Below are 288,358 nucleotides of genomic sequence, written 5' to 3' on the forward strand. Positions count from 1 at the left end.
AACAACTGGTCGCCGCCATAAACCCACTCAGCAGTACACATGCTCGACCCAATCTTTTCCAGCTACAACATCACCTTCAGCTACACCACCGAGCTCCAGTGGACCGACCACCGCTGCGTCCATTTCTCCTTCACCAAACCCACTGTACATTACCACACCCACTGCTACCCTCACATAAGTTGGAACAAGGTCACGGAAGAACAGCTCACCGCCTACCAAAGAGGGGTTATCTTGTCTGCAAAATACTTAAGAAAACTGACAAAAACTTGTCTCTGAAGTGCTCAAACGAGTCACAAATATGCGCCCAGCAAGAGTTCCGCTCAAAAAGATTACTATTAATAAGGATACACAGAATTAGGTCAAATGGTGTACATTGAATTAGATCCCAAAACATAGACAAACTTGTGTTTCTTGTTTCTTATTTTATTTATGTCAAAACGATCAAATGAGACATATTGAGATCAAATAAGGGTGATAAAAACCATACAATAAATAACTGTTTAAGACAACAGTGCCAGAAACACCAAGAGAATCTCACATCTGATCTACCAGGCATTCCACATTCATACCACAAACAATCAAAACATCCTACAAACAACACAAACAAATAAACATCTTAAGAGAGATCATCCTAGAATAAATATGAAAGATCCTCTTGTGTATAGTTGTATTTCAAGTTGGAATAGTGTCAGTATCTTGCATTAATATCGGAAATGGACAACATTTGCTGACAGTGAAACTATTGAATCACAGTAGGCGTAATAGAAGAGGTAAAGTTTTGAGTGACAGTGTGCATCATAGCTGCATAGAGTGGCTTATACAAAATGTCTGTTTCAGGTGGTCTCCTCAGAGTGTGCAGACGTGCGTTTCAGTATTTGACCTAACAAAAAGATCACACCTTCTTCAAGGTGTTAAAAGCGTAGCGGAATCAGAGTGTATTGGTGTCAGACAGAGGTCAAAGTCTAGCCACGAATCTACGTCCGGGAATGTACGTCCTATGAAAGTGACCAAACTAAATAAACAGGCAGCCCAGCAGACAGGGGTCCTAGGGGAAATCCTTTGTGCAACGGTCCAGTCAAATAGCCAATAAGGACCGGAGTTCAAACAAAGCATGCAGATGAATACCAGGGTTTCAATGAGGGAAATGAATGGATTAAAAGATGTCCACCATCCCTTACATTCAATGGACTTCGGTGGATATGTCCTGATAACATGCAATCGTCCATGCCTGAGGTAATGGCACAGATTCTATCCCAATACAATTAGGGACCAGTGGTAGCTCGCAGTCGTGCCCCAACCCACTCAGAAAGAAACATGCTCGACCCCATCTTCACCAGCTACAACATCACCTTCAGCCACACCACCGAGCTCCAGTGGACCGGCTACCGGTGTGTCTACTTCTCCTTCACCAAACCCACTGTACACTACTACACCCACTGCTACCCTCACAGAAGTTGGAGGCCACCAAGATCATCTGCGGCGTACCCCAAGGCTCCTCGCTCAAACCTCTTCAATATTTACATGAGCCCCCTCGCCGCCATCGCACGCCAACACAACATCAACATCATCTCCTACGCCGACGACACACAGCTGATACTCTCTCTCACCAAAGATTCAGCCACCGCCAAAACCAACCTACAGGAAGGAATGAAAGACGTCGCAGAATGGATGAGGCTCAGCCACCTGAAGTTGAACTCAGACAAAACAGAGGTCTTCATCCTCCGACAATCCCCATGCGCCTGGGATGACTCCTGGTGGCCCTCAGCTCTGGGCTCTGCGCCAACACCCTCGGACCACGCACGCAACCTAGGATTCATCCTGGACTCCTCCCTCACGATGACCAAGCAAGTCAACGCCATCTCGTCATCATGTTTCAACACCCTGCGCATGCTCCGAAAGATGTTCCGGTGGATCCCCACCGAAACCAGAAAGACGGTCACCCAGGCCCTCGTCACCAGCCGTCTGGACTTCGGAAACGCCCTATACGCAGGAACCACCGTCAAACTTCAGAAACGACTACAACGCATACAGAACGCCTCCGCACGACTCATCCTCGACATCCCTCACTACAGCCACATATCTGCCCACCTGAAAAACCTGCACTGTCTCCCCATCAACAATAGGATCATGTTCAGGCTCCTCACAAACGCACACAAAGCGCTCCACGACATGGGCCCCGAATACCTCAACAACCGCCTCTCATTCTACACTCCCACCCGCAAGCTCCGCTCAGCCAACCTCGCCCTCGCCACCGTCCAACGGATTCGAAGAACCACCGCCGGAGGAAGATCGTTCTCCTACCTGGCAGCCAAAACATGGAACTCCCTCCCCGCACACCTACGTATGACCCAGGACCATCTCTCCTTCAGGAAACACCTCAAGACCTGGCTCTTCGAGCAGTAGCAGCACCCCCCACCCCCTTCTCAGCGCCTTGAGACCCTCACGGGTGAGTAGCGCGCTATATAAATGTGTTGATTGATTGATTGATTGAACCAGGTTACCGAAACACAGTTCACCACCTCCCTCTGCAAAACCCCTCCACCGACATCCACAGACTCCAACACCTCAGCAGGCAATCTCCACCGATGGATCTACAACTGCGCCGACTCTCTGGCCCCCTGAAGAAAGCCCCAAGCAAGCAACACTCCAAGAAAGCCGGCTGGTTCTCTACTGCCATTTATGAGTTCAGACTCACCTGTAGACGGCTCGAGAAGAGATGGAGAAGCAGCCCTGGAAGCCCACTCAGCTTTCAAAACCACTGTCATCACACACCACTATCTTAACAGAACAATGGAAGAAGCAGCCCTGCAAGAAAGGATCAATGCCAACTCACTCAAGTATAAATAACGTTTTGTGTTGTCAAAGAATTCACCAGACCCAGCACAGAGACACCAAGATATACCCCCCTCGCAAGACCACTGCATCAACCTTGGCACCTACTTCCACCGCAAGATCAAGGAGATAAACAAGAGCTTCAACAGAATTGTTACCCAAGACCCTCCCACCCCACCTGCAACAACCTCACCCTACGACCCAAGACCGTTACATATCTTGCTCAACTTTACTCCCCTCACTGCGGACAACACCCTCAAGATCATGAAGAGCATCCACTCCGGAGCACCCTCTTCACATCACATCTTCAACTGAGAAGCCACCACCATCTCCCCGAACTCTGCTGCACCATCAAATGCTCCATTTACTCTGCCACCTTCCCGGAAGACTGGAAACATACAGAGATCAATCCATTGCTGAAGAAACCCACTGCCGACCTGATGGACCATCTCTCTTCTCCCCTTCCCAGCCAAATTCATCGAAATGGCCATGAACGCTCAGCTTTCCGAGATCATCAAAGCCAACCATGTCGTGGACATCTCCCAATCCAACTTCTGAATTAACCACAGCAACAAGACAGCCCTCCTCGCTGCCACCAATGACATCCGCACCCTCCTCGACTGGGGAGAGACCGCAGCCCTCATCCTCCTGGACCTCTCAGCAGCCTTTGATACCTTCTCTCACATCACCCTATGCCCAAGAGTCCACAACGCCAGCATCCACGACAAAGCCCGGGAATGGCCGGACACAGAGAGTCAGACTACCTCAGTTCCACTCAGAACCCACAGAAATCAGCTGCAGAGTGCCTCAGGGCTCCTCCCTGAGCCCTACTCCTCAACATCTACATGGCTCCGCTCACAGCCATGGTCAGGAATCACTGACTCAGATACTTTTCCTACACTGACGATACACTGCTGATTCTCTCCCTCAATAACGACCCCTCAGTCTCCAAAAACAGCTTTCCCAATGGGATGAAGACTGTCGCCACCTGGATGAAGAACAGCTGCCTCAAGCTTAATTCAGAGAAGACTGAAGTCCTCATCATTGGTGTAGGAAAGTGTCCCTTTTTGAATGGTTACCCACCACTTTTTGCCTGACATCTGATACAACTTGAGTTGTTGTACCCTGGGTCCCTGCCAATCAGGTTTCAAGAGCCTGTGTTCTTTTCCAGAAACTGTACCTTTGTAGCCATACTTGGCATAGCTCTGGCCACAGGCAAGCCCCTTGTAAAAAGTACCATGTGTACCAAGGGCACTGTGACCAGGGAAAACCTCTAAGGGCTGTAGCACCTATTGTACCACCCTTAGAGATCCCGTACCCTAACGCTCACACATTGCTATTGCAGGCTGCATGTTTAGGTGCAGAGAAAAGTGAGGAGTCAACATGGTACACATCCCTGTGTGCCATGCCTGCAATACACTGCCTGGGGCCTAGGTAAGTCGCCCCTCTAGCAGGGTGCACTAGCCCTCAAGTGAGGGTACAGAGGCATGAACCATATACCCCTACAGTGTCTAAGTCCATTTTTAGATATTGTACATTTATTAAAGCCATAAAGAGTATATGGTCTGAGAGTTGATCATTACGAACGCCACAGCTCCATAATGGCTTCACTAATACCTGGGAAGTTTGGTAGCAAACTTCTAAGCACATTAAACCCACACTGATGCCAGTGTGGGATTTGATGTAAAATGGACACAGATGGCATCTTAGGGATGCCCCCTGAAAAGCGACCAGCCCTGGTGTGGTTTCTGAATGGTTGCCCACCATTTGCCACCACCAGACAGGTTTCTGTTTCCCTGGGTAGAGAGCCTTCGCTCTCTGGGTCCTGAAACAAAGCCCATCCTGGCCAGGAGTGTCATGCTTCCTCCCACAGGAGGGTCTGTGTCCACGAAGGGGAAGCTTCAAAGGCCTGCCACGTTTGTAAGCTGTCCCTGCCTTTTGCTGCCCTCAGCAACTGGTTCCCACAGGTTCTACCCCCCACTTTCAGTGGGAGAATTGGCGGGAAAACCAAGGTAGGAGGAGAGGCGTGTCCACCTTTGCCAACCCCACCCCTCAGGTGGGGAAGGTGAGGTGAAGCACACATCTCAGTCCCCTTCATCTTGAATATGAGGGGACCCAGTCAATTAGGAAGAGGCTCAGCCCCCCGTCACTAGAGGGTGGCATAATAGGAGGCTTACCCACCCCAAGGAAGGGACCCATTGGTCTTCCCCTGCACATCCCTTTAAATGCCCCTAAATTTAGTATTTAGGGGCAACCCTGAACCTTGCCTCCTCTGATTTGAGGAAGAAAGAAGAAGGACCTGCCCTGCAACCATCACTATATCTCACGTGATTTGCTAAACAAAGACTCACTCACAGAGTCCAGATCCCAGCGGCTCTGGGATTTCGGATTTCGCACCACTCTGCACCCGACGCCCACGGGCCGACTTCAAATGGCCCAACTCCACCAGGAGGTCTCCCTGGCGATCCTGACCTGCGATCTGGTGACCCTGGACCTCCTTCATGCTTCAAGCTGACGGCTAGAGCCTCAACCTGAAGAGTCCCCCTGTCCGCGACCAGAGCTTGTAAGAAGAACCCAATGCCAAAAGACTAACCTTAGGCGGAGATTTGCCTACTCCGCGCTCCATGGCAAACGCGGAGTAGGCAAAAAACTCTGCCTCCGTGGCAGGGTGGAGTTAGCCACTCCCTCCACCCTCTCAACGTCTTTAAAAATGTAAAAGAAGCCACTTACCTGTTGTCCTCCACCTCCCCTGCCTGGCCAATCTCCCTTTTGCTCCTCGCGTCCGTCTGTAATTAAAAAAACAGTACATTGTATGTCTGACGCCCGTGCACATGTGCAAGCACATCAGACATAAAACATAGTGTTTTCTTAATTACAGAAGGGGACGCAAGGACCGAGGAGCAGGACGGAGAGCGGTCAGGCAGGGGAGGCAGGAAGACAACAGGTAAGTGGCTTTTTAAACATTTTTAAAGACTTTGGGAGGGGGAAGGGAGCGTATTTCCACTGAGTTTTTCTTAAACTCTGTGGAAATATGCGTAGAGGCACTACGCCCGCTAGGCCCAGGGTTACAAAAGACACCCCGGCACCCGACACCGCACAGCCTTGGGTGGCATAACCAACATTGTCCAGTCATCCTCCAAGATCCCAAGTTACCTCTTCAGATGGATGTCACTTCCAGGTAGCCTCCCTGCCCAAGCCTGCAGCATCTTTCCTGAACCGGAGATCCTCATTGAAATCCACAGGGCCCCCAAATTTGCTGTGGGTCACTGCACCCAGTCGCCCCTACGCGGCTGGTGGTGCAGGTCCTGTGCTGATTGTTGGTTCTTGCAGTGCTGATTTCTGCTTCAGGAGCTTTGCTCTCACAGCGAAGTGGCTTGCTCTCAAGGAATCCCTTATCGAAGCCCCTTTAAGCCCCATTGGCTAACATTGGACCCCTGCACTCTGCACTCGGCTGCCCTAGTGCCGCTGGTGATGCAACTTAAGTGCCTACCTAGACCTTAGGGAACCTTTGCCCTAACCCCCAAAACTCCCATTAGTAAAGTGCGTACTTACCTGAGAAACCGCTAATCTTTTTACTCCCACGGGAGCCCATGTTTAGAATTTCTTCCTAAAAATGTTCTGTCGAGTTGAAAGTTGTATGGAAGAAAAAGTAACTAAACAAAAAAAAACTTTAAAAGTCTAACTTACCTTGTATTGTGGTATCTAGGCATACCACCCTGTGTAGTCGATGTAATTCCAAAAGAAATTCTTGTGCAATTTGAACTGTTTTAAAATCCAATACAAGCCTGTAACAATTGCAAATTCAACCACAACTGCATTTCTTTGTAAAGTCTTGCATTTGAGAGTATATTTCACTTACCTGTGACAATTCCGGTTTGGTTCATGAAATAAAACTTAAGTTTACCTTTTTTATGCTTACCTAATTGGTCTGGATTCAGTCTCTGAGTGTTTGCCATCATTCTTGAGTGAGTGAATACAATAAATGCCTAACACACCCTCTGGATAAGCCTAACTACTCGCCCACATTACCACAAAGAGAGCTGTTAGTACTTGTCTAATTTAGCCTCTGCTAAACCTTTGGGAATTCCCTGGACTCTGTGCACACTATACCATACTTTGGTATAGTATATACAAAGCCAACTTCCTACAACAGGCTCCACCTAATCCGCCTGGGATGACTCCTGGTGGCCTACAGCACTCAGAACCCCCCCACACCTCCATACCACACATGGAACCTCAGCAACATCCTGGACTCCTTGCTCGCCATGAGCCGCCAGATCAAAGCCATCTCATCATCCTGCTTCCAGACACTGCTTTTGCTGAGGAAGATTTCAAGCGGATCCCCACAGAGTCCAGAAAGACGGTCCACCATGCACTCATTAGAAGCAAAATAGACTATGGCAACGCACTCTATGCTGGCATTACCCAGAAATTCCTCAAGAAACTGCAGAACATTCAGAACGCCGCCATCAGACTCATTCTCAACATTCCCCGCCACAGCCACATCACCGGCCACCTGAGAGACCTCCACAGGATCCCAGTCAACAATAGAATCACCTTCAAGCTCCTCACACACGCCTATGAAGCCATTTACGACTAGGGACCTGCGTACCTCAATCAACGTCTCATATTCCACGTAACCACCAGAGACCTCCGCTCCGCCCAACAGGCCCTGCCTATCATCCAACGTATCCGCAAGACCACAGCAGGAGGAAGATCCTTCACTTACCTCATATTGAAGACCTGGAACACACTACCTCTCCACCTCAGTCAATCACTGTCACTGCCTCACTTCAGGCAGGACCTCAAGACCTGGCTCTTCGACTGAACCTGTTGGACTAGCAGGTTTCCTTCCAACCCGCCCCTCCTTCCAGCGCATTGAGACCCTTTTGGGTGAGTAGTTGCGCTTTACAAGACATCTGATTGATTGATGGTTGGGGGTAGCGATATGTGGTTGGTGGGGTCTACGGACTGTTGGAGCATCCTCAGAGATGGCTGGTTTATAGAGACCAGGCTAGTCTAATGTGTTGTGAGGTTTGAATGGTGGGTTGAAAATTCTTCGTGATGGTAGACAAGGTCTGGCTTATGAGGAGTGAGATCTGTCTGGTTGATGGGTTGGGAGATATGGCTGGCAACTAGTGAGTTATGGTGGTTGTGTCTGATTGTGTGGCTTTTGGGTTTGGAATGTCTAGCTGGTAAGTATTAGGTCTGATTGGTGAGTTGTGATGTTTGGTTGGTGTGTGTCCCGAGGTAAGGTTTGGTGTGTTGCAAGGTGTTGCTGGTATGTCATAAAACAGGATCTGCCTGGTGTGTCAAAATAAGGTCTAGCTGCTTGCTGTATTCTAATACAAGATCTGGATGGCGGTGTGTCCTAAAAATGGGTGGCTGGTGTGTCACAAAACAGGGTCTGGCTGGTGCATTTTGGTGTCCGGTTGGTGTTATGCGGGGTCTGGTTGTTGAGCATTGATATGTGCTGGATGAGTGGTGGCACGTGCTTGCTGAGTGGTGAGATATGGTGGGTGAGTAATGAGGTCTGGCTGTTGTGTCTCAAAGGCTGGCTTGTGTATCTCAAGGTCCAACTGGTATATGACAAGGTCTGGCTTGGATAATTCAAGGTCGGTAACTCTGTTTTGGATGATAAGATGTTTAGCAGGAAGGTTGTGATTTGTATTGTCAAGGTTGAGATGTCTGGCTTGGAGGTGGCAAGTTCTGGCTTGGAGTTTGCATGTCTTGTTGGAGGTTGTGAGGTCTAGCTGTTGGGTCACAAGATCTGCCTGTTGGTAGCAGAGTTCCAGCAGATAGGAGAAATGTTCTGGTTTGTTGGAGATGAGCTTTTGCAGGTGGGCCATGATTTTCAGTTGGTCAGAGCTCATGGCTGGCTAGTGAGACTGGATGCTCGATTGAAGATCGTGAAGTTGGTCTGGAGTGTTCGAAATCCAGATAATGAGTACACGGTGTAGTTGGTTCTGACATATGCCCTTGTGTACAGAGAACTAACTGGTGTGTTAAATGCCTGGTTTGGATATCCTGAGTTCTAGCATGGATGTCAGAGGTCTGGCTGATGTATCCAGAAGTCTAGCTATTTATTTATAAAGTTTTGTATAGCACGAATATGACCCTAGTGGGTATCAAAGTGCTTTGAAGGGAAGGAAGGTATATTTGTGCTAACAAAAACATTGAGGATAAACAGAATAATAAGCTTGACCTCTAAAGGTAGTCAGCAATGTAGTAATCAGACATCATAAATGAGGTAGGGTTTAATTGTGATAACAAAAACTAGTCAACTATAAGAACGAAGGACAAAACCTTGCGGATAAACAGAGTACTAAGCTTGACCACGAAAGGTGGTCAGCAATGTATTAGTCAAACATCATTAATGAATAGTAGGCACAAATACAGTCAATAAACACAAGGTGTTATCTTAGGGCAGGAACTTGTTCATCAGAAATGTTTTACTTCTTTTTTGAAGGAGGCCGTAGACGAGATTAGGCAAACATCTGGAGGCAGAGAGTTCCAGATCTTCGGGGCGACACCCAAGAAGGCTCTGTAGCATGTTTTCTTTTTATGGAAACACTGTGGTTTTAGAAGATGGGAGATAGCGCTTCGCAAAGATCTGCAACCCCCCACCACCCCCAATTTTTCTAGCTTTTGAGCCAAGTATCTAGGGGTATTGAAATGCAGTATAAGCCCTGCATTTCAATACCCCTAGATATCTGAGTCATACATGCAACCTTTAGTTGTATTCTTGCCTCATAAAGGAACCTGATCAGGGATTTGAGATTATTTCTTTTTAATCAGAGACAAGTCTGGCAGCAGCGTTAAGGTAGGCCCTTAAAGGGGCCAGCTTGTATCTAGGTAGGAGGCATAGAGTGCCAATTCTGTAGTCCAACCTAGAAAAATACAAGAGCTTCAACTGCTTGCTTGAGGTAATCCTGTGGGAGAGACAGTTTACGTTTATGTAAAATACTCATCTGGTAATTCGCTCCATTAGTGACCATACTGATGTGATCCTGCATGTTTAGGTGTTTGTCTAATGTAATTCCTAAGGATCTAGCTAAATCTATAATGTGAGGAGAGCAGTTGAGGGCTGTTAGATGCTTCATCCAACGTTCGATCTTGGGAGTGTTATTCGGAGGAGTAATGAGTAGTAATTTCGTTTTGGCAGCGTTGAGCTTGAGATGGTTGTCAGTGAGCCAAAGTTGAGTGTTTTGTAACGTAGAGTTGAGGGATATGAAAGTCTTCTGGGGAGGAGATTTTGAGATTCAATTGGGTGTCATTTGCAAACATGTGATAGTGAATTTGAGCAGATTTCAAGGTGTCTGCTAGAGGTTCCAAGAATGGATTGAAGAGAATGAGTGAGAGGAGGATCCATGTGGAACACCAAGAGTGACAGTGGGGGATTAGAAAGGGATTGATTCATTTTGACTCTTTGGGATCAGTTGTGGAGGAATGAAGTAAACCATTGCAGTACAGACCCTGATAAGCCCATCTTACGTTCATGTAGGTTCAGTAGGCAGTCATGTTTAACAGTGTTGAATGCCGAAGATAAGTCAAGTAGTATCAGAAGGCATGATTCATTTAAGTCCAGCATTTTGAATATGTCATCCACAATGTCTGAGTGCTGATTCAGTGCTGTGACCTTGATGGAAGCTGGATTGGTGTTGGTCAAGGTGTTGAAAATTATCTATGTGGTTGCAGAGTTGGATCTGGACACATTTCTCCAGATGCTTTGCAAGAGTCAGGATGTTGGAGATAGGCCAGAAGTTGTTGAGATCTGAGCAATCTGCACCAGGTTTTTTTAAAATGAGGGTTACCTGTCCTATTTTTAGGCAGTCAGGTACAGTGCCTTGACGTAGGGAGGCATTTACAATCTTTGAGGGAAGAATAAGCTAAAAATAGCGACTTTGATCTCTTCGGAGTATGGAGTTTGGATTTGTGGTGGGTCATGAGGCATGGCTGTGGTGAGGTTTGAATAGTCACCGGTTAGGTCTGGCCGGTGTTTCCTGATGAATGCTTGCGTGTATTCCGGTCTGGATGGTGGTTCACAAGGGCTGGCTGGTGGGTTCTGAGGTCTGGCTGGTGGGTTGCTCTTGGGGCGGCACTAGGGGCTCTTGAGACCTTTAAAAAAAGTGGTCATTTTGTAGAAACTAACATCTTCATAAGACTAGACAGGCACTTCCATTTTTATATCATCGCTCGGCCACCATGTAATGTGGCGGCTGGATGTGAACCCTCTTTTATGTGGTAGGCATCTCATATTGATCGCTCTAGACTCGGCTGCTCCTAGTTTAGTATGTTTACACACAGTACTGGCTGGCAGACGCTTCCAACTCCTCCTCCAACATACTATGCCTCCCACTTACTCTACCTCCCACATACTGCACCTCCCACATACTCCTGCAGGTTCGGCAGAAGTTGCTGATGGGGTGCAGAAATCAGAATTCATTTGTGCAGAAATCAGAATTCATTTTTGCTGTGGAAGCGCCTGATATTCCTGCTTGTTTTGACAAGAGATATGTAGTGTTTCCACGAATCTCATACCTGCAATGGGGCTGTTAACATCTGTTACTGACCTCATCAAAAGGAAGTGATCACTTGTAATGAGGGCATTTGAGGCGATTATTCAAGGAGTAGTGACCGCTTATAACTTGCTTTGAAGCCTTTCAAAGAGTCAACGAATAGGGCACTTTCCCCAGCTTTGGAGCTCAACTGAGGGCTGTTTCTGGATACCGTCCCACTACCTGCCCTCCCAGTAGGGAATAGGGCAGCTAGTCCAACAGGCATCCTGTGAACCCTGTCATTGGCTATAATCTCAGCCCCCGCCCACCCTGAGGTTAAGTCTGATCATTTTTCAAGAAAATAAAAGCTGACTTCCAGTGGTGTCTGGCACACAATTAAAGTGTAGGGGGGGGGGGGTAGAATGGGATAGGCAATTGAGGGTAAAAATAATATTTAAAAAAACGTACCTCTTGCTGCCCAGACTCCGATGGCTGCCTCAGTGCTTCACTTCAGGCAGTCACTGGGAAGGCACTGCCTCTCCATCAAATCCAGACGCTGCTCTTATGCTATGACAGCAGTACCGGGATTGGTCTGAGCAGCCTAGGCTACAGCTCAGACACTGCCTAGGAGCCTGCGGCTCTCCTCCAAACCAGTTGCGGGGTTGGAGAAATAGAAGTGCGCGTGTCTGTTTGGCTGGCCTGAGATCACCGGCCAAACTTAAATGCGCACTTCTAAGTTTCCACCACTCCTGCCTGCCATGGCCCGGCCCACACGCAAGCTCAGTCAGCCAGAGCCCGCCACAGGAAAATAAAATAATAATATTGCTTTAATATCATTTTATTTTTCTGTGACTGACTGACCAGTGGGACGGTGCTCCTCCACCATTGCGGTGGAGCCGCCCCTGCTTGGGCTGAGTGACCTTGTGACGGACTCCCATCAGGAGTCCACACTGATATCCTCTCCGCGGACCCCAGCCTTCAGATGATAAACATGTTGTCCGCCCTCCCTCGGGCTCGGACTGCCTGGACACTGTACTTCACATGATGGCTGCTGAGGCAGCACTGCTTCCTCTGGAGGGGCCCCAGAGTCCAGGGGGAGGGTGCGCTGCACCAGCCTGAGACCCCACGAGCCCCTCAGAGGTGGCAGGACAGGACAGAGAGGACATGAGAGGGAAGAGGATTTCATTCCAGATCATACATGCAACAAAGCACTGCTTGGCAGCTGTGTGCTTATAGTCTCTGCATTAAGGGAAACCTGTCCCAACAATCCTTACAATGTGCAGGGTGTAAAAAAACTCAGTAAAAAAATGTTGCTTCTTAAAAAAAACGGAAGGTTTCTTTCTCCTGGACTTTTCCTTTTACCTCCTCATTGTCATTGCTTTTCCCGCATTTCAGTGTTATTTATTATGTTTTCTTCTTCCTTAGGGCTGAATTTTCTTCTTTCATCCTTTGCCACTTGTGCTTATTTTCTTAATTTTCAGTCCACTCGTTCATTTTTTTATTCGACATTTTCTTATTCTATTCGTGTATTTTCCCTTTGTTAATGTTTGTCTTAAAGTATTCCTCCTTCGTTTTCTGTGTCTAGCAATTGAGCACATAGCTTTAGGCAATAAATTACAGGCGTGTTTGAGAGGCTATACACATCTCCAGCATCAGCCAATGGGAGCCAGTAGGCTGTCAACGAATCCTAGCCTGGGCTATCTCAGCAGCAACCAGTGGAAACAAGCATTCTGTCGACCAATGCGAGTCTGCGCTGTCCTCAGCAGCAACCAATGGAAACAAGCATTCTGTCGACCAATGCGAGTCTGCGCTGTCCTCAGCAGCAACCAATGGAAACAATCAGGCTGCCAGCAAATCCGAGTCTGCCCCAAACTTAAAAGGAAGAGAAGCGAAATGTATTGGAACTTTTGCATTTCTGCATCATGGCGGCGGCAGCTCAGTTCGGGAGCCTCAAGGAAGAGGCCACTTGTTCCATCTGTTTGGAATATTTCACTGATCCGGTGATGATCGATTGTGGACACAACTTCTGCCGCTCCTGCATCACCCAGAGCTGGGAGGAAAGAGAGGAAAACTTCCCCTGTCCACAGTGCAGGCAAATATCTTCTGGGAAAAACCTCCGACCCAACAGGCAACTGGGGAACATGGTGGAAATGTTAAAACAGCTTCACCCGTCCCCAAAGAAGCCCCCGGGGGAGGATCGATGCGATAAACACGAAGAGAAACCGAGCCTGTTCTGTGCAGAGCATCAGGGGATGAAATGTTTGGTCTGCCAGGAGTCAAAGGAGCATAAAACACACTCAGCAAGTGATGTAGAGAAGGCTGCAGAGGAGCACAAGGTATCTCTGTGGGCATTCAGGGATTGCAAAGTCAAACTATGAGAAACCAGCAGGGGAGGACAGGGGTGGGGGGGAAGGGGGTGCGTTTTTTTTCTATAAACACAAGTGAAGAGCACAAGGTGTGTCTGTAAGTTTAAAGGTCACTAGGACACTTGGTGAGCCACATCAAGGGGCAGCCGGAGAGCACCAGCTGTGTGTGTAGATGCTCTGAGGTCACCCTGTGTGTCCCTTTGAAGAGGCTGCAACAGAGCACAGGGAATGTTAGTGCATTTCGATGGGTCACACGGCACCCTTTATGTTCATATAGCAGGTCTGCTGGCGGGCGTTATGTATGTGTGTCGATGTTTACTTCTCATAATGCACCCTGTGGTCCAGAAGAGAAACCTGTAAGAGGTATACTCCAAGGATTCTGTGCAGCGTGTAGTACATGAGCTCAAACGTTCGTCGGTGTCAGAAGACTTGATGCAACAATTCAGGGTGTGGCGCGTGGGCTGCCGTGGTCATCGGACACATCTTAGGAGGTGCAGCAATCCAAGGTGTGGCGCACACAGTCATATGGTCTGGCAATCAGCTGAATGGATGCAGTATTCCAGAGTGTGAGACACAAGCTCACATGGTCATGGTGCACAGCAGAAGAGCGGCAGACGAAGAGGTGCAGACATTTGGGGTGTAGCACACAGGCTTACATTGTCCTCAGACACAGCAGAAGACGTAGCACACTGGCTCATGTGGTCATCGAGCAAGACCAATGAGGTGCAGCAACACAGGTGGCACACGCAGTCATGGTTTCGGTACACAGCAGAAGAGGTGCAGTAAAGAATGTGCACAAGTTCACTTGGTCCTTGGTGACAGCAGCAGGTGTGTAGCAAGGCAGGGTGTAGCCCAGAAGCTCAGATGCATCAGAAGTGGCAGTCGAAGAGATGCGGCAATGCATTGTCTAGCACACAGGTTCAAATGGGCATCGGTGCATATGACTTATCAGCAATGCAGGGTTCAACAGACCCAAAAGGAAGTGCAGGGTCCAGGCGCGGCAGACTTGGATCTTCTTAAGTTAAGTTCTCCTGTAGTATGTTCTGCATGACGTATGTTGACTTTGGGGACCTTCACCAAATGAATAAAAGTCAGGCTGGGCACTGATTAGACTCCTCGCCTTGGAAAGCTCAGTCTCTGTCCTTCTTACCTCCAGTTGCTGTACACTGAACCTGGGCTCTGGGAGATCAGCAAAAGTCCTCCCCACAAGCAGTCCATCTCCGGTGGCCTTCAGGGCAGGATTGAGTTCATTCCTTCAGTCCTCGGGGTCTAGCACTTACCTGTAAAGGAGAGACAGCGAAGATTCTTGTCTCTGGCCTTTGACTTTCTCTTCAACGGTGTGCAGAACTCCTTAGAGTTAAGAGTTAGAGAAGCACTACATATGTGCAGGGGTCAATTCATATTTGGACCCAGATGTTTGGAGGGAAACAGTGGACTTTATAGTGAACCACAAATGATCTCTCCTTCCATCAGGATACATATTCACGCCAAAATGTTGTACTTTCTAAAACATTCTAAGGAGAGGAGGTAAATAGAGGAGCAGTGAATGCCATGTGCAAAAAGAAGAAAGTCATTAGTCACTGACTACATGTAAGAATCTGAAACACTCTACAAAACAAGGGTATCCTACTCTTCCTGTTCTCAGTCTGACTGCTGCTTTCATGACATAGACCCTGCTTGGGTTTAGTGCTTCCCCTCCTGATTTGGCTTTTTGTGGACTCTGCCTCTGCATGTTTCCATGCGTGGCGGATGGTTGACCGCTTCAGCATGCGTAACGCAGGGCTGGGCACAGGGCTTAGTCCACAGGCCAACCTTGTGCCCAAATCCTTGTTTCTGGTCCAGGGAGGACCTGGCTTGGCATTTCGGACTGGACTGTTCCCATGAGGCACAGGTCTACACTGGGGTGGCATAGTGAGCAAAAGAATGATGGATTTAACCCAGATCTCTTGACCGGGGGTGAATGTTTCGATTTGTTCCTCACTCCGTCCATCATTTGCGTGTCTTTTGTAAACCCTGCGTGTGACCAGTCCCCCTCCCCCACTGTGCACAGTGGTCTTCCATGTGCCTCATGAGGTTGGAGACAGGGCCTGGCCACTTCACACGGCCATCGACCAACCATTCATATTATGGGGTTGGCTGCAGGGACTGGCAGATTCCTCCCCCCCCCCCTTCCATTACCTCTACTAGTAATTCAGCCATTAACTCCTTTATCCTTAATAGGCCTCAACCATTACCTCCTTTACCGCTACCTCCTCCATAACCTTAACAAATGCCTGAACTCCCTTTATTGCTGCCGCCTCCAAACTCTAAACACTGCCTACCTCTCTTTCTTTACCTTTCCCTAAACCTTAAATCCTAACCCCCCCCCTTTACCGCTATTCACTCCTGACCATATGTGGGTTAGCTCCTGCTTTCTTGTGTTTTTCTGTTCTCTGTGGTAGACCCTATATAGATCTGGCTCCTGTTCTCTGTGGCAGACCCTGTATAGATTTGCTTCCTGCTCTCTTGTTGTCTGTTTTCTGTGGCAGACCATGTATAGATCTGGCCCCCACTCTCTCACTGTCTGTTTTCTGTGGCAGACCCTGTATAGATCTGACTCCTGCTCTCATGTCTGTTTTCTGTGTCAGACCCTGTATAGATTTGCCTCCTGCTCTCTTGTCTGTTCTCTGTGGCAGACCCTGTATAGATCTGGACTACACTCTCTCACTGTCGGTTTTCTGTGGCAGACCCTGTATAGATCTGGCCCCAGCTCTCTCACTGTCTGTTCTCTGTGGCAGACCCTGTATATATCTTGCTTTGGCTCTCTTGCTGTCTGTTCTCTGTGGCAGACTCTGAATAGATCTGGCTGCTGCTCTCTCACTGTCTGTTCTCTGTGGCAGACCCTGTATAGATCTGGCTCCTGCTCTCTTGTCTTTTCTCTGTGAAGAGACCCTGTATAGTTCTGACTTTGGATCTCTTGTCTGTTCTCTGTGGCAGACCCTGTATAGTTCTGGCTCCAGCTCTCTAGTTGTCTGTTCTCCGTCACAAATGTTATATGGGGTCAGTGCTTGAGCTCTCACTTAGGCTGGCATGTCTGTCACAGACCCATGTATGAGGCTGGCTCCTGCTCTCTCGCCGTGTCTCTGTTCTCTTTCACAGACCATGTGTGAGTCTGCCTTCTGTTTTCTCGCTGCATCTCTACTCTGTTACAGACCATGTAAAAGGTGGTCTACTGCTTTCTTGCCTTGACAGTCTGTTCCTCATCACTGGCCAGGTATAAGGCTATCTCCTCCTCTCACAGTGTATGTGTGTGCCATGTCTGTCTGTTCTCTGTTGCAGACTACGTATGAGGCTGGCTCCTGCTCTCTCTTTGTGCCTGACTGCCTCTGTCACAGACCATGTATGCAACTGGCTTCTGCTCTCTCACCTTGTATGTTCTGTCACTGAACATGTATGAGGCTAGCTCCTGCTCTCTCACCGTGTCTGTCTGCTCTGTCTCAAATATGTATGCCCTCTTACAGTATCTGTACTTTCCCCGTGTCTGTCTGTTATGTCACAAACTGACTCCTGCTCTCTCACCATGTCTGTGTATTCTCCGTCACAGACCATGTGTGACGCTTACTCTTGCTCTCTTCCTGTGTCTGTCTGTCCTCTGTCACAGACCATGTAAGACTTTGGCTTCTGCTCTCCTGCCGTGTCTGTCTGCTCTCTGTCCTGGACTGTTTGAGACTTGCTCCTGCTCTCTCGCTGTGTCTCTGTTCTCCATTACAGATCATGATGATGCTGGCTCATGCTCTCTCGCCATGTTTGTATTTTCTCTGTAACAGACCATGTATGAGGCTGGCTCTTGCTCTCTCGCCGTGTCTGTTCTCTGTCACAGACCATGTTTGAGGCTGGCTGCTGCTCTGTCACTGTCTGTTCTCTGTCACAGACCATGTAAGAGTTTGGCTTCTGCTCTCCTGCCGTGTCTGTCTGCTCTCTGTCCTGGACTGTGTATGAGACTGGCTCCTGCTCTCTCGCTGTGTCTGTCTGTTCTCCATTACAGATCATGATGATGCTGGCTCATGCTCTCTCGCCATGTTTGTATTTTCTCTGTAACAGACCATGTATGAGGCTAACTTCTGCTCTCAGCGTATCTTTTCTCTTTCGCAGACCCTGTATGATGCTGGCTCTTGCTCTCTCGCCTTGTTTGTTCTCTGTCACAGACCATGTATGAGGCTGGCTGCTGCTCTGTCACTGTCTGTTCTCTGTTGCAGACCATGTATGAGGCTGGTACCTGTTCTCTGAATGTTTCTGTTTTCTGTGTTAAACCCTGAATGAGGCTGGTGCCTCCTCTTGCTGTACCTGTCGGTTCTTTGTCTCAGGCCCTGTATGTAGCCAGTATCTATTCTCTTGCTGTGTTCTATGTCCCAGACCGTGCTCATGGCTGGTGCCCTCGATCTTACTTTGGTTGTCCGTTCTCTGTTCCATAATCAACGGGCGACTGGCTCCTGTCCTGAGCCCCCATTAACCCTTCTCAATAACTCACTTATCCAGGGAATTGTCCCTGACCTGTTCAAATCAGCCAAAATAATTCTTATCCTAAAAAAGCCAGGTGCCGATCCCACCTCTCTTTCTAACTTCCGTCCTATTTCTCTGCTTCCGTTCCAGGGAAAGATTCTGGAGAGCCATGTCACCACCTGCCTCAGTGTTTTCATTGTGCAGACCCACTTCTTAGCTCCCCATCAGGCAGGCTTTCGCCCATCCCATTCCACAGAATCTGTTGTCCTTTCTGTCTTGGACGAGCTCAGAGGGAGCGCAGATATTAACTCCCCTCAGGCATTGGTTCTCCTCGATTTGTCCGCTGCCTTTGACACGGTCGATCATTCCATTCTTCTCGACCGTGTCGAAGGCGCCGGCATCCGGGGACCCGCTTTGGCCTGGCTCACCTCTTTTCTAAGGAACCGCACACAGGCTGTTCAGCTGGCGGGTTTTTCTGCCCCTACACGCTCTGTTCTTTGCGGGGTCCCCCAGGGCTCCTCTCTCTCCCCTCTTCTCTTAAACCTCCTACATTCTCCCTCTCATTTCTGCTCTGCAAAATATGGATGTCACGGTATTCAATTATGCCAATGACCTCCAGCTGATCTTTAACCTCTCTTCTCTCCCAGCCTCCATTCTCAACTTTCAAACTATTATGACTTTCATCAGCGACTGGATGAACGGCAACCATCTAAAGCTAAACCCCAACAAGACTGAGCTGTTACATACGGGTGGCACTCCCAGTCCCTGGACCTTTGCCTTCTTGCCCCTTTCCCTTGGTCCTCCCCCTCTACCCTCCGCTTCTGTAAAAACCCTGGGGATTAAAGTCAGCAATGATCTCACAATGGGCTCTCAGATTAGCACTGTGGTATCATGCTTCCTGACACTTCGCACCATACGCACAATTTCCCGCTTCTTTTCCTTTGCAGCTCTCAAACGTATTCTTCTTGCCATGATCATGTCACGTCTCGATTATGGCAACGGTCTGTATGCGGGTGCTCCTGCATGTGAACTTAAGCGCCTACAACTGGTTTAAAATCAGGCTGCTCGACTGATTCACAAACTTCCTAAAGTCCACCATGTCACCCTGCTGCTAAAAACCCTAAACTGGCTGCCCATCCTTGAACGTCCCTTATTCAAGGTCGGTTGCACGATCTTTCAGGCTCTGGCAGGCACTGCGCCAGCCTTTATTAACTCCAAAATTAAAGCCTATGTTCCCAACAGAGATTTGCCTTCCTCCTCCCAGCTTCTCCTATCTGTCCCCCGCTTCAGGAGGAGAGTTTGGAGGCATGATGTTTCCTACCTTGGCCCCCAGTTTCTGGAACGCCCTTCCTTTTTCTATCAGGTCTATTCCGATCTACCTTGACTTCCGTAAAGCTCTCAAGACTTCTTTTACCGTGCCTTCTCGCTCTAGGCGGCCTCCTCTGTCTCCCCTGGGCCCTTCCGTCCTCAGCGCCAAGAAACCGCACGGTGATCGAGCGCTTTACAAAACTCTTAACTTCAACTTCTGTGTTCTGTCTGTGGCTGCCAGTTCTTTGTCACAGACCATGTATGACACTGGCTCGTTTTCTCTCTCTAGCTACCTGTTCTCTGTTGGAGGCCATGTATGGTGCTGGTGCCTGTTATCTGACTCTCACTGAACTATTTCCTGTTTAAGGTTGAGCAGTAGAAGGCAATGCTTTAATGAGAACCCTCCAAGAGTGTTCACTAAGGAACATGGTCCTGATGTCATTTAAAGGGAATTGGAATAGAAAGAATTAGAAAAGATAGGACGTGAGGGTACCTCCAAAAAACACATAAAGGCTGCAAGGAAATGTTTAATTGGTCAAGGGAGTATTGAACATATGGAAGATCAATGTGGGAATGTGTGGTCAGAATTTACCATCTGGCTATGTTTTGGCACCTACATTCTTGATATATATATATATGTGATCAGTATTTACTGTGTGGATGCAGAGCACTAAACTGGAGACAAGGCCCCTGGGAAGATACAGTTGTTTGGGCAAGGTCAAGAGTGGAGTTGGGGTAGTGTTCTTTGAAGAGAGGTGTCTTCAGAATTTTTCTGACTTGTGGGAGAGTTCGAGATTATTTCATATCGATAGAGAATCTGTGCCAGGTCCTGGGAGCATGAATTGAGAAGGCGTGTCTTAAATTTTTTTTTATTGTCTTCTTACAATTTATTGTCTCCAATCTGGTGATAGCCAAGCTCCTGGTCTAATGTTGTACCCTATACTTAGATAGTTTGTTTGCCAGGTAAGCTGGCTTCATGTTCTTGAGTGCATTATAACTGATGCATTTGGTCTTGAATTTGATCTAGGCGGGGAGGAGGAACCCGTGTAGGTCTTTTAATGTGGAGGTGATAACGATTCAATTTCTTCAAGGCCTTGATGGGCCGTGCTACTTCGTGTATGTTACCTTTAATAAGTGCTGGTTTTTGATTGGGTAGACAATTGAGGAGGGTCTTGGCTCCATCCACATGTGAGAGGACTCGAACGGTTGTTCTGAAGTCATATTCCAACTTCACTATCTTCAAGATAGACTAGAAACCCAGCTTTCTTGGTCATGTTTGCAATGTGTTCCTTGAATGACGCACAGGATTTGATTCTCTGTATGTCGTTGGGTGAGGATATCTTTAGGTAACGTTGAGTGTCCTCTGCATACTGAAGGATCTTGATGCTGCTGTCTGTAAGGATGGATCTGAGAGACCCCACGTAGAGGTAAAAAAATATGGGGGAAAGGATGGAGCCCAGAGGTTCTTTTCAGGTGACATGGAATTTCTGTGATCTTGTGGGCCCTAGTTACATGAACTTGCACCACTTGGTGGGGTAGGATGTGAACCATTTCAAGATATTTACTGAAAATCCCATGCAAGTTACTCACAATATTGATCATAGTTGGATGGTTTTTTTTTGGGTTATATTTTTATAACCTTTACTTATTTAAAGTTTAATATTTTACAAGAACATGCTATGGGTAGGCACAAGATTGTCGCATGCAGTGCCACCCATTACGATACCGAATACAGGATAAGCAAACAAAGCAAGAGTAAAGGAGGGCTTATTAATAATTAAAATGGAACTAGATTAGGGAAGATGGTACACGTATGTGGTACAGGGTAAGTGCATAGATGTCATCTTCCAGCTGTTGTAGGAGAGGTGTGATCACATCCTCGATGTGAGGGTAAACTAGGTGCAGTGCGTTTACCTTCCTATGCAGTGAGAGAGGGCACTGAAAAGGGTAGTTGCAGGGCGAGGGACAGGGTGGGGGAAAAGGAAGAGTGCTTGAATCCTGGAAAGTGTCTGGAAGCCTCTAGTGGCCCATACAGTGTCCGTGAGCATGCAGGTGCCTGTTCAGGTCAGTATAGTAGGAGCTCAGCGCATCGGTCAATAAGAGTGTGTCGCAGGCTGTGGGAGGGTGCGGGAAATAGATTCCAACACTTCAGTAATGAAAGGACTCCAGACCTCCTCATATATATGTAATTGGTCATTCAAAGTAGAAGTGATTTTCTCGTATCCCGCTATGTGATACAGTTCAAGGAGCCATTCTTTCTACAGGGAGGGAGTACTGCCTACAATGATGTAATATGCAGAGTTTGTCCGTCGCGACTGACGTAGCTCGCCATCTGAGGACGTGAGAGATCTTGCCAGGGAGGTCTGAAAAATCATGGGGAAAAGCAAGATGTGCTGAAGGAATAATCCGAACGCTATTTTACTGTTGCAGGTACCCCCAAACTTGAGACAAGTATGGGGCAATTCTGGGGCATTCTTGCCATGGAGGTGGAGGGCTTTGTCATCTACTTGGAGTGTGGTTGTCTCAGTGCTGCAGTCTGGCCTGAAGACAGTGTTTGTCCTGTGGAAGTTTACTCTAGCTTAAGTGCTTCTATAACTGTTCCCTTCAAAGATTTCCTCTACAAATGGAAGGTAATAATAGGGCGGAAGTTGGTGAGGTCTACTGGATCCCGGGATGGTTTCTTTAGCAAGGGAAAGATTTGATCTGCCCTAAGAGTGTTTGCGAGCTTTCCTTGAGTGAGGAAAATGAGTGTGGTGGAAGGGGGTAGGAGTTCTCCTTTGATCCTTTGAGCAGATGATGGATGAAGGAAAGAAGGGTGATTAGAAATATTGGATAATATGCGGTAATCGATTGAAGCCATTCTATTTGGTGGTGAGGAAATGGATGATGGTTGGAAATGAGGAGGCGTGGAAGTGATAACAATGATTTTGTCAGATGGTGTTGACTGATGCAGGGACTGTGGGTTCTGGGAGAGGATTGGTTGAATGTCTGACAGGCTTGAGGAGAGCTTTGCTTCTCTTGGTTCCCTCACTGATGGTGGCTTTGTAATAAATGATTTTTGCTGCTATGATGAAGCCTCTGCAGGTAGAGTTAATGTTTTCATTCAGATGAGGTCATCCAGTAGTTTGAACTTCTCCTATCTTAGTTATCCCCCACCCCCCTTATTCTGTTGAGGGTCTGCCTGTCAGCCGTGAGTGAGTAAAGCGGGTGGTGGGTCGGGTACTGTTCTGGGTCATATAGCTCAGGGTAGGCTGAGTGTTTTCTGATGTCCTTCCAGGCCAGTTGTGCACTCTTGACTGAGTTCATTTCAGTACGCTCCCGTCGAGATGCCCTCCTAATCAGAACACTCAAGGGTATTGATGTGCTGTGTCCCACTCAATTGCTAAGTGGTCCATATATGGCAGCGGTGCATCCAGTGGTGTGTGTTGTGCCTGTGCACAGTACAGCTCAAAGTCTGGTGCTGCTAATCCCCCCTCGTCATACGGCAATTTGAGTGTTTGTCAGTTTATTCTGGGCTGACCTCCCGCCCAGGCTACGAATATAGATACTTTCACTAGGTGCTTTGAAAGTGTCACTTGGACCAGGTTTATTTTTTAAAGTTGTGCCACAACTTAATGTTATGGGTTTTTGCATAAAATGCTAATGTCTTTATCAAGTAGAAGTGTCTGCCAGTGATGAAGCTAGTTTACCTGGAGCAGGAATTCTGGCCTAGTCCTTTCAGATATGAAAAGGTCCAAATAAGTGACACCCTTCTGTGTCCTTGTTTGTGATACTTTGGACTGGTGCTTTGAATCGTGATATATGTGACTGGTACTTACAATGTGGAATGTTTGGGTGGTTCTCACATTAATATGACTGGTACATTCAGTCAGGGCACCGGTGTTGGGTACTGTAGTGCCTCTTTTCTGTAAGTAAGACTGCCCTCTACAGATCTACACTTATTTCTTGCAATCATCTCTGCAGGTAAAGCTTCAAGAGTGGCTGCGTCTTCTGAAGAAAGAGGAGGAATATATTCTGGAGTCTAAAGTAAAGGAAAAGGAACATTATAAAACCATGAGGGTGAGTGGCTGCAGTCAGTGCTGTGTCTCTGTTTTTCTGTATTTGTTTTTGCCATATACTAGTGTGTACCTGTTAGAAATGGGGGTCTCTAGTTGGCAAGGGCTTGCACCTTTGTTCAAATAGGGACCCTTCTTCCTAGTCAGGATAAGGGAGTTATACTCCTAAAATAAACTCTGCTCACCCCCTTGGTAGTTTGGCTCGAGCAGTCAGGCTTATCTTAGAGGCAGTGTGTAAAGCATTTGCACATAACCAACAGTAATACAGTGTAAGCACAACAAAAGGACACCACAACTGTTTAGAAAAATATCCAATTTTTTTATATACTTAAGACAAGACCAAAAATGATAAAAATCACAATATAGTACTTAAAAATCTTCAGTTATCGAAATAACCTTGAAAAACAGTTCCTTGATGTCGATAACCCTGTCCGGGGCAATCACGGCATCGTGAGCAAATAAATTCAAGTAGTTCTGGCTGACCGCAGCGTGGCAGGCCAGCTACGGTGTCAGGAAGACCCGCAAACAGTACCTTTTAGAAATGCAGGGCGTCGGCGACCTCTGTTTGAGCTTCCGAAAGCATGGTGTCCGCAGGCGTCTGTTCTGGAGGTCTGTGCGGTAGTCGTCCGGGCCCTCTAAGTCACACGCGTTGCAGGTTGAACTCCTCCTTGTTGAAGTCAGGAGTGCTGTCGTCTGGTGCTGCGTTGTGAAATGCGGTGTGCGGTGCCCTCAGGTCGCGGTGCGAAGAGGGACTCTGTGGCGGCATCAGATGGCGTCATCAGTGAGACCAGTGTCGCGGTGCGAAGTGAATGCGGTGCTAGCAAGTGACGGTGCAAGCAGCGTTGTTGTTGTTGCTGAAGCACTGTCGTCGGCTAACGAACGAGTCGATGGCACAGGCGTTGGTCGGCCAAGGATGCAGTGCAGGATGTGGGTGGTGCATTGTGTAACTTTACGAGTGGTGGACTCAAACCACGGAGCAAGAAGTGGCCTTGATTCCGGCATGGACCTGGCGTTGTCTGGGATACCAAGGAGTTGTGGTGAAGCGAGGCAGTGCAGGGTGTGGTGCCCACAGGTCGCGGTGCGAGCCACGGCTCGGTGGCGGCGTCAGCAGGTGGCGTTGGTGAGACCAGGGACGCGTTGCCCTCTGCGGTGCCGTCAGGACACTGAGTCGGCAGCGGCGTTGTAGACGTCGTGTTGTTGCTTCGGTTCTGTTGCAGCACAAAACACACAGTCCCCAGTGCTGAGGGAAGAAGAACTTGAAGTCTTTGCTGCTCCTAAGACTTATTGAACGGGGGCAAGCTCTACCTCAAGCCCTTGGAGAAAGTCACAAATGTAGATTGCAGAAAGTTCAGTCCAGTCCTTTCACTGCCCGAGACAGAAGCAGCCACTGCAGGCAAACACAACAAAGCACACAGCAAAGTGGTAGTTCCTCCTCACAGCTTCTCCAACTCTTCTTCTTGGCAGTCTTCTTGATCCAAAAGAGTACTAATGTTCTGGGGTTTGGGCCCCAATAGTTATACCACCAAATCCTTTGTTCTCTGAAGGCAGAGATGTCTGTACCTAGTCTAAACCAGTTCTGGGTGCATTCTGCCAGTGCACAACGTCTTCCTTTGTCAGTGTTGACCAGGGTCATCAGACGCACCATAGGAGGTGGGCCAGCATTGTGGAAGGCAGACTCAGCCCTATTCAGGTCCAGGTGCTACTCCTCCCACCAATACCAATGAAGATAGGCCTATTCAGCCTAGTGCTGACTCGCTCTGCCTCCTGGAGCCATCCCAGCCCCTGTCACTCACAAACCAGACATGCAATACACAACTTAGCAGAGGCAGGCTGGATGGTTAGGCAAGAAAATGCCTACTTTCTAAAAGTGGTATTTTCAAACACAGAATTTAAAAACCACCTTCACTAAAAGATGTATTTTAACATTCTGAGTTCAGCCATACTAAACACTAGGTAACTAGAGTCACTGCTGTTGGACTTTGGGGCTGAAATCAGCCAAGGGCGTGTTATACAATAAAACTAAAAAGGACACTGTTCTCCGTAAGGTAATACTTACATAGTATGTAGTAGTGTATGTATTCACATGTGTGGCATTATCTGGCAGTTAGTGCATACCTGTGTGTGTGCATGTGTCATTGTGGGTTTGTGTGTGTGGGCATGTTCACACTTATCTGTAACAGTACGTGCTCATGTATGGATGATTCTGGAGTTATCGATGGGTGTGCGTGCATGCCTGCATCTCTACGGTAGTGTATTTGCGTAGGCATGCTTGTGTGTCTTTGTATGTATGTATTTTGAGCCACATAATCTGCCAATAAATGTGCATGTTAGTGTGCATGTGTGTTTGAGGGATGAGCATGCTTTAGTCTGAATTTATTGGCTTTGAGTTTGTGCTTCCGCATGTAAATGTCTCTGCCTTGGCATATCACAAGGTCTTATGGTATTTGTGAGTGTGCAAATGCATGTGTGCATCTAAAGAAGTGTGACTTTGTAAGCATGCATGGGTCTGGATATATATATGTGAGATTATATAATTATACTTCTGTGTGCGCGTATGCATGGGTGCCGCTCACATTCAGCTCTTGCAGCGCACTAGAGGATTGCACTTAGCACTTGTGTTTGCCGCTCGGAGAACAGCTTGCCTCCCCACACAGACAGCCCCCGCTGGTGTGAGCGTGTTCTGCAATCGGCAGAACCGACATCGCTCCCAGCCGGAGGACGTGTGGGTTGAGGGCACTGGGGGCTCAACGACTAGGCTAACGACCGGGGGACTGCGAGGACCAGCATTCCCTACCTAGCGCAGCTGGTGCCTCTTCCCCCGGCGGCCACGCCCACCAACTACACGTAAATAATTGACGTGATCCCCACCGCGACGCGGGACGGAGCGCGGGACGGAGCGCGAGGCGAAGACCGGGCAAAGAGCGGGCCGTTTGAGTACGGCAGAGTCCGGTCCGGGCTAATCCCGTTGTTACCCTCTAATTTTGGTGTTGGAAATATACCCTCTGTCATTTGCACCTGGTAAGCATACGGCACAATGTCTACACGAGAGTATAAAAGTAGGGCAGCAAAGGGGAAACTGAAAAATGGGACTCTTGATGACTTTCTCTCCAGAACAAACACTGCTATAGATCTGGAAATCAGCAAGATGCAGAAAAGGGTTTCCATCGAACTCGATGCTGCCAGAAGGCTTTCCCAGGAACTGGCTACTGCTAAGAAATCCTCGTTGGGGCATTTTTCTCATGCTAAAACACCGGATCGCACTTCAGGACCTGCATCGATTTTAACACAGGCAGTGGTCCACTGCCCACCAGCCTCACCTCCTTTAGCCCCGGTAGCAAATGCATGGTCTCCATGCCCAGCAACCCCCACTCTCAATATACCTTTGGGCAGGGTGGGAGGGGAAGAAGGGCCTCTATTATCGACAATACCAACTGTCGATTCTAAAGTTATGAGTGCGAGGATTTCCCCAAACCTGACCAAGGGTTCCAACCAGAAACGGAAGCGTAAGACCACAACTGCCTATTCTAGGAAAAAGGCTAAGGTAGCGAAGACACAGTTACCCTCCCAAGTATTAGCCCAGCCATCTCTTCCACCCCTTTCCGTAGAAAATAGTTGCCCTCTAGCACTAGAATCTAGTCCAGTGAAGTTGATGGGGGAGCACAAGAATCTGACAATTGAAAGTGAGAATGGTGGGGCACCACTCTGTATGATTCAAGGAAAGGATGTGTAATTTCTAACGATTGTGTGGGAAACGCTAAAAAAACTCCTTACTCCGCTGGAAGTCAGACTGTCTCGAATAGAAACTCAGCTTCTCGAGACTGAAAAAAGCATTTTAAATCTGGCCACCCTGACCCTATCCGGTAATAATTCAATTAGTTCACCAGCTGTGAGTCACACTCCAAGAGTAGCTGCTGCCACTTTACCACCCTCTCCGATGATAAAACCTGTCCCTAAACCCCGGCAAAAGGTTCCTGCAAGCGCCTTCAGTAATAAAGTAGCGGGATGTGCAAACCAGCTCCCGGCACCTTCTGTACCACCTCCTAAAGTGCAGGCAGCCAAGAGGCCATGGTGCCTACTCATCCATAGCAACCAGACCACTTACCTACTTCTATCCACCGCGTTCCCATTCCCACATGGGGGCAAACCGGAATTGGAACGCGATCCCGGAACGAAACTTTGTGCAGGGCGGGCCATTCTATCACTGGCAAGATAAATATGGAGGGTGGAATGGAGCTCCCACCTATAACAGATTTGGATGCCTCGAGGACGTGGATTGACTTCACCACTGGGCTTTTGACGCCTCCCCCTTGATAGATTTATATTACTCTCTCGCTTATCCCCCACCTTGTTCTCCTTCACTAATATCTGACAGGGTAAATGAAACATTGTCACCATCTCCCTATCTCCCAGGAGATTGTTATGTTATATTATGTTAAATTTGACTTGTAGAGCGCATGTACGCCCGTAGGCTTCATGGCGCTATAGGAAGTTTTCAGAAACACAACAGGAGGACAGCTTGGAACATCTAAGGATAAGCTTCCCTAAAGAGCCAGGTCTTAAAGGCTTGTCTAAAGGCCAGAATATCCTCGTGTGACCTTAAAGAAGCTGGCAGAGTTCCAGAGGGAGGCAGCAAGAAAGTGAAAGGAACTGCCGCCCTGACGTTGTTTCCTAACAGGTACCGTGAGCAGGCTTTTGTGACTGGAACGAAGGTTGCGAGAGGGGACATATCTGGCAAGCAAGTTGATGATAAATTTGGGGCCCTTGCCTTGTAGTGCCCTGAAGATAATGCAGCCGGTTTTAAAAGCCGCCCTCTGGGCTATCGGCAGCCAATGCAGATCTGCCAGGCCTGGTCTGATGGACTGCCATTTAGGAAGCCCACAGATCAGCCTGGCCGCCTGATTTTGAACTAGCTGCAGCCTCTTGAGCTGCCCGGCTGGAAGACCCAAATATAAACTATTTGAGTAGTCCAGCCTAGACAGCACAAGGGCGATGGTCACCTGTATCAGGGCAGAATGGGTTAGGAGATGGGCAATCTTTCTAATCTTGCGCAGCTGAAAGAAGCATGCGGAGACTACTGTCCCTACCTGACTTTTCAAAGAGAGGTCTTCACTAAAGGTGACTCCAAGGCTCTTGACCGTGCGGGATTTGGAAGGGGGATTTCCCATCTCCGGAGGCCAAAATTGAGGTCCCCAGCTGAGTTCACTCTTCCCAGGCAAGATCAGTTCAGTCTTGCCTGGGTTGAGTTTTAGGTGGTTAAGGCCCATCCACCTCTGGATGTGAGCCATGACCTCCCTAAACTCAGTAACAGCGTCAGGCGAGCCTAGGGGGGAAATCAATTGCAGATCATCTGCGTAGTTAAAGATCCACACTTTGAATTTCCTCAAGGAGTACAAGAGGGGACGCAAGTATAAATTAAATAAAAGGGGGGACAGGGAAGAGCCCCGAGGGACACCGCAGTCGTTCTTAATTCTAGGGGCTGTGAAGGTGCCCAGTCTCACTGCTTGAGTCCGGTCAGACAAAAATGATTCCACCCAGCTCAGGGCAGCACCTCTGAGGCCTGCCTGCCCGACACGGCCAACCAAAATGGTGTGGTCGACCGTGTCGAATGCAGCAGACAGATCAAGGAGTACCAGTGCCTGGTGGACGTCCCAGTCTGCGTTACACCGAAGTGTGTTCTGGACTGCCAGGGTTACCGTCTCGGTCGAATGGCCTGGACGGAACCCAGCTTGATTGGGCTCCAGAAACCCAGTGGTTTCCACAAAGTTGGAAAGACAATTGGAGACGTGAGCCTCCAATATCTTGGATAAAAATGGCAACAGGGATATGGGACGATAATTTGAGTCCCGGGGGTCCAGACCTGGTTTTTTTATCAGAGGGATTAGCAGGGCGTGTTTGAAACCAGTAGGTACCTTGCCCTGGGCCAATGATTTGTTTAGTAGGGGTTGGATACCCTGAGGGATAGTCTGACCGATTTCAGAGAAGATGTGGGGGGGGGGGCAGATATCGTTTGGGGATCCGGACTTTACCCTCGCCAAAAGTGAAGAAAAAGTTTTACCATCGATGGCCGGGAAGGCATCTAGTACAGAGGGATTATAAAAGGCGTCATCCAGAGGAAGTGACGTTGGGGAGCTAGCAATGCTCGATTTAATAGTGACAATTTTTTCTCTGAAAAAGTTATTCAGGGAATCACATAGCTTCTGCGTAGGAGCTATTGAGGGGGCTGTCCTGTCGTTGTCACAGAGTTCATTGACGATATTAAAAATGTCTTTGGACTTATTAGATGAAGATAACATTTTTGTGGAAAAGTAGTTGAGTTTGTCTTGGCTTAAAATTTTTTGATATTTTTTTCCTAGTGACGCAGAAGATTTCCCTATCCTGTGAGGAATAAGTGGCTCTCCACTGTCTTTCTTTCTGTCGTACCCCTAATTTAAGTGCTCTAAGTTCCTGGGTGAACCATTTGTGGGCATCATTACCTCTAATGTTAGACAAGTATACAGAGGGGGCGAACAGATCTGCTGCGTGGAGGAGCCAGGAGGACAGTGCCCTCTCGTCAACCTCCAGGTCTTCGCCTGATAGGGGAAGGGTGTTGTTCAACGTGTCCATGAACCCAGAGCGGTCCATGGATTTCCATTTACGGAACTCTTTTCCCATAGAAGGTTTGGCCTTAAGCTGCCCTTGAATTTCTAGCGGGAACTGGATGAAATAATGGTCTGACCAAATACAAGGACTTATAATGGGAGAGAATGGTGGTAGATTATGTGTCCAAATTTGGTCCAGGCTGTGGCCCTTCTGGTGAGTGGGTAAGTGGATGTGTTGGACCAAGTTTAGATCTGTAAGCAGATCCCTCAGTTCTCCAGCTTGAATGTCTGTGTCTGTTCTGTCGAACCAATAATTTAAATCCCCCACTAGGACAGTTTTAGAGTACTTAATTACATGAGAGGCCAGTTGTTCTGCCAAAAGTACTGGATAATTGGCCATGTATTGGGGAGGGCGGTATAGCAGAATTAGAGTAAGAGCCCCACTCACTGAGTCTAATGTGATTACCAAGTTTTCGGTGTTAGGGAGAGTGAGAGAAGGTAATTCCCGGAAATGAAAAGATTTCAAAATGATTGCTGCTACCCCACCTCCGGCCTTCCCTTGTGCACGGTTGGCATGTATTCAAACCATGGGGGAAACCAAGCACACTGAGAAGCAGGTTGCTGACTTTCCCATTGTGGATACATCCACTGATCACAAAAAAAGTTGAGCTCATCATCCCATGCCCAGCTGAGATGCCACATGTAAATTGTCCACTGGTTTCAGAGGGCATGTTTTCCCCTAACTATTGCCAGGGCAGGATAAGCAGGCGCCCACTGTCCTCTAATTCTACTGAGGAGGGCGGGGCACCAAGTACACTTTCGATACTGTCCTGGAATGTGGCCAGGTTGGGTAATAAACTTAATTCACCAGACTGGGTGGAATTCGTTGAGGAATATGACATATGTCTATTCCAAGAAACGTGGGCTAGAGAACAACACTCCCATACAGGGTTCGCTATCTTTGAGATCGTGGCAAAATGGGGTGGGAGGGGCCGACCGTCCGGTGGTATGTCAATCTGGGTAAGTTCCCACCTTGGATGCAAGGCAAGAAGCATGGTAACCAACTCACCGGACCTCCAGTGTGTTGTCCTGGAGTGGGCGTCCGGTGATAGAGTAGCATTAATTAATGTATACTCTAAACCGGTTGGCATTATGGGCACTTCAGGAACAATCGAGGAGCTGGCTGTGTTTCTTGACCGTGCGACCCTCTGCCCATCACTTATAATGGGGGGGGACTTTAACATCCAGTATGAGCCCCTCCCGGATCATCTGGATGGTGTATTTAATGAAGATGAACTCTGGGAGATACCCACCTTGTCGGGTCCACCGGTAAAATCATGGTCGCCCCTAGCCACTCAAATAATGTCCCTCACTTTATCCCACTCACTAAGGGCTTGTAATGGGCGGTCTAAAGGCGATATCCCACCCCAGCATACCTTTAACAGACCAGGGCACGAATCACGGATTGACTACCTCCTGGTCCGGACTAAGGACTGGAATAAAGTCAGGGATTTCACTATACTTAGAAGGACTGACCGTGACCACAACGCACTGTCACTGAGGTTCGCTGTACAGGGTATGCCAACGTCAAACACAGACAAAAACCCGGTGCTCCCGGAGGGTCTTGTTGCATCTAGCAGCAGACGCAGGATTAGATGGGCTACACTTGTGCAGAATCCAATAAACACTCAGAGGCTATACGAGGTAGTGGTCCCTGCCCTAGAAAAAGTAAGGGATTTTTTCCTTCAGTCACCAACTCCAGATAATTTTAGAGTGCTGGGGGATATCCATTCTGAGCTTTGCACTAATCTGGCAGAAGTAATGAACCCGGTGGTCGGGAGGAAAAATGGAAAGAAAAAGAGAGCCACATGGTTCAATGCTTCTTGTAGAAGTGCAAAGGCTGCCCTCCTAGAGTCCCTAAAAAATCGGGATACCCCTAGTAAGATCAGGTGCAAGAGGATGGCCTACAAGCTTACCACCCGTAATGCCAAAATAGAATGGGACCAGCACAATTGGTCGGAAATGACGGCTGCCTTGGCATTTCATGATGCCCGCAAATTCTGGCAGATCGTCAAGCATGGTTCAGCTGAACCTATAGCCGCAGTAGATGCTAATATTGCTGCCACAGTATGGGAAGACCACTTTAAATCCTTGTACAGTGTGCCCGATTCAGGCCAATTAGGGAACCCACCTGATTCACTAACGGTTCAATCTTCAGAAAGTGTAGATAGGATGGACGGGTTCACCTTGGGAGAACTTAATAGGGCAATCCTTGACCTCTCGTCCGAAAAGGCGCCTGGTCTGGATAAACTCCCAGGTGACCTCTATAAGCAGGAGGTCAAGATCTGGGCCCCCTACCTGAGGGAGCTGTTCAATGCAATCTTGAACGGCATGGCGATCCCCCCGACTTGGCTGGGGGCAGAGATAGTCCCTATATTTAAGAAGGGTTCGCCTCTGCTCCCAGCCAATTACAGGCCAATAAGCCTGATAGATGTTTCCCAGAAACTCTTCACTAGGCTATTATTGGATCGTCTATTGGAATGGATGTCGGATCACGATATTCTGAGTCCATTCCAGGCGGGATTTAGAAAGAAGATCTCCACCATAGACCAGGTCTTTCGGCTTGCCCTCATATACTGGAAAACGGTACAGCTGGAGGGTGGCAGCCTCTACACTGTATTCGTGGACCTGAGGGCGGCCTTCGACCTGGTCCCCCGCAGAAAACTCTGGGAGGTGCTGACCAAACTGGGGGTCCCCGGGGGTTTGCTGGAGATGATTATTCGTCTCCATACCGCCAACTTTGCCCAGGTGAGGTGTGGCAAGGAGGGGGCGTTGTCAAACCGATTCCCCGTTGACAGGGGGGTTAGGCAGGGTTGTGTGCTTGCGCCAACCCTGTTTTGCCTCTGTCAACGGGGTAATCGCCCACCTCGGTAGGGTTGCCAACTCGGACGCCCCAAAGTTGGCAGGCAGCAGGGTACCGGCGATAATGTTCGCCGACGACACCCTGCTGCTCTCAAAATCCCCAATGGGGATACAGCGCGTCCTAAATGGCTTTGTGGAATTTTGTGGGGAACATGGCCTAGAAGTTAACACCTTAAAGACCAAATTTATGGTCTTTAATGCCCCACAAAGGCTACGAACCGCCCCCACCATCGGCCAGACCAGACTAGAAAGGGTGCGTACTTTTGAGTATCTTGGGCTCCTGTTAAATGAGAATATGACCTGGTGCACACACCAACAGAAAGCACTACTTAAACTGGCCCAGTACTCGGGAGGGGTTTTGAGGCTCATGGGAAACAATAGGTCATCTATCAAACCTGTCGGCCCACCACTCCAGATTTACAAGGCACAGGCAAGGGGGGCCGCCATGTATGGTTGTGAGCTTTGGGAGCATGTATCTTCTCCAGAATTGATGAAAGAGGAGAATAAGTTCATAAGGCAGGTGGTACGACTACTGCCTAGCACGCCTCTTGTGCCACTGAGGTTAGATCTAAGGCTGCGACCTCTAAGCGAAGAACTGGCACTGCGTCCCCTCGTTTACTGGCGTAGGTTGTGGGCAGTTCCAGAACTGAGCAGTTATAGGCAGGGTCTGCAGGAAGTTCTAGCCATGCCCAATGCTGGGAAAATTAAGTGGCTTAAATTCATTAGAATTGAGTTGGAGGGACTGGGCCTATCGACACTCTGGTCTGATCCTCTATCTGCATGCCCACTAATTTCCAAAAAGAGACTGGCAAAGGCATACCATGACAGTAAATTAGCGGCACTCTGTCGACAGGAAACTCTGGGCACACATACGGAGTCTTTTTTACTTATTAAGGACAGCTACAGATTTGAACCAGCCTTGGACAAAATATATCCTCCACTTCTCAGGAAGTTCTATTTACAATGGAGGCACGGGACTCTTCCTATCAGAGCTCTAACTAGCAAGTGGAGTAAATCACCAACTAGCCTATGCCCGGCTTGCGGAGTGGACAATGAAACAGAACTCCACATAGTCTTCTTTTGTCCAGCTCACCACGCCTCCCGTAAGAAATGGATCATCCCCATATGTAGGAGCCTGGGGTTCGCGGAGTGCCTGGCCGCGTTTAGAGTTCTTAAATCAGATCTCACTGATCACATTGTCTTTGCTGTCGCCAAATACTTAGGAGCAATGTGGTACTTGAGAAGCCAATACCTTAAGGCTGGTCACTGATCATTGATTGACTGTAGAACAAAACCAGAAACTTTGTACACATGAAATTTTATGTACCCGGATGGATTGTGATGTTTTATTATTCTACTGTTTTAATATTTTTTTAAAGGAATTATGTATATCTTTTATGGTGATATAATTACCGAAATAAAGATTGATGATGATGATGATGATGATGATGATGCATGGGTTTCTGGAGAGTGTGCGTTTATGGGTTTGTGTATTCATTGTCTGGAGATTATTCTGTGAGTTTGTAGACACATCTATACATGTGTGTGACCGGACAATCATGTGTGCATCTGTATGAGTGGGTGCCTCCTAGTTTGTGTATGCATAGAGTGAAGAGATCTATCTGTGAGTGTGTGCATCTCTGTGCACATGCATGTGTGCAACTGTATGAATGTGTACCTCAGTGGGGTTCATATGTATGGTTCAGGATTTATCTATCTATCCATTCATTGGTCTGAGCACACCTGGTGTAAGGCCCTTCCTAAACCAAAGGGTTAACATTTTAATCATTCTAAGAAGGTGCACAGAGCACTCAACAAAATGCACACAGCTATAGACCTCTAGGGTTTTTTCCAAAAGGCAAATAAAAAAAATGTTTAATACAATGAGACATACATTTATTCATATGATTTTATCTTGATATGCGATTTTCTTTCCAGGATCTTCTGATAAGAAAGAACAAACAACATTGACACAATTCTTCAAGCTCAAAAGAGCCTGAACATACATACACAATGTTACATACCATTGCTTCGTACAATGCCAACATTTCAGCTGCACTTGTAAATGGATTCCCAATGCATTTCGGGTTGTTAACTCTTCATCAGGGGAACTGAAAAAATAACATATGTTTACACAATCTAACCATTGACAGACCAGGAACCGTGTGTTCATTGCACATGCTTATAAATGCCAATTCCAAACATATTTATTAAACGAGGATGTAATTAGTGTGTTCTCCACCGACATTAAAACATGGATGATATCCCCATGTTCATAGAGAGGTATTGAAGAATTAGCCAGATGCAACTATGTGAGATAATGTGTTCACCTATTGTCACGAGTGTCTCATATGCAACCCAATAACAAAAAAAGTGACAAAAGGAACAAGCATTTGCCATGCAATAGGTCTCGCATTTGTCAGAGTTTGGGCTAATGGCGTTGTAAATTATGTTTTTTACCTTTGTGTTTTGTTTTGGAGTTTAGTGGATGCATGTGGTATGGACTAGAGCGGAATTATGCAGGTTGTTTTCAAATTGTTAGTTGTATATTTGTGTGTTGTCTAGTGTATTTGTATAGTGGAATTTTATGCCATGGTGAACAGATAGTGGTGAGAGATGCAGAGAATAGAGAGAAAGGAAGAATGAGAGGGATAGGTAGATTGTGTAGGGAGCAGTTATTGAACTTGAGACAGAGGAGCAGAAATATGTATGAGAAAGATAGAAAGAAGGTGAGAGCAGGCCTAGAGCCTAGGTTGGAGGGACAGAAAGTATGAAAAGTTGTGGTATAGAAACTTTGCTTGAAAACCTGAGTCAACCACTTGAGAGAGGCAGAAGTAGTGTGTGAGAGAGCAAGAGGGTTGTGTGAGAGAGTACAAGAGATAGAGGGACAAGTGGAGGGGGCACCGGGGGTGAGGCAAGAGGTGGCCTAGCACACAGCGTGAGGAGGTATGGGGAGGTAGCATGTGTGAGTTGGCAGTATAGAGAGGAGACCGTTTGTGTGAGAGGGATGAGAGAGGGCAGTGGTATTGCGAGATGAGAGTGGGTAGTGGGAGTGGGAGTGTGAGAGAAAGATGAGGGGAAGTGGGTATGTGGGGAAGAGATGACTGTCCATATGGGACTAACCGATGCAAAGCAGTAACAAAAACTGCGTATTGATCAGGAGCAATACACATTTTACACTGACGGAGTACGAACACACTGATCCCTCTACAAGTGAAACACTTCGAGGGAAGGGGTGCCGCTTACTTGGGAAAAGCACCCCCTTTAAAAACTCAGAAAGGCACTAATTTTGACTTTTGAAGGCCTGGTGTGGTGGGGCTGCTCGTGTTTCCTGCACTAGAACAGGCTATGGATGCAAAACTCGTCCGCCGCTGTGGGCATGAAGAAGCCAAAAGCACACCCAAAAACTCCTCTGCCGGGACAATTAAAGACAGGACAATTGTTGTATTTCTGTCTAGGACCCTAATTCGATATTCCCGATTCATGCCCTTGTGCGGTTATAATCAGTAATATCCTTACAAAGGCATAAGAATCATATCCATATTCAGTAATAGCCCATGCAGTCCAAAGCACAGCACGGCTACTCCCATCGACTCCTAGAAAGCACAACGCGTTCTTTAAACAAACCAAGCCTCCAGCAGCCCGGGAAATCCCCCCCCCCTGCTTTTGTTTTGATTTGAACAAGAAGTCCTGGAGTCCAGCAAGAACTGTTAGTTCTTAGTGACGTCTTATGTCCAACCTTCCGTCAAACTCGGCACCTCTCGGGTATAAAATACCAACAGTTGCCTTAAGCAAACACGCGGTTTGTAGCAGAGCGGCTATCTACTTGCTGATGCGAGAGCCCACGGAAGCCGCCCCTCCCCTTTGACGCGCTGGAGAAGCTACTTTTTCTCACGCCGAGAAAATCCAGCTCCGGTGTTCCGGAGTCACCCTTGCGGGTTGCTGAAGAAAGAGATACCAGACCTCCCACATTCTATTACTAAGGTACGGAGCTGACTAAACCCTTAAAGAGAATTCTTGATTCAGATCTTTGGCAAAAACAATCTTAAACAACTTAACTTAAACTGCTAATTACTCACTCCTTCCCCAAGTATTAGGCTTAGGTCAGGTACATCGGGGTAGGCGTAGTTAGAAGCACCAGTTGAGTACGAAAGTCAATGGTTTTATGTATGTATATATATTTTATCAATTTTAAAGTATCATATGGCTAAGAAACCATATCTATGCTTTTACAGTATTTCATAATACTACTTTTACTGTATGCACTTTACTTCATAATAAGTATTGCAATTGTTGCAATTCATTTCTCTTGCATGAGAAAGAAGACTGCTCAATAAAATAACACCTTTAATTGAAAACACCAGTCTCTCTATTTCTCTGCACTCTGGTGAAACTAAGTATGCACGATTGACTGAGTGAAATAGCTGCCTATTGTTTTCACATTACTCTAGAGATACGCTCTATTCTGAGGGAGCAAAGTTGTCATTTTTGTACAGTTGTCAGAAGCTAATCCTTCTTGTCTAATCCGGAGAGTTAACTCTTTCCTGAACATTCGAGAAAGTTTCTAGTGACCTCTGAGCTAGCTGGCAAAACTAATTAAGTTTAATATAGTCAGTAGAGACCTAGTCTACCTCAGTCCTACGTCTACACTGCTGTTTATATTATTCCAATGCTCAGAGCCTATTGGGAATATAGGAACTACACTACATGGCGCCCAACGTTTGGTAAGGCGATAATCTAACACAAGACACTAGAGTAACTCAGGCGTGCTTTTTCACACACAACCCTTTTTCCGTAAAAACTCCAAAAGACGTCTGGAGTGAGTGAAAGTTTAATATCTGCCAGAACTTAGTAGGAAGAGATTCCTATGTATTAGTTTTTGGTTTAGTCAACGTTGAAGGATAGTGTTAAAAAATATTGTGCACCTAATCTTTGTTTCTTTGAAACTTGATCTGCAACAAAGAGCTTTCTCTCAGTAAAAATGTCAAAGTGACGAAGAAAGGGAGCAAGCTAGAATAGCAGCTTTACTCATAGAGGATGACACAACCATCCAAGAAAATGACCCGAGTGTTCTACTCATTCCGGTCAACGTAAGGAGAACTATAACTCCTAAACTTATAAAAAATGGACTGACATCACGTGGTGGTACAGTCATAATTGTGGTAGAAGCCCATGAATATCGGCAGACAGAGGTATTCATTCATGGATACACTTTCCAGCAGCAAACACTATAACAAAAGAATTCCACTATTACAAAATAGAGGAACCTCCGGATATATACACTCCTTTGGAGGACGTTGAAATCCCACTAAATTACCAAGAGCACCTGCTCTGGTTTAATGGCGCCCTAAAACATAATAATCACATCACCAGGCACGGTCCACTAGGTAGACCGGGAGCAACGGGGCCGGTTCTAGCCAGTTACGCATCACACCCAGACATCGAAACAATGTCAAGGGAAGAACTCCTAGTTAAACTAAAAGAATTAACAAAAGCACATAGAGAATTAGTTCAATTAGCAGCATCTGTGGCGATCCGCCAGAAATTGAAGGAGACCGATATAGCAGAACAACCATCTGAACTTGCCAGAATAATAGAAAAATCCTATGAAGAACTAGGAAAGATAGTTTGGGTGGAAAACCGGTAAAACCCCAAGTAACTGAAAATCCTTTAAACAAAATAATCTGAATACTCCAAAAAGGAGCTGGGAGGGTAATAAACAGTCCACTCCCAGGGAAAAACGATTCCAGTCCAGAGGAAGGTCTTCAACTGAGAGAAAAATCTCCAGACTGAGGAAACAAGTCTCCCCAAAGGGAGCCCTCTGAAAAAAGATACAACCTTAGAGAAAGGGATAAATTGAGAACCTGATATATATCAAGATATTGACACACGTCCCTCTCGATCCCTCTCACTCAATCTTTTCCGATCTTCCTCACAGAAATCGGAAAGGAGAGGACGATCAGAACACAGAGAAGAGCACGTCCAGTCCAAAGACAAGGAACCTGCTCATCAAAGTAATAAATCACAATATCCCAGAAAGAAGGTAGCAAGTATTAAGATTAAACATGCAGAGGATTCTGAGGACACAGCTGAAAAATGGAGTGGGCCCAGACAATGCTAGACAGCGCAGCAGAAGTGACCATAGCTCGCAAGATCCTGATGAATCATCTGGAGACAGTGGACATAAATGAATACATTCAGGTGGAAACTGCAGATACCAGGGTTAGCAAACCCCATAAAATATACGAAATAGCATTACGTATAGAGGGGGACAAGGCGAGGAAACTAAGGGGTCTCTTTTGGGATAACCTTTCGAAAGGATATGACATCCTGTTAGCTGAAAGACTGGCTACCAGAGTTTGTCAGGGAGTGCCCTCATGGCGAAGAAATAATTATGCCTGCCTTCTCTAATCATATACCAATTCATAAAAAATATACACTTGCAAGAAAATGGGCAGTAGCCCAAGCTCCTGCTTTATATAAAAACCATGTAGGATGGGATGAGGATTCACATCACCACAAAATCCAGTTAAAAAATCAACCCACTGCACAAAGGCAGTACCCAGTTAAACAAGAAGCTAAAAAGCAGGTCAAGGAGATTTTAGATCAACTTGAATATCAAGGGGTGATTGAAACATGCACCTCACAAATGAACAATCCTTTGTTTCCTGTCTCCAAGCCATATGATTCATATCGTCTAGTTTTGGACTACAGACACCTTAACTCCTGTTGTTAAACATTTGCAGTACAAAACTCACACAGTGCAGCACTAATGAATAACATTGTGCGCAAAAAATTTAAAACATTAGATATCTCTAATGGATTCTTTTGTCAAAACATTGCACCTGAAAGCAGGTATTTGACAGCTTTCTCAATAATGGGGTCACAAAACACCTCTGTCGACTACCACAGGGATTCAAGGATAGCCCAGGATTATTCTCAGCAAGGGTAACAGAGTTACTACAAATATACGACGATGAGGCATTATCCTATGTCGATGACATCTAGCTCACAGATGATGACCTGGAGAATCACTTAAAAAGAGTGAACACCATAATACTTGGGGTCGCTTCAGAGGGTTACAAATTCAACTTTAAAAAGTTACGAATTGCCCATCTAACTGTCCTATTTTTAGGGTATGAATTATCAAGTGAAGGCAAGAGCCTAGCAGACAATTTCTTAGAGAAATGTGCTGTACTCCAAACACCAAAAACGCGGAAGAATTTACAATCAATACTAGGTTTCCTGAATTTCGGAAGAACACCTACTAAATTATGCAGAGAGAGTTAGACCTCTCTATGAATTAATAAGACCTGATTTCAAACCAATAAATTGGACTCAAACACACAGAAATTTTAAGATCACTACAAACAGACATGTTAGCTAAAACAAAATTACAAACACGTGAAAACACACGTAATCTTGTAATCCGAGTAATCCCAGGAAGATGCGGATTCACATACCTAACCTCTAATGAAGGAGAAACAGTACCTATAGCCTACAAATCACATTTGTACACTAAAGCTGAAATGAAATCCAGTTCTACAGAAATTCTGATAGCGGTTCAAACTGCTGTAGCAAAAGAGAGAGCCCAAGCCCAAGGCAGAAGGATAACTGTTTTTACAGCAGAAACAGCCCTTGAGGCATTAACAAGCACACGCAATTCAAATTCTGTGGCATTCGATCCGGAATGGATACAATGGGAAAATTCTCTTGCTGCAGAAGACGTGAAATACTATTTCGACCCGAAACTGAAGAAACTGGATGATCTAGAATATGAACAAGAATATCCTCTGCCAATCGAAATTCTGCCTCTCGAACAGTACACATGTGTAATCTACATGGACAGATTTGCACAACACTACGATGTAGTGGAGAAATCCTAAAATGCAGCGTGCGCGATTGTTAAAGGTCGCTGGCGCTCTGGTAAATTCAAACCGATTACCAAAACTGAATCACTCAAACTGTTCAGCTCAGCGAGGTGAAATAAGATCTTTAAAGATGGCGCTTGAAAATGCAGATTGTGAATTCCTGACACTGATAGTGTGCGATTCGCATTTCTGCGTCAAGTCTTACAACAGTGACATGCAGACATGGAGTAAAAACGGTTACAAAAATGACACAGGTGCCACAATAAAGCATAAAACGCTTTGGGAACAAGTAGTTCTTTTAAAGAAAGAACTACAGAAGACTCGCATGATACATGCACTGAGTCATCAACGTGATGGCGTTCACGTTGCAGGGAATTCATTGGCTAACACAGCCTCAGCGGAAGCGGTTCAACCGGCTTCCGTAGCCACTGAAAAGCGTTCAGAAAAACACGTAGGTGGGAAACCATGCTGGTAGTAAAAGCCTCATTAAAAGGCAATTATGCAGCATTACCTCTCAACTATCCACTCAGTAATACATAATTGATGCAAACTCCGTTCCGTTTGCTCAAATCCCTGGAGTGGGGGATAGAGTAATCCCAAACACGAACCGGAGGGCTTTCTTGATGGAAAGCGTACACATGGGACTGGGTCCGAGGCACCAACAGATCTTGAAATCTTTAATAGAATTACAATCAGAGTACTGGTGGCCGGGAATGAACGCGCAAATTTACAAATTTGCAATGGATTGTCCAGACTGCAACAGAGATCGCAGCTGTGAACCGGACCAGACTATTGCCCGGACATCTTTGTTAGAAAGCTTCAGGCTATCTCTAATACAGAAATCCAACCAGAGAAACGCGTCCCAATAATTATTAAGACAAATTAACTTAAAAATGTAGACCAGCAGCACTCTGCTGACGCCAGAACTGTTATAAAAAGATTTGCGAGTCTTTATCGGCATATGCGCAATTGGCATGCTACATTCTGATCAGGGTCCTGGGTTTAGCTCTCGAGCTTGCAAAGAGGCCATGAACAGCATGGGCTTTGCATTGCGGTACTCTTCTCCCTTCCATCCTAAGGGAAATGCGGTAGTGGAAAGAAAAAACCGGGACATAAAGCAATCTATAACGGCGAGGGTATTAGGTTCGGGTGATGGGTGGGTCAAACATTTAACAAGTGTCCAACGTAGTCTTAATAATCTGCCAAGAAATTCTCTAAAAGGTCTCACTCCATACGAACTGTTGTTCGGTACTAGAATGCTAATTCAGGATCTCGACTGTCACACTTCAGTGGTAGAAGAGAAATACTTTGATATCAAAGACCGTTTGGCTGTTTTACAGGATTTAAATGAAAACAGAAAAAGCCCGAGTAACATAAAATTGAAACAACAGCCGACCACCACTGAAGAAAAACCACCTGTCCCAGCAAGACCTGTCTGGATTCCAAAGATTGGGGATCTGGTCAGAGAGAAGATCGTGGTGAAGAAGGAATTTGGGCCTTCTTACAGAAAAGCTGTACCTGTCTTAGCCATCAGCGGAACGAGATCAGTTGTACTACCGCCCCTTGCTGGTAAAAAGGAGAACCGAGTTGTATCCATCGACAGCATAGTATCATCATCTGCTATTGTTATAATAGAGCAGGACTTACTAATGTTACAACATGGTCAGTCTCAATTACATTCTATTGTACAGCTTGGTTGGACGTTGCAAAATTTGCGTTCAGGCTACGTACCATGGCGTTTAATCAACACAACGTCATTATTCGGTATCTTTAACCTTACTGATAAACAAATTAGTTTGGCACAAAAAGGAGCAGATTATACGATTCTGAGCATTGAAAAACTTGAGAGATTACCATTCACAATGTCAGAGAGACCTGTCATTGAATGGATAATACACAGAACAATTTCAATTCCGATACAACTTTCCAGTTTAAATTCTGCCAAGAGTGTATACCTGCAGGCCAGTATGAAAAGTCAGTTAAAAAATACATCAAATCAACATGGGATTTACCCTATACACACAGATATAGTGAAGGGAAAAATGATGTATTCCTTAGTGGTAACAAATGTAAAAAAATCATAAGCGGTACACTTCTGTGTCAAGGTATTAATTTGCATGGAGCCTGCGAAGGGTCTTCAAATAACCTTTCATGTCACCTGCATGGCACGCCTGCAAAACAGAGCCATTTTTCAAACAACTTAGTAACAGGAGTTACATTTGAATAAGTGACAATGAAAAGGTTTTAAAGGAGAAACCCTTATATGAAAAGGGAAGGGTTAAGTACTGAAATACATGAAAAGGGATTCCTTATATTTGTTTTAAAGATAAAGAGACTACAGTCTCTTGGGGATCCGTATCAGAGAAAAAGTGGTGACACACTCAGTTGTATCTAGATCGACAAATTTACAATTTCAACAGGATAGATCAGTATCAAGCATTTTGAAACATGATTTCAGCTTCGCACAATAGAATGTTCGGACAACGGGATTTATCAAAAAATGTTCTCAAATTTATTGTGTATTTCTATACAAATCATTTAAAAATGCACATTTATTCTTAAAAACATTTCATAATTAAAAACAATGTTACAATTATACAAGCCAATCCACAGACAAGACTCTAGCAACAATGGAAGAAACAATCCTAGCAATACGATACCGAGACTGTATCACTAAGGTCCTCAGATTGGTTCGGCTAAGATATCGAAGTACAACCTGGTTTCTTTCATTCAGACCAATCTGGCAGGATTGCGTCTTACCTGTGCTTCGATGTCTGCTACGCGGAGAAGAATGTGTGTTGGACGTCTGTCTTACACTACCATCAGCAGTACCAAAGGATTTCGATACTTGGCTAGGTCCGGTAACGACTCATGCATCGTGTTGTCCCCAGCGGCTACCTATTCTGATGACGGCATTCGTTGATACTTCACCACTACGAGTAGGTGGTGGTGAGGTACGAGAGGAATGCAGAACCAAACAGGTACAACCTTCTGTGAGCATTGCTGATCCAAACATTGATGATGGCAATCACGCTCCAAACTGCACAGTCGCAGCATTTTCGAACTTGGTCGAACTTTCACCTGATGTTGTAGACCATATTTTTGCGAGTCTGTCTGATATGATGTTCTCTCCAGTCAACGAGAATAATTCTTAAAAAACAATGATCACACAGCGTTCCCTGAACTCTGAATTCGGCCTTCAGTTTTGATAAACAAAGCTACTGAAAAAATGTTGAACTATTTTTTTTTTTTTTTTTCCCCTGAAAGCAAAATTATTTTCCATTTCCAAAATATTTACTTTTTTTTGGCACATAGTTCTCTGCTTAAAGTAGAACTATTTTTCGAGAACAGAGCTTCTATTTTTAGGATACTAGAGACCATATTTTACCTCCGCCTCTAGCACATATATAGAATTTTGTATAAATATGTGATGGAATGGTCTCAACCTTCTTTTCTGTATTCAGAGCCATTTCATGTGTAATTTTCGCAAATCATTCAGCTAATATATATATGCATTTTAATGAATGATGACACTGCTTGAAAAGCGTACAGTACCAATACTCATTTTCTTTTTTTTTTCTCCATATTTTCAAATGCGAAATATGTATTTTGGGGTGCGTTGGAAAACACACATGCATTGTTACATGTTTATTATTGCTTAGTTTTTTAGTAATGATGGACATTAATCCGTGGAGTGGGTGTTGTATTTCTATCTAGGACCCTAATTCGATATTCCTGATTCATGCCCTTGGGCGGTTATAATCAATAATATCCTTACAAAGGCATAAGAATCATATCCATATTCAGTAATAACCCATGCAGTCCACAGCACGGCTACTCCCATCGACTCCTAGAAAGCACAACGCATTCTTTAAACAAACCAAGCCTCCAGCAGCCCGGGAAATTCCCCCCCCCCCCCCCCCGCCCCCCCCCCCGCTTTTGTTTTGAACAAGAACTCCTGGAGTCCAGCAAGAACTGTTAATTCTTAGTGACGTCTTATGTCCAACCTTACGTCAAACCCGGCACCTCTCAAGATATAAAATACCAACAGTTGCCTTAAGCAAACACACAGTGGTTTGGAGCAGAGCGGCTATCTACTTGCCTGAGAGCCCAGCTGATGCGAGAGCCCACGGAAGCCGCCCCTCCTCTTTGACGCGATGGAGAAGCTACTTTTTCTCACGCAGATAAAATCGAGCTCCGGTGTTCCCGAGTCACCCTTGCGGGTTGCTGGGAGATAGAGTCCTGAAGAAAGAGATACCATACCTCTCACATTCTATTACTAAGGTACGGAGCTGACTAAACCCTTAAAGAGAATTCTTGATTCAGATCCTTGGCAAAAACAATCTTAACCAACTTAACTTAAACTGCTACTTACTCCTTCCCAAGTATTAGGCTTAGGTCCGGTACATCGGGGTAGGCGTAGTTAGAAGCACCAGTTGAGTACGTTAGTCAATGGTTTTATGTATGTATATATATTTTATCTATTTTAAAGTATCATCTGGCTAAGGAGCAGTATCATTTGGCTAAGAAACCATATCTATGCTTTTACAGTATTATTTCATAATACTACTTTTACTGTACGCACTTTACTGCATAATAAGTATTGCAATAGTGGTAATTCATTTCTCTTGCATGAGAAAATAACACCTTTTATTGAAAACGCCCGTCTCTCTATTTCTCTGCACTCTGGTGAAAATAAGTATGCACGATTGACTGAGTGAAATAGCTGCCTATTGTTTTCACACGACTCTAGAGATACACTCTATTCTGAGGGAGCAAAGTTGTCATGTTTGTATGGTTGTCAGAAGCTAAGCCCTTATTGTCTAATCCGGAGAGTTAACTCTTTCCTGAACATTCGAGAGTTTCTAGTGACCTCTGAGCTAGCTGGCGAAACTAATTAAGTCTAATATAGTCAGTAGAGTCCTAGTCGACCTCAGTCCTACGTCTACACTGCTGTTTACCAATAGGCTCTGCGCATTGGAATATTATAATCTAGGAACTACACTACACAATCAGACCAAAAGTCATACAAAACCAGCAAGGCTGTGTGCGTATTTCACCCCCTATAAACCAACAGACAAGTAAACACAGCATGGAGTAGAAAAGTAACAAAATGCGAACCACAAAAAAGGTGCTAAACACAGACACTACAGGAACATGGAGGCTGCACGGATTTCACAGCACAAACAACATAGAAAAAAGCATTTACAATGCTATAGGTCTCGCAATGACATTGTTTTGAGCTATTGGCATTGTAAATGTTGTTGTTTTTTTTTCTTCCTTTTGTGAAGCATTAACTAAATGGTGTAATGCAAAATGGCAGTAACTATAGTCATGTGCCATTGTCAGATCAGAGACATATAACGTAATGCCTTCTGGTGCAGGGTATGCCACTACAATGGTATGCTCTCATTTGTAATAATAATTATTTGATATGCTTCCTGTTCGTCAGTTGGTAAAATAGCTCTGTGGGTTAACACGCTGACTGCAAAGATCTGCGAGTTCACGGGCAGGTCACCGATATTAATCCATCTGTGCTGTCTCTGCATTTTGTCTTGCTGCTTAGTTTGAAAAGGTGAAGATTTGGGACCGTCACAGCAGCTTTCTTTTACAGCGCTAAGAATGACCAAACAACAGGATCAAGCGCTGCACAAGATGACAAATACCGGCATTTTAACTCAATAAAACACAAACCTTCATGACATTTGACCTTAGAGGCATTTATGAGTTTAGGCCCTAAGCGTAAAGCATTAACAGTGAACCAAGCTGCACACAATGAAAAGAATAGGGTTAAAAGGCTGAAAGTGTGACATCAAACCTGTCATCCGCACCGTGTGCTCAGCTGTCATACTCGCTCCTAATGGTGGTAATGATGAAATTCGTGCCACAGCGCTGTCATATGTAAAGTCCCACCTCTGGGTTGCAGTCAAGCTTCTCACTGAGGGGTGCACTGTTGTCCACGGCTGCTCCCTGGCTACCAAGCCTCAGAGCTCCGCGCCCCAGTGCTGCTCCCCAGGTATCCCCTGATGGACTTGGAGGCAAAGGAAGAGGCAGATGAGACCACATGGCAGGGGTGTCAGTCTAGAGATGGGGTGAACAGAAAGGAGAGATGGCTTCGGGGAGGGGGGAGGCAGAGAATGAAACGAGGAGAGAGTCAGGACGAGGAGCGAGGAGTGAAAAGGCGAGAGACACAAGGAGGGGAAAGATAGAACGAAAAGCAGGAGGGGGGTTAATGGATGGAAGAAATGGCAAGAAGGCAGTGATGAGACGGATGGAGAGAGGCCCTAGCAGGGGAGAGAGGCTGCCGAGTGGACCAGAGTAGAGAGGCACCCGGGATGGTGGGAGGGTGAAAGGATGCAGACATGGAAGGCAAGGCGAGAAAGACTGAGGGTGGGGCCTGAGGGAGGGTTCTAGAACAGTTAAAGAGCGGGGGCTGGGAGGGGTCCAGTCCATCAGTAACTAATGTTAGAATTGGGGGTCTCTGGTTGGCGCAGGTATGTACTTGCGACAAGCAGGGACCCTCTCTTCTAAGTCAGGGCGGAAGATTACCCTCTAAAAATAACCCCTGCTTACCCTCTAGGTAGTGTGGCGCGAGCAGTCAAGGCTAATCTCCAGAGTACATAGGGTTAAACATTTGCAGTATCATACACAATAACCATCAACCCACCACACAATGACACCAGACTGTATTCTTGTAAAAATATATCTTTTATATAGATTCAAAGCAGGCTTGTAAATATGGTCTTTGTACAGTTCAAAATGGTTCCAGTTACTTGTTCAGGCTGTACATATACTCTTCAAGTAGTGCCTTGTAAATACAGTCTTTCAGATTGCAAGAAGCGGTTCCAGTTACTCTCTAAATAGATCACAGGTTTCAAAGCAATTGTAGTTCTTATTCAAATTAAAAAATAGTTATTAATTCTTGCACCAATGTCACTGGGTGTAAACTGACCTTCCAAAGCTTAACTTTAGACCCCCAATGGTCCAGGCACCGTGTGCTGCATGTGGACCCCTTTTGCTCCCTTTGGTACGCTTCACAGAGCTTTAGATCGTCTCGTACGGGAAATCCAGCGCGGCCCCGCTAAACCTCACGCATCTCGCGGGAGAAGCGTACGGCGCTGAGGAAGGGGGGGCGAGGCGTACTGGGCGCTGGAGCTGTGCGAGTCGTACCAAAGCCGGGAGACAGGATGGGGACGTCTCGCAGGTACGGCCGCACAGCGGAGGGGCCTCAGGGGGCTCAAGGAAGTGCACGCCTCATGGACTTCGGGTCCTGAGCGCCACGCACTTTGCACACAGTTACAGTACCTTCTTGTGGGGGGATTCGAAGGCCACAGCAGCGGGGGCCAGTTCTGGTCACGTCGCGGTGCTCCTTGGGGCCAAGGCGGGCAACGGCTCGTCAGGCGTAGGTGCAAGCTCTTCAAGGACTTTGCGGTGTGGGGCAAACTGACGTACCCGCAGCGTACGCTTCGACCCTGGAGGGGGAGCGGCTGCAGGTGGGGATGATGGGGGTACGATTCACTTCACAAGACGTACCAGCCAGGCGCAGCCCCACAGCGAGGGGCTGGTCTTCACTTTGTAGCTGGCGCACGATCAGGCCACGGTGCCCAGGGGACACAGAGGCACAAATTGGTAGAGAGCACGGCGAGGAAGCACGACGCTCTCAGCTCTCCTTCACTCTGCGCAGCAGGGACAGACAGCCCACGCCAGCAGCAGCTTCCTTCAGGGGGGGTAGCACCCACTGTTCCTGGGGCACAGTTCAGGGGGCAAGTTCCACAGCAAGCCCTTGGAGATCTTTGTAGAAGTTTGACACAAGTTGAAAATGAAGCAAAGTCTTTCAGTCTTTCTCTCCTGCTCTCCTTCAGCAGCAAGGCACCCACCGCAGGCCAGTCTCTTGGGGTCAGTCAGTACTTCTCCATGCAGCTTCCAGAGTCCTCCTCTTCAGGCAGAGCTTCTTCTTTGCGCAAACAGGATCTAATTTACAAGGAGCAGGGCTCCTACTTTTATACAGAGTTTTCTTTGTTCTCCCAGGCCAGGGGGTCTTTGCATAACTCCTTTCAGTCTCTGAGCACTATGTTGGTGTGTTTTGGCTTCTTCTTTCAGTGTGAGGGGCAGGCACACCAGCATTGTGTGGACAGGGGCAGCCAGGAGTACCTTGATGAGTGCTTCGCCCTTCCTGGGCCAGGTGCCGGCTGAGTCATCAGTCGCTCCCCAGGGGGCGGAGCCAGCATTGTGGTGGCAGAGCACCGCCCTATTAAGAGTCCAGGGGCACTCCTACCTCCCACTAAGGTGTAATCCTTGCATTCACCACCTGTCATCCCCCAGCCCTGTCACTCACACATCCCAGACAGTCAGATACACATCCAAGCAGAGGCGGGCTGAAATGGTTAGGCAAGCAAATGCTAACTTTCTAGAAGTATTAGAAGAAAAAAGGGAGGTGCCAGGGCTCGAGTTTGTAACACCAAACTTGTTTATTCAGCTGGTGTAAACCTTCCTTCCAATGATTCAGGAGGGTGTGTATTTATCATACATTAGCTTAATCAAAGTACATTTAATCTTTATACAATTTTTAGAGTGAAAAAACATTCCTTCAACTGTGGACACATTTTAAACACATTTTTGCATCCATTACAGTGCTTTCGATATATTCAAACACAAAACAAAGCAGTGAAAATTTTTCATCAATATTTACATTTCAAGTAAAGAAAAGAACTGTGAATCATGTACACCTAAGCTCATTCAGGTACATTTGTTTATGAAATAGATTGCCCTATATTTATGTGTGCGTCGTTTTTAGACAGCCAGATAGCCGACGCGTTTCCAAACCCTTCTTTGGTCACTGGGGTTCTTCATCAGGGCTGGGCTGTGTACCTATGGTGTAAGATTTAAGGGACATTTAGTATCTCCTTTTCCCCAACCTGCTTCATCCAATTAAACAGGAAAAACCTTTCCATTAATTTTACCTGGTCTCGCATGGATGTTGGGAGCTGTTTTCTAGTTGGGGCATCAAGTAAATCTTAAACTTTCACCACTACCTAAAGGAATTAGAGGTAGGTAGAAAATTGTAAGATTTTAAACTTCTTTACTACTTCCTATCTTTAATATACTTATGGGGCACTAGCACTTACTTGTGTATATGATCGTGTTAATCCTTCACTACATCGGTGACCTTTTCGAGAAGTTTAGCTGCGCGTTCCGCATGGGTAATTGTTCTGTGAAGTCAGAGGTTAAATATCAATTTGTGTCCAGAATTACCGCTATACTTATGTATGTGTCGGTTGTCTGTTCCGCTTACTTGTACGTGTTGCGGCGAGGGACCCACGCGTTGCTATATTTATTGCCTGGTTGCTCAATTATCCACTTGACGATACTTCAACGTTCTACAATGAAAAGGGGGGGGCACAACATTGGTTGCCGTTACTGCGCGGTCACGTTTTAGTTGGTTTAAAACTTCGGTTTAGATACCGGGAGAAGCTTACCCTGATTTATGTCTGTGAGCGCCGCATCCTGGGGTCTGCACGCTGCGTGACTCTCACTCCATTTGCCGATGTTCGGAAAGGATTCCAACGCTCAGCGGAACGCGGTTTCCCATTTAAAAATGCTGCTCGGCATTGTGGGATATGTAGTTTTACGGATTTTTTACATTTGTTTACCTAATGGTGTTGACTAATGTAGTCATTGTTACAAGTGCAGTGCTCTGATTCTGATCTCCTCAGAGTATATTAGTTTTGGGGATAGGCGGGGTTCACGGGGGCCTCAATAATTTGACCTTTGTAATTCGGACATTTCGTTCAGGCCATCCATCACGCAATTAAATTTTAGAATTAAATATGCTTCCTTTTGGAGTAACATGGCATCGATATTTCCTCCTCTTGGGGGGATTTTCATGGCCTGTAGTATGGTCCATTTGAAGTCTGTCTCACTGTGACTTTGTTCCACAAAGTGCTGGACCATGGGTGCGGACAGCACTTTGTTTTTAATTCTCGATCTGTGTTGAGCTATTCGTTGGTTAGCTCTTTGTGTGGTTTTCCCTATGTACAGCTTGGGACAAGGGCACATGACTGCATATATCACGTTGGTCGTTTTGCAGTTTGAGAATCCTTTGTGTATCCATTTTGTGTTATTAAATAAGAACTCTTCACCTTCAATTGTGTTGGGGCAAGAAACGCACGAGCCACATTTATGGTGGCCGGTTACGGGAGGTAGTTTCCATAACGTGCGCAGGTCAGTTTTGGCTTGGCTAGTGCCCAGGTCGGCTCTAACTATGTGTTGTGCGATACTTCTATTCTTCCTAGAAGTAGCATTGGCAAACACAGGATATTAAAATAAACTTTACTGAAAGAAGTATTTTATTATTCTGAGTTCAGGCATACTAAACATTATTTTCTACCATGTTCCCTGAGCCTGCTGGGATTATAGAGTGTAATAATTCCAGCAGCCCATTCTGGCCTATGAGACCAGGTAGCCTTACAATAGTGAAAAACGAATTTGGCAGTAATTCACTATTAGGACATGCCACACTCATCAGAGCATGTCCTACCTTACACTTACAATGCACCCTGCCCTTGGGCCTACCATAGGGGTGACTAATATGAAGTTAAAGGAAGGTTTAGGGGCTGGCAAGTGTGTGCACTTGCCCAGCCAACATGACAGTACCAGACTGCACGCAGGTTCTGCAATGGCAGACCCTAGACACATTTTAAAAGGCTGCTTCTGTGGGTGGCGCAACCAGCGCTGGAGGCCCACTAGCAGTATTGGCATTTACAAGCCCTGGCACTCCTGGTGCACTTTACTGGGGACTGACAGTAAATCCAATGACCCAATCAGGAATATCAATCATAGTTACACTTTACATAGGGAGCACTTGCACTGCTGCACGGATTGGCCGTGGCGCAGTGCCCTGAGCAGCGGACACCAGCAAAAACATCTGAGGCACATCAGCAAAAAGTGGAAGGGAAACTCACGCCAAGGTGCCAGGTCTAACACGTGTCCCCTCCAGCTGAAATGTGGGGAGAACTACCCTTCCCCAGGGAGTTCCTCATCACTAAGGCGGAAAAACCTGGACAGACCGTCCGCATTGGCGTGATCTATGCCAGGGCGATGTTCCACCGTGAAGTCCATACCCTGTAGGGAGATGGACCACCTCAACAGCTTTGGGTTCTCACCCCTCATTCGCATCAACCATCTGAGGGGCTTGTGGTCTGTCTGAACCCGGAAGTGAGACCCAAACAAGTAGGGTCTTAGCTTCTTCAGCGCCCAGACCACAGCAAAAGCTTCTCGCTCTATTGCACTCCACCTTCTTTCCCGGGGAAGTAACCTCCTATTGATGAAGGCTACAGGGTGGTCCCAGCCCTCCTCAGTCATCTGTGAGAGAAAAGCCCCTACACCATGCTCTGAAGCGTCTGTTTGCACTAGAAATTCCTTGGAAAAATCAGGAGCCAAGAGCACGGGCGCCGTGCACATGGCAGTTTTCAGGGTGTCAAAAGCCTTCTGACAGGTGTCGGTCCAAATCACATTCCTGGGCTGCTTCTTAGAAGTCCGCTCTGTCAAGGGGGTCACAATAGTGCCATAACCCTTGACAAACTTCCTGTAATACCCAGTGAGCCCCAGGAAGGCTCACTGCAGTCTGGGTCTTGGGGGGTTCCCAAGCCAGGATGGTCTCAATTTTGGGTTGCAAGGGTGCCACCTTGCAACTCCCCACTTGGTGTCCCAAGTACACCACTGATCCCTGCCCAATCTGGCACTTGCTTGCCTTGATTGTGAGGCCTGCCTTGCGCAGGGCCGTCAACACTTCCCAGAGGTGTCGCAGGTGTTCTGGTCAGGTGCCACTGAACACTGCGATGTCATCCAGGTAGGCGGCACTGAACTCATCCAGCCCAGCCAACACCTGGTTGACCAACCTCTGAAAGGTGGCAGGGGCATTCTTCATTCCAAATGGCATAACCTGGAACTGGAAATGCCCATCTGGTGTAGAGAATGCTGACCTCTCCTTTGCCCCATCAGTCAAGGCGATCTGCCAGTACCCAGACGTTAAATCAAAAGTGCTGAGGAACCCGGCAGCCCCTAGCCGATCAATGAGCTCATCAGCTCTGGGGATAGGGTGCGCGTCAGTCTTGGTGACTGAATTGAGTCCTCCGTAGTCCACACATAACCGGAGTTCAGGTGTGGCTCCCGGCGCAGCAGCCTTTGGGACCAAGACCACAGGGCTGGACCAAGGACTTCTGGAGGACTCAACCACCCTAAGAGCAAGCATCTTGGAGACCTCCACCTTGATGCAGGCCCTGACCCTGTCAGTTACCCTGTAGGCCTTATGCCTCACAGGTAAGCTGTCTCCTGTGTCCACATCATGGACGCACCAATCTGTGACACCAGGGAGAACAGATCTGGAAACTGCCCCAGCAATTGGCGGCAGTCTTCCTGTTGCTCAGGCGTCAGGGTGGGTGAGAGGTTAACTCCATCCACTGACCCATCTTTCTCAGAGGCTACCAAGAGGTCAGGAAGAGGCTCAGACTCCTCCTGCATTCCATCATCAGTTGCCAACAACATGCCCACTACGGACCTCTTCAAGTGGGGCTTAAGGCGGTTAACATGTAGGACCCTCAAAGGGTTCCTGGGAGACTGCATGTCTACCAAGTAGGTGACCGGACTTTTGCGCTCCACAACCTCAAATGGACCTGTCCACTTAACCTGAAGTGCACAAGGCTCCACTGGGGCCAAGACCCACACCTTTTGTCCAGGCTGAAGCTCTACCAGAGTGGCATTCTGGTCGTACCACTGCTTCATCTCTTCCTGGCTGGATTCTAGACTTGCCTCAGCAAGTTTCCTGAATCACCTGGTCTGGTTTCTGAAGGCCAGCATGTAACTGTATACATTCTGGGGAGGTTTCCTGGGAGATTGCTCCCAGCCTTCCTTTACCAAACTCAGAGGTCCTCTCACTGGGTGACCGTACAGCAGTTCAAAGGGGCTGAACCCTAGGGACTTCTGTGGCACCTCACGGTATGCAAAGAGAAGGCATGGCAGGAGGACGTCCCACTTACGCCTCATTGGACCTTCCAGGCCCATGATCATGCCTTTTAGGGTTCGGTTGAATCTCTCAACCAACCCATTTTCTTGGGGGTGGTAAGGGGTGGTGAACTTGTATGTTACACCACACTCTTGCCAAAGGGATTTCATATACTTGGATATGAAATTGGTGCCCCTGTCGCTCACCACCTCTAGAGGGAATCCCACTCGTGAGAAAATTCCCATCAGGGCCTGTCCCACCACGGGGGCCGTCACTGTCCTCAGAGGGATGGCTTCAGGGTACCGGGTGGCATGGTCCACCAAGACCAGGATGAACCTGTTGCCCTTGGCTGTCTTGGGGTCCAGAGGCCCAACAATGTCAATACCCACTCGCTGGAATGGCGTACTGACCACGGGGAAGGGTTGCAGAGGAGCCTTGTGCTTCCCTCTGCTCTTACCACTTGCCTGGCAAGTCTGACAAGATCTACAGTGAGCATCTGAGCTCCTGTGCATTTGGGGCCAATAAAAGTGGGTGACAAGCCTGTCATAGGTCTTGTCCATCCCCAAATGTCCTGCTAATGGCACATCATGAGCCAGCCCCAGTAGGAAGGCTCTGAACTTCTGGGGTACCACCAGCACACGGGCTGACCCAGGTTCAGCAGCCTTAGGCTCTGGATACAGGAGGTCATTCTCCCAGTACACATAATGTGTCTTGGCCTGAACACCATTGGCCTGGTCTGCAGCCTGCTGCCGCATACCCACGAGAGAAGGGCATTCTTTCTGCTCCCTGCAGAATTCCTCCCTGGAGGGGACCTTCTTGCTGCCAATGGGTCAGCTCAGGCAGGTCCCCCAGTTCAGCAATCTGTTCCCCTGTAGGCTCCAGGGCATCCCCCTCAAGGGCTGCTTCCTCCTGGACCGTGGGAACTTCAGGGGCCGGTTTCCTGCGCCTTCTCCCTAAGGCCGGTTCCTGGGCCTCTCCTTCAGGCCCCAGGATCTCTTGAGCACCCCTACTGGCTGCCATTGAACGGGTGGTCACGCACGCCCAGTCAGGCAGACCCACCATCCTCAGGTGAGTCGTCTTCTCCACCTTTCCCCAAGGGGTGTATGCTGTCCAAAGACGGGTGCGTGAGAGAACCCATGAGTGAATTGAGACTCACCTGAGACCAGAGCCGACTCCCGTGCCTGCCCGCTTCCCCCTGCCGGGTCCTCCCTGTCGTGACGCTAACTACACCAGCGACGCAGGTAGAAGGAACTCGCCTTCCCAGGGGGCACTGCAACCGCTCATAGGAGCGCGCACCAGCCAGCGCCAGGTGGCGCTACAAAGCGGGGGTCTGACCGCAACGCGGGACGCCCGGGGAGAAGCCCGGGCAAAGGGCGGGCCCTCTTAGGCCTGAAGAGACTGGGCTGGGCCCGAAGTCCTGGTCTAATTGTTGAGTAAGTAGTGATTCACCTACTATCATAGCCCCTCCACTGTTATCACTGCATGATGGCCACTGCTGCTGCTAGCCCTGCTATTGTTGGTTTGGACAAAAATGGGGCCATGTTAAATCGAACTCTGGATGACTATTTCCCTAAAGTAGCTTCTGAGGGTAGTAAAGAACTATTACTAGCAGAGCGGCGGGCAGATCGTCGCCGTTCAATTGAACGTATCAAAAACAGGACGCTGTCTGAGCCCATTATTTCTGTCACCTTGGACAATGATCTGAACACCATATTGTCAGATAATATATCACCGACCGCTAGTGTGCCCCTACTACTTAAGGAATGTTTAGCTCCTGCCATTTCCCCTACGCAAACCCAGCCAGAAACACAAATCGTGATACACAATCTCCCCAGCACACCTAATCCTCTCAAAACTATGATTTCGCCTACAATTAGGCCGGGGAAGGTAGTAAGAGGCAAAAACCTGAGGCCATTGCCACACAAAATACATGGGCCCCCACCTTCCAAAAGGAGACGGAAAAAAATGGACTTAAACAAGCCTAGATTAAGCCACACTGAATTTGGGAAGAAGTCTAACTCTGCTACTAACACGACTATGGGAGAACTTGTTAGCAAACAAACATTAGGAACTGACCTAATCCCCCCCAACACCTGTGATACCATCCTCCCCAACAGCTATAGAGTCTGATATTATTCACATTCCCATGGAAGAAGGACCGCAACCAGCTTCCCCTAAGACTCTTTTGGACAATATAGAACTGATTGTGCGAAGTTACACGCTGGCCATAGCTGAAAGACTCAAGGGAGTGGAACTAAGGCTGGGGAAAATAGAGGTGGATCTGACAGCTTTTGGGAATTCTGTCAGGTCATTAGGGCCTCTGAAAGCATTACAACCTCACAAAGCTCTAATTCCGATACATACCCCCTCAACAGATGTAGTGGCAGTAACATCCTCCACTTCCACTACTGACAACAATCAGAAAGCAGTTATCCCAGTTGCTTCTAATCACTTGCCAACAGATGCATCATCTGTTAGTAAACCTCCCAATAAACCTAAACCAAAACAGTCAAAAACATCTATGGGTAGATCAATTACAACATCTAACTGTAACATTGATATTCCAGTTAACACCCAAGCAAGGGAATTAAGTATCCCCCTGAACAGACCCCTAAGACCGGAAGAGAATGAGAGGGGGGCAGGGTAGGAGACCACCTAGGGAACTCCCGCCGGAAGCTCTACCATATGCGGTGATGCTCACTGGGGTTCCTGAACTGTCAAGTGGTAAACGGGAAGGCTACTTTCAACTAAAAAACAAGATAATGCACTGGTTGTCACTGTATAGACCCAAAGCTAGTCATGTAAATGGAGAAATAGTCCATGTCCGTTGCTTGTCATGGTTGGGAGGAAGAACAAAGGATATAGGGGGTGATATTGTTGTTGTAAACTTTAGGGACAAAAAAGCTGTTCAATACATCCTGAATTGGCCTTATGGCAATGAAAACAATTGTATTGTACCGCGCCCTTTGACCTATTTTTACCCAAAATCTACAGTATTTCCCCCCCAATATTTAACCAACAATATCCCCTTCACCAATCATTTTTCTAATATGGAGACTGCCAGGAATCCCGCCTACATGCATCAATTAGCTCCAACTCCTGCGATGCATGGGTGGAATATTATACCGACTAGCCACAACTCAGGAGAAAATGGAAATATGGCTCACTTGATACCATTTACTCCCTTAGAGCTATCAAACAGGTTTGAGGTATTCAGTGGCATGGAGGAGTGTGATTGAAGTTTAAAGAGTAGAGAGGATGTTAGGGGAGTTGAAAATGTCTCATGCACTGTGGGGTATAACGAAGAAAAAGGGACTAGTTGTCTAAAGTTAGGCTTACGTACTGTTGTAATATGTGATGAAGCAAATAGCAGTTTGCATGTTGTATCACCTGCAGTGTCTCTTGGGACAAATGAGGGATCTTCTTTGCTCTCACTCGCTTCAAGTCGAAAAAGTAGAGCTGATGTTAGGGGGGATGAAAATGTCTCATGTACTGTGGGGTATAATGAAGAAAAAGGAACTAGTTGTCCAAAGATGGGCTCACGTACTGTTGTAATAGGTGATGAAGTTAATAGTAGTTTGTCCGTTGTCTCACCGGTAGTGTCTCTTGGGTCAAATGAGGGAACCCCCTCGTTTTCACTTGTTTCATGGAATATTGCAGGGGTGCGTGCGAAACCATGTGATCCTGACTGGAACAAATATATGAACACTTTTGATATCTGTGTGTTACAGGAAACATGGGCCACAGTACAGTTGCACAGGGTTGGCTACAAATCCTATCAAATGGAGGCTGTGCCTTCATTAAGAGGTCGTGCATCTGGAGGTCTACTAATATGGATCAGTGTTTCCATTAAAATAGGTATAAAAACACTGATTCTCCAGACATTCTTGGTCTGGAAATAACCACAGCAGACAACAGGGTGATCTACCTCTTTAATGTGTATAACAGTCCCCACTCTTCCCACAAGGAATCACCATGTATAGGGAAGTTAGATTCATTCATGGATACATTAAAAACAGATATAAGTGTTATCCTATGTGGGGATCTGAATTGTAATTTTGAACCGATTACAGACATAGCCCAATTGTTTGAAGATGAGGACACTGCCAATGGAATTCCTGCCCTGAATGAAAATAGAATGGTCGTTGGCACTGCACTGGCTCTTCAGATCACAAGGTTAACTTCTCATGGCCTGAGAGCATGTAACGGGCGTATGCCATCTGACAGCCCGAAAGCCCCCACTTTTAAGAGGCGTGACTACGAAAGTAAACTAGATTATGTCATTGTCTCTTTTGACCTGTGGCCTTTTACAGTAGACTTAAAGGTCAAAGAAAGATATGAAAGTGACCATTGCCCTTTAGAAACTAGTTTCCTCCAAAGTATGTTAAAGGGGCTGGGAGCTACGGAGGGAGGCCATAGCCTAGCATCCTTATCTACAATAGACAATATTATCCTTAGTAACAATCGCAGGGCGGTTAAATGGGCCTACATATTGGAAAGAGAGGATCTACTGGCCAACATTTACTGCACCTTTGCAGATACCTTTGACTCATATTGTCCTTATAGCTGCGACTCTAAAGAATTTATTAAATTGCATAAGTCCCTTTTCAGTAAACTATTAGAACTTCTAACAAAAAAACCTAAAAAAGGGGCAGGTACGACTAATGCCAAATCTATAGGTAAACCTTGGTATAACAAGGAATGTTGTCTTGCCAAAACTGCACTGATTGAGGCTGTCAAAGGGAAAGGTCCAACAGAAATTAGAGATACAAGGAAGGCTTACAATAAAATAATATTAAGAGCGAAATCCTCTTGGGATGAGGAAATATGGCTCAGCATGTTAATAGCCGCCAAAAACAAGGACCAGAAACAATTTTGGGAACTTGCAGCTAAGGAGAATAAACGTGAGAAAGGCTCCAGGGAGGTCTATCTAGACGAGGATACCTGGGTCAAGCACTTTACATCGCTGTACGCAGCCAAAACTTCAATTGATGTTGCAACAGACGCATCCATTGTCACAATACCAGCTAACACCCACCCGGTAGTCTTTGACATACAAGAAACAGACAGCAATTGCCATGATAAAGAAAGGGAAGGCGCCTGGGCTTGATAAAATTCCGGGCGATCTTTATCTGTATAACGTTGATGTCTGGGCACCCTATTTGAACCATTTATTTAACATAGTGGCGGCTAGCGGCCATATTCCGGACTCATGGAATGGCGCAGAAATCATTACTATTTTTAAAAAAGGGGACCGTGGCGATCCAGCCAATTATCGCCCCATTAGCCTTTTAGACATAACACAGAAGATATATGCCAGGCATATTTTAAATCGAATAAATTCATGGTTGGAGGATGAGTCAGTTTTATCTAAATATCAGGCGGGATTTAGGAATAAAACGGGAACCATTGACCAGGTATTTAGGCTATGCTGCTTGTATTGGAAATACGTTATTATCCGTAAAGGTCACTTCTATGTGATGGGCTTGCATCAGGAGAATTACGCTAAGGTTAGGTGGGGCCCAAATGGGGAACTTACAGACCCAATCCCCATAAAAAGGGGAGTACGCCAGGGATGCGTACTGGCCCCCACACTTTTCTCCCTTTACGTAAATGATATAGCAGCCTATATGGAAAATTGCGACAATGATTCGCCCCGATTGGGGGGGGGGGGGCAACGTGTTGCGTCCCTCCTCTTCGCGGATGGCACAATTTTAATTTCGCAAACGCCACGCGGCCTACAGACCCTACTAGATAGGTTCCAACAGTATTGCATTTTAAAAGGATTAGAAATCAATATAAAAAAAACTAAATACATGGCACTAAACCCGCATAAAACTTTTAAAAGGAATTTAATGTTAAACGGTCAAAAACTATATTACGAGCACAGTTTTACATACCTGGGGGTCCTGCTCGACTCGTTAATGGGATGGGGCCCACAACTAGAGAAATCAAAATTGGTGTTTAAACAAAACTGTTTTCCAATATTACAGATATACAATAAAAGTGTGAATAAGGCAGTCACCCCAGCATTAGAGCTCTTTAGATACAAGGTTCAATCTGCCGCACTGTATGGGGCGGAAATCTGGGGGCCAGTATGCAAGAAAACCTTTGAAATACTGGAGAATAAATTTATCAGGGGACTTTTAAAAGTTCCCATTAATACCCCTTTGATACCCTTATTCCTTGATTTAAACATCAAACATACAGATCATCATGCAATACTGAGACCAGTACTGTTGTGGGTCAGATTATGGACAATCTTTGAACTATCCGACTATAAAAATGGCTTGAAAGAAGTCCTTGAGCTTGATAGTGACAGTAAAATTTTCTGGTTCAATCATGTAAAAATTTGGTTAATTAGGCTCGGATTAACACACTTTTGGAATGTGCCAGAATCTCTAAATTCAGCCTCCAAGAAAATAGTCAAACTGTCTTTTTGGTCATATGTGAGCCACGATTCTGTGTATATAAGAACACACGGTCCTCTTACAGAAAAATTCCTTATGGTAAAAAATGAGGCATCCTTTGAACAATTTTTTGATGAAATCCAGCCACCATTGGCCAAATCTTTGTATATAAAATTCAGATATGGAACGCTGAGGACAAAGGTAACTGAGAAAAGATGGGGGAAGACAGATAAAGACTATTGCACCTTGTGCACCAACAACCAAAGGGAGGATATTTTTCATATATTATTTTTCTGCCCTAGCTAAGGTAAGGCAAGGAAAAGATGGATAGTCCCCTTGTGCCGTAATATTGGCTCTACCTCCCATAGGGAAGCTGGCAGGATCCTAAGTACGGACACCAGCCAAGTAATTGTGTTCGGAATCAGCAAATTTTTATTTGCCGTATATTTTATTAGACGGAAATTAATTCTTTCATTTTAATTAGGAAAAAACTGCTTATCCTGGATTTGTTCAAATCATGAATCATGTTTAGCTAGTTGTACCATTTTAAGTTCCTGGCTGTTATAAACTAATTTAATGTTTTTTAACTTATTTTTTTAAACATTTTAAATATTTATTCAACTTCTGTGAAATTCAAATTATAATGTGTGTCCAAATATGATGAAATGTAGATTTTATAATAGGGTGCCCAATTATAATGAATTGTAAGTTCGATTATTGTAGTGAATTTTATCATGTTATGTTATATTTTATTATCTTTTATGTTGCAATGCAACGAAATAAAGATTGAACTTGAGTCTTCCAAGTCATTCCCTAGCAAACAGTCTCAGGCATGGCTTTCCTCACACAGACCTGCAGAGTACCATAGACCCCCCCCCCCCCTCCCCCCCCCCCACTCGAAGGGAACTTGAGCCATCGGACACTGACTCTCTGAATTATCAGCATTGATAACCCTACAGTAGGCATGGGGTACAACCTGCTCTTGAGACACCAGGTGCTGCCTCACTGCAGTCACGCTGGATCCTGTATCTCTAAGAGCCTCAGCTTTCTTTCCATTGATGGTCACCACCTGCCCATATTTCTTAGTGTTAGAGGGCAGGTAGTTCTCAGGGACCATCTCACTGTCTCCTAGCGAGACTAGGGTCAACTGAACAGGATCTCCACCCCCGGGGACTACTACTTCTTCCCCCAAATTAACACTAGTTACTTGCCGGGGTGGAGCACCAGTGGGTGCTGGTTTACCAAACAGGCGACACTTGGGGTCACTGGCAATGTGCCCCGGATCACCACACCTGTAACAATTGAAGGGCCCCTTTGGAACAGGTCTATCTGTCGGGGCCCTGTTCTGCTTCGGGGGTGGGGGAGGCTGAGAACCTTTCTGCTGGTTCCCTTGGGGATTACTTTGGGGGCCTTTAGGGAACCCCTCTGTTTACCCCTGTTCCCCCACTCTTCTGCTGGGGACCCTGCCCACCCTTGGCAGAGTCTCCCACTGGACCCTTGTGGACCCTGGTGCTGAGCCAGCGGTCCGCCTCCTCAGCAAGCTTCCTCGGGTTGGACAGCTTGCTATCAATCAGGTGCTGGCGTAGCTCAGGAAAACCGTGATCAGACAAGTGCTCCCATGCAATTAAATTAAAAAGCCCCTGAAAATCATTTACTTTGCTACCCGTCACTCAACCATCCAGTGCTCTGCAAAAACCAGTCACATACTCCACATACGTACTCCCAGGACACTTTACACTCTCCCTGAACTTCTGTCTATACATTTCAGGGGTAAGCCCATACCTGTCATTAAGGCCTCTTTCATGCGGGGATAGGACTTCTGTTCTTCAGTGGGCAAATCTAGCCGGGTGACCCGCCCTTCGCTAAGGAACCTCCCCCAGAACCCCGCTCCCCAATCCTTGTCAGGGACCCGGTGGTAGGACACAGCTACTTCATAAGCCCTAAACCACTGTCCTATGTCCTCCCCCCTAAAGAACTCCTTAACCACATCTTTGGGTATGTACACCCTGGACTCTACCTGCACCGGCGTTGTGCTGCCACCAGAGGGAGGATGCTCCAAACTTTTTTCCTTCAGACTCATCTACCTCAGTCTTATCTCATGATCCACTTGGATTTTTCGCTCTTCCAGAGCCATTCTTTTGCTCTCAAGCTCCAGTTGGCCCTTCAATTTTAACTCTGCCAGCTTCATTTCATGATCCCTGGTTGCCTGTCTGTCTGCCAGCTCCTCTGGTGACAGGCCTCTGCCAAAGCTATGGATGCTGTCTGCTCTGTCAGGTACCACAATATCCTCAGGGGTATTCTGATTCCCAGGTGCATTACTTGATTACATCCAGGCTTTCAGTGCCTTGTAGAACTCTGGTTTGTTCCTGCATCCCGCATGTGGAACCTTGAATTTCCTGCAAAAGAACTTCAGTTCTTTTTTCAAGTAGTCATCCAACTTTGACTCATCCCATTCTATTTCCAACACTTCAGAGGTTTCAGATTCCGCCCTCTCCACGCTGTTTGAGCCAGGCATGATTTCAACACTAGGGATCTTCTTCTTTAGCAAAGCAAAAAGAAACTGTGGTTTAGTTACTGGACTGTAATCACTGTGCAATGGTCAACAATCACTGCATGGACACTGCAAATGTAAATTTGTGATCCTCACCGCTGCGTCCAATGTTAGAATTGGGGGTCTCTGGTTGGCGCAGGTATGTACTTGCGACAAGCAGGGACCCTCTCCTCTAAGTCAGGGCGAAGGATTACCCTCTAAAAATAACCCCTGCTTACCCTCTAGGTAGTGTGGCGTAAGCAGTCAAGGCTAATCTCCAGAGTACATAGGGTTAAACATTTGCAGTATCACACACAATAACCATCAACCCACCACACAATGACACCAGACTGTATTCTTGTAAAAATATATCTTTTATATAGATTCAAAGCAGGCTTGTAAATATGGTCTTTGTACAGTTCAAAATGGTTCCAGTTACTTGTTCAGGTTGTACATATACTCTTAAAGTAGTGCCTTGTAAATACAGTATTTCAAATTGCAAGAAGCGGTTCCAGTTACTCTCTAAATATGTCGCAGGTTTCAAAGCAATTGTAGTTCTTATTCAAATTTAAAAATAGTTCTTAATTCTTGGACCAATGTCACTGGGTGTAAACTGACCTTCCCCAGCTTAACTTTAGACCCCCAATGGTCCAGGCACCGTGTGCTGCGTGTGGACCCCTTTTTGCTCCCTTTGGTACGCTTCACAGAGCTTTAGATCGTCTCGTAAGGGAAATCCAGCGCTGCCCCACTAAACCTCACGCATCTCGCGTGAGAAGCGTACGGCGCTGAGGAAGGGGGGGCGAGGCGTACTGGGCGCTGGAGCTGTGCGAGTCATACCGAAGCCGGGAGACAGGATGGGGACGTCTCGCAGGTACGGCCGCACAGCGGAGGGGCCTCAGGGGGCTCAAGGAAGTGCGCGCCTCACGGACTTCGGGTCCTGAGCGGCGCGCACTTTGCACACAGTTACAGTACCTTCTTGTGGGGGGATTCGAAGGCCACAGCAGCGGGGGCAGTTCTGGTCACGTCGCGGTGCTCCTTGGGGCCAAGGCGGGCTACGGCTCGTCAGGCGTAGGTGCAGGCTCTTCAAGGACGGTGCGGTGTGGGGCAAACTGACGTACCCGCAGTGTACGCTTCGACCCTGGAGGGGGAGCGGCTGCAGGTGGGGATGATGGGGGTACGATTCACTTCCCAAGACGTACCAGCCAGACGCGGCCCCGCAGCGAGGGGCTGGTCTTCACTTTGTAGCTGGCGCACGATCAGGCCACAGTCACTGTGCCCAGGGGACACAGAGGCACAAATTGGTAGAGAGCACGGTGAGGAAGCACAACGCTCTCAGCTCTCCTTCACTCGGCGCTGCAGGGACAGACAGCCCACGCCAGCAGCAGCTTCCTTCAGGGGGGGTAGCGCCCACTGTTCCTGGGGCGCAGTTCAGGGGGCAAGTTCCACAGCAAGCCCTTGGAGATCTTTGTAGAAGTTTGGCACAAGTTGAAAATGAAGCAAAGTCTTTCAGTCTTTCTCTCCTGCTCTCCTTCAGCAGCAAGGCACCCACCGCAGGCCAGTCTCTTGGGGTCAGAGTCAGTACTTCTCCATGCAGCTTCCAGGGTCCTCCTCTTGAGGCAGAGCTTCTTCTTTGCGCAAACAGGATCTAATTTACAAGGAGCAGGGCTCCTACTTTTATACAGAGTTTTCTTTGTTCTCCCAGGCCAGGGGGGCCTTTGCATAACTCCTTTCAGTCTCTGAGCACTATGTTGGTGTGTTCTGGCTTCTTCTTTCAGTGTGACGGGCAGGCGCACCAGCATTGTGTGGACAGGGGCAGCCAGGAGTACCTTGATGACAGTGCTTCGCCCTTCCTGGGCCAGGTGCCGGCTGAGTCATCAGTCGCTCCCCAGGGGGCGGAGCCAGCATTGTGGTGGCAGAGCACCGCCCTATTAAGAGTCCAGGGGCACTCCTACCTCCCACTAAGGTGTAATCCTTGCATTCACCACCTGTCATCCCCCAGCCCTGTCACTCACACATCCCAGACAGTCAGATACACATCCAAGCAGAGGCGGGCTGAAATGGTTAGGCAAGCAAATGCTAACTTTCTAAAAGTAGCATTTGCAAACACAGGATATTAAAATAAACTTTACTAAAAGAAGTATTTTATTATTCTGAGTTCAGGCATACTAAACATTATTTTCTACCATGTTCCCTGAGCCTGCTGGTATTATAGTGTAATAATTCCAGCAGCCCATCTGGCCTAAAGGGAACAGGTAGCCTTACAATAGTGAAAAACGAATTTGGTAGTAATTCACTATTAGGACATGCCACACTCATCAGAGCATGTCCTACCTTACACTTACAATGCACCCTGCCCTTGGGCCTACCATAGGGGTGACTAATATGAAGTTAAGGGAAGGTTTAGGGGCTGGCAAGTGTGTGCACTTGCCCAGCCAACATGACAGTACCAGACTGCACGCAGGTTCTGCAATGGCAGACCCTAGACACATTTTAAGAGGCTGCTTCTGTGGGTGGCGCAACCAGTGCTGGAGGCCCACTAACAGTATTGGCATTTACAAGCCCTGGCACTCCTGGTGTACTTTACTGGGGACTGACCGTAAATCCAATGACCCAATCAGGAATATCAATCATAGTTACACTTTACATAGGGAGCACTTGCACTGCGGCACGGATTGGCCGTGGCGCAGTGCCCTGAGCAGCGGACACCAGCAAAAACATCTGAGGCACATCAGCAAAAAGTGGAAGGGAAACTCACGCCAAGGTGCCAGGTCTAACACACAAGGAGGGGAAAGATAGAACGAAAAGCAGGAGGGGGGGTTAATGGAGGGAAGAAATGGCAAGAAGAAGGCAGTGATGAGACGGATGGAGAGAGGCCCTAACAGGGGAGAGAGGCTGCCGAGTGAACCAGAGTAGAGAGGCACCCGGGATGGTGGGAGGGTGAAATGATGCAGACATGGAAGGCAAGGCGAGAAAAACTGAGGGTGGGGCCCGAGGGAGGGTTCTAGAACAGTTAAAGAGAGGGGGCTGGGAGGGGTCCAGTCCATCAGTAACTTTAAAAGTTGGTAGGTAGTCGTAGTTTCAAAGATGTTTTGTCAAATCTGTAGTCCCCATTCCCCTCTTTTCACCGGCGCTAACCCTAACTATATGTGGTAAAAGTGGCCAGTACACCCACTAAACGTGTCTCTGCGAAATCCCTCTCACCTTTGAATCCACTGCTTGTCAGTCAGTCATAGCTTTTATTATCAGTTAAAAACCATTAAAAGACGAAATACAAGTTCATGAATTTAGTTTAAAAAAAAAAAGTTAAGAACTGTTTAAAAACTTTACATCGATAATAATCATAAAATGTACCATTGAAAAAGAGGGAGGCAATATGGAGACACACCCATATCATAAAAACAAGCATAAAAAGGGTGACTAAGGCCCCAAATAGAGCTCCAAAAGGAAAGTGTCACCACCATGATCAGTAGGTGGGCCCTTAACTAGTGATGGGTGTTTTTAATCTTCCTTTTAAGGTTGTACACCTAATGTACCACATAGATAGGAGGAACCTTGATGTTGCAAACGCAGCCAGGGCCGAGGTTTCAGCTCTTAAAATCCTCAGCACTTCCCTGTAGTCTCTAAGACCCATGGACCTACAGTACTGGACTAGCCACTTGGCCCTCGCCCCTTGGTACGAGGGGCAAAAGAGCAAAACGTGCTGATCTGTCTCCTCTGCGCCCCCGTTCCCGGGGCAGGTGCTCACTGAATGTAAGTTCCCGGTCCACTTGTGCGTTAGGGCCCTAAGGGGCAATGAGCCATGCCGGAATTGAATGTACAGTTTCTTAGCCAATGGAGGCTGGATAACATCCAAAAATTCCTCAAATCTGGGGAGTGTTTTGAAATCAAGGAAGTGCTCCGTCAACCTACCCATGGAAGAATTGGTGAGAACATTAGCAAGGCGATATTGGTTAAGGGCCATACTCAGGGATTTTTTGGAGATCTGGGGGCAGGCTACTTCAGGGGACGACCACAGATCCCCCCCCCCCCCCCATTCCAAGTGCTATAGTAAGATGTTTAATGTGGCTCAACCATGGGATCTTTCCCGCACCACTGCTTGCCAGGAGATCCCGCAGAAAAATTAAACAGGGGGTGGTGATGGACAGAGTTTCTGAATTAAGCAGAATACTCTCACCCAGTCAAGAGATCAGGGCTTGATCCAACACCGTTTTTTAGCTCACTACACCATCCCAGCTCAGAACCTGGCTATATGCAAATTAGTCTGTCCCTGGCCCAGTGCATCATGGGAACAGGGCAGACCAAACTACCAAGCCAATTCTTTCACTGGGAAGGAAACAAGCTTCCGGGGACCGGTTTCTGGCATTTCAGCCGTCTTCGGCCCAGCTTGCTTGAATCCTGATGGTGCAATGAGCAAGGGACTCACGTCTGAGTATACCCTTCCACGCTTATGGTGGACAAAATAATTAAACAACAGGGGGTGGTGATGGACAGAGTTTCTGAATTAAGCAGAATACTCTCACCCAGTCAAGAGATCAGGGCTTGATCCAACACCGTTTTTTAGCTCACTGCACCATCCCAGCACCTGGCCATATGCAAATTAGTCTGTCCCTGGCCCAGTGCATCATGGGAACAGGGCAGACCAAACTACCAAGCCAATTCTTTCACTGGGAAGGAAACAAGCTTCCGGGGACCGGTTTCTGGCATTTCAGCCGTCTTCGGCCCGGCTTGCTTGAATCCTGATGGTGCAATGAGCAAGGGACTCACGTCTGAGAGATCCCGCAGGTCCTCTCTGAAGCTCTCTTGCTCCACAGTGGCCCAAAGGTGTCTCCAGTAGAGAAGTGGGCGATTCGAGACAATTTCCTGTATGGGAACCAGGCCTAGATCAAACCTTAAGGGATTTAGGGGGGTGCTCCTAGGGAGTCGCAAAATGCGTCTAATGAAGCTGTTCTCCGTGAGGGAAAGCGAAGAAGTGCTAGCATGCCCCCAGAGATCAGCTCCATAGATCGTGCCCCCTCGCGCCTGCACTCTATATATTTCGACCGGCGGGCCCACCAATTTCTGGCACGTTCCATTGAAAACTTTTAGAATGCCACCCGAGGATTGAGTCGGTTTCAAAATGGCCCTAGCAACGTGTGAGGTCCAGTCCATTTTATCATTAAGGGTTCCCCCCCAAATGGTCAAATGTGGACACTCGGTCCAAGGGCAGTCCATCCATGTGGAGGAGAGGACAGTTTTTTTTTTTTTGGCGTTATGCACCATGAATTTGGTTTTGGAGACGTTAATCTCCAGATCCCTCAACCTGCAAAAGTCACAGAATGCCTCCAATGTTCACTGGACACCCCCGAATGATTTAGAAAATACGAGGGTGTCATCTGCGAACATTAGGGCTGGTATTTTCCGCCCAGCTAGGGTGGCTAGGGTGGGGGAGTCCAAATCCCTAGCCCCAGCTAGATGTACGATCAACCCGTTAAGATACAGGGAAAAAAGCGCGGGGGCTAGAACGCACCCCTGTCTTAAACCCTTGTCAACAGGGAACGGGGCCGACAACTCCCCTCCTTTTCATACCCTGGCAAAATTGCCCTCATGCATGCGCCTTAAAAGGTCGCACAAATATATCGGGGCACCCATATCCAGAAGAAGGGCCACAAAGATCAGGTACAAGCTTCCCGCCCCTAACACAACAGTCCTCCAGTATAGAAGTTGGAGCCTGAACAGTTGATCGATCGTAGATACCCCTGCCCGAAATCCAGCCTGGAGGGAGGTTAGGATGTGGTGGTCATCCATCCAATTCTGCAACCTGGACAGTAGGACTCGAGCGAAGAGCTTTTGTAATACGTCGATCGAACTGATGGGCTGGTAATTTGCAGGACCCAGGGGGGAGGCCTTCTTATAAATGGGAATAATTTCCGCAGTCAACCATGTGGGGGGAATATCCAGGCCCTGCATAATGGCATTAAACAGGACACAGATGTAAGGCGCCCATACCCTTTGTTCAGACCGGTAAAGGTCACCAGGGATTCTGTCCAGGCCTGGAGCCTTCCCTGCGGCCAAGCTTTTAAGTGCTTCATAAACTTCCAGCAATGTACAAGGTTGAGTGACGTGGGCCGTACCCTTCGAGGGCACAATGACCGATGGACTAGGAGGTTCCTCTACTGGGACCGCATGATCTATTGCGTATAGGGGCTTAAAATGGGCAAGCCATGTGTCCTCACAAAGATTGGGAAGAATGGCTGGCATCTCTGCCGCCAATTTCCACCCCCCGGACCAAATTCCAAAAGGACCTATAGTCCCGGGCAGCAAGTGCCCTTCTAAACTTATCCCATCTGTCCACCTCCCATTCACACTTTGTCTCTGTAACTAAATTTTTATATTTTTGTCTTGCCTTCCTAATCCGTCTGGGTGACCCAGTTTTTACCTCTTTTACCAGGGTAGTTTTCGCTGCCCTGCAGTTTTTATTAAACCAATGGTGATCGTGCTTCTGGTCCCCTACACTGCCCGGCTTGGTAGTATAGAAGTAGACTGCCAGTGCAGTGAAAAGCTCATTGTGAGTGCACTGGAGGGCCTGAAGGTTTGGTGGATCTAGGATGGACCCAGCCATGTCGCTGGCCAGTGATAGGGCCCCGGCTACATGATTGTAGGTTTCCGCTAGCGTGTCCGGGTCCAATGCCACCTTTGCCCAACAAATTTGTCTGCCTCCCGCTGTTTGTAGGTAGTTCTCATTTAGTAGGGGTTCCGTTACGGCCTGTGTATTGCGTGCCCCTAGGTGGGTGACCAATTCTAACTTTAACAGGTTGTGGTCACTCTCGACCCGTTGTATTACCTTAAATGTTTTTACTTTTGCCCAGAATTCCACATTAACCAAAATATAGTATATTGTGATGCATCTATCTGGTCTATTAAAAGTGTGGGCACCCAGTATGTCTGGTGACAGACTGCCATTGCACGCCCTCAGGGAGTTAGATACAACCAGATTATTGATTGCAAGAACCAGTGGCGATAACCGCTTGACTGGATACATATGGCATTCAGAGATTGACCATGTCTCGTCCTCCTCTGCGGTAACCGAGGGGATCCCACAGAGTGGCTCAAAGTGACAATTCAGGTCAGCACCTATCACCATATTGTAGGAGGGAGGGAGGGAAGGATGACAGCAATACCTCCAGGGCCTCTAAGGTATCTAATCCTAGCTTGAGTGGAATCGGGCGTAGGTAAATATTGATCATGGCCAGAACCGAGGCATCCTTAAAAGTAAGAAGAATACAGAGGATGTCTGGGCTCTTTGTGTCAACTACCTTGACTGAGCACCCTAGATGTACCTCCACCCAAATGCACAGTCCCCCAGATGGTCTTCCCCTGGGTTCCTGCACTGCCGGTGTATGGTTGGTCGCAAATCCCACCCTAAAAGGGGCAGCTTGGAGCCAGGTTTCCTGGAATAGGCAAGGTGATAGTCCTCTATCAAGTCGCCCCACTCCGGGATCGACAGTTTTGCCCCAGCCCTGCAACATTCCATGACCCAATCAAAGAGTAACTATAGGATCCCTGCACAGCGGGGGATTCTTCGTGTATATATTGGGGTGGAAAAGGGCCACCTTGACATGCAACCTGCTCCCGACTCCCCCCGAACACAGTTTGTGTTGAGGGAGATAGAGGGGATAGGGTACCTGGAACCGTGGTGCTCTGGTTTAGATCCTCTGGCACTGTCTCACCACTAGAACCTCCCATGGTCGACCTCTCTTCGGGATAACTGACCTTAGTGTTAACGTCCCATGCGGTGTTAGTCAGTCGATATAGCTCAGGGCCCTATATCTATTACCCACTGGAAGATTATACTCCAGGTCATGCCCACCAAAGGGAGGAAGGGGCTGCACCCTATCCTGTGGATAAAAGTACCCCAAGTGGTGTGTGAGAATTTTACTCGTGTTTTCCACCCCGCCATTACCTAGAATATGTTTACCCACCTCTGTGTCCCTGAAGTTGATTATCACACAGTCAAATCAAATCAAAAACAACTTTATTTCATAATTGTTGAAATACCATAAAAGTTCATAAAATACATTTTATAAATTTTTCTCAGTTAAAAAGTCAGTTAAAAAAATGTTTCTTTAAAAAAAAAAATATATAGTTAATACTATACAGTAAAAAAAAGACTATTCGTACAAAAATCACAGTTCATAGAGTTATGACCATAAGATACAGTTTTTACAATAACATCATCTGACCACTGTTATACAAACAGGAAGACATATCTTTGTCATAGATTTAAACGATGACGAATACAAAATTTAAGGAAGCGCGCCATCGCCTTTGCTATTGTTTCGTCTTCAAGATACTGAAGCGCCAGATAAGCTGGACGGCATTGGCGGAAGCCCCAGTTTTTCAGTATAGGCAGTAACCAGCGCTTCCGTGGTACTGTATAGAATTTACAGAAAATAATTGTATGTATGGTCGACTGCATTGAGATAGTATCACAAGGGCATGGAATTGATTTTGATGACCATTCATTTTGAGACGGAAAGGAGATCATTAAGTGAAACATATTAAGTCTAAAACGTGTCGGCAACAATTTTTCCAATTGAGTTTGTCTGTACATTAGGTAAGGTTCAATGGAAAACACTGTCTGAGCTAATAGGCCCTGTTGAACTGAGGGTTTTTCTATCTCTTAGTAGTCGTACTTGGCCCAGATGTAACATACAGGCTTTTATTAAGTCCGCCTTCGAGATCTCGGTTATTGTTGATGGGTCTGTAAAAAAATGTTCGTACCCTAGATCTATTAAAAAAGCTTTGACATATGCTAACCATTTTATCCTTTTCATGGTGATCAAGTGTCTGAATGTCTTGAATAATTGATCTTGTTAGATGGCATTGTTCAGTTACCCAAATTCGACGCCACAGCATTACTAGTTGGGTTTTTATGGTGTCCGATATATAGTCTATGCCCAATTCCAGATGACAGGCATATGTGGAAGAGCTCTTCGGTACTCAGAGTAAATATTTTACGAAATTTTTTTTATTTTTTGCAGTTCATCCACGTTCACAGGAACCCATATACCAGCCCCGTACGTGGCAGTGCTAACTCATTTTGTATTATATATTTTTAATAGTTCTGATGGTGGTCTCTGACCCAGTCTTTGAGCAAACGATTTTAATGATGTGGTTGCTTTAAGAAAGGCCAGTTTCCTTGCATTAATCGCTGCCTTCCACTTAAGTTTGTCATCAATTACAATCCCCAAATATGGGTATGTTACAGTTCTGTCCAGTACCTCTCCTTTAACAAACAGGCTTCTAGTCTTTGTGTTTTTTTTCCCCGCATGCATAGTAAAGGTTTTTACATTCAGGGTCAGGTTTAGACTTGACATGAAGGCACAGTATCTATCTAATGCTCGCTGCAGCTCAACATGGGTTCTAGCAAGGATGACCGCGTCGTCTGCATATAACAAGGCAGGTATCTGCCGACGACCAATTGAAGGGAGATCTTTACTTCCTTCTAGCAAAGCGGCCTATAGACCATTTGTATACAGGGGGAATAAAAAGGGGGCCAGCACGCACCGCTGTCTGACCCCCCCCCCCCTCCCCTTTCCACCCTGAAACTTTCTGTAAGTTGTCCTTTGGTCCCGAATCTTACTCTTCCTGTTGTGCCAGTGTATAATTCCCGGAGGAAATCTACAATGGGGGGTCGACACCCATTGTTAAAATGAATTTCCACAGCTTCGAGTGTACTACACAGTCGAACGCTGCGGATAAATCGACATACACCATATGCAGCGTAGTCCCCTTGGCCTCCACATATTTACCTGCCAATAATGACTGGTTTAGTGCTTGATCTACTGTACCTAGCCCCTCTTGGAACCCGTATTGTATTGCTGAGATGACGTTCTGTCTTGTTGTCCACTCCTGGAGTCGGTCGAGAAGAATCCTGCCTGTCATCTTGCCGAGCGAATCCGGGAGCGAAATAGGTCTATAACAAGATGGGCTATTTCGGTCCCCTTTTTTGAATATAGGGACCAGTATCGAGGTTTTCCAGGATTCAATTAGACCCTCTTCTATGCTGGCGTTTAAAACATTTGTCAGTAACGGGGACCAAAGATCTGCTTCATGTTTAAAAATGTCCACTGGAACCCCGTCTGGGCCTGGGGCTTTCCCTGTTTGAGGATTTTAGTGCTTTCTGTACCTCGCCATGTGAGAAATGGAGTGTTATTGGGTAGGTAATGTGGGTCAGGGGATCTTCATGGTCCATAACCCGTACATTACTATCACTGAAAACTTTAGAAAAGTGGTTCACCCATTCATGGTCGCTAATCGCGACATCAATGGATGGTAGGTCCTCACTGTCTGTTAAAAAGGGAGATCTAACTATTTGCCAGAAAGTTGCGCTTTCTTTTAGTTCTGAGCTTCTACTAAGACGCTCCCATAGGTCAACTTTTAGCTCTTGTTTTCTAGTTTTTAAAGCTGAAGCGTATTCTTTTCTCAATCTGATAACCTCCCCTCTATCTCTCTTTTCCCTACTTAGGGCTTCCTTTAATTTCGAGTATGCTTTTGTGCAAGCCAAACTAATCCAGCCTTTTTTCGGCTGACTGTTTTGTTTGTGTGATCTAGTGATTGCTTTCTTTATATTTTGAGAGGTGGTATGAAAGCTAGCCAGAACTTCTCTAGATTTTATCCTGGAGTCGAGACAGTTTATTATGTCTGTCCGACTTTGCCTGACTATTTTTGTAGTTACAGCTTCTTTATCAATATTTCCCCATTTTAATGTATATCCGTTCAAGGATCCTAGTTCAAGCTCTTGTTGGTCTAAGATCCTCATTATGTCAGGTTTTTTCAGAGATTTTGGATCACGTAAGGCGATAGTTATTGGGAAATGATCGCTCAATGGATTTTTAGTTACTTCGAAGAATTCGATATTTGGGCCTTTGCATGATGAGATCAAGACATAATTTATCAAACTCATTAGACCCCTGCCATTAAATGTTGAGCAAAAGGCTACTGGGGAAGTCTTCAACTCATTGGCGAAACCCAATTCTAGTTCTGTCAAAATCTCGTTCATTTTTTCACCCTCAATTGAATGTAAAAAGTGTGTTATACTATTACCGTCATCCTCTTTAATTCCACATTGTCAGTATTGTTGTTTCTGCATAGATGGAGGTTGAAGTCACCACCCCATACTATTGTACAGGACTTCTTAATGTACTGTGCTTGGAGATCTTGGAGGACTAGGGAAATCTCTGAGAGGAGGTTGGTCAAGTCGTCCATATTCAAATTGTTGTAGAAATTTACTATTACATATATCTTTTGTTTAGTCCTCTTTACGACTATTAACTGATAATTCTCTTTCAATTTTAGGGGGAGAATATCCTCACTATGTAAAGTATTTGCAATATAGGTGACTAAACCACCACTACTCCTTCCAGAAGATGATTTTTTAACTGCTGAAAAAAAGGTTTTATACCCTTTTATATGTATTGGATCAATAGCCCAGGTTTCCTGGAGGCAAATGATGTTACTTGAATTAACCTGGGTCAGGAAATTAGGGTCTGTCTGTTTAACAAACAACTATGTTCCAAAACGTAAAATGTACTTGGGAAGTAGGTAAGTTAATACTGAGAGGGATTGCTATACTTGTTAAGTTATCCACTGACCTAAGATTAGGAGGGCTTTTTGTAAATTAGTCAGATCACCCGGCGGACTTTGCTAGAAAGTAGTAAGAGTGTGTTTATCAAAGGTAGGTGGCGTATTTTCCTCTTCTGTGCCTGGGGTTTTACATGTTGGGGAGTCCCCCAAAGTCAATGTGTGCACATTTACCCATTCGGACCGATCAAAATTCAGTCAGTCATTAAAGTCCAAGCCGGACAGTGCACTAAATCTATTAAAGGTCGGGATACTGTAAGAATTGCGTGGTGCTGCGGCAACTTGTTGCCATCGAGCATCTCTGTGCTCATAATGTGACCTTGTGGACAGGTAAGGGTGAGTTGTCGGATATGAGTGAATTTGGCCTTGATGCCATTGTGCCGGGCCTTTCGGATAAGTAAATTTGGAGGTCTGGTGCAAAAAAGGGGAGTCTCTTTCGAATATTGGATATAGATCGAAAAAAGGAGTAGTCTGATTGAAATGGGTATTGATCAAGTGTCTGTAAAAATAGCCCAAAGGGAGAAGGGTGGTATTGAATTCCCAGGTAGAGGGGGGGGGCCCTAGCCAGAGTCTTTTCGGCCCATTGTGGGTTTTTGAAGTTGACAGTTATACAATCCCCCTCGAACTTTTTCTTCAGAGGACCTATCCATCCTACTCTCTGGGTATGATTAATTTCTCCTGAACATTCCATTGGGAAATTGCAGTTCGCTATTAACCAATGTAAGGTCTTATTTTTCAATGAGGAGGAGGTTTCATCTTGGTCATACCTAAGTTTCGGGACATTAACCAAGACCAACACGTATGCCCCACACTCAGGTGGCAGATTAATGCGTGGAGGTATCTGCCTTGAGTTGTAAGGTGGATCGTGAGGCATCCGGGGCCTTTGGCAGGTTGGCATCATGTCACTGGTTTGGTTAGGTGTCATTTTTCCACTTTGGGGTATTGTGTGCGCCTTCCCTGTCTGCGTATTTGTGATGTGGGTATTTGTGTCAGTATTAGGAATGGAACTGCTATTTGGTAGAGGTTTGTTTGTGGGAATGTCTTTGGTTAGAGAGATAGCCGGTTTTAATTTTGTCACAGTATCTGATACAGAGATATCCTTCGGTTTAGAGGATATGGGTTTACTGATATTTGTCTTCAAACCGGTGTTAGTTTTTGAAGCGACAGTAGAAGCTTTTTTTTTATGTGCTATTAGTTCTTCTAGCTGTTTTTCAATGCGGGCAAGCCTGGATTCGATTGGCGACCTAAAGATGCTTAAAAGGTCGCCGACTCTTTCAACTAGTTGGTCGTTTGTTGTGCTTGCATCAGGCTTGTGCACATACGCTTGGGAAATCCCCTGGGTGTCTACGCTTACTGGCTCTATAGATGGACCTATAGCGTTAGCATTCAAGTGTTTGTTTGTGTCTTTCTTGTGTTGTCCTTTTGTGACATTACGTTTTCTAACAGGGGGGATAGATTGAACCGTTTGTTTTGTTTGCTTTCGATTTGCACCCTGTTGCCTGTCCCTTGGATGTATCAGGGTCTTCCACTACTAATTCTGGTGTGGAGTCTATATTTAAATCTGGAGTCCTTTCTAGTTCACTGCTTAAATCAAGATCAGAGTCAATTAGAGGGTTTGTTGCCGAAAGATTAACCTCATTAGGTAGGTAATGAAGGTCAGCTCGAATTTGGCGGGCACAGCCTGTGTGTAAGTTTTTGGAGCTAATTGGGGTTCTTGCTGATATAATGCTCCTAAGGGACGAACGTTTGGCAATTTCTAGATCTTGCGAGACCCTGCGCTCAAGGAGCGAAATGCTAAGTTCAATAGCGTCATTGGTCCTTGTTATAAAATTGTCTATTGGTCCAATCACAGCTGCCCCTCCAGCGGCTGTCTTGCTTCGACTACCTCTGGTAGACATAATGGGAGTAATGATATTGTCTTAGTTAAATCAAATGTGACAAAGACCCAGTGGCCACCGGGTGGTCTAATGCCCAGCCAATAACCTTGTAATGCAAAGAACAATAGGCTGGTAACTTAGATAACAATCACATACCCTGTTTGGAATAGGGAAATGAGTTGAAATGGGGGTGCACCCGACCCGGCCTCCTCGACCTCAGAGGGCCCGCCCTTTGCCCGGGCTTCGCCCGCGCTCTCCCACGCGTGATTTGCGGGGCGAGAGGCGTTCCTCGTTTTTCAAGCACCTCCGGGCGCTACAATAGCGTCACTCGTGCGCCCGGGGCACCTGGGGATTGTGGTCCCTGCCCTGGCTGCGGCGCTTCCAACAGGAGAGAGCCGTTCCCCTCACGGCGATACCGGGAAAGCACAGGACACGTGTGCAACAGCCGTTCCCCTCACGGCAAGAAGAAAGTAGTTTGTGGATTCCTCTGTCCGCAATTTTAGTGGATGCTCCCACTGAGCGCTCGGCGCTCCTCGTTTTTCAAGCACCTCCGGGCGCTGCAATAGCGTCACTCGTGCGCCCGGGCTGCCGGGGCACCTGGGGATTGTGGTCCCTGCCCTGGCTGCGGCGCTTCCAACAGGAGAGAGCCGTTCCCCTCACGGCGATACCGGGAAAGCACAGGACTCGTGTGCAACAACAGCCATTCCCCTCACGGCAAGAAGAAAGTAGTTTGTGGCGTCCTCTGTCCGCAATTTTAGTGGATGCTCCCCACACAGTCACCTTCTATATCCTTGCGTCTAGTGCCCAACCAGCTAACTCTGTGTGCAAAGAGGATCTCCCCCTGCCCTGATCCCGCTAAGGGTCTATGCCTATTTTAACCAAAATATGATTTTATTTTTTAGCTCTGGGTAAGATTCGGTGGCACATGTTTCCAGGGGTGGGACTCCCGTAAGCACCACCACGTAGGGCATGGCCTCAGGCGGTAGGTGGGGTCGGGGAGCACGTTTGATTGAACTCTCTGCCTGTCGTGTCTGGGTGGCAGTGGGCCTGGGTTTACCATCAGCACGTTGCCGGTTCACGGGTGTTACCAGGGGTAAAGTCGGGGCACTGGTTGATGGAGCAGTTGCTTTAAATGCCTCAGGGGAATGTCCAGACAAGGGGGTGGTGATGAACAGAGTGTCTGAATTAAGCAGACCACTATTACCCAGTCCAAAGATCAGGGCTTGATCCATCGCCGTTTTTTGTGGGGCACTTACAGGTTTAGTCAATACAGTAATGGGTTGCTGCACAACTACCTGGGCCATGACATGTGGTGGATTGGTTGTTTGTAAACCACCCTCCAAACCCGTGCCCGAAGAAGCACCCAAGGTGGAAACTGGGCCTTCTCCCCTAACATGGTTCCCCTGCGTACTAACTGGCTGGGGCTTTCCTGAGCATTTGTTAGTGATAAGGGAGAGAATTCTATCTAGTCTTGATGCTAACGCTTTTACCTGGGAGCTAATGACTTGTTCTATATGGGCCTGAAGATCAGCCATCAGGTGTGTGAACCAAAGAGGTGGTGCAGAAGAAGGGCGGGAAGGAGCTGACTCAGGCTGCACACCAATAGGAGAATATATTTTATTTTTTGCACATTTTCTCATAGGTTTTGATTTTTTCCTTTTGGGGCTAGGCTTGGGGTCATTTATTTCTATTGGATTTAGGGCCAGTGGAGAGGGTGGGGCGGGGACAATTGCCTCAGGTGCAATCTGAGCGCAAGGTAACTCAAAGAAAGAGGGCATTTGAAATGCTGTTGACTCAAACGGATTTGCAATTGTCAAGGAGGCATCACCTTCTAATTGAGGGAGGGTTATTGCAGGGGTTGAGGACAAACTCCTTTCCGTGTCTTCAATGGCCATAGCTACTGCTCCTATCATTTTTTGAAGCATTAAATCAATTGCTGTGAGGGTCGGGAGTGGTTGGGTCTTAGCAGCTTGTAACCTAGTTCTAGGCGGAATGAGGGAGGGCTTATTGTTTTTCCCCAGGCTCATAGTGCCCAGGGGCCGGATGTCTCAGTCACCTCTAGGCCCTAAGATAAGAAAGTGTACGGCACTATTACCTTAATAAGACCCCCTTTCATCACAGAGCCTTCACAAGGGTTTAAAACTAAAGCTTGACTACTTGAAACAAAGCCCAGTGTATACACAAGACCAGTCATAAAACTAGACTTTAAGCTTAGAACTTTACATATGCAGATACCAACAATTAACAAAATAACCATCTGGTCATAGTCTCAAGTCTTACAGTTTTAGGATGACCAGTCAGGGAGGTGGCCCAGCCCAGCCTCGTCCAGCCACAGACGGCCCACCCTTTGCCCGGGCTTCGTCCGCGCGCGTCCCGCGCTGCCGGGGGAGAGGCAGCGCTATGTAGTGCGGTGGACACGCCTCCCCCTCACTCGCAGCAGCTGGTGGTACGCCGGGGCTCCTGGAACACGTAGTCTCTGCCCCACTGCTGTTGCAGACTTGTTGGCGCTCGGGTCAAAGAGGCGCTTGCAGGAGGCTTGATGACAGCTGAGGGGGTCCAAGCAAAGAAGAAACCTCCGGTCCCTCCAGGGAGGAAGCAGCAGACACGGAGAAACCGCAGGTAGGAGTGACACGCGCTGTGGGGGGAGAGGCAGCGCTATGTAGCGCGGTGGACACGCCTCCCCCTCACTCGCAGTAGCTGGTGGTGCGCCGGGGCTCCTGGAACACGTAGTCTCTGGCCCACTGCTCTTGCAGGCTCGTTGGCGCTCTGGTCAAAGAGGCGCTTGCAGGAGGCTTGATGACAGCTGAGGTGGTCCAAGGAAAGAAGAAACCCCCCGGAACTCCGGTCCCTCCAGGGAGGAAGCAGCAGGCATGGAGAAACCGCGGATAGGAGTGACACCTGCTTGAAGAAGTGGAGTTCAGGCCTCCGTAGCACACCCGTGTTTTGCTGGCAGAGGTTGACAAAGGCCAGCAGCATGGGTCGGCGTGCACCTGGCTGGGGGGTGCAGTCTCAAGGAGCAGCACGCGCAAGGAAGCGACACGAGTAAAATAACGTGTTAGGATGGAGGCTAGGGCTTGGGAGTGCAGGGGGTGGTGTAAAGAGACAGTGGGTGATGGTGGGATTTTTTTTGGGGGGGGGTGGTTATGCTTGCAACAGCCGATGTTGGGGGTGAGTTGGGTCTAGGCGTGGTTCAGGAGTCATTGGCCCGCAGGGGTGGAATGGCGGCCACGGTCTGGCGGTTTAGGACGGGGGAGTGTGGAGGGGAGGTGGGGCAGTGTGCTTGGAGCGGCTGACTTTGAGCGTGAGTGGTATTGGGTTGAGATCTGAAACTTGTTTATGATCCACAGTTAGTTTTACTTTCTTCACAGCAACTTGCATATTTTAAACCAGTTAAATGCCGAAACGCTGTGTTACGGCTTGATCTGCCACCAGCAGAGCCTGCAAAGGGTTAACGGTGGGCAGCAACAGAAGTCTCTCACTTGCCTGCATAGAAAAGCTTGTGTTTGCCTTGTGCAGCTTGTCCAAGATAGGATAAATTTAGTAATCCGTGCGACTCATGGTTTCTTTCTATAGATTGCCGGAGCTACACTTGGACACCAACTTGCTCCCATGTGCTTGCTCTCAGAGGCACGCAGAGTTCCGCCCTGGTCAGGATCAAAGGTTGTCTCAAAGTAAAAAAAAAAGCCTGCGAGTGGTGCGCGCGTGCCACTGCGACACACGTGATGGCCTATTGGTGTCTATTACGCGCACCAAGCGCGTAATAGACACCAATAGGCCATGGGCGGAGCAATGCGCCCGCCTGTGGCCTATTGCGTGCAGTCTTTCATTAAAAGACGCACGCAAAGGCCAATAACTGCCCACAGAAGGAAAAGCAAACGCACAAGCGTGTGTGATTCCTAGGGCAGCTTCAAAATTCTGTTTTTCGATTACAAAATGCGCTCTCACTGCTACGCAGTGCAACGCAGGGCGCGAGCCGTAAAAACCGTCACCTTCAACACTGTGTGCTGCACAAATAAACCTAGTTACTAAATCTTGCACGCACTGGAAGAATTGATAAAGACGATCGTACAGAGTACTGGATTCAGGATATGTGCTAGCCCATTAGAAAAGTACGTACTTACTATTAAAACAAAGAATACCACAACTACAATATTCAACTCTCCAAACCCAATGGGTTACTGACAGAAGCGTTAATGTGTTTAAACAACTACCACAATGACACAGTTGAATATCATAAACTGATTCTCTCCAAAATTACATATCATGTTAACATAACATTTCATTCCTTTCATTGAGTCCCTTTTGTAGTACTGTCTGTAATTGTTTGATCCTAAAGTTTTCCCTCTGAGCTAACAATTTGTGTATGTCTGTTTGGTGTGGTGTGAGTCTTTCTAAGATGGTAAAACTAAGTTGTGGTATGGCGTGTTTCATGTCTACCCAGTGCGCTGCTAAACAGGAGTTTCTGTTCAGTTATCCTGATTTCGGATTTTTCCTGATGTTCTCCCCACGTATATTAAGCCACACGGTCATTTGATGCATAACTGTCTCGGAATTGCAATCCGAAGAATATTTTAGCTTCATCTTTTTACCGGTGTGTGGATGGGTATATGTATTCCCTTCAATGACATTGCTGCATTGACTGCAATTTAAACATTTTCTCATGCCTGAATAGGTATTATCAGTTGATACCAATTTTTTCTTTAAACCTACGCATTTTAATTAGTTTCAAATCAGATGCTCTTTAATCTTGAAATTTTTCGGAACGTGATCCTTCCCTTCTTCCGGAGATATGCATTTGTAATTCTGGAAACGTGGCACAACACAGCTTTAGCCTCTGTTCTCAGACAGTATCTGCTCCGCTCAACCCCCATTGCAAGGTTTTTCTGCAACAGTCTCCTAAATCGGCCACAGTTCGATGTCTCATACACTATACCTGCATTAAACTCCTGTAATAAAGATGGGGCACATCTAAACATCACTCCCCAGGAGAACTAGGACCCATGGCCCTGACTCGGACTGGAAGGAAGGGCTGTCCTGTAACCCATCAGCAACAGTGCACATTTATCACTGCTCAGACACCATGGTTGTGATATATTGTTCTTCTTTATTTATTCAATTTATGTATTCAGTGTTTTCTATAGCGAGAACAAGACCCAAAAATGGGGTGTCAGCACATGACCTAACCACTCCTTTCATAATCAGCAGATATTCAATTCTTTAACAAGTGTATAAACTTATTCAATAATATTGGCAAATGCTAACCCTTACCCAACATATTGAAGAATAAAAGAAATCACTAGGATTAAGTAAAACATAGCATAATTATCGAAATACGACCACTCCTGATATCCTTGCTGTCTACAATGGTTATATTATTGCTACTCTAAACAAATATACATCGATCGAGGTACTTGTCTATAGACAACATCCCTGTAGACGGTCAAGGGACTAATTGTCTTCAGCCTAGCTGAGTATAGCTATTATAGTTCCATCAAAGAGGGGTATGTTGGTTTATGCAATGACCAGTTTCTTTGATCTGCTATTAACAGGACGTAATCCAATTTACAGTAGTCTACTTGAACAGCTGACTGTAGTGGATCGATGGGTTGTCTGCCGAACTCAGAATAGTCTTAGTGTAGCCTGATGGCTGTTATGGGAGAGATTTACCCATCAGAAAGGACTTCGCCTCCTTTTTGAATCATGGACCATACGTGATTCTTCTAATATTCGGTGGGAGCGAATCCCAAATCCTTGGTGCAGCTCCCGTGAACGCTCTATCGTATTTCCTTCTGTATTTATCCATATTTATTTTTGGGCCATCTTGTTGGTATTTATCCATATATATATTTTGTGTTTCAAGAATAAATATAGCTGTAAAATGGTATATTTCTGTGTTTATATAACTCTTTGATGTGCACTCAAACATAGATGCCTGTCATGTTTTAGAAACTAAGCAGCCACGTATAACAAAATACTACATTTACAGCTACATATTAGCATCATTCTACAAATATATGTTAACATATGCTTGTATTTAAGGAAATTGAATCCTTTTATTTTAACCCTCCATGCCATCTGCCTGCTTAGCTGTTGCTTAGAATTCATGGAAGACAGCATGGAGAGTTTCTCACAAGACACACCATTTTCAGTATTTTTCCGCTTTTAAAAATAAATGCAGACAGGAAACACATTGTTTTCTGTCTGTTTTTTCTGTAAAAAAGGAAAGCTGGAAGCCTTTCGTATGATCTCTTCTTGCGGAAGAATGCTGTTTTCAGTCAAAAATCTTTAGATCCTCTGGCAGTTCTACTGCCTCCCAGCAACGTGATTTTCTGGGTCAGGTAATGCGGAGTTTTGTGGTGTATTGCCTTGGGGGTCGTACAATGAATCTTAAATTCTATTCTTGCCTCATACGGTATGCAATTTTATCAAATTTTTTTGATCCGGTTATAAGTCTGGCTGCTGTATTGAGACCTGCTTTTAGGGGAGCTGTAGAGATCTTATGGAGCCCTGAAAGGGTCGCACATCTGTACTCCATTCTTGATATGACCAGTGCCTGGACTGCCAATTTGAGATAATCTGATTCCATGAACGGATGCAATATTTTGAGGTAACTAGATGGAAACCAGCGTTTTTTGCCATTGTGTTGATCTGTGTTTGCATTTTTAGTTCTTTATCCAGAGTGATTCCAAGAGTTTTGGTTGAGTTTACTTGAATCGGGGCAGCCGTTTAGTGCAGTGATCCTCTTGGTCCATTCATTAATCCTGGCTGCACTTTTAGGAGGGGAGAGTAAGCAGAGCATCATCTACTATATGTAGGATTGCTGTTTCTGTGCTGTGATCTGATCTGAACCCTGATTGGTAGTCATTTAGTAGCTTAAATTCAGTAATCTGTTGATTTTAGTTGTTGTTGAGCACATTTTTCTATTGCTTTGGCTAGTAAGGGGATGGTTGTTACTGGCCTAAAGTTGTTTGGATCCAAAGGGTTCTCTGTAGGTTTTTTAAGAGAGGGATGATCTGTCCAGTTTTTAGACTATTGGGAATGATCCTTGGGCTAGTGATTCATTAATTATCTTAGTCCAATAGGGGACGACCATGTGGTTGAATGAGGGCCAGCATTTAGCAGGAAGAGGGTCATTGTAGTGGTTATTGGGTTTCAAGTTTAGTAAGGTTTTTTTAATGTCATGTTGGTCATCCTGTGTGTCAGTGATAACGTTTAAAGGTGTCATTTCCATAAACGTCATAGTATTTGAAAAACTCTCTTGCAATTTTCGTGAAGGGATTTTACTAATGCACACTTCATTATTTAGTGGTTGTTACCTCACTTGTTGCTATACCTCCTGATAGTATTGACAGCTGAGTGCCCGTTCATTGATGTAAAACAGTGTGCACCAGATCAGAGCTCTGCACTCCAGGCTCAGGGTTTTTGCACAGCCAGACTTCATTTGAACAGCTCAAAGAGAGGTGGATGGTCTCCAATCTTGTAAGGTGAGGTTGTTTGCCTCTGATATCCAGGGGTCTGTCCTACTGTGGCTCTGCAAAGTGGGCCAACGACATCCCTTTCTGCGCTTGACTCTCAGGATAGCGAGATTGAGTAGTCAAATGCTTTTCATGAAGACAGAGGGCGGGGCATTCCCTCAGAACTCAGCAGCCAACCAACACAATAATGTTGTGTCTAGCTCATTACTTAATTTTAGTTAAGAGGAAAGATCTTTGAGTTCACAGAAAATTAAAATATCAAAAACGAAGTCACAATGACATGGTTACGTTGTACAATCTCCAGAAAGACAACACTTTCTCTGGTGCCCTCTTCCCTCTCTTGGAGTTTTAATGTCTACGGTCCACGGGATGTCATACGGGAGTAAGCCTTATTCGAGGACAAAGGTGCACTTGCTCTAGATCAACATACCGGCTCATGTGCAGAACATTTAAATCTTTTGCCTCCGAGTTATCACAGACAAATTGCTCGGATTGCAGATTTCTCTCTGCCTCTTTGGTGGAGTTATGGCTTTGATGGCATTGGCGGGCATGCTCGGCGGACCCGTTCCTTTAGCAGCGGCTTCAGTTAAGTGAAGCTGTGGTGGCAGCATCACTCTGGCCCAGGATTGCTGGCAATAATCAGTTCAGCAGTCCTGCACCGCTACACTAGTCTGTGACAGTTGTGGCCCCCAGGCCAGTTGCAGACGAGTGCTCAGTCATAGCAGTTACCACCTCAGGGCAGGGTCTTCAGTCAATGACTGTCGCTTACAGTTGCAGCCTGCCAGGCTAGATCAGTGCTTTCACATCAAATGTTGATGACTGTCCTTTTTGGGTCCGTTCTGACGTCGGGCGGCAGCAGCAAGCACATATAAGGGCGCCAGACAACACAATGTTGATTTTCCTTTAAATGGTTTGGCACAGGTCACAATGAAAACTGCAGCGGGAGACTGGAAGACCCCACACAACACAGATGCCTCCTGGCTGTTCTCCAAATGGCAGTCTGCTTTCTCTGGGTGTTTCTCATGCTGGAAATATGCTGCATGGGAATCACCCTGGAGAGGTTGTACTGCTGCAGTGCCTGGCTCTCTTTCCCTCTCTCACCGGGCTGGCCTCTAGGTGCTCGGCGCTTCAGCTGTATTCTCAAGAAGAGCAGACTTTAGGTGATGTCCCCTCACATCTGATGCAGACTCCATCCATGGGCACACAGCAGTCCTATGAGTACTATTTATAGCATCCCTTGGTCAAGACGAACTTGGAGTTTAAATAAAAGTGTGTGGGGGGTTGAGTCCTACTTTCATTATACTCATTTTACAGGGAGGGGATGCAGATCCGCTCTCCAAGGCTTAGGAACTGGTTTGGTTTAATTCTCTTGACATTTTCTGGATGTCTCTCAGACGCAGCCTTTGCACAAGGTGATGACACTCGCAGGAGGCCGCAATGATGCTGCCTTTAGCAGGAGTGTCCCAAAGAGGGACACAAGGAAGTGTGAGATCCCTGCACCTGGCTGTCATCAGCAGTCCTGAAGCAGTGATGAGGGACAGACAAAAGGACAGAACATGCCCAGAATCCTCCTCTACTCCAAACAGAAACTGCTGTCATCTGTCAATTCTACCACCTACTAAAGGGCAGTGCTTAGAAAGGACTCATTAGCAGCCCTCTGCTAAGGACTGAACAGAATTTCTAAGGGTACCTGTATATTAGTGACACAGCATAGGAATATAACCTGTCCCCTGTGTAGTAGTGACATATTACAGGAGCACAACCCTCCTCCTGTATACTAGTGACACAGCACAGGAGCACCCCTCTACCTGTATACTAAAGACACAGCACAGGAGCATAACCCTCACCATGTATACTAGTGACACGGCGCAAGACTGCACCCCTCTACCTGTATATTTGTAACGCGGCACAGGATCACAACCCTCTACCTGTATACTTGTGACATACCACAGGAGCAAATCCCTCCAGCTTTATACTAGTGATGTATATAGGTTATAGGTGCACAACGATGTACCTGTTTGCTAGTGACACAGTACAGAAGCACAACCTTCTACCTGTATACTAGCGATGCAGCACAGGAGCACAACCCTTTACCTGTATACTAGTGACACTGCACAGGAGCACAACCCTTTACCTGTTTACTAGTGAAACAGCACAGGGGCACAACCCTCTACCAGGAGTGGAGACGTAACAAACTCCACAGTATTTGAGTCCAGCTCTTCATGGTGACAACAGAGACATACCTCTCAACAGCTGATACCCTCCTATTCCTGCTGCAGTGAAATGTATTTTACCTGAAAACTTACACCCTCCTGTCCTAGGATAGGGTGAGATGTCTGACCAACCTCCTCGCCCATCATCTTTGGAATTTGTGATCTACCTGCAGACACTGGTGCAGTAACTGATATATATGATAATTCTCAATTGCACAGCAGAACAATTGATGTTATGTCTAATTTTAAATGTGTAATTACCCACCTCATCATTCTAAAAGAGGGATATAATAGGTTAATGTCACAATGTATTCTGCACAGCCAGCGTTCTGGCAACATGGGGTTATTCCCCAGCCTCTCAAATCTCCTGTCTTCCATCCAGAGTGCTGAAACTTCCTGGCTCCACCTCTTTTACATGCTCATGTGTCGGTCACACTCGCTCACACTTGACTTCAGCCAGTCTCTCCCCTCAGTCTGTCCCTGGGTCTTTGACTGTCTCTGCCTGCTGTGAGTTCTCTCTTGTGTTTTCTCCATGGAGGGAACTTTCTTGCTGCTTTACAAATTCTGACCTCTCTATGGTTTGTGAGGGGTCTGTGGGGAGAGGGCAGGAGTGTGAGGACGGACAGAAGATGGTAGAAGGAAGATACTTAGTCCGGCCTTCACAAATGAGGAAAAGCACTTTAGTGTTTGAAGTTTGAAAGAACCTCATCCCCTCCCCCCATGACTCTCACCCAAAGGATGGCAGCGCTAGCAGGAAGCTCCATAATATCTAACAAGCATTTCTTTGCTCCTGACAGGACAAGCTAAGAACTGAGAAGTGGAACATTAAATCTGAGTTTGAAATACTGCGGCAACTCCTGAAGGAAAAAGAGCAAACCCTGCACAGGAGACTGCAGGAGATGGAGAAGAAAATCACCATGGTAGAAAATGCAAATATCGCCAAACTGTCCAATGAAATCACCTCTCTCAAGGACCTAATGACAGAGATAGAAAAGAAGTGTGAGGAGCCAGCGTTGGAACTTGTGAAGGTGAGACACCGTTTGATATATACAAGGATAAGAAGAAATATTCATAATTTGCATGCAGCATTAAATATGTGCGGGTCAATACACAGTGACCCCATGCACTCTGACTGGTTGTTTACACTGCCCCCTTTTGTGCTGTGATCCCAAAGCAATATATAAACACTGCAAAATAGTGACTTCGTACAGTGTCACATAAATGTCTATAACCTATTTTTACATTCGCCTTCCATGTTTTATGGGTTACATCACACTTATACACAGCGGCAAATCCCCCCCCCCCCCCACCCCCCCTTCCATATAAACTAATATCACAGTTTCATTTTAGCAGGTGTATGCCTGCAGGTTTTTAATGCTTGTCATTTTCTTTCTGTAATACATGGAATTCATAACCAATGTTTGTTTCATTTCTGTTATTGGTTTTAAAGTAATTTGGATAAGCAGGCTTTTTTTCAGCTTTTTCATCATCAAAAACTTTGTTACCTCCCTCAGTTTTGCATTGTCTATTTCTTATTTAAGCCTGCGTGTTTGCATACAATTGCTGTAATGTCTGTCTACAGGTGTACGTTTTAGGTCGAGCCTCGCAGTGCGCATGCGCTGCACTGCAAGTCATGGTTTATTCAGTACATGGGCTTCAAGCTGGCCCATCGCTTGACATTGGTGGTTCTGGTTGCCTTTTCAAATTCCTTACTTTTGCATGGTAAATCGTGCCCATCTGTCTCTTTTTGGTGGGTCGTTCCCTTCCAGAGTGACTGGCCCTGTTACCGGGCTCATTTCGTTTCAGTCCATTTCAGTTTGTCACGCACTGTTTTTCCCAATTGCCTGCCTCTTGTTCTGGAAATGTTGCAAACACAAGAAGCTGACCAGTGTTGCTACTTTCTCCTCCCACCCACCTTTTCTCTGTGTGTTCCCCCCTTCGCTACCTTAGCTTTCTCTTATGATCTACAGATTCTGGGTCACTGAAGATTAAGTTGAGCACTCACAAAGTTAGAATGTTAGAAATTGGACTTTTCTTGCTAGCTCTCTTTCACCTTGTCTTTCATTTTTAGCATTGTATTTCGCTTGTTCAGGGCTCCGTTGCTCCGTTTTTGGAAAAGGGGCTGCAAATCTTGTTCTTTATCTGGTCACAAATGTGGCAGCTGTGTCTCTGTTCCAAGTGGTAAATCCCCTTTCTTAGTCCTCTGTGCAGTACTGCAGCTGTGTCTGTTCCCGGTGGGAATTCCTCATTCTTAGTCCTCTTGGCAGTGCTGCAGCTGCTTCTCTGGTTACAGTGGTAATTCCTCATTCTGCCTCCTTTATTCAGTGCTGCAGCTGCTTCTCTAGTCCTAGTGGTAGTTCCTCATTCTCAGTCCTCTAACCAGTGCTGCAGCTGCGTCTCCTTTTCCCTGTGAGAATTCCGCTAGGTAATGCTGCAGCTACCTCTGTTCCCAGTGGTAATTCCTCATTCTTAGTCCTCTGGACTGTGCTGCAGCTGCTTCTCTGGTCCTGGCGGTAAGTCCTCATTCTAAGTCCTCTAGGCAGTGCTGAAGATCCTTCTTTGGTCCTGAGAGTAGTTCCTCCATTCTAAGTCATCTAGACAGCGCTGCAGCTGGGTCTCTGTTCCCCGTGGTAGTTCCCCAATAAATGTAAATGTGGGATACTTGTAAAGCGCACTGTTATTCTACCCGAGTGTCCTGGCGCTATAGACCGCTGGGGAACCCGTCCTGGTTTTCCCTGTGAGATGGTCCCTTACTGGGTATCTTCAGGGTGAAACCAGGCATCCCCGGCGTCTGTGGGGGGCCATTGTGGAGATGAGGTAAGCTTAATGCCCAGAGTTGCAGAGTGTGTTCCCTGGTTAGAGTAGGCACTGAGGCGAGAATTATCGAGTCCGTTGACCCTGGTCCAAGACCCTGCCGCGTCGGGAATTGAACCCTGGTCCCGGGCCGTTCTCTGCTTACAGGTCTGCTGCCTCTAACCAGTGAGCCACACCACTCCACACCAGTGAGCCACACCACTCCACTAGGCAGATCTGCAGCTGCGTCTCTGTTCCTAGTGGTAATTCCTCATTCTTGGTCCTCTAGCCAGTGCTTCTTCTCTGGTCCCAGAGGTAGTTCCTCTTTCTTATTACTCTCACGTACGGTGGTGGGAGCGCTTTAGGAAAGCGCCAGTTACATTACACAAGGTCAGGTTAACATTTTTGTTTTTAGGTGCGCAGACATTGAGTGATGTCGACGCCATCCTTGTTTAATCATTGTTTCCTCTCTACCCAAAAAATAGGAGCATTTTGTTGGTGCTACATCTAGTGCTTGAATACTCAGGTGGCTGGGACAGATGGCTTGCTGGAAAATGGATGGTGCGAGAAATGTTTCCAATGGGAAACTCTGGAGAAGGGTGCTTGGTGAATAAAGACCTGGGGAAGGAGAGATGTGACGTCTCTGCCATTGGAAAGTAGTTCACTGCTTTATTAGGTCTCGCCTTTGCAGCACGCATGCGCTGCATAGGAGACCTTTAGCCGTCGTACATCTTTTTCGAAGCACATACTTTTGCTTGTGGCGGCATTCAGCCTGCGGGAGTGCGCAGCAGCGTGCCACAAGCACGAGTATGTGCTTTGAAAAAGAGCAGACTGTGCGCAAACGCACCACTCCCGGGGCCAGCAAACGCATGCACGCGCCTCTCTCCTCGCCCAATCACTCGCTCCGCCCTCTCTGTCTCCTTTTGCCTTTTATGTGTAGATTTTTTCCTTATTAAATGTTCCTATGCCGCTCCCTCTTGTCCTTAATGGCTGTTATCATCAGAATATACCTTGCCGTCCGTCGAGAAGTAAGTGTTCGCTGTTAACCGGGAGCGCCATGGTTGCTTCTGAGAGATTTGTACCAAGGACCTGCTTTGGACTGATAACTTAAGTGGTACACTTCGTAAAATGAGCAGAAAAGCAAACTTGGTATTCTCTGAGCTTTACTTTTGTATTTCTGAAAGTCAGTTGTCTTATTCCTGTCTTCTGCATTGTAGTCTTCTGTTCGCCATCGAAAACTGGAAATTGATATGTAAGAACGACTGTGTACGTTTCCAGATCGTTGGTGTCTGCCCAGAGCCATGTGTGGACTGGTAGTTTCCGGCTCTTCTTGTCACAAGGTGCTTCTCGGATCAACTGATTCATCTTTACATTTTTCTGCTGCACTGTGTCGGTGTGGTGCATGTGGTTCAGGCACAGGCACTATACATAAAGTTCACTTTACAGTCAAGCTAACTAAAACCATCCAATTCTAAACAAAGTGAAAAACTCTTTACTAATCACACACAGCCAAACATCAGCATTACAACCTCCACTTTCAAACAAGCATTGGCATAGCCAATAGGTCTCGCCTTTGGCTAAACACTTATAAGGTCGCAAAGGCGAGACCTATTGGCTATGCCAATGCTTGTTTCATATGCTGTTCAAAACTCTAGTGATGCTGTTGCACACAGAATGTTATAGTGCTGTTGACTTGCATCAAGGCACTTGTCTTTTTATTTGTGTGTTAAAAAGCCTTCGAATCTGTCCATAAATATTTCTTGAGGCAAACCTGTATTCCTGAATCACACGGTATGTCCCAGTGCGTAGTAATTGTATATCTCTTCAATCCCTGCCAGCACAGCACCCATGATAAAGTGCTGCATGGCTAAACATTTATAAGGTCCCAAAGGCGAGACCTATTGGCCTTGCCAATGTTTGTTTATATATGTGTATTCTTTTGTTGGGGAGGTTGCAACACACCAAGCAATTCTAGTGACCTTGATACAAGGAGGCCAAGGAGCAAAATGTGATAAAACAAGATAAAAATATGTAACATAATAAGAGGCAAAATCTTTGTCACTTGTCTCGGAAGTTTGAAAACATTTCTGTTCGACAGCGCTTACTTTTCTCCTAGTGAAGGTGGCTACATTTTGTTGCCTGCACCAATCCCTTGTTAGGGTGAACAGTGAGCTTGGTATTTAGAATAGGTAACTGTAAACTCACTGGTATTTTTTGTGGGCGACCTGGACAAGAAGAACGGTAACGCAGGCCCTCGTAAGCAGCAGGCTGGACTATGGCAACGCACTCTAAGCCGCAATCCCAGCCAAACACCTGCGTCGTCTCCAGCGCATTCAAAACTCCTCCGCCCGACTGATCGTCAACGTACCCCGCTGCTGCCACATCACCCCCATCTGCGAGACCTCCACTGGCTCCCCGTCGAAAAGAGGATCACCTTCAAACTCCTCACCCACGCACACAAAGCACTCCACAACGCCAGACCAGCCTACCTGAACAGCAGACTCCGCTTCCACACACCCTCCGGCCAGCTCCGCTCCGCCAGCCCCGCTCCGCCAGCCTCACCCTCGCCACCGTCCCCCGCATCCAGCGTGCTACCTCCGGCGGCAGATCCTTCCCCCACCTCGCCACCAAAACCTGGAACACCCTACCTACGTCAGACTAAAGACCTACTTCCCTTCAGAAAACGCCTAAAGACCTGGCTTTTCGAGCAGTAACGGCGCCCCCTCCCCCACCCCCCAGCACCTTGAGACCCTCACGGGTAAGTAGCGCGCTATACAAGTCCTCTGATTGATTGATGATTGACCCCAGATTAAGGTAGAGATTGCTGCATAAAAAACAAGGATTGGTAAATGCATAGGTTTCACCTATGTGATTAATTTTTTTGTTGTTGTAAGGTTTAGCTTGGTGAACAGGTGTGAAACTGATATGGTAAACTAATACTTGAATGGGGTCACTTAAATGACAGGCACTATGTTACGAGGTGAGTGAAAGGGATAAATGAAGATAAAATCAATAAAGGAAAGCATGAGTGAAGGAAGAACTGAGGAAGCAAGCAAGAACATAAGTTGGGATTTAATAAAAAAAGAAATAGAGGGTCAGTGAGCAAGTAAAAAACAAAAGCGAAAAGAAATGAGTGAAATCTGGGTACTGAAAAACAAAGAGCGGAAATGTGGAGTTTGAAGAAGAGTACCTCACTAGTGCAGCTACAAACATGTTGCAGCAAAACTGGGCCATGAGAGATAAAAAAAAAAAAAAACAGAAAAGCTGGGGTAGGGGAGAAGGCAGCAACAAGGAACATGTGAGGTGAGGTCAGACATCGAATGGGAAAGCAGCACATGAGGTAGAGAGTAAGTCGATGGTGGTGGAGTAACACGAAGCCTGTACCAGACACTGTCCAGCTGAGCCCACAGCAGCTCTAGAACTGTGTGTGTCATGGAAGCTGCCCCAGCCTGGGATGAGACACAAGGGAGGTGGGTGTGTGGGTGGGAGGGGGTAGGCAAGCCCTATGGACATTGCGCGCCTGGTGAGGATTGTTACAGTGCCATCTTTCTCAGAAAACAATACCAGCCTCCTAGGAAAATACCAAGTGCGGGAAACTAAATATAAATTTGGTTAAAATCCTAAGCATTTAATTATAAGTATCCTTCTTTTTACTTTAATAACTATTTAGAATTCATTTGAACAGCTCACATGTGCTTCATTTCTATATGTACCTGGTACTTAAAGTTTATAAGCCAAAGGGTAAAATACCAGATGTGACAGATTGTTGTCCATGTTAGCTTTACTAGATATGACGTAAAAATATAGATCAAGATGGTAAAATACTGGCCAGACGGCAAGTCTACTCTCTGTGCCTCTCCCTATATGCAGCTAACCTGGCACTACCTGTTCGAAGCTCCTGTTCCTGATCTGCTGATGAGACCCATGTTATCAGTCGCGAATGATGACTCCCGAACTTTTGATGTGAAGTCTGGAAGAATGTACAGAAACACTGTATTCAGCACCCCGGAGAGTCCCTTTCTCTGCTTTCCAGGAAGGCCACCTGGACATTTAAAAGAGACCTCACAGCCTCCGTTTTATCTTTCATTTTGAATCAGAATTTAAGATACAAGACCGCGTCTGGGTCCAGGACCAGAATTTTTATTTTTTCAAAAACCTTTATTGGCTTATTCTGCATTACCAGAATACAATTTTGCTTCAAATCAGAGCATCGTACACATTAGACCATTTGCGGAGTACTTCAAAAATAGGGAAAACCAATCGGACAGAAGCATTATCTTATACAACACAGCAATAGCACTGTTGAATAATACATAGCTGTATAATGTGGTGGCAGCACTGCAGAGGAAAGAGCAGGTTCGGCTGAGTAGAGATGCAGACAGGGAAGGAAGGGGCTACTGACCAGTGCCGGCGGCCGCTGCGAGTGGAGTGCCGGCGGGGAATGCAGGAGAGGCAGCCTGGCTCAGATATGATCGGGTGTGAAGGTACGTTACTATGGGGCCCCATATGTCTGGTGGGCGAGATCTAGCAGGCATGATGTCCCTGAATTCAGATAGTAGGTTCTGACATCTGGAAGCATCTTCGAGCCAGTGGGCGAACTTAGGTGCCAGCCTATGCCCCCAGCACATGGACACCCTGTGCCACGCAAGGACGAGCAGCATTGCGACCAGACAGCGAGAGGCATCCGGGCAAAACTTAACAAAGCCCAGCAGGTGTAACGGTGGGTCAGGCTGGACTGGTGCGAAGGTGATCTCAGAGAGGGCGGCACAGACCTCCCGCCAGAAATCCGACCCCTTTGGACATAACCAAGCAAGATGAGAAAAATCCACTTTAGGGACAGAGCAATGCAAACACCTATTGTTAGGGTTAAGTCCCAATTTATGAAGCTGAACGGATACGATAGTTGGGAGATCGTTTCTTTGTCTGATTGCAGCAATACAGCCAGTCGGCTTGGGAAATGTCCATACCAAGATCCTCACCCCACGCCATCCGGGCGCGATCAGTGGAGATGGAGGAGGTTGACAGCGTGAGGGTGTATAATTTGGTCACCAGCTTCCGGGGGGTGGGGGAGGAATATATGAAGTCAAGAGTGGGAATCGAAGGTGGAGGTTGGGGGGACCTCTGATGGAACTCTCTACAGATAGGCCGCAGCTGATAAACGAGCAATTTGTCCTTTGGACCAGAGGTAGCAGGAAGAGAATGGAAGGTGTTTCTGGGGTAGAGATCCGTCAGTGTCTCCAGCCGGGCGGCGTGTTTGGACAGGCCAGATGGTTGGAGGGAAGGGAAGGCATGGGTGACGTACAATCGGCATAGTATTAGCCGATAACATCGGAGTGTTAGAAAGACGATGCAGGACCAGCATAAGGACTAGAGTGTCCACTTCAGCTTGTGGGCGTCTAGCCGGGTGAACAGGGCGGGGTTCAGCGGCCAAGGGGTAGCAAGGTCAGGTGAATGGCTTGGTGGCATCAGTAAGAGGGAACAACACGGACTTACTCCAGTTCACCTGTATGCCGGAGAATACACCAAACCGTATTATCTCGCTCACAAGGGGACTGAGGTTTTCCTGGGGGTGGCCGACATACAAGGTAATATCATCCGCATACATGGAGACCAAGAGGACACGGGCCGAGAAGCTGATGCCCTTCTGAGTGTGGTGTTGCCGGAGTCTGGCAGCAAGAGGCTCCATCGTAAATGCGAAGAGCATAGTGGAGAGCGGGCACCCATGCACGGTACTGCATTTGATCAGAATGGGGTCAGAAATGTGTCTGTTGATCCGAAGGCGGGTGGAAGGGGTAGTGTACAGGAATATAATCTTACAAATAAAGATGTTGGTGAAGCCGAGGCGCGGTAGGAGATAGAATAAAAAGGGCCACTCCAGGGTGGCGAATGCCCTGGTGGTATTGAGAAGAGCAGCCACTGCAGGGAGGCTAGGATTAATCTGATGGAGGACAAAGAATATGGTCCGGAGGTTATGGGATGTGGCGTGGCCTGGAATGAAACCGGACTGGTCAGGAAGGGCGATGAGGGGCATGAGGAGGAGAAGGGAGGCTATCATCTTTGAGAAAATGTTGTTGTCCGTATTAATTGGAGAAAGGGGGCGGTAGGAATCGCGGTAGGAATCGTGGCAATCGGAAGGTTTGTCCGGCTTAAGAAGAAGCGTTATCATTGCCTCAAGAAGCGATGGCGGGAGGAGGCCATTTTCAAAGGAGTCCTTGTACATGGCGGCCAGATGCGGCACCAGGAGCGGAGCAAAAGTCTTATAGAACAAAGCAGGGAGGCTGTCTAAGCCAGGGGCCTTATCACTAGGCAAACTATTAATCACAGCGAATATTTCTTCTTTAGAGAAGGGCTCATCTAGAAATTTACGATGATGGTCTTCGATCCAAACAACTGCCAGGGTGCAAAATATTGGTTGAAGTCCTCACGCAAAGGGGTGGAGCCCGCGGTGTAGAGTTGTGTGTAATAATCCATAAAGTGCGTCTTGATTTCCTCAGGGGAGGTGGTTCTAGTAGGGCCGCCATACAGAAGCGCGGCGACATACAATGCAGCATGGGGGGGGACGAAGGAGGTTGGCCAGGGTCTTGCTAGGCAGATCGCCCTCACCAAAGCAGCGAGCCTGGGCCTCTCTGCCAAAGAAGGGGAGTTCCTGGTCGCCTCCTCGGCTAATTCTGAGTTTTTCATGCAGGCGAGCAAGAGTCTCCAAGCTGGGGTGGATGGCATGAGCAGAGTCCAGAGCCTTTATCTCCAATTTTAGTTTATCTAAAGTGGTGCGGATGGAGAGAAGACCTCCAGACTGTTTAGAAATACACTTGCCGCGAATCACAGCCTAGAAACCCTCCCACAAAGTGGATGGCGAGTCTACAGAGCCGATTTTTCAGTCAAAATAGTTCGATATTGCGGTTTGAGTTGCGGAGAGCATTCTGGGGGAGCTGCCAGGTAAAGGCCTGCTGTGGAAAGTGATGAAGGCGAAGACTAATCTGGACTGGTGCGTGTTTGGAAAGAGTGTGCACAATAATATTAATGGAAGTTAGCCAGGTGAGGGCGTCGGGAGAGGTGATCCAAAGATCAATACGGGACCAGCAGCCACGAGCACCGGTGTCACAAGTTCCCTCGCGGGCCTCTGGCCACATGTGATGCCACGCATCATATAGCAAGTTGTCTGCAAGGATGGACTGAAGGAGGGCCTTGGAGCGTGAATGGGTAGAGTAGGGGCCAGAGCGATCCAGGACTGCAGAAAAAGTAATGAGGTGCATTGTTCAAGAGCAGTGCAGTAAGCAAGCATAGCAGTGATCTGATGCATACTGAAGAAAGACAAAAATTAAGACCTAAAAACAATAACGCCTCTGAAAGGAACAAGGCAACCCAGAACCCACCCCCCACCCCAACCCAAACAAACCCACCACACAAAATGAAGTGTGTAAACCTAAATCTTGCAGAGTGAGAACAGAAAAATTGCAATCGACCACAAAAGTGCCTCAAAAGGAGGATGGATCAACCCATAGCCCACCCACCCCTCCCTCCACCCACACCAACCAACTAAACCGGTCAATCAACCACCCACATCCACCCCAGGGAGCCACAACTAGGAAGGGAAAAGTCAATAACAGTGGTGGGAATCATCCCGCGGGGGAATGGCAGCGCCCGGAAAACACCCCTGCCAGAAGAGGCAGTGTGGCCAAGCTAAAACTATTGGCAGACTAAAGGAAAGCATCGCAATGTATCAAAAGAATAGCCAGTAAGGCCGATTCGTAAATGCAGCGGTGAGCAGCAAACAGTCGAACAAGGAGCAGCAATAAGAACAAGCCCAACATTGTGCTATACAGCCATGTAAATAAAGACACAAAGCCAAGAGCAATTAACAAATACTTTTCAGTCATTGTCGCTCAGGTTAACTGCAACGGGGTCCTGTGAATGGATTAGCTGGGGTGGTGCGATGGGTACGATCCAGCTGCTTAGCATAGGCGAGGGCTCCCTTTGGGTCCGGGAAAACTAGAGTTTTGGATCCTTACTTGACCCACAGCTTGGGAATATAGGCCAAAGAGTAGGACATTTCATGTTTTTGAAAGATGCGCTTTGCGGGCAGAAATTCGGACCGACCACCTGCACAACCAGGGTGTAGTCAGGGTAGAAAGACAGTGTTACCCTGATGCCTCTCTCCCTGGCAGCCCGAGGGATTGCGTCACGGTCCCGAAAGTTTAGTATTTTTGCAATTATCTGACGAGCAGGTAGTCCAGGGGCAGGCTGAGGGAGCGGTGTGCTCTCTCCATGATGAAGATCTGAGAAAGCGTGTCCCCAAATAGTTCTCGCAATAGCAGCTCTACATAGTCTTCCATCATCGATATGTTGGTGGACTTTTGCACCCCGGTAATGCAGAGGTTACTCGTACGAGAGCGGGCCTCCAAATCTTCCTTCTTGGAGCAGATTAGTTCAAGGATTTTGTCCCTTTGGAGTAATTTTTTGCCATCTTGGTTAGGACACTCTAGACTAGACGTGAAGCAGGCGATTATCATGTGAATCTACCCTGGTCTTGACCACGTCCAGTCGGGAGGTTAACTGTTGAAGCTGGGTGGCGATCCCAGACACCGCAGACTTGACCTCCAACATGATGGCTTTGAGGTAATTGTCACGTGCGGCGGCCATTTCCACGGGGGCAGGCTGGTCGCCCCGGTCGACAGTAGCGCCCTCCTGCTGTGTCGGTCTCCGTTGTTCGAAAGTGAGCCAGGGCTGTTTAGGGTCAGCCTTGCCCATGGCGACTGCCAGATATAAGGAACATCATGGAGGTATCCAGCGGGTGGAGAGTAGACAGCGTCCAGCACAGTAGCAGAGTGGTCAGGGAATCGTTGCTACCGGAGATAGGGTTGGGAGGAGAGATCAGCAGCAGAGTCCCACACTCCTATCGGGTGGTCAAGGTGTAAAGTGCGGCCAGAGAGGACAGGAGAAGTCTGGATGCAAGGGGGGCGAACGACACCCCCCCCACCCCCCGACCCCCCACGTGGCCAATGCCCAACAGGCGCAACGCCTGGGCCGTGTGTGCAACGGGGAAGGCCACAGCTGAGCCTTGCAGGTGGTGCACTAGCCCCCAGCCTCACCGCAGTGACCCTCCCAGGTAGGGCGAACGATACAGGCTCCGGGCACAGTATAGGAGGCAGGTGGGGGCATGGCAGAAGTACCTCGGTGCCAATGGCTGTGCTGGCGCAAAGCTCAGGTCACGAGAGGCAGCAGGCTGAAGTTGTGGTCAGATGCAGGAACTGCGGCAGTCCAAGGCCCACAGAAAGACAATGGGCCGAAGCAAAGAAAAGCTCTCTGTGGAAATGAAAGGTCGGGTGTTGCACTGAGGCAGCAGAAGCAGAGCAACCGCACTGGTGGTGCAGGGAGGGACTGCGGCAGAGGAGGCATCCCGCAGTGGTGCAGCACAGAAAGCAGCAGCAGCAGCAGAAGGGTCGGGGGGCTCGGCTGGAGACACAGGCCGCCGCCAGACTGCACAGGAAGCAAGTCGGAGCTGAGGAGTGGTAGGCCGGGAAAGGCAAGATGGCGTAGCCTCCGATCGTGAGCCTCCGTAGCAGGTCTCAATGGGCAGCTGGTGGACGCCCAGGCGGGAGGAATAGAGGCAGGGCAGCCGAAGGCACAGTGGCAGCAGATGAGCACATCCGGGAGTGAGGAGGTTGCTAACTGGGGGAAGCAGCCAGCAGCGGGTAGACGTGGAAAACGTGCCGCCCGCTTCACCCAGCCCAATAGAGCAGAGGCCAAAAATCACGCCGGGCGCCCTTTCAAGGATTTGCCGGGGCAAGCGTGGTCCCAAGCCCACCGCAGTTCACCCCCGCAGCCGCGAGACTCACTGGCTGAGATGTCGAAGTTGTGGCCGCAGCGTGATAAGTTGAACGTCCAGCCTCCAGGCGGTGCGGAGCAGGCAGCGCAGGCCAGGCTCAGATGAGCGAGCAGGAACCAGGCCCGGGACCCCGGAGGTGCTGCAACCAAGTGCAGCCCCGTCGTAGGGCCTCGCTAGAATGCTCTAAAGATGCCCCAGATAAAGGTGAGCAGCAATGGTAAGGATCCAGGCAGCGGTTAGCAGGAGGTCTGCAGGATGACGGATCAGAGTCTTGGCCGGCAGAGCCCACTCAAGGTGCGGCAATCTTGCAGCCGACTAAGCCATTCCTCCCCCCCCCCCACCCCCCGCCCCCCTCCCAGAAGATTAACACACATAAACAGCAAAGATTTCAGTTGCAGAATCATAGACTTTAATATCAGCTTAGTTTTAATGGCTATATTAATAATGAAGAAATAGAACTCCTTGTCCATATTGATATTGCAAGATGTATCTCCAAGTTCAGTTAGGTGGGCCCTTGTAGGTAAGCTCTGACTATTGGGCACATTTATGCTTTTGATACTTTCACAATATCCTGGTATAGTCTGCTTTCAATGTTGAGTGGAAACCACCCATCTATTCCAATATGCAGGTTAGTTCTTCCTGCAGTGTTGCGTCCATGCCATTAATGCCTACCAGTATAAAGGTCAGTTCAGCCTACTGTGTTGCATGCACACCAGTAACCCATCCTGGTGTGAAGGTCAGTTCAGTCTACGGTGATGCATATATGTCAGGAGCCCATCCTAATCTACAGGTAAGGTCTGCTAAGAGTATTTCTGCAAGGCACCAATGGATTCACAATATACCGACAAGTGCTGCTGAAAATGCCCTATGTGTGCTAGTGATGGATTCATAATATACAGACAGGTGTTGCAGACGAGAGTGCTCTGTTTTCTATTGATGGATTCATAATATACCTGCAACTGCTGCTGAGAATGCCCTATGTGTGCTAGTGATGGATTCATAATATACTGACTGGTGCTGCTAAGACTGTCCTATGTGTGCTAGTGATGGGTTCATAATATACCGACTAGTGCAGGCGAGAGTGCTCTAGGTCTGCTAGTGATGGATTCATGATATACCTGTGACTGCTGCTGAGAATGCCCTATGTGTGCTAGTGATGGTTCATAATATACTTACAAGTGCAGCTGAGACTGCTATATGTCTTCTAGTTATGGATTCATAATATGACTGCTCTGTCTGCTAGTGATGGATTCATAATATACCTGCAACTGCTGCTGAGAATGCCCTATGTGTGCTAGTGATGGTTCATAATATACTTACAAGTGCAGCCAAGACTGCTGTGTGTCTGCTTGTGATGGAGTCTTAATATACCGACAAGTGCTGCTTAGAATGCTCTAGCTCTGCTAGTGATGGATGCATAATATACTTACAAGCATAGCCAAGACTTCTGTATGTCTGCTAGTAATGGATTCATATTATACGGACAAGCGCAGCAGAAACTGCTGTTTGTCTGCTAGTGATGGATACATAATATACCTACAAGTGCAGCCGAGAATGCTGTATGTCTGCTTGTGATGGATTCATAATATATCTACAAATGCTGCTGAGACAGCTGTATGTCTGCTTGTAATGGATTCATAATATACCTGCAACTGCTGCTGAGAGTGCCCTATGTGTCCTAGTGCTGGATTCATAAGATACTGACAGGTGCTGCTGAGACTGCCCTGTGTGTTAATGATGGATTCATAATATACTTACAAGCACAGCAGAGACTGCTGTAAGTCTGCTAGTGATGGATTCATAATATACTTAAAAGTGCAGCAGAAACCACTGTATGTCTGCTAGTGATGGATTCATAATATATCGACAAATGCTGCTGAGACGGCTGTATGTCTGCTTGTGATGGATCCATAATATTCTTACAAGTGCAGCCGAGACTGATGTATGTCTGCTAGTGATGGATTCATAATATACCTGCAGCTGCTGCTGAGAATGCCCTATGTGTGCTAGTGATGGATTCATTATATACTGACAGTTGCTATAGAGACTGCTCTGTCTGCTAGTGATGGATTCATAGTATTCTTACAAGTGCAGCCGAGACTGCTGTATGTCTGCTAGTGATGGATTCTTAATATACTTACAAGCGCAGCCGAGACTGCTGCATATCTGCTAGTGATGGATTCATATTATACTTACAAGCGCAGCAGAAACTACTGTATGTCTGCTAGTGAATTATTTATTGTATTTATTTATGAAGTTTTATATAGTGCGAACATGACCCACGAGGGTATCCGATCGCTTTACAATAAAAGAACATAAGTGATTGAGGTGGTACACACACACACATTCAAATGGGTCAATTTGTACAATATAAATATTAAATATATGCATAGCAAACCTAGAGGACCATGATTCTACAGGACATTGTACAATAGACCGTTAGGTGATTGTGCTAGCAAACATACATATTATAACTTCAAACTATTCAAAGTAGATATAAAATGTGTAGATGATCAGAAGGACCCACAGCCAACTAAGCTTTAGACTGCATACAATTATTGAGCAAAAAGGGCTGTGATATAAATCTTACATACAGTAGACTCAACCAATCCAACAGATATAGGCAGTGATAATAGGATCTTAAAGATGATTTGGTGACATCCTATAATTAAAACTTAGGACAAGAATTTGTTTATTAGTAGTCTTTTTACTTCCTTTTTGAATGCAGTAAAGGAAGCGATTCCAAGTACTAGTGGAGGTAAGGAGTTCCAAATCTTCGGAGCAATCCCTGAGAAAGCTCTACAGCCAATACTCCTCTTATGGAAGGAAAGTGCTCGCACTTCGTAGTTGTCTGCAGCCTCCCGACCTATCCAGCTTTAGCTCCAAGTAACTGGGTGTGTGAAGTAATTAGATGGAGATGTTCTGAATGAAAAATAAGTTTATTGCAGGAAACGGCTTATACATCCACAGAGCACAGAAGCAACTCTCTGTCCAACTCCCACATATAGAATGTAGGCAGACAGAGGAAACATAACAAGACTAGAAAACATTCTAAATGAGATTACTACACACCTTCCCCCTTGAAACAAAAAATAAATAAATAAATAAGTGAAATCAATGAACAAAATCCCGCAATTTAACAGGAGAATGTCTGATGCGAGAACTTTTCCTGAAATTAACAACATTGCCAGAATCAACACAAACATCATCCAAACCCCTGACATTGTCACAAGAATCAACATTTATGGAACCAGAATCCGAATTAGCAAAAGGTGAACCACCAGAACCAATGGAAACAGAAGTAGAAGCATCCCAGCCAAATGTGTCCAGCAAAGCCGCACAGTTATCCTGATCGTCATAAGGTTTAGGAGAAACAGAGTGTGGAAACAACTTAGGATATCCAGTTTTATATAAAGAAATACGTCTAAAATTCCAAATCTTACCTCCTTCAACCCGTACAGCCTTACTAAAAACTTCCACCACTTTGCATGGATCAGACCATTTAGCCCACTTATTACCATAAACCCCACCAAATTTAACTCGAACCAAATCACCCACCTTAATTTTGGAACAACTGGCAGAAGACCCACGGGAAATTCCTCATTTTACTCTGATACTCCACCACTTTATTTCTGACTTTAAAAGAGTCAAGCAAAGAATCATATGGGATTTTACTTTTAATCCACCAGGGTAACAATTTCGGACCTGGCTTCCTACCATGCAACATCTCAAATGGAGATAAGCCAGTAACCGAATTGGGAGAAGTGCGATATGACAACAAAGTTGCACGTAGGGACTTTTTCCAATCTAAACCACTTCTAATAGCAAGTCGAATAGACTCTTTAATGACTCTGTTGAAGCGTTCTATTTGACCATTGGCCTGAGGGATATAATTAGATACCCTCTTATGTACTACTCCACACCTCTCGAGAAAAGCAACAAACTCTTTACTGATAAACTGAGGACCATTGTCAAACAATTTCTGCAGGAATACCCTCCCTAAAAAAAAACCTCATCCAAAAATTCAATAACTTCCGCTGGCCCAATTTTATCCACAAGCTTCAACTCAGGTCACTTAGAGAAATAATCAATCAACACTAAAGCAAAAATATCCCTGTTGGGAGATAAATTGAGTGGACCAACAATATCAACACAAGTTTTTTCCATGGAGTAGAAACAAATTCAACAGGAGAAATACCCACAACTAAAGGCTTTGACGACTTGTCACTCTGGAAACAAGGAGGACATGACCTGACCCATTTGTCAAACATGCAATCAACTCCAGGCCACCAATAGAATTCCCTAATGCGCCTTTTGGTGCTAGACATACCCAAATGTCCCTCATGAGCCATAGAGACAATTTTCTCTCTCCGTTTAAATGGAGGAACTATTTTGTCACGAGTTAAAAACCCTTGATCAAACATCAATTCATCTCTTACTTTCCAAAAAGTAGACAAATCGCCAGATAACTTACGTTCTTCAGGCCAACCCAATTGCATAAACTTCACAATATCAGACAAGATACTGTCATCGCACATGGCTGTTTTCCATTCAGTTTCAGAAATAACCAAAGAAGGAGATTTGGAAGCTTCACTATTAACATCTTCAATAGAAAACACTACATCCATGTTGGTACCAACGAAAGAAACATCAAAGGAATCTGACAAAGGCAAACGAGACATACAATCCGCATGCACATTAAGACGTCCGGGAACATATTCAACTTCACACTGAAACTCTTGCAATTTTGCAGCCAAACGAGCAGTCAAAGTTCTCCCCTCACCAGCAGCCAACATATTGATTAAAGGTTTGATCTGTTCTCAAGCGAAATTTGGTACCCCACAAAAATTGCCGAAAGTGTAAACGGCCCAAGTACACGCCAGCAATTCCTTTTCGATGGTGGAATAATTATATTCAGCACCCCGTAGGGTTCTTGATGCATAGGAAACAACATATTCATCTCCTGAATTCCTCTGCATCAACACAGACCCTAAACCAACATTGCTGGCGTCCACTGACACAATACAATCTTTGCCGACCTCAAAGGGTGGGCTTAAAAATGGGGCATTGACCATCTCCTTCTTAAGCAAATCAAAAGCAAGTTGTTGCTCATTGTTCCACACAAACTTTACATTTTTCTTCAATAAAGATCTTAAAGGATGAACCTTGGTGGAGTAATCTTGCACAAATTTGCTATAAAATTCTGTGAGGCCTAAAAATGACACAAGTTGCTCCTTAGTAAGTGGAGCAGGAGCATTAGAAATACTTCTAATGTGGTTGAATTTAGGCTTAATACCTTGTGACGAAATTTCATGTCCCAAATATTCCACCTTATCACGTCTGAATTTACATTTAGAAAATTTGAGATAACCCTTTTTCTTGTACGCGTTGAAGAACCTTCTCTAAATTCTTATCATGATGCTCAGTCTTCCCCAACGATCAGGATATCATCTTGAAAAGCAATGGCACCATCACAACCCTCTAGAACTTCCTTCATAAGTCTCTGAAAAACAGATGCTGCACTAGCTAAACCGAATGGCATGCGGCGATACTGAAACATGCCCTCAGGTGTAATAAAGGTTGTAAGAAATTTGGAACCATCATGTAAAAGGACTTGGTGATAGGCACTGGCTAGATCTATTGTGGAGAACACACGAGCCCCAGAAAGTGTGGAAATTAGTTCGTGAATGTGAGGCAAGGGGTGCCTATCAATCCAAATTTCCTTATTTAAACTGCGAAGGTCGACACATAAACTAAGTTCGCCATTGCCTTTAAGCGACAAAACTATTGGCGAAACCCAAGGGAAAGACTCTACAGGTTCAATAATTTTCTTAGATACTAAATCAGATAAAATTAATTTCAGTTTTCCGCGATACGCTAAGGGTACATTCCTAACTGTGTCGTACAGGAACAGCACCCTCCTTAAGGACAATCTTGTGCTTAAAATTAACAAACTCACCCAATTTATCAGTGAAAATTAAAGGGAATTTAGTTCTTATTTTACAAACAAACTCATAATTTTCATGAGAAACAATGTAGACAGGAGGGGAAGCATTGGGGTCAAGTTTGACGCCCATTTCTTGCTGGTGAGGCCAACCCAGAATTGATGCTCCTCTAGTTGCAACATAGACCTTGCCCCTAGTTGTTCTGTCTTTAAATTTAAGGTCAGCCCACCTGAATCAATCAAGATTGATTTTGTAACCTGAGTAACCACCAAGTTGTATATCAGGAGGAAAAAGTTTTGTGGTATTCCAAAACTTATCAAAAATGTTTCTGCCAATAATGCTATACCAAGCACAAGAGTCAATCAACATAGAAATTTCCTTCCCATTAACCAGAATTTTATCGCTGGGAAAACCCTTGCACTTGGTGTCGCTGACACACAACAAACTATTTATTTGTGAAACTTGTGCCTGATCTGCTTCGCTATCCTCAAACGACACCAAATTTACCTTTTGGAAGGATCTGCACATTTTGTTAAAATGACCAGATTTTTTACATTTGATACAATTTTATTCCAAGCAGGACATCCCTTGTAACTTCCAACGTGGTCATTGCCACCACACCTAAAACAAACAATTTGGGTTTTCTTAACAAATGGCTTATTTTCTTTAGCAAAACCCCCCTTTTTAGAAAAAACAAAAGGAGGCTTTTTAGGATTAGAATAATCCTTAACGATGGCTACTTCAGGAATAATATCTTTGTTTTTAACAACCTGTCCCCTGATCTCACTAATGAAAATTTCAGATTGTTCAATTCCCTTAGCGATATTAAGTACCGCACTAAGAGAAGATTCTGTCCCCATCCACAAACATTCCTGAATTTTTTACTCTTGGTTCTCATCATAATTTGGTCTCTCAAAACTTGTTCGAAGTTAATTGTTTCAAACGCACAAGAGCTAGCTAAAGTGCGTAAAGCGGCCACATAATTCTCAATGGACTCATCCTCCTTCTGAGCTCTCGAATAAAACTTAAACCTTTCCATGACAGTGTTAATTTTTCTGCCGAACCTAATGCTCATTTGTTTAACAGTGACCTCAAAAACATGAATGTCACCAGAACCATCTACAGGAGGAAGATTTGCTAACTCCTTTAAACCTGCCCTCCCCCCCCCCCCAGACAATTTTTAAGCAGTTCCAAATTTCTTTTAAGGGAACAGCCATCCTCTTCTAAAACATCGACATACGTCAAAAACATTGCGTACCACAAATCCCACCCCATTTTTGGCTCACCAGCGACAGGTAGAAAGTGTGGGAGCATAATATTCGACATATTAAACTTTAAAACAAAATTGACATTAAGGAATTGGAATAATAAACATTGGTTATACACATTGAGTGAGATGGAACAAAATAATAAGCTAAAATAAAAGATGTAGTCACTGTTGTCACAATAGTAATGCTGGAAATTCACACTAGTTAAAAATAATAATCTAAAGAAAAAAACGTAGTCACCGATGGTCAAAATGGTTCCAAAAGATGTTTGAAAGTCATAAAGTGGGCTGGAAACTAAGCGATAGTCAGAGAATCTGGAAAACGTCTTGCAGATCGACTTGCAGAAGAGAAGTGGTTGCCGTAGAGACCAACTCAACAAAATGGTTGCAAGAAGATTACTTCCTGCGTCCTACGTTGCACTGAGTCTTAACGCGATGTAATCATCAAAGCAGCATGAGACGTCACTGTGCCAGAACGAGTCAGAATAGACACAGCACGATGACACACAGAATCTCTTTGACGCCGCGTTGCCAGGAGTCTTCACGCTCGAGGTAAGACTGTTATTCTTTAATAAGTTAACAGTTTAGTAGCAGCGCTCGAGCACACAGTTTAATTTAGATGAAGCTGGAAAAAGAAAATGAAGAAAGAATTCCGAGGCTTCACTTCTCAGAGAATTAAACTGTCAAACCAAAACTATTAATCATTTTGTTCTCTTCACACTTAGAGGCTCGAAATTGCACAGCTTAGGTTTCCGCTATTTTAAGTGCAGAGCCATGAAAATGATAACAGGATACTTCCGTTCTCAGAAAAGAAATTACACAAATCACCGCTTTAGAGATAATGCAGTCACACAGAAATGTACTCACGATGGAAAATCCAAGGGCTCCAGGTCATTCCAAGGGCACCAGATCAAACATCCAAAAACATTAAAAATAAATGGTCACAGAGAAATGCAATTGTGGCACGGATTTAAGGGAAAGTCCTTTGCAAGATTCATTAATACACAAAACCTTGTCTTGAAATGGTTCTGAGAGAAGTGAACGCTGTTCCATTTAAAAAAAAAAATAAAAAAAAAAAAATAAAAAATAAATCTCCTTTTGTAAATTCTTTTTGAAACTCCAAATTGTAGGTCCTTTATGAAACTCCCAAACGTCGCCAAAATTGTGAAGTAATTAGATGGAGATGTTCTGAATGAAAAATAAGTTTATTGCAGCAAACGGCTTATACATCCACAGAGCACAGAAGCAACTCTCTCTCTCTGTCCAACTCCCACATATAGAATGTAGGCAGACAGAGGAAACATAACAAGACTTGAAAACATTCTAAATGAGATTACTACAGTGTGTTGTTGTAAAAAAAAAAATGTAAATTGATACTTGTATAGCGCACTACTCACCACAAGGGTCTCAAGGCGCTTGTACGAATACCGCTGTGAAACCCATCCTGGCTTTCCCTGTGAGGCGTCCACTCCTGGGCACCCCCAAGGTGGAGGCCAGGCATCCTTAGCGTTGTGGGGGCCGTTGTGGAGATTAAGCAAGCTATTGCCCAGAGTTGCAGAGTGGGACTCCATGATTGGAATAGGCACCGAGGCGAGAATTATCAGGTCCGTGGAATTTTTGAGCCCAAGACCCGCCGAGGTGGGGAATTGATCCCTGGTCCCGGGTTAGACCTCTGCATCAGGGTCTGCCACTCTAATCATTGAGCCACACTTTTCCACTTGTGAATTGCTTTGAGCGTCATGCACGCCACTTTAAGGTGTATTCTTGCCTCGTTAGGAAGCCAATTCAGTGCTTTCAAGGTTGGTGAGATGCAACTGTTTCTTTTGGTTCCGGATACCAGGATTCATAATATACTTACAAGCGCAGCCGAGACTGCTGTATGTCTGCTAGTGATGGAGTCCTAATATACCGACAAGTGCTGCTTAGAATGCTCTGTCTGCTAGTGATGGATTCATAATATATTGACAAATGCTGCTGAGAATGCCCAATGTGTGCTAGTGATGGATTCATAATATACTTGCAACTGCTGCTGAGAATGCCCTATGTTTGCTAGTGGTGGATTCATAATATACTGACAGGTGCTGCTGAGACTGCTCTATGTGTGCTAGTGACGGTTCATAATATACCTACAAGCGCAGCCGAGACTGCCCTATGTGTGCTAGTGATGGATTCATAATATTGAGGAAATATAAATTTTATGGTCGAGAAATGTTCCCTAACGTGTACCCCACCGTCTCCATGTACGAGCTTAAAGTGCATGTAACTTCCCTCCTGTGCCAGCTATGAAGACGCAAATACATTTGCGTCCAACGTTAACATGTCCTCTTTCAGATCCACCCTGAATGGGTCGGATATTCCGTTCCTAAATATGCCTTGCCACCGTCTTTGTATGGTGCACTTTCACGTATTCCTGGCTCTGTGCGAGTTAGGCCCTGGTTTCTGTCACCGAGCCTCTTTTCAATGTCATCTCTGCCTCCTGAAACTGCAACGTGGGATGCCCTCCCCCGTGAACTCTGTCCTACTCCCTGCGAGGTGAGCGGAGCCTGGCTCGGCCTGCCTGCCAAAGACAGTATTTTACCTTTATGTTATCAGTATAGCCAAGCTCAGCTTCCCGAAAACACATTCCAGTCCAGTAGAATAGATAAACAATCCCTGGCTGCAGAGCAAAGGGCCCGGCCTCTCTGTCTCCATGCAAGTAATTCATAGCTCCCGTTACCATGGTAGGCCCATGGCCCCCTCGCTTTACACACAGACACGTAGGCACATATGCACGCATTCATAGTCAGTATAGGATAGCCTCTGCCCAAGAGACCTTTCCTTCTAGATAATATGGTTCCCAAACATCAGATATCAGATATGATATAGGAACGAGTTGATCTGACATGCCAGACTTCTGTCTCTTTCCTCTAGTGTAAATGTCAAGTCCCCTGCACCCTCCAGCTTCACGCCAATCACACGTCATGCAGCTGCGCGCGCATCCAGACCTCAGATTTCTGCTGACATTGCAAGATTCTGCCATGTACCCACCCACTTGTGACACTTTCATATGACGTTTTCTAGCACACACCTCTGTACACGCTCTAGTTCACGCCTTCTGATTACGTATTGCTAACACATGTGTGTTCTTATCTTGTTTCTCTCAGCTGTTACGCCTTCTGCATTGGTTTTCATTATGTGCATTAAGTATAAAAGTTATGTATTGTCAATAAAGTATGCTCTATCCCTTCCTGAACCCCAGTGGTGTCAGGAATCCGATATCCGGTTCAAGAACCATTCCTTTTTAAGGAATAAAACCCCTAAGAACTCTAACACCACGGACTCTGCGTCTTTCTTTCCGATTGAGTTATTTTATTTTAAGTACTTACCTGCATAGAAATTAGGACGGTAATTAAATATTTACCACATTAATTTTGGCGCCCGAATAGGGGCCCCTCCCCCACCCCACGCGCCGGTTGGTGCGTTGCAGCCTGTGCCCCCTGCCACAGTCGAGACGGACAACTACGCGTACCCGCAGGATTTCCTGTATCTCCCTCAGACCTACGGAGGTGACGGAGACTGCGATCAGCACCCAGACGAGGCGGTGAGGAGTGCGGAGGATCCCGACCAGAGCCTAGCCGAAAGAAGCAAGGTCCGAGGTGTCAAGAGGCCCACCAGTTCCTAAGTATTCACGTATCGAGTCAAGTCGAGTCCAGTCTGGTCCAGTCCATTTGAGTTTTCCGAGGCCTTCTGTTCCGTGCTTCCCGGTGAGTACCGTTGCTGGGGACGCATCTAGACGGGTGCATTATTATGTATCCGGTAAAGACTGGTTTGGGTACACAAACACGGTCTGCACTGTTTTAGACAGTGTATCTGTGCTGTTTAGCAGTACATCAGGCATTCAAGTTCTTGCACTGTTCTTGGCAGTGTATCTGTACTGTTTAGCAGTATATAAAGTATTCAAGGTTTCGATTTTTGTTCTCGTTTTCTGGAATTCAAGGGTAGTTCATATGTGTTCAAAATGTTTCATGTGATAAATGTCGTGGTACGAGTGACTGTTTGATGTACATTACTGTGTTTTTGTGTAACTAGCTGTGTTCAGAGTAAGTAACAAGTATCTCGGGACCAGTACCACGTAACAAGATGCCGTTTTTCAATAAATTAAGACAGATAGGAACTAGGAAAGGGATACTAGAGGAAGAAATTCCTGTCCCCCCTAGGGACACTCCTGGAAATTTTATGTACCATAAGCATGGCTTAGATGCCATACTGTATCTAGATTTATGGGCCGATTATACCAAGCACCTAGAAGAGAGACACAGGTGGCCTGCTACAGGAACATGGGATGCCGAGTGCATCATGAGAGTAGAGGAAGCGCTATGGAAAAAGAAAGCCAGACAATCCCAGAAAGATGCCATAGAATTGTGGCGTAAAGAATCGCATAAGCGTACAGAAAAAGCACTCCGAAAAGCTGAGGAACATAGAGAAGAGTCAGATGAAGTCCGAGAAAATGAATTAGTTATTGAAGGTATCCGAGTAAAAGCAGAACAAGTAGACCGCATGCGAAACACTCTTGCCAATGGCATGTATTTAGTGGCCGAGGGTTCGCCTAAGGCCACTCCAGAAATACCGAAAGATCTGCCGCCACCATTGGTTCCGACTAAAGTAAGTCACAGGACCACCAAAGACATATTCCTTGCTTCCTATCTAGACGATGTAGCTCCCGCTTACACCAATTCACGTACTAACGTACCGCCTACTGACGGTGACGGTGGTGGCAACCCACTCCAAGACAATGCCCAGCCCGTACCGCAACAGAGTTCACCTGTTCGAAATCCTGTTCCACCTGTTCCTCCACCACTTCCTACACCTAAGATGAATACACTGAATCCGTTTGGGCCTGATCCTGGTAAAACACCAGTTCAATTACTTACACAGACTCCACAGACAAGTCATGCTCAAGCCTCCGCCTCAGGAGGTGCGACAGGAGGTCACCAGACCCCGCCACAAACACATAGGTTAAACCTTAGGGACATATTAAAGCAACGTACACCCCGAACACCAAGTTACGACATGCTTAAAGAACCCCTTCCAATTTTGCCGATACGATCCAGTACCCGGTAAAGACGATAGGATGTTGTTAGCATCTCTACGCTTACGAAAAGTTACAGATTATTTAGTGTTATTCCCAGGAATGACTGAATACCTAGATAGAATATATCATTTTATCCAGACTGGGGAAGATCCTGAAAGTATTAAAGAGGCCCTGGCTCACCAGAAAGTTGACACTCAAGGTTGTATATTACGCTTCTTCATAAATTGTTTAATAAGAGAACGAGACGGGCCTGGAGTAGACAAGGATGAGATGGACGCACTAAACAAGTGGGGTCAGAATATAGCCGATGGAAAACACGATGAACAGAGTTGTATAGCAAGTATGTATAAAAGAATCAGGAAAGAAGTAATAGAAATGCACGAAAGAAAGGAACAAGAAAAGGATGGAGATAGCGACAGGAATAACTCCTCCGAGGAGGACGAACCAGAGGAACAAGACTCGGCTAAAGAAATAATAGCATATGTAGGTAAGGGAAATTACCTTAAGAAAGGCATTCGTCCAGAAAGCAAGAGAGTTTTTCTCTCTGGCATCTCCAAAACGAGTTCTCCTGAATATCTGTTTCAGGTTACCGATAAAATTCTTCAAGAACGAATGGGATACCATGTACTCAATTCTATGGATGAACAAGAACTAGCCCGGTCAGCAGTACTATGGGCTGACAATCCTAGCACATATAATGATGATACAGTAGCACAGACATTTTTTAACCTTTCCCCAGACGAGCAGAAATTAGCTGGTATATACATGATTCAGCATCTCATCACGTTATACAGACATCAACAGTCTGATCCAGGTCCTTTACCTGATACATTAGAAGCACTACTTATGAATAGATGGAGAGGCCTAAGTACCAGGTTAATTCAAATAATTCTAGAACAACGGCACAGATATAACGCTTTCTTAGGCCCACAATATGTTCCAGCTCCGCCCCCAGAAAGGAAAATGTTTCATTTTGACAGGCAGAATCCTTTACGAGAAGTACACCCAGTTATGAATACTGATAATACCCTACGACGTGTGTTTGTGTACACACCTTTAACAAAGTTGGAATTGTTAGAAATGAAGAAACTAGTGCCCTGTCACGATAAAGACCCTGCAGGTTTTCACCGAGAACTTAAGGACATGTTACTCATGGGAGATTACACGTATACGGATATTATGAAATTGTTAAAAGTACTGCTGCCCACGGGTATTTACGAGAAACTAAACGAAAAAGAATGGGAGGTGGGAGACAAAAAGATTATATGGACGGAAATAGAAGACGAGGAAAAAGGTCGTACTCCAGGGCTAGGCCTTGGGGACAAAGCTAAAGCATTACCAGGTTTAATAGTACAGGTTCTGCCAAGATTACTGACAACTAAAAAGGAAGATTGGGACGCAATCTCAGCTTGTAAACAGAAACACGATGAAGATACTAGTGACTTCTATTCAAGATTCGAGAAATGTTTCATTATTAATAGTGGCCTGAAACCAGGTAGCGAGTCATACCCGCACCTTTTTGTAACAAAATTAGTCGAGAATTCCCTGACACAAGTTAAGAACCGTGTATATAAAGTCGAAAGTACATGGCAAGCAAATACGCCATCCCAGATGTTACAAATGTTACAATATCATCAGAACAGAATTAGAGAAGAACAAGATCACGAACAGAGACGTATGAAAGACACGAAAATGAAAATGTTAGTGGCCCAGTCGGTTTCAGCCGACGGTCAGAAAAAGGGTGTGACCCAGACAAGTAATTCAGCAGCTCCTGTTAAAGGGACATGCAACTATTGCAAACAACCAGGTCACTACGTAAACGAATGTCCAGTCCTGAAACACAATATATCAACAGGTAAAACTAAAGAAAGACCGCGTCAGCCTAGACAAGACCAGGTCCAGCAACAGACTTCACAGAATATACAGCCTATGCATGTTTCCCCACATACAGCGCAGACCGTAGCGGTATCACAGCCACAGCCCATTGCCGCGACCCAGCAAGTTTCGCAGCAGATGTACCAGTATGCCCAATCTGATTATCCCGATTATCAGCGATACACATGAAACAGCCTAGAGAGGGAGGTTGGCTTGCCTCTTATTGAGATTCCTGTAGATCAAGAGGGTCCTTATGTGCATAGTCAAGTATTAGGAAAAGACAGAGTTTCTAATTGACACAGGGGCAAGTCGCACCACGATCAGTCACGACGAAGTTCCAGGGGCACCCCTCTCAGGCTCACAGAATGTTTCCCTTGGTTTTTCAGGACAGCCAATTGTAAATGAAGTATCAGAACCTGTCCCCCTAGCAGTAGGTCCATTATCACGTGTTACAGACCTGTTACTCACAAAATCATGTCCAGAAAACTTGTTAGGTATCACGACACTGAAGGCTCTAGGAGCAGTGATATGTTGTTCTCCGGAAGGAGTTAGACTTTTTCTACGTGACTTTAAGGGTCACTATGTATTACGAGAGTTTGATGTCAGATTGAAAAATGTACCGGAACACCTGTGGGCACAAGGCCCAACCGATGTGGGTTGTATGCACATTACACCATACCGTGTTACACTCAAACAAGGAGTTGTTTTACCCCGAATCAGACAATACAAATTACCACCTGATGCTGTAGTGGCTTTACTGGAAATCATTGAAGAGCTCATTGCCCAAGGAGTGGTCGTAGAAACCGACTCCAATATCTGTAATTCCCCTATCATTCCGATTCTTAAACGTACTGATCCCAATGCACCGCCAGTATATCGGCTGGTGATTGATTTACGAGAACTGAACAAATGCATTGTACCACAGTATCCTGTGGTTCCCGACATCTCATCCTTATTGACTGCTATTGATCCAGAAGCGACGTTCTTTACTGTAATTGACCTCAAGAACGCCTTCTTCAGTGTACCCATTGATCCAGAGAGCCAATATCTCTTCGGTTTCAGTTTAAATGGCCGAAGCTTCAAATTTTCACGCGCACCTCAAGGATTCACAGAAAGCCCCAGCATCTATAGCCAAGCGCTAAAAAGACAACTTGACTGTATCCAAATGCCAGTTAACACTGCCTTACTCCAGTACGTCGATGATCTGCTGATCACCGCACGAAGCGAACCCGAATGTGAACAAGCATCACTGACAGTTTTACATTTTCTGTCCGACAAGGGACACAAGGTGTCTCCTTCGAAGCTGCAATTCTGTGTTCAGCAAGTGGTGTACCTTGGCCACTTGCTGTCCAAGTGGGGAAGACAGCTCACACCTGATCGAGTTCAGTTAATTGCACAGTTACAACAACCCAAGACACAAAAGGAAGTGCAGGCCTTTATAGGCCTCACCTCGTACTGCAGACAATGGATTCCTCAGTATGCATTTCTAGCTAAACCACTGATACAGTTACCAACACAGGAGGCAGCAACTTCGACTGTCCTTCCTTGGACTCAGGAACATACACAGGCTTTTGAGGAATTAAAGAAAGCTTTATGTCAAGCACCAGTTCTAGCGACACCATGTTACAGCAAACCTTTTACACTTTTTGTTACAGAACGTGATGGTACAGCGTTGTCTGTCCTCACACAAGATCAAGCAGGTTCACATAAGCCTTGCGCTTATTTTTCAAGTACATTGGATCCAGTGGCCCAGGCTCTGCCTGCGTGCCTAAAATCAGTTGCAGCGACAGCCTTAGCAATCAGACAAAGCGATTCAATAGTATTAGGACACCAGTTAACAGTACAAGTTCCACATTCTGTAGAAGTCCTTCTAAACCGAACACAGACTCAACACCTGACTATAGCACGACTGACAGGTTATGAATTGACACTATTCCAGCCACACATAGAAATCAGACGCTGTAACATTCTAAATCCTGCCACACTGTTACCCTCGGTTATGACAGAGTCAGCCCCGCATGATTGTATAGAGATCATTAATGCAGTAACAAAGCCCCGACGAGACTTAACAGATGCTGCACTGACCAACCCAGACCTGACACTTTACGTGGACGGTTCATGTATGAGAACAAGCACAGGAGAACTAGTGGCCGCATATGCAGTGACCACCGAAACTGAAGTCAAAGAAACACACCGTATTGATATACTGTCCGCTCAAGCAGCAGAGCTTATCGCTCTGACCCGAGCCTGTATACTAGCCGAGAACAGAAATGTTAACATATACACAGATTCACGTTATGCTTTCGGAGTTGTACACGACTTCGGAATGTTATGGCAAGAACGAGGTTTCTTGACCTCTCACGGTGCCAAGATCCAACACGGTCCCCTCATTCAAGCACTGTTAGAAGCAATACATCTGCCTTCAGGCATATCCATCATGAAGTGTAAAGCACATACTAAAGTTACAGACTCTATTTCCCAGGGTAACGACCTGGCAGACCGAACAGCAAAACATACCGCATTGATTCACACCCAGACAACTGATGTGACAAAGACAATAGTACCGACACATTGTATGACAGTTAGGGATCCCACACTAGATGTAATCGATATTCAGACACATGCTACTCCAGACGAAATCAAGAAATGGACTGAACTAGGAGGTGTCCAGACAGATCAGGGATGGATGACGAAGGGAAAATCTACATGGTTTCTCCCCGACTCTATGGTTCAAGTCATAATAAATACAGCACATAGCCCAGCACACCTGGGAGAAAAAGCTATGTTAGACAGTTTACAGAATCTCTGGTTCAACAAACATTTACGAGCAGCAGCAAAACAGAAAGTGCGTACTTGCATGATCTGTTGTCAGTTCAATCCAGGTAAAAGCGTCCCTGTAGAGCAAGGTGGATTTCATCCTCCCGATCACCCTTTTGAAGTCCTCCAGATGGATTATATCCAGATGGAACGTTGTCGAGGATTCAAGTACGTCCTCGTAGTTGTTTGTGCACTTTCCCGTTGGACCGAAGCATATCCAGTCCCAGATTACACTGCCCCGACCACTGCCAAGCAGCTGGTTCGAGAATTCTTCCCACGGTACGGCTTGCCTCGTATCGTGTACTCAGATAACGGACAGCCATTCTCATCCGAGCTCATGAAACAGGTTTCACTCCTGCTAGGATATCAGTGGAAATTCCATTGCGTCCGACATCCCGAGGCCGCTGGCCTTGTAGAGAGGCACAACCAGACACTGAAAACCCGTCTTGCAAAAATATGTAAAGAGAAAGGGGTCGACTGGATAGTCGCCCTGCCAGTTGCACTGTTCTATATGAGAATGGTCCCACATTCGAGATCAGGGCTATCCCCGTATGAGGTGGTCTTTGGCCGGCCACCAAATATGTGGGGGACGCCCATGCCTAAGAAAATAACAGATGTCGACTGTAATATGCTGACAGATTACCTTGCCTCCTTGATGTCTGCACTCCAATCATGTCGTTCACAGGTTGCCGCAGCTTTTCCCGACAACACTGACGTGAAGCCACACGATGTCCGTCCCGAAGATACTGTCCTGATACGTAATTTCGACAGGAGGAGTCCGCTGGAGCCCCGTTGGCAGGAGCCGAAGCTCGTCCTTCTGACCACGAGGACTGCAATCAAGGCCGAGGGCCGCAAGGGGTGGATCCATACGAGTCATATTAAAAAATGTAATGAACTGTTGCCAGAGACTGACTCTTCCACCCCCTCAAAGGACTGCCCATATTCTAGTGACTCTAAACTCCCCATGGTAGAGAAAACTCCGCAAGAGGAGTATAAATTAAAATTGCGGTCTAGCAAGTCAGACAGTTTAATTGTTTAAGTCCTCCCCTAGGTGAATCGGTTAAATAGTTTCTGACATGTATCCCCTAGACCCCAATAGAGAGAGAGATAGAGAGAAACAGATCAAGAAGCAACGATATTGCAAATCTCTCAAAAGTTACTGTATTGTTACCTTATGGATTATGTTTTCTTTAAGTCTTACTATTATTGTCACAAGTATAATTTTGCATATCTATTTTCCTATTGCTACACGTGCACATTCTAATAATACTACAGAGCATTCTTTTAGTGAGTTACCCCCTCACGAGTTGTCTTACCGACTTGCGCTGCGCAACAATACATTCATTAGTATGTTACATCACTCTCATCAGACCAGCAACGCTACTAATTGTTGGATATGTGGCCGACTCCCTCCCTACCAGAAATACAGGGGAGTTCTGCCCCTCTTCCCGTACCCGTTCACACACAATGGTTCATGTGGGGCCTGGTTTAGTTTGATTAATGCCTTAGATTCAAATTCCGTAGTTTATCAGGGTAACTGGGTATGGGGAAACCTGAACACAGTTCTGCATAAAATATGTTATCCTGACAAAGAGGGACTTCTCAGAAGGACAGGGACTGATCTAGAAAATGAAGTATATGGATTAGGAAAGTTTACACTTAATCTCATGATTCTGAATGTTGAATCCGAAACCGAGCCAGACTTGCCCACTATGTCAGTACTACCAGTCAAAGGTGAATTATGTGTCAGAAAGAATGGTTCCGTACACCTTGGTCATAGTAAATGTACTACTGTGGTCGAATTTAGTGATAAGGGCAAGTCCACATTCAAAGCTACACGTCATTCCTATTTCATTTGTGGTCAGACAGCATACATACGTTTGCCTCTAGATTGGGATGGGACCTGTTACATTGGATTCTTACTGCCACCTGTTTTCCTAGCTCCACCTGATTATCACAGAAATTCCCGCCTAGTTCACAGACCCAAAAGAGATCTCCCAATTGTCGACTATACTGAGACAGCATGGGAACAGTATACAGATTTCAATAAAGGTTTCTTTCCCTATTTAGGAGCTATTTTTAATAGTAAGTCTATCCGTCACTTGACCAGAACCCTTGAAGCAGTAGTAAAAGAGACTACTTCCGCCCTAGGTAACTTGACTGAGGAACAGTCTGCTATGAGACTTGTCGTTCTTCAAAATCGTCTTGTTATTGACGTCATACTAGCCGATCGAGGAGGAGCCTGTAAGGTCCTCGGGTCAGCTTGCTGTGTTTTCATCCCAGATAATGCTCCGTCCGTATATAAGGCTATTACACGTCTCCATAAGATAGCTAGTCAAATACACCAGAATCCAGGCACTTGGACTTGGTCCGGTTGGCTCTGGACTACTATTTCAGCCTGGGGATGGAAAATACTGTCACTCCTTGGAACAATACTACTTATAGTGTTCAGTTGCTGTCTATGTTTACAATGTGGGCCAGCGATTTGCGGCTTGTGCGCCACATCCTGCACTCCCCATTCAAGTCAACGTTCTAAAACCCGTGTGAAAAAGGATGAGCAGATGATGCTCACTACACAGATAAAAGGATTAATGAAGATTGATGTATCATGAAGGGTCCGTAGGGAACAAGGAGGGAATGAGGAAATATAAATTTTATGGTCGAGAAATGTTCCCTAACGTGTACCCCACCGTCTCCATGTACGAGCTTAAAGTGCATGTAACTTCCCTCCTGTGCCAGCTATGAAGACGCAAATACATTTGCGTCCAACGTTAACATGTCCTCTTTCAGATCCACCCTGAATGGGTCGGATATTCCGTTCCTAAATATGCCTTGCCACCGTCTTTGTATGGTGCACTTTCACGTATTCCTGGCTCTGTGCGAGTTAGGCCCTGGTTTCTGTCACCGAGCCTCTTTTCAATGTCATCTCTGCCTCCTGAAACTGCAACGTGGGATGCCCTCCCCCGTGAACTCTGTCCTACTCCCTGCGAGGCGAGCGGAGCCTGGCTCGGCCTGCCTGCCTGCCAAAGACAGTATTTTACCTTCATGTTATCAGTATAGCCAAGCTCAGCTTCCCGAAAACACATTCCAGTCCAGTAGAATAGATAAACAATCCCCGGCTGCAGAGCAAAGGGCCCGGCCTCTCTGTCTCCATGCAAGTAATTCATAGCTCCCGTTACCATGGTAGGCCCATGGCCCCCTCGCTTTACACACAGACACGTAGGCACATATGCACGCATTCATAGTCAGTATAGGATAGCCTCTGCCCAAGAGACCTTTCCTTCTAGATAATATGGTTCCCAAACATCAGATATCAGATATGATATAGGAACGAGTTGATCTGACATGCCAGACTTCTGTGTCTTTCCTCTAGTGTAAATGTCAAGTCCCCTGCACCCTCCAGCTTCACGCCAATCACACGTCATGCAGCTGCGCGCGCATCCAGACCTCAGATTTCTGCTGACATTGCAAGATTCTGCCATGTACCCACCCACTTGTGTCACTTTCATATGACGTTTTCTAGCACACACCTCTGTACACGCTCTAGTTCACGCCTTCTGATTACGTATTGCTAACACGTGTGTGTTCTTATCTTGTTTCTCTCAGCTGTTACGCCTTCTGCATTGGTTTTCATTATGTGCATTAAGTATAAAAGTTATGTATTGTCAATAAAGTATGCTCTATCCCTTCCTGAACCCCAGTGGTGTCAGGAATCCGATATCCGGTTCAAGAACCATTCCTTTTTAAGGAATAAAACCCCTAAGAACTCTAACACCACGGACTCTGCGTCTTTCTTTCCGATTGAGTTATTTTATTTTAAGTACTTACCTGCATAGAAATTAGGACGGTAATTAAATATTTACCACAATATACTGACAGGTGCTGCTGAGAATGCTCTGTCTGCTAGTGATGGATTCATAATATACCTGCTACTGCTTCATAGACTGTCCTATGTGTGCTAGTGATGGTTCATAATATACTTTCAAGTGCAGCCGAGACCGCTGTATGTCCTCTAGTGATGGATTCATAATATACTTACAAGTGCAGTTGAGACTGCTGTATGTCTGCTAGTGATGGATTCATAATATACCTGCAACTGCTGCTGAGACTGCCCTATGTGTGCTAGTGATGGATTCATAATATACTTACAAGTGCAGTTGAAACTGCTGTATGTCTGCTAGTGTTTGGAGTCCTAATATACGGACAAGTGCTGCTGAGAATGCTCTGTCTGCTAGTAATAGATTAATAATATACTTACATGCACAGCCGAGACTGCTGTATGTCTGCTAGTGATAGATTCATAATATACTTACAAGCACAGTTGAGACTGCTCAATGTCTGCTAGTGCTGGATACATATTATACTTACAAGTGAAGCCAAGACTGCTCCTAGTGCAGTCGAGACTGCTGTATGTCTGCTATTGATGGATTCATAATATACCTGCAGCTGCTGCTGAGAATGTCCTATGTGTGCTAGTGATGGATTCATAATGTACCAACAAGTGCTGCTGAGACTGCTCTGTGTGCTAGTGATCGATTCATAATATACCTGAAACTGCTGCTGAGACTGCCCTATGTGTGCTAGTGATGGATTCATAATATACTTACACGTGCAGTTGAAACTGCTGTATGTCTGCTAGTGATGGATTCATAATATACCGACTAGCGCTGCAGATACTGCTATGTCTGCTAGTGTTTGGAGTCATAATATATGGACAAGTGCTGCTGAGAATGCTCTGTCTGCTAGTGATGGATTAATAATATACTTACAAGTGCAGCCGAGACTGCTGTATGTCTGCTAGTGATGGATTCATAATATACCTGCAACTGCTGCTGAGACTGCCCTATGTGTGCTAGTGATGGATTCATAATATACCTGCAACTTCTGCTGAGACTGTCCTATGTGTGCTAGTGCTGGATTCATAATATGCTGACTAGTGCACACAAGAGTGCTCTGTTTTCGATTGATGGACTCATAATATACCTGCAACTGCTGCTGAGAATGTCCTATGTGTGCTAGTGATGGATTCATAATATACCGACATGTGCTGCTGAGACTGCTCTGTCTGCTAGTGATGGATTCATAATATACTTCCAAGCGCAGCCGAAACTGCTGTATGTCTGCTAGTGATGGATTCAGAATATACTTTCAAGCGCAGCCGAGACTGCTGTATGTCTGCTAGTTATGGATTCATAATATACTTACATGTGCAGCCGAGAGTGCTGTATGTCTGCTAGTGATGGAGTCCTAATATACTGACCAGTGCTGCTTAGAATGCCCTACGTGTGCTAGGGATGGATTCATAATATATCTGCAACTGCTGCTGAGACTGCCTTATGTGTGCTAGTGATGGTTCATAATATAGCTGCAACTGCTGCTGAGACTGCCCTATGTGTGCTAGTGATTGTTCATAATATACTTAAAAGTGCAGCCGAAACTGCTGTATGTCTGCTAGTAATGGATTCATAATATACCGACTAGTGCTGCAGATACTGCTGTATGTCTGCTAGTGATGGATTCATAATATACTTACAAGTGCAGCTGCGACTGATGTATGTCTGCTAGTGATGGATTCATAATATACTTACAAGTGCAGCTGAGACTGATGAATGTCTGCTAGTGCACAGGAATGTGCACAAGAGGCAGAGTTAGGAAAAGAAGTGACATCATGAGTGGTCAGAGCCTGATTTAGCCTCCAACTGACGTCCTAAACCACTGGTGTCCCAGGGTGCACAAACTATTGATACCCCCAAGCGCACCCCCTTGCGAGCTTCACTCTGAAGGCAGCGGCGGGCTAGCAAGGCTCCCTCCCAGAGGTGATGCAAGCCCGAAGCTCTCAGCTCAGTAATGTACAAAATAACAGATATAGAGGACATGGAAAGTTACAGATATGTACAGAATAGACAAAACTGTATACCAAATAGCAGACATGTTCATGGTGGGAATACCAATATACACCCCCCTCCTCACTGAATAACCCGGGTGCAGATCCGTTACCCTGAATATTTTTCATATGGAGGTACAAGCCTATCAATCAATCAAGTCTCAAGGTGCCTACTGGCAATCTGCATTTTCTCAGGCCATGGGATATAAAACTATCAATACTCCCATACAGGCCAACCTCGCCACATATGGTTTTTCACAATGAACACTGAGGCCTACAAATGGCGGCAGCTGCACGGTTGTGCCGCTGGCACGCCTAAGGCATGCCCGTCTGCGCCCGTCCACGCCTGGACCGCACCTAGCACCAGAACCCCTAGACCCCGCAAACGCCACGACGCCAGCAGCCTCTACGCACTCAATGCGGGCCGAAACCACACCTGCTTGCAGGCCACCCCAAAACGGACCCAGGGACCTTTCTCCTGCAGCTTCAGCTGCGACAGAACCGCCAAACCTCCAAGGACTGGACCCAACCACCTCCGCTGCATATTCCTCAACACCCGCTCCGCGTGCAAACACGCCGTCGAGCTCTGGGATCTGATCTACACCTCCGCCCGAGACGTGGCCTACCTGACCGAGACCTGGTGGAACGACTCCTCGGCACCCAACATCGCCATAGCCATCCTGGACGCTACAAGATCACCCGCAGGGATCGCGCCAACAAAACCGGAGGAGGAATAGCCATCGTCCACAAGTCCAACTTCAAGGTCGCCACCCGCGCAGACTACACCCTCTACACCACCGAACACCTGCAATTCCGGATCCACACCGACCCCCCCAACACCACCCTCAGTGGAACACTCATCTATAGACCCCCCCTGGACTCCAGGCTCAGTTCAGCGACTCCATCGCCGACCACGCCAGCACCCGTGCACTCGCCTCCACGGACTACATCCTCCTCGGGGACCTGAACTTCAACCTCCAGCAACAACGACGCCAACTCCGCCACCCTGATCACCAGCCTCTGCCTCAAACAACTCACCACCGCACCCACCCACGCCGCTGGCCACACGCTGGACCCAGTCTTCTCCTCGGGCACCCACGTCACCTTAGACCACACCACCGGACCGACCACCGCTGCATTCATTTCACCTTCAAGAAACCAACCACGCACCACCACAACCAACAGCTGCCTCACTGCTGCTGGAACAAAGTCACTGAAGACCGGCTGATCACCACCCTCTACCAGAACCCACCCACCGACCCCCACCAACCCAGACGCTGCAGCCCGCAACCTCAGATAGTGGATCGACGACTGTGCCAACACCCTCGCTCGCTCAAGAAACCCCCTAACAGCCACACCAGCAAGAGAGCCACCTGGTTCATCAATGAGCTCCAGACCTCCAAACGTGCATGCCGGTAACTGGAGAAAATATGGCTCCACGAACTCACACCAGACAACCTTGCAGCCCACAAGGACGCCACCCGCAGACATCACCACCTCATCAGATTAGCCAAGAGATCCTCCTTCAAAGACCGCTTGTATAACAACGCACATGACAGCAAAGAGCTCTTCAGCATCGTAAAGGAACTCTGCAACCCAACGCCAACGACCTCCCGCCCTCACAACAACTGTGCGACTCGCTGGCCATCTTCTTCCACCGCAAGATCGCTGACATCCACGACCGCTTCAACACCACAACCACCCTGACTAAGCCAGACTCCACCTCCCCTGTGAACACCACCAGTGCCATCCGCCTGACCTCCTGGTTCAACGTCAACGACTGAGACACGCAAGGTCATGAACTCCATCCACTCAGGATCTCCGTCAGACCCGTGCCCACATCACGTATTCAACAAAGCAGATGCAGCCATCGCACCCAAACTACGGAAGGTCATCAACATCTCCTTTGAAACAGCGACATTACCGGAAAGCTGGAAGCACGCCGAAATCAGCGCCCTCCTCAAGAAGCCGAAGGACCTCAAGAACTTCCGGACCATCTCCCTGCTCCCGTTCCTGGCAAAGGTCATCGAGAAAATTGGCCCGCCACCTCGAAGACAACAACCTCTTGGACCCGTCCCAGTCCGGATTCAGACAAAACCACAGCACAGAGACAGCCCTCATCGCCGCCACAGACCACATCAGGTGCCAACTAGACAACGGTGAAACATCAGCCCTCATCCTTCTGGACCTGTCGGCCGCCTTCGACATGGTCTGCCATCGCACTCTAAAGACACGCCTCCTAGAAGCCGGAATCCAAGACCCTTGACTGGACCACGTCCTTCCTCTCCGGCAGAACCCAGAGCGTCCGCCTCCCACCCTTCTGATCCGAAGCAACCGACCTAATCTGCGGCGTCCTCCAGGGCTCATCCCTCAGCCTGACGCTGTTCAACATCTACATGACCCCCCTCACACAAGTGGCCCGTCAGCATGACCTCAACATAATCTCCTACGCCGATGACACCCAGCTCATCCTCTCCCTCACCAAGGACCCACACTGTCAAAACCAACCTCCACGAGGGAATGAAGGCCGTCGCCAACTGGATGAGGAGCAACTGTGTGAAACTGAACTCTGACAAGACGGAGGTACTCCTCCTCGGACCCACCCCCTCAGCCTGGGACATCTCTGGTGGCTAACCATACTGGGAACAGCACAGACACCCACTGACCATCCACGCAACCTAGGATTCATCCTAGAGTCCTCCCTCTCCATGGCTACACAGGTCAACACCATCTCCTCCTCATGCTACAACACCCTCCGCATGCTCTGCAGGATTTACAAGTGGATCCCGACAGAAACAAGAAGAACGGTGACACATGCCCTCGTCAGCAGCAGACTGGACTACAGCAACACACTCTACACAAGAATCCCAGCCAAATGCCTACAACACCTACGACTACAGCGCATCCAAAACTCCTCCGCCCGACTAATCGTCAATGTCCACCGACGCAGCCACATCACCTCCCACCTGAGAGACCTACACTGGCACGCCGTCGACAAGAGGATCACCTTCAAGCTCCTCGCCCACTTACACAAAGCACTCCACAACTCCGGACCAGCCTACCTTAACAGATTCAGCTTCTACACCACCACGCACCAGCTCCGCTCCGCTAGCCTCGCCCTCGCCACTGTCCCCCGCATCCAACGAACAACCTCCGGTGGCATATTCTTCTCCTCCCTCACCGCCAAGACATGGAACACCCACCACACCCACCCTACCACGACAGCACCAAGACCTATTCACCTTCAGAAGACTCCTCAAGACCTGGCTCTTCGAGCAGTAGCAGCACCCCCTCCCCTCAGCGCCTTGAGACCCTCACGGGTAAGTAGCGCGCTCTACAAGTACTCTAATTTGATTGATTGATAAAGGCCTACTGCCTTTCACAAGAACATTCCAGACATTTAACTAAAGCCTACAGGCATTGTAATTGACATTAGGGTGTCTTTTGAAGACCGTGCAGATTTTCAAGCAGGCGTAAAACCTCGATAAAACATGAGTGAAAAGGTTTTCCCAGAGAACCAACAAACTTGTTAATTAGACTTAATGTATCTTGTTACTGAAGCCAAGATCCCTGGGTGACTCTTTGTTTACCAGTCGGCCTGGTGACCCTCCTGAGCATCAGGCCAGCTCCCCCGGGGCCTTAAAGGTTAGTCCCACAACAATGGTTGTATGCAGGTACCACCCAGGCACCTGCCTTTTCTCCCCTGGGATGTGTGTGCTGGGGATGTGTCAGTGCTGTGGGTGGTCTGGAGCACTGCATTTTAGAAACCCTGGTGGTTGTTCGCTCAAAGCAGGAGGTTCAATCAAAGTATCTGAAAGGTATTCTGACAGAGCTGTGCAGTCCTGATAAAGGTTTGCATGGGGCAAGGGAGGGTATGGAAACCAAGGTATCTTATCCCGGGGAGGCTTTGTTTAAAGGCCTACCACATCAGAAGGTGGAGGGGCTTTACTAAACTCGAGGGGCTCAATTTATATATCAAAGCACCCAATGTTAATCGGGGAAAAAGCAGCACATCGACCCCCTTCCCAAGTTCTCCTTGATCTATTATCTTTCCCAGCGGTATAGAGGAATAAAAAGAATGCAGACCACTAGAACCAAGGGTGGGCAGAGGAGCGAGAGGTTGAGGTAAGAAAAGAGTGCCCGCAACAAAAGGGTGACGTGGCCCAATCTGGCCGCAGGGCAGACTCTCCGCCTGGCGGTACAACAGGAACCTCAGATCTTTCTTCTCAGGAAGAATCAAAAGCACACGGTCAGCTGGGAGACCCCAGCCAACAAAGGCTTGTGCTACTGCGCGTAAAGCCACCCCAGTGCCTGCCGGGGAGATGGAACCTATGGTACCAGGAGCCAGAATGAAGAGTATAGTGACTGCTGTCACTGTACTAAGCTTGAGCCGAGGCCCCATGTCCTGTTGTGGATGTCATTCGTCGTGGAAAATAAGCTAGAAAATGACACCCCTGAATCGCTCTAAAGTCCTTAACATCTTTTAGCAAATTCCTTCGCTTTCTGGGATATCCTCTGAACGAGCCTCTGGGGAGTTCCAGGGCGGAGCAAGGGAGGGAACTATCAAGAGTGGTTTTTCTCCTCTCCTTGCATCAGTCTTTTTGTAGCAAAAGCAGAAGGTGAACTCGCCAATGCTGGCTCAGAGGTCAGATGTTCGATTGGTGAGAAGCCCAAGACGATCGACTGGTTCAAACGGCTCCACTTTTGAAAATCTGCCTGGCGGGGCTGGCTCGGATTCTAGCTTATCCCTGGGATAGGGTGGGGCCAGCTGGCATGAAAGTAACGCAGATAGACAGGCCCCCAAGAATTTGAGGGTGCTATTCCCAAATGACAGATCAAAAGAACAGGAGGAGGTCCCAGAATGGGAGCGGGGAAATAGATTTGCCCCTGATGCAGCTCCCCCCATACATGGGAATGGGAGGTCTGGCCAAGTGGGCCATAGAGGGAGGAGTCCTCTCTGGATCTGAGAATCCTGGGATGGAACTTTCACAGGTCTGAGCGTCTTAGAGCGGTGACCTGGGAAAAAGAATCTAACCCTATCCTGTTTCTGTTCCTTCAGACGGTCTGTGTGAGAGCGGATAAAACGTTGGAAGTCTTTGTAGTTATGTACAGTAAAGGCTCTAAACGAGGGAGGGTCGAGCCTCTGCGGGGGTATTAACCCTAATGCCTACCAAGGTGATGATAAAACATTGGATGTTATTAATTTGTTTAGTGGTATGCAGCACTCTGTGGTTGAACTTGGCTTGAACAATAATGCTTGTCACTGTTTTATACTGAAAAATGGATATATTCATAGAGTACTATACCGCAGAGAGAATGATTGGCTGGAGCCCTTTGATCAATGTTTGCAGGAATTACTGGGAACATTTCTGAAGCAGTAATCCGTCTGGCTGGGGATTTTAATGCTCCTTTGTAACCTGGCCTGGTGGACATTCAGATGAAAGACTTACTGGACTGTTATCGTATTCCTCCAGCATCCTATCCGTCTGGTTCATTCAAGTGAGAGGCTTAGGCTTTGAGCCATTGGCTGCTGGTAATGTCGTGGTCTCTGATTGGTCATTTTAAAAATTACAGCCCAGAGGCTGCAACGTTTCGGCAGGGTCATTTGGATGGCCCAATTTACTATATGCTCTTCCCTGCAGTGTGATTTCTATGTAGACTTTAAAGTAGCAAAATAGGGGGGGGGGGCGATCATTGTGCCACTTCAGCAGTTTATATTTTCAGGAGTTAGTGGCGGTGGAGAAGGTGCTACTTCTGGGGGTATCTTTTCCACAGAGACTTCAAACTTGCCTTTACCTAAACTATACAACTTTTAGCAGCAAATCAATTAGCAGAAAGCATTGAGGTTTTCTTGGTGAGCCAAGAAAAAAAATCTTTTGGTTTTATCTAGATCTTGGTTAACATGTTGGCCTGCAAACATGTAAATCTTAAAAGGGGAAGGGGAAGGGGTGGGGGGCGCGGGGCGGTGTTACACGTAACCTGCCATACTAATGGGAAGGGCTCTTTCGATTTTGCTTGTCAGCGAATGAAAAGCCTGGTGACAATGACCGCTAAACAAGTTAGGTTACGTCAAGATGGCAATTTCAACCTGGAGCTTCAAAGGCTAAAGAGTCAATACAAGCAATTGATTAAAGGGAGAAATGCCCCCTTCTAAAATAGCAAATGGGATAATATATTGAAGGTAAACAAATCTTGCGGCTTACCTGGGTGGACCCTCACGTGTTTGATTGCTGAGAATGTCTTGGCAGCATATTTGGGTGATTTGTAAGGTAGGCCTCCTCTTACAGTCAGTCCTAAATAGAAGAATCTGCCCATCTCCTGGTTTTCTGTGAAGGAAGTAATGGTGGTAATTGATCGTATTAAGCTGTCAAGAGCCGCAGGTCCTGATAGTAACCCGGCAGTGTTAATTGAGTCTAATAGTGACTGATGGGCAAGGGTGTACTCCCTTTTTATTATGTTGGATAGCTTCAACTGGCCACCACGTTTTCCCCATTATGGAGGGGTTCAATAGGGAAAACAATTTTTTAAAAAGGGGAATGGTTCTGACCCCTTACATTGGAGACTCATCCGCCATTTGGATCCTTCGGTTAAGGTCTTCTCAAAAATCCTACTTACATGGTTGGATGACTGGGCATATGAACATAAGATCGGACCGCTCGAGCAAGGTAGATTTCGGGAGGGCCACTCGACCATAGACCATTGTTGTGCTCACTGGGCCATCATTCGGAAGGCCCTTGAAGTGAAGCAAAGGCTACGTTGCTGGTTTGTTGACTTCCGGACAGCTTTTGACAGAGTAGACTGGGGACTCCTGGGGAAAACTAGACTCCTGGAAGCTTCCAACAGACCTTTTTAGTGCACTACAAGCTCTACAAGGGCACAAGCTGAGCTTGATCAATCGAAGGTTATCACCATACAGACTGGCCTCCGGCAAGGGTGTGTCTGACGCCACTGACTTTTTAGTATATCTCTTGCAGATCTGTTGGCAGCTATAAGTCTAACAAATTAATTTCCCCCCCAAAGTTGGGAAACCGCATATCCCTTGTCCACTGCATGGAGACGACTTGGATCTGCTGGATTATACCCCGACCGGTCTGCAGAGAAAACTGGATTCTCTGACAGCGTATAGCCGGTAGAACTCCTTGAAAATTAATTTGGAGAAAACCAAGGTCCTGGTCTTAGGGGAAAAAGTGATTAACTTTAAACGGTACCTGAATGCCCGAAATGTGGAAGTAGGGAATTCTTATAAATATCTACGTATGTCCTTTAAAAGGAGCTTAAAACTGGACACATATGGGGTGCGTCAAGCAAAAGTCCATGCTACAAGCTGGTGGTCTTGTCAGATTTAACTTGAAATGTGGAGGTTTGGCCCTCACTCCCCTAATGAAGGCGTACGAAGGAAAAATCCCTCGCTGTGGGCATGAAGCAGAGGAACTTGCCCTTGACCCCTCTTGTGATTGGAACTTTTTTGCAGGGGGCAGTACTCGGGAGGCTCAGAAACCATGGTTCAGGGGATAAGGAGAAAACTGAATCTGGGTTCATGGAATCTGTTGGTGAACTCCCACGTCCAGAGATTTTTCCACAGGCAAAGCTAGCTTTGAGAGATTCTGTGGGAAGGTCACGATTTCTTTAGACCTGGACTATCTAAGAGAGTCTTTGATCAGCCGCTCATTAAATACCCTTGGCCAGGACATGGTCTTCCCCTATTTGGCCCAGATTCCGAAACAACCTTTTAAAAGTGAGTGGGGCGTAACCCCTTCTTTTCATCCCGTACCTGGTGCGATGTGATTAGGAATGGTAATGGATTTTGTACATGTCCTCTGAATGTAAAATGCTCCTTGTCTCGTGTACTTAAGAACTGTGTTTTTAAAATGTCTGCTCCTACTACGTTTTTAATACCATTGTGACACATCAAAGGCTGGAGACTATGGCTCTGCTGTCCAAAATGCGTTATCTCGATGTGCCAGTGGGAATTACAAGTTTTATACAGACAGTCCAAAAAGAGTTGTAAGGATGGGTGGACCGTGTCAGGGTGGCCAGTGTGTGTCCTAAAGCAATTTTAGAACGTACGGTTGTTTTATTGTTTTAGAATGTTTTATGAATAATTGTCCTATTAAACTTTGTATTACCTCTTCGTAAACCCTCTGCTTGCACCTCCTCCTGCAGGGCACTCTTCTAGAACACCTTATGCTGATACCTTCTCTTGTACGGCCTCTTCTAGTACCCCTTCTGCTCAAACCTTCTCCTGCAGGGCATTCGTCTAGTACCCCTTCTGCTCGTACCTTCTCCCATATGGCACTCGTTTAGTGCCCTGTCTGCTCTTACCTCCTGCCTTCGGCAGTCTTTTAGTACTCCTTCTGCTCATGCCTCCATTCTTCGGGCACTTTTCTAATGCTCCTTCTGTTCATTCCTGCTCCTGCAGGTCACTCGTCTAGTACCTCTTCTGCTCAGTGAGCTGGACTCCTGTGTCGAGGTAGATGCAGTATCTCCACCAGATTATGAACCACTTTCCTTGCACTGCTTCTCTGTCACCAGGCATCTTTGCTGATGACCCCACAAGGCAGACTTCACCCTGGAAGGGGGCGATGTACTTCTCAGTGTTGGGATATCACCTAGAAGATCAACATCTGTTATGGATGGGAATCATTCATATTTCGTAATATTATGACATTCACCATGTATGGGGGTCATGCGACACTGATTAGAATATAACAGACATACGGGGTCATGCAACCCTATTTACAATATAACAGACTGTGAGATGTGACCTCATTCTGAAAACCGTAGACTGTGCTGGTTCATGTGATCTTTTTCAGAATATTGTGTGAAAACATTGTCTTTCACTTTTATTAGAGTATCAGACTGTGACATGTAGTAAACAACGACAGACCAGAACGATTGTGATATAGTTTTCACTGAACTCTGTATAGTTCCCCTAATCAGACAGTATGCTTGATCTTTGACCTATCATTCAACGTGACCATAAAATTGACAAATGCTAAAGTGTGAAAGAAGCATACTCCAACATTACACCTTTTTATGTCCAATAGGATAATTTTTCACAAAAGGAGAAATAAGGGTTATAACCGTATCACAGCACATGCAACAGACATCACAAACTGAGTCCTTTCCGAAAATTCATCTTTTATTCTCTTTTCTTGAACTTTAAAATCAAGGACACTGACACATCTAAGGACACAGCCAACGCGTTTCGTCCCAGAACATAGGGGCCTTTTCAGGGCTGTTGTAAAACATATATATATATATATATATATATATATATATATATATATTCACTGAAAAAACCATAGGTTATAGACCATATATAGTTAGGAATTCGTATTTACAAAACCTTATTTTACTCACACAAAACCATTGAAATTCCATATATAGTTAGTTGCACTAACTATATATCGCGCACCCGCAATCCACTGTTGATGATGTCACATATTACATCATTCATGACATGGTCAGTGACATCACTGATGACATCACTGATGACATCTCAAATGACATCACTGATGACATCTCAAATGACATCACTGATGACATCACTGATGACATCTCAAATGACATCACTGATGACATCTCAAATGACATCACTGATGACATCACTGATGACATCTCATTTGACATTACTGATCACATCACTGATGATATCATTCATGTGATAATACGATGAACCTCTTCAGACTCTAATATAACCTTAGATACAATCAGTGTAAACAGACACTCACAGAATGTCACTCATCCATGGAGTTACTCACACACCTAGTCAGTCATGCAAAGAATCAATCACACCTCCATTTCCTCAACTATACAGTTATACAAACTTTACTTATTCAAACATATACTAACACATATTTACTCTCTTATACAATCCCTGATACAAGTTCACAATGATCCATACAGCCACTCACACATTCACTGGCTCTTATGCACAGTTATTTATATATGTCAACTCTCACATGTACTGTGTTTTACATATGTACTTACTTTGACATGTAGCACTGAGATATCCATTCACTCACCAATACACTCATGCACACAGTCAACCGCCCATACAGCTGTTTCCACATGCACTTTTGAAACCATGCATCTAGTGAATCAACTGCTCACACATCTATGCACAGAGTCATACACCTCCCAGCCACCCACACACACACTCAGTCTCCCATACAAATACTTGGGCAACCAATCAATAACCCATATAGTTACTCATATAGCTACTTATCAACACATGCAACAGTTTACAGAACAACAGACATAATGATGCACAAATTAAGACAGTTTAGTCACTAACCCATGCACTCAGTGAGACACATTTAATCACTCACTCATACAGTCAGTCATGCACCTACTAAATCCTTCATCCAGACACTTATACATCCACTCATTCTTCAATATGTAAGACATATTTTAACTTTACAGAAACATACAGTCACTGGATGTTGTCATCAGTGATGTCATTTGAGATGTCATCAGTGATGTCATCAGTGATGTCACTGACCATGTCATGAATGATGTAATATGTGACATCAGCAGTGGATTGCGGGTGCGCGATATATAGTTAGTGCAACTAACTATATATGGAATTTCAATGGTTTTGTGTGAGTAAAATAAGGTTTTGTAAATGCGAATTCCTAACTATATATGGTCTATAGCCTATGGTTTTTTCAGTGAATATATATATATATATATATATATACATACATATATAAACATATATCATCTGTATATCTATATAAATACAAACATAAATGCATGCATACATATACTTATATGCATACAGATGCATGTTATTTACATGAAAGTTGAAAAAACACTAATAAAAGCAAAGCTAAAAAGCCACCTCATTACAAACCGAATGGCTTTAACTTAAACGAGGGCGAGATCTATTGCATTTTCAATGCTTGTTTACTTTGGTTCCATCAAGAAGGCATTCAGATGTGTCACACATTTGCCATAAATTCTGAATGTTAGCACTCTAGTTGCACATTAGATCACTGTAGTAAAGCTACTGCTCACCAGGGACGTCTGCTGCTGGTATTCAAAGTGCATGTTTCAGTCTGCATGTCAGAATTTTTTTAATGAAATAGAAGAGGATTTGAGAAGTCACTCAAAATGATCCCTAATTTTTCTTTCTGAAGCACTAATCATACTTTCTATGGCAAAATTAACCCCCTCATGTTGTTCCTTTTTAAATTGAGTGTTTTCAGACTTACCACTTCATTCCAATCAAGATGGCTTCTGGTGTGCCATACTTTTGTCATAAGTAAGACTGTTAGCGCTCTAGTTGTTCTTTAGAACACTCTGGGACATTCTGTCATTGGGCTATACTTGGGCTACATCTGGGTGATATTTGGGCTACATTTGGGCTCTTTTGTCTCTGGTGGCCATTTTGGGAGACTGCATGTCAGAATTTTTTAATGAAATAGAAGAGGATTTGAAAAGTCACTCAAAATGTGCCCTCATTTTTCTTTCTGCAGCACTAATAATACCTTCTATTGCATAATATACCCCCTCATTTTGTTCCTTTTTAAATGAAATGTTTTAAGAGTTACCACTTTATTCCAATCAAGATGGCTTCAGGTGTGCCATACCTTTGTAATAAGTAGGACTGTTAGCGCTCTAGTTGTTCTTTAGAACACTCTAGGAGGCTGCAGTAGAACACAAAGGAATCAACTGACAGTCTCTGTCCTTGTTGGATGTACATGTTTTACTGAGAATGGCAGACTTCATTTTCACATGACTGAGAAAGATAATGTGAATTTACAGAAAATATGCTTTCAGTTTAGCTTATAGATCCCCTTCCAAACCACTGTGGGAAAATCATGAGATATTAGTTTTCTTTCAAACAATATTCATGATATCACAGCAGAAGGTTTTTTCACATGGTAAAATCACCTAAGAACCCACCACAATTCCTAAAACGAGTATGGTACCATCAACAAATGATTTATAATGTAACTAAAGTCCTAAAACCCTCTATTAACTACAATGCTTTTTAATGAGGTGCTATCATGTATATTGGTCCCAAGATGGCTGCCAACACTTCTTGGATGAAATGCTGACAGCCAATCAGATCAGATGTGTGGTTAGGCTCCGCCCAGATATATATCTTTTTTTGAACCTAAATTACTCAAAATCCACTGGAGCACATATATTGAGACCTAGCAAAGGCACATCGGGCTAACAGTCCCTACAATTTTGCCAAGTTTCGTGCAAATCCATTCAGCCGTTCGAGCTAAAAGTGAGGCCAACCGCCCTATGGAAATTAACATGGGAAAAAAGCGTTTTGGGACCCCCCTTTTTTCTCGGCCCCCCTTGATGAAACCCCCCCAAATTATCAGGGGCTGCTCAGAAACAAAATGTTCCATTTTCCTGAAAATTTCAGCCAATTCCGTCCACAAACGCCAAAGTTATTAGACATAGGATTTTTTCTCTATGGGATTTTTGAAAATTCTAACTATATATACCTACTGGCGACCGCCAGTAGGTAATAAACACTTTAGAATAATGTAACAAAAAATAACCATGCAGACACAACCTGAATTCTAAAACATTTACAAGGTTTTTCTGTATACAAACCTAAATCTCATATTATCTCAAATGGTAAAATGCCAATATGATAATAACAACCTTCCTGTGGTATTCAACCATGTCTTCATAATGATTCCAAAACATCATAACATGTTTATACACAATAATATTTATTGAGTGTAAGAGATTGAATGTCTGTGCTTGATTGTGTTGATGCAGACACTGTCTTTGCAAATAGCCTCTGTTTATGTAAACATTCTGCCATGTATCCCTTATTTGACCTAACCACCAATTGGTCTAGTTTCCACTGAGTCAGCACATCACCAGCAAAGCCTTCATCCATATATATATATGTTAAAGAGTAAGGAACGTCTACTTAGACAATGTGAAACAAAATGGATTTCACGGTTATGTACATTGGACCAGGGACTAAATGAATTTCACCACTTTATCTGAATACCTTTTTAGTGCGTATACTTCCTAAATGTTTATATTCTTGTAGCCATACACTCTTGTCAGATGGCATTTAGACTGTTCTATTTCATTCAACAGTATGTAATTATTATTGTACGATCAATAGTCTTTCGAATCTTGTTGGTAGCTACCCAATACGTTTAGGCAGTTTAAGAAGCTTTCTGTTAATTCTACTCTAGAGACATTGTCACCGCCTTACATCTCCATATGCTGACTTTTCTTCTTTGTTACCTTCTGGTAATAATTATATCTGGATGACTTGAAAATTCATGCCATCTGACTCATTATGTTAGTTACATTTAGTATTTCGGACATAATATGGGCTTAATCTTTGTATATAGAAAAATCTTCTAAACGTTTTAGAATTCATGTCGGCTTTTGTTGTCTATATGATTTTCTGTTATTGTAATCTGAGAATGCTATTTGTTAGATTAATCTAGTCTAAAGTGTTTATTTATATGTTTTACCACAGCCCTGAAGTCCCTATGTTCAGGGATGAAGTGTGTTGGCTGTGTCCTTGTGTGTCCCTGTCCTTGAGTTTAAAGTTCCAGAAAAGAGAATAAAGGCTGAATTTTCTGAAAGAACTGTTTCATGATGTCTGTCATGAGCTGTGATACTGTTATAACCCTTATTTCTCCTTTTGTGAAACCTTATACTATTGGATATAAAAGACTGTGTAATGTGAAGTCATTCGTATCACCCACTGCTGTGTCATGTGACCATGTTGAAAACATCATACAATGCGTGACATGACCCCATTCATATTATCAGAATGTGCTATGGTTTGTGATTCCCATTAAGGATATCATTTTCTGCCATGTAATGGGATGTCACCATGTTCAGAATGTCACGTTCTGTGCTTAATCATGTGATCCCACACCCTATGCTGTGTCATGTGACCAGTCACAATATTACAGACTGTGCTATTACACGACTCCAGTCACATGATTACAGGCAGAACAGGAATAGCTCCTTAATGTCTCCAATCTATAGATTGAGGTGTTTCCCTCCTATAAATACTGCCACATATTAAAATCTCCTGTGGTAACTGATTTTTCTGTTTGTTTCTCTGTTTTGCAGGATGTCAAAAGCACCCTGAGCAGGTAAGGCTGGTTTATTATCCTCCTCTCAGTGTGTAAGGAGCAGGTCTCCCTGCTGCAGTGTGAATGCCACTACTGAGGTCACACAAAGTACTAGAGTCGGATCTCCATAAAATCACTTTGTGTCTGAAAAATTATTTCGATTCCCTTGTAAACTTCCTTAATTTTCCAAAATCCTTCTGAGCCCTCAGGAAACTTCACTGAGCCCTGAAATAATTGCTACAATAATAAACTTCTGACCTCCCAAATCTTGTAAACCTACCTGAAGTCCTCAGAAAAGTGCCCTGATCGCACGGAAACCTCAAGTACATTCTGGGAGGCCCCCTCAGGTTTTCCTCAATTCAGAGTTGCTCAAAAAGATGCCCCGACCACAATTAAAACATCCCTTCAGTGCTCCCAATCGTAATTGGAAATTCATTAAATCCATATTCAGGCTCCATCTTTGGTGCGTTCGCTCCAATCCTAAGAGGTGCCCCTCACAGTCTGGAGTCAAGTCTAGTGGAAGCTGTTGCGTCTGACCGCGGTGCTGGAATGAAAGGCACTCACTACCTGGCTCACATGTTAGGCACCTCCTGTGCAGGCTTTTAGTAATTAACTTCATCAATGACATCACACGGATTGAACCAATGGGAGCAGATCCAAGGGTGACCACTGGCGTCTGAAATGGCCTGAACCATGGTGCTGCGCATGCTCAGTAGCATCATCAACATTACATCCCTCCAAAACTTTACCACCAAACATCTCCAGTCTGGCGTTGCCGGACTGTTGCTCGTGGTCTGTGTAGCGAAGAGAGGTGGTAGGATTGTCCCATGAATGCATCTGAGCGCACCTACCTTCCTGTTCACGCCTGCGTCACTCACCTCTGCTCGCTCCAGCTGTCTCTGGTGCCCGAACACGGGCTGTCTGGGGATGTCGGCCCCAGCACAGGATTCCAGTGTCACCAGCTCGTGTGATCTGTTTGACCGGTCTGACCGGTCACCCACATCGGGATCCTCATCTTATCCCCAGAGTCTGGACTCTTTGCGGAGATAAAAGCCGTGAAAGCTGCGGATGAACGATCCAATTCTTGTCACCGCCTCTAGTCCTCGTTTTGCTGTCACCGTAGTCCCTTCAGCTCCGGTGATCCGCCAGAGTCCATTCATCAGGGAGACAGAACTTGCACAGATCAGTGTCTGGCCCTAAATCCAGGACTCCAGAAATGACGAGGCACACAGTTATATATTAGGGATAGGGCCTGAGAGATTGCACAGTTCAGGGCTCCCACACTCTAAGTCTCTACCATGCCATGCTTGGTATAAACAGAGTCTACATCCTGTAAGCCTGCACCATTTGAGTCCGGCATTGTTTTACAGGAGTCTACACTCTGTAAGCCTGTGTCGGGATGCACTAACCTTTGACAGTTCGACAAAGTAAGGTGTATCAGTGGCGCTAGGGTCTTGAGCCTTCTGGACAGAAGCTCCAGTGGGCATAGGCACTCTGGTTAGCAGCACTAACAGTCCTGAACTATCTGCCAGGCCTTCAGTCATCTGGTCCGTGTCTGGTGAACCAGACAGCTGACCCTAATCGTGGAAACATGGCTTTTGACCGCTGACCTTAGTTTGCATAGCCACTCTGCTTGGTGGCTCCTGTGTGCCCTGGCACTCTGGTTGGGGGCTCCTGTGTGCCCTGGCACTCTGGTTGGGGGCTCCTGTGTGCCCTGGCACTCTGGTTGGGGGCTCCTGTGTGCCCTGGCACTCTGGTTGGGGGCTCCTGTGTGCCCTGGCACTCTGGTTAGGGGCTCCTGTGTGCCCTGGCACTCTGGTTAGGGGCTCCTGTGTGCCCTGGCACTCTGGTTAGGTGCTCCTGTGTGCCCTGGCACTCTGGTTGGTGGCTCCTGTGTGCCCTGGCACTCTGGTTGGGGGCTCCTGTGTGCCCTGGCACTCTGGTTAGGGGCTCCTGTGTGCCCTGGCACTCTGGTTGGGGGCTCCTGTGTGCCCTGACACTCTGGTTGGTGGCTCCTGTGTGGGTATACTCAGATGTGAGTCCCTTGCTCATTGCATCATCAGGATTCAAGCAAGCCGGGCCGACGACGGCTGAAATGCCAGAAACCGGTTCCCGGAAGCTTGTTTCCTTCCCATTGTAAGAATTGGCTTGGTAGTTTGGTTTGCCCTGTTCCCATCATGCACTGGGACAGGAACAGACTAATTTGCATATAGCCAGGTTCTGAGCTGGGATGGTGCAGTGAGCTAAAAAACGGCGTTGGATCTAGCCCTGATCTCTTGACTGGGTGAGAGTGTTCTGCTTAATTCAGAAACTCTGTCCATCATCACCCCTTGTTGTTAAATATCCTGTGTGCCCCGGCACTCTGTTTGGGGGCTCCTGTGTGCCCCGGCACTCTGTTTGGGGGCTCCTGTGTGCCCCGGCACTCTGGTTGGTGGCTCCTGTGTGCCCCGGCACTCTGGTTGGTGGCTCCTGTGTGCCCCGGCACTCTGGTTGGTGGCTCCTGTGTTCAATGGTTTTATGTCAGTAAAATTTCCAGCTAACTATAACTGGTGTCAAACCTATGGTTTTTTCACTGAATTTCATAGGTTTTTTAAATGCTAATTCCTAACTATATAAGGCCTGAAACCTATGTTTTTTTCAGTGAATTTCAAAGTTTTTTTTAATGCTAATTCCTAACTATATAAGACCTGAAAGCCCACCAGGAATCTCCAGTATGCGCCAGGGGACTGCATTGCAGAGAGGTGTAATGAAGCCACGCCCCTTTTTACACCTCTCTGCAACGCAGCCCCCGTGCATGTTTGAAGAGGGGGGAACTAATTCCCCTTGCATACTGGGGGCCAACTAGCCCACCTGGAACCTCCAGTATGCGCCAGGGGGCTGCATTGCAGAGAGGTGTAATGAGGCCACACCCTTTTTTTACACCTCTCTGCAACGCAGCCCCCGTGCATGTTTGAAGAGGGGGAACTAATTCCCCTTGTATACTAGGGGTCCCTGGGGGCCAACTAGCCCACCAGGAGCCTCCAGTATGCGCCAGGGGGCTGGATTGCAGAGAGGTGTAATGAGGCCACACCCTTTTTTACACCTCTCTGCAACGCAGCCCCGTGCATGCTTGAAGAGGGGGAACTAATTCCCCTTGCATACTGGGGGTCCCTGGGTCATATCTGCCCAAACACCGATATTCCGAACGATTGAAAATGACTTTTCTTGAGAAACATTTGGATTTGGATTATCATGTCCTATACTTTGGAATTTTTGAAAGACTGACTTTGAGGATGCTATAAATTACTCCAGTCTGCCCGAATTGTGTGGGTAAAATTGATACCTAGTCACTTTGAATAAGAATGTACTTACGTCTCGTCTAACATTTGGAAGAAATATCTAGTTATATGACAACAGGATACCGACATAACTTAAAGGAAATAAGAACGCCCTGAAGTTCTGTTGTACAGAACAAAACGTTTCAGCTGGCTGTGGTACCTAAACGTAAGGAAAATAAAAGCATTTGAATATACACCAAGATTCAGCGCTTCAATAAGGACTCGAAGTGATATGATTTGATTGGACTTATTGTGCAAGTGGTGCTGTGCCAAACTTTGGAATATTCTCCACTACTCTCTACTACTTACTCTCTCCTACTCCACTACTCTCAAATACTCACTCTCTACTACTCATTCTCTACTACTCTACTACTCTCTACTACTCTACTACTCACTCTCTACTACTCACGCTCTACTACTCACGCTCTACTACTCATGCTCTACTACTCACGCTCTACTACTCACTCTCTACTACTCACTCTCTACTACTCTACTACTCACTCTTTACTACTCTCTACTACTAACTCTCTACTCGCTCTCTACTACTCGCTCTCTACTACTCGCTCTCTACTACTCGCTCTCTACTACTCGCTCTCTACTACTCGCTCTCTACTACTCTACTACTCACTCTTTACTACTCTCTACTACTAACTCTCTACTCGCTCTCTACTACTCGCTCTCTACTACTCACTCTCTACTACTCACTCTCTACTACTCTCTATTACTCTCTATTACTCGCTCTCTACTCTACCTCTCTCTACTTCTCTCTACTACTCTCTACCTCTCTACCTCTCTACCGCTACTTCTACCTCTCTACACGCACACATATACACATATATATATATATATATATGCATTTATATATGTATGTGTATGTATATATATACATACATATATAAACATATATAATCTGTATATCTATATAAATGCATGCATACATATACATATATGCATACAGATGCATGTTATTTACATGAAAGTTTAAAAAACACTAATAAAAGCAAAGCTAAAAAGCCACCTCATTACAAACAGAATGGCTTTAACTTAAACGAGGGCGCGATCTATTGCATTTTCAATGCTTGTTTACTTTGGTTCCATCAAGAAGGCATTCAGATGTGTTACACATTTCCCATAAATTCTGAATGTTAGCACTCTAGTTGCTCATTAGATCACTGTAGTAAAGCTACTGCTCACCAGGGAAGTCTGCTGCTGGTATTCAAAGTGCATGTTTCAGTCTGCATGTCAGACTTTTTTTAATGAAATAGAAGAGGATTTGAGAAGTCACACAAAATGATCCCTAATTTTTCTTTCTGAAGCACTAATAATACTTTCTATGGCATAATATACCCCCTCATTTTGTTCCTTTTTAAATTAAATGTTTTAAGAGTTACCACTTTATTCCCATCACGATGGCTTCAGGTGTGCTATACCTTTGTAATAAGTAGGACTGTTAGCGCTCTAGTTGTTCTTTAGAACACTCTAGGAGGCTGCAGTAGAACACAAAGGAATCAACTGACAGTCTCTGTCCTTGTTGTATGTACATGTTTTACTGAGAATGTCAGACTTCATTCTCACATGACTGAGAAAGATAATATGAATTTACAGAAAATATGCTTTCAGTTTAGCTTATAGATCCCCTTCCAAACCACTGTGGGAAAATCATGAGATATTAGTTTTCTTTCAAACATGATTCATGATATCACAGCAGAAGGCTTTTTCACATGGTAAAATCACCTTAGAACACACCACAATTCCTAAAATGAGTATGGTACCATCAACAAATGATTTATAATGTAACTAAAGTCCTAAAACCCTCTATTAACTACAATGCTTTTTAATGAGGTGCTATCATGTATATTGGTCCCAAGATGGCTGCCAACACTTCTTGGATGAAGTGCTGACAGCCAATCAGATCAGATGTGTGGTTAGGCTCAGCCCAGATATATATATATTTTTTTGAACCTAAATTACTCAAAATCCACTGGAGCACATATCTTGAGACATAGCAAAGGCACATCGGGCTACCAGTCCCTACAATTTTGCCAAGTTTTGTGGAAATCCATTCAGCCGTTAGGGCTAAAAGTGAGTCCAACCGCCCTAAGGGAATTAACATGGGAAAACACGTTTTGGGACCCCCCTTTTATCCCGGCCCCCGCTTGACGAATCCCCCCCCAAACTTTCAGGGAAGGAGCGGAGCGCAGCGAGGCAAATTTAAGGAAAATTACAGGCAGATTCCTCAACCGGCGCCAAAGTTATTCCCAATAGAATGTTGCGGATTTCCTATAGAAAACGATCCTAACTATAACTACCTACTGGCGACCGCCAGTAGGTGATATATATATATATATTACATTTATGGGAACAAGAAGTAACGCAACACAGAAGTATATCCATCTTACACGAATGTCAAAAGTGGATGGAGAATAATCAATGGCGTTGGTTCCTTTCAATGTACAGAGATGACCACTGGGACGCGGATACATTTTTTGAGGGGTCTGTGTTCCAAAGTTCTAGAGCAGTGATGGAGTTTGCAGTAACGCACGGTTCTAGAGAAATGATAACAAGATTTACAGTGGTTCCCCTGGATTCCGGTGCTGACCAGCTCTTATAAGAGGGCTGGGAGGATGGTCTCTAGACAGGGTCTAGTTATTATTATGATTAGTTAATAATTGTGTGTTGTACTGTTTTTTTGATATAGAATTGTTTTTTGTACAATGATTTAAAATTATTTTGTGTATATGAAATTTATGTCCTTTTTAATATACGTGGTAATAAATATCAATCTGATTTTACTGGTAGCTCTTTTTCCTTTAATATTTCTGTGTTCATTACTAAACTCTAGTTCATGATTGCCTAGGTTGTTTCTTGCCAATTGTCTAGCTTGTTGTACCCATCAGATGAGCTCTTGAGTTCTGGCTCCGGAGTATTCCTCCTCTGCCTTTTAGCACTTCTGCCCCGCTATCTATTTCTGATCGCATTGTTATTTTGCACTGTGCAGTCACTGTTTGTTGCTCTTTCAGTACCTGGTTGTCACTGCCTTTAGCGATAGTGTTCTGTATGAATGACCACTCCGTGTTCGGTTCTGGCATCTTACCTCTTATCTCGGTCGTATTAACAATTTTCTGATCTACGACAAATGAAATTTTGCGTAGGGCGTTAACCTTCTCCAAAGGTCTTACACTGGCTAGAGTTGCTCTTTGACTCCACATACGCCAAACAGTGATTCTCACTTCGACTGAGGCACACGTGGCACGCACGACCAGTTTGAAGAACCTTGGCAAACTCTCAGGGAGAGCACTCTCTCGACTCTTCTGGTTGCCGGGTTGACTGATCCGCTATCTCGTCACCAGTAATAACATCCTCCCCGGCCCAGTAGCATGTAAAAGAATGACACCACACACAGAGCCTGGTATTACACGTCTTTATTCCTCAGACTCTAACCTCTAACTGAAACATACCGCATCATTAATTTTATCAACCACACCCAATCACTTACATCGCTAGACTATGGAGTCCGTCAGAGACCATAGTGGTCCTACGCGCAATAATACACAAGACACTACAGGAACCATTATTAAAAAGATGACAGACGAATTAGCCAAGAAATTGCCTAAAAAGCTGTTTTTTTAGGTTCTGTCTAAAGCACAAATGTGAAGGGACAGAGCTAAGATGTAATGAGAAAATATTCCAGAGCTTTGGGGCAAAACAGGAAAAGTACAACCACCTTTACAACTTTTTCTAAATGTGGGAATAATTCATAATTTTTAGGTGATTGAAGGAGAGTAGGTTTTTATGGATTTACAGATATGAATGAGCGAACAAATATTTCCATAAAGCATAACCGCGACCACAAGGGTATTAGGGGTGGTACCTTGTTATGTTTGATGGAATATGCAGAGCACTGTGAAGGTGATGCTGGCTTGAAAGGGAAATCTAGGACGAGACCTCAAAGAGGGGTAACTTGACAATGATTGGGTGATATGTGGGATCCTTGGTTTTGAATTGCTTGGGATGTCTGCAGAAGAGTTGATTTGATTGCAATAGTCCAGTCTGAAGCCAGTCAGTGTAGATCTTGCTGTGCAGTGACTGCAGACACCACAGAAGGCCGCTGAGCCTGTTCCAGGCGAGGTCGCCCCCACACACCCTTGCTGCTGCCTCCATCAGCTCTGCCCTTTGCTGTGCCCTTCACTGCCTCGCTGCTGCCTTCGTTTTTTTCTTCGTTTCTGCTTTCTGTTTCTGATTCCATCTGCTGCTTCCATCTGCTGTGCCCTTTGCTGCCTGCTGCTGCCCTCGTTTTTCTTTCTTTACTTCTGCCTCCATCTGCTGCTTCCATCTGCTGTGCCCTTTGCTGGCTGCTGCTGCCTTCATTTTTCTTTCTTTACTTCTGCCTCCATCTGCTGTTTTCCCATCTGCTGTGCCCTTTGCTGCCTGCTGCTGCCCTCGTTTTCTTTCTTTACTTCTGCCTCCATCTGCTGTTTTCCCATCTGCTGTGCCCTTTGCTGGCTGCTGCTGCCTTAGTCTGTATCTTCATATTCCCCTCTCCTAACCTAACCTTTTTTTCCTTTTTCTCAGGGTGACCCAGCCGCCGCTGAGCCGCCCTCTGCCCTCCTTTCCCGCCGCTGCCTCCCTGTGGCCCCGCCCCCCTCCTGCCCATTCGCCGCCCCGCTCCCGCCACCCAGCTGCTCCTCCCTCCCGGCTCCTCCTTATGTCGCCCCCACGTACGCGCAGCCACCCAGCTGCTCCTCCCTCCCGGCTCCTCCTTATGTCGCCCCCACGTACGCGCAGCCACCCAGCTGCTCCTCCCGCCCGGCTCCTTATGTCGCCCCCACGTACGCGCAGGGTTGATGCGCAGCGGGCGCGCCTATTGTGCGCCGAAGGCGCGCCAAAGGCAAGCCTGTCTGCGCCTGTCCGTGCCTGGACCGCGCCCAGCGCCAGGACCCCTGGCCCCCGCTGTCGATGCAAGACTACACGACAGACCTACGACGCCGCCGCACTCAACGCACTTAATATCGGCCGGAACCCTGCCTGCTGCCGGGCCACCCCGAAACGCTTCCACGGACCCTTCACCTGCAGAACCTGCAAGTTCACCGGCCTCCGAACCTGCACCGCACCCGCCAAACCTAGCTCCAGCAGTAACCTCAAGTGCATCCTGCTCAACAACCGCTCCGTCCACAGACACGCCGTGGAACTCTGGAACCTGCTTGACACCACATCACCAGACGTCGCCTTCCTCACGGAAACCTGGATAAACGCCTCCTCAGCCCCCGACATCGCCATCGCCATCCCGGACGGGTACAAGATCATCAGGAGGGACCGCGTTAACCAGACCGGAAGAGACAAGAACACCATCCGCATCACGACCGACTCCAACGACACCTTCGCCGCCGCTGAGCATCTCCACTTCCAGATTCCCACCGACCCAAAGACGACCCTCGGAGGCATCCTCATCTACAGACCCCCGGGACCCTGCACACAATTCAGCGAAGACATCACAGACTTAATCAGCCCGCACGCCTTCCCCTCCGCCGACTTCATCCTCCTAGGGGACCTCAACTTCCACCTGGAGAACAACAAGGACCGCAACACCGCCGCCCTGCTGGACAACCTTGCCAACCTCGGACTCCAGCAACTGGTCAACACCCCCATCCACTACGCCGGCCACACGCTTGATCCCGTCTTCTCATCCAGCAAGCACATCACCTTCAGCCACTCCACCGGACTCCACTAGACCGACCACAGCTGCATCCACTTCAGCTTCAGAAGAACCACAACCCACCACCACCCACAACAGGCTCCTCACAGAAGCTGGAGCAAGATCACCACCGACCAGCTCACCGCCTCTCTCAGCCAGAACCCACCCGCCAGCGCAACGGACCCCAGCACTGCAGCCCTCAACTTCACCCAGTGGCTAACCGCCTGCGCCGACGACCTCGCACCACTGAAGAACCCTCCCAGCAGACCCAGAAGCAAGAAGGCCCCCTGGTTCACTGACTAACTCAAGAACTCCAAGAAGACCTGCCGCACCCTTGAGAAAGCTTGGCTCCTCGACCAGACCACCGACAACATGACACGCCACCCGCAAGCACCACCAGCTCATCTGCACCACCAAGAAGAAATCACTGAAGGAACGACTGGACAACAACGCCCGCGACAGCAAGGAACTCTTCACCATCGTCAAGGAGTTCTCCAACCCAAGCACCGGCATCAACGACATCACTCCCTCTCAAGATCTCTGCGACTCACTCGCCTCGTTCTTCCACCGCAAGATTGCCGACATCCACAACAGTTTCGGTGCACCATCCACGCACCAAACTGTCGAACCAACGCCCCCCACCGCCACCCTCAACACCTGGACCACGGTTACCACCGAAGATACAGTTCGCACAATGAACACCATCCACTCCGGATCTCCGACCGACCCCTGCCCCCACCACATCTTCAACAAGGCAGACTCCACCATCGCACCCCATCTCCGAGACGTCATCAACACCTCCTTCGTCACCGCCACCTTCCCGGAGAGCTGGAAGCACGCCGAGCTCAGCGCCCTCCTGAAGAAACCTACAGCGGACCCCACCGACCTCAAGAACTTCCGCCCCAAATCGCTCCTCCCTTTCCCTGCCAAAGTCATCGACAAGATCGTCAACAGACAGCTTGCCGCCTTCCTCGAGACTAACGGATCCCTCGACCCCTCGCAGTCCGGTTTCAGAGCCAACCACAGCACAGAGACCGCCCTCATCGCAGCCACTGACGACATCCGAGCCCTGCTCGACAACGGGGAAACAGCGGCACTCATCCTCCTGGACCTCTCCGCAGCTTTCGACACTGTCTGCCACCGCACCCTAATCCAGCGCCTCAGCAACATCTGCATCCAAGAGAAGGCACTGGAGTGGATCGTCTCGTTCCTCGCCGGAAGAACACAGAGTCCGCCTCCCCCCGTTTCGATCCGAGGCCACCAAACTCATCTGCGGCGTTCCGCAAGGCTCATCACTCAGCCCCACCCTCTTCAATGTCTACATGCGACCTCTTGCCGCCATCGCACGCCAACACAACCTCAACATCTCCTACGCCGACGACACCCAGCTGATCCTCTCCCTCACCAGAGACCCCGACACCGCCAGAACCAGCCTACACGAAGGGATGAAAGACGTCGCCCAGTGGATGAAGGACAGCCGCCTGAAACTGAACTCACACAAGACGGAAGTCCTCATCCTGGGACCATCACCCTCCGCCTGGGACAACTCCTGGTGGCCCCCAGCCCTAGGCACCGCTCCCAAGCCTACTGACCACGCACGCAACCTGGGCTTCATCCTGGACATAGAAACATAGAAGGTTGGAGGGGGGCCCAAGGGGAGGAAATATTTATAGACCAATTGGTATCTTGTCCCCCAACTATACAGTTAAACACACGAGAGATGCCAAAGGTCTTTGTTTGATTCCCCGCCGGCTTAGTACAGCACGAGGTAACGACGGAGAGTGCGTGGCCTCCTTTACCCTGAGCCGTTGCCAGGTGAGGTGAGGCTCCAAATCCCAAAAATTTGGGAGATGATACATCACTTCTAAGAATGTCTGTAGTCTATTTTTCACAGCACAGAAAGTAAGTGTTGCAGTAGTGATTACTAGGTCCTGACGTAAGCCTACAAAGGCTGAAACATGTTGACCACATAACATCTATGGTAAATAGCAATTTGTTTTCCCGCTATTATCACTCTGCTTTTAACAATACCATCTTGATGGGCAAACCCAATAAAGTTCTTATCGACATCAAGATAGGTATTTTTAATCACTTGGATCATCTATTTTTCCTTTCAGTTATGTTTATTTTTTCACAACTTTCTTGAGCACTGCAACTAAGTACTATCAGCCTCAAACTCAGTCATTCTTTCTGGTTGAAGGTTCAACCTTTGGGTCCACAGCTAGCCTCAAGATCTCTTTGGGGAAGGGCTGTTTGGACACCACATTTCAAACACGAAATCCCAGATGACGAAGTTCCACTATTGAGTGGGCTGATGGGTACTTTTTCAATGGGTTCTGACTTTTGAACTGTATCTACAACTATCTATCTCCTGTGTTCTTTCTGAACTATAGTAACGTTTTGGTTCTAGCTATGCATGCAGAATACTGTGATGCTTCATCCTGGACTCCTCCCTCTCGATGACCAGACAAGTCAACGCCGTCTCCTCATCATGCTTTCACACCCTACGAATGCTTCGCAAGATCTTCCGATGGATCCCAACCAAAACCAGGAAGACGGTGACCCAGGCCCTCGTCACCAACTGGTTGGACTACGGAAACACCCTCTACGCCGGAACCACAGCCAAGCTACAGAAAAGACTCCAACGCATCCAGAACTCATCCGCCCGACTCATCCTGGACATCCCCCGACGCAGCCACATCTCCGGCCACCTGAGGAACCTGCACTGGCTCCCCGTCAACAAGAGGATCACGTTCAGGCTCCTCACCCACGCACACAAGTCTCTCTACGACCTGGGCCCCAAGTACCTCAACGACCGCCTGACCTTCTACACGCCCACCCGCCAGCTATGGTCCACTAGCCTCGCCGCCGTACCACGCATCCGAAGAACTACCGCCGGAGGCAGATCCTTCCCCTACCTAGCAGCCAAGACCTGGAACTCCCTCCCCATCCACCTTCGGCTGACCCAGGACCATCTCGACTTCAGGAGACCACTCAAGACCTGGCTGTTCGAGCAGTAGCAGACCTCCCCCCCCCAAGCACCTTGAGACCCTTCCGGGTGAGTAGTGCGCTATACAAGTGTCATAATTGATTGATTGAGAAGATCAGATGGAGGTAAAAGCAGATTCTTGAGTATCCATCTGTAATAAGGTACTCGTATGGAATCCCAAGCATTTTACCGAGTTTCATGGGCTGGGACAAAGAACCAAATTGGAAGATCACAGAGAAAAGTGCATAAGAGATGAGCATTTGCCAGTGACCAGAAAGTCTGATTTGCCGGTGTCTGGTGGCCCATGCATTATCTAAAGTAATTGGTTCTTGCCACACCGACCACTAAATCTAATCAACATTTGTGTACCATCAGTTCACATGTAATTATAATTCTGTGAGATTGGATAATGGTAGCCAGGAATCTACCAGACACACAGATGATTTAAAGATTGACAGAAAAGGGCCTAGAGATTCTTCTTTGGATTCCACCAAAAAGAACAGATGGACCACTTGACCACCGTCCCACCTATACTGGCTTCATGAAGTTTCTGAATCAGTAGATAATGGTTTACTGTGTTGAGTGCCACTAATGTAATAAAGTTACGTCATTGGCACTGTCGACATCCGCAGCCATCTAAGGTGATCAGCACTACAAGGATAACACTCCTAGTGCTTCTGTTTGAGTGAAATGTGTAATCTCGGGTGTTAGATTCTGGGAAAATGCAGAAGTGCTTTGTTGCGGTGGATTCAATCATCTTGCCAGCTGCCGGTTAAAAAGACTGAATAAAATTTAAAAGTGTTTAGAAGGATCTAGCCCAGGGTTAGTTGACAATAGAGGGAGAAAGTATCCTAATTGGAAAGCTGCTTGGGCTGTGACTTGTATAAGTGATTGATTGAAAATGTTGAGTAGTGGGTGTTCAGTTGTAGTTTTTCGAGGAGAATACATCTACTAAGTCATTGCACAGTTTTTGAGAAATTTTGAGAGTCAAATGATTCTGCGCAAATTCTGAGATAATGTTAAATAATTATTCTTTTGTATTTTAGTCGATAAAATTCAAGTGTTTTAATTGCCTTTTTATGAAAATGATTCTGAAAAGGGGGTGGTGATGGACAGAGTATCTGAATTAAACAGAACACTCGTACCCAGTCAACAGATCAGGGATTGATCCATCACCGTTTTTTAGCTCACTGCACCATCCCAGCTCAGAACCTGGCTACATGCAAATTAGTCTGTGTGGTACTGCAATTCTGGACCCCTCCTTTTCACTAGCCTCGGGGTCCATCACTCGCGTTATAAAATACCGTCGTATCATGACGAATTTGGTATCTACGAACCGGTAATGATTGGGACATCATCCCCATGCATTTGCGTCATGATTAAGCGACGCTAATACCCTCAAATCTTGATTTGCGTCTCGAACCCGCAGACTCCATTTTGTAAACGGCATCCATCTTATGGCTTGCCCTCATATAAGTCAATTGATTAAAGCCGAGCTTGATCCAAAAGGACACGTCCTCTGTAGCTGACTCCCCCATGACCTGGCCGAGCTGACTCCACCGCCTCCAGCCAAGCCTGTTTGGGCAGCTCCTCGCCCAGTGGCCGAGCCCGATATCATCAAAGCACAACATGTCATAAACCCTTCACTGCATACAAACCCTGTTTTCCATACACATACACACCTGTTCATGACTCTTGTTTATGACCCGTTTTATGGTGGGAGGGGGCTCGACCTTATTGGCATTTCATCGATATCTGATGGGAGTTCTGGATCTGGCGAGGTAATCATCACAAACTGGACATCTAGAATATGTGCTGACCAGCATGACTTCGCTCTTTGTATTATTGTGGAAATATTTGTATTGCCATATCGTAAACTTAAGAATTCTTGCCTGCAGCTGTTATTTACGTATATAAGGAGAAGTCTGGTTCTGTAAAAACGAACAGTCTCCTGAGAACTTACGGCCTGTGTTGTCGTACTTCTAGGACGCATGTTACTTGGTTGCAGCCAATAAACTCGATCTTTGACTTCATCTAGAAGACTCTGTGTTTCTGTGAGTCCAGAACAGGGAGAACCTAGAGGTCTTCAGGTGTGATCCCCTGGCACCACCGGGTCTCTAAAAACCCGGCACCTCAGTTGGCGCCCAACTCGAGGCGATATCAAGCGGTGACGGTCCAAGCCAGATGTTCGTGAGGAGCTTTGTGTGAAAATTCCGGAGGACGGCCAGCCACTTCAGCGACCCCTGTATGTTGACGTGGTTCCGAAGGTCTTTGCTGCGAGGTTCCCCGCGTCCCGACGGCTACGAAGGACTGCTGCCCTGACTATCGCCCTGTTTTGGACCCAGTGATCCTTGGTAGAGCGAAACAATAGAAGAGTCTTCTAGTGACGTCACCGATCTTCAATATTCAGTTAAGTATAAGTGGAGCGTCTCCCAGTTCTTAGTTTGGTTCTTAGTCTTGGTATCCCAGAGATACGGTTTGTATTATTGGTACTTGCAAGCACCAAAACCGAGGGTTTCGTGTATTCACGATAATATCATAATTCGATAATCCCTTGAAGTGTGAAGCTAGACTAGTGAGCAAAGATGCCTGGTCTCAGCAGACTTGGAAACTTGTTTTGTCTTGGTTGTAGTAAGGACTCCCGATTAGAGGATTTGTGTCCGGTTCCTCCGATTGGAACTCCAACATATGAGTTATATATAAAGCATGGAGTAGGTCCTATCACGTATAATGAGGTATGGATGAAATATACCCGCAAGGACGGTGTTTTAAAATGGCCCCAACATGGTAGTTTTGACTCAGAAATATTAGATAACCTCGAGGTCAAATTGTTCAAGAAGAAAGCCCGGCCGGCGATGTTTGACTCTTTTCGCTTATGGCGCAAAGAAGCCAAACAGAAAGAAATGAAACTAGCTAAGAAAAATAGAAGAGGTATGTCAATGGTGCAAGCGGCCATTGCATATAGAGATAGTGAGGAAGAGCAAGAAAATGAACAAATGCTCAGAAGCAAGAAGTTAGCAGTAGATAAATGCTACCCGATGTTGCCACATGAAGGACAAAGTTCAAAAGGGAAATCGGAGAACGATCCTTTAATGTCGCACTTATTGAATTCACCACCCCCATATGCTCTAGATGCTACTGCACCCCCGAAGCGCTTTGTTATACCGCGCCCAGGTGCACGAAATGCAACTCTTGCACAAACACCAGCTCCTCTTCAGCTGGTTTCTACTTCTCCGGCGCAGCCTTCTCAAGGGCCGCCGCCTTTGCTACACACTCCTTCTACTTCTACAACCTTGCCTACTGCTCCAACTATTCACTACGATACTACGTCCGCTACTGCCTCAACTTCCTCTGCTGTCGCTTCGACTTCCTCTTTACATCAGCCTGTCTTCTCTGGCGCATCTGTTTCGCCGCAAGCTTCTCCTTCTGTCAGGCAGAGAGTGGCAAGAACTGTCACTGGTCTATTCTCGCCGTTCTTTGGGTCGCCTAAAACGACCCCTAAACCAGAACGTAGACAGTTGCGTAGTCAACTACCAGACTACGAGGAAAGAGTAGTACTGAATGAGTTAGCACGCCAATGGGTTACTGATACTGTGAGGTATGATCTTCAGTCGGTTATGGAAGTTTTCCGTCAGTGGGATCCATCCACTCAAAGATACGTATTTGAGGAAATGTGTGTGTACCTTTGGGAAGATGTACGAGACAATGACCCAAAACGCCGAATGCAGGAACTAGCCCGCATGCGATTCAAATTCTATGAAGGCATGATTATAGGCGCAGATGTTGAGAAAGCAATGGATTTGCTGTTATCTTATAGGAGCACAGGAAACAGCTCTAGATCGTTTGATGAGGACGATGTGTCTGGTAGGAAAAAGGCGCGACAGTACCCCATGAGAGAGGTTCCTCCGGTATGGAGGGAAGGCGATGCGAACGCACAACCGCCTGTTCCACCGCATTTCCAGCGTGTATGGGTACATGTCCCCTGGAAAAGATCCGAAGTTTTAGCACTCAAACAGACACTACCTGATCCACGTAAAAATCCCGCGGGGTATTACAAGGCATTATTACAGACTGCCAGCTCATGTGTGGTAAATATTTGATTTACCGTCTTAATTTCTATGCAGGTAAGTACTTAAACAAAAATAACTCAATCGGAAAGAAAGAGGCAGAGTCCGTGGTGTTAGAGTTCTTAGGGGTTTTATTCCTTAAAAAGGAATGGGTCAGGTACTGGATATCGGGTTCCTGCCACCACTGGGGTGCAGGAAGGGATAGAGCATAGTTTATTGACATTACATTACTTTTATACTTAATATACACAATAGAAGTCAATGCAGAAGGCGTAACAGCTGAGAGACAAGATAAAGATGCACACGTGTTAGCAATACGTAATCAGAAGGCGTGAACTAAGGCGTGCACAGAGGTGTGTTCTAGAAACGTCACATGTAAGTGTCAGAAGTGGGTGGCTCTATGACAGAATAGTGCAGAGTCAGCAGGAATCGTCAGCTAGGATGCGCGCGCAGCTGCATGACGTGAGATTGACGTAAAGTTGGAGGGTGCAGGGGACTTGACATTTACACTAGAGGAAAGAGACAGAAGTCTGGCATGTCAGATCAACTCGTTCCTATATCATATCTGGTATCTGGTGTTTGGGAACCATATTATCTAGAAGGAAAAGGTCTCTCGGACAGAAGCTATTCTATACTGACTGTGAGTGCGTGTATAAGCGTCTAGGTGTCTGCATGAGATGCGAGGGGGCATGGGCCTACCATGGTAACAGAGACTATGAATTACTTGGACGGAGACAGTGAGGCCGGGCCCTTTGCTCTGCAGCTGGAAGGATGTTTACTTAAACTAGTAGGCAGGAATGTATTTTCGAGGAGCGGAACAGATAATTCGAAGGTTGAATACAGTCTTGGCAGGCAACAGGCTGAGCTAAGCGCCGTGAGCCGCGCAGGAGTAAGGCAGAGGTCACGGGTACAGGGACCGGCTCAGGCTGAGGCATTTCAGAGTCTGAAGGCAGGAAAAGGCTCGATGGCAGAATTCAGGGCCTACTTCGCCTAGGCTGGAAAAACGTGTAAAGTACACCACAAAAAGACGTTGGCAAGGCATACTTAGAAACGGACTATTCAACCCGTTCAGGGTGGGTCTGAAAGAGGACATGTTAACGTTGGACGCAAATGTGTTTGCGTCTTCATAGCTGGTACAGGAGGGAAGTTACATGCACTTTAAGTTCGTACATGGAGACGGTGGGGTACACGTTAGGGAACATTTCTTGACCATAAAATTTATATTTCCTCACATGTATAATGAATTTAGCAGACCTAGACATAGACATGCTGTTTGGGAACGTGGTTCCGCATCCCTTATGGAGTAAAATTCGTCATGCAGACCACGACCAGGAACTAGGCGACTCATGGGCTAATATCACTGCTACTGATGCCTGACAAGTTGGTGGTTCTAAACCCGAGCCTTTAATAGCAGATCTTCCAGGTAGGATTATTGCGTACATGAAAACGTTAATGCCTGAATTGCGTGTAAATTGGGACAAGCTATCTGCGTGCAAGCAAAAGAAAGACGAAAATGTGTCCCACTTTTTCACGAGATTTGAGGAGACTTTCACTGACCAAAGTGGTCAGGATATGGCTACCGAGGGTGGCCAAAGATTGTTCGTAGACAAATTTGTACATAATCTGCTTCCCGAACTATGCAATAAATTGAAAGATTCAGAGAGTGCTTGGGCTGTTTCCACGTCAGCACAGATTTTAGCCACAGCCCAGTACTACGAAAATAGGCGCAAAGACGAGCTAGATAAGACAGAGAAGAAGACTAAGGAACTAAAGACTAAAGTTCTCCTCCAGCAAGCGTATCCGCCTCGCACTCCTAGTCAGGCCAATTATCAGCAACCGCAGCAGTATTCGAGAAACGCGCAAGGAAACGAGTTTTCCCACCAGCGTTCTCCATATGGCCCGAATCAATGTGCATATTGCAAAGAGGAGGGTCATTTCAAAAGTAATTGCCAAGCTCTTGCACGACGTTTAAATGGTATTTCCGGCACAAGAGGTAGAGGTGTTCAACAGGCTCCTAGAGGTAGGGGCCGTGGAAACTTCCCCCAGAACACCAATTCTTTTCCGCCTCAGAATTCTATGAATAGCTTTGACCAACAGAATAATACATCTTCTAGGTCAGCTCAGTACTATGCAGATGACTATTATGCAGAGACTGAGAATGAGGGTAATAGTTGCTAGGACAGCCATGGACAAAGAGAGGGAGTTGTTTCAGTTCCAGTAGATCAGAATGGACCTTATGTCGAGGTGATCACATCCGGAGTATCTGAGCCATTTCTGCTGGATACTGGTGCTACAAAAAGTTCGATTATGCACTCAAAACTTCCTGGCGCACCTTTGTCCGGCGAAATGAATGTTTCAGTAGGCTTTTCTGGCGCCCCTGTTAGAAACCCGATCTCCAATCCCGTGCCCCTTTCTGTTGGCCCATGCGAATTAGAAGCATCCCTCATTCTTTCAACCGGTTGTGGCGAAAATTTGTTAGGGTTAGATTTATTGAAGAGATTGTATGCGACTTTATACTGTTCCCCTTCGGGAGTACAACTCACCCTTGGTAAGAAAGTGATTTCCACGATGTATTTGGCAAAGGAGAGCATTCCGATTGAGTTGTTATCTCTTCCAGATGTACTTTGGGCGAAGAGTTCTAATGATGTAGGTCATTTGAAGATAGCACCGTATGTCATAACATTGAAAAGTAATGTCAGGTTGCCACGTATTCCCCAATACAAAATGTCAAAAGAATGTGAAAAGGCTTTGCTAGAAATAATATACGATCTAATTGAGAAAGACGTCATTGAAGAAACCACAGGCAACATTTGCAACAGTCCTGTTTTGCCTGTCTTAAAGCGTACCGATCCTTCACAGCCCCCTGTGTACCGATTCGTGATAGACCTAAGGGAAGTGAATAAGATCGTTGTACCGCAGTTTCCAGTCGTCCCCGACATTACTGCCTTATTGACAATGGTTCCAGCCTCAGCCGATTGGTTTTCGGTGATTGACCTGAAGAATGCTTTCTTCAGCATCCCGATTGCCGAGGAGAGCAGAGATATCTTCGGCTTCAATTTAGGAGGACGAAGTTTCCGCTTCAGACGCGCTCCTCAGGGCTACTGCGAGAGTCCATCAATATTCAGTCAGGCTCTGAAAACGCAACTCGATACGATTGTTCTACCTGGTGGCGCGACTCTGATACAGTATGTAGACGACTTACTGATCGCTGCAGATACTGAAGAGATTTGCAAACAAGCCACGTTGTCATTGTTGCGTCATTTATGTGACATGAAGCACAAAGTCTCACTTTCCAAACTACAATTTTGCCAACAAGAAGTAACCTACTTAGGTCACATCTTATCGAAGGAGGGAAGGAGACTGACCACAGAAAGAATACAGGCGATTGCAGAACTGAGTGTCCCAAGGACACAAAGAGAAGTGCGTGCCTTCTTGGGCATCACATCATACTGTAGACAATGGATACCGAACTTCTCACTGTTGGCCAAGCCCTTGTTGGCATTAATGCGTAAAGATACACCCAATCCTTTGCCTTGGTCCGAAGACTGTCAGACAAGTTTCCACGAATTGCGTGAAGCATTATGTTCGGCTCCTGTGTTAGGCAATCCCGACTACAGCAAGCCGTTTACATTATACGTCCATGAGAAGGAAGGTTGCGCATTATCAGTCCTGACACAATCCTTTGGGGACAAACAGCGTCCATGCGCGTATTTCTCCGCAACTCTAGACCCCGTAGCTAAGGCATTACCAAGCTGTTTGAGGGCCACTGCCGCAGCGGCTGTCTGTATTCGACAGTCGGCTGGGTTAGTCATGAATAATACTCTGACCGTTATGGTCCCACATGCAGTGGATATTTTACTAAACAGGACGAAAACACAGCAACTAACCAGCGCTCGACTGTCCAGCTATGAATTGACCCTGTTGGCAAGCCACATTCAAATAAAAAGGTGTGATACACTCAACCCCGCTACGTTACTACCCATTCCGCCAGCAGAGACAGATAAAATCGACAAACATGACTGCTGCTTTAGGACAGAGGAAGAGACAAAAGGGAGAGTAGACTTGCAGGATACTCCTTTCCCCGAATGTAATGATAATTTATGGGTTGATGGTTCATGTTTCAAGTTGCCGAATGGTGACACGACTGCAGCATATGCCGTGACAACATTACACACGATTGTAGAGACAGCTCGCATCCCCCATAATTCTGCACAAGCGGCAGAACTAATCGCACTCACAAGAGCGTGCGTGTTGGCGAAAGGAAAACTAGTGAATGTGTACACTGATAGTCAGTACGCCTTCGGCGTCGCCCACAGTTTTGGAAGATTGTGGCGTGAATGTGGGTTCCTGACGTCGCATGGTGCAAGGATACAACATGGCCAGCTAGTACACGACCTTCTCGAGTCACTGACCTTGCCCCTACAGGTTGCGATTGTGAAGTGTAGCGCGCATAGGAAGATCCGAGATGATGCTGGTCGAGGGAATGCATTTGCCGATGAGGTCGCGAAAGAGACTGCAAGGAACACAATGAGTCGGATGTATGTTGTAGGTCCTGCTAGATGGACCCCTGATGTGGGTATGTGTGAGGACACCATCGAAAGCGTGAAATGTATACAATCTGACGCGACTGAGAAAGAGGTGAATGAATGGAGAGAAAGCAAGGGTAGGTTAGACGCGAATGGTTGTTGGGTCGAACTGTCAGAACATCAGCGATGGTTGTTACCCGACGCTTATGTGCTCGCAGTGGTGACAATGGCCCATGGAATGGCACACGTCAGCGCGAAAGGAATATGTAAGCTGTTGGCCCCAGTATGGCAGAATAGTGGTATCCCAAGATGTGCAGAGAATCTGGTCAGAAACTGTATGGTGTGTTTGAAACACAATCCCGGCAGGGGAACCCCAACCCCAGCTGGTCATTTTGCCCCTCCAACATACCCGTTTGAGGTCTTGCAACTAGACTTCATTCACATGGAGAGGTGCAATAACCTGAAATACGTCCTTGTTGTCGTCTGCGCCTTCTCCAGGTGGATAGAAGCATACCCCCTTAAGAACAACACTGCATTGTCAACTGCCAAAGCCCTTGTCAAGGAGTTTTTCCCCAGATTTGGCATGCCTAGGATTGTCTGGAGTGATAACGGAAGTGAATTTGTGGGACGGGTGATGAAGAGAGTATGTGAGTGTCTAGGCATCCGCCAGAAGTTCCACACTGCAAACCACCCCCAATCGGCAGGATTAGTAGAGTGCTATAATGGCACGTTGAAGTTGAAACTGGCCAAGATCCAAGCCAGCACAGGCCTCAAGTGGCCAGATGCCCTGCCTTTAGCACTCCTGTCTACCAGGATGATTGTCCATTCTAGACTGGGACTTAGCCCACACGAGATCGTGTTTGGGCGCCCAGCTAATATATGGGGAGTACCGAGGCCAAGAAAGCTCAATGAGATCGAGTACCCTGTACTGCTTGACTATTTGCATGAATTGACAACTAAACTGCATGCTTTACATCAACCGTCCACAGCTCCTCTCCACCTGCGTCTGATGATCCAGGCCACACTATCGAACCCGGCTCCTGGATCCTGATTCGGAATTTCAGACGTACCAAAAACGAGGAGCCTCGCTGGACCGGACCGTTCCAGGTCTTACTGTCCACCCGTTCTGCAGTACGTGTCCACGGAAAGAGACATTGGGTGCACGGCGCCCATTGCAAAAGGGTCCCGTTGCCCCTTCCATACGACCGATGGGTCCAGCAAGGAGTCGCTGACTCCGAGAACGAATCTGTACCACGTTTTGTCCCCTTCAGCGATGCACGATTAAAAGGAACTAATACCGACAAAGAGAGTGACTGTATTCTGCAAGGATCTGTGCCACCGTCGCTGCAGTTGAACACTACAAAACCTGAAACACTGTTTGAAGATCACACCGTGCCTGAAAAGGAACGATATAATCTAAGGTCAAGACCAAAGAACTGACATACTCGAACTAGTGCGATCTTCCCTTTCTCCATGAACTATTTTTGATTCCACAGCTCTCTCTCCCAGGGAACTAGCTCATTTTTGATTTTCGAACCGCCATCCGGTTCTGCTGCTAAGGCCGCGGTTGAAGTCTGAGGAGTGCAGCCGGGGACGCCTAGGTCAATGGTTCTGGTCAGTCTGAGGGAATCACCCCGGACTGGACGGAGCGCACATCTTGGCAGAAGCAACCACACACCGTGGGCAGCAACCAGAGGATGGAGTTTCCAGGGGCTGAGAGACCTGCTAGACATATGACTTTTGAAAAGAAAATATGTACTATAATGGCAAAGCGACGTTTTCTAGTGTTAAGCATCCTAATGTTGTGTAGTATAATAATGTTTTTGACTAGCTTTGCTCTGTCCGTTTTTCGAATTCCATTCATATACAACACACAACTCGCACCTTCTCCCACTGATCCGACACACTCCTTCCATCCCCTACCTGAACACGAGTCTGCCAGAAGACTCGAATTTGTAAATAATTCATTTGTCTTACTCCTACACCAGCACCAATCTGTCATGAACAACACGAACTGTTGGATATGTGGACTCATGCCACACACAACCGATAAGGGTATCCCTTACTTCGTCCTGCCCTTCAGTTATTACGGTTCTTTGTGGGCCTTCCAGACCATGTTCCTGTTTTCCCTAGAACCATATGTTCGGGGAGAGAACTCAAACAACAAGGCATTGATAGCAGGAATAAAGAACATGAGTAGAGATATTGACACGATCAGAGCAACTCCCAAAGATGAGTTTACCCCATACAGTAGGTGGAACATCACCCAGTATGGGATTTCATTAAGTGGGTGCCAGAAATTAAAGAAATCATCCTCAGTCTGGGTGGTACCCCACCGTGGTCACTTATGTCTGCAAGGCATTGGCAGGGATCCCGTAGCACAATTGGGGAAGAGCATGTGCACTGAAACATACGTGTTTGCCTCCCGAACTTCCCCTCCATTCTTGGCGGCTAAGGGTACATACTTCATCTGCCACGACAAGGCATACACTTGGTTGCCTGCCGACTTCTCGGGCACATGCTTCATCTCGTTTCTGCTGCCACCCACCTACACGGCCGGGGCAGATTACCATCAGACAAGGACAGTTAGGGGTGTCGTGAGTCAAGACGACACTGCAGGTCAAGAATTTGGAGACTTCGCAAAGGGTTTTCTGCCATTTTGGGGCCTATGGTGAACAGCAGGAACATTAGACAACTGACAAGAATAGTTGAATCCGCCATGACCGAAACGGCCGGTGTCCTTAGCAACCTGACAGCTGAGCTTCAGTCGGATCGACTTATGACCCTTCAAAACAGGGTTGCCCTAGATGTCGTACTTGCAGACCGTGGTGGTGTATGTAGAGTGATCCAATCTAGTTGTTGCATTTTCATCCCCGATAATGCTCCGACAGTGTACCAGGCCATCTCCAAATTACACAAAATCTCCGATTCCCTTCACACAGAGAAAGGGGATTGGTCTCTGCTAGGGTGGTTCTGGGAACTGATCTCTGCCTGGGGATGGAAAACTCTGATCTTCATTGGGATGATCTTAGCCGTTCTGTTTATGTTCTGCCTGTTTGCACAGTGCGCTCCTGCAATATGTGGCCTCTGCGCCACTTCATGTGTAAGGAAGCCTGTGCCAAGGGACGAACTGAGCAACAGAATGATGCTACAACAGCATCTCCGTGAATTTGTCAATACCGATTTGGACTCTGACTAGCGTGAGTCATTGCCTTATATAAGGGCAAAAGGAGGGTCTGTGGTACTGCAATTCTGGACCCCTCCGTTTCACTAGCCTCGGGGTCCATCACTCACGTTATAAAATACCGTCGTATCATGACGAATTTTGTATCTACGAACCGGTAATGATTGGGACATCATCCCCATGCATTTGCGTCATGATTAAGCGACGCTAATACCCTCAAATCTTGATTTGCGTCTCGAACCCGCAGACTCCATTTTGTAAACGGCATCCATCTTATGGCTTGCCCTCATATAAGTCAATTGATTAAAGCCGAGCTTGATCCAAAAGGACACGTCCTCTGTAGCTGACTCCCCCATGACCTGGCCGTGCTGACTCCACCGCCTCCAGCCAAGCCTGTTTGGGCAGCTCCTCGCCCAGTGGCCGAGCCCGATATCATCAAAGCACAACATGTCATAAACCCTTCACTTCATACAAACCCTGTTTTCCATACACATACACACCTGTTCATGACTCTTGTTTATGACCCGTTTTATGGTGGGAGGGGGCTCGACCTTATTGGCATTTCATCGATATCTGATGGGAGTTCTGGATCTGGCGAGGTAATCCATCACAAACTGGACATCTAGAATATGTGCTGACCAGCATGACTTCGCTCTTTGTATTATTGTGGAAATATTTGTATTGCCATATCGTAAACTTAAGAATTCTTGCCTGCAGCTGTTATTTACGTATATAAGGAGAAGTCTGGTTCTGTAAAAACGAACAGTCTCCTGAGAACTTACGGCCCGTGTTGTCGTACTTCTAGGACGCATGTTACTTGGTTGCAGCCAATAAACTCGATCTTTGACTTCATCTAGAAGACTGTGTTTCTGTGAGTCCAGAACAGGGAGAACCTAGAGGTCTTCGGGTGTGATCCCTTGGCACCACCGGGTCTCTAAAAACCCGGCACCTCATCTGTCCCTGGTCCAGGGCATCATGGGAACAGGGCAGACCAAACTACCAAGCCAATTCTTTTACTGGAAAGGAAACAAGCTTCCGGGGACCGGTTTCTGGCATTACAGCCGTCTTTGGCCTGGCTTGCTTGAATCCTGATGGTGCAGTGAGCAAGGGACTCATGTCTGAGCATACCCTACCACGCTTGTGGTGGACAAAATGATTCTGAAAAGGGGGTGGTGATGGACAGAGTATCTGAATTAAACAGAACACTCGTACCCAGTCAACAGATCAGGGCTTGATCCATTACCGTTTTTTAGCTCACTGCACCATCCCAGCTCAGAACCTGGCTACATTCAAATTAGTCTGTCCCTGGCCCAGTGCATCATGGGAACAGGGCAGACCAAACTACCAAGCCAATTCTTTAACTGGAAAGGAAACAAGCTTCCGGGGACCGGTTTCTGGCATTACAGCCGTCTTCGGCCCGGCTTGCTTGAATCCTGATGGCTCTGTGTCTTGTCTTCTCATGTCAGATCCCTTCTGACAGTGATGAGTTTTTGGATACCGAGGTAGTCACCTCATTACTCCACATTCATTTAGAATTTTTTAGTCGCTGTTTCGGTTGTCTTATCGAAGTGTGACTCTTTGTCACAGTTGAGGTTTTATCACATGGTCAGCTCAGTGATGGGCCGCGGGTAGCGGTCAATGTAGTTTACAGAATTGTCAGCATGTTTCCTCAGAGTGTCGTCTTTGTCTATCTATTGCCTTCTGATATTGTCGAGTTTTGGGTGCCTGCCGCGGCGATTATGCCAGCTGGCAGCGTGAGTTTTTGGATGCTTGCCGAGGCGATTATGCCATCTGGCAGCGGTGAGTTTTTGTTTGCTTGCCGAGGCGATTATGCCATCAGGGCAGCGATGAGTTTTGTACCTGCCGGCGTTTGCCTTCAAGCAGTGATGAGTTTTTTGGATGCTGCGTTGCTGTTTCAGTTTCGCAAGGTTAGCGCTTCAATGGGACGCAGGTAGCGGTCAAACGGGTTTGTAGAGATAGCCGCAAGTTTCCGGATCAGTGGGTTTTCTTTTTGATCCAGTCCTTTGTCCTTTGTAGAATGTCCTGTTGAGTTTGAGGAGATGGTCGTCCAACATCTCGACGCCTAGGTCTCTGTGGAGGTCTGCTATTCGTGCGAACATGGGAGCACCTGCTGCAATCCGTAAGGCCTTGCTCTGTAGTATTTGTAGGTCCTTCCGAAGCTGTGGACGGCAGCCACTCCAAACTGGTGAAGCGTATGTCATAGTTGGTCGAATTATTGCGGTGATTACTCGCACCTTGCTCTGCATAGGCATCGACTTAGACTTCAGGAGTGGGTATAATGCAGTCAGTTTGGATGCTGCTTTCTGGCAGGTCTTCTCTATGTGGTTTCTCCAGCTGAGTTTAGAGTCCACCGTTTTTTAGCTCACTGCACCATCCCAGCTCAGAACCTGGCTACATGCAAATTAGTCTGTCCCTGGCCCAGTGCATCATGGGAACAGGGCAGACCAAACTACCAAGCCAATTCTTTTACTGGAAAGGAAACCAGCTTCCGGGGACAGGTTTCTGGCATTAGTCGTCTTCGGCCCGGCTTGCTTGAATCCTGATGGTGCAGTGAGCAAGGAACTCATGTCTGAGCATACCCTACCACGCTTGTGGTGGACAAAACGATTCTGAAAGTCTGCCCTGATCCCATGATGCACTGGGCCAGGGACAGACTTATTTGCATATAGCCAGGTTCTGAGCTGGGATGGTGCAGTGAGCTAAAAAACGGTGATGGATCAAGCCCTGATCTTTGGACTGGGTAGGAGTGGTCTGCTTAATTCAGATACTCTGTCCATCACCACCCCCTTTTCTGAATCTTTTTATGAAAATGGCAAAGGTTTACAATGGCCTGGATCGAGTGTGGCAGTGTTGTGGTTGGGTGGTAGTCGGAATACACATTACCCCAAGCAATAAGTAATTTATCAAGTCTGTAGAATAACCCCCAACTGGAGCAGATGTAACCTCTTAGCCCTGTTCTCACTGAGTTAACCATTGTGCTTAAAAGACCCACACATTGGCACTCCATTGCCTCCCTTTATGCACCCTGATCCCCCTGAGCCATCTGCCTTAGAGCCCCCACATCCTGTCATAAAATATGAAAGGCACTTTTGGATATCGTTAGAGCTTTGACTGTTGTGTATAAGCAGTGACTCCCACTTAATATTGAATCTTACTTCAAACACAGGTCTTAAGTGATGTTCATCCTTTGTTCCTGTAGCTGTCATTGCTTTTTTAATATTAAGATGATTTGTGTGTTACAGGTGCAACAAATTGAGGATTCAATGCCCAGAGGTGGTGAAGAGCTATAAAGGTAAAAATCATTGTGTTGATTATTTGTGTTTGTTGGGGTTCATGAAAATGATATGGTATGTGTTACTCGAATGTGAGTGTACCTTTTAATAAAATGAAAGATAAGAGGCGTTTGGCACAACAAGCACAGTTGTTTAATTAAACGCAGCGGCCGAGAGATCAAGCAACAGAGTCGGGGTCTGAAAACTGTTTCAAAGCACATTGGTTTCGTCAGTCTTTTTATACTTTACATTAAGCATCATAAAATGATTTATGCATTTCTTTTGCAACCATAATTTAGGCCTAGTTATGGGGCCCTGAAGCCGAGGGTTTGATAAAAAGCGCAGGTCGGCCTTGTCCTTGTGTGAACATACTGGTGCGCCAGTGGGTACGTGTCCAGATGCTCGGCATGAAGAGCGCATGATCACTGCGTGGTATGTACGTGCTGTGCTCTGATAGGCTGTGTGTTTCAAACTTAGTGTAGGATCTGACTTTATGGTGTTCTTGAGAATGCCCGCCCCTCTGGCCAAACGTGTTTTATTGGGGCCAATCTCCTGAAACTATTGTGGTGTTGCTGCCTACCTGTGGGATCAATCTTGGCTTTCCTATGCATGCATTCTGTCTATAGGTTATGTGCCCTCCCTCCACCTTAGATCTGTCAATCATTTGCTTTAGGGCTAGGAGGTAGGGCCTGCCTAACAACGTATTTCTGACTCTAGTTTGAAGGGTGAGGGGGCTCACATTGGTTACATTAAACCATGGAATGCAAGTTTGTTTTTATAGGTACATATATCATAGTGTACATCGACATCGTAATATCCAATATTAACATAGGGTTTTATGCTTGCCACTATAACAAAACATCAGCATATGATCACAGACAAGACAAACTGTTAATCAGTTAAACTGAGTCACAAGAAAAAAGGTTAAAAATGAAGAAAATGGTGCAGGGTAGAAACACCCTTACCCCTTAGAACTGCTCAGGGTGTCCCACAGGGACTCCAGGGCCCAGGGTGGAGGAGTGTGGCTCAATGCTTAGAGCGGCAGACCTTGATGCAGAACGCTGGCCAGGGACCAGGGTTCAATTCCCGCCTCGGCGGGTTTCGGGCTTAAATTCCTCTGACCGGATATTCTCGCCTCAGTGCCGATTCTAAGCTTGGGTCCCACGCTGCAACTCTGGGCAATAGCTTGCTTAGTCTCCACAAAGGCCCCTGATGCACAAGGGATGCCTGGTTTCACCATGAGATGCCCAGGAGTGGACACCCCACAAGGAAAAGCCAGGAGGGGTTCCCTTGTGGTAGGAGTACAAGCGCTGGGATGCCTCTGGGTCACTGTTCGCGCTATACAAATACGCCACATTTACATTTACATTACATTTACAAATGGCATTTTTTTCCCCAAAAATCGTCTGGATTCTGCTGAGTTTGCGAATCCCGCCAAAAAACTAATTGTGGGCTCCAGCGCTTCGTTTTCTAGAAGCCCTCGGGTGGGCCAGGTCCAGGGGGCAATGCACAATTATCGTGCGGGGACCACCACAGCCCCGGGGACCGTCACCTCCCCGGGGTATGATTAATATTGTGGGGGGGCATGTGGCCCCCTCGCAGCCCCGGCGACCGCCACCTCACCGGGGCGATCCTTTATTATGGGTGGGGGGCCTCACGGGGACCACCACCTCTCCGGGGCTTTAAACACTAAGGGAGGGGGGTCGGTCGGCCCCAATCCTTGGGCCCTCCTTGGCCCTGGGGACTGCCACCCCCCAGGGCCAACTCAAGCAACGTCCTGCAGTGCCCACTCCTAGGACATTGCAGTTTAGAATAGCAGGGCGGGAGCACTGCTCCCGCCCGATCATTGCAAACTTCTGTTCTCGCTTCCTGGAAGCGAAGCAGAATTGCTTTTGGACAAGGGGAGCTGCATGTTTACAGCTCCCCTTGTCCAAAATCAGTGCCGGCTCCCGCAGGAGGCGAGGAGCCGGCAGGGACCGCGGGCCCCCCTCTGTTTTGTCATTAGTTAAAAAAAATAAAGCCGGGCCCCTGAGATGGGGAACCTTGCAGCCAAAAATTGGACTCAGGAGGGATACGGCCCCCCTCCAAAAATTTTAAGAGAACGGCTAGCCAGGCCAGGGGGATAGGGTCCCTGGGGCCAAGAGGCCCAGGGAAGAGGGGCCACGCAGCCCCCCTTCCAAAAAGACATTTTTGTCGGGCCCGGGGATGGGGTCCTTGTGCCGTAATCGGCCTCAGGATGGGGGCCTCACACTCCCTCCTTTAAAAAAAAAAAAAAAAAAAAACGAAATGGCTCAGGTCCTGGGGGATGGGCCAAAAAGGCACAAGAGAAGGGGGGCTCCCAGCACCCCCTATTAAAGTAAAAATACATTTAAAAAATGGTAATGCGCCGGAGGCCCCGCCCCCTCCCTTCATCACTCTGCAAAGGCACCTCCTGGCATGCTCTGCTTTGGGGGGTTAAGCTCCCGTTGCTACTGAGGGTCCCTGGGGACTAACTAGGACACCAGGGACCTTCAGTAAGACTCACACAGTGGGATTGCTGAGAGGTGGTATGAAGCTACGCCCATTTTTACACCACTCTGCAAAAGCGCCTCTTGGCGCACTGCTGGAGGGGTGATGAGGTACCCTTGTGTCCTGAGGACCTCAGGACTAAAGTGGACTATAACCCCCAAGCAGCTCTGCGCCAGGAGGTGTGTTTGCAGAGTGGTGTAAAAATGGGGCGTGGCCTCTCACCAATCCAGAGGTGTGGGGCTTACTAGAGCTAACGAGTGCTAGTTGGCCCTCAGGGACCCTCGGGAGGCATGGGAACTTCATCCCCCAACCAAGAGTACGCCAAGAGTACGCTAGGAGGCGCTTTTGCAGAGTGGTGGAGAAAAGGGGCATGGCCCTTGTCCAACTCACAGCAATCCCACTGTGTGGGGCTTACTGGAGGTAACTGGTAGGTTAGTTGGCCCCTAAGGACCCCCACAAGTGAAGGGGACTTTAATCCTCATCCAAGAGTGCGCCAGGGAGCACGTTTGCAGAGTGGTGTGTAAAGGGGCGTGGCCTGCTATGAGAACTTCCCAATCCTGCTGTGTGGGACTTACTGGAGATAATGGCAGGGGTTCTTGGCCCCCAAGGATGTTCTTGGGGCCAACTACCTCCCCTGGTACCTCCAGTAAGTCCCATACAGTGCGATTGCTAAGACTTCTTTGGAGGCCTCACGCCCCTTTCTCCACCACTCTACAAACACGCCTCTTGACAAACTACTGGTTGGGGGGTGGAAGTCCACTTTACTCCCGAGGGACTTTGGGGGCCAATAAGCCCTCCTGGTACCTCTTGTAAGTCCAATGCAGCGGAATTCCTGAGCACTGATCGGAGGCCCAGCCCCCTTTCTCCACCACTCTGCAAACGCAACTAGTAGTTAAAGAAGCATTTGCAACGTTAAGGGTCTCACATTTGGTACACTTAGAACTATTGGTGTTGCGAATGTAAGTTTTTTACAAATTAATTTTGGAGTGGAGTGGATGTACGCTGTGTGTATTGGAATTATGTGATGTGCTGTGCAGTGAAATTATGTCGCTAGAAAGTATGTGGTATTTAGTGGATGGGTATTATGTAGAGTGGGATCATGTGTTATGGAGAGTAATTATGTGATATGGTAATGTATAGGCATTTTTTGTAATGTATAGGCATTTATATAGCGCACTACTTACCCGTAGGGTCCCAAGGCGCTTCGACCGCTGCGAAACCCTTCCTGGCTTCCCTGAGAGATGGTCCCTTAGTGGGTATCTCCAGGGTGAGACCAGGCATCCCCGGCGGTCTGGTGGGGCCGTTAGTGAGGATGAGGCAAGCTAATGCCCAGAGTTGCCGAGTGTGATCGCTGATCAGAGTGGGCACCGAGGCGAGAGAATTATCGAGTCCGCTGACCCTGGTCCAGAAACCTGCCGCGCCGGGAATCGAACCCTGGTCCCGGGCCGTCATCTGCTCTCGGGTCTGCCGCCTCTAACCAGTGAGCCACTGGTCAGTGTTGTGGAGTGGTAACCCCCAGGTTTAGTCTTCCTCATGTCCATAGAAGCTAAAGTATAAACTCAATTAGACAAAAAAAGAAGGTACCACTGAGGAGCACTTCTGGACTTAGTCAGTGGTATGAGCAGGGCCACTGAAATTATGCGACTGGCTGCACCGACTTTCGCACAATTCTACATTTTCTGCATTTACCACATAATCCATCATCTGCTGCAAAATCTGCAGATTTGAAGAAAAAAAAAACTTGTTTGTAGCTCATACGGCTCAAACGTTACCAAAAATGCAGCGGCAAGTGTTATAGATTGGTGGAAGGTACTTTGCAAACATAAAATAGTCACCTGTTACTTATTGCTAAATGTGGGTGTTAAATTGGTACTAATGGTGTGCAAACCACTCTTGTTTGTTTCTGCGTCTCTCTTGCCTCTTTCTGCATTTTTCTTCTTTCGGCACCTTTCTTCCTTTTTGTGCACTTCTCCTGCCTCTTTCTGCACATCTTTTCCCCTTTCTGCACCTCCCTTATTTCTGCACCTCTCTTGTTTTTCTGTACCTCTTTTGCTTCTTCCTGTACTTATCTTCCCTCTTTCTGTACCCTATTCCCGCTTTCTGCACCTCTTGCCTCTTCCTGCTCCTCTCTTGCATCTGTGCACTTCTCTTGCCTCTCTCTGCACCCTTATTGCCTCTTGTTGCACCTCTCTTGCTTCTTTCTGCACCTCTCTTGCTTCTTTCTGCACTTCTCTTGCTTCTTTCTGCACACTTTTCTTGCTTCTTTCTGCACTTTTCTTGCTTCTTTCTGCACTTCTCTTGCTTCTTTCTGCACTTTTCTTGCTTCTTTCTGCACTTCTTTTGCCTCTTTCTGCACCTCTAGTTCTTATTTCTGCGCTCCTCTTGCCTCTTTCTGCACACCTCTTGACTTTCTGCAATTGTTAGTTCTTTCTGCACTGCTCTTGCCTGCTTATTTCTTGCACCCCTCTTGCCTCTTTCTGCACCTCCGTTGGTTCTTTCTGCACCTCTCTAGCCTCTGTCTGCACCACTGTTCCCTGTTTCTGCACTTTTCTTGCCTCTTTCTGCACCTCTTTTGCTTATTTCGGCACTTCTCTTGCCTCTTTCTGCACCTCTTTTGCTTATTTCGGCACTTCTCTTGCCTCTTTCTTCAATTCTCTTGCCTCTTTCTTCAATTCTCTTGCCTCTTTCTTCAATTCTCTTGCCTCTTTCTTCACTTTTCTTGCCTCTTTCTGCACCCCTCTTGCCTCTTTCTGCACCTCTGTTGGTTCTTTCTGCACTACTCTTGCTTCTGTCTGCTTATTTCTTATACATTTCCGTACACCTCTGTTGCTTATTTCTGCACCTCTGTTGCTTATTTCTGCACCTCTGTTGCTTATTTCTGCACTTCTCTTGCCTCTTTCTGCACTTCTCTTGCCTCTTTCTGCACTTCTCTTGCCTCTTTCTGCACTTCTCTTGCCTCGTTCTGCACTTCTCTTGCACCCTTCTTACCGCTTTCTGCACCCTTCTTACCGCTTTCTGCACCCTTCTTACCGCTTTCTGCACCCTTCTTACCGCTTTCTGCGCCCCTCTTGACTATTTCTGCACCACTGTTGGTTCTTTCTGCACCACTGTTGCTTCTGTCTGCTCATTTCTTACACATTTCTGTACCCCTCTTGCTTCTTTCTGCACCTCTGTTGGTTCTTTCTGCACCTCTGTTGGTTCTTTCTGCACCTCTGTTGGTTCTTTCTGCACCTCTGTTGGTTCTTCCTGCACCCCTGTTCCCCTTTTCTGCACCTCGTTGGCAATTTTCTTGTCTTTCTGTACCTCTTTTGCTTACTTCTGCACTTCTCTTGCTTCCTTCCTCCACTTCTCTTGCTTCTTTCTACACCTCTCTTGCTGCTTTCTGCTCCTCTCTTGCTCATTTCTGCACCCCTCTTGCCTCTTTCTGCACCTTTTTTAATTGGTTCTGTACTTCTTTTTCCTTTTTCTATACCCCTCATGCCTCCTTCTGCACCTATGTTTCTTTGTGCACTGCTCTTGCTGCTTTCTACACCTCTCTTGCCTCCTTCTGCACCCCTCTTGCCTCCTTCTGCACCTCTATTGGTTCTTTCTGTACTGCACTTGCTTCTTTCTGCACCTCTTTTGCCTTTTTCTGCAACTCTTTTGCCTCTTTCAGCGCCTCTGTTGCTTCTTTCTACACTTCTCTTGCCTCTTTCTGAACCCTTCTTCCCTCTTCTTGTACCTCAATTGCCTCTTTCTGCACCCCTGTTCCCCTTTTCTGCACCTCTCTTGTCCGTTTCTGCAACTCTTTCCTCTTTCTGTAGTTCTCTTGCCTCCCAGTGCACCTTTGTTGCTTCTTTCTGTACTACTCTTGCATCTTTCTCCACCCCTCTTGTCTGTTTCTGCACCTCTGTTGGTTCTTTTTGCACTGCTCTTGCTTTTGTCTGGACTTCTCTTGTACATTTCAGAACCCCTCTTGTCTCTTTTGGCACACCTCTTGTCTCTTTTGGCACACCTCTTGTCTCTTTTGGCACCCCTCTTGTCTCTTTGGGCACCCCTCTTGTCTCTTTGGGCGCCCCTCTTGTCTCTTTGGGCGCCCCTCTTGTCTCTTTGGGCACCCCTCTTGTCTCTTTGGGCGCCCCTCTTGTCTCTTTGGGCGCCCCTCTTGTCTCTTTGGGCGCCCCTCTTGTCTCTTTGGGCACACCTCTTGCCTCCTTCTGCACCTCTGTAGGTTCTTTCTGTACCTCTTTTGCCTGTTTCAGCAACTCTCTTGCCTCTTTCTGAACCTCTGTTGCTTCTGCTTTTTTCTGCCCCTCTCTTGCAAATTTTCACACCCCTCTTCCCTCTTACTGCACGTCTCTTGCCTCTTTCTTTACCTCTTTTGCTTCTTTCTGCACTTCTCTTGCCTCTTTCTGCACCTCTGTTGGTTCTTTCTCTACTGGTCTTGCTTCTTTCTGCACCCCTGTTCCCTCTATCTGCACCCCTGTTCCCTCTATCTGCACCCCTGTTCCCTCTATCTGCACCTCTCTTGCTTCTTTCTGCACCCATGTTCCCTCTTTCTGCACCTCTCTTGCTACTTTCTGAACTTCTCTTGCCTCTTTCTGTACTCATATGGGAAGTGCAAGCTGTTGAGTTTAAAGGTCTGCGTGCTCTCGTGACCGAGGTATATGTCTACTTGTACATGTATTTTTACATGTGGTATGCATCTGAAGATGGTAGTTTAAAAAGCAGGTAACTTCTCCTATAGGTGGTCAATCAATCAATCAAATAGGCTTTATTCGATTGAACATATAAATCATGAAAGCACAATGTTATCACACATGATTCTAAAAATCAAATCATACTGATATTACATAGTTCTAAAGAATGTGGAATCCGCAATTAAAAAACAGGTTCGTAACTCACTATTTTCTGAATTTAATCACATTTACAAATACCTTACTAGAAACTGCTAGAAATTTATAATATAAGAATTGCAATGAAATAAATCATGCGTTAAAATCCAGGTTCATATTCCATAGTGGTTTTCTAAATGTAATCACACATTTCAAATACATTGCTAGTGAACTAGTAAACACTTCATAATTTAAAAGTTGCAATGTAATGAAAGCTGGGTGACGTTCTCTAAGGCCCAAAGTCTTTAATATGGGAACAATCCATGTTTTTCTAGGAACTACATAAAATGTACAATGACTGTGCAATGTTGACTGCTGGGGCAAGTCGTTGCATGAGCATTGTCCAAGAGTTTTCGACCAGTCATTCATGACAGGGAAACTAATAAGTCTGTGGAAAATTCCCAGTTGAAAACGAGTCAGCAGCATCCTGTCATAACTCCCGCTTACATACACAAGATATGGTTGTGTGCCATAGCATGACATTAACAGATGGTTTTCCATGACAGAGGACTTAACAATTTCATTTGAGAGTCTAATTGACTACAGATGCGTTAAGCACTCAGCCTTTAGTGTTTTTCTCGGGATTAATGGGATGCTACCCGGGTCAGTGAAATATTCAGGGAAACCAATGTCTGCTATAAGCCTAATTTAATTTAACCAAGCAATACATGGGCCCCTATTGAGCTTTAAGCAGTCATTAATGATATCCCGGTTAAGACTTGTGTATGTTGTAGCCTAGATTTTATGCCATAATAAAATTGGCTCAATTTTGATTAGGTCGGAGATATACGATGGCCCAAGCTCTGCTTGGCAGATATAGGTAGCCGTACTGTTGGGGACTGCCAACAAATAACTGACAAAGGCATTCTCTACCAGCTGCAGGGGCTGGGAGTCAACATATCTCCAGATGTCCGCGCCATACATGGCAGTTGTAAGACACTTGGCCTTGTAAATTTGTATTAGTTCCACGACCGACCTTCTGCCTTGTTTGCTAGCAAAGTTGGTGAGGGCAGCGGTAGCTTTGGAAAATAACACTTTCCTAGCTTGAACTGCGTGTGACCATGTCCCTCTATAATCACAAAGAATGCCAAGGTATGGAAATCTATTGGTACACTCAACCTTAGCATTATTAATACAAATATCATGGCATTTAGTACTATTTGATCCACATTTCATTATGAACTTCACTTGCAACCCCAAATTTTGCATATATGAGGCAAAGCTGGTCACTAATCTTTGGAACCCAATTTGCGTACTCCCCATTAAGCCTGTGCTATCTGCGTACAGTAACGCCGGAATTGGCCGTTTATCAGTAAGTGGAAGATCCACGCATTGACTGATTAAAAATTGGCATAGGCTGTTAATATACAAAGTAAAAAGGTGGTCAAATCTTCTAAGTTCTGCTCTGTCATTTGTTTGCACAGGCAAACTTGTTTTATGTATATATGTGTTATAGAGCCCCTCAAATATACTATTGAATACACATGTGCCCTGTATTGTCAGCAGAAAGAAATGCATACACCGTTTTGTACACAAAATTACAGAGTATGCTGTTTGAAACACAGGTATTCAAGTACTTGTATTTTTATTTTCATTTAACATGTCACTAGGTAAAATCATAGACATGCATGCATACCTTCACAAAATTGGTGAGACTTACAACAGTGATGCTTAGGATTGCTGTTTTGTATTTGGTAGGCCTAACGTTCTGAGCAGTCGATTAATAATGAACCTTCAAGAGAATAAAGAGGGTTAGACATCTGGGGAGAAGCATTTGTGATTAGGCTACTTTGTATGAGTCTATTGTAAGGTGCAGTCAAAGTACGCCTGTTTCTGCACCCCTGTTGCCTCTTTCTGCATTTCTCTTGCTTCTTTCTGCACCTTTCTTCCTCTTTCTGCACATGTCCTACCTATGTAGGCATAGTTAGAAATTCACATTAAAAAAAATCCTTAGAAATTCACTGAAAAAAACAGAGGTTTGAGGGACTTTATAGTTGGGAATTAACATTTAAAAACCCTTAGATATTCACTGAAACACAGATTTCAGGGACGTTATAGTTAGTTGGACATTTCCAACATTGCTGAGTTAGTCGGTCATTAGAGTTAGCTGACCTAACTATAACTCGTGCCCCCGCAATGCACTGCTGATTACGTCGCATATTACATCACTCACGACATGGTCCGTAACAGCACTGATGACATCTCAAATGACATCACTGATGACATCTCAAATGACATCACTGATCTCATCATCCACCTCGTATCGGATGCACCTCCTCACATCCTAATATAACCTTTCATACACTCACTCTAAAATACAGACTACCATTCTTGAAACCTTAGACACACCAACACCGTTAGTACATACCCGCTCACTGATTGATACACTCAGTCCCTCATCAATACAGGCATGGTGGCATACAGACTCTCTCACACCACCACTGACCCATAGAGTTACTCACACATCGAGTCAGTCATGCAAAGAATCAATCACACTCCCATTTACTCACCTATACAGTTATACACACACTACCTCACTTCATACAGTCACTTATACACTACAACGCTCACATATACTGCCTTTCACACATGTAGTTACTCACACATGTACCACTGAGACATCCATTAACTCACCAACACAGCCATACACACACACTTGTCCACCCATACAGCCCCTCGTAGATGCATTCATGAATCCATACACCCTGTGAATCACCCACTCACACATCCATGCAGGGAGTCACACCCCCCACCCACACAGACACTCTGGCACCCATACAGGTACTCAGACAACCAATCATTAACCCATAAAGACCCTTGTGTAGCTACTCACCAACGCATGCATCCACTTACACCCCAACTGACCAACTGATACAGACATTCACACACATTAGTAATTCACCCAGGCATTCACTAAGACCTGTTTAATCACTCACTTGTACAGTCAGTCGGGCACCCACTAAATCATCCATTCAGACACTCCTACACCCAGTCATTCTTCAATACACTTTGGCATATAAATATATATTACATACTGTGATGGGTTGGGGACAGGAGACTCCTAGTCACTGAATAGGTCCACTCCAATTTGACTTAAATGGTGTTTTATTTTTATGTACACATGTCTTTTTACAGATGGAAGGGTAAACTGATAATGTCATCAATGGAGTCAAAAAGAAACAAAAGTACTGCTATCCGAGAAACCAGTATTATAGATGCTCTTCCTGGGTTCAGTCTGTGAATAGGTCGGGGTTTCCCTCTTGTCCTCCTGGCTTAGAGGTACTCTACAGGTTCCCCGTCTTCCCACTCTCCGGATTTATGGGCATCGTGTAGGGTGAAGAGCTAAAGGAAAGAGAAAAAACAAACTCGAGTCAGACTTCTGCAGCTTCAGGCGCGTTTGAAATCAGGGAAAGGGTGTGCAGACACAGTGGTGTGGTATTCGCCGTGCACACAGGGGGGGCTTGTGAGGTGGAGGGGTTCTAACTAGGAGGGTGTGCACCAGTGGAAGATCCCTAGGGCGCTCGGCACTCACACGTCCGCTCTACCTCTCTGCCTGACCACCCGCCACCCGACTGCGTACCTGTGAAAGCCACACTCCGGAAGTGTGGCTGGGCGAGAAGCGATATCGTTGGCCTACAGGCAATTCTTCCAGCTCAGTCTCTTTCCATCTCGGGTGCTCCCCAGCTTCCCGGCGTCCTTGTCCCTCCCTCGTCCTCTCGGTCTGTTCTCCTTCCTCCTGTCTCGTCACTAACATGGGTGTGCCTTCTTCCCCTTCCTTCCGGCTTTTCCCGTTTTTCCTCCGTTCCGATTAGTGGCGCCCATGTCGCGTCATCAAGGGGGGGCGTGGCTTTCTTCTGGCCTCATCTCCTTAAAGGAGTATGTCCTGGTATCCAGGGACTCCTCGTACCAGATTGCCTCAGTATCTGTATTCCACTTCTCGGGCTGAAACGAAACGAGGGCAGAATCTTCAGTAGGTGAAGACCACCACTCTCTATTTTCCTCGGTCTCTGAGTTAGTTTCCAATGGGGCGGGGAGTCTGCCCCGTTACACATACCTAAACTTTTTAGAAACAGTCACTGGATGATGTCATCAGTGATGTCATTTGAGATTTCATCAGTGATGTCACTGACCATGTCATGAGTGATGTATTATGAGACGTCATCAGCAGTGCATTGCAGTGGCGAGAGTTCTAGTTAGCTCAGCTAACTATACCAGCCGAATTTCTCTGGTTTTGTACGAGTGAAATGTCCGACTAACTATAACGTCCCTGAAACCTGTTTTTTTTCAGTAAAAAAAGAAATAGAATATATATATTCCTCCCAGCCCCCCTATCCCGCAGCGGTCTGACACGCCGCTTGTCAAAGATTCAGCATGGAGGACCCAGTGTCAGCTTGGAAGGAATTCTCCTCTGATTTGCAGGGGGGGGGAAAGTCTTATATATACTAGAGTGGTCACTCCAGGGTTTCTTCTAGAAATGATATGTTTTGAAAACAATAACTGTTTTTCCAAACAATGCGATCAGGATTGGCCAAGGATGAAAAAAAGCGGTGACCTTTATGCAGAAAAATTATGCAGTGCCTGAGGACCTGTTTATGTACGTCAGGTACAGGGATTATGATAGAATACTATGAGCCTGGTTTAGAAGAGACAAAGTGCAGGTAAAAGGTCACCTGTTCAGAACCGTTATTGTGGTGTGGATGGGACAATGTATGTAAAAAGGTGCATACATGGCAGGACTAGCCTAAAAGACATGACACTCGGTGAACAGAGTTTCCTGATCTTGGTGGCAACATTGATGCGTCTGGTCCGAAGATAAAGCGCAGAAGCAGTGAGGCGTCGGTCCGAGTGCGTTACACATATTTCCCCACCCAGTCGAAGGATGTGTAAATCTCTCCACACTGCTGCAGCAACAATGCACGGTTCAGAGTGTCTGTTTCTGTAGGCGATGCGTTGATTCCTCTGCAGCGGTACATACTTTGGATTTGATTTTTACAAATTCTGCATCTTTGACCTGTGACAGCCCTCAACAGCTTGTTTGGTCGGATTATGATTCCATTATCCATTTTCAGATTCCTCATCTAAATAAGTCTAGAATGGTCAGTAGCACAGACATCAGGACCTACAGACAGTGGGCGAAGATTTCACCTGTTTCTTTTACTGAGAATGTAGGAAGGTGTGATCCTTCTGCATGGTTACCCCCACTATTGTATCTGGTGCTGTGATGTTTTTTGACTAATATGACTGGGATCCTGCTTACCAGAACCCCAGTCTCAGTGCTTTCTTCCTTAAATTGACTATGGTGAGTACTTGGGTTTATCCCAGATTGGCTACTGGTGTACCATTATAAGTACCTAGTATATGTTCCTAAGGTACCCAGGGCATAGGTACACCAGGGGCCTCCCATGGGCTGCAACATGTATTATGCCACCCATGAGAGACCACTCCAGTTGTGACTATGGGCCTGCCATTGCAGCCTGTGTAGGCTGTGTACCTTACGGCAGATAAGGGTTTCCCTATAGGTGAGGTCACTGCACTTAAAACCTATTAGTCACCCCTAAGGCAGGCCTTTCAATCCTGAAGGTAGTGTGCTCGGCTCCAAGTGTGAGGGTGCCCCTACAACCTTCGGAGTCCATTATCCCGGGTTGTAAGAGCATCGGCCATTACGATACATAGAGTGGCCATGCGTCAATATGCGATGACCATCTCTAAACTGGCTGTAACGAACCATGTCATGTTTGGTATCAAACATGTGGGGGGTATAATTTCATGCACTGTAAAGCTCCTCCAGGAGGCCTTCACTACTCCCGGTACCAATCTTCCAGAACCGTACAGAAAGCTAGGGCTGCTACCGACCTGAGGCATGTTTCTGCCCTCCTGCTGCTGAGCCAAGCTCAAGCAGGGGAAGGTAGGACAATTGATATCCTGTGACAGAGAGGTGTGACCACCTCCCAGAGATGGTTTAGTGCATTGGGGCAGTGTGGGAGTGCTTGCCAGCACCAGTCAGTCTGTCAGACTTCGTCTTCGAACTGAGACAGCAACCGGGAAGACTCTCCTCTTGATCTCTTTATTCCGCAAGCCTGCTTCCCCGTCGGTGTCCGTGCTCCATACAAGCCCCTTCCAGGTCCTGTAGACATCAAGACACCCGAAGGAATCTCCCTTGGAGTGAAGGAGTCACTCCCCTGCATCTGCATGCACCGCGACACAGCTTACAGATTGCTGATCCTGGTCTTCCACTAGTTTGGGGTGACGGTCCTAAAGCTTCCTTGAAGCTTTCACGGTCTTTAGCCCGAGTCTGCAGCCAGTATCCCTCATCGACATGACTGGAACAGCCTCAGTATGCACCGCATCCGCTGGTTGGAGACCAGATTCACCCAGCTTTAGCAACAGAGTTCTTTGGGGCATGTCGAAGGGTCTTCAACTTCAGTGGGCTCTCCTGCTTGCTCGGGCCTACCCTAATTCACTTGAACTTAGCGAGTCTCCTGGAGCTTGCTGGTCCCAACACCGTGCCTGGTCTTGTTCTGCTATGCTTTGCCATGGCCTGTTGGTGCTCCTGCTGGACACTAGACCCATGAATATCGACATCCGATGTTGGACAGCTTGTTCATCGTTCCTCGTCGTCCTCTGTGTCGCCTGGTCCAAGCAGCTGCAGAAACAAGGGCACCGTCCACTTCCCTGCTACAGTCGACATTGGTGGGCACACAACTTCCTTGCCCCTGGCCACTCCTGAGTGACCTGGACTCTGTCCCCTCTGCTTGCAGGTTCTACACTTCCTGAATCCAGGCTTGGATTCTGTCGGACACTTTCCCCTTCTTCGCCAGCGGCATCTTCCTGAGGTCGGTTTCTGACGCTACTTCGCACCCATGCACATGGCATTCCCTAGTGTAGATATTCTGGTTCCTAGGATTTCCACGGGTGGGGTGGCTCTCCAACCTTCAGTCTTTCACGGGGTTCCTTCAGGGTCCAATGGAAAGGGTTTTCTTTAAAATTGCAACCTCGACATACCCATTGACTTGTATTGAACACACAGTCGTGTTCCCATTCTGCAAAAGGCCTCCAGGGGGGTTCCTTGTTACTTACTCGGGTCCCAAGCACTTCTCCAAAGAATTATTTAAAGTCTTAAACTCATTTGTTGACCCACAGGCTTGTACTCCAAGCATTCAGGCATCTCAAGCTCTGTGATTCTTTAGCCAATCATTTTGAGGGAAAAATCAAAAAGATCTACAAGAACTTTTCCAATTTAAGAAATTGAATAAGTGAAGAATCAGATGCAGACCCCTCTAGTGCCCACTGCACTCAGCCTGGCGCATTTTACTATCTTTACAACAGAAACGATCCAGACTGACTTGCATTGGTGAAATCTGGATCTCATTTGTATATCCGTCCACCTAAGATAGTAGCCTCTCTATCTAAAGTACTTACGCCTGTTGCCTGCAGTCTGTTTAATTTATCAATAACGAGTGGAAAAATCCCTTCAGCTTGGAAAGAGGCTCAGGGGATTCCTATCCCAAAAAAACCAAATTGGGTGCCAAATGACCTAACTAACTATTGTCCTATTTCGCTTCTCCCCGTATTAGGTAAGCTTTTGGAAGGTCTGATAAACCTGCAACTCATGGATTATTTAGAAGCAAACTAGCTTTTTGATTACTCATTACCAGGGTTTCGGCCATTCCATATTACTGAGACAACTTTAGTGGCCTTCTCTGACCAAATAAGGTGTTCCTTAGACACCAATTGCCCCATTATGTGAGTTTTACTTGTCTTGTTGGCAGCATTCAACACTATAGGGCCAGATGTAGGTAAGTATATTTTACCGATTCATAAATACCGAATTTTACCGATTCGGTATTTATGAATCGGTAAAATAGAAGCGGGGAGAATTAGGTAGAATCGGTAATTGAATTACCGATTCTGTAAGAATCGGTATTTACCGAATCAGTAAATACCAAATGTTGCAAGGGTGCAGGGGGTGTCACTTTGACACCCTCTAGCAACCCGAATTCAGGCATGTGTGCCATGTGGCACACAGACATGCCCTAAGGGCATGTCTGTCTGTCACATGGCATAGGTGTGCATGCACACATGTGCATGCACACCTTGATTCGGTATTTTACCACCCAATCGGATTGGGTGGTAAAATACCGATTCTGTAAGGCCTGTGGGACTCAGAAGAGTCCCACCTACATCTGCAAGTTACCGAATCTGTAAATTTACCGATTCGGTCAATTTACTGAATCAGTAAAATAGGGCCCCTACATCACAAATGACCATTTACCGGTCGGTAACGGCCGAAATCGGCCGTTACTGGTAGGTAAATGGCCACCTACATCTGGCCCTATATCTCTTGCTTGCTCCAAAGACTTGGGGAATGTGGTATTTGCAGCTCAGCCCTACAATGGTTTGAGGACTTCCTCATCAACAGAACAAACACCATTAACTTAGGCTCTTTCAGATTGTACTTGACAAAGGTTTGCCTAGGGCTCTCGTCTTAGCCCTACTTTATTTAATATCTCGTTGCACCCGGGGCAAAGATACTAAAATCCCATGGGTTGGACCTGTATCCTTATATGGATGACATGTGGCTACTGCTTTCCTTTGACTGCGAGTAAAGCACACTTTGGAACTGGCTTGAGAGCTGTCGCTGGCTGGACGACTAAGAACTGTCTCAATCTTAATGCTAGCAAAACAGAGCTTATGCTGTTTCAGGGGTCTCTATATATAGGCTCCATACTGGTGGCCATCTGATCTTGGTGAAGCCCCCACACAAAAATGAGTGTAAAAAACCTAGGAATGTACTTTGATCATGAAAGAACAGGTTTGCCATACCACAGGGTTGTGCTTTAAGTTGCTACGCTCGCTAAGGCGCGCTTTTCCTCTTTTTCCGCTTTCTACTTCGTTGTAAGTGCTCCCGGGAAAAGGGGCCTTGTTATCTATCTTCTAAGCTTATCTTTACCTATTTATTTCTTTATAAAGCGCAACATTTATCCCAGGGGATATCACTGCGCTAAGGATTACGGTGATAAGTGGGGTCCATGGAGTTTGGTGAATCAGGTATCATTCTTTGGGATTAAGGTGTGTTTTGAGTTTTCTCCTGAAGATTTTATAGTCTTTGGTCAGCCTGAGTTCGACTGGGAGCTCGTTCCAGTGTTGTGCAGCCAGATAGGAGAAAGTACGGCCTCTCGTTCTGGCTTTTTTTTTGTTTTGTTTCGGCAAGGGCGAGGTGTTGCGATCTTAGTGGTCTGGCGGGGGTATAGAACTGTATTTTGTTCTGAAGGATCATGGGGCCTGTGTCATGGAGTGTCCTGTGGACGTGTCCGAGGAGTTTGAAACAGGCTCTTTGATGCATGGGCAGCCAGTGGAGTTGTTTTAGGCACTCTTTTGCTGAGCTATATCTGCCTTTGTTGCATACTAGTTTAGCTGCAACATTCTGCACCACCTGCAGTTGTTTGGATAGGTAGTCTGGCATGCCCACAAAGAGGGCATTGCCATAGTCCAGCCTGCTAACTAGCAGGGCCTGTGTGACTGATTTCCTACTTACCATGGGGATCCATGGGAATAGCTTTTTTAGAAGTTTTAGGGTGGCGAAACCTTTACCACATAGAGTTCGTATGTGGGCCTGCATAGATAGTGTGTTGTCAATCGTAACGCCCAGGTTTTTGGCACAGTGCTTTGGTGCAAGGGCATCTCCCAAAGTGGAGAGGCACCAGGAAGTGTCCCAGATGTGTTTGGCTTCTCCGAAGAGCATGGTCTCGGTTTTGTCTGCATCTAGTTGTAGGCAGTGGTCTGACAGCCATTTCGGTAAGGCAGCTGTTGAGTTTAGTTTTGGTGTCTTCATGCCCCTTCCCTATAGTGATTGTGAGTTGTGTGTCATCCGCGTAGGAGCATACACCAAAACCCCATTTAGTTCAAATTTGTGCCAAAGGTAAAACATAGGCATTGAACAGTGTGGGGCTGAGGGATGCTCCCTGCGGGACACCGCATTTCAGTTGTTTAGGTTTGGATGAGAAAGCTCCTAGCTGTACCATTTCCATTCTGTTACGCAGAAAAGAGCTGAGCCATTCAAGGGCTTTTCTGTTTATCCCTTTTTCTTGTAAGTTTTCTAGTAGGAGATGAGACCGTGTCGAACGCTGCCGACAGATTTCCACAGGATCCGGGCCACAGCTTTGCCCTGGTCCAAATCATTTTTGATATTGTGCGTGACGGCCAACAGTGTAGCCTCTGTGCTGTTGGTGGCCCTGAATCCTGTTTGGGAGGGTTCCAACAGGTTGTTATCCTCTAGGTATTTCGACAGCTGTCTGTTAATCAACTTCTCCAGCACTTTAGAGAGATACAGAAGTTGAGCGCTGGGTCTATAGTTGACCGGGTTTGTTACTTTCGTGCCTGCTTTTTTTAGTAGTGGGGTTACCATGGCCTGTTTCCATGTCTCCGGGAAGACTGCTGCTTCTAGGGAGTTGTTAAAAAGCTTTGTGATAGCTGGGGTGAGGATGGGTATGAGCTGTCTAAAGATAAAATGTGGGCAGGGTTCAAGAGGGGATCCAGATTATATTTTGTTCATGGTTCTGGCAACTTCTGCTTCTGATATCGGGGCGAAGTTGTTCAAATTAACATGATTTTTAGGAGAAGAATATGATTCTCTCCTACTGGTGGGGATCATTGAGGTGTTTATGTTAAATGTAGATTAGATTTTCTCTACTTTATCTATGAAAGTTGCTGATCATTTCACAATTCTTTATTGAGGGGTGCAATGTTTGGGACATGGAAGTAGGTTTGCATAGTTCTTTTATGATTTTGTATAGTTCTTTGGCTGAGTTGCTGTTTTCATTTATTCTTTGTGCATAGTGTGTTTTTTAAAATGTTTAATGTCATGGTTGTAGGTTCTAAGCACAGCTTTGTAAGCTTGCTTGTCGGCGTTTAATTGGGACATTCTCCAAGTGTGTTCCCTGGTTTTGCAAATCTTTTTTAGTGCTTTGATTTCTGGAGTATACCATTTTTCAGAGATGGTTCTTTTTGTGGATTTAGATTTAATTTTGGGGGTGCATAGGTTCAGAGTGTGAATGATTTCTGTTTCTAGATTCAGGGCACCTTTGTTGTTGAGGGGAGTAACTAGGTGTTCTAGGTTGATGTATGCTGCCAATGGAGTTCAAATGCTTCCGGAGTAACAAGTTTCCAAGGTCTGTAGAATTCTGTCCAGGAAAAGTCCTAAGTTTGCATGATAAAATGTTGTTAACAGTTACTCAGATCAAAAAGTCTTGGTCTGGAGGCAGATCTTTCTCCTACCTGGCCCCCACCTGTTGGAATACTCTTCCTGTTCATATACGTCAGTGCTCTGATCATTTTATATTCAGGAACAGGAACCTACATAAAACAGAATTGTTTTTGTGGATTATTTGTGACTGCTGCCTAATTGTTGGCCCCTCCCCAAGTTACCCCTCTCTGGAGGAGTCCTGCACAATATAAATAACAGTAACAACATTACATCATACCTTCCAGGAGAATATTGATCTACCATCAAGTGAATGATTACTTATTTAATTTTAGTTTCTCAGCGAAGCACTGCTATATTGCAGTAAGTGTATTGTTCTAATCACACACAGGAGTGGGTGAAGATACAGAAACATATCAGCAACATGCCTGGGCGGTAAACTTTGCTCCGTTTGCAGAGTTTTCTGCACTCCGCGGAGCTCAGAGTGCAGAAAACTCCGCTTTGCGATGTGCAGCGGAGTTTTTTCCCCAACTGCGTTCACGAACGGTAAGTTCGCGATCGCTAACTGCTGTTCGGGTAGAATTTCTACCCAAGCTGCAGAAATACCAACACAAACTGCAGTTTGCACCGCACTCCGCCACCCGCGGAACTGCACTGTGTTTTAATTTTTTTGTAACTTCGCGGAGTTCGGCGTAGCAAAACTCTGCGAACTATGCCCTGGCCTAATCCGCAATATGTCATGTTGCACAGAAATTCTACTCTGAAACCTCTTCCTAGCCCTAAAGGATCTTCGCCACAACATGGTTGAACTCCTGCTTAAGAAGCCACCTGCCGACTCGACAAACCTCAAGAACTTCAGACCCATCTCCCTCCTCCCCTTACCAGTCAACGTCATTTAGAAGGCCATCCATGCCCAACTCCGAGTTCATCAAAGAGAACCATGTCCTGGCCATATCTCAATCTGGCTTCCGAAGTAACCACAGCACCAAGACTACATCCTTCGCCGCCACCAACGTATCCGCTCCCTCCTCCACCAAAGCGAACCGCAGCCCTTATCCTACTGGACCTCTGTCGCCTTCGATACAGTTTCCCACCGCACCCTTATCACGAGACTCCACAACGCCGGCATCCTCGACAAGGCCCTGGACTGAATTTCCACTTTCCTTACCGGCCAAACACAGTGAGTCAGTCTAATTCCATTCCTCTCAGAACCTATAGAGATTAGCTGAGGAGTGTAACAGGGCTCCTCCCTGAGCCCCACACTCTTCAACATCTACATGACCGACTTGCGGCCATCGTCCGAAACCACTGTCGCAACATAGTCTCCTATGCCGACAACACCCAGCTGATCACCAACGAACCCACAACTGCCAGAATCAACTTTCCCAGCGGGATGAATGCTGTTGTCACCTGGATGAAATATAGGTGCCTCAAGACCGAAATCCTCATCCTGGGCCGACTCCTAGTGGACTGCAGCAGTGAGAACCCATACCACCCCTACGGAACACGCACATAACCGCAGCATAATACTAGACTTCTCGCTCATTATGAACTGCCAAATCAAAGCTGTATCCTCATCCTGCTTCCACACGCTCTGCCTTCTTCTAAAGAAATTCAGATGGATTCCCACAGAATCCAGAAAGACTGCCACCCAAGGCACTCATAGCCGGTACACTCCACTATTGCAATGCACTCTACGTCTGCGACACCCAAAAACAATTCAGGAGACTACAGAACATTCAGAACGCCGCAGCCAGGCTGGTCCTCTGCATCCCTAACTGCAGCAACATAATAAAACACCTCCAACAACTTCACTGGCTCCCAGCAAACAAGAGAATCCTCTTCAAGCTCCACACACATGCCTACAAAGCTCTCCACGATGCAGGGTCAGCATATCTGAACCACCGTCTCAAATTCCACTTACCCGACAGACCACTTTGCTTCGCCCAACTTGCCCTTGACACTGTCCCACTGATTCACAAGACCAGAACCGGAGGAAGATCCTTCTCCTACCTCACCAAGACCTGGAACACTCTGCTCCTCCACATCAGGCAATCTATATCGCTGTCCTAATTCAGCAAAGATCTTAAGACCCGGCTGTTTGACTAAACCTCCACACCCAGACAGACCAAAGGCCCCCACACCCTCCCACTCCTCAGCGCCTTGAGACGCTCATGGGTGAGTAGCTGCGCTATACAAACTCCTGATTGATTGATTGATAGTTCTTCTGCTCTTCAAATAATCCCCTCTGTCTCATGCAGGTGTCATATTTCTATCATCAGCCTTATAATTCACAAGCAGTGGCCAATCATAAGCAGTAACAAATCATAAGCAGTAATATTAAAGATGCAAAATGTGAGTATGGGGTCCAAGTTGAATTTATTTTAGCACAGCTACAGCATCCACTCGAGGTGATGTCCTGATGCAACTGGCATTCACACTGAGCAGCAAGACGTGGCTACATTCCATAGGAACATAGAACTTAGTACAAACATAAACTGGGCGCATGCTGGAGGGCACAGGGAATATAATAGTAATGGAAATAGAAGAAAGGAAATGTGGAATGTAACAAGTAACAAATTACAAGTGCCAATAGCGAAAAAGTGCCCTCTTTCAGCATGGTTGCCCCCACTTTTTTCTGAATTGCTGATGTGCTTTGACTGAGTGTGCCCTGGGCTCCTGCCAATCAGATACCCAGGGCCTATGTTCTTTCCCTAAAACTTAATTGAAACCCAATTGGCATCCCTGGCCACATGTCAGCCCCTGGTAAATGGTACCTCAGGTACCCAGGGCACTGTGACCAGAAAATGCCTTGAAGGGCTGCAGCACTTAGGGGCCCTGTACATTTTCACTCACACACTGCCTTTGCAGGCTGTGTGTCTAGGTGCAGAACAAAGTGAAGAATTGACATGGCACACATTCCTGTGTGCCATGCCTACAATCCACTGCCCTGGCATAGTTCAGTCACCCCTCTAGCTGGGTGCACTATACCAGTGGTGAGGGTCCAGGTGCATGAGCCCTTTACCCCTACAGGGTCTAAGTCCATTCTTAGACATAAGTGCAGTGCTGCCATTAAGAGTATATGGTGCTGGAAGTTTGTCATTACGAACTCCGCAGCACCATAATGGCTACACTGACAACTGGGAAGTTTGGTATCCAACTTATCAGCACATTAAACCCACACTGATGCACCTTGGAGATGCCCCCTGAAAAACAACCAACCACTTGTGTCCCAACTGAGTGGCTGCTTTCAGCTGGCACCACCAAACATGTTTCTGGACCACTTGGTTGAGAGCCTGCTGCTCTCGGGGGCCTGAAAGAATGCACATCCTGGGTCGAGGTGCCAAGCCTCCTCCCCCCGGATGGGCAGGGTCCATGAAGGGGAAGTTTTCAAAGACCCCGCCGCCTTTGTGAGCTTACCCAGGCCACTTGCTGCTCCCAGCAAACTGGTCCCCACTGTTTCTGACCCCCACCTTGGGTGGTATAACCAGCGGGAAAATCAAGTGAGGAAGGGAGGTGTGCCCACATCTGCCAACTCCACCCCTCAGGTGGGGAAGACTAGGTGAAGTATAAATCTCAGTCCCCGCCATCTTGCAGATGGGGGGGACCCAGCCAACCAGAATGAGGCATATATGCCTCCTCTCACTGGAGGGTGGCATAATAGGGGATGTATGTACTCACCTCAAGGAAGGGAATCATTGGTCTCTACCTTTACCCTAAACACTAATGCCCCTAAATCTAGTATTTAGGGGGCACCCAAACCTTGCTTCCTGAGATCCAGACAAGACCAGAAGAAAAGAATGACCAAACAGCTGTGCAAAAGCTAACAAGAGGAAGACGCCTACTGACTTGACCCCAGCCCTTCCCGGCCTGTCTCCACGTCTGACCCGCTCCGACGGAACCTTGGTGTGTCCTGCAGCCAGCAACCTCGAAAGCCCCAGAGGACCTGTCTGCCTTCAACCGCAAAGACTGTGTCTCCTTTGAACACCGGATTTGTTCAACTGCAACCTCCTACCCCCGGCCGGAAACCACAGATCCAACCCACTCTGCACCTGTCGTCCACGTCACGAGCTCGAGTGGGCAATCACCACAAGAAGGTCTCCCCGGCGATCCTGACCCGATAACCGTCAATCTCTGACTAGCCTCAAGCCTCCTGACGACGCCTTCCAGCCTCAAACCAGAGGGTCCCCCCAAACACGACCAGGAGCTGGTAAGAATTTCTGACCTAAAAGGCACCCATGCAGCCGACACCCCATGGCCTTGGGTGGCCCAACGTACGGTGCCTAACCGATGCCCAGCATCCCAACTTACCTCTCAAAGTGGTGGTCGCACCCAAAAGTCAATCGTCCCCGAGCCTGCAGTGCTTTTGCAAACCGGAAGTTCCCCATTGCAAACAGGGCGCCCGACATCAAAACAGCACTCTGCACCCTGCTGCCCCAGTGCCGCAGAGGGTGCACCTTTTTGTGCTACTTTGTTTCCCTATTTGCTCTGAGCTAAAGTCCAGGAGCTTTGCTTCCACAGCCAAGTGGTCTGCTCATCAGCAGGCACAAACCGGAGGCCCCCTATCCCCCATTGGATAACATTGGGCCTCAGTACTCTGCACCCGGCCACCCTAGTGCCACTGAGGGTGTAACAAGAGTGCATCACTGACCCTGGGGCACCCCTGAGTCTACCTCAACTCCCACTACCAAATACTTACCTCAAAACCGATAACCATATTTTCCTCCATAGGATAACATTGACTGTTTTTCTTGTAAAAGTTTCAAGTGTGGAGTTTGAGAATTCTTTAAAATTGCACGATTTAACCAAAACGTTTTTACTCGCATGTTTACAGGAAATGTCCCGGTGTAGTATCCAGGTATACTACACTGTGTAAGAAAAGTAATCCAAAAGTAACTTACCTTGTATTTTACTGAAAATGTATTCAAGTCTATGGGCCAAATGTAGGTAATCCCAATTTACCTATTCTTAAATACCGAATTTTACCGATTCGGTATTTAAGAATAGGTAAATGGGATGTAGATACATTTTCGGTAAAAATTACCGAATTGGTAAGATTCGGTATTTACCGAATCGGTTTTTACCGATTAGGGGCCAGATGTAGGTATCCAAATACCGGTCGGAAACGGCCGAAAATACAGATTTTTCGGCCGTTTCCGACCGGTATTTGGATATTGAGATGTAGGGGCATGTTAAACTACAGAGTCGGTAATTTTACCGAATTTGTAATTTTTCCGATTCGGTAAAATACCGAAGTGGTAAAATTACCGATTCTGTAATTCAACATGTAGGTAGCACTATAATCAGTGCTACAAGGGTTTAAGAATTCGTTATTTACCACCAACTCGAAGTTGGTGGTAAATGAAAACCCTTCAAAAAGCATTTTTTTTGCTTTAAAAAACGTGCCATGTTGCAGTATGTCAGCAACATGTGCACCCATGCACAATTGAGGGGTGCAACAGGGTGTCAAAGTGACACCCTGTCCCCCTTGCAAATTTGGTAATTTTACCGAATCGGTATTTACCGATTGGGTAATTGGCATTGATTCCTATGGGCCTCAAGGCCCATAGGAATCAATGGCAATTACCGAATTGGTAAATACCGATTCGGTAATTTCAAAAGTGAAATTACCTACATCCCATTTACCTACTCTTAAATACCGAATCGGTATGATTCGGTTTTAAAGAGCAGGTAAATCGAGATTACCTACATCTGGCCCTAAGTAATTGACACTAATCCCTATGGGCCCGTAGGCCCATACGAATGAATGGCAATTACCGAATCGGTAAATATCGATTCGGTAAAATGGGGGAAACATTCAAGGGGGCCAGGGTGTCACTTTGACACCCTGTTGCACCCCTGAATCGTGCTTGTGTGCAGATGTGGCACACATATATGCCCTAAGGGCATGTATGTGTACTGGCCCTTAGTACTGTATTTACTAGTCATTGCATTTCTCTGAAACAATACTGTAAGTCAAACCAAAGTACATTTATAATTGTAATTCAGACTGTTACAATCTGTATTTTTACTGCAAAGTACTTATTGCTTAGCTGTGCCAGGCTTGCTTGGTTCTAGAAAATAAAAAAAAACTAAAAGAATATTTTTATACAAAAACAATTGGTCTGAAGTTCAGTCTTTGAGTGTGTGAATTCATTTGCTGACTGTGTGTACAACAAATGCTTAACACTGTCCTCTGATACTGCCTTATTGCTCGACCACACTACCACAAATAGAGTGTAAGGTACTGTCTAACTTTACCTCTGCCTACCTTTGGGGTTCTACTGGACTCTGTAAACATTATATTTCACTTTGGTATAGTATATACAGAGCCATCTTCCTACACCAATAAAACACAAAAGGTGATTAATCGTATGTAGCTGAGGGAGACCCCAGAGAAAGAAATTTGTAAACAAGAAGCTTGTATGACATATTCAAGGGGTGCACCTTTTATATGTAAAGTGTTCAGATTTCAAATGTGAAATTTGATTCCGAAATTGAGTTGTGAGCAATGACTACATAAGCTGATCAGAGTAAAAGTGTCTTTAAACTTTTATTCATCTTTTCAATACACAAGTTTACCTGTTTATTAATGGAATTCTAAAATATGAAACAAAATTAAAACATTAAAATAAGTTTCATATCATGTACAATTTCATTTATACATTACGATGTTTATTGGCTAACCTTAACATATCTCTAATACAAAGGTTCTCCTAGCCGATTCTAAAACATCCTGTAAATGCATTTCCCAAAATTCAAATTGTACATCCTAACATTACGGGCCAACGGCAAGGTCGTAACCGGTGTCAGATCCCTAATACCAGACTCCCCCCCCCCCCCCTTACTTGTGAGGGGCGGGTGCACAGAGGACTGTACCTCTGTGCCAAATTCCAATTTCCCTTGTCTTAACGGGGGCCCATACTTACTCGACGCCATCTTGGTGGTCGTCCGAGGACTCGTGTGAGGTGTCTAGAAGGTAGCGTAGACCCCCCTCCCACCCCACACTGCTTACCACATCCGCCGTCGCGGATGTCCTGGCCCCGGGAAATTCCAAGGAGGGGACCCGTAGCCCCTCCTCCCCAGGGAGGGGTCTTGACCGCCTTCCCTTTCGGCGGTCCCATCCTTAGAAGGGTACCGCCTCCCCGTGTGAGGGGCCAATGGCCGCCTCCCCCCGGGCGCTCCCATCCATAATGGGTGGCGCCCCACCTCTAGGGATCTTCCAATTACTGCTCACCGATCATGACCTTACCGCCCGACCAAAAAATAAATACGACGTTGTTTAAACTAAAGAGAACGAAATAAACAGTTATACTAGCATTTCGAGTATAAACTTTTATCTCTATAATACACTTCTTTCATCACAGCTGCGATACTCGCCTGAGTTCGTGCTAAAAAAGCAACCATTTAAAAACATCAAACTTTATTAGAAACAACCTGAAAAAGAGACATCGCACTTTATTAGAAAACAACCTGAAAAAGAGGTCATATCATCATCAATCGACTTTATTGCCATACAAAAACGCTGTCATCACGGGCTGGTGGGTGGGTCAAAATTGGCTCTTGTTCCGTCAAGGGCTCACGTGCAACGAGGAGGTGCAGCTTCCAAGCACAGGAACAAGAGGATGCTTCCTTGGATTGCTGCTCCATTTATTCTTCTCCGGGAGGGCGTGGACCCTCCTCCGACCGCCTACAGGGCGTGGCCAACGGTGTAGGTGTCTAGGACAGCCTCCTCTTGGGCGGGAAAAGGCGTGCCCCGGCTACGCCGCTTCGGGCATACCAGCCGTGACACGCCTCCCGCCCAAAATGGCTTCCCGGGGGGATCGAGGCATCCGACCATACGTTCGGGGGGACCGAGTGGTCGCCCCTTTCCATATGGCCTGGGTACCCGTCACCCCCTCCCAACACAATCTCCAAGAATGGGAAGACGGATACAGTTCTTGAGCTTTTGGAAGGCGGGAGGGAGTTACCCTCCCGGCCGTATTTATTAAAATATGAAACAAAATCAAAACATTAAAATAACAGTTTCATATCATGTACAATTTCATTTATACATTACGATGTTTATTGGCTAACCTTAACATATCTCGAATACAAAGGTTCTCCTAGCCGATTCTAAAACATCCTGTAAATGCATTTCTCAAAATTCAAATTGTACATCCTAACATTACGGGCCAACGGCAAGGTCGTAACCGGTGTCAGATCCCTAATACCAGACTCCCCCCCCCCCCCCTTACTTGTGAGGGGCGGGTGCACAGAGGACTGTACCTCTGTGCCAAATTCCAATTTCCCTTGTCTTAACGGGGGCCCATACTTACTCGACGCCATCTTGGTGGTCGTCCGAGGACTCGTGTGAGGTGTCTAGAAGGTAGCGTAGACCCCCCTCCGACCCCACACTGCTTACCACATCCGCCGTCGCGGATGTCCTGGCCCCGGGAAATTCCAAGGAGGGGACCCGTAGCCCCTCCTCCCCAGGGAGGGGTCTTGACCGTCTTCCCTTTCGGCGGTCCCATCCTTAGAAGGGTACCGCCTCCCCGTGTGAGGGGCCAATGGCCGCCTCCCCCGGGCGCTCCCATCCATAATGGGTGGCGCCCCACCTCTGGGGATCTTCCAATTACTGCTCACCGATCATGACCTTACCGCCACAGGCCGGATAGTTGACCGGCTATCCGGACCTCCCACACAAGCTCCTACGAAAGGTCATGGCTACGTACACTCTTTAACCAAGCTATGAAGTCTCCTATGAGTAAGACATTACCCTCCCGGGACAAATGGACCCCATCCTCCAAATACATATGGTCCCCCCGGATACATCCGTGTGGAATACAATGCAATTTACCTGTACGAAACAACCTACTCATTTTGTTATTAACCTTCTTTACCGACTGGTTCAGAGCCGACACTGAGAGGGCCCCCCGCCACACCTTCCTAGGAATCATGTGTGACCATGCAATTGTGGACCCCGGAACCCTTCTCGCCAACCAACTCACTGCGGACAAAATTGACTCGAGGAGTACTCGTCGACCAATGGTCACCAAATCATTGCCCCCAAGATGCACTATGATTACAAATGGCGGTGACCTCGTCCGCCCTAAAAGTCCCTCAATAAAATCTTGAAACTGGTCAATACAGAGCCCGCCCCTTCCGTGGAAGGTCACCCTGTACCCGTATTCCCCAGCCACGTGAATAATGTCACCTGCTTTGAATACATCCGCGGCACGCCTCACGTATGAGTGGCCAACGACCCACACCACTCTTTCCTCAGCCGGTGATCTTTGACCGCTGGTCCCCAGGTGTCGGTTCAACTGCACAGTCCGCCCCGCAAAGCCTGCTCGCGAAACTGTAAACCAAACAGAAAAACAAGAAGCGTGAGTTCATGACATAGGCTTCACAACATGTGCAACCGCACATACCTTTTATAACAGTTCGAGGACCAACGCCCCAACTGTTTCACCTTTTCAACACTCAGACCCCTGGCTGTAGCCTCTGTCGCAGCCCCTATCCGGAAGGAATGGGTCCCAAAATCGCTCGGGTTCAAGCTTGCTGCCGCGATTGCCATTGTTAACACCCGCTGAAATTGAAACCTAGTCAGTGGGGTGGCGTCGGTGTGCCTCAGCAAGCTTCCCCCCCATGATGCCGCCCTCTGCGCTAAATACTCCTCTACGCATTTTTCCGGGCACATGGGAGATCCCGGAATCCGCTGGACTACCACCCTGTCCCCGATCGCTCCCTGATCGGTCTTGGACCTGGCTATAGAGACTACCATTGTCTCCCCCTGTATCCGAATGTGTTCTCGACACAGACCTCCCCCCGTATCCTGCTTGTTCCTTGCTACCAGTTCGCTTACCCGCATAGCCCCATGGAATGCTAATGCAAAAGCGGCCCGGAATAGCACCGTCTCAGATTGAGATGAACATGTCGCAGGGAGTACGGACAGTAACAAGGACAACCTTTCTAAACCTATCGGGTGCCTCTCATCCACTCTGCGGCCCTCAATGCGTTGCCACCCACGCAGGGCCTTTTGCACCAGGAATGACGATGTGGGGTCCTGGATGCCATGAGCCCGTGCCATGAAAGAAATGGCGGCCCGGTGCCTATTGGCCGTAGCCACTGATTTGCCTGCCTGATGTAAAGATACCAGAAATTTCAGGACATACTCCTCCTGCCCCCATTGCTCTCCCCTAGCTGACCCCAAAAAGGACCAATAAGAACGGAACGCCCCTTCATATGCCTTCTTTGTCCTGGGTGCTAGACTCTCTCCCACGAGGTTTTGTAATCCGGGGCACCGAGAGACCAGAGAGCTTCGGGAAATGGTGCCGCCACCGAGTCCGCTATGGGCAGAAAACCCCGGAAGGCCTGCATATGGGAACGAGAGAGCGCATCAGCTGCCTGGTTTAGTACCCCTGGCACGTGTCTTGCCCTAAAGTGGACGTTTAGTCTCATACATAGCAGGACAATTTCCTTCAGCAATCTCAAAACCCATTTGCAGCGTGCTGCCTGACTATTGATACACTCAACAACGGTCATATTATCAGACCAGAACACCACAGAGCGATCCCGAAACCCCTCTGGCCAAGTTTCTAAGGCTACCAGAATAGGGAACAGCTCCAGAAACCCAATGTTAGCAGTGAGTCCATTATCGTGCCACCACTCAGGCCAGGTTCGTGCCGACCATTGATTGCCGAATATGGCGCCAAAACCTACACTCCCAGCCGAGTCAGTCCACAACCCCAGTTCTTCCGAAGAAACTGGGGAGTCGGTCCACATGACACGACCATTCAAATCCGCCAGAAATGCCAGCCATATGCGCATATCCTGGTGAACCTCTGCTGACAATCTTGTGCGGTGGTGCCCTTCCTTGAGGCCCACCATGGCTTGTGCGATAGAACGGGAAAATGGGCGAGCCATCGGTATTACTCTCAGGGCAAAGTTAAGCTGACCCACAGCCTGTTGTAACTGATGGAGAGTTACTTTTCTCTCGCCGAGACATATTTTGAGCGAGGCCCTGAATTTCATCACCTTCTCTTTAGGCAAGCGGAAGCATCCCTCTACAGAATCGACCTCAATTCTGAGAAACTCGAGTGTAGTAGATGGCCCTACCGTCTTACCTGGTGCCAGTGGCACACCAAATACCTTCATAAGATTACAGAATTCCCTCAAGGCCTGTGCACATTCCATCTCCCCGGCTGCCCCCAGAAACAGAAAATCATCAAGATAATGCATAACATGTGTAAAACCCGTGGCTCTTGTGAAAGCCCATTGCAAAAAGCTACTGAATTTCTCAAAATACGCACAAGAGATGGAGCAACCCATTGGCATACATTTATCCATGTAATATCGTCCTTGAAAGCTAAAACCTAGGAGACGCTGATCGTCTGGGTGTACCGGGAGCAACCGGAACGCTGACTCGATATCTGATTTAGCCATCAGCGCTCCGGGCCCCAGGCGATTCAAAATGGCGACGGCCTCATCAAAAGATGCGTACCGCACCGAACAAACTCCCGGGTCAATCGCATCGTTCACCGAAAGACCCCTAGGTGCCGACAAATTGTGTATTAACCTGAACTCCCCCGGGTCCTTTTTGGGGACCACTCCCAACGGTGAACAAACAAAATCGCCAACTGGTGGTGTATCATACGGTCCAGCAACCCGACCTCGGGCCACTTCCTTCCCAATCTTTGCCTGCACCACCGCCGTATTCTGCTGAACCGATAGTTGGTTCTTACATTGTGCTTCCCCCCCGAAAATCCCCCGCCGGGATGCGGAAACCATATGAGAAACCGTCTCGCAACACCCCGGCGGAGATATGGTCAGGGTATTCGTTCAGCCAAGCGATCAGTGCCATGATATCAACAGGGGTAGGTAATGGCGCCCCTCGGTCCATTTCAGACCTGTTTGGCGCCTCCCCTACCTCCCGTATCACCAGTCTTGGCTCTGCACGTACTCTCGGGGTGCGAAGACTGTCCACACCCTGCACACTCATGCCTGAACTTGCAGGCTCCCTGTGGCCTAGAACACTTCAGGGCTCGACAAATCCACTCGCCCGCTCGCATTTGCGAGGGAGAATGGATGAGGACGAGCTATTTTTAGGTCCTACTCGCCCTTTCTGGCGAGTAGGAAGTCAAACTAACTTTTGTCCTCTGTCTTTGAAAACAGAGCAAAAGTGACAAGATAACAAGGCATTTTTATTGCTCATTAAGGGAATGAGCAATAAAGATGCCTTTAAATCTTGTTAACTTGTCACTTTTGCTCCGTTTTCAGAGACGGAGGTCAAGTGGGTTGCAGTCAGGTCGAGGGGATTTTCCATGGTACTAGACCAGCAGGACTGGTACCATTTTTCGGATTTGTCGAGCCCTGCACTTGCCTCTGTTAAAGCTCCAGCAGACCCCTTTCTTACCCGGGTTGCCATTATTCTTTGTGTTTTGATCACTGTTTGTACCCGCCCGAAAGGGCGCCCCAAATGAAGGGCGGGAAGGCTCAACCCCGTTCCCGCCTAAAGATGGAGACTTCGCCGTGCTCGACCTCTCAATTTTCTGCCAGGAAATGGAGTCGAAACAATCCCACGTCAGAGATGAGTCGTGCTCCTTGGACTTACGAAATATGCTATCATAACAACACCATTGATTACCCCCGTACGTTTCATAAAATTCCATGATACGTGTCTGATAAACGTCAATTCCACCAATAATTCAGGCCTACGTTCCCCCATAATTGCAGTGAACATTCCAAACGCTCTGGCCCAATTGGCGATCGTTTCATCCACTCTGAAACCCGCCATCTTTGCGCACCATACACTAGGATGCAAAAACTCTTTCTGGTTTTTTACATGCTCAATCTCATAGTGATCGGTCAACAAGGAAAACATGTTCACATATTTATCCGCCCAAATCCTTTCTTTCACCTCAATCGGGATATGTTGAACGACTTTTTCCCTCCTCGAGGGGACCGATCCCTCCCCCGCCATCGGCAGTGGTTGCTTACCTGAACCGGTAGCTGTGACTGTTGTTGCTGCCGAACCCACGCCCGATACTGGTTGTTCCACGGGAGCCTGCGGGGGGACAAGAGGACACGGTGCTTTCGCGGCATCCTTCGATTGCCGCCACCGCTTCATTATCGACCTGGCTTCATCCGCCGTGGCCCCCTCATTCTCTCTGCCCAACCATGCCGCCAACTGGGCAGCCAGCTCAGGAGGCATATCTTCCCCATTCACAGGAGTGACTACCACAGGGATCGGTTGTCCCGCGTTCGGGACCGGAACTGGGGCCTCGGTCGGGGTGACCGGGTTAGCTGGAGGTGCCTCGGGAACCGGGGCCTCCCCACCAGATGACCCCTTCTTGGCTCTTCTACCTCTCCCGTTAGGGACTACTCCCGGCAATGCTGGTCCGATGACTCTCTTTGGTCCACCCGCACCATTCATTGCCGCCATCTGCTTCTTCATGTCCGCCATGTCCTTCATCAGCATACGAAGCATCTGGTCAGTTCTAACCCTCTTTCTGACCTTCCTGCCCGGCATCGTCTAGGTCCGAAAGCTTCGACTCGCTGAAAGAAGAAACACAAAAATTAAATTCTTCAAAATTGGCTCTTGTTCCGTCAAGGGCTCACGTGCAACGAGGAGGTGCAGCTTCCAAGCACAGGAACAAGAGGATGCTTCCTTGGATTGCTGCTCCATTTATTCTTCTCCGGGAGGGCGTGGACCCTCCTCCGACCGCCTACAGGGCGTGGCCAACGGTGTAGGTGTCTAGGACAGCCTCCTCTTGGGCGGGAAAAGGCGCGCCCCGGCTACGCCGCTTCGGGCATACCAGCCGTGACACGCCTCCCGCCCAAAATGGCTTCCCGGGGGGATCGAGGCACCCGACCATACGTTCGGGGGGACCGAGTGGTCGCCCCTTTCCATTCGCTGCTAAGCCTTCCCCCGATGCTAAGACTTTTTTTGGCTAGAAGGGGTAGGTTGCGCTTAGGCCCCTGTAATTTTTTGTCCACATAAGGTATTTCATGCCAAATTTGCGTCCTTTTCTTCCAACATCTAGAGGATTCTAAAGGTACCCAGTGTTTGTGGATTCCTCTGGAGGGGACCCAAAAATTAGCCCAAACACAGCTACATTTTCTTTCAGTGGTGAAAAAATGCTGCAGAAGAAAGAATATGTTTTTATTCCTGCAAATGGTATCCACAAAGGGTTTGTGCTGCTGAAATCCTCATCTTCCCAGCTTTCAGGGACAGGCAGACTTTTTTCAGAAAACCAACATTTTCTACACCGTTTTGGCATTTTACTGGGGCGTAGCCTATTTTTGCAATTTTTTGTGCTTTCAACCTCCTTCCAGTTAGTGTTAGCGATGGGTGTTGAAACCAATAATGGACTCCGGAACTATACATTTCTGAAAAGTAGACACAATTGTGAATTTAGCAAGGGGTCATTTGTGTAGATCCTTCAAGGTTTTTATATAGAAACTAACAGTTGAAATAAAACAATATTGAAATTGAGTTGGAAAAAGCCATTTGTGCCGTTTTCACCTGTAACTTCTAAGTATGACAGATTTTTTAAAGCGATATCCTGTTACAGCCACTGAACCCTTCTGGTTACGGGGATATATAGGACTTGTAGGTTCACCAAGAACCCGAGGAACTAAGAGCCAATAACTGAGCTGTGTCTTGCAATGGTTTTTCATTGTGTACCCGGTATATCTCAATTCATTTAGTAAAATATAAATAGTAAAAAATAGGTACCAAGGAAACCTATATATTTCCAAAATCAGAACAAAATATAGGGGTCCATTACGATGTCGGCGGATCGCCACCGCCATGGTGGCGGTGGCGATCTGCCCAACATTAGTGCCCGCCCGCCACCCATTTCCCCTCCGCCATATTACTATGGCGGGGGGGACCGCGGCGGATGTAAACACCGTGCGCCGCTTTTCCACCCCAGTCGCCTTTCGGCCGGGGCGTAAAATGTTTAATATGGTGGCGGTGTCTATTAGACACCGCCAACCATATTGGGTTGGGCTTGCAGACATGCCTTTCCGTGGCGGCAATGCCACCACGGAAAGGCATGCGGAGACTCCCTGAGGGTGCCCGTTGCGGGCCCCCTGGGACTCCGGGGGTGGGGGCTGCACATGGGGGGGGGGGGTACCTATGGTACCCCCCCGCATTTCAAAGTGCAACATGGCAGGCACCGCGCGGTGCCGGTCTTGTTGTGCTTTGTAATGCACAACAGGCATTTTTACCATTGCGGCGGGTGGCACTTTCAGCACCGCCCGCCACAATGGTAAAAATACAGGATGCGCCCGCCAGTGTGGCGGGCGCATCCTAATTGTGAAGGCGGGACCGCCGCTCCTATGGCCGGTGTTCTCATTTTGCACTGGGATGGCGCGCCATCCTAATGGGGGCCATAGTGTTTAGAAGCAGTGGTTATTTGCATATTTCCAAAATTGTATATACCCATAAAAGCATGTGAATTAGTGGTCCTTTTTCAAATTGACTTCTTTTTTACAAATTGTCTTACAATTGGAAGGTGAAATTGCAAAGAAAGTTCATTGGTCATAACACTTGTTCTACTATTCTGTGTTCCCGCTAAGTCTCCAGATAAAATTGGTACCTCACTTGTGTGGGTGGGCCTAGTGCCCGTGTCAGGAAACGGCCCAAAACACAACGTGAATACATCACATTTTTCTATTTAAAACTGACCCTTTTTTGCAATGTACCTACTTGTGGATTTTGAGCCTTAGCTCTGCCGGCACGTAGGGAATCCTAGCAAACCTATACATTTTTTTAAACTAGACACCTAGGGAATTCCAAGATTGGGTGACTTGTGTGGCTCTCACCAGGAACTGTTACCCAGAATCCCTTAAACATCAAACTTTGTAAAAAAAAGAAAAGCAAGAAAAAAAAAAGCATTTCCCTCACATTTCTGTAATGCAAAGTTCTGGAATCTGCGTAGGATCGTTAAAACATACATACACCAAGCCTTTCTCAGTCTCCCAATACAAATGTTACCTCACTTGTGTGGGTAGGCCTAGTACCCTTGACCAGAAACGACCCGAAATATATAACTGATCCTTTTTTTGCAATGTGCCTAGTTGTGGATTTTGGACCATAGCTCTGCCGGCTCCTAAGGAAATCTAGGGAACCTATACATGTTTGAAAACTAGACATCCAGAGAACTCCAGAATGGGGTGACTTGTGTGGCTATTTGCATAGGTTCTCTTACCCAGACTCACTTGCAAACCTCAAACGTTGTACAAAACAAATTTATTTTTCCTCACATTTCTGTGATGTAAAGTTCTGGAATCTGCAGGAGGCCACACATTTCTACCCAGCCAGTACGCCCCAAAGTCTCCCGATAAAAATGGGGTCTCACTTGTGTGGGTAGGCTTAGTACCTGCAACAGGAAACGGCCCAAAACGCAACGTGGACACATCACATTTTTCCATTTAAAACCGACCCTTTTTTCGCAATGTGCCTAGTTGTGGATTTTGGACCCTAGCTCTGCCGACACCCAAGGAAACCTAACACACCTATACATTTCTGAAAACTAGACATCAAGAGAAATCCAGGATTGGGTGACTTGTGTGACTCTCACCAAGTTCGGGTTCCCAGAATCCCTTGCAAACTTCAAACTTTGTAAAAAAAAAAAAAAAAAAAAAAAAAGAATTCCGTGATGGAAAGTTCTTTATTCTGCGTGGATCCTCAAACTTCCACCCACCCAGCATTCCCTAAGTTTCCTATAAAAAATGGTACCTCACTTGTGTGGGTCGGCCTAGTGCCTGCGACAGGAAACGGCCTAAAACATACTGTGGAGACTTCAAAATTATTGATTACAAAAAGACCTTGATTTGCGAGGAAGTCACCTCTGTTTTTGATCCCGGGTGCAGCAGCCATCAATTGAAACCTACCAATCCAAGACACTTCTGAAAAGTAGATACCCAGGGGAGTCCAGGGAGGTGTGATCCTCCAAAGTTTTCCTACCCAGAATCCCTGCAAACCTCCAAATTTAGCTGAATAAAAATCACATTTTCCTTACATTTGTGTGGGATCACCCTGCTGGCACAAATGTCCTACCACATAGCGTCTCCCGATAAAAATGGTACCTCACTTGTGTGGGCTCCAATGAAGAATCGCCTAAAAATGTATTTTCTTTAAAAATGTAGCGCCTAGAGCTCGCTTTGCTATCCCCTCAATCACTATGTTTTGGCTCTTCTCAGTTGCAGGCCTTTGGCACACCCACAGCAGTGCCTAGTGGGCTTTCTGCCTTCCTTGGGGGGGCAGATCCGGGGCTAGTGCCCCGATATGCCCCCTAGGGGGGCAGAAAGTCTTTAGCTATTTTTTGGAGGGGGTGGGGACATTGACATGCCCATTTTGGTCAGCCCCCACCCCTTACTTTGAAAACAAATCCGTGGGGCCTAGTGGCCTTTCTGCCCCCCCCTCCCCCCCCACCCCCGCCGCCAGATAAGGGTCTATTGCCCAATATGCCTCCCGGGGTGGGGGCAGAAAGATTGTGGCAATTCTTTATGGGGTGGGGCATTGGCAGGCCCATACTGGCCAGATCCCACCCCTACGTATAAAAAATAAAACAAATCCCTGGGGCCTTGTGCGCTTTGTGTTCCCCCCCCCCCACCACATTTTTTGGAGAGGGAAGTGTGAGGCATTGGCATGCCCATTCGAGGCAGCCCCCACCCCTGACCTAAAAATAATTATCTCTGGTGTCCAGGGTGCTTTCTGCCCCACCTCCCATTGGACCAGATAGGGGGCTACTGCCTCAGTCTGCTCCCTAGGTGGGGCAGAAAGACTAGGTATGCCAATTTGTTATGGTGGGGGACAAAGGCCCTTGCCCAAGGGGCCACTCCCCCCTCCCTCCTTTCAATGTAATGACTTCAGTGCGCCATGCGCGCAATCGTCATTATATTGAAAGAAAAAAAACTTGGGGAGGTTGGGGAATCTCTTTCCCACCTCCCGAGGCACAAATAAAAAAAAAAGCAGAGGGATTTTGTGTGCCTGTGCACATGACAAAATGGTTCCGTCATGAGCACAGGGGCACGGGTGCTCATGACTGACCCATTCCGTCATGAGCACTGAAGAGGCTATACTGTTGAAATTACATATTATGAACAGGTGAAATCAGTAATACTGTCCAGTCTATACTGTGCAGTGTACTGTCCCGTGTGGTGCTGTTTAGGGCAGTGTAGTTGAGAGGCCAGTATTAATATATGGTGTGGTTTTGCGACATCACCATATGATAATGGCACAGCCTCTTATCAGGTTCATTCAGGTTAGTTTGTAAAATCTTAGCTAAGCCCTGAGGGACTTTGGCGTGGAGCAGTTTGGTTTTATCAAAGGAACAGGTCTAAAGCATTAAGTAGTCCCAAAACACTAAATACAACACAATAAAAATCTGACAGGTTTTAAAATTAGGTTATGTTTTTATATTTAAATACTAAATCTCAAATAGGGAATGGATCACTTGACCCGAGTAACCAGGGTTTGCAACACATTGATTAATTGGCACAGCAACCAAAGTAAACAGCTTAAAGTTCACTCTTCATTTGAATGGTCTTGTATTACCTTAAAGCCCGTGGTTATGGGCTTCTACAGGGTTTACCGGCAGGCACAATGTACTATGTATTCTAAACACAATCAAGTTACATTTAACTTTACGCTTACGTGCACAGCTCAATGGGTGAAATTGACGGGGGTTCTAAAGGTCGATCCTTAGCACAAAAAAGACCTCATAGTTTTGATGAGTTGATAATTCAGGTGATATGTGATCATGTGCTTAAATGACTAAAATAACAGGTGTAGTCCAGGATAAATGGATTCTAAAGCCAGCATCCCCGCTTGATCAACAGTGTGATCCTCGGAAAAATGTTTGCCGTCCTGTGCTAAAAACAGTATAATATTGCGGAGCCAGGGTGCGCCTAGAGCTCAGACCTTTCGAAAAGTGCGCTGGCTCATCATGTGCTCTGTTTTTTGTGCCTTTACAACCTGCTCCCTCTCAAAACCGTGCACATGTTTACAATTCTGTAACATGGCTTCTTTCAAAGAAAATAAGGCACACCCAGAGACACTAGAGCCCTGCTCGATTCAGAGCACATCTCTCTCGCATGCTTTATTTTCCCATCAGCTACCCATCACAGCGCTTAGAAACTAGCGATCTGGCGGTCGGCACTATACTAGTACACCTGACACACGCAGTTGTGTTTTGCAGGGCTGGACAGTGAGCCGGGTTGAGAAGCACGTGTTCTACTATCTGCACCCCCTCTGTTTCTGCTGCTCTGATGTCATTTATTTCTTGCAATGTAAAACGTGGCTCGTAATAATACCCCGCCTGTGGGACCAGCTCACTGAAAGAGTGGTGAACACCGGGCTATTCAAAGTCACTATACAATCCGTGTACCTCTTCTGTAGTAATCTATACAACCCGTGTGCCTATAGTGATCCGAGAACCAAGGCATCCCTTAACCTCAACACCTTACTTCTGTGTTAACGTAGAAAAAGCACTTCTTAGATCTGCATGTATTGTAATACAACACTTACTAAAGTTTAGCACCTGGATCTGTTACGCCCCTCTCCTCTGTGACCACACACCACTTTCAAAGTGTTTTGTATATCTCAGACTTATGCTCTTTACCTGCACAGAAGGAGCCCTCCCCTCCTACTGCTGGTCGTGCCTCGGCACAGAGGCACTTGTCACTTAAGTTGCACTCCTTCGCTCTATCCCAGACTTGCCTTGCATGCGTGTGTGTGTGTGGGGGGGGGGGGGGGGGGGGCTCTGTGTGTGTGTGTGTGTGTGGGGCTCTGTGTGTGTGTGGGGGGCCAAGGGAGACAATGACCCTGTCCACCTGGACAATCTCACAGGTCCACAAAAAGTTGCTTGTGCTTGCTGTCCTGCCCCCCCTCGTTGATTGTGCTTGCTATCCTGCCCCCCGCTGCTTGTGCTCGCTGTCCTGCCCCCACCTTGCTGTCCCCCTCCGCGTTGCTTGTGCTTGCTCCCCTGCCCCCGTTGCTTGTGCTCGCTGTCCTGCCCCCCTTGCTGTCCTGCCGTTTCTTGTGCTTGCTCCCTGCTCCCTGTTGCTTGTGCTTGCTGTCCTCCCCCCTCAGTGCTTGTTCCCCTGTCCCCTGTTGCTTGTGCTCGCTGTCCTGCCCCCCTTGCTGTCCTGCCGTTGCTTGTGCTTGCTCCCCTGCCCCCGTTGCTCGTGCTTGCGCCCCCCCCCCCATCTCATTGCTTGTGCTTGCTGTCCTGCCCCCTCGTTGCTTGTGCTTGCTCTCCTGCCCTGCTATTGGCATTGTAAATGGCAATGCCATTTATTTATGTTTAAAAAAAAAAAATGTCATGAGCAAAGCCAATAGCTCTAACTTTTGCAAAGGCGAAACCATTGCATTGTAAATGCTTGTTAAAGAAGTGTCTGCCCGGTTCTTGAAATGTAAAAATTAAACTGTAGTTACGTATCCTTGAGTGCCTGTTTGCTCTACCATTATAAATAATGCAATCCTCTGAGAAGTATCCATGATCTTCGTTTCACATTACAGAAGTGCTGGTGCTATCCTTTGACTTTATAGAAGTGCTAGTGCTCTTCCTTTCACATTATAGAAACGCTAGTGCTCTTCCTTTCGCATTATAGAAACGCTGGTGCTCTTCCTTTCGCATGAAACAAGTGCTGGTGCTATTCCTTCCATACTAAAAAATGCCTGGCGCTCTTCCTTTCACAGGAAACAAGTGCTAGTGCTCTTCCTTTCACATTATAGAAACGCTGGTGCTCTTCCTTTCACAGGAAACAAGTGCTGGTGCTCTTTCTTTCACATTAAAGTAGTGCTGGTGCTCTTTCTTTCACATTAAAGTAGTGCTGGTGCTCTTCCTTTCACATTAAAGAAGTGCTGGTGCTCTTCCTTTCACATTACAGAAGTGCAGGTACACATTGCATGACAGTAACGGCCCATTTAAACCTCTGGTTCATTTGAATAATGTGTGTGTTCTAGTACAGTGTGTCAACTAGTATAGTGTGCAATCTAGTGCTGTTTAGTATTTAGTACAGTGTTCTTACAAGTGTAGTGTATACAGTACTATCTAATGCATTGTGCTATCTAGCTCCGTTTGGCCTAATACGGTAGGTGGTTTGTGCAGTGCACTGTCTCGTACAATGTGCAGTCTGTTACTATGTTGTGTCTGGTCTAATATGCTGTGTAGTGTGTGTTGTAGTAAAGTGGACTTTGTATTGCAGTGTGCTTTACAGTTTAGAATCCTCTTTAGTGTATTGTGCTGTTAAAGTAATGTGCTACCTACGGTTGTGTGCTCTATCGTGCAGTGTGCTGTCTAGTAGGCTGTGTAGGCTAGTATAGAGCTCTTTCTAGTACAGTGTACATCCCCGGACAGTAAACTGTCTAATCCGCTGTGAAAGTTAGGGCAGTGCGCTGCTTAGTACGGCCCACCATTCCTCTGGCTAGTACAGTGTGTTGTCTAATAGAATGGACCATATAGTGCAATGTAGTACAGTGTTTTGTCTACTGTTGTGTGCTGCCCAAATATGTGGAATAATGTCTAATACGTCATGTGGTGTAGTATGCTTCATGTTGGTAGTGTGGTATAGTGTCCTGCGTCATGTCTGTTACTGTGATGTAGGGCATCATGCGTCCTGTCTGGTAGTGTGTTATAGTGTAGTGTGTGTCATGTGTGGTTATGTGGAGTAATGTAGCATGCTTCATATGTGGTATTGTGGTGTAGTAGTATATCTTGTATGTGGTAGTGTGTTGTAATGTAGTATGTCCCATTTATGGTAGTGGTGTAGAGTACTTTGGTCCATGTATTATGTATTGCAGTAAAGTATGCATTGTGTTGTAGTGTGGAGTAGTGTAGTATGCTTCATGTATGGTACTCAGCTACAGTGTATCATGTGTTGTAACATGGTATAGTGTGGCGTGTGTCATGTGCGGTAGTTTGATGAAGTGTTGCATGCTTTGTGTGGTAGTGTGATGTAGAGTAGTATTTGTCAGTGATGCTAGTGCTGTGTAGTATTCATCATCTCTGATATTGTGGTGTGCCATGCTTCATATGTGATAGTGTGGTATAATGCAGTATACCACATGGTACATGGTAGTGTGCAGTAGAATGTCCTGTCTATGTAGTGCAGTGTGCTCTTTGGTTTAGTGTGTGCTCTAAATGAATGCACACATTAGTGTAGGGAGCAGTCTTGTGATGTGCACTCTCTAGCACAGTGTGCTCCTTCCAGGTGTGGTTTAGATTAATCCTATAAAAACAATGTAGTAATTACAGCCTGTATTTGTGTCATTAATTCTCTAATTATGAATTTCTTCTCTGCAGTGATGGTGACTCTGGATCCTGACACAGCTCATTCACAGCTCCTCCTGTCTGAAGGGGGGAGACGTGTGAGAGGCAAAGGCACAGCACAGACCCTGGTGGACACCCCCAAGAGATTCAAGTGCTGGCCCTGTGTGCTGGGGAGTGAGGGGTTCACCTCCGGCAGACATTACTGGGAGGTGCAGCTGCTGCAGGAGGAGGGCGCATGGATTTTGGGGGTTGCAGTAGAGTCTGTGAACAGGAACGGATTCGTCACATGGTCACCTGAGGGGGGAGTCTGGGCTGTACAGTGGTGGAAGGGTCACTACAAGGCTCTCACCTCCCCTCCGACCTCTCTCTCCCCTCGTGAGAAGCCCCAGAAGCTGGGGGTGTATCTGGACTATGAGGGGGGATGGATGTCCCTGTACAATGCTGACTCCTGGGAGCTTCTCTACACCTTCTCGCAGGCCCGCTTCACAGAGCGGCTTTTCCCATGCTTCTACCTCTGGGGAAGGGCCGAGGTGATGCTGGTGTGAGATGTAGTGTTCAAGATGCCCTCCCATCAACCCCCAACACCCAGGAGCAGAGCATAGGCAGAAGTAGGGGCTGCAGCCCCCGCCATTCTTCATACCCCACCCACAGTCTTCAGACGTGAGGCTGTTTCTGGCCATAAGTGTGGGTGAGGTTGGTGTAGGTGGTACAGTTGCCAATCTACCGCTCGCACAAAAATGAGCCAATTCTCCAAAGGCCCTTTTGAGAGCCTTAAAATATGAACATATCGCTGATGTCTTTCGCTGTAAAAGACTGCAACCCTACTCAGTGTTGCTGACCCTCTACCTTCACCCCCTCCTTTAATGAGTCCAAGTAAACAATAAACTTACTGTGAGATGGCGGGAGCTTCCCAGGCACAGACAAGAGCTCCAAGTCTGATTATAAGATCTAGACCGGAGACAACAAGCAGATGGGATGTTGGACACAGGTCAGAGCTGCAAGGCATAAATCACTGTCACTTTTTATTCCAGGTTTCTGATAAGTAAATGATGGTTTAGCCTGAGGCATCCTCGTGAGATGCCCAGGTGTATTCGATGTGGACAGAAGGGCTTTCTACAAAACCTATTCAGAAACAGATGTGCGTCGAGGATGTGACCTTGTGCAATCTTTGCCCCTCTCTTCCCGACACACAGGAAGGCTCTGGACAGAACTCATTCAGATATAGATGTGCATGGAGAGGTGTGATCTTGTATGTCCTCTTTACTGCCACAGGCCTCCAGCTTCACTACAGTGGATAGAGACTGGTAGACATCTTTCTATTAGCACCACAGCGAGGACCCATTCACCCTTCTTCTCCTTATAGCAAGAGTGCAAATTGTTGGGATCTGTGCACCATCATCACAGGAGTCCGTGATCGAATGTCGTAGTGTGGAGTGAGGCTTGTGCAAAAGCGTGCACCATCACAAGAGCCAACGATTGAATGTCAAACTGCAGTGCAAAGTGAGGCTTGTGAAGAGGGGCTCACCCTCCTCCTCATCATAACCAGAATACTGTGATTAAAGTGATGCTGCCATGCACAGGGAAGCTGAAAAGAAGTTTACATTCCCTTGTTACTCCCGATCTTCTCCTTTCTTTACTGCCATCGTTTTCCCATCACGTCCCTTCTCTCTCTCTCTCCCATTTCTTTCTCCTACCACTTTCTTCTCTCCCTCCTGTCGCTACCATTGAACCGCTCTGTCCGGTGACTGCCCTTCTCTATCATGTGATGACTTTCCTTTCTCTTCCTCTCTTTGCTCTGTGTTGACACATTTCCCGTCCTTTCTTCCTCATCAATCACTGGTGCGGTACCTCTGGTCTTGGCTCATTCTCTCTATATCTAGCCTTGTGTCTCATTCTCTTCCTCTCGCTGCCATTATCTTTCCTCCACTCCATCGCTCCTGTCCTTTATTCCAGCAGGGGGCTCTGGGTACCAGACTGAGTGCCTTATCCTCCCACCTCCCTGTTTTCTGCCTTTGCCTCAGAGCCAGTTAAGTCTTTGCCTCAGACACTGGCGAAGGTTCACTATTGTGGACATAGTCACCTGCTCCATTTTCCTTTTCCCTTTCCTCTTTCTTCACGGGATACTGGATAGTTGGTCTAAGCACCAAGATGATGTTTACACTTCTATCTACAGAGTCTATCTTGCGCACCCTTCTCTAAGGCAGTAGAGCATGTAACTAATAGATGTGTTCATTGTAGATTCTAATGGCAAATATATATTTTTTCCATTTTATTTCTGTCACTTTTTTGATTGTCTTCTAATCTGGTCATGTTCACAGTTTTGATATTTAATGTGTATTTATTGATCATTGTATCTGACTAAGTAGGTACAGTTAGAGGCCCTGATGATGCAACTTTATCATGAAAAATGTTTTCAGACATTTTACTTTGTTGATTAAGAATAAAGAATTCTTCTAAAAAAAGAACCCTTATGGAATATCCTGAGTTATTTGGTAGCCCTATTGATGGTTCCTCTCACACGCCCCCACCGCAACCCCCACTTCATCCCTGATTATCCCCGTGGTCAGTCTGAATTGATTTTCGGTTCCCTAGAGCCCTGGATAGTTATGGAGCGAGGTTGAGGGTAGGACTTGTCGTCTTGCGTCATGACCAGCCTAGCTCTGCCCTGGCCCTCCTCCCCCAGGCACATTGGTGGGTGAAGTGCAGGATGAGAGGACTGCTGGGGTGCTGGAATTCTTGAGTGTCTCCCTTCCTGCCCTCTCGGAGTTGAGTCAATGTTTGGGGGTTTTCCTGACCTCTCTGGTCTCCAGCTTTGAACTGGTCAGCTACTTATGCAACAACACCCTTCCAACTACACACTTTACATTGTGTAGCTTGCTACCCAGGAAGGCAAATGCATCAGTGCCCCACATAGAGGGAGTAAGCACTGTCTAAATGCTGCAGTACAATACAAGTTATACACCAGGTGTCTGCCGGGTCTTCATCCATGGCTCAGCTCTGGTGAGGGCAAGTGTGGACCTGGGTCTCAGGATCTCCTCTTCTTCTTACCTTTCTGTCGCTTTTACCCCGATGTCTCAGTAGCGTCCCCTGGACTCTGGCTCCCATCAGGCCTGGCACTAATCACTGGCCTCTCATGCGGAGGGTTGCAAATTATAGCACTCTACCTTCTCTCTGCGTACACTCCCAGCCCACTCCATGTAACTGGTGTCCCATCAGCCATATTACAAGTGCCATATGGTATAGGCGACTGAGTAATTCTGCTTGCTTGACTAGCTTCCGTGGTGCTACAAATGATCCTTCAAGCTCTGGAATGTATCCATCCTGCGCCATTCTTGCAACAATAATATTGCGACGAGCCAGCTCAGGAATGATAATCGCACAATCCAAATACCCGTCCATGATGGCCTCACGTATACTCCCATGTGATGTTTGAATTTTGCCCATTTATATCGCTGTGTAATTTCTGGCATAATCTATGCTGATTAATCGTCTAATTTATCAGTTGATATTTCATTCGCAGGAACCTACTCCCATTCTGATCATTCTGAGTCTTTTGTGTTACCAATCACAATAGACTTTCATTAACTAGATGTTCTGATTTTAAAGGTGGTGCCAATAGCATTGTTAATTCATCATCAGTCCCCTCATTGTTTATCGCTTGTTGATCTCTGCTTGGACCTGGTCCCCATTCTTCTTTTGGGGTTTCCGATAGGGACACATTCTGCAACCCCGTCAACAGTAGCAGTGGCTGCTGTACAGGATGGCCACATGATACAGCTTCAGGATATGAATGGACTCCAGTCTTGTTCTCTCTCTCCCCCAAGGCGGAGGTAAAATCACTGCTCTTGTTCCTTTTGTCGCCAGAACCAGCACAAGGCCTCAACTTTTGACACAATCTAAATTCCTCTCCCACGAGCTTCCAAACCTCAGTAACCAGCTGACCACATGCTAGGATCCAGGAACTGCAGTCTGCAGTAGACTGTCCTGACCTTGTAGAAGATCTGGGACATACATCCTGACACCAAACAGTATTTCCCAGGGAGTGTGATCCAACAAAAGCGTCTTAGCATGTTGTGAGGTTCATTGTGCACTATGCGTGCTCCTCAGCCTAGGTGAGCCATTACCTAAAACCCTCGCAGTGAAGGCGTGTTCTAAAATACTGTTCGGTCATTTGACTACCTCACTTGAACCCAGCGTAAAGGTGTCGAAGAACTGAAGACTCAGCAAGTGCCTCTGCTTATACTGAAGCAACGCTTATGAACTCCAGCCCTCGCTACTAAGTACAAGTATTTTATTGTTGCTCGAGTCGTGGGTCAGAGCTGTGGCCATACCACAAAGAACATGTGCATGAATCACTTGATACCAGTATATATTTATCTTTCGAATGAAATGGAATAACATGGGTCTGATATTCAATTCAGAAAGGATGCGCTGCTTTTTCTAACAGTTTGCAGCGGTCTTGCAGTTGTGAAGTACTTTCATTCTTGGCAAATCTTTCATTGTTGTTCCTTCCGTTTTATGTCTTTAGACATTAATGTGTCACCAATGATTCTCCTGCAGAGTATGTAGCCAACTCTCCAGTACCCGCAGGTGCTATCCATTTGTGAGTGTTTTAAAGTCCAATTAATGAGGCTCATCAGCTGTTGTCATCCCCAGTCAGGGAAATGCTAACTATAGGAAGCCCATTGTATACCCGGAAGTAATTCTGCTGCTCTGCGAGGCCAGGAGGCGGGCCTTTTAATGTGTGATGATTAGACTGCGGAATAAATGTCTGGGTCCATTTTAGTTTGGGACCAGGTCCGAGCTGCTGCCTGCATCTGGGTAGATCTCCCAGACTGATCAGCGACTGAAATGCCTTTGGAGTGAATTCCCTCACTCTGGTCTGCCAGTGCTTCTTGAACTCTCACCAATGGAGGTTGTCTGTTAAAGGCTGCAACCCAGCCCAAAGCTATTTATCTTTCATGTTGTTCCTTCATGCGCCTCCTTAACCACTGGTCCCTCTTGTAGCAGGCCTGCAAGTGCACTCTCTGTATTGCGGAAGAACTGTGGCATGTTGGCCACATGAGGAAGGACCCGTGGCGGGGGCTTGTTGGGCAGGTTGCTTGGTACCCGGAGGCTGCTGGGTCCTTGAGGCAAGTGGATCTTCTGGAAGGAGGTGTATGTGGATGCAGGGGGTAGTGTGTGCATGGAAAAGGGCCAGGAAATAGGCTTCTCAGTGGAGCATTAGTGCTGCATGTGTGCTGATGACAATTCATGACTGAGGAGGATGACCCTTTACCCCTCTTCCAATTGAAGCTCTGGTGGATCTTGAACTGAGTTAAAGCTCTTTGTAGCTGTGAGCGAGGAAGAGAAAATCTTCACGTAGTCTAACATCTTGCTTTGAAAGAAAGGGAAGCCTGTAGTGTTTAACGAAAACATGCCACTCTGAGGAATATATAGTCAAAAGAAAAAAATGTCATTGCATTGACAAAAGCACAACAAAGGCACATCTATCTCCAGGGTTAGCCTTGAGAAAAAAAGATAAAAGTGTCTACTTTGCTTCTAAAATGTGTAGTATATTTGCTGTGTTAAAAAGTATAATTAGAAAAATAGGACAGTTTTAGGCAGGTTGATCTTAAACATTATTATTGTATATATTGAGTAGTTAACTGATCTTTCTCACTGCTGGTATGGGGCAGAAGTTAAAAGTGGTGAAATGTGCATTAAGGGTCATTGATAATGTCCTTGATTGGCATGAGTTATTATGGAGGCACTAATGAGATGAGCGTCGGTGGGTCAAATTCTGAGCACGATCGTAGAGCAAATTAACATTCCAATAATTCTTTTGATGCTCATAACGATACATAGAAACGGTCACCCCACATTTCAAAATGTATGGACTAACAAGCCCCAAGTATCATAAATAACAAAGTCTTTATCCTGAGCCTATCCAATAAAGTTCAAGAGTCCGTAAATATATAGTGTTGAAACTTTTTCTTTTTATTCCAAGTGTCCAATCCCTTGTTTCGGTAGAGTTGCATCCAATAATACATTATTACACTTCAATGGGTACAGTCACAGCCAGATGAACAATCTAATCAACATGCGTTTCATCTAGGGTTCATCACGCACCGATGGAGAGTACTCCTGGAAAAAAGTATCAGTGTTCCTTTTTCCTGGTACACTCCCCATCTAACAAAAGGTTCTCAGCTATATTAACTATCGGGGAGGACCTAACTGGAGATCTAGGTATTGGAGGGCCAATCATAGACCCTACTGCTTATGAGAATACTGACATTCTCCTAATTTGTTTTTGCCCTGAGGAAGTCTGTGCGTGAAGACCCCTAGATGAAACACGTGTTGGTTGCATTGTTCACCTGGCTGTGACTGTACCCATTGAAGTGTAATGATGTATTATTGGATGCAACTCTACCAAAACAAGGGATTGGACACTTGGAATTAAAAGAAAAAGTTTCAACGACTATATATTTACAGACTCTTGAACTTTATTGGATAGGCTCAGGACAAAGACTTTGTTATCTAATATGGAGGCATCAGAAAGGAGTTGATGGGTGAATCCATAGGTCCAGGTAAGCCCCTCCCAGGGACGGATTTGATGGCACATTGGGATTCATCCTGTCCCTGCTGTCCGCCTCACTCTGCTCCTTGACATTGTAAACCCTCCTTCAAACACCGTCTTAGCAAGAGTGGTTTCTGAATGTTCTGATATTGGGCAACAGAACCTTCCCAGAAAATGTTTTGCTGTTTCCAATCGATTTATTAGCACAGCTTACCACCCGAGTGGGACACGGACATGATCTAAGACAGGATTTGTCTCCGCAGCTTCCAAACATGCCATGTGCTCCTACCTGGCATTCATCGCAGATAAAAGTCACCTACAAACGGATGAAGTGATCTGATGCTCAACTCTCCTCCGATGAGGTCTTCTTCGATTACTATCCTTTTATGTCAGTCAGATGGTTTGTGCTTCCCAGCATGCATCTGGGCCACAAATAATCTTCATAGATTGGTGGGGATTCAGAATCCTTGCACCGCCTCATTTTCTGGCATTTACATATATACGTAGATCAGCATTGATAGGACACCTTTATTCACAGTGTGGAGCGTTCTACACGTCCCTGGGGAAACCTGCCGACACAACATTCTCCTCAGTTGATTAGTGATGTTTGTTAATGTGCAGCTGCAGTCTACTTGTCAGTACCTGAGCACATTTTATCCCACAGCAAGCTATAATGTGAAACTGACATGATCATCACCACATTTTATACATATGCATGAAAAAACCAACAAGCGTCTAGCATGTAATGCAACCTAACTTTATAGCATACAAATAGCAGTTCCTTGCCTGTGTGACTGGTGTTTGATTTATACATTTCTCCTTTGGGCGATAGACAGATCAATTTATTGATGAGATGTCACACAACCGACACCTCAACATATATATGTGGAGAAAGCCACTTTAATGGCACATGTGCGCATCACAGCTTACACCCTGGCTGAGGCCCCACAGTCTAGAGAAAAACCACATTCTACAGTAACCAAATATATCCAAATGCCCCCTCCCTTAAACCATAAAAACCCTTTTCCAGTCTCCAAAGAGCTCCCTTTTCACCCGGCTGATCTAACACAAGCACACCACCTTATCTTGCCATAAACACCTCATCTTGCCATAAACACCTCAGGACCCTCCCCACCCCCCCTTACCTCTCCCAAAATACTTCATTTTGGGCATATCACTTAGAGCCTAATTTAGATCTCACTGATGGGTTACTTTGAAATATAAATTCTGTTGTATCCTATGGGGTTTATATTTCGAAAGACGGGATGTCTGTCCCCACTGTGACAGAGTGATTCCTCTGCCGAGATTTATATTGGGCCCTTAATCTCCCTGTATCTACAAAAATGAATGGGTCCTTGTGTAGAGGAACTGGTGCTCATGTAGAGCCCTCCAATATCTTCGGGTGGTGTTGGCGATATATAAAAATGCACAGAAAAAGAAACTGATTGTTGGACTTGGCCCTCTTGACAGGTTCACCCCTAAATTTTTGCTTTTAAATGTGACCTGGTGTTAGTTGAATTTGGCTTCTGCTCACTTTAGCACTGTGTCCCAGTGTAAAGTGTGTGCGGGTGGTGAGATTGGCCTCCCCTCCCATAGGAATGCATGGGGGATCTGAGTGTCCATGGTAGTTCCTGATGTGAGAGGAGTGCAGGGGCGAGTTTAGTATGTGCAAACTTGTGAGAAAGAATGCTGCGCAATGGTGTGATTTATTGGGACTAGTGGAGAAGTGCCACTTTTAGAAGTTGGCATTTCAGTGTGCTGTGAGATGTGAATTGCCTGTCTGGCATGTGAGTGACAGGGGCTGGCTGGTGTGCCTGGCTCCAGGAATCAGGATGGGTCTGCCTGGTGGTGAATAGGAAGATCTGCATGTAGATGGGAGGGAGGAGTTGCGCCTGGGACCTGAATAGGGCTGTGCCTTCCCTCCACAATGTTGGCTCCACATTCGGTGGTGTCTGATGTCCCTGGCCTGTGAATAGGGAGAGTGGCTGAGCAAAACAAAGGGCTCCAGAACCAGTTGTAACTGGTTCTCCCCTTGCCCTACAGTTTTAGGCAAAGGAAATCTGTGTAGAAAAAGGGGCTGTGACCCCATGAAAAAGGTTCTCTTGTTCCTGACTTGAGGGGGGCATGCTCCTGGGTGCCAGGAGGAACCGCCACTGGGGACTTCCTCCCTGCTGGAGGGCCCTGTGAGCCGGCCCCTGGGCCCAGCCTTTGCCCCCCCCCCTTCTGAAAGACTTTACCTGGACTTTTGGGACTTGGTGCTAAAGCGCCTGGGAAGCGCTAAATCTTCATTTCTAAGGGGAGCTTTACTGGGGTGCCAAGAGGAGCAATGCTTCTGGTTTTCGTCTGCAGCACGAAGCTGCGATCATTCTTGAGGGGGAATCTCCGACGCGGAGATTCCCTGCAACTCTGCTTATTTACGCCGCTGGAGCCTACCCTGCATTGCCAGCAGCATTTGTGAGAAAAGGGGATTCCACCGCATATCTGCAGTTTTTTATCCCTAGCGGTGCCCACCCCGCCAGGGACTTTGTGCTGATTTTGACACCCCTAGTGGGTGCCCACCCCACCAGGGACTTTGCCGTGCTTTTGAAACCCCTAGCGGGTGCCCACCCGGCCAGGGACCTTGTTGCCGGTTTTATACCCCTAGCTAGTGCCCACCCCGCCAGGGACTTTGCACTTCTGAATGGGAGCCTACCCAGTATTGCCTCCAACCTCGAGGAAATCACTGCCGAGACCTGGATGTGGAGTGCGAGACCGTAAGTCAGGCAGCCCTCGTCGAGACTGAGGCGGGGCCTGACCAGGAAGCCGACGGGAGCCTACCCCGCACTCCTGTGCATGCCACAGCAACTGTAGCGGTCTGCCTGCAGAAGTGGAGGGGACCCGAGGCACATTGCCATGCCTGTCCCCACCGCAGAGGAAGACCTGGTACTACCGGAGCCTCCCCGAGAAAGGAAAAGCTCCACAGTACCGCCGCAAGACATGAGGAGTGTTGCAGTGGCTGGCAGGGCTCCTGTGTGGAGAGGAGAGCCCCGTGTGCAGCTACAGAGGACACCTGGGAGGCACTGGAGCAGAGTGCCGGTATCCCAGCCCCGGTGAGTAGGGCCAAGGCCGTCCTCTTTTTCTTGTCACTTGTGCCAGTCCGGGCACAGAATCACAGTCTCTGTACTGAGCGGCCTCTACCTCCTAGGGGGCTGCTCCAACGGGGGCAAAGTTTGAATTCTCCTTTTGAGTCCCAGAGCGGGACTCCAACATTAGGGGCAAGTGTTTCTAGGAGTCCCCAGAGTGGGGCTCCCACAGTGGTGCCTGCGCTGATTTGCTTGGGGGCATTTACTTGACAGAGTCCAAGAGGGGGGCTCACCAGGCACAAGGAGTGCCAGTATTCATTGGGCCAGTTCCATTTTTCACTAGCTCCCACCTGGCAGAGGGCAGTGGCTACATTGTGCAAACTAGTGACTAAGTCCTAGAGAGGGGCTGAGGAGGCACGCTGGTGCCAGGTCTCATTTTTCAGCTGCCCAGCAATTAGTGGGCAGCTGCCACATTTAGGCCCAAACTCTTGCGCACCTTTGCTTTCGCTGCCTAGACCGCACGCCCGGGCTATTGTTGGACAAAGGGCATTTGAGCCCCATGAAAGGCCAGTTGGCCTGGGGTCAGTACCTAATGTGATTCTTGCGCATGGTGATTTGTGATTTGTGATTATGATGGTAATTACATGATGCCTAATGCGATGTATGCGTAATTGTTATATTTATTTCCTATGTAGAGGCTCTTGTCTCGTGCTGGGCTCGTGGCACCTTGCTCTCGTACTTGCGAGCTGAGCGTTCTGCACACAGCCGTTGGCAGGAGAGATAGCCTAGCACTGCTGTTGGGTTTTCCCTACGCTCTTACTTGATTCAATAAATACACGTACTTCAATCAAACCTGCCTCCTGTGTCGAATATACTACATTTTCTGGCGACTTGGTCCACACGGCGCAATATCAGAAGTGACACTTGAAGGGGAGCAGTTCAAGGTAGTACAGGAGCCGAAAGAAGGAATAGAGGAATCCAGGAAAACCCGACCGCGTGCAACTCGCAAGGTACTGGTTGACCCTTGTGAGGAGAAGGTACGTCGTTGCGACTTTTAAAATGAAATATAAGGCTTTACCTCAGTGTTGACAGTAGCGGTGACTGTAGACTAGAAGTGCAGGCGCTGACAGCGTTATCAAGGGAAAGATCGGGTCTCTACTAACACTAAGCAACTGGAGACTATTCTTAAAGCGGCGATAATCTTTCAAAGAAATTAAAAGGGAAATATCTTGAAAAGCGGCGATATTGAAAGTTGCGGGCCACACCAATGCAAGTTTAAAGCAGCAAAAGTTGCATAGTGGACCCCACCAAGCGCAAAGAGCAGCAATACCAGTTAAAGCGGCGACATTGAGAATTGAAATGGTGAAAATTGCATAGTGGGCCCCACCAAGTGTGATTTAACAAGAGTGACAGTTTAAAGTGGCGAAAATCAACGCTAAAGCAGCGTAAATTACATAGTGGGCTCAACCAAGTGCAGTTCATCAGTGCCAGTGAGAGATAAAGAGAGAAAATTGCATAGCAGCAAGTTTTGTACATTTTATTGCATGTAAAGGGGAAAGACCGTTCAAACTGTTCAGTGCAAACAACTGTGCATAAATGCAGTGAGACTGTTTTGTTCATCGCGAAAAGGAACTGTGCATTTACAGTAGAACTGTGCAATTAGTGACATTACTGTGGAACAGTCAGTGTCTGTGATACACACACACAGTAAAAAACGTGTATCACCTGCATTCAGATTGTCTTGCTTCTGTGATACACACACACACACATTCATCAAATTGATTTCTTCAGTGATATACTTGTTTATTGCAATTGATTTACACCTGTTTTACCTTTACTTAAGATGAATGTTAATAATGCAATTCAGCCACCTGTACAATTTTTGGTTGTTCCTGGCGAGCCAACAATGGAGTGGGATGATTGGTGTGAAGCATTTGAAAATTATACTGTGGCGCTAGATGGTACAAAATTTTCAGCTGTCAGGAAAAAGGCATTGTTGTTAAGAGCTTTAGGTAAGGAGGGCCAGAGAATTTTTAAATACTTACCTACTCCACCATTTGAGATAGATGATGTTTATAAAGACGCATTGTTTAGATTGTATACTAGGTTTGTGAAACAGGAGAACATTGTCATGAGACGACATACATTTTATACTCAGCCACAGAAACAAAACAAATCTATTGATGAATTTGTCTCAAGGTTAAGGGAGTTATCTGTTAAATGTCAGTTTGGTAGCATGCAAGATGAAATGATCAGGGATCAATTAATCATACAATGTTACAGTAAGAAAACACAGGAAAAATTATGGGATGCAAAGAATCCTTACCTCACAGAGGCCATTACCATAGCAAAAGCAGCAGAGGAAAGCGATAGGTGCATGAAAGAGTTAAAAAACATTCAACAAACAAACCTTTCGAGGTCGCAGCAGTACAAGTTGAAGGTAGTGAGACCATAAACCCTATAACGACAAAACATGCTCATGCTTCACAAACTAGAGTAGGTTACAGAGATACTACTCCATTCATTAGATCTGCACTACCGAACAGACCAAGACAGAACACACGCTCATGCAATAGATGTGGGAGTCCATTTCATCTAGCAGATTCAAAAAATTGTAGTGCTTTGATGAAAGACTGTTTAAAATGTGGCAAGAAGAGGCAACAATAAGAATGTCGCAATGATAGAGGGTGACACAACTGATGACGAGGCAGAAGTGATGATGATTTGTGTCCAATGATGATCCAGTGGACACTAATTATATTGTTCTATCTCGTCCCAGAGCAGATTTTGATATTAATGGAAAGTGTTTGAATCTCATGGTAGATACGGGTTCATTATACACGATCATCCCCAAGAAATTATTTGACACTTCGTGTGCTATAGAGAAATTGATCACATCAGATGTCATCTTAAAAGGGTATCCAGGGGTGAGCATTGGAATGTAAGGATATTTTGAAGCATGTATCACATACAGTGGAAGACTTACTCATGGTAAGATTTTTTTCCCCTCATGGCCCTGCTATTCTAGGATGGTTACACCAGTATGAATTAAATATTAGAGTATATCCTAGAGCTGATCCACCAGTAATGTGTGTTGATGATGGTGACATTAATGTACAAGCCATTTTGAGCAAATGTGAGAATGTTTTCAATACAGTGTTGGGGGAGACATTGGGTTACCAACATGTTATTAAAATAAAGAAGAATACTGTGCCAGTCAAGCATGTTGCACGTAAAATGTCCTTGTCTGCCAGGGACTAAGTAAGAAAGATTATTAAGCAGATGCTTGATGAGGTTATTATCGAGCCAGTGGAGGCAACACAATGGTTGTTATCACACAGAAACAAGATGGCTCCTTGCTTTTCTGTGTGGATATGAGAAGTTTGAACAAGGCTGTAGTGATGGATAATTTTCCTTTGCCCAACATCAATGAGATCGTTCTAGGCTTGGCTGGTGGCAAGGTATTCTCTAAGCTCGACCTACGCAGTGCTTATCACCAAATTAGACTCCACCAAGATTCGAAAGAGTACACTTCGTTCATCACCCCGGAGGGCACCTACCAGTTCAAGAGATTACCTTTTGGACTGTGTTCAGCTGCTAGTGCATTTTAAAGGATTATTACAGATATTCTCAAAGGTATTGAACGAGTTGTTTTTTTTCCAAGATGACATATTAATATATGGATTAGACACGAACGACCATAATTGCATTTTGGGAAAAGTGTTGTCCTGTTTAAGGAAAGCTGGACTAACATTACGTAAAGAGAAGTGTGTTTTTGCGGTCAGGGAAGTTGATTACCTAGGATACCATGTTACTGGAAATGGAATCCAGCCAAAAAAGACCTGGTTAGTGCAATACTCAATGTGGCAGAGCCAGATGACAAAGATAAACTAAGATCGTTTATGGGCATGGTCGAATATTATGCCAAATTCGTGAAGAATTTTGCAGAGAAGGTTGAACCCCCAAGGGATATTTTGAGAAAAGGGAAAGTGTTTGAATGAGGATCTACACAAAAAGACGCTTTTGAATTATTTAAGAATAATATTGTGAATGCCAATATACTATCGAACTTCGTACAATCTTTACCTATGTTTCTTACTGTGGACGCAAGCTCTGTGGGCATTGGGTCGGTTCTAACCCAGAAATGTGGTAGTCAGTTGAATACAGTTGCTTTTGCGTCTCGTTCATTGACCATAAGTGAGAGGAACTATTCGGTCATCGAGCGAGAGGCGTTAGCGGCTGCATGGGCAGCGAGGTATTTTAGAGTTTATTTGTGGGGAGTTCAATTTACACTCAAGACTGACCACAAACCTCTGTTGAAAGTTTTGACTCCTGGGGGCACAAAAAGTTGTTTGGGCAGACTGGCTAGATTGGCAGTCAGTGTCCAAGATTATAGAGTATGTACCTGGATGGAGCAATAGTGTAGCGGATTGTTTATCCAGGTTGCCAGACACCAAGGTTAGGCTAGAAGAGTTTGAGACTGAGAATGTTGTTGCCTATTTGGAGGATCTTGAAGGAGATCTTTCTAAGTCAGTTTCTAAAGATGAATGGATACAGGCCAGGAAGGAAGACCAGCTTATGGGAAGTTTGATTAAGATGTGTAGGGAAGGAGTTTCTAGGCAGAGCACAGTATCACCTGACCTTAGACCCTATGTACAACTGCAGGATGAAATATTGATGCATGGTTATTTCATTCTAGTTATAGGGGAAAGGTATATTCCTCCGGTTTCCTTGAGATCCCGTATCATTGGTCTAGCACATGAAGGTCACTAAGGCCAGACTCTCACGGCCAGGCGCCTCAAAGAAATTTTTTGGGGGCCAGCTATGGAATCACAGGTTAAAGCTTGGGTGGAACGCTGTGAACCATGTAGGGAGTCTGAAAAAAGACTTCAGGTAGGAGCAAAGGCTCGATTTGGTGGACAAGTAGTATCTGAGGATGGCGCTTGGAAGCAAGTTTGTATTGACTTCATAGGTCCATTCCATGAGCTTCAAGAGAGTGAGAAATTTGCAATGGTACTAGTTGATTCTGCTTCAAGGTGGGTTGAGGTAGCATTTTTGAAGAATATTAATGCACAATCCACTATTAAAGTGCTTAATGACATTTTTCGAAGGGAACGGATTCCAGCTATTGTTTTGTCAGATAATGGCACTCAGTTCACATCAAAAGAGATAGAAGAGTATTTTGCACACGTGGGTTTGAAACACTTGCGCACATCACTTTATAATCCCCAAAGTAATGGTCTGTGCGAGAGGGTGAATAGGTTGGTCAAGGGCACTATGCAGCTTGCTCTGGTTTCAAATCACTCTGTACAGAGCGAAATCAAGGATATGCTTTGGGCATATCTCACAACCGTACACCAGAAAATGGAGAAAACACCCTTTGAACTCATGAGGGGGAGATTAGCTGGTACAAAATTACTTCCCACATGGATGCAAAAATCACATTTAACAATGGACCAACACTCTGTCACGTCAGGTAGAACGAGTATTTCTGAAGGGGATTTGGTCACGGTCAAGCCTGGTGAGAATCTCAAAATGTTAAACCAGTTCAGGGGACCTTTTCAAGTGAAATCCGTGTCTGGTAACTATGTCGAATTACAGAATGGTCAGACATGGAATCTCCGGAGGGTGGCTTTGTATCAGAAGGGTGACAAGGTGTTAGGGGTCTCAACTTCTCTCATCATCCTCTCGCCGTCAAATTACTGACGTAAAAGGGGATAGACCTATTCGTGAGAAAAGACCACCGACCTATTTGAAGGATTTTATTTGATGTTTTAGGAAAGGAGTGGGTAATATGGCAATTGTTAGCATATTTTATGTTTTTATTTCAGTAACTACATAATATTCACTTTTGGAGTCTCATACTTGTCCAATTGATATTTAACCAATTCATCCTTATTTTATTATTTGCTTTTCTATGTCAAAGGAAAGGAGATGTGTAATATTTATTTCCTATGTAGAGGCTCGTGTCTCGTGCTGGGCTCGTGGCACCTTGCTCTCGTACTTGCGAGCTGAGCGTTCTGCACACAGCCGTTGGCAGGAGAGAGAGCCTAGCATTGCTATTGGGTTTTCCCTAGGCTCTTACTTGATTCAATAAATACACGTACTTCAATCAAACCTGCCGCCTGTGTCGAATATACTACAGTAATGTATTTATGCACCCTGTTTTATACCCCTATAGGTGTTTAATGATTAGGAGGTTGTTTTGCCTAGTATGGTTTATGCTAGTAAGTTTGTTTCACTGTGTGACCGATGTCTAAGGTGATTAGTATTGCGTCGTGTGTTGCTAACTTTTACCAGTGGTTACTGGTTGTGCTCTACAATTATTATTTTATGCTTCAGTTATTCTATGTGCTACATCTACTATTTCTACTAAGTGCTGATTCTGACACTGACCCAATTTGCCCTGTCGGGTGTATATAATCCCCTGTAGATACTGCCCAGTGCCAGTTGGCACAGTGTATATGTGTGATTATTATCTAATGTGTTTATGGTAATACAAAGGCTATTTTTATATAAACTTGTGTGGAGTTCCTTTTTATGGTGTGCCTAGTGTGTTGCTGCTGTGTGTGTATGTTGTGCAAACGCTTTACAAATTGCCTCCGGGATAAGCCTGACTGCTCATGCCAAGCTACCAAGGGGGTGAGCAGGGGTTATCTTGGCGTGTAACTCCTTTGTCCTGACTGGAGTGGTGGTCTCTGCCTGGCTTCGGCGCAAGCCTTAGCCAACCAGAGATCCCATTTCTAACACTGTTAATGAAAAGTGCTCCACTACCTTCAGGTGGTGCTGACACAATTACGAAGTGCACAAAAAAACAGACAGAATCGCAGTGTTCGGCTGGTTTAGAGTAGTGAACATGAGGAAATACATTGCATCAGGAATCTTATTATAAGGTCTACTTCTGCCATGGACACTCGGGGGCAGGCAGACCTTGATGACATCAAGACTCCTGTGAAGAGAATTCACGTTAAGCAACAATGGTGCATAGATACACTACACAGGTGAATGCATAAAAAGTAAAAGTGTCTTGATGGGAGAAATTTGAAGAAATCGAGCCCACCTTATGAAATGAGAAGCAACAAGGTGTGATACATGCAGTTCAATCATTGCGCACAGGAGAATCATGGCTCTGCAATTACAGTAGAATACAGGTACTTTAGACGCTCTAACATGCTCTGTAGTAATGCATACCTGATTCAGTTGGTCTGATTTTCCAGCTATAAACACCAATGCCGAATAACCACACATGGTGCAATTGCCCACACACCTATTACCCAAACGTGTGGAAAATAAACAGAGTCCACGTGTGCCAAGCAATAGCGTATATCTGAAGTGCTGATTGGGACATTTGTGCACAGCTGCTAACAGCACATTAAAAGGCAGAGCACCACCGCTCACTATAACGAAATAGACTACAATGGGGGTTTAAAGCAGTGACGTGGCCGGAGATGATTTGTGGATGGGGCCAGCACAGGTAGCTGCGATGGAGCAGGCAGCGAAGGACGGGAAGTGGTGGTGGAAATGAGAAGCAGCAACAAAGGGAAAAGCAGTGACTGGGAGGAGGTAATCTGTGGATGGGGCAGGCAGGTGGGCAAGAATAGATGGAGCTGGTAAAAGCATGAGTACTGTGTAGACGGCTGAATGAAAGAGAAGAGAGATTGGTTTTTTTTTGTGACTTGCAGACATTTTAAAATGGAGGGGATCCATCTACTCAGGAACGTGCTGTTAGAAGGAGACAGGTTAATGAAAATGTATCTGAAAAATGCTTATGTCACTGTTCCAGTGGCAGTGCATAGCCAAATGTTTACAATTCAGATGAAAAGGGCAATTCATTCTTGTTTTGTGCCTGCCGTTGGTTTAGCCTCTGTCCTGTGGTGTTTTACGAAAGTAATGAGGGCAGTTGTAGGTTACTTAAGATAAAGAGGAGTTTGTCTAATAATTTATCTAGATGATATTTTGATGATGAGTTAATATTTAGAGGTATTAATGTCCCAGTTGAACGTGGTAAAAAAGCTTTTAATTTCTTTTGTTTTGTAATAAATCAGGACAAGTCGACGTTTGAACAAAAAATAAGAAAACCTACAACAGGACATGCAAAGAGAGAGTCCAATAATTTTTACTATAAGTTCAGTTGTTGTGCTGCTGATTCACGTCGTACACATCACTACTTGCTTCTTCTCTTTTAAAGTAACAGAGGAGCTATAATGCGATACCCAAACTTAATTCTCTTTATTCTTTAAAAAACAATCTCAAACTTCACCCCAGCCAACGTGTTTGGCCTAAGCAAGTACTTCATCAGGGCTGTGAACAGATATTTGCAAACATTTAATACATATTAAGCAAACATGCAGGCATCCTCACAACATTCTGTATACATGTTCACATTAAATACATACAGTGGCTCCTAACATATAAAATACACAATTTAAAACAATGACACACCTAATACATCAATACCTAAACATTACTTGCTATCCCACCAAAAATTCACAAATATTTGTTATCCAAAACATTTTCTTACTGGTAAAACATCTGTTTTAGATAACATCATATCTGTTTTAGAACATCAAAAATACAAAGTAATAATTCAACATGAATGACCTGTGTCCCCTTGTTGTGATGTTATTTCACATCTGCTTTCTTTACTCCTTTCCTGCTGTTCAGCCTAGTTGTGTATGGAATGTTAGGACTTCTTAGAATGTTGGGTGCATGATCTTGGTCAGTTGGTGTCAGCAGGCTGAGCAGTAAGGATACTGCTCCTGGTGGGGCGTACTTTGTGCCCAGTTATCCTCTTGGCTCTATTTAAAGCTTCCTGTAACTGGAATTTAAATAAAGTTACAACTTGGAACTTACAACCTGGCTGCCAGTAAATACTCATTCTTCAACACCCCTCCGGTACATAATCGTCATGAATGTGCTGATCTAAGTTCTCAATACCTATTGAGCCATAGTGCCAAATTGATAATTATCATGCCTTGCTCACTTTTAATATTTCTTTGAGGATCCTTCACCGGGCAATACTTAGTATACAGGTAGAAAACAGTGCAGGGGACAAGATCACCCCAAGTTCCCTACTGCGGGAAAAAATATCTATAACCATTTATATTTAATCACTTCCATTAAATACGTACTATATATCATCCTATCATTTTGTAGCTCCACCTAATTAGCCCAAAACGAAAGGAGTATGTTTGCTTTTATTTGTCATGTACGAAATGCACTTCTTACTCACATTGAAGAATCCCTTATTCCTTTAATGCTTTGAACATGTAACAGGCCATACAAGTGGGAAGGCTTAATGTCCACACCCACATGGGTTCTGCAACTGAAATAAAATTGCAAAAACAAAATCTGTATAAGAATAAAATGTCCAGTAGTAATAAAAATCTATTTTAACTTATTTTTTTTTAAGTCAATCGAATATCATTCCCATACATAACACAATAAGAGCAGAGGACTTTAAATAGCCCCTGCTATTCAGCCCCTGTACTCTTCACACACAAATCTACAAGTTGGGACAAACCCAATATTGCACTCCTCCCATATATACAATATATTTATCTGGTCATCCCATAATTCCAGGTTTAAATAATGAGCCATATAGAATGATACAACAATACGTCGTATTCTAATATCCCGGCAGAGTTACCCGCCCCACCCGAAAAAAGACTGTGGCAATTAAACATAAACTAAAATATTAAACCAGGAAAAACCAAACCTCCCACTCTTTAAAAATCCAAAAGTATCTAATTTACTAATCCTCACTTGTGTCCCCAAAACAAACCCCACAAAGTAGCACAATGAACAGCAAAGTCTTCTTCTGCTCCAGCTGATGGGGGAGGTGGGGGGGGGGGGGCTGGGAGGCTTTATAGTATTAATAAACCAATCAATACTTGTACAAATTTAAAATGACCAATCCATCAATACCTTTCTAAAATAGCCCTACATTGCTTAACTTGAGCCTAAGCAGAAATGCAAGCGGGCAGGCCGGCGCTCCAATCCTGTGTTCCATGTACTAATAATACACAACACCGTGGGAGAGGTGTGGCACAGGGGCCAGAGTGGTTGACTCCTGATCGCGGGCTCGTGGTGCGATCCCGCAGCTCAGCTCAGCACCTTGTGACTCTGGGCAATAGCTCACTTAATCTTCCTAACGGCCTCCAGCGCCTTGAAACCTTAAGGGGTGATATGTTTGCGTTTTACAAATATATGGCTCATTAACCACCATATAGTTCATGATGTCATCCTCCCACTACATTGGTATAATAACAAGTACCAATCAGTAGGAAAGTAATGGCCAATGTTATAGTCCTGGACATAGGATGGCTTCTTCCAAGCTACGGGTCACTGAAGGAGTCGGGATCCGACTATTAGAACCCGCATTATGACTGTCTATATCTCGTTACTTGTGTCTGTGCATCCCTGCGGACCAGCTGTCGCATTTACCATTCGAGCAAAAATCACCCAATCACAGTAACTGGCTTATTCTTCCTTCATTGCCCTGTGTCCTCAAGTACTCATGAAATGTTTAGAGCGCGTATTTACCCAGAGGTGTCAGAGCGCTTTCAATTAGAACCAAGTACATTACATAAGGAATTCAGAGTAATGTGATAGTCTTTGACAATACGTATACCTACTACAGTTACTCGTGGTGAGAGTTACAGATAAACAATTCTCTCGATTACATTTTAAGAAAAGTTGGAGCAATTGGGGTTGAACAAATGCATATTTCATATTTCCAGAGCGTGGTCTTCTCGCCCTTCGTCGGGTAGGGGTTCTGACAAATACTCGTTCAGCCTGGCATAGTGGGCAGGCCACAGGGGGGGCCGCATTTCTAGCAATGCCATTGGATGAAAGGAAGGGCCCGCTATACAAGTATGAATCAGCATATTAATAAAGCGGTCTGTGTTGCGCTACAGGGTCCACACATCCCTGCGGACCAGAAAAGAACAAGTCCTGCGGCGTTTACAATTGGAGTAAAAATCAGCTAATCATAGGAAGTGGCTTATCCCATCACCGTCCTGTTTCCCCAAGCACTCTTGTAAAGCTTAATGTATCTTAAGCGGGTCAGAATAGGGGGGGGGGGGCGTGGCGTATTTCCAGCATTGTCATTTGATAAAAAATACAACACTTCAATCAAACTACATTTATTCCAATCCCGTCGGATACACTTTGTAAAAGACAAATGTTTTCACCCTTTCTATTGGACTATAAAATCCTCCAATCACAAACACGGGTTGCTTCTTGCACCAGCATCCGGTTTGACCGTGTATTCCGGAAAGACTTGCTGCACAGTGAGCTGAACCAAATCAGGTCCATATTTAAAAGTATTTAAAAGTAAAGCGCCGAAAGGCAGCGTTCATCTCAGTGTAACATCACTCCCATGCATCCCCCAAAGTGTTGCAATCACATACAGAACACATTTTTAAAGGACAAATGCTTGTATTGTTTTTACTGGGTAGCCAAATCACAACATGGATTGCTTGTACTACGAACATCCGGTTTGCTCTAGTACTCCGGAAAGGCTGCCTATATCTTTGGCGGACCAGAATGGGGCCTCCATTTCGATCAGTACCATTGGCCAATAAGGTATCCAATAATAGCACTGTTTATCATTTAAAATTATTTGGAGGCAGCTGCCGAAGTGTTTACACTCACGTTTAGTACAAACCGCTGTGCCCGAAATGTTACTCATATAATAAAAAATATTCATTATGCTGAAGCACGGTCGACACGATTCCTTTCACTGCATAAGGACAGCACCATACAGAAGGGAGTGACGTAGCCAGGGAAACAGCATACGCCCTCCTTTAAAGCACATCCAGATTGTGTGGGACGAGCGAGTAAGCAAGACTGAACTTCCTGTTGAAGATTCGGGTTGAGTGAGGGGGGTCTCTCCCCAATTAATTTTTTTAATTTAAATTTGGATTAGTTGGTTTATATACAGTATACATTTCAAACAATATGGCCAAAATGCTTCACTTGGGAGGGATCTCAGAAAATAACCTGAAAAATAAATACCGAGATCGGCCTTTCCTGTGGGGTTGTTAGCCTCAAGAAAAACATGGGGCCAAATAATATTTTAACGGTGGAATTTCTCTGACAGTCTGGCTAAAATAACATTGGTGTGCACTTTGATAGAGGCTGCAGTAGTGTTTCTCATTCTTATAGTATCCTCTTTTACATCTACTGTGCACAACAAGTTGTTCAAACTGGAGGAGACAAAACGGAGACAACAGCGCAGAAAACTTGGACAGTATATTTTTCCCTCCATCCAAGACCAACAAGGCTTTGTACACATGTTTTGGGAAAGGCTTTTATAAAGCAAAACTGTGGGGCATATTCTCAAGGACTTATCGCCGAGTTAGCAGCACTTTATCGCAGCCTAAGCGGCGATAAATTTATCGCCCTATTCACAAGCTGGTGCTAACAGCCGATATCGCCAGTTTTCCTGTGATAGCAGCCGCAAAAATCATTGCCACAGATGACACCGGCAACTAACGCTAATGATATGCAAAGTAGGCGTTCCTGTGGAAAAAGCCGAAACAACACTACTTTGCTACATTCTCAACGACCAGTCAGATCGGCAATAAGATCCTAAAACATACGATAAGGCTCGTTAGCAGCAGGAATTTAACACCTGCTCTTTCCTGGTGTTAAATCGGACGACAACCTGCACCATAAAAGGCAGACCAGCCCAGAGCCACACCTGAAGAACAGATGCCATGGAGCTACTGATCATGCAGCACGGACACACAAGAGGGCCACAACACCTACCACCACCACTCTAGGACCCCCCCCCCAACCACACCTTCCCCTCCCCAGGCACCCTCCCTCCCCCCGAACAAAGATATTTTACATCAACTTTACAAAATCAGGAACAAAACAATTCACCTGATGTCGCAAAATTACAACAATTAACATTCATGTGTGCCAGAAAAAAGGAGAATCATTCATTCATCTTTGAATTTTCAAACAGAATATTTAATTCAAATGTAACTTAAAACAACTATTTGGAAGAGTAATGGCGGGTCTTTTCTGGACAATCTGTAAGTCACAGCTCCCAAGACAAAATTCAAGATAAGAAGGTGTGTCATGCACTAATCAAAGGACAGAGAGAGAACGAGAGAGAGAGAGAGAAAGAGAGAGAGAGGGGAAGAAAAAGAACGAGAGGGTGGGAGAGCAAGAGAGAAAGAGAGAGAAAGAAAAAGACAGAAATTGTACAAGGAGTGCAAGGCCGCTCTGGCTCTTGGCTCATTCATGCCAACTGTTGTGTGTGTATCGCTATTGGTGCACCATAAGCTCAAGGCCTAGACTCAATTGCAGCGTGAAGGCCACATCGCATTTCCAGATTGCAAGCAGTAGTCAGACTAACATTAGGGATGAAAGCTCCTTTGTCTCAATACATAAGGCGGAAGGACATCTGCACCTCCGACCTTAGTCTTGCATGCGGCTTGCACCCCCTGAGAGTGATACCATAGTAGGTGATGGCGACTCCAACACTACGTACAATACGCTAATGAAAGACTAACATATCCACACCCACACACAGAAGTCCGTGCTTGAGGTACTCTTGCATAAAATGCCCTTGACACTTACGTAAAAAACAACCCATACCTCCAAACGTTGCATACACACACGACTCAGTGCTCGGAGCTGGGCCATATCATCCACATAACTGCCACAGGTCAGAAGAGTGCCAGTTCTACGAGAGCAACCAACGCAATGGCAGAACATGCCAGGAACATGCACAACCCCTGTCACATGGAACTGTACCGTGCACATATGCTGCATTTGTTAGGGGCACTGGCTGTTTTGCCCATCAGTTACCGTCTGTCTTGCGTACGTCACCTGGATCCAGCCCTGGTTCCATTGTCGATCATGCATATTTGAGTGGCCCATGGATATCTAACACAACTGTAGCTGAACTTGATTATTATGTGTGTGCACCCCCTGTTGGCCCACGACCAGGAGTGCAACCGTGATACCCGTTCATGGGATGCCTTGATATTTGGTGTATGTGCTGGCAGTTGGGCATGGGAGATTGCACAAGTCCTCTTGTGCAGTGACCACATCGAAGAGCTCTCCTATTGGGATGTGTTGCGGATTGGTGAAACGGCGCGGACAGAGCACATCTGTCCGGACCAGTTAATGGATTGGCTCACCCTCGTGTTCTTTGAAGTCCACAACGAAGTACTCTTGGAACTGATTGCCCACAAAGCTGCACTCACATTCATGGACGGGTAACTACGTTCCTGCAAACAAAACTGATTGTAAGGCAAAGCCAAAGGGGATGATGGACGGAATGTTGAACATTGCAAGCACTCACCCCCAGTCAACTGATCTGGGTTTCATCATTCTTTAGCTCACTCCGCCACCCCAGTTCAGACATGGCCATATGCAAATCAGTCTGACCCTGTGCCTCATGGGAACAGTCCAGCCCGAACTGCCAAGCCATGTCTTCCATGGACCGGAAACAAGCATTCTGGGACCAGTTTCTGGCTAATCAGCCATCATCAGTCAGGCTAGCTTGAATCCAGTGGCAAAGTGAGCAAGGCACCCACGTCTGGGCATACCATGACAACTTAGGGAGAACAAAGCAATGCCAAAAGGGATCCTGGCTGAAGCACTTGAGCAAATCAAACACTCACCCCCAGTCACAGATCTGGGTTTAATCCATTGTTACTTTGCTTACCACGCAACCCCCGTTCAAACATGGCCATATGTAAATCAGCCTCATGGGAACAGTCCAGCCCGAGCTGCCAAGCCATGTCTTCCCTGGACCGGAATCAAGCATCCTAGGACCGGTTTCGGGGTTTCACCCCTCTTCAGCCAGGATAGATTGACTCCAGTGGCGTAGTGAGCACGGGACCCACTTCTGGGCATACCCTTCCCACATGGGGTGAACAGCAAAACACACAAGATGATGGACGGAATGTTGCACATTGGCAAAACATTCACCCCAGTCACAGATCTGTGTTTAAACTATCGTTATTTTGCTCACCACACCACCCCATTTCAGACATGGCCATATGCAAATCAGTCTTGACCCTGTGCCTCATGGGAACAGTCCAGCCCAAACTGCCAAGCCATGTCTTCCCTGGACCGGAATCAAGCACCCTAGTGTAGGAAGGTGGAATCTGACTATATGGTTTCCACTTTTTTCCTGGTGTTTTGCTGATTTTTCGACTTAGTTGGGCTGGGACCCTGCTAATCAGGGCCCTAGCCTATCTTCTTTCTCTGTTAAATGAACTCCATGTACTTTAGGTACATACCAGATTGGGTATTGGGTCACCTTTGTGAGTCCCTGTATAGAGTACCATAGGTACCCAGGGCATAGGTGCATCCAAGGCCTACCAGGGGCTGCAGCATGTATTATGCGACCCCTGGCTGGCCCTCCAAACTGACACCACAGGTCTGTTCACACAGCCTAGGTAAGGTGGTGTAATCACCCCTTACTTAAATATAGTATCCCTATATCTACCTATATATATAAACACATATTCACCTATAAGCCACTCCTATGGTAGGCCTCGACAATCCTGGAGGCAGAGTGCTTGGTTTTATGTGAGAGGGTGCCCTAGCATGAGCTGAGCCCCTCTGCAGCTTTTGGAACCACCTCCTTATAGCTATTCTATGATATAGCCATACCATATACTCTTAGGTGCATTATAATCCACGCGGTTAATGCTAATCTAGGTTTGGCTTTATCAAAATATGTCGGGTAAGGTGTCAAACACTTTGGAATACTACCCCCCGCCAGTTCTGGCGGCGGGGGTAGCATTCCACCCTTCTAGAGGGAGAAGACATGTTGTCACTGTGAAACCTGGTTAAAGTTAACCAGAACCCCAGCATCACAAAATGGATGCTGCTGCCACAGACACGAGTCTGACCTCCTGCTGCTGGACGAAACACCGGCAGGGGAGGCTTGGACAATAGGTTTCCTGTCCAGGGAGGTGCCAGCACCTCCCCAGACAGGCTTTAGTGTATTGGGGCAGGGAGGGCTGCATTGAGAAATGCTTTTCCAGAAACTGCCTGGGGCACACCAAGTGCCATGCATAGCCCGGTTCAAACCAGTTGTTGGGGCACTCCAGCCCTGCTCTGGCATGAAACTGGACAAAGGGAAAGGGGTGTAACCACCCCTTTCTCAGGTCCACCCATAGGTGGACCTAGCCAGGTAGTCCAGCCCCCAATCTTGGTATAAGTATAGGAGCTGTGTCCCTAGGACTTTAGTTTACCCTGGACGAATCTTTTGAAGATATATACCGGACCTTCGACGTTCCATTCTAACTGGAAGATGGAAGACATCTCCCTTGTGGTCAAGGAGTGACCACCCTGTGCAAACAGGCACCATCAGCAACTCTGCCGGTCTGCATTTTGAAGGCTCCCACTGGATCCCGAAGAATCTGTGACACAGGACATGGACTTCCAAACATCACGGACCTCGACCCACATCCACAGCAAAGCTGAGACACGTGATGGGCACAAGAGACATAGGACCGGAACTCCTGGACATCCTACATTTTGCTAACTGCTCGACTCCCGAGGCATCCTTGCAGTTGTGCATTGGGGTAAAAGAAGCCCCAGCCCCGAGCTCCCTTTGCACCGAAGCACAGCCCCTCCACTCCACGAGTGTCCCGTGGGCTCCGCTTTTGCATTTGAGCTTGACGTGTCTTTCCGGTTCCTTGCCCGTCGGCTCGTGAACCCCCTGAAGACTTTCTTTTGAACTTTACTTGCTGGCCTGATTGCTCCAGGCTCCCTCCGGCTTCCCTGCGAAGGAGAAGCACTACAGACCTTGCTGGTCTGCAACAGAGCCCATCTTGACATCCTGCGTGGGTTGTGGTTGCCAAGGTTTGTTGGGTTCAATCCGTATACTGACGCTGCAGTCAACTAGATCCATCGTGGGACAGCTCGAATCCAGCGCCTGGTCATCGTCGATGCCTATTGGACCTCGTGGCTGAAGAGACAAACTCACCTTCTTCACCTTCAAGCACCCGACATCGCCTGGTTCCTTCCTGGTACCTTCCTGGTCACTGGCTAGTGACCCAGGCTCTGTCCCTTCTGCTTTCAGGTTCTTCAGATCTCCGATCCACCCTTGGATCCACCCGGATACTTTTCCTCTGGTCGCCTGCAGCACTTCTTTGCAGCTCTCCATTGAAAATGACGACGTACTCCGACATCGAAAGGCACCTATGCACCCGGCTTCCCTGGGTGAGGTAACACGAGTACTCTGGTGCTCCCGTGGGTCTTGACTCTCGAAGTGTTCTAGTCTAAAGGGGTTTTGTCATAGTCCACCTGAAAGTGTCCCTACACTGTAACTTTGTAACTTCTTCATTCCCATAGAAAGTCAATGGTAACCCGCGGCTGTGTTTAGACACTGCACGCGTCCCCTGTGGGCCTCCTACTTCCTAACCTTTGGTTTGTTAGAGTAGCCCCAGCGATTCCACAGGCCCCAGGCCTGCTTTCTAACCCTCACATGGTTCTTTTACCACTATTTTAGTATATGGTTCATGAGGCCCCTAGGGCATTACAGTATATTGTGCAACCTATCGTATGCTAATTAAGTATCTTGTAATGTACTTTTACCTCTGACCTCATAAAGAGTGCAGAGGGGTTGTGTTTAGAATAAATACATATATATTTGATATATACCTTGTGTGGTGTCCTTTCATTTGGTATTCAAGGGATTATACATGGTAAAACAACTTGCTTCACATGCTCTCTGAAATCTTAGCCTATTGACTGCTGGTCCATGCTACCACTAGGATAGCTTTCTGTTAGGTTGACTTTTACAACCACCATCAATAAGGGTCGATTAGACTGGTGCAAGGTGCCCATTAGAACTAGTGGACATCATATGCCAGGCTAACTTCTCAACCCTAGGACTGGTTTCAGGGTTTCACCCCTCTTCAGCCAGGATAGCTTGACTCCAGTGGCGTAGTGAGCACGGGACCCATGTCTGGGCATACCCTTCCTACATAGGGCGAACAGCAAAACACACAAGGTAATGGACGGAATGTTGCACATTGGTAAAACATTCACCCCCCGTCACAGATCTGGGTTTAATCCATCATTATTTTGCTCACCACTCCACCCCAGTTCAGACATGGCCATATGCAAATCAGTCTTGACCCTGTGCCTCATGGGAACAGTCCAGCCCGAACTGCCAAGCCAGTGGTGCCCGCGCTGATTTGCTTGGGGGCCATTTGCTTGACAGACTCCCAGAGGGGGGCTCACCAGGCACGAGGAGTACCAGTATTCATTGGGCCAGTTCCATTTTTCACTAGCTGCCCCACCTGGCAGAGGGCAGCGGCTACATTGAGCAAACTAGTGACTAAGTCCTAGAGAGGGGCTGAGGAGGCACGCTGGTGCCAGGCCTCATTTTTCAGCTGCCAGCAATTAGTGGGCAGCTGCCACATTTAGGCCCAAACTCTTGCCCACCTTTGTTTTCGCTGCCTAGACAGTGCGCCCTGACTATTGTAGGACAAAGGGCATTTGAGCCCCATGGAAGGCCAGTTGGCCTGAGGTCAGTACCTAATGTGAATCTTGTACAAGGTGATAGGTGATTTGTGATTATGATGGTAATTACATGATGCCTAATGCGATGTATGCGTAATGTATTTATGCACCCTGTTTTATACCCCTATAGGTGTTTTATGATTGGGTGGTTGTTTTACCTACTATGGTTTATGCTAGTAAGTTTATGTTTCACTGTGTGACCTATGCCTAAGGTGATTAGTATTGCGTAGTGTGTTCCTAACTTTTACCAGTGGTTACTGGTTGTGCTCTAAAATTATTGTTTTATGTTTCAGTTATTCTATGTGCTACATCTACTATTTCTACTAAGTGCTGATTCTGACAGTGGCCCAATTGGCCCAGCCAGGTGTATATAATCCCCTGTAGATACTGCCCAGTGCCAGCTGGTACAGTGTTTATGTGTGATTACGATCTAATCTTCAGCCCAGCCAACGTGTTTGGTCCTAAGCAAGGACTTCATCAGGGCTGTGAACATATATTTGCAAACATTTAATACATATTAAGGAAACATGCAGGCATCCTCACAACATTCTGTATACATGTTCACATTAAATACATACAGTGTCTCCTAACATATTAGATACACAATTTAAAACAATGACACACCCGATACATCAATACCTAAACATGACTTGCTATCCCACCCAAAATTCACAAATATATGTTATCCAAAACATTTTATTACTGGTAAAACATCTGTTTTAGATAACATCATATCTGTTTTTGAACATCAAAAATACAAAGCAATAATTCAACAAGAATTACCTGTGTCCCCTTGTTGTAATGTTATTTCACATATTTCTTTACTCCTTTCCTGCTGTTCAGCCTAGTTGTGTATGGAATGTTATGACTTCATAGAATGTTGGGTGCATGATCTTGGTCAGTTGGTGTCAGCAGGCTGAGCAGTAAGGATACTGGTCCTGGTGGGGCGTACTTTGTGCCTAGTTATCATCTTGGCTCTATTTAAAGCTTCGTGTAACTGGAATTTAAATAAAGTTACAACTTGGAACTTACAACCTGGCTTCCTGTAAATACTCATTCTTCAACACCCCTCTTGTACATAATCGTCATGAATGTGCTGATCTAAGTGTGATCAATACCTATTGAGCCATAGTGCCAAATTGATAAATATCATGCCTTGCTCACTTATAATATTTGTTTGAGGATCCTTCACAGGGCAATACTTAGTATACAGGTAGAAAACATTGCAGGGGAAGAGATCGCCCAAGTTCCCTACTGCAGGAAAAAATATCTATACCATTTATATTTAATCAATTCCATTAAATACGTACTATATATCATCCTATCATTTTGTATCTCCACCCGATTACCCCAAAACGAAAGGAGAATGTTAGCTTTTATTTGTCATGTACGAAATGCACTTCTTACTCACATTGAAGAATCCCTTATTCCTTTAATGCTTTGAACATGTAACAGGCCATACAAGTGGGAAGGCTTAATGTCCACACCCACATGGGTTCTGTAACTGAAATAAAATTGCAAAAACAAAATCTGTATAAGAATAAAATGTCTAGTAGTAATAAAAATTTATTTTAACTTGTTTTTTTTAAGTCAATCTAATATCATTCCCATACATAGCACAATAAGAGCGGAGGACTTTAAGTAGCCCCTGCTATTCAGCCCCTGTACTCTTCAAACACAAATCCATAGTCTTACAAGTTGGGTCAAACCTAATATTGCACTCCTCCCATATATACAATATATTTATCTGGTCATTCCACAATTCCAGGTTTAAATAATGAGCCATATAGAATCATACAACAATACGTCGTATTCTAATATCCAGGCAGAGTTATCCACCACCCCCCAAAAAAAGACTATAATCAATTAAACATAAACTAAAATATTAAACCAGGAAAAACCAAACCTCCCACTCTTTAAAAATCCAAAAGTATCTAATTTACTAATCCTCACTTGTGTCCCCAAAACAAACCCCACAAAGTAGCACAATGAACAGCAAAGTCTTCTTCTGCTGATGGCGGGGGGGGGGGGGGGGGGGAGGGAGGGGGCTGGGAGGCTTTATAGTATTAATCAACCAATCAATACTTGTACAAATTTTAAATGACCAATCCATCAATACCTTTCTAAAATAGCCCTACATTGCTTAACTTGAGCCTAAGCAGAAATGCCAGCGGGCAGGCCGGCGCTCCAATGCTGTGTTCCATGTACTAATAATACACAACACCGTGGGAGAGGTGTGGCACAGGGGCCAGAGTGGTTGACTCCTGATCGCGGGCTCGTGGTGCGATCCCGCAGCTCAGCACCATGCGACTCTGGGCAATAGATCACTTAATCTTCCTAACGGCCTCCAGCGCCTTGAAACCTTAAGGGGTGGTATGTTTGCCCTTTACAAACATGTGGCTCATTAACCACCATATAGTTCATGGTGTCATCCTCCCACTACATTGGTATAATAACAAGTACCAATCAGTAGGAAAGTAATGGTCAATGTTATAGTCCTGGACATAGGATGTCATATTTCAAGCTACGGGTCACTGAAGGAGTCGGGATCCGACTATTAGAAACCGCATTATGACTGTCTGTATCTCGTTACATGTGTCTGTGCATCCCTGCGGACCAGCTGTCGCATTTACCATTCGAGCAAAAATCACCCAATCACAGTAACTGGCGTATTTGCAGCTTTGCCATTGGATAAAAAATACAACACTTCAATCAAACTACATTTTTTCCAATCCCGTCGGATACACTTTGTAAAAGACAAATGTTTTCACCCTTTCTATTGGATCATAAAATCCTCCAACCACAAACACGGGTTGCTTCTTGCACCAGCATCCGGTTTGACCGTGTATTCCGGAAAGACTTGCTGCACAGTGAGCTGAACCAAATCAGGTCCATATTTAACAGTATTTAAAAAGTAAAGAGCGGAACATCAGCGCTCCAGTCCTCTCAGTGTAAAATCACTCCCAGGCATCCGCCAAAGTGTCGCAATCACATACAGAACACATTTTTAAAGGACAAATGCTTGTATTGTTTTTACTGGGTAGCCCAATCACAACACGGGTTGCTTGTACTACAAACATCCGGTTTGCTCTAGTACTCCGGAAATGCTGCCTACATCTTGGGCGGACCAGAATGGGGCCTTTATTTCGATTTATTTATTTATTTATTTGTGCTATTTTATATAGCGCGAACTTTACCCGAAGGTGTCAGAGCGCTTTACATAGGACCCAGATTCAAACATAAGGACTGAAGGTTACAAGCGGACAAAAGAATTTGAAAATTCTTGACTTACATAAGAACTAGTTGAAAACATACGGACTTAGGATTACATACGTTATTAAAAGGTACAAACAGAAAAAATTGCAAATGTACAAGAGATAAAGTCACACAAGGAGGAGATACAAATGGATAAATTCTAGGCATATACTAGTGATATCTCTATCTACTTAGGGAGGGGATACACATGGATATACTCTTAAGAGTCACATAGGAAAGATAGCACAACGGACTCCTGCATAAACTAGTGATTAGAGTTATCTCTATATACATAGGGAAGGGGTAAGACTGGATATACTCTAAAAGTCACATAGGAATGGAAGAGAGCAATGCGGACTACGGCATGTTCTAGTGATTAGAGTTATCTCTATATACAAGGGGAAGGGATACACAAGGATATACTCTAACAGTCACATAGGCGACTAGTCATTAGAGTTATCTCTATATACATAGGAAGGGATATGACTGGATATACTCTAAGGGTCACATAGGAATGGTAGAGAGTACAAAGGTCTACTGCATACACTAGTGATTAGAGTTATCTCTATATACATAGGGAGGGGATATGACTGGGTATACTCTAAGAGTCGCATAGGAATGGTATATGGTGCAAGGACTAAAGCAAATACCAATGATTAGAGTTATTACAATAAGTCAAAGAGCAGAGTTCCATAAGTGTGGATGCAGTCACAGCACAAAGGGAGGGTGGGTGGGATGCAAGGGTATGGAGGGAAGGGGAAGCAGAAAAGGGAGGAAACATTTGAGGATCATCCACGGGGAAAAGATTTAAAGGACGAGGGAGTGGGAGGAGGGCTAGAGTCCAGAGAAAACTGTCCGAAAACAGCAGCAAAGTGTCGGTCAGGACAGTACAAAAGTCAAGAAGTCCAGGAGAGAAGGTGGGAGCCCAGGTGGGAGATGGAGTTGGAGGCCAGCCGCAGGCGCGTCGCCATCTTGGAGAGCTTGCGTCATCCGGCTCGGTGGGCGTGAGAGTGCGCAAGGTGGTGAAGGTGTTGGTGCGGTCATGTGTTGGCCGTGGGGCGCTGCCACGGCAGCCGGGACATAACAAGTTCCAGTGAAAACCAAAACAATCCAGAGGCACTGTCCTCACAGTGTATCGGTGACCGGACACAACCACGGGCAGCAGCCGCCAGACAATTAGCCAATGAGGTATCCAATCATAGCACTGTTTATAATTTAAAATTATTTGGAGGCACCTGCCGAAGTGTTTACACTCACGTTTTATACAAACCGCTGTGCCCGAAATGTTACTCATATAATAAAAAATATTCATTATGCTGAAGCACGGTCAACACTACTTTCACTGCATAACGCACAGCAACATACACAAGGGAGTGACGTAGCGAGGGAAACAGCATACGCCCTCCTTTAAAGCGCATCCAGATTGTGTAGAACGAGCGAGTAAGCAAGACTGAACTTCCTGTTGAAGATTCAGGGTTGAGTGAGGGGGTCTCTCCCCAATTAATTTTTTTATTTACATTTGGATTAGTTGGCTTATATACAGTATACATTTCAAACAATATGTCCAAAATGCTTCACTTGGGAGGGATCTCAGAAAATAACCTGAAAAATAAATACTGAGATCGGCCTTTCCTGTGGGGTTGTTACTCTCAAGAAAAACATGGGGCCAAATAATATTTTAACTGTGGAATTTCTCTGACAGTCTGGCTAAAATAACATTGGTGTGCACTTTGATAGGAGCTGCAGCAGTGTTTCTCATTCTTATAGTATCCTCTTTTACTTCTACTGTGCACAACAAGTTGTTCAAACTGGAGGAGTCAAAACGGAGACAACAGCGCAGAAAACTTGGACAGTATATTTTTCCCTCCATCCAAGACCAACAAGGCTTTGTACACGTTTTGGGAAAGGCTTTTATAAAGCAAAACTGTGGGGCATATCCTCAAGGACTTATCGCCGAGTTAGCGGCACTTTATTGCAGCCAAAGTGGCGATAAATTTATCGCCCTATTCACAAGCTGGTGCTAACAGCCGATATCACCAGTTTTCCTGCGATAGCAGCCGCAAAAAACATTGCCACAGATGACATCGGTAACTAACGCTAATGATATGCAAAGTTGGCGTTCACGTGCAAAAAGCCGAAACAACACTACTTCGCAACATTCTCATCGACCAGCCAGATCAGCAATAAGATCCAAAACATGCGATAAGGCTCGTTAGCAGCAGGAATTTAACACCTGCTTTTACCTGGTGCTAGATCGGACGACAACCTGTACCATAAAAGGGAGCCCAGCCCAAAGCCACACTTGAAGAACAACAGATGCCATGGAGCTACGGATCATGCAGCTCGGACACACAAGAGGGCCACAAAACCTACCACGAACACTCTAGGACCCCCCACCATAACTTCCCCTCCCTGGTCTCTACCCCGTGCACCCTCCCTCCCCCCGAACAAAGATATTTTACATCAACTTTACAAAATCATGAACAAAACAATTCACCTGATGTCGCAAAATTACAACAACTAACATTCATGTGTGTCACAAAAAAGGAGAATCTTTCATTCATATTTGAATTTCCAAACAAAATATTTAATTCAAATGTAACTTAAAACAACTATTTGGAAGAGTAATGGCGGGTCTTTTCTGGACAATCTTTAAGTCACAGCCAGCAAGACAAAATTCAAGATAAGAAGGTGTGTCATGCGCTCATCAAAGGACAGAGAGAGTGAAAGAAAGAGAAAGAGCGAGAGGGAGGGAGAGAATGAGAAAAAGAGAGAGAGAGGGAGAGAAAGAGAAAGAGAGAGAAAGAGGGAGAGAGTGAGCAAGAGAGAGAGAAAGAGATTCTACAAGGAGTGCAAAGCCTCTCAGGCTCTTGGCTCATTCATGCCAACTGTTGTGGGTGTGTCACTATTGGTGCACCATAAGCCCAAGGCCTATCCTCAATTGTAGCGCGAAGGCCACATCACATTTTCAGAATGCAAGCAGTAGTCAGACTAACATTAGGGATGAAAGCTCCTTTGTCTCAATACATAAGGCGGAAGGACATCTGCACCTCCGACCTTAGTCTTACATGCGGCTTGCACTCCCTGAGAGAGATACCATAGTAGGTGATGGCGACTCCCACACTACGCACATCGCTAATGAAAGACCAACATATCCACACCCACACACAGAAGTCCGTGCTTGAGGTACTCTTGCATGGAATGCCCTTGACACTTACGTAAAAAACAACCCATACGTCCAAATGTTGCACACACATACGACTCATTTCTCGGATCTGTGGCATATCATCCACATAACTGCCACAGGTCAGAAGAGTGCCAGTTCTACGAGAGCCACCAACACAATGGCAGAACATTCCAGGCACATGCACTACCCCGTCACATGGAACTGTACCGTGCACGTATGCTGCATTTGTTGGGGGCACTGCCACTGGCTGTTTTGCCCATCAGTTACCGTCTGAGCTTCCGTCTTGCGTACGTCACCTGGATCCAGCCCTGGTTCCATTGTCGATCATGCATATTTGAGTGGCCCATGGATGTCTGCCTATCTAGCACAACAGTAGCTGAACTGGATTATGATGTGTGTGCACCCACGACCGGGAATGTAACCGTGATACCCGTTAATGGGATGCCTTGATATTTGGCGTATGTGCTGGCAGTTGGGCATGGGAGATCGCACAAGCCCTCGTGTACAGTGACCACATCGAAACGCTCCCCTATTGAGATGTGTTTCGGATTAGTGAAACGGCGTGGACGGAGCACATCTGTCCGGACCAGTTAATGGATTGGCTCACCCTCGTGTTCTTTGAAGTCGACAACGAAGTACTCTTGGAACTGTTTGCCTTGAAGCTGCACTCACATTCATGGACGAGTAACTACGTTTCTGCAGACACAACTGATTGTAAGGCAAAACCAAAGAGCATGATGGATGGAGTGTTGAACATTAGAAACACTCACCCCCAGTCAACTGATCTGGGTTTAATCCATCATCATTCTTTAGCTCACTCCGCCACCGCAGTTCAGACATGGCCATATGCAAATCAGTCTGACCCAGTGCCTTATTGGAACAGTCCAGCCCGAACTGCCAAGCCATGTCTTCCCTGGAACGGAAACAAGCATGCTGGGACCGGTTTCTGGCTAATCAGCCGTCATCAGCCAGGCTAGCTTGAATCCAGTGGCAAAGTGAGCAAGGGACCCACGTCTGGGCATACTCTGCCAACTTAGGGCGAACAAAGCAAAACCAAAGGGGTTGATGGACAGAGTGTTGAACATTGTAAGCACGCACCCCCAGTCAACTGATCAGGGTTTAATCCATCATCTTACATTAGCTCACTACGCCACCCCAGTTCAGACATGGCCATAAGCAAATCAGTCTGACTCTGTGCCTCATGGGAACAGTCTAGCCCGAACTGCCAAGCCATGTTTTCCCTGGACCGGAAACAAGCATCTTGGGACTGGTTTCTGGCTAATCAGCCGTCATCAGCCAGGCTAGCTTGAATCCAGTGGCAAAGTGAGCAAGGGACCCACGTTTGGTCATACCCTGCCAACTAAACCAAAGGGGATGACGGACGGAGTGTTGAACATTGCAAGCACCCACCCGCAGTCAACTGATATGGGTTTAATACATTATCATTCTTTAGCTCACTCCCCCACCCCAGTTCAGACATGGCCATATGCAAATTAGTCTGACCCTGTGCCTCATGGGAACAGTCCAGCCCGAACTGCCAAGCCATGTCTTCCCTGGACCAGAAACAAGCATCCTGGGACCGGTTTCTGGCTAATCAGCCGTCATCAGCCAGGCTAGCTTGAATCCAGTGGCAAAGTGAGCAAGGGACCCACGTCTGGGCATACCCTGCCAACTTAGGGCAAACATAACAAAACCAAAAGGGGTGATGGACGGAGTGTTGAACATTGCAAGCACTCACCTCCAGTCAACTGATCTGGGTTTAATCCATCATCAATCTTTAGCTCACTCCGCCACCCCAGTTCAGACATGACCATATGCAAATCAGTATGACCCTGTGCCTCATGGGAACAGTCCAGCCCGAACTGCCAAGCCATGTCTTCCCTGGACTGGAATCAAGCATCCTAGGACCGGTTATGGATCACAAAAGCTTTTTTTTTTTAACCATTACTTTATTCGACAATTCGACAATTAAATCATAAAAGCATCACAACACAGACATTTATCACAATATAAAATCCTTTAAAAAAAATACATTTGCATAAATATTTCAAATATTAAGAAAAGATTAAACTCCACAAGACTAATGTCGAATGTTCCTTACAATAAGGGAGTGGAAAGATAAATTTACATTAAGTATAAACATCAAGTTAGTCCTTTCAGCTCAGTTGATCATAAAAGTGCGCCCATTTCAAAAACTTTGCCATTGCTATGGCGATTGGGAGGCTGGGATCAGTACATAATAATCTTATCGCCTCATCATGTTTTTGGGAACCAATTAATCGACATATTGGTTTTATCCATTTATCCCGTGGGGCTGTATATAAGGGACAAAAAAACAGAAAGTGACTAATGGATTTATTTTTGTCCCTACACTTAGGGCATTTATCATAATTTATCCCAGCCCACCTTGCGGTAATTGACCTTATGGGGAGGGTACCTGCCCTAAATTGAAAATAGAGCTTGCGATCTAGGGGTTTCTCGATAGCGTCCCAATATGGTTCCAATGTTGGGTACGCCTTGAACTCAAGAAATCTCTCTGTGAGATGGGATGAGATCCCCTTAGCACATTTCTCTGTGATAACCATCTCCCAGTATATCCTCTTCATATCTCTTTTAGATGGGAATATTGCATTTACTGGGTCATCTCACAGTTTGCTCAAACTCATTCTAACTGGCAAAGATCTAATTGATTTCAGCCAGCTAATTTTGTGAAAGCAATCCTTCTCAAAAATTTCCTTAAGTCCCCGAGCATAATGATATACACCCTGATTCATGAAGCTGCGAAAATGCTATCACGGGCGCAATTCCCAAAATCGGAATTCACCATCAAAAATGCGAATTCGCAAACTTAGATTTGCGAAATCGCAAAAATATTCACAGAATGCCGGCAGGATACCAATTGCGATTCGGAAATAGCGAGAAAGCACGGAATCTGCGAAAATAATAGCGAAATCGCACATTACTCGCAATCGGTATTCATGAAAAATCGCTATTAGCGAAAAAGCCAAAAATCGCATTTTGCGAGGCGCAATTTAAGGAGAACCCAAAGCAGGTGGTAACCATCAAACCCATTGGAATTTTTTTTTAAAAACCGTTGGCCAATCAGTAACTGGTGCAGGCCTGACCAAACACACTTAAGGGGAAGCAGCAACAGCAGAAGGAGTCTCACAATGCCAGGAATGTACATGGTGGTCAGGCGGCTAAGGCTACAGCGAGCAGCAAGGAGGAGACGCAGAATCCAGGAGAGGATATTCCGCCAGAGGGTCACCCTGCTGGGCCAGACCAGAGAGCAAATATACGCAAAGTACCGGCTGAATGGGGCTATGATCATCAAGCTTATACAGGACCTTGACCCCCTGATGCAGCACCCAACAAGGCGGACCAATGCCGTCCCAACACATGTCCAGGTATTGTGTAGCCTGCACCTCCTGGCCTCTGGGAGCTTCCAGGGGATAGTTGCGGTAGCTGGGGGGATATCCCAGCCCACCATGTCCCGCTGCCTACGTAGTTTCCTTGACGCAATGCTGACCCAGCTACACCAGCACATCAAATTTCCCACCAGCCAACAGGAATTGGATGAGACCAAGCTACAATTCTACAATGTTGCCCATTTCCCACACGTGATAGGATGCATTGACTGTACCCACGTCCACATTTGCACACCTGCTGGAACGGAGTACATGTACCGCAATCGCAAGTCCTACCACTCCCTCAACATCCAGATGGTCTGCAATGCAAAGACATACATCACGGACATAGTGGCACAGTACCCGGGGAGTACACATGACTCATTCACATTCCGCCACAGCGGCCTCCACACACGACTGGTCAGGGGAGACTTCGGGGAAGGACACCTACTTGGTAAGTACACTTTGCCCACAATGTCACATTGCGAATGACTAGCTGCGCTTCACAGGCACTCACCCTCTGCTCCTCTCATTCAGGTGACAGTGGGTACGCCCTGCGCGAATACCTCCTCACCCCATACCTCAACCCTGCTACACCACAGCAACGGCGTTACAACGTATCACACATACGCACAAGGAATTGCATAGAGAGAACATTTGGCCTACTGAAGAGCAGATTCCGCATACTTCACAAGACAGGTGGGGCCATGTACTACAGTCCTGAAGTGTGCTGCCGCATTGTGGCTGTGTGTGCTATCCTACACAACATTGCTACCAAGCGCCGGATACCTGTCGACATCTCTGGCAGTGAATCGGAAGGGGACGACCGGCCACCTGCACATGCGCACCATGCACGTGGGGAGAACCCAGCTGAAGGCCACAGACGCCGCAACCACATCACAATGAACAGTTTCTAGTGCACCCTCTACCCTCACCCCACAAATCACAAATGCATGCGAAATGTAATAATGACACAACGCCAATGTGTGCTGCAAAATTTAATATTATTGTTTCATTCACAATAATGGTACCACTTTAAATGTTGTCATTGCTAACAGTATTTCAGCATACTGCTGTGTGAAAGGACAGGGCAGGCTTATACTCAGCCTGTGCCTGAAATAGTCATATGAAGTCAAGTGCGCCTCCTGCGCGTACCACCCAAGCGCCTCTGCGGCTCATCCTCATCCAAGGCACGTGCACCTGCCGTGGGCCTGGTGCTGCGCCTGAGTGCCCCTACTTGTGAGGCAGAGTGGCTGCTCACGCTCGATGTCCCCTCACTGACTTCATCACCCCCAACAATGGCAGGTAGAGCAGGAGGGTTTAGTGCTGTCACGGCAGTGGTCAGGTGCTCAAGGACCCTGGCCACATCCTCGCAGCACTGGATGAGCTGCTGCTGCTGCGCAAGGGACCGCCGCGATAACTGTGATGTGGCATTGCCTATCACATAATTGGACCTGGTGTAGGCCATCAGCCGGGTCAATAGCTGACGGTGGTGCCGGCGTGCTGCGTTGCGCTGAGATGTAATTGCTGCAGTGATGGCCTCCATGGCTGCAGTCATGCGGGCCATTCCCTCCCCCACACCTGCCATGGCCGCCGTCATGCGGTCCCTCCGGTCCCCCACTCCGGCCACATTGCGCCCAATGTTGTACAGCTGTAGCTGTATGGCACCTTGCCGGCGTGCCTGCAGCTGATGTATACGCAGCATGCGTCTTTCCACGCTCATTCGCGCCAGCCGCTGTCCATTCCCCCTCCTGCTGATAGACCTGCCACGCCTGCTCTGCTGGCCTGACACAGTGGCTGGCTGCTGTGTTGCCGCTGTCGCGGGCCCTGATATAGAAGCACCAGCTTCTGGTGGTGTCACAGCAGGCGTTGCTGGTGCGGCAGGGCCTGGAGGCACACTGGTAGTGGGCCTGGCTGCGGCAGTAGTAGTTGCGGCTGAGGCTGGGGGCACACTAGTTGTGGGCCTGGCTGCGGCTGTAGTTGTTGCGGCTGAGGCTGGGGGCACACTAGTTGTGGGCCTGGCTGCGGCAGTGGTTGCTGCGCCAGACGCAGGAGGCACACTGCTGGTGGACCTGGCTGCTGGTGTTGTTGCTGCGGCAGGGGCTGGTGGCTGTGTATGTGGCGGCACCTCCTCCTCATCCTGGGCCTCCTCATCTATTTGCAGCCTCTCGCTGTCGCTGCTGTCTGCGCCACCTGTGAGGGTAAGTGGACGTTCATTAGTTGCATGTATCTATCACACGTGCAGTTGCTACATGCATGCTGGGTGACATTCCCTGACTGGCTATGGCTTTGCGTACTTTGGAACCTGTCTGGCTGCATTGTGGTACTTCTACATTGTGGCCACACTACATGTCCCACAATGCTTCAGGGCATTACCTGATGTGCAACAATGGCATGACCATGGAACATTATGGGAGGCTATATGGTCATGGACATTCATAGGGGACAGGGTCGCAGTCGCATGCCACTTACCTTGGATGTCTTGGGTGGGGCGGGATGAGTCCAGACGAGTCACTCCAATGCACGCCTCCCTCTCCAGCGTGTCTTCTACTTGGTCCTCCAAGGCTGTGTTTGGAGGGACTGTAGGTCCTCCCCCTCCAGTGCCCGATGCCTCTCCAAGCCGCTCAGCCACCTTCTCTTTGGCACAAGCGTTTTTTTAGTTCATCCAGTGACCTATCAGCCACACCCACAGAGTTCACCGTGGACACTATTCCCTGCCAGATCCTCTGTTTTTCCTGCTCCGGCACCCTCCTAGAGCCCTTGCCAAACAGTTTGGAGTGGTTGGCCACCACCCCTTCTATCAAATGCTCCAGCTCCTGCTCGGAAAATTTTAACTTTCTCTTCCGCCCTGTGGTGTTGCTGAGCCCAGGAACTTCATCCTCAGACATTGCAGCACTGTAGTTTCAGAGTTGGAATCCAAACAGAATAGCAGGAGCTCTCCCAGTTGCTGACTCGAGGTCTGCCTCACTGTGGTGAATGGGGGTGGGAACTGGCTGCTTCCTGGTTGTGATGTCATCACTGTGCTCGAAATGCGACTTCCCGTTTTCCCGATCTCGCAATTAGCGATATCGCTATTTGCGATATCGCAATCCCGACACGGATGTAGCTGGAAATAACGATTTTTCTGCGATTATCGATAATCGCAAACGGCTTTTGCGGCCGCATGCGATTCGCTTTTTTTTATCGCTAAACATCATGAATTCCGATCTGCGATTTCTCAATAGCGATTCGCAATTTTTCGCTATTTGAGAATCGCAGATTCCGGTTTTCATGAATCAGGCTGATAATTCCTCTGTTGTCCATATTCTGCGCCAATATAATACTGGTCGCAGGGTGGCCAGATCTTGCACTGTTCGTTTACCAAGATCCCAAAACAGAGGAATTAGAGGGGTACTTTGGGGGACATAAGTAGCTTTTCTCAAGAATTCATTTTCTACTGATGTTAAGTTCTTTAGATTTGCGAACCCCCATAGTTCGGAGCCATAGAGGACAGAACTTAAGACTTTCATCCCATAGATCTCAAGGAGTGGTCTTACAGGTTTAGTAAGAGATGTTTTAAATCTTTTAAGGAGGATACCTGCCTGTTGCTGGTGCCTTAATACAGTCATATCTAACTGGTTATCCCAGCACATATCACTCTGTAGATTGACCCCTAAATACGTAAAGGCGTTGTTGGAACTGGGGTCACCAGTCCCCTAGGGTAGCATGGCACGAGCGGGTAGGCATCCGAAAGCACATGTGTTAAGCGATCATGCAGCACACACTCACACTGCGACCGAAACCTGGGCACACAATAAATGACTCCACTCCAGAGCTTGTATAAAAACAAGTGATTTGTATTAAGATAAATAATCAGATAGATAGAGCAGGATCAGGGAAATCATAAATTCATTTAAAACACATGTGTCTCAAGACTTGCAATCAATATTGGATGAATAAATATCCGTTCTGCAATAAATATTAAATATTGGATCAATAAATAGTTAAATACATTTTTAGTGGGACACAGGCCCGACCTACGCCTTGCTTCTTGGTCAGTACCTGAAAGGAATACATCTCAAAGTCATAAGAACAACACTGCATTAAGCATCAATATCCATTTCCTCAGGTAAACAAAGGGACAGTTCCATAACAGAAACATCTCCCCGCTGTAGGAATAAACAATCCGTTAAGTGTAGTTCAAACATTTCCTTAAATATGAAACATTTCATTTGCCACAAAAGTATGTGGACGTAACTCTCCTCCTGTAATAGGAATTAAACATTTCATTAAGAATAATTATTCCATATAACAAGGTTGGGCATCCCTTTGGGAGAACTTCTCATTGGGCCCAGCTAACCATTGCATTAGCCAGCACTAACTAGGAGAAAACATTGCAATCTAGGTAACCATCCCCTTGTGCAGGTTTAACTGTATCAGGGCTACACCAACATTCCATCAGGGAAGTAGAAATCCCTACATTGAGCAGGTGTAAGTAGATCTCTGTTATAGCAGGGGTATGAGACCCTTCCCTGGGCAGGAGTAAACATTGCCTCAAATGAGGACAACACCTTTCATTAGGCATAAAGTATTTCTTTAGGCATCACACACCATCCCATTACCTGATGCCTGAACAGGCAAGGCCTTCCCCCTATTAATCAGGAGCTTAGAGGTAAAACATTTCCTGCAATAGAGATAATCAGTTTAGCAGAAGTAAAACACTTCACTGAGGGTAAAACATTTCATTAACCATTTCCTTAGGCAGGAATGAAACTCCTATGGCAGGAATAAAAACACGCCACTGCGGATAAAACATCTCATTAGGCAGTGTAACTATATCCTTATAGCATTAACGTTCCCCTACTCAGCAATCAACAGTTAACAACTCTTCAAGGCAGAGATAACCATTTTTAACAGGCAAGCCTGAGCTTAGAAGACTTGGTTTATGCATGTAAAGCCTTTTAGTAAATGTAAACATTTCTTTAAAGCAAGGAGCACCTCACTCCATAACTGTGGGCATGTGCTCCACCTTTCAAACAACATGAATAAATGTTTCATTAGTCAGCAGACACAGTTCATTATGCAGCTGTTGGCTTTTCCACCCCCAGGCCAGAATCAACATTCTAATTCCTACATTAAGCAGGCATAAACCTTTCAGCACCCAAGAGTAATCCTGTAAATAAGTAGAGATTATAACACTGGGGCAGGGGTGTAATAAAACTTCTATAGTTCAGAATAATCCTGGTTCCAAGCAGGAATAACCACTTCAAAACTCTTCCCCAATCATCGGTAACATCCCCCTAATCAGGTGTAAACATTATAGGGAAGGAATCAGGCATAGGCATTTCATTAAGTAATTTTTATAAATAGAACATTACTCATTGCTAGAGAGCAACATCTCATTAAGCAAGCACAGGCCTTGCTTTAGACTAGGAAAACATTTCTGTTAATTAAGGAGAACATTTCAATAAGCAATTCAGTAAAGCATTCTCAATGAGCATTTTACTATGCCTTGGACTCCCCTATGCAGGGCTAAGCCATCGCAGGTGAACTCAGTATGTCTTTAGGCCTACGCCGGAACCAGGGCCCAAACAGTTAATGAATGGCAAGCCTGTCCTCAGGCATAAACAGTAACTTGATGGCCTCCACGTCACTAGAGGCACATAGGGGCCAACAGGTGAGCACTTAAGGTCAAAAATACAGCGTTTCTCTGGGGCCTACAAGAGAGCGCTTGGAGGCACAATTACAGCGCTTCTATGGGACATTCAAGAAAGCGCTTGGAGTGAAATTACAGCGCTTCCCTGGGCACTACCTCAGTTCCTCACATGGCAGCGCTTGGCCACAGACAATGCTGAGGACAGCGCTTCAGGCAGGAATCAGGTTTAGATAATAGCACCCTGCAGGTACAGCACTTCACAAGGCAGCAACCCCCTTCAGTACCTCAGCACTCTTCACAGGGACAGCAAAGGAGCGTTGGGGGAGCAGGGAGTCAGCGCTTCAGAAGGCAGCACGTCTAGAGCCACAGAAGTTCTTGGTGACACAGCGCTTCAGGGGGATAGCGCTTTTCAGGATTCACAGCGCTACGATATAGCAGGCAATTCACAGCAGAGGTAGCGCTCGGCAGACAGTTCATTCCAGGTAGCGCTGCTGAAGGGCACCACAGAATATAGCGCTTCAGGCAGGAATCACGCCCAGGATTCTAGCGCTTCACAGACAGCAGGGTACAGGGCTATAGCGCTTTGGCCCACACGAGGTGGGGGCAAGACCAGCAGGCCTAATAACATTCAGTTCAGGGTGCTGCAGTTCAGGCAAATATAGCGCTTCAGAAGGCAGCAACCCCCTCCATTACTTCAGAGCTCTTCACAGGGTCAGCAAGGGCAGCGCTAGATATACAGGACAGGTGACACCCCAGTAGCAGGTTAGCAAGGGAGACCCCAGGTGACATCAGGAAACGCAGGGTCAGTACCGCGCCAATACCTGTTTGCTTCTTCAAAAGTCCTGTGATGATTTAATTTCTTCTTAGCGCTTTAGGTTTCTTGCGCCCTTGTAAATAGAGGCTTAGTTTCTTCTTGGCGTGATGTTTCTTGCGCCCTTGTAAATAGAAGCTTAGTTTCTTGTTGGCATGATCTTTCTTGCGCCCTTGTAAATAGAAGCTTAGTTTCTTGTTGGCGTGATGTTTCTTGCGCCCTTTGGTTTCTTGTTTCCTTGAAGGGGGTTAAGTTGGTGGCTGGTGTTAGATCTCCTCAGCCAATCCCCTCAAGTGGTCCCTGGGGGTTCCCTGCCACGGGGCTAGGTCAGAGGGGGGGGTACAGGATACCTCAACACTTGAAAGGCAGCTCCTAGGCCCTGTCTCTTCCAGTATCATAAGTCCCTTTCCTGACCCTCACTGCCTATCCTCCTGCGTAGGTTCTTCCCCAGGTCTTCTCCTCAGTCACTCTGACAGGAAAGTTTACCTTCCTTTCCTTATACAGTGCCAGTTGACAGTTGGCAGTGGCAGTTGGTGTCACCTCACCTGTTCCAGAAGGTTCCAGGGGGTTCTAGGAGGTTCCACCATTCTACCTGTGGGCAGGCTGGCAGGCTAAGTTGATACATTGTTTGGAGGGTTCCAGCCAGGCCCTAGCCACTAGAATGCGCCCACGAAACCCCGCTGCAGCAGCAGTGGTCAGTGGCAGCCATGTTAGGGGTATAAGACACCTGCATCTTAACATCAGTTTCACAATACACAGGGCTTTCCTCCCTACACAAGGCCTATACATTGTTGTTACCATGAGGGCATTCTGATTTAAAAGGGAAATAAAAGGTGAAAAATTTTGGGGAAAGGGCCAAGTCTCACACATCTCCCCCCCAGCCAAAAGCCAGGGTAGACCGATCATTCCCTTGATGGGCTTCCCTGCTTGGGGCGGAAAAAGGTGGACGCAGGCCCATTACCACCATCAGCTTCTCGCTAATCCAACCACCCCACTGGTGTTCCCCAGTGAGATGCAGCCAGGACGGACCTCTGAACAATTCAGATGTCTCTGGCCCTTGCTCTCTCTCAGAGTGAGGGGCAGTAGCTCCAGGCCTGTGGTACCCTTTCCACTCTCCTCTCAACCTAGGGTCTAAACCCTTAAGTTGAATTGGTGACAGAGGCGAGACCTCCCTCTCCCTGCACCCCCTCCCAGGGTTCCGCACCCTCCCACCTGGAGTAGTACCCCTGAGAGTCACAACCGGGGGAACTCTGAATACAGAGATTCCTCCCGCCAGGTCAGGCAACCCCTGAACCTGGCCACCCAACCCAGGATCTGAACCCTGTGGCTGGACCGGTGCCAGAGGAGAGTCCTTCCTCCCTCTGCACCCCCTCCCAGGGTTCCGCACCCTCCTACCCAGATAGGTACCCCTGGAAGTCACAACAACTGGGGGGACTCTGAATACAGAGGTTCCTCCCGCCAGGTCAGGCAACCCCTGAACCTGGCCACCCAACCCAGGATCTGCGCCCTGTGGCTGGCTCGGTGCCAGAGGAGAGTCCTTCCTCCCTCTGCACCCCCTTCCAGGGTTCCGCACCCTCCTCCCCGGATAGGTACCCCTGGAAATCACACTGGTAGGGTCCTTAGTTACTGGTACCCCACCCTCCAGGTCAGGCAATCCCTGCACCTGAAACCCCAGTCCAGGTTCTATACCCCGTGACTGGTCCAAACCCCGAACCTCGGGTACGCTGCCACCATGGAAGTACCTGGCACACATGATTTCAAGGTCTTCAGCTCTGTCTCCGTTAGCTGAAGCCTGTGCACCAGCTTCCCTTCCTTCATTGCAAGGCTCACACACTCCCTTTTCTGCTCTAACCTCTTTGACGACACACACCCCCTTCCAAGGTTCTCTGGTGTGCCCGCCTCCCTGGGTGTTAAGCATGGGCGAATTTTGCGAATCTCACGTTCGCGAATTTTGCGGATTTACGAACTCGCAATCCGCAAAATCCGCGAATTCTCGCGAATTTGTGGATTTGTTTTTGTGTTTGCCACTCTCTGTCACCACTGCCACTCTCTGACTACTCATGCCACCCTCTGGCCCACCCATGCCACCCTCTGTTTCATCACAGCACCCTCTGGTTGTCCAGTCAGTGTACATTATTGTGGCAAAGCAAAGCACACCTTCCCTGCCTCAAGTGACCTGAATTAATTTGGGGCTGATTAATGTGTCACAGAACATTTTTTTTAGCTGGCACCTGCTTCCTTAGTGCTTCCTGATTAGTGATCTTTTGCACTTGCTAAGTGCTTTCATTGTTGCAAAATTAGTTACAACACCTGCCCTGCCCCAACTGACAATAATGAATTAGGGGCTGATTAATGGATTTGAACTTCCAGCCTGGCTCCTGCTTGTCTCCCTTAGCTGTAATTCAGGACCTTTGTGGCATATGTGTAACTATTCTGAGGTTCAGAGCAGGGTCACATAATAGTTGCAACTGGCAACTGAACTCTGGAGGGGCCCCTCAGGAAGCACTACAGGAAATGGCTACTAATGATGAGCCTGAACTTTTGAACCTGGTAAGTAGTTTCAGTTTTGCTAAGATCGTATTTCTGCAATTTAGCACTTATTCGCGGGGCGCGAAGTTGTACTGGGAAGCCGCGAACTCACGCGAACAGTGCGAGCAAGCCATAAAATCCGCTGCTCGCGGATTTGCGGATTTTGCGGGAGATTCGCGAATCTCGCGGATTGCGAATTTACCGAAAATCCGCAAAATCCGCAAGCGAAACGGATTTTCCGCCCATGCTTACTGGGTGTGACCTGCCCCTCCTGTCCCCATCCCCTCTCCCATCTGGGTGGGCTCCTACCCGTGCCCCCAAAGTGGTACGGAGTTCCTTCTTCCCTCCGCCCAACAGGCACCCCCATCCCCTGACACAACACTCCAGTGCCAGGTGAGGACTCAGATAATTCAGGAAAAGGTTCTAGGATGTGGCGACAGAATGATGTCCAACAGGCCCTGATACACTCACAGGCTAGACAGTGGAGGAGTCAATCACTAAGGCTTGCACACACAATAATTGTGCAACCCAATTGCTGTGCACCCTGTCCCAATGGAGGGTGCTGCATGGTCACAGGTCCTGGATCCCACCGCTCGACACCAATATGTTGGAACTGGGGTCACCAGTCCCCTAGGGTAGCATGGCACGAGCGGGTAGGCATCCGAAAGCACATGTGTTAAGCGATCATGCAGCACACACTCACACTGAGACAGAAACCTGGGCACGCAATAAATGACTCCACTGCAGAGCTTGTATAAAAACAAGTGATTTGTATTAAGATAAATAATCAGATAGATAGAGCAGGATCAGGGAAATCATAAATTCATTTAAAAGACATGTGTCTCAAGCCTTGCAATCAATATTGGATGAATAAATATCCGTTCTGCAATAAATATTAAATATTGGATCAATAAATAATTAAATACATTTTTAGTGGGACACAGGCCCGACCTACGCCTTGCTTCTTGGTCAGTACCTGAAAGGAATACATCTCAAAGTCATAAGAACAACACTGCATTAAGCATCAATATCCATTTCCTCAGGTAAACAAAGGGACAGTTCCATAACAGAAACATCTCCCCGCTGTAGGAATAAACAATTCGTTAAGTGTAGTTCAAACATTTCCTTAAATATGAAACATTTCATTTGCCACAAAAGTATGTGGACGTAACTCTCCTCCTGTAATAGGAATTAAACATTTCATTAAGAATAATTATTCCATATAACAAGGTTGGGCATCCCTTTGGGAGAACTTCTCATTGGGCCCAGCTAACCATTGCATTAGCCAGCACTAACTAGGAGAAAACATTGCAATCTAGGTAACCATCCCCTTGTGCAGGTTTAACTGTATCAGGGCTACACCAACATTCCATCAGGGAAGTAGAAATCCCTACATTGAGCAGGTGTAAGTAGATCTCTGTTATAGCAGGGGTATGAGACCCTTCCCTGGGCAGGAGTAAACATTGCCTCAAATGAGGACAACACCTTTCATTAGGCATAAAGTATTTCTTTAGGCATCACACACCATCCCATTACCTGATGCCTGAACAGGCAAGGCCTTCCCCCTATTAATCAGGAGCTTAGAGGTAAAACATTTCCTGCAATAGAGATAATCAGTTTAGCAGAAGTAAAACACTTCACTGAGGGTAAAACATTTCATTAACCATTTCCTTAGGCAGGAATGAAACTCCTATGGCAGGAATAAAAACACGCCACTGCGGATAAAACATCTCATTAGGCAGTGTAACTATATCCTTATAGCATTAACGTTCCCCTACTCAGCAATCAACAGTTAACAACTCTTCAAGGCAGAGATAACCATTTTTAACAGGCAAGCCTGAGCTTAGAAGACTTGGTTTATGCATGTAAAGCCTTTTAGTAAATGTAAACATTTCTTTAAAGCAAGGAGCACCTCACTCCATAACTGTGGGCATGTGCTCCACCTTTCAAACAACATGAATAAATGTTTCATTAGTCAGCAGACACAGTTCATTATGCAGCTGTTGGCTTTTCCACCCCCAGGCCAGAATCAACATTCTAATTCCTACATTAAGCAGGCATAAACCTTTCAGCACCCAATAGTAATCCTGTAAATAAGTAGAGATTATAACACTGGGGCAGGGGTGTAATAAAACTTCTATAGTTCAGAATAATCCTGGTTCCAAGCAGGAATAACCACTTCAAAACTCTTTCCCAATCATAGGTAACATCCCCCTAATCAGGAGTAAACATTACAGGGAAGGAATCAGGCATAGGCATTTCATTAAGTAATTTTTATAAATAGAACATTACTCATTGCTAGAGAGCAACATCTCATTAAGCAAGCACAGTCCTTGCTTTAGACTAGGAAAACATTTCTGTTAATTAAGGAGAACATTTCAATAAGCAATTCAGTAAAGCATTCTCAATGAGCATTTTACTATGCCTTGGACTCCCCTATGCAGGGCTAAGCCATCGCAGGTGAACTCAGTATGTCTTTAGGCCTACGCCGGAACCAGGGCCCAAACAGTTAATGAATGGCAAGCCTGTCCTCAGGCATAAACAGTAACTTGATGGCCTCCACGTCACTAGAGGCACATAGGGGCCAACAGGTGAGCACTTAAGGTCAAAAATACAGCGTTTCTCTGGGGCCTACAAGAGAGCGCTTGGAGGCACAATTACAGCGCTTCTATGGGACATTCAAGAAAGCGATTGGAGTGAAATTACAGCGCTTCCCTGGGCACTACCTCAGTTCCTCACAGGACAGCGTTTGGCCACAGACAATGCTGGGGACAGCGCTTCAGGCAGGAATCAGGTTTAGATAATAGCACCCTGCAGGTACAGCACTTCACAAGGCAGCAACCCCCTTCAGTACCTCAGCACTCTTCACAGGGACAGCAAAGGAGCGTTGGGGGAGCAGGGAGTCAGCGCTTCAGAAGGCAGCAACTTCTAGAGCCACAGAAGTTCTTGGTGACACAGCGCTTCAGGGGGATAGCGCTTTTCAGGATTCACAGCGCTACGATATAGCAGGCAATTCACAGCAGAGGTAGCGCTCGGCAGACAGTTCATTCCAGGTAGCGCTGCTGAAGGGCTCCACAGAATATAGCGCTTCAGGCAGGAATCACGCCCAGGATTCTAGCGCTTCACAGACAGCAGGGTGCAGGGCTATAGCGCTTTGGCCCACACGAGGTGGGGGCAAGACCAGCAGGTCTAATAACATTCAGTTCAGGGTGCTGCAGTTCAGGCAAATATAGCGCTTCAGAAGGCAGCAACCCCCTCCATTACTTCAGCGCTCTTCACAGGGTCAGCAAGGGCAGTGCTAGATATACAGGACAGGTGACACCCCAGCAGCAGGTTAGCAAGGGAGACCCCAGGTGACATCAGGAAACGCAGGGTCAGTACAGCGCCAATACCTGTTTGCTTCTTCAAAAGTCCTGTGATGATTTAATTTCTTCTTAGCGCTTTAGGTTTCTTGCGCCCTTGTAAATAGAGGCTTAGTTTCTTCTTGGCGTGATGTTTCTTGCGCCCTTGTAAATAGAAGCTTAGTTTCTTGTTGGCATGATCTTTCTTGCGCCCTTGTAAATAGAAGCTTAGTTTCTTGTTGGCGTGATGTTTCTTGCGCCCTTTGGTTTCTTGTTTCCTTGAAGGGGGTTAAGTTGGTGGCTGGTGTTAGATCTCCTCAGCCAATCCCCTCAAGTGGTCCCTGGGGGTTCCCTGCCGCGGGGCTAGGTCAGAGGGGGGGGTACAGGATACCTCAACACTTGAAAGACAGCTCCTAGGCCCTGTCTCTTCCAGTATCATAAGTCCCTGTCCTGACCCTCACTGCCTATCCTCCTGCGTAGGTTCTTCCCCAGGTCTTCCCCTCAGTCACTCTGACAGGAAAGTTTACCTTCCTTTCCTTATACAGTGCCAGTTGACAGTTGGCAGTGGCAGTTGGTGTCACCTCACCTGTTCCAGAAGGTTCCAGGGGGTTCTAGGAGGTTCCACCATTCTACCTGTGGGCAGGCTGGCAGGCTAAGTTGATACATTGTTTGGAGGGTTCCAGCCAGGCCCTAGCCACTAGAATGCGCCCACGAAACCCCGCTGCAGCAGCAGTGGTCAGTGGCAGCCATGTTAGGGGTATAAGACACATGCATCTTAACATCAGTTTCACAGTACACAAGGCTTTCCTCACTACACAAGGCCTATACATTGTTGTTACCATGAGGGCATTCTGATTTAAAAGGGAAATAAAAGGCGAAAAATTTTGGGGAAAGGGCCAAGTCTCACAGGCGTCAACCTGCTCTAATGGGCAGTTATTCATATATATACTTCCCTTGAATCGTTTATCTGCCTTGGGGCGTTTATGTTCAATAAGGACCATAAATTTTATTTTTGCTGTGTTTATTTCGAGCCCACGTTGCCGGCAAAAATCTGTGAAGCGCTGGAGTGCCCGTTGGAGACCACTCGGTGTTTTTGAAATTATCAGAATGTCTGTCGTCCGCGAACATAAGGATCGGGACGCACTCTACAGCCATCACAGGGGCGTCAGTAGGGACCAGGGAGAGGTAGTCTGCAGCCCCGTTCACGAAGAGTGAGAACAGGGTAGGCATCTGTAACCTCGCCCTGCTTACCCCACCTGACCCTAGCATAGGTGTCCTCGTGTAAACGGACAACCAAAGTCAGCAGTTCCGGGGCCTATCCTAGTTCCTCTAAGACTTGCCAAAGCTTTCCTCGGGGGACAAGGTCGAACGCTGCCCTCAGGTCGACGAACACAGCATATAATGCCCCTTTTTCCAGGACAACTGTCCGCCAATATAAGATAATGAGTCGAAAAACCTGGTCTATCGTACTGGTCCTGGGGCAGAAGCCAGCCTGCAATGGGCTCAGGATGTCCCCTTCGTCCATCCAATCCTGAATTTTTCCCAGAACCAGGCGACCCATTATTTTTTGTATGGAGTCAATCAGGCTAATAGGCCTGTAGTTGCCTTCTAGGGATTTGTCCCCTTTTTTGTAAACAGGCACAATTTCCGCTCCCTTCCATGAATGCGGAACAGCCTTCCCCTGAGCAATAGCATTAGATAGATGGGCGATATATATTCGCCATTTCTCCTTATCATTTAAATATAGGTCGGCGGGTATACAGTCCATCCCTGGGGCCCGCCCCTCGGTTACTAAGTTCAGGGCTCTATCCACATCCCCTAGACTAAAAACAACACCTTCATAATATTTAAAAACGGAAGCCGCCTCACTTTGGTTATCTTCTATGTTCTCGTACTGGACTTTAAAATATTCAGTCCAGGAGTTTTTGGGGACGTTATTTTGCGGGCTATTCGCCCGCCCACCTCCATCCTATTTATAAGTATCCCAGAATATCTTCGGGTTTTTAGACAGACATGCGCCTTTAAGGTCCTGCCACATTTGGTCTTCCCATACTCTTTTTGCCCCGCTAGTCACTTTTCTATAGTTACATCGGGCCGCTTTTATCATTATTGGATTTCTGACTTTTTAATGCTAGGCCCAACTCAGCCCGAGCTTCCCTACATAGTTTGTTGTCCCACCTCTCCGTTTTTTTCCTTGCTTTTACCTTGGCAGTACAGGGTTTACAAAAATGGGCTTTGAGATTGGAAAAAAGATCAGCATGGTCTTCCCCAAATGGGTTATACCTCATCCCATCAACTACACCTAACCCTATTTTACAAAGCACCTTATCTACACTGTCTTTGATAGCATTTAATGTTTCAGGTTGGTTAATCGCTTTACACCACTTAAGATGACGCTCATCATTTGCTAGGATGGTTTCAGGGGCTAATAGGTCTTCCAACATATCTGCCATTCCCTCAAGGCCTAATTTAAATAATGCTGTCAAAGGATTATGATCACTCTCAATACGAGTCTTCACTTCCATATCAACAAGGGAGTGCCAAAGCTTCAAATGGACAAGCAGATAATCTATTTTACTTGACCTTATACCATTATCATATGTTTTTCTCCCCACCCTGTCAGACGTTGTTTGGCCATTTGCGGCCCTTAGTTGATTACCTAAGCAAAACCCATTCAAGTGCAATGCAGCCTCAGTCCATTTGGCTATAGGGTTAGTCTCCAATTGGGGTACTCCTCATCTAGAGTCTTCTTCTTCTGACATATTTAAATCTTCCAGTCCCAGGGGTTCAAAAGTTGTGTTAAAATCGCCCGCAATTAGTGGCATTATCCCTTCTGGCAAAGATTCTATCAATGATTCTAATAGAACTAACACCTCAGATGTTTTCCCACCGGGTATACCTCTGGCATAAACGTTAATATACATTTTTATGCTACCCGGGAGGCTGAGCCTGACTGCAATTATATCACAATGCCTAACTGGGGGTAATTGGATGCTACAGCTTAAGTGTTGTTTAACCCAAATCACCATTCCTCCCATTGGACGTCCCTTTAGCCCTCTCACAGCAGAAACATAAAAATTCAAGTAGCCTGGTCTAAATACTGGTTCAACAGACCAGGTCTCTTGAAAAAGACAAATATCAAATTCGTCAATAAAACTTAACCAACATGGTGACGCTAACTTTGGCCCCATACCCGCCAGGTTCCACGATATTAACGAAGTCAAGGAAGCTGTAGACCTAAGCCCTTCGTCTACATCATTCCCTGCTACAGTGGAGCTAGCTTGCGGCAACGTGTTACAATCAGTGGGGGGTGCGGGACTTACCCTACATGCAGTTAACTGAAAAGAGAATTGCCACCATTCTGTAGGGTAGCAATTCCATTATTTACCTTAGGTCTCTGCCCACCTACATCTGATCTAACATTTACATTCACCTGTCCCTTACTTCTAACTACATATTCATTGGGCGTTCTTATTACACTCTTACTGTAATGCCCTTCCTGTACTTGTTGTCAGTCGCAATCCTCCAGTCCTGATAAGACCGAAAATCTATTATATAATTTTAAGCTCCGTGCAATAGGATGACCTACTACCTCGTTCCATGAGAAGGTTTCTCTATATGGGTCCTGTACTGGTACATGAAAATAAATCAATGGAAGTGACTGAATCTGGGACTTAAGATCTACTTGAGGCCAATTACAAATGTGCTCCACACATCTCCTATCCCTAAAGTTAATAATAACACAATCGCCCCCAATTGTCTTTGTGCTTCTGCCCACCCAGTTAACCCTTCTGGCAAATAGTATCTCTGCACATATATGGGTTGGCAAAGGCCGTTTAGCATTAAGCCAGAAAATGCATTTTTTTTTGTAATTCCATATACGTCTCCCTCTTTCCCTGTCCTAGTGATGGAACCCCCGCTAGTACTACTACATAAGGGGCTGACCCAGGGGGGAGTTCTATAGTAGGCAAATTAGATACTACATGGTCTGGAGGGCCACTGGAAGGTGGGCGTAATTGCACAACTGGTATGTTAGTCTCCACTTTTTTATCCTTGGCTATCTGAGCAAATTGAGTAGCTCCTTCATTGTTGGTTAGAGAATTAGCAGTACAGGGGGCTTCAGGTATATTTGCTGTGGTACTAATACTACCTTTTGGCAAAACATTAGAAACTGCACCCACAGTGATTTGTCCTGTTGTCTTTGGCTGTGTACAGTGTAAGCCACTGTCCCCGTTCCCCAACCGCTTCTGGGCCGAAGCCAACGAAAGTTCCAAGCTTAACAGTCTATTCTCAATGCAGTCCAGTCTCTCATGTATCGGGTGGATTGTTTTCTTGTGGATAAGGTCCAGCTTTTTCCAGAACAAAACACCTGGCTCGCCCGATGAATCACCCTCCACACTTGGCAATGAATTAGTCTCTTTGTTAGCTGGGGGTCAATGAACCTGAATCTTGAGAGTCTACAATGCTAGATGTGGCATTCTCCTTGCCCTCCTTTTCTTTTCCTTTTTTCCCTTTTTATGTAAAAGCTTGTACTTGAGCTTGTACCCTTGGGCCTTTACTCATTGGTGCCGGACACTTTGATTGTAATGCTCGGTCCATTTTGGCCCCACTTGCTGACCTGGTCTTGATACTCAATGAGGTCAGCCTTTTCGAGGGGAAACCTTGGTTGGTCTCCGCTAGTAAATCTGTAGGCCGTTGTTCCGGGGATGTAGTATATCCATCTGGCAGAGAATTACAACTACTGAAATCATCCTCCAAAGAGCATAGTGTGTCCTCAGGATCAGCCTCATTGGGGACAGGTGACCTAGCCCTAGCCAACCTTCCCATTGACGACCCCTTATCAAAGAGAGGGTCTAAAGAGAATCTTTTTTTGGTCAGTTCAATGTCTTTTGCCAGAGCTGACGACACTCGTATAAGAAAATTATCTAAAGTACCCATTAATGCCCCACCAGTATTTTTCCCGCTGTGTTCTCTTACAGTAGAAGAGGTGGCCATGGTAAATCAAGCGGAGTTGGCAAACTTTGCTTTTCTTTCCAATCGCTTTAGCAGTTCCGGCCCTACAAAACAGTCTCTGACTAATCGGAAATTCACTGACCTGATTTCTGCGTGGGTGTTGGAGGGGTAGCCGGTCCCGTCCTTGCTCATACTTGAACGGGCTTAAACGGACCCGCCCTTGGCCCTGGCTTCGCCCGGCGCACCTCCGCGCGCGTCCACATAGCAGAGGTGATGATGCGCTATGTAGGCGCCAGAGAGCTTCTGATGAGTACCAGGTGTGGGCTTTCACAGCATGCCCCCTGGGAGTTGTAGTCTGGTCTCCTTCCTCCTTTCTGGACAACAAACAGCCCAAATCAGCGATGCGGCTCACAAAAGCATTAACATTTAAGTTAGAAAGGAGACACAAATAGAAACCCATTTAGTGGCTTAATTGTACAAAGTGAAACCAGAAAACCTGGATTAATCGTGACTTAACCAAATGTTATGATCCTAGGTAAATAGTGTACTTCACTGATCCTCCATTTTCTTCACTATTACATATGAAAGCACTTTCAATCTTGTGAGTTTAGAATACCAGCGCTATAAAAACCTATTGCGTTTGATTTAATAGACTATACTGTTGTTGTATCTATAAGAGTCTGGGCAGGGCCAGATTTAGAGCCAGAGTCAACTCATGTGACAATCTATTCTGACGCCCCTACCCCCATGACTGCCTTCTGCAAAGATTCCCACTCCCACCTTCCAACTATGTCCCTCTTCTCTACACAGTCCCTGTCTCACACGCATGTCTTGCTTTATAGCACTACTCATACTAACCTTAGGGTGTTCAAGTGCTGTACATCGCACACACTTTATACAGAGGCAATTCGTCTCATGTTTGTTAATCAGTCTATAGGAAATGTTACACAAACCAGTGAGGATTACTGTTCTGTGATCTGCATGTACACATTATTTACAGCTTTAGCCTAGTGCTGCTTTATGATGAGTCAAAACTGCAACTGGCCAAAACGTCCATCTCTCTCCAGCAGAAACATTAATCACTTGTGTATTCGTGGCATTTTTTTTTGCGTTAAAACGTGCTGGGCACACAAGGAAACAGCAGGTGCTTTTAAAACCCAAAGGTATTTCTGAACACTGCACCTGCCCAGGTCAGCGTAGGTGCGACTGCACCGGTCGCACTGTCCTAAAGCCACCCTGAATCTGGGTTGCATACAGGGTTCACATGACAACTGTCTTGCCTCTTAATTCACTAATAATTGCACTGTCGCCGAGGCGGGGGCAGGAATGGTTGCTAAGGTCATGTTTAAAAACAATCACTTTTAATAAGTGCTCCTCAGCGCATTGCTATAATGTGATATATTAATGTCAAAGCTCCGCATGCGAAAGAAATGCACATTTTTCAATTCTACATAGACTTTAATATGTCTTCCATGATGTTTGGTATATGATGCACATAGCAAACATTTTCTGGGATTATTTTTTAATTGTATAAGGAATCAATCAATCAATCAATCAGTGACACTTATAAAGCGCGCTACATACCCGTAGGGTCTCAAGGCGCTGGGGGGGGGGGGGGGGGGGGGGGGGGGGGAGGGAGCCGCTACTGCTCGAACAGCCAGGTCTTCAGCTTCTTCCTGAAGGAGAGGTGGTCTTGGGTCAGGCGCAGGTCGGGAGGGAGGGAGTTCCAGGTCTTGGCGGCCAGGTAGGAGAAGGACCTTCCTCCTGTAGTCGCTCTTCGGATGCGGGGGACGGCGGCGAGGGCGTGGTTGGCTGATCGGAGGTGGCGTTTGGGAGCGTAGAAGTTGACTCGGCTGTTGAGGTAGCTCGGGCCTTGGTCGTGTAGGGCTTTGTGTGCGTGGGTGAGGAGGCGGAAGGTGATTCTTTTGTTGACGGGGAGCCAGTGAAGGTCTCTCAGATGTCCGGAGATGTGGCTGGTTCGTGGGATGTCGAGGATGAGTCTGGCTGAGGCGTTCTGGATCCGCTGGAGTCTCTTCTGGAGCTTGGCGGTGGTACCGGCGTAGAGGGCGTTGCCGTAGTCCAGTCGGCTGGTGACGAGGGCCTGGGTGACGGTCTTCCTGGTCTCGGTGGGGATCCACCAGAAGATCTTCCGTAGCATGCGTAGGATGTTGAAGCATGCCGAGGAGACGTTGTTGACTTGCCTGGTCATGGAGAGGGAGGAGTCCAGGGTGAAGCCCAGGTTTCGTGCATGGTCTGTCGGTTTGGGTGCGGTGCCCAGGGCGGGAGGCCACCAGGAGTCGTCCCAGGCGGAGGGAGAGGAGCCCAGGATGAGGACCTCCGTCTTGTCCGAGTTCAGTTTCAGGCGGCTGGTCGTCATCCACTCGGCTACCTCTTTCATCCCTTCGTGTAGGTTGGCTCTGGCGGCGGCGGGGTCGTTGGTCAGGGAGAGGATCAGCTGGGTGTCGTCGGCGTAGGAGATTATGCTGAGGTTGTGTTTGCGTACGATGGCCGCGAGGGGGCTCATGTAGACGTTGAAGAGGGTGGGGCTCAGAGATGATCCTTGGGGGACGCCGCAGATGACTTCGGTGGCCTCTGATTTGTACGGTGGTAGGCGGACTCTCTGTGTTCTTCCGTCGAGGAAGGAGATGATCCATTCCAGCGCCTTGTCCTGGATTCCGACGTTGCTGAGGCGCCATACTAGGGTGCGGTGGCAGACCGTGTCGAATGCCGCGGAGAGGTCTAGGAGGATGAGGGCCGCTGTTTCTCCGTTGTCCATCAGGGCTCGGATGTCATCGGTGGCGGCGATGAGGGCGGTCTCGGTGCTGTGGTTGGCTCGGAAGCCGGACTGTGAGGGGTCGAGGGATCCGTTCGTCTCGAGGAAGGCGGCCATCTGCTTGTTGATGGTTTTCTCGATGACTTTGGCTGGAAACGGGAGGAGCGAGATGGGGCGGTAATTCTTGAGGTCGGTGGGGTCCGCTGTTGGTTTCTTGAGTAGAGCGCTGAGTTCGGCGTGTTTCCAGCTCTCAGGGAAGGTGGCGGTGTCGAAGGATGTGTTGATGATGTCTCGCAGGTGGGGTGCGATGATAGCGTCGGCCTTGTTGAAGACGTGGTGAGGGCAGGGGTCGGTTGGTGATCCGGAGTGGATGGAGTTCATCGTGCGGATGGTGTCTTCGGTGCTGATCGGGGTCCAGGCGTGGAGGGTGGTGGTGGGGGGTGGTTGTTCGGTCATGGTGTGCGTTGGTTGGTTGTTGAAGCTGTTGTGTATGTCCGCGATCTTGTTGTGGAAGTATGAAGCGAGGGAGTTGCAGAGGTCTTGCGATGGGGTGATGTCGTTGTTTCCTGCGCTGGGGTTGGAAAGCTCTTTCACGATGTTGAAGAGTTCCTTGCAGTTGTGTGCGTTGTTGTCCAACCGGTCCTTGAATGCTGTTTTCTTGGCGGCGCGGATCAGCTGGTGGTGTTTCCGGGTGGCAAGTTTGAAGGAGGTCCTGTTGTCCGGTGGTGGTTCCCTTCTCCAGACTTTCTCGAGGGCTCTTGAGTTCGTCGGTGAACCATGGGGCTTTCTTGCTGCCGGGTCTGCTGGGCGGGGTCTTCAGTGGGGCGAGTTCGTCCGCGCAGTTGCTGATCCACTTCGTGAGGTTGTCGGCGGCCTGGCTGGGGTTCGCTGAGCTGGCAGGAGGGTGGTGGCTCAGGGAGGTGGCGAGCTGGTCTGCTGTGATCTTGTTCCAGCTTCTGCGGGCGGCCTGTTGCTGGTGGTGGTGGGTCGTTGTTTTCTTGAAGGTGAAGTGGACGCAGCTGTGGTCCGTCCATTGAAGCTCTGTGGCGTGGCTGAAGTCGATATCCTTGCTGGATGAGAAGACAGCGTCGAGTGTGTGTCCGGCGAGGTGGGTGGGGGTGGACACCAGTTGCTTGAGTCCCAGGTTGGCGAGGTTGTCGAGCAGGGTGCTGGTGTTGCGGTCGTTGTTGTTCTCCAGATGGAAGTTGAGGTCTCCCAGGAGGATGTAGTCAGCGGAGGGGAGGGCATGTGGGCTGACGAGGTCGGCGATGTCCTCGCTGAATTGTGTGCGTGGTCCAGGGGGTCAGTAGATCAGGGTGCCTCTGAGGGTGGTGTTCGGGTTGGTGTGGATCTGGAAATGCAGGTGTTCGGCGGTGGTCAGGGAGTCGTCGGTGCTGGTCGTGAGACGGATGGTGCTCCTGTGGATGATGGCGATGCCTCCTCCCATCTGGTTGGCGTTGCGGTCCCTCCGGACGATCTTGTAGCCCTCTGGGATGGCGATGGCGATGTCGGGAGCTGAAGAGGCGTTCATCCAGGTCTCCGTGAGGAAGGCAACGTCTGGAGCTGTGGTGTCGAGGAGGTTCCAGAGTTCGATGGCATGTCTGTGGACGGAGCGGGTGTTGAGCAGGATGCACTTGAGGTGGGTGCTGCTGGTGTTTGGCTTGGTGGGTGCTGGTGCGAGGCAGGTCCGGATGCAGGTGAACTTGCAGGCGTGGCAGCTGAAGGGTCCGTGGGAGTGACGTGGTGTGGCTTGGTGGCACTCTGGACGTCGGCCGGTGTTGAGTGCGTTGACGGTGGCGGCTGAGTACGTCAGGCGGGTCGGTCGGGGTCCCCGTGGGCCAGGGGTCCTGGCACTGGGCGCGATCCGGTCGCGGACGGGCACAGACGGGCTTACCTTTGGCGCGCCTTCGGCGCACAATCGGCGCGCCCGCTGCGCGTGACCGCTGCGCGTTCGCACGGTCGCCATTTAAGGCGAAGTGCGCGGGTGGGCGGAGCAGCTGGGAGGCGGGAGCGGGGAGGGTACAGAATGCAAATAGGGGCGGGGAAAAGCGGCGGGAAGGGAGGGCGGAGGGCGGCGAGGTAGGCGGACAACAAGGAAGGAAACCACAACACGGGGGAAATAAAAATTATCCGGCATATAGGTATACGGAGGCCCACCAGGTTCCGAAGTTCCGAAGTATCTGCGTCACGAGTCGAGTCCGAATCCAGTCCGAATCCAGTCCAGGGTTTCCGAGGCCTTCTGTTTCCGTGCTTCCCGGTGAGTACCGTTGCTGGGGACGCATCTAGACGTGCGCATTAGTTTGTGCCGGTCAAGACAGGTGTGGGTACACAGACCTGGTCTGCACTGTTTTAGACAGTGTATCTGTACTGTTTAGCAGTATATCCAGTCTGCACTGTTGAGCAGTGTATCTAGTATTATGCAGTTAGCAAGTTACCTTCTAATTGTTATCATTCATGTCAAAATGTTTTAATATGTCTCAAAATGTCGTGGTATGAGTGATTGTTCGATCGTCATTATTGTGATTAATGTGTTCAGTGTGTTCATATCTGAGTAAGAACCAAGTAGCCAGATTTCAGGATGCCGTTGTTCTCCAAATTAAGACAAATAAAAACTAGAAAAGGGGTACTAGAAGAAGCTGTTCCCATTCCACCTAGGGACACTCCAGGGTACTTTATGTACCACAAACATGGCCTAGATGCCGTTTTATTCCTCGACTTATGGGTGGACTACACTAAAGAACTATCCGAGAATCAGAGATGGCCCGCTGCTGGGACATGGGATGCAGATTGCATCATAAGAGTAGAAGAAGCATTACGAAAAAAGAAAGCCAGACAGTCACAGAAAGATGCCATCGAATTATGGCGTAAAGAGTCGCATAGGCGTACAGAAAAAGCACTTAGAAAAGAAGAGAAAAGGAAAGAGGATCCAGACAAGGTCCAAGAAAACGCATTAGTTGAGGAAGGTATCCGAGTAAAAATAGAACAAGTAGACAGACAACTAACCACCCTTAGGAATGGTATGTATCCTCTCCTGGCCGAGGGTTTACCTAAGGCCACTCCAGAAGTACCGAAAGATCTACCACCTCCCATGCTCCCGACCAAAATGTATCCCAAAACAGCGAAGGACATTTTCCTTTCTTCCTATCTAGATGATGTAGCCCCCGCATATGTAAATACCGCACCGCCACGCACACCTCCTCCTGGCGGCCAAGATGGTCAGCTCCTTCCTCCCCGACAAGCTACTCCTCCTCCCGTTCCTCCTGGTCTTCCTCCTGGTCTTCCAGCTATCCTTCCACCTCTTCCTGGGCCTGCCCCCCCCGTTTTACACCCAACGAACCCCTTCGGAGGCAGTGTCTCAGGAGGCGCGTCCGGAGGAGCGACCGGTTTCCAGACTCCGCCATCCGCCCATCGGCTGACCTATAGAGACCTAGCACAGCAACGTACACCTAGAACAGGCGATATCACACTATATGGAGATCGTCTTGCAGACTGTAGATATGATCCAGTACCTGGTAAAAAGAATGACGAAAGAATGTTGCTCGCATCAGTACGTTTGCGACGAGTCACGAACTTCTTATTAACACTACCTGGAATGGTAGATCATCTAGATCGAATATATCAGTTTGTACAGACAGGAGTAGGGCCTGAAAGTATTAAGGAGGCCATGGCCTATCAGAAAGTGGATACTAAAGCCAAGATATTACGGTTTCTTATAAACTGTTTGATAAGGGAAGTGGATAGGCCGGGTATGAACCCGGAAGACGTAAAAGCACTCCACAGGTGGGGCCAGAATATAGCAGATGGGAATCACGATAAAGAGACCTGTGTAGATAATATGTACCGAAGAATCAGAAATGCAATAAATAAGATGCATGAAAAAAGACAGCCACCACCGGAAATAGATTCAGACAAACTTGAATCCTCAGAGGAGGAGAACGAGCAAGAAGAGACACCAGAGCAGACACAATTACCAGTTAGAGAAACGATAGCATATGTAGGTAAGGGAAGACCCTTCAATAATTCAATGCGCCCAGTGCGTCCAGAAAGTAAAAGAATGTTCCAAGAAGCCATGTGTAATCCAAGAACTCCTGAACACTTATTCCAAGCTACTGATAACAGACTTCGAGAACAACTGGGGTACCATGTATTAGGTTCTATGGATGAACAAGAATTAGCGAGGTCAGCAGTACAATGGGCTGACAGTCCCGAGAAATATAGTGATGATGCATTAGCACACACATTTTTAAATATGACACCAAGTGAGCAGCGTCTAGCTGGTACATACATGATACAACACCTACTTATATTGTACAGGAGCCAACATCCCGACCCAGGCCCCCTGCCTGATATATTAGCAGAACTACTCATGAATAAATGGAGAGGTCTGGGTACCGATCTAATTAAAGTAATTCTAGAACAGAGGCACAGATATAGTGCCTTCCTATGTCCACAATCTGATTCAGTACACTCCATGGAAAGAAAAATGTATTACCTGGATAGACAGAATCCGTTGCGAGAAGTGCACCCGGTTCAGAATGCCAACAATTCACTTAGACGCGTGTTTGTGTACACACCCATAACTAAAATAGAATTATTAGAGATGAAAAAATGAGTACCTAGCCATGACAAAGATCCCGCAGGTTTTCACCGTGAAATAAAAGATATGATACTCATGGGTGACTATACTTATCCCGACATTATGAAAATATTGAAAGTATTACTGCCCCCCGGTATATACGAGAAACTCAAAGAAAAAGAGTGGGAGGTGGGAGAAACAAAGATTGACTGGGCTGCATTAGAAAACGAAGAAAATACTAGAATTCCGGGCCAAGGGCTCGGGGATAAAGTTAAAGCATTACCGGGTTTGTTAGTACAAGTGTTGCCACGTTTACTAAGTACTAAAAAGGAAGATTGGGGTGCAATTTCAGCTTGTAAACAGAAACCCGATGAAGACACCAGTGATTTCTATACCCGATTTGAAAAATGTTTTGGCATTAATAGCGGTCTGAAAGCAAGTAGCGAGTCATATCCACATCTTTTTGTAACAAAATTAGTTGAGAATTCACTGCCCCAGGTTAAGAACAGAGTACTGAAAGTCGAAAGCACTTGGCAAGCTAACACCCCTTCACAAATGTTACAAATGTTACAGTACCACCAGAATAGAATTAGAGAAGAACAAGAACACGAACAAAGACGTATGAAAGACACGAAAATGAAAATGTTAGTTGCCCAGTCAGTTCCTGCTGATGGTCACAAAAAGGGTGTGACCCAGCCTAATAATTCAACGACTCCTGTTAAAGGGACATGTAACTATTGTAAACAGCCAGGTCATTATGTAAACGATTGTGCCGTTCTGAAACACAATATCTCCACGGGTAAGACCAAGGAGAGACCGCGCGTACCTAGACAGGATCAGGCCCAGCAACAAGTACCACAGAATATACAACATATTCCGCCTATGCCAGCTTCATCACAAACTGTAGCAGTACCACCGCAACAGCCTATTACTGCAACACAGAACACAACACAACAGATGTACCAGTACGCACAAAATGATTACCCCGATTATCAACGATACACATGAAACAGCCTAGAGAGGGAGTTTGGCTTGCCCCTTATTGAAGTTCCTGTAGATCAAGAGGGTCCTTATGTACACAGTCAAGTGTTAGGAAAAGACAGAAAGTTTTTAATTGACACAGGGGCAAGCAGGACCACAATCAGTCACAATGAGGTTCCAGGGGCACCCCTCTCAGGCTCACAGAATGTTTCCCTTGGATTTTCAGGAAAGCCTATTATTAATGAATTATCACAGCCACTTCCCCTTGCAGTAGGTCCTTTGACACGGACTACAGATTTATTGCTCACAAAAGCATGTCCAGAAAACTTATTAGGAATAAAGACACTGAAAGCTCTGGGAGCTATAATATGCTGTTCTCCGGAAGGAGTACGCTTATTTTTGCAAGATTTTAAAGGCCATTAAGAGACATGGATCCCCGGTTACAGAGTGTACCTGCACACTTGTGGGCGAAAGGCCCCACTGATGTAGGTTGTATGCACATTACACCATATCGAGTCACACTCAAAGCAGGAGTGGTATTACCACGAATTCGACAATACAAGTTACCTCCAGATGCTGTAGTGGCTTTACTGAGAATTATTGACGAGCTCATTGCACAAGGAGTAGTTGTGGAAACCGACTCCAATGTATGTAATTCTCCTATCATCCCAGTTCTTAAACGTACTGACCCAAATGCACCACCTGTTTATCGATTAGTTATTGATCTGCGCGAATTGAATAAATGCATTGTACCACAGTATCCCGTGGTCCCAGATATCTCTTCATTACTGACAGCTATTGATTCAGAAGCGACGTTCTTTACTGTAATTGACCTCAAGAACGCCTTCTTCAGTGTCCCAATTGATCCAGAAAGCCAATACTTGTTCGGATTCAGTTTAAATGGACGATCTTTCAAATTTGCACGCGCACCTCAAGGATTCACAGAAAGCCCCAGCATCTATAGCCAAGCACTGAAAAGACAACTCGACAGTATTCATATGCCTGTTAACACCGCCCTACTCCAGTATGTCGATGATCTGCTAATCACCGCACGGAGCGAACCCGAATGTGAAAATGCATCACTGACAGTTCTGAATTTCCTGGCCGACAAGGGGCACAAGGTGTCCCCTTCGAAGCTGCAATTCTGTGTTCAGCAAGTTGTGTACCTGGGTCACTTGCTGTCCAAAGTGGGGAGACAGCTCACTCCTGACCGCATTCAGTTAATTGTAAACATGTCACCACCAAAAACACAAAAGGAGGTGCGGGCTTTCATAGGCCTCACCTCGTACTGCAGACAATGGATTCCCCAATATGCATTTCTAGCAAAGCCACTCATCCAGTTAACAACTCAGGAGGCAGCGACATCGACTGTCCTCCCATGGACTCAGGAACATACACAAGCTTTTGCAGACTTAAAGAAAGCCTTATGCCAAGCACCAGTTTTAGCAACACCATGTTACAGTAAACCTTTTACACTTTTTGTCACAGAACGTGAAGGCACTGCCTTGTCAGTCCTCACTCAGGAACAAGCAGGTTCACACAAACCGTGTGCTTACTTTTCTAGCACATTAGATCCAGTAGCCCAAGCTTTACCTGCATGTTTGAAATCAGTTGCAGCGACAGCTTTAGCAATCAGACAGAGCGATGCCATAGTATTAGGGCATCAATTGACAGTACAAGTTCCACATTCCGTGGAAGTCCTTTTAAACCGTACCCAGACCCAACACTTGACCATAGCAAGACTGACAGGTTATGAATTGACATTGTTTCAACCACACATAGAAATCAGACGCTGCAGCACATTAAATCCTGCCACACTGTTGCCATTAAATGGAGTAGATCCATTGGCACATGATTGTATTGAAGTCATTACTATTACAACAAAACCCAGACAAGACTTGACAGATGTTCCATTATCAGATCCAGACCTGACACTTTATGTGGATGGTTCATGTATGAGAACAGGTACAGGAGAATTAGTGGCAGCTTACGCAGTCACAACAGACACCGAAGTTATAGAAACAAATTGTATTGACACCCTGTCAGCTCAAGCAGCAGAGCTCATCGCTCTGACACAAGCCTGTATTCAAGCCAAAAATAAGAGAGTTAACATATACACTGATTCACGTTATGCATTCGGAGTCGTTCACGACTTTGGAGTCCTCTGGCGAGAGAGAGGTTACTTAACTTCTCACGGTGCCAACATCCAACACGGTCCCCTCATTCAAGCCTTGTTAGATGCAATACATCTACCTACTGCAATCTATATCATGAAGTGTAAGGCACATACAAAGGTTACCGACACGATCTCCCAGGGTAACGACCTGGCAGACCGAACAGCTAAACAAACTGCTCAGAATCGAATGCATGCAACCGACTTGACAAAGACAATAGTTCCGACACCATCACACTGCATGACAGTCAGGGATCCCGCGCATGATGTAATCGACATACAGACACATGCCACACCAGATGAAATAAAGAAGTGGACTGAACTAGGAGGGATCCAAACAGATCAGGGATGGATGACGAAGGGAAAATGTACATGGTTTCTCCCCGACTCTATGGTTCAAGTAATAATCAACACAGTACATAGTCCAGCACACCTAGGAGAAAAAGCAATGCTAGACAGTATCCAGCACATATGGTGCAATAAGAACTTACGAGCAGCAGCCAAACAAAAAGTTCGTACTTGCATGATTTGTTGTCAGTTTAATCCAGGTAAAAGCATCCCTGTAGAGCAAGGTGGATTTCAGCCTCCCGATCACCCTTTTGAAGTCCTCCAGATGGATTATATCCAGATGGACCGCTGCCGAGGATTCAAGTATGTCCTCGTAGTCGTATGTGCACTTTCCCGATGGACAGAAGCATACCCAGTCCCAGATTATACTGCTCCGACCACAGCCAAGCAACTGGTTCGCGAGTTCTTCCCACGATATGGTTTGCCCCGTATCGTGTACTCAGATAACGGTCAGCCATTCTCATCCGAGCTTGTGAAACACATTACACTCCTGTTAGGCTATCAGTGGAAGTTCCACTGTGTCCGGCATCCCGAGGCAGCAGGTCTCGTGGAGCGCCATAATCAGACCCTAAAAATCCGACTTTCCAAAATCTGTAGAGAGAAGGGCGTTGACTGGATAGTTGCTTTACCGGTAGCCCTCTTCTATATGAGGATGGTTGCACATTCTCGAACCGGGCTATCCCCGTATGAGGTGGTCTTTGGTAGGCCTCCGAATATGTGGGGGACGCCTATTCCTCGTAAAATTACAGATGTTGACTGTATTATGCTGACAGATTACCTTGCCTCCTTGATGTCTGCACTACAATCTTGTCGTTCACAGGTAGCTGCAGCCTTTCCCGACAACGCCGATGTGAAGCCCCACGAGGTGATCCCGGGGGATTTCGTCTTCGTGCGCAACTTCGATCGGAGAAGCCCGTTGGAACCCCGCTGGCAAACGCCGAAATTGGTTCTTCTAACAACGAGGACAGCTGTAAAGGTTGAGGGCAGGAAAGGGTGGCTGCATTCCAGCCACGTCAAGAAATTCCACGGACTCCCTTCGGACTTGGACTCTAAGCCCTGCCCTCCTACACAAACTGATTCAAAACTCCCTTTGGTTGAGAAAACCGCCTCTGAAGAATATAGACTAAAATTACGATCTAGCAAGTCAGACAGTTTAATTGTTTAAGTCCTCCCCTAGGTGAATCGGTTAAATTAGTTTCTGACATGTATCCCCTAGATCGAGATAGAGAGAGAGATAGACAGAGACAACTTAAGAAACGTGTATATCGTAAATCACTCCGTAGTCACTGTATAGTGACATTATTAATTATGTTTTTTCTAAGTCTTCTGATTATTGCTGCTAGTATCTTGCTGCACCTCTACTACCCTATTTTCAAGCATGTACAATCTGTTTATAACGTCACTGCCGAACATTCCTTTAGCGAGTTACCTCCACATGAACTTTCTTACAGACTTGCGCTGCGCAACAACACATTCATTAGTATGTTACATCACTCCCATCAGACCAACAATGCTACAAACTGTTGGATATGTGGCCGACTCCCTCCCTACCAGAAATACAAGGGAGTTCTGCCCCTTTTTCCGTACCCGTTCACTCACAATGGCTCCTGTGGGGCATGGTTTAGATTGATTAATTCCTTAGATTCTGACATTGCTGTTTACGATGGGAATTGGGTTTGGGTAAACCTGAACTCAGTTCTACTTAAAGTCTGTTACCCTGACAAGAAGGGACTTCCCACTAGAACAGGAACTGATCTAGAAAATGAAGTATATGGATTAGGTAATTACACAATTAACCTCATGATTCTTACTGTTGAATCCGAAACTGCACCAGTATTGCCTGCTATGTCAGTGTTACCAGTCAAAGGTGAATTATGTATCAGAAAGAATGGTTCCATACACTTAGGTCATAGTAAATGTACTACTGTGATCGAATTCAGTGATCAAGGCAAATCCACGTTTAGAGCTACACGTCATTCCTACTTTGTTTGTGGTCATATTGCATACATACATTTGCCTCCAGGTTGGGATGGTACCTGTTACATTGCATTCCTTCTACCACCTGTTTTCCTAGCTCCTCCTGATTATCACAGAAATACCAATCTAGTAAACAATAGACTCCGAAGAGACCTCCCGATTGTCGACTACACTGAAACGGCATGGGAGCAATACACAGACTTCAATAAAGGTTTCTTCCCCTACTTAGGTGCTGTTTTCAATAGTAAACTGATACGCAAATTAACTAGAACCCTTGAAGCAGTAGTGAACGAAACTACCTCCGCTTTAGGTAACTTAACAGAGGAGCAGTCCGCCATGCGGGTTGTTGTCCTTCAAAATCGTCTCGTCATTGACGTCATCCTAGCTGATAGGGGTGGAGCTTGTAAGGTCATCGGGTCAAGTTGCTGTGTTTTCATTCCAGAAAACGTGCCAACGGTATATAAAGCTATAACACGTCTCCATAAAATTGCAAGTCTGATACATCAGAATCCAGGCACCTGGACTTGGTCCGGTTGGTTCTGGACAACGTTGACCGCTTGGGGATGGAAGATCCTATCCTTCCTAGGCATTGGCCTTCTCATAGTATTCAGTTGCTGCCTGTGTTTACAATGTGGGCCGGCGATTTGCGGCTTGTGCGCCACATCATGTATTCCGCATCCAAATTCAAAACGTCAAAAGAAGAAAGAGGAGCAAATGATGTTACATGAACAGGTTGATCGATTCATGCAGATCGATATATCATGAAGGGTCCGTAGGGGACAAGGAGGGAATGAGGTAATATAAATTTTATGATCGATTGTGTCCCCTATCTTAGACCCCACCGACTCCATGTACTAGCTTGAAGTGCATGTAACTTCCCTCCCGTGCCAGCTATGGAGACGCAAATACATTTGCGTCCAACGTTAACATGTTCTCTTTCAGATCCGCCATGAACGGATTGAATATTCAGTTTCTAAATATGCTATGCCAACGTCTTTATGTAATGTACTTCACACGTTTTTCAGCTCTGGCGAAGTAGGCCTGAATTCTGCCATCGAGCCTCTTTTTCCTGCCTTCTGACTCTGAAAACCTCAGCCCAGGCTGCCTCTGTACCAGTGACCCCTGCCTTACTTCTTGCGCGGCTAACGGTGCTCGGCTCAGTCTACTGCCTGCCAAGACTGTATTCAACCTTCGAATTATCTGCTCCACTCCTCGAAAATACATTCCTGTCTAGTAGATTCATGTCAACATCCTTCCAGCTGCAGAGCAAAGGGTTTGGCCTCACTGTCTCTATGCAAGTAATTCATGACTCTGTTTCCATGGTAGGCCCATGCCCTCCCTCGCACCCCTCGCGTCTCATGCAGACACGTAGACGCTCATACACGCACTCACAGCCAGTATAGAATAGCCTCTTGTCCGAGAGACCTTTTCCCTCCAGATAATACAGTTCTTTAAACATGAGATATTAGATACGATTTGGGATTAGGTTGATCTGACATCCAGACATCCGTCTACACTTGTAGGGCTAAATGTCAAGTCCCCCTTCACCCCTCAAGTTACACGTACATTACCCGTCATACTGCTGCGCGAGCATCTCTGCCATGTATTTTTGCTGACACTGCCGGATTCACTCATGGATCCGCCTATCTGTGACATCATGTTAAATGACGTTCTTGTTCACGCCTTCATGCACGCCTATTGTAACGCCTTTTGTATTACGTACATGCACTCTTATCTCTCTTCTCAGCTGTTACGCCTCCTGTATATGCCTTTACTGTAATGCATTGACTATATATATGAATGCCTGTCAATAATGTATTGTCGCATACTTGCATATCCGCATATTACCATTGACTCTGTCTGCCAGTCCCTTCCTGAACCTATGTGGTGACGGAACGGTATGCCACCTTGGCTCGAGCCAATATGCTAATCACCCAGTTCCTTTTATAGGAATAAAACCCTTTTGAGAAACCTCAAATATCACGGATTTTGCCTCTTATTTATTATGAGTTATTCTTATTGATTTTACCGCATAGAAATTAAGCATCGGTAATTAGAATTTACCACAAGGGAGTCGTCGGTGCTGGTCGTGAGACGGATGGTGCTCCTGTGGATGATGGCGATGCCTCCTCCCATCTGGTTGGCGTTGCGGTCCCTCCGGACGATCTTGTAGCCCTCTGGGATGGCGATGGCGATGTCGGGAGCTGAAGAGGCGTTCATCCAGGTCTCCGTGAGGTAGGCAACGTCTGGAGCTGTGGTGTCGAGGAGGTTCCAGAGTTCGATGGCATGTCTGTGGACGGAGCGGGTGTTGAGCAGGATGCACTTGAGGTGGGTGCTGCTGGTGTTCGGCTTGGTGGGTGCTGGTGCGAGGCAGGTCCGGATGCAGGTGAACTTGCAGGCGTGGCAGCTGAAGGGTCCGTGGGAGTGACGTGGTGTGGCTTGGTGGCACTCTGGACGTCGGCCGGTGTTGAGTGCGTTGAGGGTGGCGGCTGAGTACGTCAGGCGGGTCGGTCGGGGTCCCCGTGGGCCAGGGGTCCTGGCACTGGGCGCGATCCGGTCGCGGACGGGCGCAGACGGGCTTACCTTTGGCGCGCCTTCGGCGCACAATCGGCGCGCCCGCTGCGCGTGACCGCTGCGCGTGACCGCTGCGCGTTCGCACGGTCGCCATTTAAGGCGAAGTGCGCGGGTGGGCGGAGCAGCTGGGAGGCGGGAGCGTGGAGGGTACAGAATGCAAAAAGGGGCGGGGAAAAGCGGCGGTGGCGGGAAGGGAGGGCGGCGAGGTAGGCGGACAACAAGGAAGGAAACCACAACACGGGGGAAATAAAAATTAAACACAACGGGCACAAATTCCTGACAAAACAAGGAAAAAATCAAGGTTATACAACACAAGCACAAATTTTACACAAAACAAGGGCAAAAACAACCGCAGCGGCGCCAGCCGGCAACCGGCAAAATGAGGCAGCAGCGAGGCAGAGGGCAGGCAGGGGGCACACGCAGCAGCTGGTGGCCGTGCGGCGCGGGGGTGTCCCACAAGTGGGTCACACTCACCTGCGTCGCACGGTCGCCATTTAAGGCCAAGTGCGCGGGTGGGCGGAGCAGCTGGGAGGCGGGAGCGGGGAGGGTACAGAATGCAAAAAGGGGCGGGGAAAAGCGGCGGGAAGGGAGGGCGGAGGGCGGCGAGGTAGGCGGACAACAAGGAAGGAAACCACAACACGGGGGAAATAAAAATTAAACACAACGGGCAAAGAAATATGTAGTGGTCACTTTCACCGAAGGCTTCTGGTTGTCATGGCAACATGTAAGAGGGTCATTGTGAAGAAGATTCTTTGGCAAGGTGGTGTTTAAACTTGGGATGGACAGGTGAGGTGTGGGCTCTTCACATCGGGGTTGGCTGACGTCTATACATTAAGTAATCTACATGAAAGAAACCTTCTTTTCAAATCACTGGAATTACTACACCCTCCCATGATACTTATTCCCTAAAATGACAGTGCTATTCCAAGGTACACTGTACCACTCAGTGCACTGTATTAGATGGTAGAGAGTGCCAGAGCTACTCCAAGGTATACTGTACTAGTCAGTACACTGTATTACACGGTACAGAATGACACAGCTAATAGAAGGTAAACCATACTAGTTAGTACACTGTATTAGAAGTTACAGAGTTGCATAGCTACTAGAAGATATACTGTACTGGTCAGTACATTGTATTAGATGGTGCAGAGTAACAGAGCTACTCCAAGATATACTGTACTCGCCAGTATACTGTATTAGATGGCCCGGAAAAACTGTTCTACTCCAAGGAATACGGTATTATTCAGTATACTGTATAAGATGGTACAGAATGACAGAGCTACTCCAAACTATACTGTTCTAGTCAGCACACTGTGTTAGATGTTACAGAATATCAGAGCTACACCAATGTACTTTACTAGTCAGTACACTGTATTGGATGGTGCACAGTAGCAACACTACTAAAAGCAACACTGTACTGCTTAATACACCACATTCGATGGTAGGATGTAACTGACAGCTACTCCAAGGCATACTGTAGTAGTCAGTTTACTATATTAGATGGTACAGAGGAACAGAGTAATTAGAAGATAGACTGCACTAGTCAGTACACTGTATTACAAGGTTTAGGGTAACAGGGCTACTAGAAGGTTTACTGTATTAGTCAGTACACTGTATTACAAAGTACAGAGTAACCGATTGCTACTCCAAGGTCAGTTTACTGTATTATATTGTACAGAGTGACAGAGCAACTAGTAGGTGTACTGTACTAGTTAGTATCTGCATTAGAGTGTACATAGTGACAGAGCTACTAGAAAGTATACTGTACTGGTCAGTACACTAAATAAGATGGTCCATAGTGACTGAGCTTTTCCACGGTATACTGTACTACTCAGTACACTGTATTAGATGGTACTGAGCAAATGAGTAACTCCAAGTTATATTGTACAAGTCAGTACACTGTATTAGATATTACAGAGTGACAGTTACTTCAAAGCATACTGTACTAGTCAGTAAACTGCTTTAAATATTACAGAGTGACCGAGGTACTCTAAGTAAGTATGGGCGGAAAATCCGTTCCGCTCGCGGATTTTGCGAATTTTCGGTAAATTCGCGATCCGCGAACTCCCGCGAATTTACCGAGAATTCGCAAATCCGCGAGCGGCGGATTTTTCCGGGGGCAAAAGTTGAAGCCTGGCCTGTTGTAACTATTTAAGGATGGCGCCGGCAAGCTGCCAGCGCCATCCTACAATAGTTACTAAGTTAGCTTCAACAGGAAGCTCTAATAGATAAAATAAAGCAGGTGCTCGATTTTATCTATTAGAGCTTCCTGTTGAAGCTAATTTAATAAGTATTTTAGGATGGCGCTGGCAGCTTGCCGGCGCCATCCTAAAATATTTACCATGCCCTTCCTGTGACTTCTTCACAATCTACCGTGGAAAATCAGCTGTGATGCTGGATAAAGGCTTTTGCAACCGTGACTTTCACGAGCGCAATACCCGTGCTGTTTCTGTGACCAGGAGCTTATTTCTCTTCATCTGCTGAACTGATCTTTCTCTGACCTTTTATGCACACAAGAGGCATGTGAACTCGCATGGAAGCCCCGCACGTTTGGCCCCGCTCACACACTCGCGGTTTGCACCGTCTTCCCGCCATTCACCCACTATGATGGACAGCTCACTCAAGGGACCCCTGCGCCCTTCGGGGCGATTGCATAGTAACACACACATGGTCGCTCGAACTAGTTGATGCTCAAATTCAGTGACTCATTCATTAGCCCAAAAAAAATCATGAGCGTCTTCGAGGCTGGACAGGTGTGCCTCTTCCCAAATCTACCGTGGAAAATCAGCTGTGATGCTGGGTAGAGGGCGGCCTTTGCATGGTCGCTCGAACTAGTTGATGCTCAAAATCAGTGACTCATTCATTAGCCCAAAAACAATCATGAGCGTCTTCGAGGCGGGACAGGTGTGCCTCTTCCCAAATCTACTGTGGAAAATCAGCTGTGATGCTGGGTAGAGGCCTTTGCATCCTTGACTTTCATGAGCGCAATCCCCGTGCTGTTCCTGTGACCAGGAGCTTCTTTCTCTTCATATAATTGTGTTTGCACGGGTTGCTGCAAGTTCGCACGCGTTTCGTACAATTTCGCAATTTGCAAAATTGTACAAAACCCTCGCAAACTTGCAGAAACCCGTGCGAACATAAAAAAAAAATCCACAAATTCGCGGATTTTGCGGATTGCGAGTTCGCAAATCCGCAAAATCCGCGAACGCGAGATCTGCAAAATTCGCCCATGCTTAACTCTAAGGTATACTGTACCAGTCAGTAGACTGTGTTAGATGGTACAGAGTAACCAATAGCTATTCCAAGGTATACAGTACTAGTCCGTACACTGTATTACATGGTACATAGTGACAGAGCTACTGGGAGGCATACTGTACTAGTCAGTACACTGCATTAGATGGTCCAGAGCGACATGATCTAGGCAAGCATAATAATGTCATTATCAGTAAATATAACATTGATGTACACTATGACAACTGTATGCACAATACTGAGGATGTCGGTAAAAATGATATCAATGACTGCCACCATATTTGTAGAAATTCTAATGAATTATATCATTGCTGTCGGATTCTCCCAAGTTGACCACCCTCAACCCCAAGTCAGAACGCAACCCATGCCTATCAATTAAAAGTTCACAGGTGGGGTCTCACTTAGCCCAAAGACTAACACACATCCAGAGAAAACCCAGATCGATCGGACAGGTCTGACAGTTACACCACAAACAGGTCTTAGGATATTGGCCCCAATAAAACACTTTTGGGCAGAGGCGACGTTTCTTGGAAATACCACAAAGCCAGATGCCACATGTAGTTAGGAACAATCAGCCAATCAGAACACACCACACATAGTGATCAAGCACTCACCACCCTGGACACCTGGACACATACACACTGGCCCACACTACCTCCTCCTGAGGTCAAAAGCCTCAACGCAGCTGGCAACTAAAGTATGATACCGCCACTAAGGCTACTTATAGAGCTGCCCTAAAAAAAATTACCAAACTTAAACGTGCCACTATGAGGGAATATTTTGTCGGCAAAATTAGTGCTGCTGAAAACTCCTAAAAAATTCTGTTTAAAATTGTGAAGGAATTTGCTAAACCATCAGCCCTGGCCTGTCCGATCCCCCCCTAGTCAAATCCTCTGTGACGGTCTCTCGAATTTCTTTCATGATAAAATTGCTGCTATCTCTGCTTCTTTCAATCAGGTCTCTGTAGCTCCCCCATCAGACCCTAAGGTCCCTCAAGAGGAGGCATTCAAGGCCTTATCTGTGGAAACTGCTCTGACAATGTTGCGGCGCCATACATCGGGGTCACCATTAGACCCTGCTCCTGCACAGGTGCTTAGCACTCTCGCCCCCCTCGTGGTGGGCCCTCTAATTTCTATATGGAATACATTGTTACTCTCAGGACAGTTCCCCACCTTATGGAAGCAGGATATGCTGATCCCCATTTTGAAGAAGGCTGACGCCGACCCCTCAGTGTTCAGCAATTATCGTCCTATCTCGCTCCCTCCTAAGCCAGCTAACATACTTGAGAAAGTTATGCAAGAGCAATTAGCCAGCTATCTGGAGTCTAGACAACTACTCCGTGACTCACAGTCCGGTTTTAGATCCGGATTCAGTACGGAGACCGCACTACTGGAGGTATTGGAGACCATTCGTGAATGCGTGGATGCAAGCAAGGAGGCCATGTTGGTGCTCCTCGACCTGTCCGCGGCTTTTGATACCATCTCTCATGCCATTCTGTTAGATAGACTGTCCAGTCTTGGGATACAGAATACCCCTTTGGCATGGATTAGTTCTTTTCTGATGGGGAGAACGCAGCAGGCCTTCCTCCTGCCTTTTGTTTCAGAGAAAAAAGCCTCTCTTATGCAGTGTACCACAGGGCTCTGCATTGAGCCCTCTCTTTTTTAATGTTTATCTCTCTCCACTGGCTGAGGCTGTTGAATCCTGGGGGGTCAGAGTGATCTCTTATGCTGATGACACTCAGCTTGTGTTTTCATTTAGAGATCACTCTGACGGCAGCTTTGCCAACTTTAGACGTTGCCTTACCAACATCTCCTCTTGGTTGACTCTCAACACCCTCAAGCTTAATACTGATAAAAAATGAGGTGCTATTCTTCAATCAAAGTGCCCCACTTCCCTCTCCACTGTGGTGGCCATCGGAGCTCAACCCTCCCCGGTACCTGTTAAATCATCATTAATTCTTTATTTCGGCAATTTGCCATAAAAGATTGCACAAATACATACATAAAAATGCATTAAAAAAAGGAGAACATGCCAATTTTACTAATGTACAATCATTTAAAATTTGACACAATGAGTAGGATTAATAACAACACATGCCTGCATGGTTGGAAATGCTACCGTTGGATCATGCAAGTAAATGGTAATGCAGTATTAGTTACAGTTTTAGACCTATTTTGCTCCTGGCAATATAAACAGAATGAAGGAATCTGCTGACACTAAAAACAATGGTCTGAGAAGTATCGGACTTAATTATTCTATATGCCAAATTACATGACCTAATTCCCAAAATGTTACACAAAAGTTTAATCCATTTTTTCCTGGCTTTGGAATATGCTTGGCAGAAAAACAATATGTGAACCTCATCCTCCTTGTAATTTCCTTCACACATTAAGCAATTTCCACTTGCTACATAAGTTTTGTCTTTAATTTTCCTAGACCAGTATTCCTTTATATAGTTGGTCATAAGGTTTCCATACCTAAACTTCATAAATAGGGTCTTTGCAAGGGGGGCTCAACTTCATCAAGGAACACCTCAAAAAGGGGTTCGTCCTTAAAAGTTACAAAGTTATTCACTAGAGTCCCACATCTGTTCCCATTGACTAATTGATTATTTATAAAGGACCAAAAGACATTTTTCACCATAATTTTTGTGTTGTGTGGTAGTCTTTCGGGATGCTCCCATAACTGTGGGAGACCTAAGATGGAAAACCATGTTTTAATATGTTTGAGCCAAAGAATAGAGTTCAGTGAGTCTAAGCCCATTATTTCTTGTAACCCTTTCCTATAATCGTCCAATTCTGATGTCAGCCGCAATCGTACCCAGAACATTAAAGGCCTGAGAGTGGTGTAATGATCTGTCCTCTTAAAGTTCAGATCCAATTGAAGAGGCACTAAAGGGGTACTTGTAGGAACCCTTACAATACTTCGCATGAATTTATTATCCATGGTGGAAAAGATATCCTTCGCCGACGGCCCCCAGATCTCAGCCCCGCAAAAAGCTGCAGGTTGGACTTTGAATTTAAAAAGTTCCATAACAGGTGTCACTGCCTTACTTGTACTTGCGTTGAGCTTGCTAATGATTGGTGTAATGTTCTGGGCATAAATCACCTTACTTTTCTGAATTTGGGGTTTCCAAGTAAATTTCTAGTCTATCTCAACGCCCAAATAAGAAAAGTGGTCAACTATTTCCAAATCATGACCATCTAAAGTTAAGCACCTTTTATCCGGCCTACATGGATTTAGGGCCATGCACTTTGTTTTATTTACATTAATTTCCTGCCCTTTCTTGTCGCAATATTCACTAAAGGAGTTAAGTAGCGCCTGGAGACCTTTCTTGGTTTGCGAAATCAAGATGGTATCATCCGCGAAAAGTAACGCAGGCACCCTTTCTCCATTAAGTTGGGGCGAATCATTCATGCAGCCCTCCAGATGAGCAGGAATATCATTCACAAAAAGTGAAAATAAAGTTGGAGCCAGGACGCATCCTTGACGAACGCCACGCTCTATTGGTATATTTTGGGTCAGTTCACCATTAGGACCCCATCTCACTTTAGCGAAATTCCTGGCGTGCAGCTCAATTATTTGAGCCAGAAGGCATCCTGGCATCCCAGCCTCATCAAGGGACCTCCAAAGGAGATCCCGTGGCACTAAATCAAATGCCGCTCTCAAATCTACGAAAGCGACATATAAATGCCCTTTCCTGATTAAAACGTATTTTCAATAAAGGCAGCAAAACCTAAAAACCTGGTCGATGGTATTGACCTTACTCCTGAACTCAGCTTGCAATTTTGTGAGTACCCTTTTCTCCTCTAGCCAATAATTTATACGGGTTAATATGTGCCTTGAATATAATTTCTGCAGGATGTCCAATAAGCTAATCGGTCTATAATTAGAAGGTTCAGACCGATTGCCCTTTTCAAAAATTAAAACAATCTCGGCACCCCGACAGCTGTCTGGGAAGTTACAATTACTAGATAAAACATTAAATAAGTAGTTTACATAGGGTGCCCAGACCTTTGTCATGTTTATACAAGTCCCCAGGTATTCTGTCAAGACCCAGGGCTTTGCCATTTTTCAATGCACTGATTGCCATTTCTGTTTCGTCAATAGAGAAGTCTAGGCACTCAATCTGGGGAGGGGCCCATGATGCTATCTTGCTACACTTATCTATACCACTATCAAATTTTTGATATAGAGTCGTGAAGTGATTCACCCATGTGGATTCATTGAGATATACATCTTTCACTGTTCTCCCTACATGGCTCACATTGGCGACTAGCCTCCAAAACCCTACAGTGTCCTTCGCTTTGGAGGCTAACAGTAACCTCGGCTTTCAATTTGACAATGAACTGTCATATAAGTCTCAAATTAATAAGGTCACCTCGGCTTGCTTTGGTAAAATCCGTATGATTAGGAAAATTCTTTCTTTTCTCCCCCTCGACTCGCGCAGGACCGTCATTCATGCTATAATCACTTCTCAACTGGATTATTCTAATAGCATGTATGCGGGAGCCCCAGCATATTTGATTAAACGGCTACAGATTTTGCAGAATGCTGCAGCTAGGCAGATATGCAACCTCCCTTATCGCCATTCAATCACCCCTTATCTGACGAAACTGCACTGGCTGCCAGTTACCTATCGCATCCAATATAAATCCCTGGTCCTGGCCTTCAGGGCTCTTAACAGCTTTGGCCAGGCCTATCTCAGATGCAGGTTAAAGCCTGTTCAGTATGCCCGAGCTCTTAGATCTAATCAGCTTCGCCTCCTCCACTCTCCCCGCTTTCGTCGCTCCAGAACCGGGGGAAGAGCATTTGCTGTTGTGACTGCTAAACTGTGGAACAGCCTGCCACTGTGTCTTCGGCTGACCACATCTGAACCATTGTTCCGACGCAATCTGAAAACCTGGTTGTTCTCCAACCTCTAGCCACGCCTGACTTTTTTGCTGCCCAAGTCCGTAGCACCGAGACACCCCCATTGGGGGTAGCCGCGCGCTTTATAAGCTTCTAAATAAAATTTAAAAAAAATAAATGAAAGCCATGTGTGTCCCCTTATCAGATGACTATGCTTGTCATTTACAAGTGAGATGCTTTTGTAAGTATCCAGAATTGTTTTATTGTATCTCAGGAGATTTATATGATATAGGGCCTAAACACTTGTACAGCAAGAGCCTTTCTGCATATGCAACTGTGTTGATTCTCTCCTGGCAGCTGTATTTATGTAAAGTAACTTGTTCCTGTTTTGCCAAACGCCTCTTGTCTTTTCATTCCTTTGAAGTAAATTCATATCCGAGCAATAGTACAGGGTGACAAGGCTACTCCAAGGTACACCGTACTATTCAGCACACTATATTCCATGGTAATGCGTAACTAATCTACTCTGTGGTATACTGTGGTGCTCGGTATACTAGTCTGTTCACTGTTTTATATGGTACTGACTGACAGAGCTACTCCAAAGTATACTGTAAAAATCAGTATCCTATATTAGTTTGTACATAATGCCAGAGCGATTAGGAGGTATACTATACTAGCCTGTACACTTTATTAGATGGACTGGAGCTCCAGAGCTTCACGAAGGTAAGGCTGGGCTGTGATTGTGGAGTTCAGAGAACTTCGCTGCGCTGCACGGAGTTCCAAAAGCAGTGGAGTACGTTACTTTGCGCTGTTTGCATTGAGTTTTGGCAGTGGGTGTTTGTTCCGCGCTGGAAAACAGCACGAGCAGCACCATGTGCAGCAGAAACGGGTGCTGTTTCTTTCTTCCATGAGAGGAGATGTTCTACTCGAGTGACAAGTTCCTCAACCCAAACGGATGGTTTCTCAGAATGAGCGGTCGCGACTGCCCGCATTGAGAAATCTAGCTGGGAGGTGGTCTAGTGTTGGGTTTTTCTCACTAGTGCTCGCTAACTTAATATTGGCAAGCAAGGAAAAAACTTCACTCCGCTGGCTGTACACTGCATGAGATGGCATGGAGTGCCAAAGCTACTAAAAGGGATACTGTACTAGTCAGCACACTGTATTAGATGTAACTGAGTCATAGAGTTACTAGAAAGTATACTGTACTTGTCATGAGATAGTACAAAGTAATTGATAGCTACTCCAAGGTATGCCATACTAGTCAGTACACTGTATTAGATGGTACAGAGTGACAGATCTACACCAAGGTATGCTGTACTTGCAGATACACTGTATTAGATGCAGCACAGGGGCAGCACAACTTCAGGGTGTGCTGTACAAGACTGTACAATGATTTAGACAGTACAGAGTGACAGAGCTATTAGAAGGTATAGTGTACTTATCAGTACACTGTATTAGAAGGAATAGATTGCCAGAGCTACCAGAAAGTATAGTTTAATAGTCAGTACACTTCATTAGATGTTACCAAGCGACAGAGCTACTAGAAGGTATATTGCACTAGTCTGTTCACTGTATGAGATGGTACAGAGTAACTGACAGATACTCCAAGGCATACTGTACTAGCCAGTACACTGTATTAGATGACACACTGCATGAGATGTAACCAAGTGACAGAGCTACTAGAAGGTATTCTGTACCAGTCAGTACACTGTATTAGATTATATAGAGTGACAGAACTACTAGAGGGTATACTGTACTATTCAGTACACTACATTAGATGGTACAGAGTGACGGTGCTTCTAGAAGGTATAATGTACCATGCAGTACACTGCATTAGATGGTACAAAGCGACAGAGCTACCCCAAGGTGTGATGTACTAGTCAGTAAATTCTATTAGATGGTACAGAGTGGCAGGGCTGCTTCAAGGTATACCATACTTGTTAGTACACTGTATTGGATGGTACAGAATGACAGCTATTAGAAGGTGTACTGTACTAGTTAGTTCACTGCATTAGATATAACCAAATGACAGACCTACTAGGAGGTATACTGTACTAATTTGTACACTGTATTGGATGGTAAAGAGTGTCAGAGCTATCCAAGGAACAGAGTAACTGCACTTTTCCAAGGTATGCTGTACTAGTCAATACACTGCATTGTGTGATACAGAGTGGCAAATGTACTCCAAGGTATACTGTACTAGTCAGTGAACTGCATTACATGGTACAGAGTGCCAGAGCTACTCCAAGGTATGTTGTATAAGTTAGTGCACTCTATTAGATGGCACAGAGTAACAAACAGCTACTGCAAGGTATAGAGTACTAGTAGGTACACTGTATTAGAAGGTTCAGAGTTACAGAGCCACTCCACATTACTGCATTAGATGGTACAAAGTGAAATAACTTCTAGAAGGTACACTGTACTAGTCAGTATCTGCCTGTTAGCTCCCTAGGCTGTACGTTGGCCCTAAAGTGTTGAAAATAATAATAATTAAAGAAATATCAGCCTTCCTAATCTATACTCCCGTCCCGGCCCGTGAGGTTCTCGGGCCGTGGGCTAAAATGGCGGCTGCCGATCGACCCGAGCCTTGGATCTGGTGAGGAAAGCGCTCCCGGGACTTGGGATTCTCCTCGCCGACTCTCGCACGCAAGGAGAGGCGGTTTACAGCGTGGGTGTAGAGAAGAGCCCCCTGCTCATTGGCGAGAGGCTTACCTGGCAGGCACACCATGCGGTCCATCACCTGACCCAAAGATGGCGGCGCACATGCGACATTGGACTGCTGACTCCCGCTGTTCGCCTTGCGAACTCCTGGAATCTGGGGGTGTATGGTTGGATCCGGGGGCACCAGCGCGAGTAACAACACGTACCTCTGTTCTCCTCTGCGGAACTCACCATATGGCGCTAACTCGTGGCCTGCCTGGTTCCAAGATGGCGGCGACTGCAGACCACCGGTACCACTGTCTCTGCCAGATCGATCTGCGCACTGCTGAACCTTTGCATCAACTGGTGGGCCCTGCATTGCAGCGTTCTCCCTTCTACTACTTTCACTTCCAGCCGTCTCGTCCTCAGCATAGGGATGCCAAATAACCAAGAGGCGATATGAGGACGCTTCATCTTACAGCCACTCCAATGCTGTTGCCTTTCCGTATTGCCAGGTACAGGGGTGCAGTTTCAGGGAGAATCTCGACACTACAGCGTGACGCCCCTGGGCTTTTCTTTGCTGTCTTAACCTGGGGTTACACGCCTTCCTGGACTGCGTCTCTGGCACCCTCGCGGACTTCCACAGACATTTGGCGTGCTGCGTGCAGCCTGAGAGGCACTGCTGCCCTTGCGACCCAGAGACTGTGCCTATGAACATTCTCTGCGACTCTGCTGCCCAGTGGCCCCTGAGCGTTTGCCCATCTAATTGACTCGTTTTGGCTTCGGTGGTCCCCCAATCCATTTCCCTCCTTGCTCCTGTGGCTGCCCCCCTCTGCTCTGCTCCTCTATGGCCGCCATTTTGCTGCTGCTCTCAGCCGCTTCTTTCTCGTGACCCTGGCCCACCATCTTGTTTGTCCCTTCTGCCTTTACCCTTCTCCCTCATTTCCCCCTTGACGATCCTCAAATGTTTCTGATTTACCTTTTTTCCATACCCCAGTATCACTCCCACCCTCCGACCCCACTTAATGGGACTCTGCTTTTCTGTATATAGAGATAACTCTAATCACTAGTATATGCAGTAGACCTTTGTACTCTCTACCATTCCTATGTGACCTGTAGAGTTAATCCATTCGTATCCCTTCCCTTTGTATATAGAGATAACTCTAATCACTAGTATATGCAGTAGACCTTTGTACTATCTACCATTCCGATGTGACTCTTAGAGTATATCCATTCAGATCCCTTCCCTATGTATAAAGAGATAACTCTAATCACTAGTATATGCAGTAGACCTTTGTACTCTCTACCATTCCTACGTGACTCTTAGAGTTCATCCATTCGTATCCCTTCCCTATGTATATAGAGATAACTCTAATCACTAGTATATGCAGTAGACCTTTGTACTCTCTACCATTCCTATGTGACTCTTAGAGTATATCCATTTCTATCCCTTCCCTATGTATATAGAGATAACTCTAATCACTTGTATATGCAGTAGACCTTTGTACTCTCTACCATTCTTTTGTGACTCTTAGAGTATATCCATTCGTATCACTTCCCTATTTATAAAGAGATAACTCTAATCACTAGTATATGCAGTAGACCTTTGTACTCTCTACCATTCCTATGTGACTCTTAGAGTATATCCATTCGTATCTCTTCCTTGAGTGACTTTACTATTTGTACATTTGCAATTTTTCTTCCTGTTTATATCTCTTCTTTGTGTAACTTTATATGTTGTACATTTGCAATTTGTTCTGTTTGTATCTATTATGTAACGCATGTAATCCTTAGTCCTTATGTTTTGCACCTTGTTCTTATGTAAAGTGCTCTGACACCTTTGGGTAAACTTTGCGCTATATAAAATCACATTAAATAAAAAGAGTGACAAGGCTACTCCAAGGTATACAGTACTAATTAGTACAATGTCTTAGATTGTACAGAGTAACTGAGCTACTTCAAGGTATACTGTATTCATCAGTACACTTCATTATATGGTACAGAATTACACTAATACTCCAATGTATATTGATGTGTACTAGTCCGTAGATTGTATTAGATGGTCCAGAGTGACAGGGCTACTCCAAGATATATCATACTAATCAGTACACTGCTTTGTATGGTGCAGAGTGACAAAGCTACTTCAAGGTATACTGTACTAGTAAGAACACTGTACCATCTCATACTGTATACAGACTACTACAGTTTTACTTGGAGTTGCTCTGTTACTCTGTACCATCTAATACAGTGTACTGACTAGCACAGTGTATCTCATAGTAGCACTATTACTCTATACCATCTAATGCCGTGTACTGACTAGGTAAGTATAACTCCTAGCAGCTCTGTCACTCTGTTCCATATAAAACAGTGTACTGACTACTATTATATACTTGGAGTAGCTGCCGATTACTCTGTACCATCTAAGACAGTGTACTGACTACTTGAGTATACCTAGGAGCAGCTCCATGGGTGCGGAGTGAGGAAAACTCTGCAAACAGAGCGGAGTTCCCCACCCAGGCCTACTAGAATGTATACTGTACTAGTCAGTACAATGCATTAGATGGCATGGAATGACAGAGCTACTAAGAGTGTACTAATCAGTACACTGTATTAGATGGTACAGAGCGATTGAGCTACTAGAAGGTATATAGTCAGTACAGTGTATAAAATGGTACAAAGTAATTGACAGCTGTGCAAAGTATAGCATATTAGTCAGTACAGTGTATAGGATGGCACCGGTTAACATAGCTATTAAAAGGTATACTGTACTAGTAAGTACACTGCATTAATGGGCATGAAGTGACAGAGCTACTAGAAGGTATACTATACTAGTCAGTACACTGTATTTGATGTAACCGAGCAACAGAGCTACTAGAAGGTGAACTGTATTTGTCTATACACTTTATTAGATTGTACATACTAAATGGCAGCTACTCCAAGGTATACTGTACTAGTCAGTACACTGTAATACATGGCACAGAGTGACAGAGCTACTCCAAGGTATGCTGTGCTAGTCAGTACACTGCTTTATGGAACAATTTTCTTTATAAAGATCTGTTATGCTTTAACAAAGCTCACACCTACAACCATGGGCCAACACAAGGTGATAATGGATGGAGCACTGTAACTTTTCAGACATTCATCCTCAGTCAAAGATCTGGGTTGAATCCATCATCATTCTTTAGCTCACTGTATTTGCCACCTCAGTTGAGACCCAGCTATATGCAAATCAGTCTTGGCCCTGTGCCTCATGGGAACAGTCCAGCCCGAACTGTCGAGCCAGGTCTTATCTGAACCGGAAACAAGCATCTTGAAATCGTTTTCTGGGTAACACCCGGCATCAGCCAGGATAGCTTGAATCCAGTGGCAAAGTGCGCAAGGGACCAACATCTGGGCATACCCTGCCAATTTAGGGCGAACAAAG

At 46.5% G+C, this 288,358-nt stretch overlaps 1 protein-coding gene across 1 annotated transcript; it reads left to right on the plus strand.

Annotated features, from left to right (window-relative positions):
* The first annotated feature begins 13,252 nt into the window (after positions 1 to 13,252).
* LOC147710245 (E3 ubiquitin-protein ligase TRIM39-like) lies at positions 13,253 to 205,976 on the plus strand. The gene is made up of 6 exons (XM_086920919.1): positions 13,253 to 13,666; positions 23,447 to 23,542; positions 86,834 to 87,064; positions 135,609 to 135,631; positions 162,649 to 162,698; positions 203,565 to 205,976. Exons 1-6 carry the CDS (start codon positions 13,253 to 13,255, stop codon positions 204,074 to 204,076), a joined length of 1,326 nt encoding a protein of 441 aa, XP_086777045.1. The 3' UTR covers positions 204,077 to 205,976.
* The last annotated feature ends 82,382 nt before the right edge of the window (positions 205,977 to 288,358 follow it).

Source organism: Lissotriton vulgaris, chromosome 5 (assembly GCF_964263255.1).
Source record: "Lissotriton vulgaris chromosome 5, aLisVul1.2, whole genome shotgun sequence".
Taxonomy (NCBI): domain Eukaryota; kingdom Metazoa; phylum Chordata; class Amphibia; order Caudata; family Salamandridae; genus Lissotriton; species Lissotriton vulgaris.

Coding starts and splice junctions, on each gene's coding strand:
- LOC147710245 (XM_086920919.1), top strand. CDS start 13,253: ATGGCGGCGGCAGCTCAGTTCGGGAGCCTCAAGGAAGAGGCCACTTGT. Junction 23,543..86,833: donor AACATTATAAAACCATGAGG/GTGAGTGGCTGC, acceptor TGCTCCTGACAG/GACAAGCTAAGAACTGAGAA. Junction 135,632..162,648: donor GTCAAAAGCACCCTGAGCAG/GTAAGGCTGGTT, acceptor TGTGTGTTACAG/GTGCAACAAATTGAGGATTC.